Source organism: Canis lupus, chromosome 5 (genome assembly GCF_011100685.1).
Source record: "Canis lupus familiaris isolate Mischka breed German Shepherd chromosome 5, alternate assembly UU_Cfam_GSD_1.0, whole genome shotgun sequence".
Lineage (NCBI taxonomy): Eukaryota > Metazoa > Chordata > Mammalia > Carnivora > Canidae > Canis > Canis lupus.
Genome location: NC_049226.1, coordinates 12,227,699 through 12,504,056, shown reverse-complemented (window position 1 = coordinate 12,504,056; position 276,358 = coordinate 12,227,699). Strand labels below are relative to the sequence as shown.

The 276,358-nt window shown below is 40.9% G+C and overlaps 1 protein-coding gene, 2 long non-coding RNA genes and 1 other non-coding gene across 12 annotated transcripts; 3 read left to right on the top strand and 1 right to left on the bottom strand.

The window, feature by feature from the left end:
* The first annotated feature begins 42,450 nt into the window (after positions 1 to 42,450).
* Positions 42,451 to 49,657, top strand: LOC111096096. The gene is made up of 4 exons (XR_005358838.1): positions 42,451 to 42,575; positions 43,197 to 43,272; positions 45,506 to 45,574; positions 47,645 to 49,657. It is a non-coding gene; the product is annotated as an uncharacterized LOC111096096 (long non-coding RNA).
* An 8,108-nt stretch (positions 49,658 to 57,765) lies between these two features.
* Positions 57,766 to 57,899, top strand: LOC119872091. The gene has a single exon (XR_005360277.1). It is a non-coding gene; the product is annotated as a U4 spliceosomal RNA (small nuclear RNA).
* Positions 57,900 to 59,810: 1,911 nt separating this feature from the next.
* Positions 59,811 to 241,274, top strand: LOC106558787. Of its 9 annotated transcripts, XM_038535869.1 has the most exons (7): positions 110,113 to 110,366; positions 110,676 to 110,798; positions 111,654 to 111,793; positions 115,064 to 115,211; positions 233,400 to 233,491; positions 235,645 to 235,706; positions 236,637 to 237,942. In XM_038535869.1, coding segments are annotated over exons 1-6 (510 nt in total). In that variant the 5' UTR covers positions 110,113 to 110,360; the 3' UTR covers positions 235,646 to 235,706; positions 236,637 to 237,942. The 9 variants fall into 9 exon arrangements, 8 of the variants coding, with proteins under 8 accessions (XP_038391797.1, XP_038391791.1, XP_038391790.1 ...); XM_038535863.1 differs by lacking the exon at positions 236,637 to 237,942 and adding an exon at positions 239,718 to 241,274 and having other exon boundaries at positions 110,113 to 110,798; XM_038535862.1 differs by having other exon boundaries at positions 110,113 to 110,798; positions 236,637 to 237,943.
* On the bottom strand, positions 177,719 to 180,551 carry LOC111095803. The gene is made up of 3 exons (XR_005359135.1): positions 180,460 to 180,551; positions 179,014 to 179,079; positions 177,719 to 177,925 (listed from the first exon to the last, which is right to left on the bottom strand). It is a non-coding gene; the product is annotated as an uncharacterized LOC111095803 (long non-coding RNA).
* Positions 241,275 to 276,358: the final 35,084 nt, after the last annotated feature.

Below are 276,358 nucleotides of genomic sequence, written 5' to 3'. Positions count from 1 at the left end.
AGAAATTTCTGTGTTTTGTGTTGTAATGAGGAGGCTTCCCCAAAGCCACTTCTTTCCACCATGAATTAGTACTGGTTGCATCACTTGCTTGTTGTTCGAAGAAGGAATAACAGCTCTTTCAGTGGGAGGATTAAGGATTTAAGGATTAAGTAAAACAATGACTGTTAAAGCGTTCTCTAAGCTCTTAACCACTGCAGCAATGATAGCCGTCATGGTTATAGTCACCCTCACCCTCAAAGAGCTTACAGTCATGCGAGAAGGCCGTGACACGCACCTGTGAAACACACATAGTACGTGACTAAACACTCAATGTCCCAGTGCCATCTGTCGGGACCCCAAGGTGCCAGCGTCCTCTGTGAGTACCGCAATGCTCCGATGACTCACATAAGTTCCCCAATGCCCGGTACACTCTATAAATACCCTAATGCCTAGTGTCCCTACAAGTGCCCTAATGTCCAGTCCCCTCTGTGAGTACCCCAATGCCCTGGTGTCTTTTGCACTACTCCATTGCCCAGTGCTCTCTTAGTGGTTTGACCTAACCCGTATTCCTTCTTCCAACATAAAAATGGGGCAATAAACGAAGCTGCCTAGCACCTTTCAATGATTTAATGGTTTTTGAAGAGTGCCAAAATATCCTTCCTGCCAACTCAGCCACATAAAGGTATTCCCTGAGCATTGTTCCCACCACTTTTCACCTCCTGCTGCTCCACTAAGCCCCTGGACAATCCCTTTGCTCTGGCCAGGTTGGGTTGCCTTAGTTTTCAGCAAACCTAGCTTGCCCTGTTTCATCTCTACATCTTTGCCGATGGTGGGCCCTTCCTTTCTGTCCTTACCCTTCACTGTGTTATTGACTCACTTTTCTCTGTATGTTTAATCTAAATCTTGTATTCCCATGACAACCAGCACAGGGACACTGCACATGGTATGTGTTTGATAAATATTTATTGGATGAAGGGTTAATTTTGTTCTCTATATTATATTCGAAAAGATTTCATAAAAGGATTAGCTATATGAGGCACTGTGCCAGGTGTCCTACCGAGATAATCACATGAAGGATTCCTGTCCCTAAGTAGCTTAACATCTAAAACTGTTAAACAGATATAAACACTCACTTATAGCAGCCAATGACCTGGGTTCTTACCCTGAAATCTATTGACAATCGCCTCTCCCTGTGAAACTCCTGGAATCCTGTGGGAAATGGTTGTGCATGTGCATATTCTGGGGGTAGGGGTCACGACCCCTGCGGAGAGTTAGAAGGGAAGAGGTGGTGAGGAAGCCCACAAATTCTGAATTTGATTCTGGATTTATTGATGGACTGGATGAAGAGCATTAGAGTAGGAACAGAAGAAAAAAGTTTTTGGGTTTTCTATTTGAGCAATTGGGTGGAAGTCCTGCCCAGTACTGAGGGAGTGATGGTTTGGTGAGGGAGGTGGAGGCAGCCTTGGGGAGAGGGAAATTAATGGGTGAATAGGGAGTGGGCTTGGGGTATCTATCAGGCATCCATGCACAGATGCCGGTGAGCAGTTGTATGTACGAAAGGGAGCTCAAGGGAGGAGTCTGGAGGGCTGGAGATAGAAATTTGGGAACTGTCTGTGTAGATGGTGCCAAAGCTACAGGGCTCAGATATCACCCAAGGGAGCAGAGGACCACAGAAGGATCCTGGGACTTCTTGAAATGTAGAGAAATGGAGGAGGAGGATCTGGCCCTGGAAACTCAGATGGAGAAACCACCGACTTTGGAGGAAACCCAGGTGAGCGTGGTATCCTCGAAGCTTAGGGACGACGGTGTTCAGAGAAAATCAGTGGTCAGCCACGTGAAGTTCCTCTCTCAGAACTCCATCACCTTTTACGTACCGGTTTACGTGTCTGTCCCTCTGACTAGAGGAACTTCTCCAGTGCAGCGATCACGTCTTAATTATTTAGAATTATTTTAGAATCAGTGGGGTATAGCACCAAGCTGGGCACAGAACTGGTACTTGCTCATTATGTAATGAATGGAAAAAAAAAAATCTCAAAGGCCGTGCAGGAGAGTAAAATGCCCTGAAAACAGAGACCTCTAAGACTGAGATTGGGATTGTTTCTAACACACGTAGGGGACGGGTAGGAGCGGGTGTGGCATGACATATCTCCATACAGCAGGAGGCAGGACACTTGCATTGCCATGTCAGAGAGCTAGAGCTTTGGTGGGACACTTAACCAGCAATGTCATTTGTGCACAAGGGCACTTGGCTGGGAATGCGCCTGCCCTTCTACCTCCGCCATCTGCTTCACTAATTCCCAGCCCACTGGCTCCAGTGTCACTTACCTCTTAATTACCAGCCTTGGCTCCCACCTGGCTTGAGAGACCAGCTTCGCTTCCCTGTTGCATTTTAAGCAGTGACCCGATGAACCCAGCTCTCCTGGCTGCGATCTGCCTTTGGCCAGTCCATCCCCTCTGAGATGTCCCGCACTTGACCTTCTAGGGGTTCAGAGCAGCCTGACATCTTGGTGGCCCTGGAGGCTCTCAGCTAGTTCCGTCCACCCAGGGGCAATGCCGCATGAGACCAACTGGCAGATAGAGGCCCTGAGAGTAACTGGCACAAGGTAAAACCAATCAAGAGGGCAGCTGAGAGATGCCCGGGACCGGTGGCATAATGTACCATACGTGGACCTTCCAAGTCGGGATGAGGGTGATTGCCCGGATCCTGGATATTCTGTACAACATTCTCACATCCTGGAAAGGATCCCAGTTTAGGTAGTTTATTGCACTCCAATGATGTCTATTCTTGAGCCAGCAAGAAAATAACATTTCCCCATTGCATCCCTTAGTAAGGGAGAAGGAAAGAGCGGGGAGTCTTTTTCTTCCGCCCTCTTTGCAGATGGCAACGGAGACATAAAAATGATGAGTCTGGGACTTGAACCTGGCTCTTCAGATGCCCACCACAGGTTCTCTGAGAATGGGGGGAGTCACGTGTGATTCCTGGTTCGTCCTTCTGGGATGGAGGTGGCAGTAGATGGCACTGTGATGGGGACCCAGCCAGGTCTCTACCCATCTGGTGCACATCAGAATCTTTAGAGTGGGCACAAAAGGGGCAGAGGGGTGCTTTACAGAAACATAGTCATTATACTTTCATGTTTAGAAATTGAATGCTTATATTATAAACCACTTAGCAAAAGCCCTAACGAAAGCTTGGCTAATGAGGCATGGGTTAAAAAACATTGAAAACCAGTGTCCACCCATCTCTTTTGTCCTCTATCTCCACTGGAGAACGATGGTCTCTGGAGCTGGGGCAGCCACCGCACAGCTCAGCCATCCTCTTTCTGTGCCCCGGCCAGTCACAGCGTCAGAAGCACCACTGGAGGAATCAGCCATCCCTGGGGCTCTTACTGCCAACCTGTGGTCTCAGATGGAGTGCATTCTGGCAAACTGGTAAACCGAGGCTGGCCCTTCATTTAATCACCAGGTCTTACTAAGCACACGCCTAGTGCTGTGCTGGGTCCTTTGGCTGGCAGAGAAAGCCCACAAAGAGCATGCGTTCGAGGTGAGGAGTCAAAATACCAGGCTTGAAGTTGGATTGAGTAGCATTAAACAATGAGACACGCTTACAAAAAAGAAGAATTCTGTACATTATTCAATCAGCATTTGAATATTAAATGTCTCCTATGTGCTAAATCCCCTGTATCAAGGGTTGAAAAGGTGGTGGCGGTTTACAGTCAGGATAAGCTAGGCTATACTCAAGGAAAGGCAGTCCTCAAATCCCAGAGCTTTTTTTTTTTTTTTTTTTTTTTTTTGTCTATTTATCCATGAGAGACACACAGAGAGAGGCAGAGACACAGGCAGAGGAAGAAGCAGGCTCCCTGTGGGGAGCCCGATGCGGGATTCGATCCCAGGACCCTGGGATCACACTCAACCACCAAGCCACCCAGGCGTCCCTCCAAATTCCAGAGCTTTCACACAACACTGGTTTATTTCTTGCTCAGTGACACATCCAACGAGGGTGGCGAGGAGTTGTCCATCCCACACATTCACACATTCAATGCACATATTGATGATGGAAGCTTTCCATATTGGAGTTGTACCTTCTGGGGACATGTGACCAGTGAAGTTTCCAAAGAAGGGAAGAGAAGGATGGATGGCCACACTGGCTTTTGTCCCTCAGCCCAGAAGTGACATCCGTCACTCCTGCTGATAATATGTTGACCCGAACTAGTCATATGACCCTAAAGTCATGCAAGGGAAGCTGGAAAATAGAGGACCCATGAAATATTTGATGAACACTAGCAGCTTCTGCCATAAGTGGGGAGCAGATGTAAAAGATAGAGCCCCTACCCCCTAATCACTGAGCAGAACCGTGATGGAAAGCAGACGGTGCTACCCAGCATCGGGAAGATGCAGACCAAGCGCTGACAAAGTTTAGGGACCGGACAGCTTTTGGGGGCTGAATCCAGGATAGGACCTTGGAGAACATGGCATCTGCATGGGGCCCGGGGACTCGTGGGTTTCCTAGACTTCACAAACAATGGCTGTTCGTGGAAAAACGAAGTAGAGTAGTGAGTAGTTAGCTGGAGGGCAGGATCCGGGACAAGGCAAAATAATATTAATGACAATTGTTAACGAGAAACACTTCCTGAGCACCAAGTGAGGGCAGGCGCAGTTCTAAGTGCTTCGCATACATTAACTCTTTCAATCACCTCGACAACCCTTTGCTGCAATGGAGGCTGGAAGAAGTGAGGTCATTGGCCAACCACTCAGAAGGGTCACGGAGCTGGGGTTCCCAGCTGGGCTGTCCAGCTCCAGACCCGGTGCCGTTGACCACCGGTGGGAGAAATAGGCCAGGGCCAGACTCCAGAGGGCTATGAACACCAGGCTAAGGAATCCGGACGTTTACCTTGAAGCGGGGGTTGTGGTTGAAGGGTTTCAAGCAGGGGAATGACGTCATTAGGTTTGCAATGAGATCACAAACGTCCCGGGGCCTGCGCGTGGGGATCAGAGAGAAGGAGGTGGAAGGCTTGGTAGAGAAAGGACCCGAAGCTGAGTTCCGAGAGGTGAGGGGACCGGGGCCCGTGGGAGAGGAATAAAGGCCATTCCAGGCCGGGGACGGTGACGGGAGATGCAGAAGAGGCAAATGTGTAGGTTTGCCTGAATGATTCGGAGTAGGTTTCCTGGGGTGCCGACCAAAGGGGAGCGATTTTAAAGTCAGGCCAAGGAGTTCCATTTAGTAGGAAGGAAAGAGACACCGACTGCTTTGAAGACACAGCCGCAGAATGTGTGAAGAGGAGCCTCTTTGCCCTTGGATGTCCTCAATCTAACTCTAGTCACAGGCCCCAACACACCTGGCATTTCAAAGCCTGGGGGCATTTTCAAAGTCAACCCGAAAGGCCCCTTGTCATTCTTCCAAAAGATCTCTGCACTACGAGCAATAAAATAATTGAAGTCAGGTTGTTGTTTTTTTTTTCTTCTTTCTTTCTTTCTTTCTTTCTTTCTTTCTTTCTTTCTTTCTTTCTTCTTTCTTTCTTTCTTTCTTTCTTTCTTTCTTTCTTTCTTTCTTCTTTCTTTTTCTTTCTTTCTTTTTTCTTTTTTTTTTATTTTTACAAGAGCCATTACAAAGGTGTGAAATATTAGACACTTACGCATCTGTGAATAGGATTGGAGGCTAAAACGTGTGAGTTCCCGTCTCAGCTAATGAACCGGAATATGGTTTTAATTTTTGAACTGCAAAAATGTTCTGCCTTTTTTGATCGTCCCTGCAGAAGACTCCGTATTTTAATAATTCAGTGCAGCCTAATTACTTTAATTAATCACCTTCTTTTCAGAGATGTCAGTGGGCTTCCTTATTTTCTTGCTACTGTAGGTACTGTTGGGAGTTTTAAGAAATTCAAAAAATAATACGTGTAAGAACACAGGTTAACCCTTTCGTGAGGTCTGAGATGCGTGTCCCCTGCCCTTAGAGCGCTCCGTCATTCTCAAATGGTGGGTGAGGGTACACCCCAAACTCCTGTCTCTTTTGTCTCGTCTCATTCCTCGCCTGTGACCGGTTAACAAAACTATCTCTGGTCATTCTGTGCCTTAAAAACTGCTGTCTGGAGACAAAAGTAAAATGCTATTTAGAGCGAGTCAATATTTTTGCATCTTTCTGAGTCATGATGAATATACTGGGAATGACAATAGCTTTTATTGTACAATCAATATAATTTGCTTCCCTTGCAGGAAAACATAATTAGCTATAGTTCACGCAGTGGCAATGAAAATGCGCTCATTTCTGAAGTTTGTTTGTGGGTGGAGAATCCTTTCTGGATCCGAGTGGGGGATGCCCCCTCCTGGCTCCTGACCCAGGCGGATTGGGTGTCACTAAGCAGATCACTTAACTTTGGGGGCCTTTGTGAGATCTTTGCACCAAGGAGTGACCATGCTTTTGTACAGAGTTAATAATACATAAGTTGCATGTTTAGAGGTTTAAATTTAGAGCCTGGCCTTGAATACAATCCATATTGCTTCAATGACAGTAATATTGATGGTTCAACTGGATCCATCATTCTCCCTCTCGTTCTTTTTCTCCATGAAAAGCACAGCTTATGATTTTTATCCGTTTCCACAGTTAACGTAAAGGGACCTCTAATTGGTTAATATACTAAGATAGGAGAGGAGGCACCATGTAGCTCCCTTCGTCTTTCCTGGGACCGGTTTGTCCCCCTTGGTGGCTGTTGGGCCCCCCACTCCTCAGTGTGGGCTGGCTGCCTGCAACATCATTACCATACATTCGACCCTCCCTGGCACTGATCTCTGGAGCCTCTGCTTAGTTCAGGCAGGGCAGCTTCGTAAGCAGTCTGAGGTTTTATGAGAACTCAGAACAAAGTGAGGTTTGAGTGGAAACCTTGTCTGAAGTACATCTCTCAGGATTCCTGGTAAAAGGCTGCAAGGAGGCCTCTCGTTTGGGGCTCAAGGTTGAATGCTTTTATTTTGAAACGCTGACTGTCTGAAATCAGATTTACTCAACCCCGACTTTGGCTTTGAACTGAAGCATACACACGCTACCTGTCACCTGAAGGGTGCAATTAGGGTCTGCACTTGGAGTTGTGTTTTCTATCAGTGCTGGGGGGTGGACATGAGCGGAGCCTGGCATTTGTTTGGCTGAAAGAAAAAGAAAGAGCAATTAAAAAAAAAAAAATCTCCCTTTTTGTCTCCTCCCATTTTCTGTGTATGCCCCACCCTCCATTCCCCCCAATCTTCAACAACCTCAGAAGTCACAGAAATCTGTAAGAAAGAACCTGATAATCAGATCAATTCTTGCCATGAACCCAATAAAGTGTTGTGGTGGAAAACCCTCTTGGTCCTTCTGAGGCTCCTAAAATCTTCTACTGCAATCAGAGATGTTAATTGGTTGAAACTGCCTGTGGTCTTAGGAAGTGCTCCGATTACAAGGAAAAATCCTTTTATGTTGCTGGATTCCAGCCACAGAATCTCTGAAGTAGGAATCTGGCAGAGGTTGAACCCCCTCCAGGGTGTAAATAAACTGGCCAGGTCTATAACCCAATAAGAAGTCAATTTATTGCATGTGTGTTTCAACTCACCCAGCCCAAACCCTGCACATTTATTAAAGAAAAGGTGTGGGTTACAGCCAGAGCCCAGACAATGGAGCATGGCAAGGGAGGTGGATGATTGTCAAGTCTACACAGCCAGTGGAGGGAAAGAGGGGGCCCTGCAGGGATCAAAGCTTCTCTTCCTGCCTAAGTTTGCAAGGAACTTTCCAGAATCAAGGAGCTGAGCATGACTGGCACACAAAAAGACCTGCTTACTTTCCTAGCCTGGAGGCTGAGGCTCAAACGGCTTAAGTGGGTGAACGTTTTATAGCCCCGCTCTGGAGACCCGGGGGTGACATTCTTTGCCTGCACTGTGCGCGCACACGTGGTTGCTATCAGAACCGGAGGTTTTGCTGGGCCAGATCTCGCTGTGACCCGCTGAGACGCCAGGGCAGCGTGTTGGGAGGCGGCTCCCAAGCCTTGGGCTGGGAACACGCTGAGCCCCCGGTTTACGCACACACAGCCGTTTCACTTACACTGCAAAAGGTTGTTTGGGGTCCACCTAATTGTGATCAGGGCTGGAGGAAGCTGCAAAGCACAGCACCCACCGCCCCTCCCCAACCCCACCCCGCAGCTCTAGCATAATTATGTTCCCGGAACGGTGTGTAGCAGCAGGGTGAGGGTGTGAAATGTGCCCAGCCTCGTTTGCATACTGCTCCAGACAGCCGGTGACAGTGAGCTATTAGTGAAACCCAGGACAGTGTGAACAAAGCTGCCTCTTAATTGCTCATTCTTCAGCATTGGTCCATCGGACAACCACTACCCACCTACGACTTAAAAAAAAAAAAGGCCAAAAAAACTCCCATAAATTTACAGTACCCCACTTTACTTTAACATAGCAAACACAATAATAGTCCAGCCAGTCTTTTTTTTTTTTTTTGGATGGCTTCCCCCACCCCCTCCATCCCCTCCATCCCCATTGGCTCCTGCCAAGTCCGAGAGAGCCAATGGGATTCCTCCTCTCCATTCATGTCCTAGCAACAAGCCCTGTTCCAATCTTTCTCTGCCAAACTAACACCTGAAAAATTACATCATGAATAATGGCAAAAGCAGCAAGGTCCAGAGAAGGGCCTTCCCCCCCCCTTCTTTTTCTTTTTCTTTTTCTTTCTTTTTTTCTTTCTTTCTTTTTTTTTTCATCTGTCTGCTACAGAGTTCATTTAAGGTGTTTGAGTCTAGTTTCTTAAAGTGACAATGTCCTAGATTTTTGCCTATGTTTTTCTTTTCCCAGCACATAGGTTCACGTATAAAACAGAAAAGGAACAGTCATTAAACATAGTGAAAGGCCTTTAGGTGAAGCGAGGGGAAAATATTTCATTAGCTGTGTTCCGTGAACATTCCTTGCAACGGTCCCCTTGCAGGGAAGCCTTCGGAGCAGAGGAATCGATTGTTCGTAGAGTATATTCTTTGGGAAATGACTAAAATATCCCAAACCGCAGAAGCTGCCCACCCACTCTCCCCTACGAAAATACAGCCCTTCCTGGTGGCTTCTCTTGCTGCAGTTAACTACACCCAAGGCTCTTTCTATTCCCACTTTGGAATAAAGGGCTCATTCTGGGACGGGGGTCTTGGAGCCCGGGAAGGAACTGCCTTAGGAATCTGGGGAAGGTGTGGGGTTGTCGCGGTAAGGGGCTCCGGGGTGGGAGTGCCGCGAGCACGTGTGTGTCTGTGCACGTGCAGGGCTGCAAATGCAGACTGGCAGCTGGGAAAATGCAAGAACAACGAGATCCAGATGACCAGGGAGGAAGGAGGTTGGTAGAGGAATCAGGAGGGGGAGGCGAGGCGATAGGCAGTGGGGCGTGGGGGGTTGGGAGGGTGCAGAGGAAGCGGGGGCGGGGAGGGGAAGGCCGCTGCGCATGCAGGCTTGCTCTCTCCAAATGTGTAAGGGTTTCTAATGAAAATGTCCACCCTTCTAGGCATTTTTCAAGCCCCAGACGTTGATTTGCCGCTTCCGGCTTCTCCCACCCCACCCAGTCTAGCGCAGACAGCGAGCAGGAGAGACGCAGACACAAAGAACTGCAGCCTTGCGGGAGCTGGAGCGAGGCGGAGGGCGGTGGTTAGCACCTGCTCGCGTCCACGTGCAAGTGCACAGCCCGCCTGGGAGCCCCCCAACCCCCAAGTCCTAGGCACCGAGGCCCAGGCCCTCTGGCAGCCTGGGTTCCTTGTGTGCATCTGCGGGGTGCCCGTGGCACGGGCGGGAAGGCACCCAGGGCTCTGGAGGCCGTCTCGGGTGCCTTGCTCGAGAAGCAGAAAATAGATCTATTTGGTGTCTGGCTCAGACGCGGAGTTTGCAGCTCGCCTCAGCCATCGCCTTGGCAGCAGAGTGGTTAGAGGTGCTGGCAGACAGTCTGCCTTGGTACTTGTGAAACCGCATGACTATATAAGGCCCGGGAAGGAGAGAGCACGGTGCCAACCTGAGGGATGGGGTGGCAAGGGAGGGAATTGCAGGAGGGCTGAGCTAGATGTGTGCCCCTGATCCCCCTCCCCTCACCAAGATGCGCCCATGATAACTCCTGCAGGAGTTCTGTGACCAACTGTGGAGTAACCAGGAAATCATACTGGGTGGGGGTGGGAGGGGCAGCTGCAGGAATAGATGCTCTTTCCCTGGAGGCCAGCTTGGCAGCTGAGAGCCAGCTGGCTCCGGGGTGGGCCAGGAAGGAGACCCAGAAGTCCCAAGTCTGCAACATGTTGGAGTATACGCCACCTTCCATGGTGGAGAGAATTTGGGTCCCCTAGCTGTGAGGGGCAGTTTTGGAGAGCTAGATGGCCCCGGTGGCTAGGCGAGTAAATGGCAGTAGGGGAAGGAGCACTGGAGCCGGAGTCGGGTGTCTTGAGTTAGTTCTGGCTTTGGTAGGGTGATCTAGAGCGGAGCTTCCCCTCTCCTACCCATGGTTGCTGTCGGAGCATCAGATCAGATGATTCACGGGTAAAGTGCTTAGAAGGGCGCCTCGAATGTTCAGTGAGTACTCAGTCCTGTTAGACATTATGGTCTCCACCCTCCCACTGGCCTTCTTCGTGGGCCTAGAAGCTTGAGTTAGAAGGGATGCGCTCCCTAACTCCTTGAAGTGCTCTCTATCCTTCCTTGGCTTTTGAGGTAGAACATCTTTCTGCTTTGCTTCCCACCTGTCAGGCCCTCCTTGTCATTGTTCTTTGCGGCACTTGTGTCCTCTGGCTGGGCCTTGATTGTTGATACTCCTCTGGGCTCTGTCCTGGGCTCCTGCACTTCTGCCCTTGTGCAATCTCATGTGATCTCCTCATGTGATCTCATCCTCCCCAAGGTTTTGACCATGTGTCCTGTCCTGACAAATGTGAGTTCCAGCCCAGATCTTTTAAGTGTCAGGGCTTTTGGAGACTAGTGTCCTTCGGGGACTTTAGATTGGGGGTGCCTCTCCTCTCCTCCTCTCACCCCCATTTGGCTTCTTCACCTGTGTTTTGTTACCTCAGTGAAGAATGTTTCTACCCATAGAGGTATCCCAAGGCAGAAGCCTGGTCGTCATCCTGGATCCCTCCTTCTCCTTCACCCCCATCTCTAATCCTTCACCAAGAACTGTCAGTTTACCCTGTTACCACTTCTCCGCCTCCCTACTGCCATCACCCAAGTATAAGTATCCAGGCCTGTGTGGTGGGCTGCTGCATCAATGCTGGCCCCTCACCGCGTAGGTCTGACCTCATCACTCCTGCTCAGGATGTCTTGCTTGGCTCCCAGGACATGGCTTTGACCTGGTTCCTTGCCTTTCATGCTTCATCCCATGCTTCCTTCCATCCCTTGTTCTTAGGGCTTCCTGCCACACTGATCTTCCCTTAGTTGCTTCAAAACTACTTTCCTCTCCTACCCTGGAACTTTGTGATGCAAAATGCACCCCTCACCTACATTAAGTCCTGCCTGCTTGTCCGTAAGCTCTCAACTGGGTGGGAGCTTCAAGGTGACTGACCCTGAGCCCTTTAGCCTTGACCACCTTCCTCTTTCTGGGGTCTCATAGAGCTGTACGGCTTCTTTGGCTTTAAAACTGCACATTCCACTTATTTGATTAGTGTCTGCCTCAACTGAGCACTGTAATGCTGTAAGAATAGGGACCTCCTCTCTTTCTTCACCACTATAGCCCTAACTCTAGCATATAGCGGGTGCTTAAAGAATATTTGTTGGGTGAATAAATTAAAGAAACCCTCCCAACTACGTGCCACTTGTAAGCTTGTAAATACAGTTTCTTGCTATGTAGGAATGTAGAATCCAGTGAGGTTGAGAACAAAGCCCTGTACTTTTAGTTTATATCATCTTTTTTTGATGATTTAAGATCAACATTGTTGAAGCATAAAGGCATACCTTGTTTTATTTCGTTTCGCTTTGTTTCACTTTACAGGTACTGCATTTTTTTTTTTTTAAATAAATTGAAGGTTTGTAGCAACCCTGCATGGAACAAGTCTATTGGTGCCGTTTTTCCAATGGCATTTGCTCACTTCGTGATTCTGTGTCACATTTTGGTAATTCTTGAAATATCTCTAACCTTTTCATTATTATTATATTTGTTATGGTGATCTGTGATCCATGATTACAATTCGCTGAAAGCTCAGAGAATGGTTTGTTTTTTAGCGATACACTATTTTTAAATTAAGGCGTGTACATTGGTTTAGACATAATGCTATGTCACACTTAATAGACTGCAGTACAGGGTAAACATAACTTTTATATACACTGGGAAACCAAAATACTCATTTGACTCACTTTATTGCTATATCCACTTTATTGCAGTGGTCTGGAACCCAACGGCAGTATCTTTGAGGCATGCCTGTGATTTACATGTAAATTACATACATTAAAACGAACCCATTTTAAGTGTCCACTTTGATGAGTTTTGACAAACATATGCCCCCCCCCCCCCCGTAAGTACCACCCCATCAAGATACAGAACATTTCCACCGCTCATCATGCTTCTTTGCAGGCAATCTTCCACCCGCCTTGGACCCAGGCAACCATAAATCTGTTTAATGTCACTAATGATTAGTACAAGGCATTGCCTGTTCTAGGATTTCATATAAAGAAATCCTACAGAATGTAGTATTTGTGTCTGGCTATGTTTACTGAGTATGTTTTTGCAATTCACTCATGGTGGCCCACATTAGCTTGATCTTTTTATTGCTAAGAAGTATTCCGTTGTAAGGATTTATCACAATTTCTTTATTCATTCATCTGTTGGTGGACATTTGGGTTATCTCCAGTTTGGTCTATTATGGTTAAACCAGACTCAAACCAGTCTACAAGTGTTTGTGTGGGCGTATCTTTCACTTCTCTTGGGTAAATGCCTAACAGTAGAATTATTAAGCTGTAAGGCCAATGTATGCTTAACTTTATTAGAAACTGTCAGTTTTCTAAAGAGTGGTCCCGTTTTGTTCCCTACCAGCAACATATGAGAGTTCCAGTGGTTCTACATACTTGCTAACACCTGTTACTGTGTGCAGTAGGATCTCATTGTGGAATTAATTTTAATTTCCATGATGACTAATGACGGCGAACTGCTTTTCATGCTTGGCTATTCATATATCTTTATTTGTGAAGTGTCTATTCAAATCTTTTATGTTCATTTTTATTATATTTTAAGTTTATTTATTTAAGTAATCTCTACACCCAATGTGGGGCTTGAACTCACCACCCCCAGATCAAGTCGCATGTTTTTCAAATGAGCCAACCAAGAGCCCTCTTTTGTGTCCATTTTTTTAAAAGATTTTATTTATTTATTCATGAGAGACACACACACAGAGGCACAGGCACAGGCAGAGGGGAAGCAGGCTCCATGCAGGGAGCCTGATGTGGAACTCGATCCTGGGACTCCAGGATCACATTCTGGGCTGAAGGCAGGCATTAAACCGTTGAGTCACCCAGGCCTCCCCGTGTCCATTTTTAAATTGGTTGTTTGTCTTACCAAGTTCTGAAAGTTCTTATATAAATGTTTGTGTATTATAGACATATATAAATAAACAAATACTATATATATATATATATAGTCTGATTCAGGAAACATGTCTATTTCTACCCCCACCCCCCTGGTTTGTGGCTTTTCTTTTACTTCCTTAGCAGTGTCTTCCAAAGAATAGAACAGAAATATTGAATTTTTGTGGAGTTTACCTAATAAGTTTTTTCTTTGAATGCTTTATTCACCCTAAGAAATTACTGCTATCTTAAAATCATAAGATTTTCTCTTATTGCTTTCTAAAAGTTTTGCAGTTGTAATTTTTTTTTTTGCAGTTGCAAATTTTAGATTTAGTTCAATGATCCGTTTTGAGTTACTTTTTGTGTGTGAACTAGAGTCAAGGTTTATAGCTTCCCCCCAATGTTCCAGTTATTCTAACACCATTTTTGAAAAGACTGTTTTTCCCTTCATTGAATTACTTTGGTAATTCAACTGTGTGAATCACCTGACCAAAATGTCAAAACTCGCCAAAAATCAACTGACCGTAAAGATTTGGGTCTGTTTCTGGAGCCTCTATGTTCTCCACTGACTTGTATGCCTGCCCTTATGCCAGTAACACACTGTGGTGTTTAGTGTAGCTTATAGTGAGCTGAAATCAGATAAGATGAATCCTCCAACTGTGTTCTTGATCTAAAATTATGTTACATATATGTATATGTATATATATATGTTATATATATATATACATATATATATTTTAAGATTTTATTTATTTATTCATGAAAGACAGAGAGAGAGGCAGAGACATAGGCAGAGGGAGAAGCAAACTTCTTGCAGGGAGCCCAATGTGGGACTCGATCCCAGGACCCCGGGATCACGTCCTGAGCCAGAGGCAGATGCTCAACCACTGAGCCACCGAGGCATCCCTATGTTATGTATATTATAGATCCTTTTCATTTCCATACAAATTTTGGAAGCAACTTGTCAAATTCTACAAAGTATGTAGATGATTATATCATTTTCTTCCTTATTTTGTCATTAGGGTGAATGTCCGTGGTTGGGTTTCTTTTTTTTTTTTTTTAAAGATTTATTTATTCATGAGAAACACACACACACACACACACACACACACACACACACAGAGAGACAGGCAGAGGGAGAAGCAGGCTCCATGTAGGGAGCCTGATGTGGAACTCGATCCCGGGACCTCAGGATCACGCCCTGAGCTGAAGCCAGATGCTCAACCGCTGAGCCACCCAGGTGTCCCAGTGGTTGAGTTTCAAATGTTAAATTAACACTGCATTCTTGGTATGCACCCCTTTTAGTCATGATGCATTATCCTTTTTTTTTTTTTTTTTTTTGCATTATCCTTTTTATACGTGGATGACTTTAATTTGCTAATATTTTGTTAGGATTTTTGCATTAGGACATTTGTTTGAAATTTCCTTATCTTGTAATTTCATCATTTGGCTTTGATATAGTATTACTGTCCTATAAAATAAGTTAGCAAATAGTCCCTCTTTTTCTGTTTTCTAAACATTTTTGTGAGATAGTTATTATTCCTCCTTGTAAGTCTGATAGAACTCACCCACGAAACCATCTGAGGTTGGCGTTTATTTGGGAGAAAGTTTTAATTTATTAATTCAATGTATTGAAATATATTTTATAGTTACTCATACATTTACTATTTCCGTGCTCTTCATTTCTTTATGTAGATCTGAGTTTCCATCTGGTGTCATTTTTCTTCAGCTCGAAGTTCATTAACTTTTTTTTTTTTTGGAGTGCAGATCTACTGGTGACAAGTTCTTTTAGCTTTGTTTTTTAAAAATGTCTTTATTTTGCCTCTATTTTTGAGGAATATTCTCAATGAATATAGAATTCTGGGTTGACTGTTTTCCTTTCAAGACTTTAAAGGTGTCATTCTGGCTTGCATTACTTCTGAGGGAAGAATGTGAGCACATTCCCTTATTTCTTTGTATATAATGTGTCTTATTTCCTCTGGATACTTTTACAGTTATCCCTTTACCTTGGATTTACAGCAGTTTCATTATGATGTGTCTAGTTCTTTTTCATTTTTTCTTGCTCTTTGTTGGCTGCCTTGGATCTGTGAACTTATAATTTTCATCAAATTTGATAATTTTGCAACTCTTGCTTCATATTCTTTGAAATGTCTTCTCTAGGACTCCAATTGCATATATGTTAGACTGCATTATGTGGTCTTAAAAGTTATTGATGTTACTGATGAGCATTTTTTTCTCAATCCTTTTTCTTTTTCAACTTCAGCTTGGATCATTTTGCTCATCCAAAGGATCACTGGTCTCTTTCTCTACAGTGTTTAATATGCTATTGAGGAAGTCCACTTAGTGAATTTTTCATTTCAGATACAAGTTTTCTACTCTGGAAGTTTCATTTTGCTTCTTTTCCCTATCTCTAATTTATCTCATTAGTTTTATGTTTTCCTTTAAGTGCTCAAACATTTGTAGATTAGCCATTTGAAAACGTCTGTCCACTACCTCCATTCTTTGTATATGCTCTGTCATTGTTTTTACTGTTTGGTTTTTTTTGTTTGTTTTGCTTTGTTTTACTGGTTAGGGGTTATAACCCAGCAGTTTGTGGTGTTGGGTGTCCAGGTGACGTTGGAGATTATGATTGTAACATTGTAACATTGTTTAGTGTCTAGGTTTTGTTGTCTTCCTTTAAAGAGTGGTGAATTTTGTTTTGGCACCCACTAAGTCCCTTGTCATCAGTCTGATCCTCTTGAGCCTTTAAATAATTTTAAAAGGTAAGTCTAGAATAGCCTTGGCCCTTGGAATAGTTTTACCATATTTCTAAGGTATGACCCTTCTGGAGTCTCTATGAAATGCTCCAAGATTCAACAAATTCTCTCCATGCTGGCTGGTTGGAATTTGGCTATCTCTCAGCAACACGTGAGCGCTAGAAATGTTTAGTCTACAGATTCTTAGTATTTGTTATTCGCCTGGCCTCATAGAATTTCTTCCTGAGCATGCGAAGCTTAGTACTTAATGAAAGACTCAAGGGGATCATTTTGCAAATTTCTGGATCTCTTTTCCTGTGTAGATTCCTTCTTTATAGTATTCTAGTCCACAAATTCCAGCTGCCACTACCTACTCAAATATTGACCTCTGCCTCCCCAATTCAGAAAGACTATTATGCTTTGTTTGGGCTGCTTCTCCCTGTACTGTAGCTTTGGAAATACTTTCAGATGAAATGCCTAGTCTGTCATAAGACTCATCTAGTTTGCATCTTTTTTTTCAGGGATCACACTCAAGCACTGTGTGTTTTCAAATGTCTAAAAATGATCATTTCATTGCTTGTGTCTTGTTTTCGTGTTATTTACCACAGGAAGGCAGGCCTGATATCAGTTACTCTGTAATAGCCATTGATATATTTTTAACTAGCTTACCTAACAATTCTCATTTTGCCTATATTTCTCCTAAGGAAATCACCAAAGAGAGTACAAAACATTACGAAAAAATGAAGACATACTACCTCTGTATAATCACATTAATTCAGCTGACAATCCTTTCCAAACAGGAAATGAGACTAGTGGATTTTACTTAGTCATAATGAACCCATGCTAACCTAAAGATATCCCCTCTTTCTCTTTGTAAGTCCATGATATTTTCTAAGATTCTGCTAGAGTATATTATGCTCACTATTAAGCTGTTTCCAGAATTTTTTTTACGTATGAAAGCATGTTTCTATTTCTGGTCTTTTGACACAATAATGTTTGTCAATAATATCTACTTACTTATAGAGTGCTTGGTCCGTACCCGACAGCAATGTTAAGTATTTTATATACATCATTTTGTTGAGTCATCACAATACTATCTGTTAGTTTCTTCTATCATCTTCATTGAGTAGATGAAGAAACTGAGAAAAAGAGACACAAAACAACATGCCCCAAGGCACACAACTAGAAAGAGGTGGAGCTGAAATTTGAATCAGGGTGGTTTGTTTAGAAAATGCCAGTTTATCCACAGGATGATCTTTAGTATTACCTCTCTCTTCATGTTTTTTTCAGAATTTGTATTATGATAAAACTTCTTAATTCTTCTTTGCTTCCTAATATCATTTGTGATACCCATGGAATGGCAAATATGAACAATAATACAGAGACCCTCGGTGTGTATCGAATATGCTTTATTGATTAATTCACTTAATCTCTTTCTACTCTTAGGGGATTGCGGGCAAATGGAACAATATGTAGAACAAGAGAAGCATGAAACTGCAGAACTCATTAATTCAGATGCAGTATGGGGATGTGCCATAGAAACTTCTCATGGATATTGTGAGGGTAAAAAAAAAAAAAAAGGAGGAAACACATTTTAGATACATCAGGTACTAATAATGAGAATATGCATTTGGAGTTCATGGATATATTTGCCACAACAATAACTATAGTACCTGCATGGATTTAATTAGTGCTTTTCCTGTGAAGAATGTAAAGTACTTCAATATATAATAAAATATTATTGCCAGTAGTTTTAGGAGGGGAAATCAGTCACCAAACAAAGCAGAGGGGAAAACCATGAGAGCCTGGTAAGTGCGATGGGTTGGACATAAGGGTATTCAAAGGAGAGCAAGATCAGCCTCACTCATCTTTTTAAAGAAGGGTGAGGGATCCCTGGGTGGCGCAGTGGTTTGGCGCCTGCCTTTGGCCCAGGGCGTGATCCTGGAGACCCGAGATCGAATCCCACGTCGGGCTCCCGGTGCATGGAGCCTGCTTCTCCCTCTGCCTGTGTCCTGCCTCTCTCTCTCTCTCTCTCTCTGTGACTATCATAAATAAATAAAAATTAAAAAAAAAAAAAAAGAAGGGTGAGAATTTGCCTGACAGGAATCATGATAGCTGGAGAAGAGAGGGTATTCTAGGCAAATGGAACAATATGTATAATAATACAGAGGCATAAGACAGGCCACCCTCTCTTTGATCAATAATTATACAAATACCTATAAAAATTGCATAGACCCTTCAGATAAGTTTGAGATCTTGGTTTTCTCTCTCAAAGAGTTTATAACATAACTGAATAGGTCAGGTGCAAATATGGAAAGAAAATATTGATAATATATGATGGAAGATAAATATTTGCTGAATGAATGAAAGACGAATATCAGGATGTGCTAAATACCAATGACTGATGTCAACTGTGAGAACTTCAAGGGGACAGGGCACAGTTCATTTTTGGGTGAGTGCTATGATCTGCTGTACTTTACAACTGTCATTCTGCTGCTGTGTGGGAAATGAGGTACACAGAGAGACAGGGATCTTGTTGGAAATTATTACATCGATGTGCAGAGAGGATGGTGGCTTGGATTACAGTGACAATGGCAGAAGTGGTGAAAAGTAGATTCTGGATATTTTCTGATGGTAGAACAAGTGATCTGCTTTTGAAGTATGACTTCAAGTATGATGGAGAGACTGACAAGGTTGTCTCTAAGATTTCTGGCCTGAGAAACCAGAAGAATAAGGCATTTACCAACATGGAGATAGCTCAGGGAAAAGCAGGCTCTGTGTGTGTGTGTGTGTGTGTGTGTTGGGGTTGGTGGTTGTATCTAAAATGGACATATTACATCTGAGACTTGTAAGAAAAAATATCAAGTAAGCAGTTATATATATGAATCTGAAGTTTAGAAAAGCATTCTGGCCTGGAGATGTAATTTTTGGAGCTGTCAGCATATAGATATTCTTTTAAACCATGAGACTGGAGGAGGTCACCATGGGAGTGAGAAGAGAAAAAGCAAGAGGAATAGATGTTCCAAGATTTGGTGGTTGGGGAGATGGTAAAGAACTGGCAAAGGAGATTGAATAGGAGTAAGCAGTGAGCTAGGAAAAGATCCAAGGGACAGTAACATTGTGGAGGCCAGGTGAGAAAAGGGTTTCAAGAAGGAGTCATTGTCTATGTCAAATGCTGATCATCGGTTGAGTAATACGATGATCGGAAGTAGCTATTGGATTTGTCAACACTGAGGTCACTGGTGACAAGAAGAGCTAGATGATAAGAGCTTGGATGATAGTGACCAGAAAGCCTAACAGAAGTTGATTCTGGAGAAAATAGGAGAAGAGTAGAGACACCAAGTATCAATACTTATTTTGAGGACTCCTGTTGTGAAAGGAAGCAGAGGAATCTGGTGATGGGGACGGGGCGGGGGGGTGCTCAAGAGTTTTTTAATGGGGGGGGGAGATGTTACAGTTTGTTTGAAAGTTTATAGGTTTATGGGAATGGCCTGTGGAGAAGGGACTTCTAAGGAGAGGAAGGGCAGGGTTGGTTGAGTGAAGATGAGAAGGGGAGAGGTCAGCCTTGGAGGCAGGAGCAGGGACAGCTCATTCTGAGGATAAGAACAAAGGCTGATGTGATTCCAGACACAGCGAGCTTAGTAGGTGTGGGATAGGCCTTGTAGAAGTTCTCTTGATTGCTGCCACAGCAGCTAAATGAGAAGTGAGGTCACTGGTGGCCAGGGGAGGTGGGGAGGGGTTGGTGGGGATCTTGGAAGGAGGACGGTCGGTTTGGTTTTGACTCATGTTGAATTGAGTGAGCTGACTGATCTTCCAAATGCAAATTCTAGCAGGTAGTCAGAGCAGAGCAACGTGGCTACAACTTGGGTGTGAGGGGGTGTCCCCTTCGAGAGAAAGCTGGGCGCTGTCTGCAAAGACATGGGACCTGTAGCCCGATAGTGGCTGAATTCTCCAATAAACAAATGTGAAGTGATAAGCCTCGCACCTGTCCGTAGCTGGGGGCAGGATAGGAATTGAGAATTCGGGAAAGGAGGCCACATCAGTGGAATCCGTGTGATGCTCAGGCCCCTCTCCCTTTGCTGCTTCCCCCACCCCTGTCTCGGCAAGTGGGAAGATGGCTCACAATCACCGCAGGCCACCCTCATGCCCACCACTGTGCCACCTAGCCTGTCTTTAATCCTCACAAGCCTCCTGTTATTGTGGTTCCTGTTGACAAAGGAGAAACTGAGGCCACAGACACAAAGGAAAGGAGTGAAGGAGGACGTGAACCCCGTCTGTCCTCTCCTTTCCATTTCCTCAGGGAAGGAGAGAAAGTTCCATGAAGACAGAAAACACTTCATTAGCTCCTAAACCGCAGCATCCTGAAAGAGTCCCTTCTGACCAAGTATGCTCTGCACTGTCTCTCACAAAGAGTCTTCTCAACAAGAACAAGACTCCCCACCTGGGTGGCCTTGCAGGCACTGGCTTGGGGGGCAGAGAGCATCTCTGAGTAGTTTCGAGAATGGTGACCCTCTTGGGGCTGACCCTGCCTGAACGGTATGTGGCCTGGGGCTAAGAGTACAAGCTACGTTTCAGCCACTTTACCTCCTCGGCCCTAGGGGTCAACTCTGACCATTATCATCACCCTCATTTTTAAAATGGGGCAACAGCCCTTGGAAAGGTGATGCAGCTTGCTCCAGGTCACACATGCACCAAGGGGATGAATCAGAAACTCGACTCAAGTTTCCTCTCTAGCTTTAGAACCCACACACTTAGCATTGGGCCTCTCTTCACCTCCGCTGAGCCAGGAAGCCTCCCTGGATTTATATTAGCAAGCAGGTGCTGACTTCACTCTACCCACCCGTCTAAGCTGACCTTCACTCGGCATGTCCTTTGTGCAAGGGGTTATCTGTATTGTGCCGTGGGAGGCCGAGAGCTGAGCCAGCTATCAGAGCTTCCAAGCAGAGTCTGGAACGTGGTGTGCATCTCAGTGGGCCTGGGAGAAGTAGCCAATTTATGCGGAGAAGACATACATCTTGCCATTGGTTTCCTGCTGTCTGGAGGTAGTGCCTTAACAGCTTGGGAGCCAAGCAGCTGGGTCCCAAATGCCTGCTGGAGCCTGGAAAGGGGATGGGCATGCAGCTGGATCAGCACCCACATATGCAAGCATCTAGAAGGCCTCTGTCTCAAGTGCAGAGGCTGCAGCAATATTCTTGCATACCAACGGTTGATGTATTCCTGTGTTTGAGCATCGGTAGGAAACCTGGAAATCCATCTGGACTCCTTTTTTGAGCAGTTTTGCTGCATGCAGAGGCCTCTGATTTGCCAGTGGGAGTGATGGGGACAAGCGTATGTTCGAGGCAGTCTCTGGCCAAGGAAGGATGGGCGACCGAAGCTGAGAAAGCGGCTGAAGCCTTATCTGCCCCTCACGAGCAATGGGGTTAACTAGCCTCGGCATCCTGCTCTGTAAAATGGGGTAATTATCCTCATTCTATCTCACTATGGAGACCCAGGGGCTTACGGAATATGTGGGAAAATGCTTTGCAAAGTGTAAGGTACAAACAACACCATTTCGGATGATCCTAAACAGCAGCCAAAGAAAATCATTTGGAATGTTTTAATTTTTAGTTTAAGGAAATAGTAGCTTAGGCTAATACACACACACACACACACACACACACACAAAGTCTATGGGGATGCCTGGGTACCTCAGTCAGTTGAGGGTCTGCCTCTTGATTTCAGCTCAGGTCCTGAACTCAGAGTTGTGGGATTGAGCCCCATATGGGGCTCCATGCTCAGCAGGGAGTCTGCTTGAGATTCTCGCCCTCTGCCCCTCCCCCACTCACTCTCACTCCCTATCTCTCAGATAAATAAATAAATCTTAAAAAAAAAAAAAAAAAGTCTTGTGGCATATATTTGACTGAGGCCCAGGGTTCTGAAACTCTGGATCAGCACTGTCCACTGAAATATAATCAAAACCACATTTGTAATTTAGAATTTTCTAGTAGCCACATTAAAAATGTAGAAAGAAAGAGCTGAGTATTTTTTATTGCTATATCTTATTTTATCTGAATGGATCTAACATATCAGCATTTTAACATTTAACAATATTAAAACTATTAATGAATTATTTTGCATTCCTTTTTCACGCTAAGTGTTTAGAATTTGATGTGTATTTCACGCTTACAACACATCTCAATTTGGGGGCTAAATTTTCGTTGGTTAGGGGTAAAATGTAATCCTACCAGACAGGAAGGTTGTGTTGAACAGAGAAATCTTCCACTCCATTTCAGTTCCTTAGTCACATGGAATGACTCTCAGAGATGAGGAGGCATATCAGCTTGTGGCCGCCATATTGAATGGCACAGCTTTCTATCAGCTGGCCCCCCTTTAGTCTAATTTATGTTTCATTATGGCATCACTGATGGCATCAATCCTCCTGTCATAGGCAGGTTCCTGCATTAGCCTCTGAACATTGCACAGTTAACGGGGGCTCAGTTTCCTCATCTCTGCAATGGGGATACTAAGAATGGCTGCCTCACATAGTGGTTGTAAGGCATCAACAAGACAACTTAAGTGATGTACCTAGTCAAGGAGTAGGTGCCAGCAAATAGGAGTTCCTGGTCTTGTTTTTCTAACATTGCCATGAATTTCTTCAGGGCAGGCCCAGAGCCCTCCAGATCTCCCAAGCATTTCCCACCATGCTGAATTCACCATTGAAAATACACATGAATGGGGGCTGGAGTGGCTCAGTAGGTTGAGTGTTAGATTCGTGATTTTGGCTCAGGTCATGATCCTGGGGTTGTGGGATCGAGCCCTGTGTTGGGCTCCACACTCATCACGGAGTCTGCTTGAGATTGAGATTCTCTCTCCCTCTCCCTCTGCCCTGCCCCCGGCTCCTGTGCTCTCTCTCTTTCTGTCTCTCCCTCAAATAAATAAATAAATTTTCAAAATAAACATGTACATTTACATTTTTTGATTGACTGATTGAGGTTGTCTCAGAGGTGTTCATAGTGACCAGAAGGGGTTCCACTCGGATTTAAAAAACTGAGTATAGACAAAACAGTCTGTGAATTCAGTGACATGAAGATAATTAGGAGAAATTGCCCGGATTTGCCCTCATATGGAGTTCATCAATTTCAAGTTACTTTAGGTTACATTTTACAATAAGTTAAATATCCTTTCTTTAAATACTGCAATCAAATTTCCAAATTGTCAGAAAAGAAGCACAAGAAAAAATTCATCCACAATCCTATCCCAGTCCTTCTTACCAGTTTGACATGTTTACTCCCAGCTGGAATTATTCCAATGTTCTTGATTCTAAGTAGAAAATAAGCTGCTTTCTCCATTTGATGGGTAGTGATACTGAGGCTCAGAAATTGGAGAAAACTGCTCAATTTTACATCAGAAATCATGGTGAAGACGCAAGAGAAAGGTTAGGTGTGCTGAGCGCCTCTCCCAGCGTGGCACCAGCAGGTTGTGGAAGAGCAACTCCATCCAGGAACCACTGCTTTGAGCTTCCACAGTGGGTATGAATTCGAGCACAAGGCATCACTAAGAAATTGCATTGCCTTTATTTTCATTGCGTGTTTACTTGCCTTCTAGGATTATGTCAAGGTTTCTTAACATCAATAGAAAAGAGGGAATTTGCAAAAACCAAATGACTATGGCGTTCAGTTGCCTCTTTGAAAGGAACCTGGATTCAGTTAGATCATTGAGGCTTTGTTTGACCTTAAACAGCTTTGACAGTTTAAATTTGAGATTTTAACCCCTCCATAAGGCTGTTAAACCAGCCAGAAAATGTGGAGCATTTGAGAAATTTCGCAGATCGTGGGGACACCAATGGATTGAAAGAAGCCCAAATGCTGGTGCTGGGGACGCAGGTGCCCGTGGCAGCGGGAGGACTCGTGCCTGGGGCGGCATGTCTCTGGAGCTCCCTAAATGATGAGGCTCCTTGGTCTTCAGCCCTGCCCTTCCTCAGCGTGCACCTGCTGCCCTGGCACTTGCCATAGAGTGGATCTCCAGTACCTTGGCGTTTTGAACAAGAGTCAAGGAGAAAATCGTAATGGAGCCACCTCACTGTCCTGCATGGATGCACTGACTTGTCCGTGTTGTGTGTAAGAGCCTGCGGCGGGTGCAGAAAATGCAGAAGGTTCTCAAGTAGACGACATCACGGGTAGAATGTGACTCGACTTGTGATGGGGGTCGGAGAGGTGAGATGACTGCTCCTAACTAACCCCTCTGGTGAGATGTGAATAATCCCAGGGGTCTTAGGTCAACAGACTGATTTGACACCACCTTTGTCTGAGTTGAGTTTGCTGATGGTAACTGTCAAGTTAGGGGGTTGCCTGGGGGGGGGGGCTCAGTTGGTTGAGTGTCAGCCTCGATTTTGGCTCAGGTTGTGATCTTGGGGTCGTGGGATGGAACCCTGCGTTGGGCTTTGTGCCCACTAGGGAGTCTGCTTGAGAATCTCCCTCTCCCTCTGTCCCTTCCCCCACGGCCCCCTCGGGGGAAAAAAAAAAAGAGTAAAAAAAAATTGTCAAGTAGTAGCACAGGCTTCCTATCTATTAAGGGGACAGAGAAATGGAGTAAACCCCAAACCCACAGGCCGTTTCTTATCCCCTGGGGCTGGGCTGGTGGCTCCCAAACCTATTTTCACACAAGATCCCTTACTTGGGCTTCGGAATTTCATGCTCCAACTGTTGTTTCCTTCCCAGTGGCTTCTGCATCCCTCTGGCCTCCTTGCCAGGAGCCAGGTCCCAAGGATCCCAGTGTGACCACCACAGGCCACTTTATGCAAATGTAGCTTAAATATTAGGGCCACCAATGGCTTTTCACTACCCCAGGAACTCAGCATGTGAGCGGATGGGGTCCCCGATGGGCAGGTATGAATAGGGCCATGTTCTGCTGGGGCGGCGGAGAGGTCACAGAGGGGAGAGCCCCCCCCCCCGGCTCAAACACCCCGTGTGCACTGCAGGACTGACCCCAAGGGCCACCCCCCCCCCCAGCCTTGCTCTGGCCCGGGTGGGATGGTGACCCGGCGCTCCAGGGCTTGCGGCCAGGGCTGTAGGAACACTCAGGCCTCTCTGGGGCCTGCTCTTACCCTCCAGAAAGCAGAGCAGGAGCTTGCAAAGAGCTCGAGTTTCAGCGGGGGATGGAGTGGGAGGCAGGCAGGCCTGGCTGCAGCGGTAATTTGTCTGGTTTACTAGGTCAGTTTCCTGTCACGGCTCACTGTGGTTTAAAATTATTGCGGAGCCGGTTTCTTATTGACAGAGGCCTCCTGAGCCCCGGGAACGTCTGCTCCCGCTTCCATCCTGCAGGGAGCCGCTTCCCTCCAAACTCTGCAGGCCCTGCTTCGGTCATCCAGGGCTCCAGATGGTTTTGCTGGGTCCCCCGTGATGCGCTGCAGCATCGGAGCCCCGAGTCCCACGTTTGGGGGCCGATGCTGGTTGTCTCAGCTCCTTTCCCAGTGAAATGTTGGGGCACCACAGCTATCTTTTGGAAGACAATGTCACTTGGTTTGTAAACACAATCCATTGTCTGGGAGTTGCCCCCTTCCCTCTGCCTGTGAGCTGTCCTGTACCCCATGTGGTTACTGCTTCCTCGAAAGGGGTGGGATGAATCCAAATTTCCACATCTTCCATGCGCAAAATGCACATTAGATTTCCAAGACTTAGGACAAAAAACAAAACAAAACAAACAAAAAAAAAAACGGTGAACTAGCTCATTAAATCTTTTAGACAGTCATTATGATGAAATGATAATTTTTTTAAAAGATTCTATTTATTCATGAAAGACACAGAGAGAGACGCAGAGACACAGGCAGAGGGAGAAGCAGGTTCCCTGCAGGGAGCCTGATGGGGGACTCGATCCCAGGACCCCGGGATCAGGACTTGAGCCAAAGGCAGATGCTCCACCACTGAGCCACCCAGGTGTCTCAAATGATAACATTTTAACCATATTGGGTTACATAAAAAAATTATCATTCATTTCAATCATTTCTTTTTACTTTGTTAATTTCTTTTTACTTCGTTAATGAAAAACATTCACGGCGCGTGGGGTCAGCGTTCTTTTTCTGTGCAGCAGTGCTGACCCACACCAATTTATTTTCTCTAAAAATGCGGAGCGCCCCTGTGCTCCTGTTCTTATTTGAAAGACCTGGATTCAACTTCTAGTTCCCGCCGGACTAGTTTCTCGTCTCCAGCAAGTCGCCTGCCTGTACCTAGTGTCAGAGCCTTGGCTTCATGCTAATAATACCGCCTGTGCTTCCTGTATCCCATGAAATTTTATATGGGGTAGGGAACGCTTTGAAATGTGCGGCGCTGGCTGTAAGGAATTATAATTTTTATCAGGTGGTAGCGGCTGCCACCTATAATAGAGAAGCCAGTGTGTCTGAGATGATGTGTCATCCTCCACTCGGTGCAAAGAGAACACGGAGAGCCGTGTCCCTCCTAAGAGTTAAGAACAGCAGTTTGAGAGAATCAGACTCTCTTTGGGTTAACAGTTCCCAGAACAGAACTGGGGAAGTAAAAACAAAAAGGTCATCGAACCGGGTAAGGAGACTGAGGGCTGCTGGCATTTCACTTCTTTTGTTCCCGTTCTTGGCCGTCGGAACAGAAACTGATGGGCAGTTGGTGGAGTGTGGCCTCTGCAAAGTGGCCTGATCAGATTCCTGAGCTTCTAGGTCATTGAGCAGGATCGCGACTGGCCGGAGCCATGCGACTCCCTCCTGACCTTGGAAGGTGTGACAAGTGGACTTGCATTCATTGCTGTGCCAGCCTCTATTGACTCTCTGTGATGTACTGGGCATCGATCTTCTCTTTGTGAGAGTTTGGTGAGCCAGCAAAGGAATAAGCAGAGGAAGTGAGAAAAAAAAATCCATGTTTGATATTAATTAACAACAAGAAAGAAACAAGCCAGAGACAGAGAAGAATATAAAATACTCCTCCCTTCCTGTCCTTTGGCTCCTTTTTATCCTCAGAGTGCAGCAGAGTCCCGGGCACTTAGGGTTCCCTGCAAATAAATGAATGGATGAGTTGTTTGTGTCAAAATAGACATATTCATTTGTAAAATAAAACCATTTTGGGTGTTGTGATTTATCTTTGCAATTCCCCAGAAAGCTGCCAGAAGATGTCAGGCATCAGTTTGGAGCAAAGCAGAACTCAAAAGATGCTCGATGTATTGACAATAAACTAGAGAAGGTGAACTCAGCCTACATTCATCCAATAACATAGATTTTTCTGGGGGGCTGGAGCGAGTTACTCCTTTTGTAACCATGCAAACATAATTTTATGTACACACGAAAATGCAATCATTGTATATACGCTCTGTTTTCGTTGTTAGTGTGATCTTTCTTTTTCTGTTTTCGCTTGGCTCCTTCCTCCTCCAACCACTCTCTCCATTAATGTCACCTTCTCCCACGTAACACATATTAATACCCTAATACAGGTCTTTCCTTGCTTTTCTCCATGCTCATATAATCACAGACACTCCCCATATGCACACAGCATTCCTTTTGTCAAGGTGTTTTTTAGTTAAATGGAATAAAACCCTACTGCTTTCCTTATTCAACGATACTTCATGGAAATCCCACCAGGATGGAGAGCTCTAAATCATTCTTTTTGATGACTGTATCATACTCCACCGTGTGGCTCTATCATTAGTTCCCAACCTTTCCCTTAGCAGTAGGCATTCACTTTGCTTCCAAGTTTGTTTGTTTGTTATCGACCATTTGAAAAATGTCCACATGCCTTCTTTCTTTTGTGTAGGTAGTTTTATTTATATTAGCTACGTTCCCAGGAGTGAGATTACAGAGTATATATGTATTTTTAAATTTTCATAAATATTTTCACATTACTTTCTAGAAAGACGGTAGCAATTCTCATTTTTATCAGCTATGTAAGAAATTATTATTTTGCTACATCTTCCCCCCCCAGAAGGTTGTTTCTTTTAAAGAAATACTTTGCCAGTGTGGTAGATATAAACAAATAAATTACTGCTTTACACCAGAAGTTGTAACCATTTTGAGGGGGAGAATGGACTCCTTCTCAGAATACCATTTTTTAATAGGCAAAATAAATTACATCGTATTACAAAGAAAATGAATTATATTGAAATATAGTTATCAAATATCCAAAAATCCAATTTATGATATAGGCATGTATGTGTCTCTATTAACATATTAAATAACAAAATCTAGTTGCAGAGCTAATAGGTATCATAAATTCAAAGAAGTGATGAATATAGATGATATTTCAACATATATGCCACAACTGTAACATGATATGAAAATATCTGTGATTTGTAATTCAGACAAAGTCATAGGTAACTGCAGATATGACTGTGGCTTATTGCCGGTGCTTGCGATTGAAATAAAGATTGCATTTCAATTGGAAATTAATGAAACTAGAAACGTAATGTTTGTTTCTCCATCTAAGTTCACAGACTGCTCAAGATTATCCTTAGATTCCTTGGGGCATCTCTGTACCCCCTGGTTAGGTACCCCTGCTCTAGACTCTCAGGGAAGAGGCTCTAGAGGCCCTCTGATTCTACTCCTTCATTTTACAAGAGCGAGACAGTATCCTAGACTTTGGACTCCAACCAAGACCTGAGTTCACATATCCTGGCCCCCTAGCTGGTATTTTTTTTTGTCACAAATATTCTTTCTCTCTCTCTCTCTAGGCAGGCCCGCCCCACCTGACGAAGTTGCTTTAGCCTCTTCTCCTTGGCTCCAAGTCCCAGTTAGACCAGAGGTTGAAAAACCATGGCTTATGGCCCAAATCCAGCCTACTGCTGTTTGTTGTAAATAAGGTATTATCAAAACACAGCTGCGCCCATCTGTTTACATATTGTCATGGCTAGTTCCTGTGACAATGGCAGAGTCGAGTGGTTGCAACAGACCAGAGGGGCCACGGAGCCTACAATATTTACTCTCTGGCCCTTTGCAGGAAGAGTTAGCCAGCCCCCACCTTAGATCCACCTGTGAGGTGGGCTCTCACCACCACTGTGCCTTGATGCTGTCCCCTTCCAGCTGTGGAGCTGGTGGGGAGCACAATGGCCTTCGTGTCTTAGGAACATCACATATACTGTTGCCTCTGTCAAGAATACTGAACCCCACCCCCGCTCCTGTGATGTCATTCCTTCCAGGAAGCTTTCCCTGATCATCATCCCTTTCCCCAAGCCTGCTTTGTGTGTCCATACTACGTGGCCCTCAAGTGCCCTGTGCCACCTGGACTAGCACTGGCCATGTTTAACTCTAGTCATCTAGATGCCTATGTGTCTCCCAGGCCAGATAGAAGCCCCTGAGGATAGGGCTTGTGTCTGCCTTGTTCACAGATACATCCCCAGTCTGGCTCAACACAGATGCTTGAAACATAATGAATGAATGAATGAATGAACGAATGAATGAAGTTTATCCTCAGTGCTCCTTTCTTTACCACTTCTTCATCTTTTTTTTTTTTTTTTGTTCAGGGACAACCTATCACCACCCTGCTCTCCTTTAGATGGACTCCCTATCGCCTCCCTTCTACTATTGAAATGTGCTTTCAGGAAATAATCTGATAAATTCATTCTTAAATGCCTGATACAGATTAATATAAGTGCCATGAGAGCAAAAATCTCGTTAATCAAAAGCCCAGCACAATACATGGCACAGAGTAGGTGTTTGATAGGTATTTTCCAAATCAATCAATGATTATGGTAGCTTGGATTTGGTTTGTACCCAAGGAACGCATCTCTAATTATGGAATTTATGGTGTGAGAGGTGAAGATGGGAAATATTTTTGGAAGTAGAATGTCTTCTTTCATGTTCCTGAACTATCACCAATTCAAAGACTTCCCCTTCCACTTAGCTCTAAGTGGCTGGCATCTCAGGTGTCAGGATAGGTGAAGGAAATGCCAGAGGAACGTGAATTAGGAGAGCTATGAAAGCCCAGGGAAGGTGTGGGTTTTTGTTTTTGTTTTTGTTTTTGTGAGAAAGTCTATCTTTGTAGCTCCCATATCTCAAAATTCTTGCAACCCCTAATTGATTTACAAAAGGTAACCTTTTAAATGTTTATGGGGAGTCTTGAAAGCCCAGCTTCTGATCCCCAGTTCTAGCTCTGCTCTGGGGCCACTCTTGTCAGCTCTGGATGAGAGAGAGTCGGCTCAGTGCCTCTGGAGATGTGTCACTAGAGGCCCCCCACTCCCCAGGGCCAAGGCCCCAGCAGGCCGGCCAACCCCACTTTCTTTCACCAGTGCCTTTGGTGGCTCTCCGTGCCAGGGCTTCGGGCTGCTCCTGGCCACAAAGGCTGTTGGGAGGTGCCACTTGTTACTGCTCAATATCCTGTTTTTCCCATACTGGGCTTCCGTCTTTCTCTAATGCCCTGAGTCTCTATGGGTAAAGAGACCTCACTCCCCCTGCAAAGTGCCAGAGAAGCTGGAAACCTCTCAGCAGAGCTTCCAAATCTTTTGCAGCCATCAGGAGGGCTGGAGAGCTGATCGGGTTCCTGTCACTTTTCCCATCTGTTGGCTCCGAGAGAGCCCATGAGGGCGAGGAGGGCAGATGAGGAAAGAGAAGAATGACAAACGTGGCCTTCCCCATCTCCGCCCTCTCTGGACTGCGGCTGGGAAGGTTAACGGTAGATTAGTGGATGCTGAGCCTCTTCCCACGATCACGGACTCTCAGGTGGCTTTTCTTGGGTGGAGAGGATACAGAGGATTCTATTTAGATTTAAGGCCTCTGTGGGCTCCTGCTACCAGGACACTTTCTTTCCCAGTCCCTTTCCCCCTAATCCAGCCTGCTGGAGAAAATAGTCTACTCTGGACTCCCTGCAGTTCTGGTCCTTTCCCCTGCTTGAGAATCCGTGCACATTATCTGAGGTCATTCGGCCTTGATCTTCTGATGCCTCTCCCTGGGCAGCCAGTCCACCTGGGCCTGGATACATAAGGTCTTCACAACATGTCCAGGCGGTCTGGCCTGCTGGGCTGCGTAAACGGCGTGTGCCAAAGATGGTCCCCCGGCCCCAGGAATGCCTGTAGCGAGTCAGAGCAGGAAAATCGTGTAAGAGCCACAGACTTCTTAGTCCACAGGGCAACTACAAATCCCTTCTTTTCTGGAACGTACCACCAGCCCAGGGATGGACTGTGTCGAATATTTGGCCTCAGGCAACGCTAGAGCCTAGGGAATGCTTTAGATGCATGTGTGTTTTCTCACAGAATTATAAAGCCCAGCAGCTCCCGGTGCCAGAGGCTGCAGAGAGTTTCTGTGTTTCTCGACTATTCATTAGTGATTACATACCCCCCCGAACACCTGCAGGACAGATTCATAAAGCGAGCATTCATGGACTTTGGCAAGGCCTTCATGGGAACTGCAGAGCATGGGCCACGGTCATTGTATCTCCAGATAAAAACATTCTCTTACCAAGGAGGCCTCTGAAAATAGAAGCAGGCTGCAATTTCGGTTCGGCACCACGGGGTATTAAAAAGAAAAGTGTTACTTCACCTCGTCTCTTTATAAAGTCAGCCCGCCGCGGGGCTGCGGCGTTCCTGGACAAACTCTCTTTCAGGAGCCTTCGGGGAGTGAGCAGAGGGGAGTGGTGCGCCCCGCATTGATGGGGACAGAGGACAGCCCGGCCATCGGTGCCTTGTGGCCTGCTCTCCTGCAAGTTACACTGATTTACAGCAGGATAACAGGAAATGTGGAGCCTGGGTGGCCCTCTGTGTAATCCTGGGTGACAGATTGCTCCTGCCACTTATAAGAACCGGGCCATAATTAATCCAAAAAGGCCAACGATAATAAATAACCATCGCAAAAATAACATCTTGGTACAAAATGCGGCGGTGACTTTCAGCAGGATTCTCTTCCACCTTGAGCTTTTCTTTATTCTTTTTTCTGTCTTTCCCTTTTTCTTTCAAATGCTCGCTATTAAATGGCAAGATGGCTATGGCTGGCAAGAGAAGGTTCTGGAAATCCGGGCTGGGGCACAGTGGCTAAGTCCGAGCTGGACGTGCGGAGCCAGAAGCGCACTTGGAAGGACCGTGAGGACCGTTCGACGGAGTTGGGTAGCTGAGACTTAGCTGGGCATCTGAAGCCCAGGCTCCTGAAAACATGAGAATATTTTGTCTGCAGAGGCAAAGAGAAGTTTATGTTGATTCACTGTCAGATGAGATGGGCGGGCCTGGATAATACAGCAGGGTTTTTCCTGTGGGTGGGTTGGGGGACAGGGCTGGGGGAAGGTGTCTCCAGATGTCCCCTCTGCTCTGCCTGTGTAGACAGCCTCCAGTGGTCAGTTAAGCCTACTGAAGTGCCCCATTCTCCGATAACAGCTTATCCGCTGGGAGAAGCGATGCTCACAGTATGTTTTATCCTCACACATAGAAACACGCATCATCACAAACTCATTTAGGTTAGAAAGGGACTTTTAATGGGACATCTGGCTCACTTCCACTACTTCTTGTCAAGGCAAAGTAGGTTCCCTTGTTAGTATCCTGTAGCAACCACACGGATGGCTAGAATCTGTGTCTATGGGGAAATATTTTTTGTCTCTTGGTATCCACTCAACTAGTACAAGGGAGCAAAAATAAAATGGTTACACCTAAGAAATGACAAGTCCGAACTTCCATGTGTATCATCATCCTGAAAGGCAGAGGAAGCTCAAGTGTTGGGCAGATAAGGGAAGCCAGGACTCCTAGGAGAGACAGGACAGTTAGTGATGGTGAAGGGATTGACTTACAGCCTTTGGTAAAAATCCTGCTCTTCAGTGGAGGGACCCTACTGCCTAATGGTATGGACTCTGGAGCTGAACTCCTTGGTTTTGAATCCCGGCTTGGTTACCAACTACCTGTGTGACCTTGGACCTGATTTTTCACCTCTCCATTTTTTGGGGGATTGAAGTAACTTCCTCATCTGTAAATTGGCATCATAATAGTTGCAAATCTCAGCAGGTTATTACAAGTTTTGAACAAGTGAACGTATGCAGAGCACTTTAAACAGTGCCCAGCTATATTGATGTTGCTACTAAATTATCCAAATCGAAATAAGTAAATGAATAAACAATCCAGATCGCTGGTTATTGCTAAAGAATTGTTTGTGCTATTCATTACATTCCTAGGAATGATTTCTCTACCCATGTTTAATGGTAACAATTATGGAGCACTTACTGTGTGCCAGGTATTGTCACATTCCGCAACGCTTTTATATAACGACCCTCCGTTTTACAAAGGAGAACACTGAAGTGAGAAAGAGTAATTAGTCTAAGACCACACAGCTAATAAGTAGTGGATCCAGAATTCAATCTAGGTGGACTTCAGCAACAGTGATTTTAACTAATAAAACTATCCCACCTATGAAGAGTCAAAAACTATAACAAATATTGTTTTCCATTTTTATTTTTATTATTTTTAAAAGATTTTATTTATTTATTCATGAGAAAGAGAGAGAGAGAGAGAGAGGCAGAGACACAGGCAGAGGGAGAAGCAGGCTCCATGCATGGAGCCCGATGTGGGACTCGATCCTGGGTCTCCAGGATCACACCCTGGGCTGAAGGCGGTGCTAAACCGCTGAGCCACACAGGCTGTCCATGTTTTCCATTTTTAAATTTATTTTTATTTTTTTAAAGATTGTATTTATTTATTCATGAGAGACACAGAGAGAGGGAGAGACACAGGCAGAGGGAGAAACAGGCTCCCTGCAGGGAGCCTGATGTGGGACTCGATCCCAGGGCCCCAGGATCATGACCTGAGCCAAAGACAGACACTCAACCACTGACCCCCCCAGATACCCCTTTCTAACCTTTTTACAGCTGTTCTTAGTGTCCTGATCCGTACTTTTGAAAGTATAATTTAGACAATGGCTGAAAGTTAACAAAGATGCATGTTCATATAGCAGTACTCTATCTGGGTAGACTGATGGCAGAGGCGGGGAGCACCCATTCTGCAGTTAATCCAACCTGAGTTCAGAACCTGCTACTGCCCATATAATGCCTGCCAGTATATCCCAAATCTCAGTGTTCTTATAGTAAAACGGGAATTAAAACAACAACAACACCCTACTTCAAAAGGCCTCTTCTATGTTTAAATGAGATACTAAGTGTTCTAAGACCTGGCACATGTTTGGCTGTCAGGAACTGTTTTGCTAGTGTTAGCAAAAGCCAACCCATCAAAGATTTCAGTGGATTATACGGGGGACGTAGGAGCTGATTAATAAAATGAGATTTCATCAGCTGCGGTCACATCCGACGCATTGAAAATGCTGCCTGCACTTCTACCTCCTGGTATCAATACGTAAGCAAAGTAATAGGAAGCAGGTCATTATTTAAATAATTCAGTGTGTGTGAAAAGTCAATCAAGTCTGGTCTCTACCATGAGAGAGATTTTCCTTACGGCAGGATTTTTTTGTTTTGTTTTGTTTTGTGATAGATAATTCCCTGGGCTTCCCAATGTATTTTGCACGGAGGTAGCCATGATCTGCAAGACTTGAAAAGAGCAACTGGATTTTATAAGAGGATTTCTTATTATCCTGTTCTTGTCACCTGTTAACTTGCAGGCTTGATTTGGCTCCGTCCACAGTGTAGACTCCATATTGCAGTAAATGGAGAAGGTTGTCAGTTACCCAATAATGATGAAGCTCTGGATAATTTAGGCAGCATAAAAAGCTTGCTCTTTTCTGGATGATCTGGTTAATTATCTGGTTAAATTAGGTTAAAACCTCTTTGTCAGGGGGGTCTCTAATTATCTGGAAAACCAGGTAACTGTGTCCTTTTAAGAGCCTTTAGGCTTGAATTATTCATCGACAAAACCCAGCATCCCGGGAAGACACCCAATTCTTCACCTGCCTTTTTGTGCATAGATTTGGACTGAGACTCTTGAGCTGTTCTATTTACAGCTTCTTATAGATGCAAAATATTCAAGCCATCTCCATTTTTTTTTTCTTATACAAAAGAGAGATCCAACTTTGAGCTGTGAGGATGCTGGTGCTCAACTTGGAAGATCGGTAGCAAATTTTCCCAAGAGACACAAACAAACACATACATAACCGGAATATCAATGAGGTCTTTTTAGAGACGACACATTAAAATGCAAGGCAGCAGATAATGAGATAAGCAGCAAGTTACAGGTTTCTTAATTCCAGTGTGAAAGGAGAGAGGGGAAAAAAAGAACAGAAAACCCCCCGTAAAGTAGCTTAGCACAAGGATCTCCTGGGCTCAATATTCAGCTTGCTTGGGGAGGGGGTCGGGGGGTGTGTGTGCTTTCACCAGTCATCTCAGTGACATAAATGGAAGTGGAAAGAATTGTCTTAGAGGTGACAGGGGAGATATTAAAACCATGCTTTTTTTTTTTTTTTTAAGGTCCTAGTTCATGTCTCTGTCCCAACCTCTACTAGCATATTTCTGAGTCAAATATGGGACATCTCTTTGGGTTATAACTTGACTCTTTCCTGGCTATTCCTGGGAAAAATTGGTACCATTTCTTGAGAATAGAGGATGTAGCAGGCATCATACTGGAAGCTTTGATCTCATTTCCAGCACCCTTCCAACAACCCTGCAGGATGATGTTATTGCCCTCTTGTGAGAGATGAGGAGATAGCCTTGAGAGTTATTGCTCAAGGCTGGGAATCAGATTCAGCTTACTTGGACTCCAAAGCCAGGCTCTTAGCCATAGCTGTGTTTAGAGCCACCAAAGTTATGCCTTGGCACATGGTCTATCTGTCAGTCTTCAGTCTGGCCTAGAGAAGAAACAGAACAAGAATTAGTCTGAGGCCACTTCATGGAGGTGCAATAGGAAGAGCACTTGACTTAGAGTCAGAAAATCTGAGTACCAGGCTAGCTGCTGCCTTTAGCTGTGTGGCTTTAGGCAAGTTATTTGACTTCTCTGAGCTAGTTTCCTCACTAGTAGAACTGACATATGAATATGTATTTTTCAGGTGGTGTTTTGAGTCTTAATTAATGTGAGAGCACAGGAATACTTAATTCATATTTAAAAAATAAAAACCAAACCAAACCAACCAAACAAACCAAACAAGATTTAAGTCCAGGAGGAAATCAGGCTAAATAAGTATCCACAATGGTTAAAGTTACTTCCTCTTGGGATGCCTGAGTGGCTCAGCAGTTGAGCGTCTGCCTTTGGCTCAGAGCATGATCCCGGGGTCTGGGGATCAAGTCCCACATCAGGCTTCCTGCATGGAGCCTGCTTCTCTCTCTGCCTGTGTCTCTGCCTCTCTCTCTGTGTCTCTCATGAATAAATAAATAAATAAATATCTTTAAAAAATTTTACTTCCTCTTTTCAGTAAATGGTGCTGGGAAAACTGGACAGCCACATGTAAAGGAATGAACCTGGATCACCATCTTACACCAGACACAAAAAAATTAACTCAGAATGGATTAAAGAGTTCAGTGTAAGACTTGAAACCACAAAACACCTAAAGAAAACATAGGTGGGTAAGCTCCTTGACATGCATCTTGGTGATGATTTTTTTTTTTTTGGAACATGACCCTAAAAGCAAAGGCAACAAAAGCATAAATAAACAAGTGGGACTATATCAAACTAAAGATCTTCTCCCAGGGAAAGAGAACATCAACAAGATGAAAAGGCAATCTACTAAATTCGAGAGAATATTTGCAAATCATACATCCAATAAGGGGTTAGTAGCCAAAATACATAAAGAATTCATATAACTCAATAGCGAAACACCAAAAAATCTGATTTAAAAATGGGCAGAGGACCTAAATAGATAGTTTTCCAAAGAAGGCATGCAGCTGGCCAGGAGACACATGAAAAGGTGTTCAGCATCACTCATCCTCAGGGAAATGCAAATCAAAACCACAATGAGATATCACCTCACACCCGTCAGTGTGATTATGAAAAGCAGAAGAGATAACCAGTGTTGGTGAGGATGTGGAGAAAAAGGAACCCTTGTACACTGTTGGTGGGAATGCAAGTTGGTGCAGCCACTCTGGAAAACAGTATGGAGGTTCCTCAAAAAATGAAAATTACAACTACTGTACAATCCAGCAATTAAAGTTCTGGATATTTATTCGAAGAAAACAAAAACACTAATTGGAAAAAATGTCTGCACCCACAGTCACTGCAACATTATCTCCAATAGCCAATGTATAGAAACAACCTCAGTGTTCATGAATGGACTAATGGATAACGAAAATATGATATATGTGACCTACATAATATATACAATAGTACTCAGTCATGAGAGAGAACATTTTGCCACTTGAGACAATGGGGATGGACCTCGATGACATCATGCTAATGAAGTAAGTCAGAGAGAAACAAATACCATGTGAGTTCACATGTGGAATCTAAAAAAGGAAAACCACCCCCCTACCTCCTCAAAAGAAACAAAACAAAACAAAACAAAAAACAAACAAACAAAAAAAAAAACAAACGCAAAACAAAACAAAACAAAAAATCCACATGAAACCCAAGATCATAGATACAGGGAACAGACTGGTGGTTGCCAAGAGGTGGAGGGTAGAGGGTGGATGAACTAAGTGAAGGGGTCAAAAGGTATAAACTTCTATTTATAAAATAAATAAATCCTGGGGACATAATGTACAGTGTGAGGACTATAGTTAAAAATGCTGTGTTGTATATTTGAAAGCTTCTTAGACAATATATGTTAAAATTTTTCATCACAAGAGAAAATTTGTAGCTCTGTATGGCGACAGATGTCAACTAGACTTATTATGGTGATCATTTTGCAACATATACAAATATCGGATCACTATGTTGCACACCTGAAGTGAATACAATGTCATATGTCAGTTATATGTTAATGAAAAGAAAGGTTTACTTCCTCTCCGGGCCCACTGTTACTCCTCAGCTTAGGCGTCCTATTCTCACCTGGGCTTTTGCAATATTCGCCATCAACTTCACCTGCCTGCAAGCATTGTTGCTTTTAAGGCAGCCTCCAGCCTGCTATCAAAGAGGGCATTCCAAAACTAAAATATGGTATTGGGACTCCCCTGCTTAAATCCTCCAACGACACCTCAAAGCCTATGGGATAAGACCCAAATTTGTCCCTGTGGAGCGGATCTATCTGCAGGTCTCCATGAGTTGGCCCCTGCCCCCTCCTCAGCCCCTTTTCCTGACATGCTTTTATCTGCATGTCGCACTGTATTGAGCTACTTGTGAGTCAATAATGAATCACGATCTTCCCTAGCTTCAGGTCTTTGCACATGCCATACTCTCTTTTGGGAATGTCTTCCAGCTCAGATTCGCTTTTGTTCCAAACCTTCATTGATTTTTCCAGCCCGAAGTTGCTACATTTTCCTCTCTGATGCAATAGCCTCAAGTTTCCCCAAATTGTGGCAATGATTTTCTTTAAAGATTTATTTATTTTGGGGGAGGAGGGACAGAGGAACAGAATCCTCCAGCAGAATCCTTGGGGAGCAGAGAGCCCCACACAGGGCTCCATCTCATGACCCATGAGATCATGACCTGAGCCTAAACAAGGAGTCCAATGCTTAACTGACTGAGCTGCCCAGGTGCCCCAGTGTGGTAACGATTTCCTTACATGTATCTCATCTGCTAGATTGAGAGCTCCTTGAAAGCAGGGCGAGGTCTGCTCTATCTCTGTTGTCCTAGCTAGCACCAAGCATGGTGCTTCCTACATAACATTTTTTCAAGAAGGACTGCATGGGAGCAGACAAGGGACCATTTAGGAGGTAGCTGCAATAGGGAAGAAATGACAAAGATCTGGACTGTGAGGTAGAGGAGATCCGGTTGTACCTCTATCAAAACCCATTTCCAGGGTGCCTGGGTGGCTCAGCCAGTTAAGCATCTGCCTTCGGCTCAGGTCATGATCTCAGGGTCCTGGGATCAAGCCCCATATTTGGCTCCTTGCTCAGCGGAGAGTCTGCTTCTCCCCCAACTCCTGGTCTCTCTCTCTCTCTCTCTCTTAAATAAATAAATAAATAAAATATTTTTTTAAAAAAAAACCCATTTCCTCTGCACCGATTGATTGGTTAAATGGTACCCCCTTTCTTATTTGCTTGTCCACAGACATCTCTTGAAGCACAACTTCCCCCACGAGTGAAGGACCTGAACCAGGTCACTGACAAGGGCGTGGAAAGGGAGGAGTGGGTTTAAAAGATTTAAGGAATCATTAAAACCTAGAATTAAGCAAGAGAAACAGTTGTATGTGAAGGTCAAGGTATGGAGAGGAATCCGGCATGAATTATCTCAGTAAGTCGGACGGGAGAGCATGATATTCACCCCCCACTTTCTTTCCCTAAAGATTATATTTATTTGAGAGAGAGAGAGAGAGAGAGCACTCATAAGCAGGGAGGAGGGATAAAAGCAGAGGGAAAAGCAGACTCCCCACTGAGCAGGGAGCCCAACTCAGGGCTCTATCCCAAGACCCCTGGATCATGACCTGAGCTAAAGGCAGATACTCAACTGACTGAGCCATCCAGGGGTCCTGTGATATTTCCTCCTTTAATATAATCTATTTATTATTCAGAAAAAGGGAAAAGCAACTGCTTAAGAGTGGGTCATGTCCAAGCCAATCCAAAGGATTCAGAACTCATAGTGGCTGACAGGTGGTCAGGTAGCAACCAGTAAACTCATGGGTGAGCTCAGTCCTTCACAGAGGAGGAAGAGCCTTGAGGGGATTTGGGTTTCCCACCAGGGCAGAAAGACTTCTGATCTTGTAATGGCTCAATTGACAGAGTGGTGGTTCTGTTATTCTATTGTCCAATGTTGAGGTGAAGATCCTGCACCTCCAAATCCCCTCCAGTTTTCTCTCCAAATATTTGGCAGTTCTGAAAAAGGCAGAGTTTATTTCTTTAGCATCATTCTTTTTATTACTTAGGGTGGTGGACAGTGCTTAACAAATATATAGCACTCCATATATTTTTGATCAATTTGATGGCTTTTGGGGAATGGTGGAGGAAACCATTTAAAATCTGTATTTCACCCACCTCCAAATCTCATTTGCAAATGAAGAAATGAAGGCCCTGACTTTGAGTGGACTATTTCCCCAGGAACAGTAGTGTCAGGAACATACTTCCCCATCCCCAGCCTTCCTGCAACTCAGCTCTTGTACATTTTTCATTATCCTCTGTTAGCCTCCAGCTGTCACAACCAATGCTTCAAGGATCAGAAAGCTGACACTCCAGGGGCCCTTGGGTGGCTCAGTAGGTTAAGCACCTGCCTTTGGCTCAGGTCGTGATCTTAGTCCTGGAATCGAGCCCCACTTTGGGTTTCCAGCTCAGCAAAGAGTCTACTTCTCCCTCTGCCTCTACTTCTTCCCCACTCATGCTCTCTCTTTATGTATCTCTCTGTCTCAATTGAATAAATAAAGTCTTTAAAAAGAAAGAAAGAAAGAAAGAAAGAAAGAAAGAAAGAAAGAAAGAAAGAGGAAGAAAGAAAGAAAGAAAAAGAAAGAAAGTTGACATTACAGAAGAAATGGTAGTTGAGTCAATTTTTTGAAGTTTTGGCTACACCCCTTGGTTTAGAGGACAAGTCTTGGTTTTAGGATCTGAAGATAAATTTCAGCTTTAAGAACGAAGTCTTCATACCCAGATTTCCTACACATTGTTAGAGGATAAGGGAGAGGCTGTCTCTCTCTCAGACAGAACCAGCTTTAAAGCAGTGGTTTCCATGTTGACTACATATTGGAATCCCCTCAGGGCTGAAAATTTACTGACGCCTTGGTATCACTCCCAAAGGTTGTAATTCAGTTGGCCTGGGGTGCGGTGTGGGTCTTGGAATTTTGGAAACATCCTCGTGTGTTCTCAGTGTACAACCAAGGCCGAGAAGTGCTCCCTTGGATGTCTAGGCCTCAGGTAGCTCTGGTTAGTTCAGGAGAGCCTTTCACCGCACCTTGCACCAGGAGGGGGGTGGTGGGGGCTCTCGGAGGCCTTGCTGAGGAAATCAGAAGGAGAACAAAGAGAGAGGAAGTTAAGACATAAGAAAGTATTCAGAATAAAGGTTCATTATTAACCAAACCCAGCAAAGGAGGGAAAAGATATTTTCATTTCTGCCAAAGGCCATATGTGAGCGCCTGTGGGGGAAAGCATATCCATAGCTTTGTGACTGAACCAATAATTCAGATCTGATTCAGAAGCTGACGTTGTTGGATTACAGCTCTACAGCTGTTCCCCGTCTAAGCCCGGCCTCTCCCGATGGGACTTACTGTAGCAACACGTCTCATTTATAGAACTCATATGCAGGGGCCCGGAGACCCAGAACTGTAAATTAAAACCTTGTGTATATTACTGTGGTGAATTCAATTCCGAAGCATTTTGGCTTCTCCAAACAGGCCATTTTCTCACTGGAAAGGGGAGGGGAGAAACACAATGGAAAGGAAGTAGGTCTTTTATAGTCACCCTTCCTTTTTCTGGTAGGAGGTCTTGACACCAAGGTAATGATGGAAATAAATTCTAGTAAAACGTTGAGGCTCAGGTCAGGATTGGTACCAGCGTGTTGGAGGGGTGAGAGGAGTGGGAAAGCAAGCGAGCAGGAAAGAGATGATGGCTCTCTAGAGTCTGAGTGTTAGAGCTCCAAGTTCCAGAGAGAGCACCCTTGGTAGAAGACCAGCTCGAAATTGCTTTACTCTTGAGGTTTCTCTGGAGGCTTCCCCCTCCCCCCGCTCAAGTTGACCAGAGGAAAGGAAACGGAGACCCAGAGAGAGAAGTTATCTTGACGAATGTCATACAGTGAATTAGCAGATTGGAATGAAAAGCTGAATGCACAATCCCTGTTGCCTTGAAGGCACGATGACAACATTAACGGAGATCTAAGGAGAGGGGGTTCTAGGTAGTGTGGCTAAAGCCAAGTAAGACCATGATTCAGAAAAAAATTGCCAGGAGTTTCAGGCCAAGAGAATTTTCCAGGTTTATCCCGGAGAAAATATATATGCTTAGGGCTCAAGGGTGATCCAAAAGTGAGGATAGATGAGGGGAACATTTTAGAGGGGGAACTAACCAGACCCGTGACTTACTGGATTGTGGAGGAGAGAAAGAAGGATAGGGTCAGGGGATGATGATTCTCCCATTTTGATGCCTCCAAGATCTCTACGTGTCCCTGTCCAGGGACTCACATCACTTAGGTAATGGCTTCCATTATGTAGTTAGTTCTTCTCTATTTAGAGCCAGATGTTTTCCCTCCGTCTAATGTTATTCAGAAATCAAGGGCTAACACCATTACTGTCCTGCCTCCTGGGGTTACCACTTTCATTACTCTCTATGATGCCGTTGCTGATGTGCTGTTTGGGAAGACAAGGCATTTATTCCCCAAACAGGTACGTCCAAAGCATTTTTATCCTGCTCTCTCTAGCCAGCCCCTACTCTCTCCTATGTAACTGGAACTTCTGTCGTAAGCATGTAAGGAAGGGCTTACTGTGCACAATGCACTGCCCCAAGATCAAGGGTCAAGATGAAAAGCAGCGTGAGTATGCCAGGAGGTCAGACCATGAAAATTGGGATGCCAGGAAGGGCCCCGTAGAGGAAGCAGGTTGGGATGCATGGTGCGCAGGAAAGAAAGGGAGGGACCGTGGATTGGGAAGTGTCTCTAACGTACTGGATGCCAGGGTGGACGGTGGTGAAAGCATCCGGGAGGGGCAGGTAGGAACTGGATCGTGCCTCGGGCTTTGACTTGCTGTCCGGGTGTCTAACCACGGTGAATGCTTTGGATGGAGCCATTTGCACCTGTTCTGAGCTATGTCACAGCCCGCACTGGCACCAGGGGGACAGCTGGACGAAATTCTCTGTACCCGACGTCCTGCAAAGTGTGACTGCGGCTTAGTGGGCAGCGAAGCCCATGGGCGGGGGATTAAACCTCTGACCCTGGTTGCATCAGCACCTTGCTCTAAGCAACTCAGATACACTTTGCAGCCTCCCCCACTTCGCCCGAGGCCTAGTGCATCGTCATACATAGAAAGACAGTTGTAGCTACGCGGATGGTTTTGAAATGAGGCACATCTTTTGTTTTCTCTCTTTCTTTTGCTTACGTGTTGCCCACCTGGAATTTATTTGCCAATGACCGTGCACCACATTGCAATTGCCTCAGGTTGGAAGCACAATGTGGGGGTGACTATATTCTCTTCCTGCAAGACTTGCCCCCCACCTCCCCCATGGGTGAACAGGTGAGACAAATATGAATGGGAAGGGTGTGGTGAAGAAGAGTATGAGGGTCTGAGTGGTTTTTGGTTCTGGGACAGCCAAACAATCCCAAGTTCAATTTCCATGGTAATGTTCAGGGACTTCCTTTCCCTTTCCCCCTTCCTTCTTTCCTTCCTTCCTTCCTTCCTTCCTTCCTTCCTTCCTTCCTTCCTTCCTTCCTTCCTTCCTTCCTTCCCTCCCTCCTTTTTTTCAGGGTCTTCTTTTGAAGCTCACTCTGTGTCTTGACAATAGCGGAGTCAGTCTTACCTCACTTGACTTCAGACAGTAGGCTGCCGGCAGGAGTGGTTTGCGAATTCTATCTCAGCATGTCTTTACCTGCATTGGGGCAAGGAGCTCGGGGTGCTGCAGGGATGACATCGTATGCTTCCTGCCCAACCTACTCACCCTCCAAGGCCAGACCCAGAGTTGCTTCCACCACAAAGCCTGTCCACATCATTCCAGCTCACTGAGATTGTTACCTATTTTAAATTCATAAATCTCATTGTCTGTACCTCTCACTTGCAAATAATTGCATATTATCTTGCCAAACCACTTGTCATGTTGTCTTTTCTATAATGTAATCCTTATGCTTGTACTTACATTTGATATGTTGATGCTTTGTTCCTCCAGATAGGTTGCAAGCTCCTTCTGAGCAAGGGTCAGACCTAGTGGTTCATTGTATAATAATGGTACCTTGCATTTCTCTGGCACTTTAGAGCTTATAAATCCCTTCCAAATCTATAACCTTATTTGAGCTTTATAATAATCCTGTCAGTTTGGAAGACTCGGTGGTTTTTTTTGTTTGTTTGTTTTTAAAGAGTCTACTTATTTATTCATGAGAGACAGAGAGAGAGAGAGAGAGAGAGAGAGAAAGGCAGAGACACAGGCAGAGGGAGAAGAATGCTCCATGCAGGGAGCCAGATGTGGGACTCGATCCCAGGACTCCAAGATTACGTCCTGGGCCAAACACAGGTGCTAAACCACTGAGCTACCCAGGATCCCCAAGGAAGACCCGGTGTTATTAGTACCCCAATTTCTCAGACAGAGGATCCTGGAGTAGGAAGTAGTAAATATTTTGTGCAACATTACACCGTACCATGTTTTCTACAGAACAGGGACATCACGGATGCTCAGTAAATATCATTGATTTCTCTGTTCATTAAATCCAAGTTCAATTCCACAGGCAGCCTGATATTTTTAAGCAACGGGTTTTGTATTTTGGGGAGACAATTGGCTGTAAAAGCATCCTGAACTCACCAGCTTACTATGCAACCTTCTGCTTCACCCTAAGTGTTTGGAATGCATTTGGTGAATTAGGACAACACAGACACGATAAATCCGATTTTCAACATGTACTCTTCCTCCAAAGGAAGTTTCCAAGAATCACTTTGTTGCTTCGCTTCTCCTTTTCACTGCCGCCTGGAAAGACACAGGTGGGGGTAATGAAACAGTGGGTTTTTAAAATTCTCCTTTCCAGATGTCATGTATTTGGTTCTTGCAATATTAGTTGGCAACCATATTCGATTTTAGAAGTGTGAGGATTACTTGCAACCATATGACAGAACAGTGTTTCTTAGGGAACCAAACGCTGCAAGAGGCTTTGGTAGTAAAAGTAGCGCAACAAAAATGGAATTTGTAAAGAGGGATTTTATACCTCATACATTCCCAGGAGTCTGTCAGCCTGGGAAAAAACAAAGTGTGAGCACTTTCTAGAACTTTGGGCACCTTCTGCATGAGTCACAGAGCGAATCTGAGCGAGTGTTGAGTAAATTAGCTGCTCCCTCCTGCCCCGCTCCCCATCCCCCACAACCCTCCCTTTCTGTCCTCAGTGTATTTAGACGAAAGTAAAGTTTTCAATTTGTCGAAATTACCTGAAAAGTTGTAAGGATAAATGAGGTGTGAAGGCACTTTGAAAATGGAGAATTGCTTTGAAGAATCCAGACCCAGTCTAAACAGGACCCTCTGTACTTTATAATCCAAGAAGAAAGAAGACAATGACAATGATTAAAATGAAATTCGGAAGGAGGTACAAGAGAAGTGGGCTTCTAGGGCGTGGCCCCAGGTCAAAGGCAGCTGCGGTGCAGAAGGAAAGGCAAGGGAGTTAGAAGATTTGAACCCGAGTGTCACTTCTACGCGGTGTGATGGGGATGATTCATCAGATGTCTGTGAGTGTGTTTTCTTATCTGTGAAGTGGTGATAAAAATGCTTGTCTTATAGGGTGGCTGTGAAGAGCAAATGAGATAAACCACAGGGAAAAGCTTTGCAAATGCAAAGGTGCTATACAAGGTAAGGGATTACAGTTGTTCTTTAGAACAGTATCTTAACGCCTTTGACATGTGCATTTATGAAGAGTGTTGCGGCTTCTAAGGTCCTCATGGATGGTCCAGGCACCAAAATCTCTATGGTGATTAAGCGAAGACTCAGTTATGCCCATTAGTTACTCTTTTAGGAAGTGAATTGATGCCCTTTGAGAAAACATGCCCTTGGCTCTCCCCTCAACCCCCCTTGCTCTTTCTAGGAAGATCTCTTCTTGATCTCTTGAGCCCAGACATGCCCTGACTGACTTTCCTCCTGCCTCTATGCTCTTTCCAGCCTGGTGGTGGGGTAGGGAGGGTCTCCTTTTGTGGTCTGTTACAATCCTGTCCATTCTGGAAGGCTCCCTTTTGACTTCTGTAAAGACTTTTCCTGAGTTCTCCAGGAGAAATTACTTCTCCTTTCACAGTTGTTCTGAAGACCCTCATTTCCTTCTTAGTATAACATTTGCACCTATATTTCAGTGTGAATTTGCATAGATCTCCTCTGCTAGGATTGTGAGTCCTGCCAGGGGAGGGTACACGGTGTTATTTCACTTGGTGTCCCCACTGCCTGGCACAGGGAGACTGCCCAATACATATTTGCATTCCTCAAATGGTAGTGATTTGGAATCTCTGCAAGGTGCCTCATCTGGGCCAGACAATAGCCTTCAGTGTCCTGAATCAAGGATGTGGTAGGTATTCAGAAAATAATTGTTGGCTGATGATTTGGTTCCCATCAAAAAGATTCAGAAAGGGATTCTTAATTTGTAGTTTGTCACAATATTAAATCTGCCAAAACATTTGATTCCTCTGAGCTTGCTGGCTACTCCAGGTCTCTCAATACAAATACATCTTTAATTTAATTTTTTATATCTCTGGGTATTTTGTTTCTGATTTTAAAAGAGGCAGATGCCCAACTTGGCAGATTTGAAGCCCACAAAAAACTTAAGAAGATAATAATAATAATAATAATAATAATAATAATAATAATACAAAACTGAGATAATCTGTTCTGTTTTTATTGAGTATGGATTTTTTGAGATTAAATTTTAACGTATTATTTTATGACATAAAATAATACCAGAACATCAGAGGCATCTTCTGTGCCATTAAAAAGTCTAACAAAATATATTTTTAGTGACTACATAATGTTCCATCCTATGGATAGACCATAATTTACTAAACCATTACCTTGTATTGCTCATTTAAATTAGATATAATTTTCAATTATAAATGCTTCATACATAAATCTCTCTATTTAAAAAAATCTTTGCAACTTCACATTTTTCCTTAGAATATATTAACAGAGGAAAAATCATTTAAGACACAAACTTCTAAGCCTCTGGGTACATTTTCCAAATTTATTTCCAAAAAGACTGAAACAATTACATATATTTTCATTAATGAGTATTAGAGTGCTCAGTTCATTGTATTCATTCTATATTTTATTACTTCAACTTTTTCACTGGCTTTGATTTTTTCGAGGGTGTTTTGGATCAACCTTGTTTTAACACATGATACTTATTTAATGTTAATCATTTGTTTCTAGAAGGTTTTTCCAGTGAAATTATAGATGTCATCTTCTGAATTGATGATCTAGTGTCACTAATATAATCCTGATGAGTATGACATTAATTCTAAATAATATGAACCATAAAGTGTATGCACGTATGAGCTATTGTTGCGGTGGTTATTAGTAGTATTTCCCAAGAAACAATAGAATTTAGGCAACTGACACATCTAAGATGTCTACTGTAGCAATTTAGAAGGAAACAGTCTTCAGTAGACACAGTAATGTAAGGAAGTATATTAAAATTGAAGAATAAATCAAGCACTCATTAAAAATGAAAGAGAAGATTCAGGCCCATTGTGTAACTGTATTGGTATGTTTTTGCCTGCAGTGAATTGGAGACTTAAACTAAAGGTATGTGTGTGTGTGTGTGTGTGTGTGTGTGTGTGTATGCACATATATACTATTATGTGTATCTGTATCCATTTATTATTATTATTACTTGAATTTCTTCTAAAACTTTTGTATCATCATTGTCTTTTCTTTTTCCAGGCTATAAGAGGACAAATGCTTTCAGAATTAATATGGACATCTTCATGGGAAAAAAAATCTTGAAACTAAAAAAGAAAATCACTGAATTTATATAATAAAACCCTTTGGAAGGGATCAGAACAGCAAAGTAGACTCATGGTAAAAAATGCAAAGTGATTAGAGATAGTATACTCTAACCCTTCTTTTTTATAGATGAAACTGAGGCCTGTTGGAGTTAAAATAATTCATCTAAAGAGAGATAGCAGGGCAGTGCCAGAAATGGGTCTCCTTGTTTCATGGGTAGTGCATACTCTACTAAACCACTCTGCCCGTCAACAAGTAACTTTATTAGCAGAGGGTATTGCACAGAACTTTTCTTTGTATTTGTCAGCTCAAAAACTTTTGCTGAGTGTGTGAAATGGGGTGTCCTTTATTCTACTATTTATGGAGATGTCACAGAGGATCCACGAAGGAAGTTCACAAAGGAAGCACCAAGACAATATACAGGGCAAGAATCTCCTCCATTGGTCCCCAAGATCCTGATGGTGTACCCTAAGAGACATTTTGTCACCTATAACTCTGTGTCATCATTTGAGACTAATCAGAGTGAAATCACTCTGAATCATTGAACTTTGTTATATTTAATACAACTAATACCTTACTGACTCTAAATGCATCCAGTTTGAATGTGATGAGTCAGGACTAGGATTTTGGATAAAAGGGTTATGGATTCACATGAACATTAGGCACTAGTGGGCTTGTCTCCAGGAAAATATCTGGACTGAATGGCCAAAAGGCTGAGACTTGGTCTCCTGGAGCAAAATAAGAAGAGAGTGAAAACAAACAGTTCTTATGCTTTAGCATTGAAGGTGGAGGGTACTTAACAAAAACAACATGAAGGCTTTTTGAGATGGTTTTTTGTTTGTTTTTATTTTTGTTTTGGCCTCAATAATCAACACTGATCAATTTCAACAGATTCTTGTTCAGTTTCGGTTACAAATATCTATGTCAAAATTTTCCTTGGTAAAGTTAAGTAGATAAAAGCAGACATGCCATATTTCTAGCCCTATTTCTGTTCCCTGGCTCTCTGATCCACTCCCCTGGTTTATCTGGATAAGTATATATCTCAAGTCTTCCTGGTGGAGACCTGGCCTTCGTTGATTTTCCATCCTAAAGGAAGAAGAGCAAAGAGGCCACAGAAAACCTTATATTTTCCTTTTTAATCTAATTCCTGAGTGCCATTTCCACTTCCATCTTCATTTTTAGGCTGACCAGTCAGAAGGCCATGTCCTCCTCGGCTGCCTCTATGTCCAGACACTGGAAGAATTACTCAAGACCTAACTTTCTTTTTATTACACTTCTTAGGAGTACCAGGTAATACATCAACTGAGCAAGGACAGATACAGAAAAGCAATATTTACAATGAGTTATGATGTAAAAGAGATGACTTTCTATTATGTTTTATCAAAGGCAGCCACTAACAAGCATAATGTAATTCACAATGCTTAAGCAGGGCGGCTTTAATTGCAGCAGTCATTAAGTTCACAGGATCATTGAATGCATTAAGGGAGGGAGCCAGTGAGCTATCATGAATGAAATAAGGCCCCCCACTCACCCCACTTCACCTATGTAACTGGTTTGAACTTAGTCCGGGTCTCTGATGTGTCACAACCCTTGACTTCCTCTTCTCCTTCCTGTAGAAAGTCACCATGACTATTTCAGAGCAGCTCAAACACAGTAGCATTTAAGAGGAAAGACAGAGGTGTTGTCAAACTATATTTAAATTTACCAGTGGATTACATTTTTCCTATTACCTCTTACAGCATTTTAAAGTTTGAAGTCTACTCACATCTATTTTTGATAAGTTTATCATCTTCAGAAGTCTACATAAGAAGTACTAGCATCAAAAAGTTCCATCTCCCCAGTAATGACAGAAATGTAAATGGAGACCTATCAGATTAATAAAAACTAGAAATGAATGGTTTTTTTTATTGGTGGAACGTATATAGGGAAATAGGCACTTTCTTATATTGCTGTGGGACATTAAACATTAATACAAATTTCTGGAAAATGATTTGGTACTGTGTATCAAAACCCCCCAAAAAGGATTCATATATGTTGAACCAGAATTTCTGCATGTAGTAAATTATCATTAAAAATAATTAAGATTTGGCTATAAGGAGTAATATAAACAGAAATTGGAAGTACTCTGAATATCTACACTAAGAGATTGGTTAAATAAAGTAACATAGGGATAACAAATGAATATTTTGCACTTATTTAAAGCAGTGTTTTAGAAGTCTATTTATTGTGAGGGAAAAGATGTTCGCAACATAAGGTAATGGAATGTGTACCACAAAACCTTATAAATGGCAAGGACCCATTTTTGTAAAAACACATTTTTAATGCATATCTACCTTTACATAGAAAAGAGTAGGGATTTATGTTCTGTTTTTTTTTCTTTTCTCTTCAATTTCATCTTTCAACATTCATATCTTTTCACTCTATTGCTCTGACATATTGGGGTTATTTCAGGGTTTTTTATACAAATGCCCTTTCTCTCTTTTTCTCCTGGGACTTCTAGAATATTGTCCTCAACTTCTAGAACACTGTCTCTTCTGTCCTTCCTTCCCACAACCACCTCAAGCTCAGTTCAGGTCTCATGTTAAATATTTTCCACTCCAGAAATTCTTTCTTGATCTCTCAAATCTGAGTTGGGTTCCTTCAGTGTGTTCCTGTTCCATAGTATACCTTTTGCATCATTGTCAATACCTGTTTACTTGTTTGTATCATCCATTCTTCCTATGAGAACAGAGAGTGACCTAGATTCTTATCTGTGTGTGGTAGCTTCTTTTGAGGATGGCCACCATCAAGTCCTTCCTTCCCTGTAGCTGCATGCCACACCCCCATGTGAAGTGAAGTCAATTCCTTCCCTCACTTTGAATCCGGGTGGGCTTTGATGACTCACTATGATTAAGGAAACATGGTGAAAATGATGTTTGGAGACTTCTAAAGCTTCCACTTGGGTTTCTTGGAACACTTGCCATGGTTATGTTAGTCATTACATAAGGGATATGAGTACTGTGAGACAACCAATGTGTGAGAAATCCAAGGAAAGTGGAGGAGCCCCAGAGAATGAGACACCGGATGAGGGGGAAAGTGGGAGGGGGAGGGAGAGAGAAAGACAGAGAAACAGATGTAAAGACACTGAGAGAGAGAGAGAGAGAGAAAGAGAGAGAGAGAGAGAGAGACAGAGGGACAGAGAGCAGCCATGGAGCACTGAGGTTCTAGAGTTCTCCACTCTAGGGAATGAAGATACCATCTTGGAAGTAAACCCTCCTGCTCACCAGCCCAGCAAATGCCACATTCGTCCAGCTGATCCATTCCCAAATTCTTGACTCACAAAAATCATGAGCAAAAATCATATGGTTGTTTAAGCAACTAAATTTTGAGATAGGTTGTTACATAGTAATAGATAACTAACATCAGCCTGGCGTGTATCGAGCCTTTAATAAATATCTATTAAAGGAATGCATAATGGGAGATTTTACTTTCTTTTTTCCCCTTTTACCCCACCTTCTGATTTCTTTGTAATGCATATAAATAATAAACCACAAAATCTTTTCTTAATAAAACAATTTTCAGAAGACCTGAAAATGGCAAATGATGGCCAGTTGACCAGCAGATATCTCTGATTTGACCCAATTCTGTAGAAATGTCCTTAATTCTTTCTGGCAGAGTGGCTTCTCCACGACAGCCTCTGTCTCATGGAGCAATGAATAGTTATCTGAACAGGACAGGGTGAAATAGATCACAGTACTAGACTTCTGATCTCTGTTTCTAAAATTTCAAATGATCCCAGACGACTTCCTTCGGTTCATCTTAGCCTTCTCTGAGCTCATTATTCCCTGTTATTTAGGGAAGAAAAAAAAAAAACATTATGTCTTCTTTTTCTTCTTACAGAATAGTCTTGGGTTCTTAAGGTTAAGAGTGTGGAAGACTCATTTTCCAGGGTCTTCCCAGGGACTCATTTTCATTCTAAATGAATTTCTATGAGTTGGAAGGAAGATGCCTACTGGCTCATTATGACGTGGCAAGGGGTGGGGGCATTGTACTAACATCCTTCACATGACCATTTCTTTCCAGTCTGGGCCACGCCTAAGTTTTACTTATGAAGCATGGGAGGGCCATTACTGTCGGTGGCATTTCTAAACCAGTTGAAGCATCTGTGTCTGGAATGAATTAGGTGTCCTAGATGGATGGAGTGAAATGTTCTTTAGTGACAAGTGGAGGATTAACGAGATGATCTGTGCTAACACTTTTAGCTCAAGAATTCTGTGGCATTCTAAGGGTTTCCTCTTGGAGAGCTGAGTGCATGGAGGATCATTCCAAACCCTATCATTTTTTATCCCATTTCTCCATAGGTATGTCCCTACACTTGAGATTTTCCTTGGAGACCAAAGTAAAATAAATGGCAAATAAGTGAATTCACCAATGGGTAAATTAATTAGATACCTAGATTAATTTTTTTTATTGTGGTGAAATATGCATAAGATTTAACATTTTAGCCATTTTGAAGTGTACAATATGGTGGCATTAAGTACATTCACAATGTTATATATCTATGACCAGTATCTTATTTCCAGAACTTTTTCATCATCCCCACATCTTGATTTTTTAGACATCTTCTAACTATTCAAAGGTGACTTTTTTTTCTTATTTCTAGATTCTAAGTGTTTGATGTGGCCAAGCAACTGACCTTGAGAAAAATGTCTTAGTTTCAAAATCCTCCACGGACGAAATCTTTCAGAAACATGTTCATCAGAGTAGTAACATGGAGACGGACTTAGTGTTGTGGTCACGTCAGTGGTTTTAAATCCTCTGAGAAGGGTTAACATCTAAAAGCCTAGTAGCTGCAGTTGGTGAATCATTCAGATCATTTCAGGTCTGGGGGTGAGGATTGCTCTCTGCTCAGTGCCATTCTTCTGCTTTCCCCCTGCTAATAGACTCTGCTCCCCTGGCCACAGGGGCGATCATGTTGATTGTGTGGTCCATCCTGGGCTATTCTTGGTACCTCACTTCCAGACCACAGTGACTGGTCCAAGGGATGGGCATAAGATCCAAACTATGTTCAGAATTTTTATCTGGGGATTTTCCCAATTTCAGTTGGAGAAGAGGGCCTATATTTACACCTCTGGTTTTGGAGCACTGCGACACAAATATGGAGTAGTGGCAGCCATATATCCCACCCTGTTCAGTAAGATAGTTTGAGAGAAAAAAATTAGCACTTGGAGAGAAACAGAGATAGACTTTTTAGAACATTTGATCCTTGGTTTAGTTGTCCCTAAGGCCATGTCCAACTTTTGCCCCTTTTACTGTTGAATTATTACTAATCTCCCTGTTTTGCTTAAATTATTTCAAGTTGTGTTTCTGTCCCTTGCAACTACAACTTCTGATCAAAATAGTAGGATTTAGAATTGTGGACAAACTACCTATCTTGATCAATAATATAGATGCCAGCCAGTGTTGGTACCCTGGGGGAAAAACATATGGATAATGTTTCCTATGTCCATCCATCCAAATGTCCAACCATCTTTCCATCCAGCTCCAGTCTCATGGATATCACATATATGTGAATAAAAAGCAACACTTTAAATTTCTTTTTTTTTAAGATTTTATTTATTTATTCGTGACACACACACACACACACACACAGAGATACAGGCAGAAAGAGAAGCAGGCTTCATGAAGGGAGCCCGATGTGGGACTCGATCCCAGGACTCCAGGATCATGCCCTGGGCCAAAAGCAGGCACTAAACCACTGAGCCACCCAGGGATCCCCCAACACTTTAAATTTCTATAATGTATTCCATCTTGTGAAATCCTCCTCATTGGCCAAAATTAGTAGCATCAATTGCAGGGAACAGAAGGCACTACATCCATTCAATCAGTAGGGATCTAATACAAGGAATTAGGTACTTCCAGAATTGTTGGGTATGCTGGAGGAGCTCAAGCTCTAGGGTGGGCCTCTCGGAACAATACTGTGGAATTGGTTGGCCCAGGGAACTTCTGCTTCTGCCACGATCAAAGAAGAATCAGGAGGTTACCACTGGAACTACTGACTTTAAAACTGAAATCAGTAAGCCATTTCAGATGTCTTCACAACTGTCTTTATCTCTCATAAATCTGGTGATAGGAAACTTCATTTTACTGCAGAAAAGTCCCCAAGTCTCCACAGCTGTACTTTTCAGTGGCAATAGCAGAATGTAGGGAAATGGACTTCACCTCACCTCTACCTTATAAACCCTGTGGTTGTATCTAAATGCATATCATGTTAATTGGGTAAAAGAAACCGTGTTTAGGACAGAGGTGGGGGTAAGCTTGCTCTCCTTGCTGGTTAAAGTCCACCTTTGCATTAATTTGGGGTAGCCCAAATGATGTATTTGGGGGTCATAGACAGGACGATGAAAAAACCAAAAACTATTATGTCAGGAGTAACTGAAGGATCTGGGGATATGTTGCTGGGAGAGAGAAAACTCGAGAAGGCGCTGTTTTCTTTTGCTAGACATTTGATAGGCTAACTTCTTTATGGTCCTTAAAGGTAGGATGAAAGCTATAGGAGATACGAATTAATGGACATTACAAAGAAGTTCCCACTTGTCAGAGCTATGGAATGATTGGGCTGTTCTGGAGTTTTCTGACTTTAGTAGTACCCAGTCATTATTTACGTGGTGGAAAATTTTATGTTTAGATCCTGACACTTGAATATGAATTCGTTATGAAGTTGGTTAATTTTGGCAAAGCTTTTTTCTTTCCTCAATTTTCCAGGGTAACTGTATCTATATTACTGCTGGGTTTAGAGAGAAATGGGGTTGAACACACCTTCTCTTTCAGGATCCAAACTAAGATCTTATGGAGGCGGGTGGCTATGGGGAACTCAGGAGATAGTCAGAACACTGTTGAAATAACACCATCAGGGGTTAGAGAGGAATAAGAAACAGCAGCATCTCCCACAAAAGATTTCAGGAATATATCCGATGGGCCATTTGGGCAGAACTGGGGTTTGACTGAGGAGTGTAATGGGATTTGGTATAAATAGTAATAGTTACTGGATATTGATCATATTGTGTGTGTGTGTGTGTGTGTGTGTGTGTGTGATATTTATCACTGAATACTCACAACACCTTTTTTTTGAGAGCTCCTTGATTTACACGTGAGGCAAATGAAGCCTAGAAAGGCTAAGAGACTTGTCCAAGGCAACAGTCACAAAGGAGCAGAGCCAGAATTTGGCCCCTGGAGCTCATGCTTATGCGCTCCATGACATCATGTTCTATGTCCAAATTGGGAAAGAATAAAAATCCAGCTGATAAGCCACGGCTGAGCCTAGGCTGTTAACAATCTGATCTACACAGCCAAGCCAAGAGGGTAAGGAAAGACAAATCCAAGTATTACATGGGCAAGGAGCCATCCATTTTTCCTTCCATAATCGGGATAACATAGTCAAAGCTAGGGAATGCTATTTTTGAGACATCTTTAATAACTGATTTCAGCTCCATTTATTCTAGTTACAGTTTTTCATCCATAAAATAGAAATAAAAGTAATTGCCTCAAAAGGTTCATCTGAGGATTCATTAATGTATATAAAAGTGCTTGCCTGGAGTGGAGTTGCTAAATCAAAGGGAGTTGACCGAGTTTCCAAACCAGCAGTTGTTTTGCCTTTAAGGAGATGGTTTCTGTCTTAGACCATCCAGTTGGTTAGAGAAACAATGGGAAAAGAGATATTTTTGAATTCTGGGCAGGCCTTTATTAAAAAAAAGAAAAAAAAGGGAATTTCACCTGTGAATACTATTTGAATCAACTCATAGTTATATCCCAACAGGCAGGGGAAATATGGAGTTCAGCTTGTGTTCAGGGAGTCCAATTTATGTTTGGGTTAAAACACCTTGGTATAATGCCAAGTGATATATTTTTCTTTACGGTCACTGTTTTCATAAAAGAGCAGACAGCTGCTTATGTGATATGATCTGAAAGATACCGAAAGGCCATCTGTCCTTAAATCTTTCCTCTTCCCCTCAGACGTAGAATCTGAAATTCCATTTTGAGAAATCTGCCCTTGGGTTAAAGCAGTGATTCTCAAACTTTGGTATGTATCAGAATCACCTGAAGATCTTATTAGAATTCTGACCCTGGGACCCTGGGGTTGGGGCTCAGGCAACTGTACATTTGACTAGAGAGTCTAATGTCCAGCAAAGTTTGAGAAACACCAGATAAAGGCATTGAATCTACAGAAATCTCCTATTAAATTCCAGGTTTTCACTCAGGGAGGTTGCCATGGTTCTCAAATTATAACCTCTACCTCATTATTCTACTAAAACTGGTCTTGCCAATATCATCAGTAAGCTCTTTGTTGTCAACCGTAACGGATTCTTTTTGGTCTTCATAAATTATGGTACGTCTCCTCAGCATTTGATGGTGTTGACTATTCCTCCTGTCTCCATCTCTGAGAGATACCAACCTCTCCTGGCTTTATGCCTTACCTCCTTGACTCTGCGGTCTACACTGCTGGCTTCTTCTCAGTTCAACTCCAAATATGGAAGTTCTTTAGGGCTTATAGCCAAGATCTCTGCTCTTCTCTGTATACTCTTTTCCTGGACTTAAATGCATAATGGCCAACAATTTCTAAATTTTTACCTCTTACCTAGTCCTCTCTCCCCAGCTTCAGTTTTGTCCCACTGACCATCTACTTAATAGATCCACTTGAAACACTCATCATAATCTCAAACTCAACATGTTGAAAGCAATTCCTAGACCCCCTCCACCTCATCTGTCTCCAATCTACATTTCTCAAGAAATGGTACCACTGGTACCAGTGTCCACCCAGTTCCTCAAATTGGAACCGAGAAGTCATGCTAATAACTTCTGCTTCTCTCCCATCTCCCACATCTGCTCCATCAGCAAGTCATGTCAGTGTCCTCCTAAATGGTTCCTGAATCTTTCCATCTCCCTGTTGACCCTGATCACTATCCAGCAAGTCCTTTTCCCCCAGAATCCTGTCTGGATCTCTACTTCATCTCTTGTGCCTTTTACATCATTCTCAAGGAAGCAGAACATTCTTTTAGATAACTCCAAACATAAACCTGATACTTTCCCCCCTTAAACTATTCAGTGGTGTCCCACTGCATTGGAATAAAATTTATTCCTTACCTGGTTCTGCAAGGCACCCATTGGTTTCTTCCTCATCTTGGTCTATAAGGCTGTTTATCTTCTGATTCACTACATTGCTGACAGTATTAAAGTCATACAGGCTTTCTTTAAGTTCCTCAAATACTCCAAATTATTTTCCTCCTCAGGGCCTTTGCATATACTGATCCTTTTGCCTGGAATGGTCTTCACCTCCATGACTGGCTACCTCTCACTTTTCAGAGCTCAGTGTAAATTTCGCCTTCTGTAATTATTCTCTCTGTTATTCTCCATTTATTTGTCACAGTGCTTTGAATTTTGTAATTGCTTATTCATTCATTCGTTTGTTTGTCATCAATCTCCCTCTCTAGAATATAATTCCATGAATTTAGGAACCATGTGCACATATCTGGCCTCTAAAAGAATATCTGGCATATATTACTTGCTCAATGAAATAAGGGGGTCTTTGGGTGGCCCAGTTGGTTGGGCATCTGACTCTTGGTTTCAGCTCAGGTCGTGATATCAGGGTTGTGGGACTGAACCACATGTTGGGCTCTGCACTCAGCATGGAATCCGCTTGGGATTCTTTCTCTCTCTCCCTTTGCTCCTCTTTCTTGTGCTCTCTCCCCAAAATAAATAAATAAATCTTTCTAAAAAATCTGCTAAATAAAATAAGGAAACAATCACAAAAATGTTAAGAGGAAATATAGCAGAATAGTTTAATTTTCTGGAGGCTTGAAAAGTTTTTCTAAGCATGGCATGAAACTTATAAACCATAAAGATAAAGATCGACCAGTTTGACTACATTAAGCATTTCACATTTCTATATACATAATCGAAAGATAGAAAATGAGCCAGGAAAAATCTTTGCAAAGTAGTCAAAGGAATTCTTCAAATAAGTAAGAAAAAAGAAGTAAATCAATAAACAAGCAGAAGGTACAACTTCTAGAAGAAAAATGGCAAGCTTTGCACAAGTGGCAGTATCATAGCCAACGAGGTTTATCTGAGGTGCGATTATTGCTAATTGAAAAATAGCAATTAGCTAGTAAAAATATTATTAGAAATATTCTCAAATTCACTTTTTAAAACATCAGATTTTTATATTGTTGAATAATCAAGAATTAAAAAGATTTACAAATGCTCTCAGGTCAGGTATGAGTGGAAGGCAGTTGGGTTTCATACAGTAATGTCATGCACTAATGGTTAGCTTTCTTACGTGCATTGTAATTTAGTGTAACATTTTTATCGAACGATTTGGCCATTTTTATTGAAACTTAAAATGTGTCTTATGGGACTCCTGGGTGGCTCAGTGGTTAAGCATCTGCCTTTGGCTCAGGTCATGATGCTGGGGTCCTGGGATCTAGTGCCTCACTGGGTTCACCTCAGGGAGCCAGCTTCTCCCTCTGCCTATGTCTCTGCCTCGCTCTCTGTGTGTTTCATGAATAAATAAATAAAATCTTTAAAATGTGCCTTACCTTTAATGCAATGCTGTTTTGAATTAGAAAATTTAGGTACTCACCTAAAATAATACTTTCACAATATACAGTGTATATTTATGGATATTTATGGATATATGCTAATATGTATTGATAGTCATATATAATGTAGATTCATATATCTCATATACGTTTAGTTTGGCTTTTTTAAGATAAAAAATGGACAGCCATTTGACTACACAATCAAATAATAATACATTCGTACAAAGAAATACTATGCAGCTGTTAAAAAGAAGAATGGTCTAGATTTATATATTCTATTTGGGAAAGATATATTCTTTGATGCGTTAAACTGAACAGATTTAACTGAATGGCATGTGTAGTAAGATTCCCCCCCCCCCTTTTTTTTTTTAAAGACACAAGTATTTATAAACTGCATAAATACGTCCAGGCATGCATGGAAAAAAAAGAAAATGACTGTACATCTTAACCATGACTATATTTGGGAAATTGGATATGGAAAACTTTCCCTTTTTACATTGTACATTTATGTTTCATACGTTTCTGAATTGTTTGAATTTTTTTAACCACAAATGTGTATTGTTCTGTAATTAGAGAGAGAGAGAGAGAGAGAAGGAGGGGGGAGGAAGGGAGAGGGTAGGAGAAGGAGGGAGAGGAAGGAGACAAATGGTCACTGTCCGCTGCATTTTGCCATCATAGCTGGAGCCGCCGCACTGGCCGCCTGGAGGGTCAGAGCCCTGGGTCCAGGGTTCAGGGGCTCGGCCTTTCCCCTCTCGCTCTCTACCCCAAGGAGGAGAGGCACTTTGGCATCCCGTCTTTTTGTAAGGATTCAGTGAGCCGAAGGTAGTGGGAGGCCTCTATCGGCCATAAAGCTCTTTGAAACACACGAGATGCTGAGAATCCAAGTCCACTTCCAGCGCGGGCAGGGCGGGCAGGGCGGGCGCTCCCACCCACCGCGCGCGCTCCGCGGGGACCCGCAGCCGCCTGCACCCCGCGGCCCTGCGCCGCCCCCCTCGCCGGGGCCTGCCCCTCCCGCTCCATCCCTTCCCCCGGCCCCGGCCCCGGCCCCGGCCCCGGCCCCGGCCCAGCCGCTTCCCAGCAGAGCTTGGCTGTTCCTTGAACTTTGAGCGCTGGTTCGATTTCCTCCAGTGGTACCACATGGGGCTGTGCAAACAGAGCACGTGGTCGGGCCAGACAAAGGAACGTGTGTGCTGCGAACCATCCCCCTATCACGGGAGCGCAGGCCCGGCCAGGAGCGGCCCGGCGGGCGCGCGGGGGCTCTTCCCTGCGGCCGCAGCGGCCCGGGCGGGGGGCTCTCCGGAAGCGGCGCGGCGGGGAGGGGCAGGGGAGGGGGCGGGGGGAGGAGGGGAGGGATGGGGGAGGCCCCCGCGCTCCCGCCCGCCCCGCACCGCGCCCCGCAGCCAGCGCCGCGGGCCGCGCTCCCCTCCAGCTGCTCCGGTTGCATTTCACCTCCGAGGACGGGCTGCTGGGGCCCCGGGGGCGGGGGGGGTGGTTCAAAGCTCGCTCTCCCGGGACGCGGGCGGGGGGCGGGGGCCGGCCCTGCGTACAGCTGTCAAAACGTCTAGGGCGGGAGGCGCAGGCACATCTGCAGCGGCGCGTCTCCGGCTGGGGGGCACGCGGGGAGCGCCTCCAACCTATCAGGGTAATGGCGAGCGGTAATTGCATTAGGATTAGTTATCTCGTGCGCTCCGCTCATTAGCCCGCAGGATGGCTCGCATCCAGCGCGAGGGTGGCACGCGGGGAGCGGGAGGATGTGCGCAGAGCAGGTCGCGGTAATGAAGGCCCGGCTCTCCCGGAGTTCGCTTCCCCCCGCCGCCGCCCCGCCCGGGCCCCCTCCTCGCCGCCGCCGCCTCCTCCTCCTCCTCCTCCTCCTCCTTCTCCGTCTTCCTCTAAACCTCATTTCCTGACTTTTTCCTGAAGGTCTTATGAAATGCGCAATTTAGGAAGATTGCCGTGAAAACAAATCTAGTCTGGCTGGAGGGGGGGGCTGGGGCGCGGGGGCGCGGGGCTGGGTCGCGGAGCCCACCGGAGGGGCGAGAGCGGTGGCCTTTCTCTGACGCCGAGGCAGCGGCTCGGGGTGCCTCGGTGGTTTTTCCTGGCAGGGATGCCCCCCACCCCGACCCCCCACCCCCACCCCGACAAGGCGTCACTGCCCTCCCTGCGCGATGGGTCAAAGGGAGAGGTGACCATTCCCAGGGATCTGGGTCCCGGGGAGCCGGGGGGGGGGGGGGGGGGGGGGGGGAGGCTTGGCCTGATGGACGCGGGACACAAGACATCCTTGTTTGAGGTCTGCCCTGGGAACAGGGACCCAGTCCTTACCCGCCTCACCGCCCGAGCACACTGGCATACCTCCCGAGGGTGCTCAAAACTGCGTGATGGCTAATAATAGCCATTTTCTAAAAAGTCAAGGGAATCATCCTCAACCTCCCTCAATGATGACACCACACTTGACTGGCAGGGAGGCCCACTTCCTTGCAATGTGACCAACCGCACAGGTGACCTCACTTTTCCAAATGCGTTCTTCTCATCTGCAAAACAGGATTCATAATTTACCCACAGGCTGATTCACACAAGCGCACATCACCCCAAACAGAACTTCACGCGTAGTAGGTGCTCAAGAGATGTTAATGTTAGTTCCTCCTCATGTCTTGGTTTATTCAGCCCTAAGATGGGGATTTAAAAAAAAAAAAAAACAACACACAAACCCTCTTTGATGTCTCAGGAGGAGGTAATTAATGTTCTCTTAACCCATCTGAAAGGGCCAATAGAGTACAAAGTTGTTTTATAATTAAGAAATGTATCAAACCCTGTGCAGGACTAATTGCTGTGCAAATTTGATTGAGGCCTGTGAGGACAAGATTGCCTTTAATGGGTTGTAGCGGAGGGGGACTATTTAATATTCTTCGGGGAAGTTCCAATGCGCAAGTCTGAGCACCGAGATTGCGTCACCAACCATTAGGAGCACTACTCAATGGTTTAGAGTGAATACACCAGGGCTTTGCTTAAATAATTATTTTGAAACTGGAAGGTTTATTGAGAGTTCAGGGTTCAGATTTAGAAATGTCAGAAATAGAGTTTTATTTGTTTCCATTGCACATAATGAATTGCCCTTTAAATAATGAAGCAATGAAAATGCCAAGTACCACATACTCCAATGGATTGCCAAATGTTGAATTAGGCCCCTGTGAGACTAAGGCTTCAAAGCCACATACATTAGAGAATTGGGACATTTACAATTTCTACAGAAATCATTGATCCAGAGGGAACCCGGTGAGAGCACACCCCTCACCAAATCTGCGGTCTAAACTTTTCAACTTCTACTTTAGTATCGGGGGAATATGTGGCGATCTTTGTCGTTGGGCACCTGGAACAATATTTTGCAGAGGTGGCCAACCAAGAGAAGTTACTAGGACGGCCTGTGTGTGTGTTGCATTTATTTGCATGGAGCAAAAATATTCTCCCCTTGACAGTAAGACCATGTGTACGTATTCACGTTGGGGCCAGTGGAAATGAGGGGTGTGATGGGCTCCCTTCCTTGTGGCCTGAGGTCACTGGTTCTGCTTCTTACAGAGAATCCAAAGGCTTGGAATGGCTTAGCCTTGCAGACACATTCTTCTCTGACGCCCACAGGGCCTCAAAATACATCTTTTTCCTTATACCCCAATTCTCTGTCTCTTCTTCATCCTCTCCGGATAAGAGATTTCTCTTTTGGTCTCTCAGGCTACTTCATCTACATTTTTCCTGGACTTCATTACTTTCTGCCTCCATCTGGGGTTTGGTCCCTTAATTATCATTTCTCTCCTAAGTATATGTTGTATTTCTTTTTTCACTGGAACTTACTTGGTTTACTTCTGCTGTTAACCACAATCCAGTCTTCTAGATGTTGCAAATACATACTCATTTGAATTCTTTTTTTAAAAAAAAAAAAGATTTTATTTATTTCTTTATTCATGATGCAATCACACAGAGAAAGGCAGAGACATAGGCAGAGCCCCATGGGGAACCTGATATGGGACTCGATCCTGGGACCCCAGGATCACAACCTGAGCCAAAGGCTCAACCACTAAGCCACCCAGGCACCCCAAATTTGTTCTTTTTCTGATATCTTTTCCAGGTTTCCCTTTCCTTTTACTGCTTGGCTTATTTGTCTACATTTACTGTCTCCACTGGTCCCTTGACCCCCTGACATCTGACTTTGCCTTCTTTTAGTCTGTGGATTGCAACTGCCAGAGGTCCATTCTCACCCCACCCTCCTATGTTTATCAATCTCTCCTAAAGACCCTCCAGGTGTATATCAGGTAGCACTTTTCAAAGTCTTTGTAAATTTCTCTGATTTTTTCCCCCTCATCCGTGTCCTCTCTGCCACCCGTCCTCTCCTTTCTCCCAAACTATACACATGCCTTAAAAACAAGAGCTGATGTTTATTGAGCACTTACTGTGCATTTGGATGCTCCAATCGACCCTGTAAACAAGGCACATCGATTATCTCATTTTCAGAGGAAGAGCCAAGACTAAGGTAGTTGGTAGGTGTCAAATCCTGGTCTGCTCTGTCTGATTGAGTCTAACCTTTTAGTCCAGCGGCTCTAACGCTCCAGGTTTCAGGTCTCCGCTATCAACCCCTGCAAACTTTGCCAAGTCTGCATATCTCGCCGGATGGCAAACACAAAGGTACTGCACTGATTAGCTGACCACCCTCTCCTCCTTCCAGACGGCGACAGAACCATTTTTCCCAGAACCAAGGCTTGACCCCTCCAACCCTTTTCTCCTTCCCTGGCTCACCTTGCTCAGCCCTTTATGCTATTAGACTCTAGGTTTCAGCATACTTCTTCTATAATGACTCTTGAATATTTAAAAAATTCTGTCCTCCCTATTGTTCCCTTAACAGGGACATTTAAAGTGTCTCGTGTTAGAACTGACACCGTATCCTAATATTCTCTTACTTGCTATCCTGGCTGTTGGTTCGCACCTAACTTGTCCTGTTCATCATGGCCAGAATAGTCTTCTTAGAACCTTTCTTTCATGTTCACTAAGTTTTCCTTTAAGAATTCTAATGACTAGAGATGCCTGGGTGGCTCAGTGGTTGAGCATCTGCCTTTGGCTCAGGTCATGACCCTGGGGCCCCGGGATTGAGTCCCACATCGGGCTCCCTACAGGGAGCCTGCTTCTCCCTCTGCCTATGTCTCTGCCTTTCTCTGTGTCTCTCATGAATAAATGAAGTCTTAAAAAAAAAAAGAATTCTAATGACTTCTCTTTACTTGTAATAAATTGATACCCCTTAACTTGTTACTCAAATTCTCTATGTCCAGGTCCCCCAACTTTTCATTCTATTATCACCTCCATATTTCTAAATAGCCCCTTAGCTCTGTCTTGATTAGTTAATTACTTGATTAGTCAGTATCCTGCCTTTTGCTGAAAAGGTCTTAAGACCCCTGTTGCAACCTCGTCCTCATGAGCCCAGGGCAATGGCATTACCGTGTAGTTTGCAAGTCCAGGAGCCATGGACCTGGATTCCAAGTCCAGCTCTGCATCTGTTAGGTGGGAGAGCTCGAGCAAGTCCCTCAGTTCCTCCCTGACTTCCTTCCCATATCCGCAAACCGAGATGTCCTGAAGGTTAACCAGGGAAATAGATGCTCTTATATCCATTGGTGACACAACGAAGCTATTCAACAAGTAGTAGCTCTAATTCATCCTTTTAATTTCCCCCATATTCCTGGTGAATTTCTGATTCTGTGCCTTTGGTGATGACTCCTTCCTTGCAGAATTTCTCTCTTCCTTGTCCACACTGATTAAAATACTCCCAGTTCTTCCATGTACATTCACCCCACTGCTTCGGTGAAGCTTCCCCTCCCCCATCCCCACCCTGGCTCCCCTGTGAGGGGTTTTTCCTCTAATTTTGGCACTTAGAACAGGTACCATGCAAGTCCTCCCTCGATTGTATACTGTCTTGGGGCATCCTTTACTTGCTCCAGGTCTTCATCCACACTGAGCCAACCACCTTAGGGTGTCAGTGAGAGCTCCAAGTGCCCCACATGGAGGAAATGTTAAATGGATAGAACAATGGAGTCGAGGGGGAGGGAAGTAACTATATTCAACAGGAAAAGTCAGGGAGGGTGTCGGACATCCCCCTTCCTTCCTTCCTTCCTTCCTTTCCTTTCTTGGACAAAATAAGTCATGTGTTTTCACTGTTACCTCCAACAAGCAGAATCAAAGGATGTGATCAAAACGTAACTCAATTTTGTTTCACACTGCCAGTTCAAACTTTATCCAGTTCGATCGTTTTTCTGCCTCTGGTATGGGTGGGTCTGACTATTAAAAAACTTTTTAGGGCAGCCCGGGTGGCTCAGCGGTTTAGCGCTGCCTTCAGTCGAGGGATCCTGGAGTCCCGGGATCGAGTCCCACGTCGGGCTCCCTGCATGGAGCCTGTTTCTCTCTCTCCCTGTGTCTATGCCCCTCTCTCTCTCTCTGTCTCTCATTAGTAAATAAATAAAATCTTTAAAAAGGACCCTTTTTATCGGGGTACCTGGGTGGCTCAGGGGTTGAGCGTCTGCCTTAGGCTCAGGTCTTGATCCCCGGGTCCTGGGTCCTGGGATCAAGTCCCACATTAGGCTCCCTGCTGTGAGCCTGCTTTTCTCTCTGCCTATGTCTTTGCCTCTCTCTCTGTTGTTTCTCATGAATAAATAAACAAAATCTTAAAAAAAACTATTTATCAAGATATAATTTACATAGAATGTTATGCACATCTTTTCAGTTTGATTAGTTCAATAATTCTGTACACCTGTGAAACCACCTCATCCACACAAGGTATAGGACATTTCCATTTCCCCAGAAAGTATCTTTATTCTTCTTCCCAGATGTTTGCTTCCCACCACCTCTAACCCCATCCTGCTTCCAGACACATCCCTGGCAGTAATTTATCTCCTAATAGGTTAATTTTCTCTGTTCCAAACTTCCTGTGAATGGAAATATGCAATATGTACTCTTCTGTGTCTGGCTTCTTTAGCTCCACAAAATGATTTTGAGATCCATCCAGGTGGTTGCCTATATCAGCATTTTATGTATTCCTTTCTATTTCGTATTGCATTGTATTATTGTGTAGCTCTGTTTTAGTTCACAGAAATATTCCATCGTGTGAATATACACCAATCTGTTTATCCATTCAACTGGTAATTGATGCTTGGGTTGTTTCTAGATTTTCACTATTATGAGTAAGACTGCTATTAATAGTTTTGTGCAAGGCTTTTTGTGGACAGGTGTTTTATTTATTTTGGGTGAATACCAGGAGTAGAACGGCTGGCTCATAGAGTAGATTAATGTATGATGAAAAATATTCCGTTGGGAGGTGGGTCCATAGAGCAAGAGAACTCTACGGCCAAAATAGATTCACTTCATCAGGTGCTCCATGTGGGTTTTAGTTTTCTGTGAGGTTTTTTTTTTTTTTTCTTTTTGAACTCTGTTGCAAGCTGAATCCTCATGTTGCCAGCCATTTATCTACTTTTATTAAATATTTACAGAGAATCTCCTCAGGATCTGGGTGATTTATGAACTTGGAAATGTTTCTTATAGAGTGGCCTTTGACTTATTTATGCAGGGTTTTTTTTTAAGGGGTTAAAATGCAGTAGAGGCATCACTACACTTCTTAAGACCTCTGTGGGCCAAAGACAGATCAAAGATGCCCACTTTACGGTTAGAGAAGTTGAGGTACTCAGTGGCAGCAGGGAGAGCCATAATTCTTCTGCAGAACAGACACATCTAAAGTGTCCTGATTGAGTCTGCACCACCAGACTGAGATGTTCACTACAAGACAAGTGAGCACCTGGCATGACAGGCCATAAGGTCCCATTGTGTGTGTGTGTGTGTGTGCACACACACCACAGTTTTCTTGCTGAATCATATCACTCCTCTCCTATATCATAAAACTAACACTCCATTCCCTCTGGGGTACTTTCACCCTGGTACTATCACTTAGTAACTCCTTTGAGATATATTCCAGTTGCAGGATATTTGGGGGAAAAATACTACAGCCAAGTTCCACAGCATCCCTGCTATGATCTCACTGGTTTTTGTAAACAAAGCAGAATTTGATCTCTGTATTTAGATGAGAGATCTTTCAGGAAATCAGCCAAAGTGTTGGGAGAGGTGGGTTGGCGATTCACTGGTGGGGCAGAGAATGACATCAGGCCATGTGATGGCTCATTTTGTGTGTCAACTTGACCTGGCTACAGGATGCCCACATAGTTGGTCAAACATTATTCTGAGTGTCCGTGAGGTTTCTGGATGAGTTTAATTGGGATCAGTAGACTGAGTAAACCAGATTGCCTAATGTGGGTGGGCCTCGGGCAATCAGGTGAAGGCCTGGATAGAACAAAAAAGGACGACCCTCTCATGAGTTAGAGGAAACTCCTGCCTGACTGCCTTGAACTGAGTTATAGGTCTTTTCCTCCTCTGGACTTGAATGTGAACTAACACAGTGGCTCTTCTTGGGTCTTGAGCCTGCTGGCTTTTGGACTGACACTACATTAACTCTCCTGGATCTCCAGCTTGCAACTGTGTATCTTGGGACATCTCAGCCTCCATTATGTGAGCCAATTCCTTATTATATTTATGTATATTTTAATATATAGTATATGTAAAAAATAACTATACATATTAATAATATATATTACATATAAAATATAAACAGAACCAGTAGGAGATATATCTCCACCTTATATATAGGAAGCCATTGTAGGATTAGGAGTTTCTAAAGTTGAATAATTTTCATGCTGAAAATTTGGGACATAGGATCTCTTCCACTGAATAAGGCTTATCTTTCTTTGAAATTATTCATGCTCAGAAAGATTTTCAAAACTTCCATTAACCATACCTGGCTATTAAAAAGTGGTTGTCTCTGAGTGGTGGTGATACACATGATTGTTATTTTCTGTATATATATTTTCCAGATTTCCTAAAATTACTCTAGATTATTTTTTTAAAAATTAAACTTTTAATCTTGAGATAGTTACAAATTCAAATGCAGTTGTAAGAGATAGCATAGAGTGATACCATGTACCCTTGGTCCATTTTTCTCCAATGGTAACATCTTACAAAGCTATAGCACAATATCACAACCAGGGTATCGATATTGATTCCGTCAAGAGTCCATCGTCCCAAGAATCTCTCATGCTATCCTTTTAGAGCCCTACTCACTTCCCTGGAGCTTCAACCACCCCTTATCCTCTGACAACCACCAACCTCTTCTCCATATCTGTAATTTTGCCATATTAGGCATGGAATCATACAGCATGCAATGCTCTGGGGATTCACCTATGTTGTTGTATATTGACAATTCATTCCTTTTTCATTGCAGGGTAGTTTTCCATACTGTGGATGTACCACAGGCTATTTAACCATTCACCTGTAGAAGGATATCTGGGTTGTTCCCATTTTTTTCACTATTACGAATACATAAAACTGCAATAAACATTTGTGCCCAGGTTTTTGTGTGAATGTAAGTTTTAATTTCTCTGGGATAAATGCCCAGAATTGCATTTTTTGGGCCCTATGGTAGTTGTGTGTTTGGTTGTAAAAGAAACTACCAAGCTCTTTCCCAGAGTGGCTGTACCACTTTACACCCCCACTGGCAATGTATGAGAGATCCAGTTTCTCTGTACCCTCATCAGCATTTGATGAGGTGTATAATGTTATCTCATCATGCTTTGAACCTGCATTTCCCTAATGACTAATATATTTTCATGTGCTTATATGCCACCTATATGTTCTCTTTAGTGAAATGTCTCTTCGTGGTGTTTGCACATGTTCTAGTTGGAGTGTTTGGTGGTTCTTGCTGTCAAGAGTTGAGACATCTTTATATAGTCTAGGTACTAGTTATTTGTCAGATATGAAGTTTTCAAATCTTTCTTCCCACTATATAACTTGTCTTTTTATCCTCTCATCAGGATCTTTCATTAAGAGAAGGTATGTAATTTTGATATAGGTCAAGTTATTGATTTTTCCTTTTATGGATTGTGCTTCTGGTGTCCAGTGTAGAATCTTTTGCCTAGCCTAGATCCAAAGACTTTGTCCTATTTTTTTAAAAAAAGTTTTAGAGTTTTTAAAAAATGCTTAAGTCTATGATCCATTTTGATTTAATATTTTAAAAAGACTTATTTAGTTATTTGAGAAAGAGTGGGGAGATGGTAAGAAGGAAAGGGAAAGGGAGAGAATCTCAAGCAGATTCCCTGCAGAGCCTGCAGGGCTCAATCTCACAACCCTTAGAGTAGGATCGAGCTAAAATCAAGTCAGACACTTAACCTGCTGAGCCACCCAGGTGCTCTGCCTTAATTTTTATCTAAAGAGGGAGACTTACATCTAGGTTCTCCTCCTCCTCCACTCTTTTTCCCTCTCTCTTCCCCTCCCTCTTCTTCCTCTCCTTCCTGCCTATAGATGTCTAACTGCTCCAGCACCATTTGTTGAAAGGTCGTCTTTTCTACACTGAATTGCTTTTGCATCTGTCAGAAATCAGCAGGCTATATTCATATCAGTTTATTTTTGTGTTCTTTATTTTCTTCCATTGATCTGTGTGTCTACCCTTTTGCCAGTACCAATGTTGATTATGGTAGTAATATAAAAAGTCTTGAAATCAGGTAGACTGAGCCTTCCTATTTTGTTCCCGCTTTCCAAAATTGTCTTGGTTATTTAGTTTGCCTCTCCATTTAAATTTTTAGAATAATCTTGCCTGTGGCTACAAAAAAAACTTTCTCTGATTTTGATAGGAATTATATTAAACCTGTATATAAATTTGAGCAAGAAATGACATCTTTTACTATGTTAAGGTTTCCAATCCATGAATACAATGTGTCACTCATTTATTTAGCTTTTCTTCAATTTCTTTCATCATTGTTTTGCAGTTGTCAACGTATAAGACCTGTACATGTTTTGTTAGATTTGCACATAAGTATTTGATTTTTTTGAGTGATTGTAAATGATATTATAATTTTAGAGTCATATGTTTGTTGGTAATGTATATAAATAGAAGAACATTTATATTTATATGTAATATATAAATGCATAAAAATATTTATTTATGAATATAAAATTTATGTTCATCTTGTACCTTACAATCTTGCTGAATTTATTTATTAGTTTTAGGCATCTTTAAAGTAGAGCCTTGGGATTTTCTATACATACAAGCATTCTGTCTGCAGATACAATTTTATTTCTTAATTTCCAATTTGTATGTCTTTTATTTCCTTTTCTTGCCTCCTGCATTACTTTATTTAGAACTTCCAGCACAATGTTGAATAAGACTGGGGAGCAGCTATCTTTATTTTATTCCTGATCTTAGGAGGAAAACATTTGGTCTTTTACTACTTAATGTTAGCCGTTGGCTTCTTGTAGATGGTCTTTATCAAGTTTAGGAAGTTCTCCTATTTCCATTTTTTTTTTTTTCTGAGAGTTTTCTAAAGAATCATGAATGGGTATTAAATCTTATCAAATGCTTTTTCTGCATTGATTGATATGATCATGTGATTTTACTCCTCTACCCCATTAATATGATGAATCACATTGATTGATAGCTGAATATTGAACCAGCCTTGCATCTTTGGAATAAACTCCACTTGGTTGTGATGACTAATTCTTTTTATAATCGCTGAATTCTATTTGATGACATTTTGTTAAGAATTTTTATGTTCATATTCTTGAAGGATATTGGACTATAGTTTTCTTTTTTTGCATTGTCTTTGACTGATTTTGTACTATCTTTGACTGCTAGCAGAGTAACATTAGCTTTATAAAATAAATTGTTAGGTGTACTTTCCTCTTCTGTTTTCTGGAAAAGGTTGTGTAAAACTGGTGTTAATCTTCCTTTAAATGTTTGATAAAATTCTCCATTGAAACTAACTGGATCCAGAGATTTATTTGGGGGGAATTTCTTAATGAACTCAATTTCCTTAATAATTTTTTTAAAAGAGTTTATTTATTTATTCATGAGAGACACAGAGAGATAGGGAGAGAGAGGGGCAAATATGCAGGCAGAAGGAGAAGCAGGCTCCATGCAGGGAGCCCAATGTGGGACTCAATCCTGGGACTCCAGGAATCATGCCCTGAGCCAAAGGTGGACACTAAACCACTGAGCTACCTAGGCGCCCTGATTTCCTTAATAATTATAGGAATATTCAAATTATCTCTTTCATATATGGTGAGTTGTGATAGTTTCTGTTTCTCAAAGAATTTATCTATTTCATCTAAAAGTTATCAAATTTATGTGTAAGTTCTGAAATCAGGAAATGTGAGTCCTCCAAATTTGTTCTTCTTTTTCAAGATTGATCAGGCTATTTGGGATCTCTTAAGATTCTATATAAATTTTAGGATGGATTTTTATATTTCTGAAAAAATATTGTTGAGATTTTGATAGATTGAATTTGTAGAACACTTTGGGTAATAGTGACATCTTAACCATATTGAGTCAGTCCATGAACATGGGACATCTTTCCATTTATTTATTTCTAATTTCTTTCTGCAATATTTTGTAGTTTTCATTGTATAAGGCTTTTAATTTCTTCTTTAATTCCTAAATATTTTTATGCTATTGTAATAAAATTGTCTTATTAATTTCTTTTTCATAGAAATGTAAGTTACTTTTGTGTATTGATTTTGTATCCTGCTACTTAGCTGAATTCATTTATTAGTTTTCACAGTTTTATTCTGATATAGAATCTTTAGAATTTCCTACCTATAAAATTATATCATCTGTGAATAGATAAATTTCCTTTTTTCTTTCCAATTTGGATGCCTTTTATTTTGTTTTCTTGCCTAATTGCTATGGCTAGAACTTCCAATACTATGTCAAATAGACGTGAGAGAGTGGAAATCTTTGCCTTGTTTCTGATCATAGAAGAAAAGCTTTCAGTCATTCATCATTGAGTATGATATTTGTTGTGGGTTTTTCATATAGCTTTATCATGTTGAAGTAGTTTCCTTCTGTTCCTTGTGTATTGAGTGTTTTTTATCATGAAAGGGTAATTGAATTTATTGAACTTTATCAAATGCTTTTTCTGAAGCAATATCATTCTATTCTATAACAGTTCTTCATTCTATTAACATGGTATATTACATGATTGATTTTTGTATGTTGAACCATCCTTGTATTCCAGAAATAAATCCAATTTGGTCATAGTGTATAATCCTTTTAATACGTTGGTGAATTCAGTTTGTTAGTACTTTGTTGAGGATTTTTGCACCAGTATTCATAAAGGATATTATTATCTAATTTTGTATTGTCTTTGGCTCTGGCATCAGGGCAATTCTAGCTTCATATAATGAGTGGGGAATGTTCCCTCATTAAAAAAAAATTTTTTTTTTTGAAGAGTTGTTGTTCTCTAAATGTTTGGTAGAATTCACTAGTGAAGTCATCAGATCTGAGCTTTTTGTTGTTGTTGTTGGGAGATTTTTGATTACTTATTCAATTTCCCTACTAGTTATGGGTCTATTGAGGATTTTTATTCCATGATGTAGTCTTGGTAGATTTCGTATTTATAGTAATTTGTCCATTTCATCTATGTTATCCAATTTGTTGGCATATAAGTATCTTAAAATCCTTTATATTTCTGTAGCTTCAGTAGTACTGTCCCCACTTTCACTTTTCATTTTAGTAATTTACATCTTGTCTCTTTTTTAGTCAGTTTAGCTTAAAGGTTTGTTCAATTTTGTTGGTCTTTTCAAAGAACAAATTTTTGGTTTTGTCAATTTTCTCTGTTATTTTCTATTCTCTATTTCAATTACATCTCTAATTTTTATTATTTCCTTCCTTCTACTAGCTTTGGGTTTATGTTGATCTTTTTCTAATTCCTTAAGTTTTAAAGTTAGGTTTTTGATTTGAAGTCTTTCTTCCTTTTTAATGTAAGCCTTTTTAGCTATAAAATTTCCCATTAACACTGCTTTCACTGCGTCGCATAAGTTTTGGTATGTTGTGTTTTCATTTTCATTTATCTCAAGATATGTTCTAATTTCCATTTTTATTTCTTTTTGACCCATTGATTGTTCAAAGTTGTAGTGCTTAATCTCAACTAATTTGTGGATTTTCCAGTTTTTCTTCTTTTATTGATTTCTAACATGATCCCGTTGTGGTCAGAGAAGATCCATCGTATGACATTTACCTGTAAAAATCTATTGGCAATTGATTTGGGGGTTAACATGGCTTATCCTGGAACTGTCCCTATGGCCTTGAGAAGAATGTATATTCTATTATTATTGGGTAGAGTGTTCTATTTATGTCTTTAGATCTTGTTAGTTTACTGTGCTGAGTCTTCTATTTCTTTATCTTCTCTCTCTTTGTTTTGTCCATTATTGACAGTATACCATTAAAGTCTCCAATTATTACTGTAGAACTATTTCTCATTTTGATTCTGTCAATTATTGCTTTATTTCTTTTTCTGGTCTGTTATTAGTGCTTATATGTTTATAATTGTTATATCTTCTTGCTGTATTGAATCTATTATTAATATATACTGTCCTTCTTTGTCCTTGTAACCTTTTTTGGATTTGAAATCTGTTGGATTTAACATTAGGATAGCACCTCCTGCTTTCTTTTGGTTACTAGTTGCATGAAATATCTTTTCTCACCCTTTCACTTTCAATCTATTTGAATTTCTGGACCTAAAGTGCATCTCTTGCAGACAGCATGTAGTTGGGTCGTGTTTTTATTCATTCTTCCAATCTCTGTCTCACTTGAAGTTTAATCCATTTATCTCTCATGAGTTTTTATTTTAATTATTTTACCTTTGGTTCTGAAATTTCTATTTAGTTCTTTTTTTAATCATCTGTTTATTTGGAGATTTCTGTTTCTTTGCTGAGGCTTTCTTTCTTTTTCATTCTTTTTAAGCATGTTCATAATTGTTCACCAAAACATTTTTATCCTCTTTAGAGTTCTAACATCGCTGTTATTTTGGTGTTGGTTTTGACACCTATTGATGTCCTTTTCTTAATTCACTTTGCAATCTGTCTGGTTGCTATGATGAGTAATTTTCTATCAAAACCTGGCCACTTTCGTTTATGTTATGATATTCTGGATCTTATTTAAACATTCCATTTTAGCTGGCTTCTTCTGACATTACTTCAAGAGGGGAGAAGAGGGCCCTCTTTTGATACTGCCAAGTGGAGGCAAATGTGCATGTTCTCCACTGAGTCATCATTGACATCCATTGGAGGGATCTTTGTCATAGCTAGATGGGAATGGAAGTTCTGGCTCCCCTCTAGGCCTCCACTGATATCTCCCAGATGGCTGGGAGGGGTAGATGTGTCTTTTTACTGCTCCCCATCTGGCTACACTGACACCATGAGGAGGGTGTCCTCATTATGGCTGGGCAGTGGTGAACATTCTGACTCCCCACTAGTCATCCTCTGATACTACCCTAGTAGGGATGAGGAGGATGTCTCAACATTCTGGGTGGGAGTGGAGGTCCAGGCCCCCCATGTGGGCTCCTTTGATACCCTGGGGAGGTGGGGTTACTGTCTGGCAGGGATGAAAGGTAGCTTCTTACCTGGTCTTTTCTGACAACACTTGTTGAGGGTGGTGGGTGCCTCATTACAGCCTGATTAGGACAGAAATCTAGGCTCCTCACTGGCCTTTGCTGGCACAGGTGAGGGTAAGGCTACAGTGTTCTCTGTGTTTTTGGCAGGAGTAGAGCAATTATTGTCTAAAAGCCTTCTCTCCTGCTAGACTGCCTTTCTTCTGGTCCTTCGGCTAGGGTGCACAGGCTGTTGTGGAGGTTTTTTTTAATCTATGCCTATTGCCATTTCTGAGTTTTTAGTTTCTTCAGCTCCAAGCCTGGCATCTATGAAGCAAAGAGAAAACCCAGGATATGCAACACTGCCCTGGGTCCTGAGGCTCCTAGCCAGTCTTTTGCCTTCTTTACACATTTCAGAGTCCTGTGTTTGTGATATATATAATGTCCAGGCTTTTGAGTTGTACTTTGTCAGAGGAATAGAGAAATGTGTGTCTACTCCATCTTCCTGTAGGTGGAAATACACCCAGGTATTATTTTTATGACGAGGAAAATGTAACATATTTTTAACAAAACAAAAAGACTTAAGCTGCAGCTGGAGGTTTGTGAATGCATCAAGGAGTGCTTGTCTGATTTAATCCAGAAAGAATAAAGTTGGTGACCATAATAGTGGGTGATGATAAACGACAGTAGCCAGACTTCAATGAGCACATTAGCACACTTTTTCTCATTTTTATGAATCCTTACAGCAAACCTGCGAGGCCAGCATTATTCCTGTTTTACAGTGACGTAAACTAGATACAGATAGTTTAAGAAACTTTTTCCCTCCATGTCACATATCTAAAGAATGAGATGGGGGAGGGATTCAAACTTTAGCCTGTCTTGTTGGAAAACCTGAAATCTCTGTGTCTCATTGCCCCCATGGACTTCCTTTTTACAAGGGGAGTCGTGGAGAACAGGAAACTACAACGCGACAGAGCAGCCTCCCTTATCTGTGTTCTGTAGAAAGCACTTAGGCCCCCATGCAGGGAGCTGTTTTTGCCCAGACTACCGATGGCATTTCTGCAGAACTTGTATTTCAGATTACTTCCTTAAACAACTTGGAGATGTAGGTGTAAGCCAGACTCACTGCCGAACAGATGGGGAATCTGTAGCTCAGAGGGGTCGAGTGACTTGTCTAAGACCATATGGCATTTGAAGCTGGAAGCTGACCTGGGAAAAAAAGGTCTTAGGGAGTCAGGAGCCAGTCAGCAGGCACTCCACCAGCCCCCAGTGAAGCTTCCAGCTTGGTCTCTGTGCTGTCCCTGTGTCCATACCAAGGTGTGGGCACAGCCCCTCTGCAGTTACCGCAGGGCCTCTGTTCCAGCAGCCTCCTGGCCTGCCCCAGTGCACGACTGTATCTGATGGAAACCTTATGTGGAACAGAAAACAAACCTGAAAACCAGACCCATCTCAGTATCTCCATCCGCTGGATAAACATCTCTAAGACAGACGCGCAGGGAGGCCAAACTCCCTTTGCCAAGTTTTTAACCTAAAGTTTGGAAGCGGTTTGCATTTTCCGTAGAGCAGTAAACTATCTTCATTCCTTTTACGGGGAACGGCTCCTTCTGGGGTGATAATTTACTTTTAATCTCTCTTTCAGGAACTGATGATTTTGCCTTATTGCCCGATAGAAGTTGTGGGTTAAAAGAGAAGGCTCATTTTGGGGGGGGGGTGTAGAGAAGTCTTCTGCTCTCTCATCTTCCTCCCCCCACCCCTTCTGAAAGCCCGCTTTGGGAGTCTTTGGAGCCTTGCCTCTTTATTCGGAGAGAACTTGGCTCCTTCGCGGTGCCCCCATTCCTCTGCCGAATCTAATCTGACTGTTCTATTTATAATTCTTGAGCAAGATGAATCTCGTCTTTGTGTTTCTTTCTGAGCAACAGCGTCCCCTCCCTAGGACTACAGCCATTTAACCTCTACAAGAATCTCTTTAATTTCTCTGCAAATTGCCAGAAAGCAGGCAGCTGAAACCCTATCAGGTCCTGGATCGTATCAGACCTGCTTTAAACTGGCACCCTCCTCCATCCAACCCCCACCCCTCCACCCCCGAGTTCATTTAGGAACAGGGCTGTTGCAGAGAAATTCCCAGCAGCCCTCTGGCGACGCCAGCAAGGTCTGGGAAGGCTGCAGGGAGGGGGCACGCTCTGGAGGGTGGCTGGAAACTCTGCCCACTTCTAACCATGCCTCGGTTCCTCCCAGATCCCCCAAGGCTTAGACATACACGACACGCTATTTACCTTAAATCTTAGATCCATCAAATTGTTCTGCCTGGAAACCATCTGGCCCAAAGCCCTCATTTTGCGGAGAAGACAAGGAGGCCCAAGAGAAGGGAAGTGATAGACCCAAAGTCACCCAATCTAGTCCATCCCAAAGAGCCCAGACTGTAAAGTCGGTATCCCACCTGGACTTCCTTGAATTTATGGAGGTGTTGTTTTGATGAAATGTGTCCACTCCAATGAAATGTCATTAAAAAAATGCATGTCTATTTGTATGTATTTCTGATGTTGATGCATCCTCGAAATTCCTCTTGTCATTTGCTGCCTCCCATTCCTCATTTGTACAGGTCTTTCTCTTCTCAGGGGGTCTTAATAGACGCCCTGGAATATGACTTCTACAACCAGGGTTTGAGAAAGAGGTGATGAGCCGCACAACCCAGAACCAGAGCAGACAGGTCCCTGGGTCTTTGGAGACCTGAAAGCTGTGAGGGACCTTCTCGGATGACTTAGCCAGTCAGTGACTATTCTGGGCTTGGAGCCTGGCACTCCCCCTCCTCATCCAGTGCTTTTGGCCCTACTGGGTTCCTACTGGCTCTGGGGCTCCCATTCCTGACCTGGGTCTGGCATGTTCCCATAGACAGTTCCCGTTAGTTAGGGCTCACTCAGACCAACCAGACTTCTAGCCTGACATTCATTTGTAATAGGAGAATGCACCATCACACTTGTGAATCCGACCACATTTTAACCTCATTTGCTGTGAGCTTCCTTGTAAAATTAACTAAGAAAGGGCCAACATATTTACGTCCACCTCCTTAACATAATTGGTCTTCTTTTCTATCAGATGAATTAAGACCGTCTTAAAAGTTTTTAAGGCTCAGGAATCAGTGGGTCCCACTGAACATATATAAGTGCAGTTACCCTTTAGAGCTACCGAGACCCATTTGAATGTAACACAAATGCTAACTTTAAGCCAAGCATAATTATATTTAATTCATACTGAGATCCCGGTGGAGCAGAGGCTGCAATCAATGGCTTCCTAAGCTTGTGACTGTCAGAGGCTCCCTGCCTCTCTCTTCCCATGAAATACCTTTGGCTTTTTTTTGTTTTAAATTCTTTGGGAGACATGGGATGATGCCTTCCAAGAAGGCACCAGAAGAGAGAGGAAATGGAGTTTAAACATTTTGAAAGAGTCCACTTGCTTCTCCGTAGGGCTCCAGCCTTGCTTACCGTGGAGGCATGGCCTCCAGTCAGGAAAGGATATGAACATTCATTTAGGACCCAGACAGGAGGGAAATTATGTTCTTTGAAGGTATAGTAAGTATCAGACACGGTGCCACATTCTTCATAAACATGTTTCTCTTTTAAATCCGCACGGTATCTCTGGTGGGCAGGTACGGTTATCCCCCTTTTAATAATGGACAAATTAAAGCTGAGTGAGATTTAAGAATATTTTTTGCCTTAGGCTACTCAGAATAAATGATTTCCACAAGATTTAAACCAGGTCTCTGACACCCAAACCAGCTACTATTATGAGCGTTCTTGTATCTTGTGGAATATGTGTGAGAATTTCATGGTGTGTGTGTGTGTGTGTGTGTGTGTGTGTGTGTGTGTGGAAATGCAATAGCTCAGTCATGAGGAGTATGCAGCTTCAACATTGAGAGACATTGCCAAATTGCTCTCCATAGTGATTGGGCTTATTTATAGTCTCCCCAACAGTGTTTAAGAATTCTTATTGCTCCATATCCTTGCCAACATTTGGTGTGATCAAGATTTTTAATTTTTTTTCTGGCACCACTTGGTACTTCATTGTGGTTTTAATTTACATTTTACTTGATTACAATGAGATGGATTGTCTTTTAGATGCTATTATTGCCTGTTCAGGTTTGCTTTGTGAGATGCTTGTTCATCACTTTTGCTACCTCCTCTTTTTCAGGATTGTGGATTTTATTCCTAGTTGATTTATAAGAGTTCATACACACACACACACATGCACACACACACACACACACACACAGATATATGTATTCCTGATTCTAATCCTTCTGTGATTATTTAAATTTTAAATCTCTTTTCCCAATCTATACCTTGACTTCTTACATTTTAACGATGGCTTATTTTTTAAACCAAGCATTATAGATCTATAATTTGTAGATCACAAAATTTACTCATTGTAATGGACAGATTGATGTGTTTTAATGAATTCGTGGTTGGACAACCATTGCTACAATTCTAGGGCATTTTCATTGCCCTCCTAAGTTTCCTCTTGGCCCTTTTCAGTGAATCTCACCTCCCAAGCCCCAGCCCCAGCCAACTACTGATCTGCTTGGAGCCTCTGGTTTTGCTTTTTCTAAAAATATCATACAACTGGTAGTATATAATATACAGTCTTTTGTGTCTGGCTTCTTTCATCTCATATAATGTTTTAGAAGTTTATCCATGATGTTGCATATAACAACTACTGTTGTTTGTTCCCTTTTTTTTTATTACTGACTAGTATTCCACCGTATGGCTCTACTGCTGTGTCTATCCACTTCAATATTTGTATTGTTTCCAGCTCTGAACTATTATGAATAATTTGCTATGCACATTTGTGTACACATTTCTGGATAAATATATATTTTGATGTCTTTCAGGTGGATCTTCAGAGTTCAGCTGCTGAGTTGTATGTTAATTCTCTGTTTAACCCTCTTTAAAAAACTGTTGAAATATTTTACAAAATGGTTGTACCATTTCTCATCCCCAGTGTATTTTTTTTTTAAAGTGGGCAAATGATTTGAGTAGACATTTCACTGAAGAAAATATGTGAATGGCTAATAAGAATATGGAAAGATGCCCAGCATTATTAGTCAATAAGGAAATGTAAATTAAAAGCACAATGAGATAACACTAAGTACCCACTAGAATGGCTATAATTATGACGATTAGCAATACCGAGATTTGGTGGGAGTGTGGAGAAATGGTTTCCCTTAGGTGTATTGTTACTAAGATATCAACGGAAATTTTTAATTCTTATTTTAATTTTTATCTTGGCTTCCTAAAGGTCACCCAGGTGTCTGCATACCTAGTGGTCAGCCAATGATTTGGACAGAGATTGTGCTTGATTCTGTAGGGCTTTTACCCTGTGCTAAATGATCTAATGGGTGAACAGGGAAATCATTTAGACTTGCAACCAATTCTCAAGTCTCCCTTGGATGTGTCTCCAGAACTTCTCGGGTCTCCCTTGCACATGTGTGTAGTTTTGCAGTCACTAAGGTATGTGTGGGAAGTTTATTTCAGCTCTTCTACAGCTTTCTTATTTCCTGGATCTCTCCATTAAGTGGACTGGTCTACCACTCACCACAACTAAGGCTGCAATCTTGGACTAGCAAGCTGCTATGGGTTTCCCTCATTTATTTCCTACAGAATTCATGACTTTTAGCTGGAAAAGCTCGGGGTGCTTGCTCCAACCACCATTATGAATTAAGCCAGCTCTCTCTGGCAGTGAAGCTCCTGGTTTTGCAGCTGGCCCAGCACTGGCAAAAATACAATGCTTACCTACCAAACTGGGGCAAGGTATAGGAAGGTACCATGAACTTGGTACATCTTTCCATTTGTTTAGGTCCTTTAAATATTTTTTCAATAATATTATATCATTTTATCCCTAAAGATTATGTACATTTTCTGTGAGATTAACTATTTGGTTACTTTATACTGAGTGTTGTAAATGGTATTTGTAAAATTATGCTAAAATTTTTTGTTTAATTTATAAGGGAAGGCAATTAGTTTTTGTATATTTATACTATATACAACAATATTAAATCTACTGTTTTTTTTCTACAGATTATTTTGTTTTATTGTTTCATGTAGGAAACCTTGTCAGCTGAAAGTAATAACAATCTTGTTTTTCTTTTCAATCCATGTACCTGCTGTTTCTTTGACTTTTTTTCTTTTTGCTTAGGGCTTCTATTATAAAGACAGATGTGCTGATAGTGGAGATTTCTGCAACTTTCCTTTAAAACTTTTAACATTTGATCATTAAAAATGATGTATGAGAGAAGTTTTTGGTAGATGTAAAAAAATCCTTTGTATTCTTAGTTTGCTAAGTTTTTTTCTTTTAAATTACAAATGGGTGTTGAATTTTACCAATTTTTAATATTTTTTGCCTGTGTCTATGGACCTATGGGTATTAGCATATGGTTTTTCTCCTTTAGTCTGTTAATGTAATGAATTATTTTAGTCAAATTTCTAATGTTAATCCCTTTATGAATTCCTGGCATATCCCCAACTTGATCATAATGTCTTTTTTATTCATTGCTTGATTTGGTTGGCTAATAATTTCTTTCATATTGCCTTATCTATGTTTGTAAGTGAGTTAGGCCTATACTTTTCTTCAGACTGTTGCTTATTTCAACTTTTAGAGTAGTAACATGAGAGTTGATTATTGAATGCGTCCTACTCTTCAAGACCTCTGTTAGGGTAGGATCCGTGGAAATGGAGTAGATGCAGAAGACAATGAAAAGGAAAAAAGGTAAGGATTTAGTGACTATTTAGAGTTGGGAAGCAAGAACTTGAGTATGAGTGCCACTACAAACTAAGTGAAGATTGGGAACTGTGTAAATATGAATGATAAAAAAGTTAAGTTTATGTAAAGATATGAATTTGAGATGTTGAGATAGCCAGTGAAACTGTCCAGTACGCAGTTAGGAATTTGATACAGAAATTGCAATGTCATGGCTAGAGATACAGTCACAGGAGTCATTTGCAAGAACTGAACTATGTAGGTGGATGAGATCATCATCTGGGATGAGTACACAGGGAGGAGTACAGAGGATGAAACCTTGAAAGGTGCCCACAATGAGAGGATGGGGGAGGAAGGGAGAGAGAAGCTGTGGAGGAAAGAGCGAGAGGAAAATGAAGGTGGTAATTTTCTGAGCTAGGGCTCAAAATAAAATGCGAGAGCAGATGGGGTCTGATACCTCCTCATTTAGTTCACACAATTGAGAAAGGGAGACCATTATGTCTCTCAAAGATTTTTGGAGAAACCACTTTTTTTTTTTAAAAGATTTTATTTATTTAAGAGAGAGCAAGGGGAAGGGTAGAAGGAGAGGGAGATGCAGGCTCCATGCTCAGCAGGGATCCCAATGTGGAGCTCCATCCCAGGACCCCGGGATCATGACCCGAGCCAAATGCAAGTGCTTAATGGACTGAGCCACCTAGGTACCGCTGGAGGGACTATTCTTAAAAACACTGCCTCTAATAGCCTAGAAAAACAGATCCCACCCCATAGATCAAAGATAGTCATATATATTCTATCATCCATTGGTTTCTTCCAGCTTATTTGCCTTTCCAGTTATTAATCCGATGTTATGAAAAGTCAGTTTAAGTAAGATCTTGAATTCAGAACATAGATTATCTACTTTTTGCCACAAGTATCCTGTAGGTTATGAGATCTTTTAGCCTCGTCCTTGATACAGTTGGCAGTATAATCTATAGTTCTTTGACATCACTGATGTACATCAGTCAGCAAATACAGGCATGTAGCCTTTCAATGTTAAAAGGGATGATAGAAGGCATCTTTCTTATTTCACAGATGAGAACACTCAGGACCAGAGAGGTGCAGTGACTTGACCCAGGTCACTTGGGGAGTTAGAGGCAAAGCTTGGACGAGAGCCCAGATCTCGTGACTTGTAGCCCTCATGATCCAGAACCTTACAAGGATCAACACATAAATCGCTCTCGCCTGTGATAACACTCTGTTTGCACTAATAATCTGTTCATTTTATTGATAACTGCCTCCTAAATTATGAGCTGTTAGTTTATCCAAGTGGGATTTGCTGGTGCCTACAAACACACTGTATTGCATTCAATTTTTTTTTCTATGCATAAGTGTATTCCTTGGATATATAGAGGTCCCATAATGGAGACAGTTAAATAACTACGCCATTAGTTTGCAAACAGAAATGTTAACCGAGGCAGAATCCATTAGTTTGCTGGTAAGTGATTGACTGGATGAGTCCTTCAGCGTATTTATTAACAACCTTCAATTCATCCCTCCTGAATCACAAATTTGGTTCTTAAAAACATACAACCTAACATTTGTACACCTCATTGTATTGACTAGACTATAAGTTCTTAACATCTCACATTCTTCTATTCAACAATATTTAAGGAGTGCCAACTCTGTGCTAGGTCCCAGAAATAGAGCAGTGGGCAAGACACACGAAGTCCCTGCCTTCAGGGAGCATATATTATAACAGCAGGGAGGTAGACAATACATGCGCAGATAAATGGTGTTTTTTCCTACAGTGACAAGAGCAAAGGGATGGAGAGGAACCAGAGGAGGAGTGGTTCTACATCATCTGGAGTGGCCAGATGGGGCCCCTGGAGCAGGTTGGTTCCTTGGGAAGACAACTCTGAGCTGGAGATTACCATCTAGGGAGCTTATTGTGGAGCTCTTTTAGGGTCAACACCCATGGAGGAGTATAGGCAACAGGATTTGGAAGAGGGAGAAGTTTGGCTGTTACACAGTTGCAGCAAAGCCTCAACCTCCCGGGGACTTTGGAGCTGGGGTCACTCTGCTGAGTAGCAGCGACAAGCTACCCTTTAGACCCTCTTAGTGGCCAGTATTGTACATGAGCTGCCTCGAGGAGTGGAGTGGGTGAGTGCAATCTGTGAAAGGCCCCAGCTGTGGGTTTTCAGCTGCCAATACTCCCAGCAGCTATGAGAATGGGAATGATGCCTTAGTCCTGAACAGAGGGTTCAGAGTGACACATCACAGCACCCGCTATTGCCCCTCTGAGCAGGGGACATTTGAGCTGAGACCAGATGATGCAATTCGATTTAACCCTCAGCTTGATATTGTAACTTATTCCCATTTGGCCTCTTAGAAGCTCAGAGAGGTAAAGTGACTTGCTCCAAGTCACATAGCTAATAGGAAGCAATCCTTTGGGTCTCCTAGCCCAGGACTTCTTCTATGACCTGGCTGTGTGTTCTATTTATGCCTGTCCTTGTAAAAGGGCCGTCGGCGTGGGTTTCTGTAAACACGTTCATAAAGGTTTTGGGTACACTGCCAGGAGAATATAGGGTAGGGCTCTGTGCATTTCACTGGAAAGCATAATGATAGGGCAGGCCCATAAAGCCATGTTTACAAATTTGTTCAGATACACGATTAGATATCCTTCTACAAAATAGATCTTCAGAATTTAAAAAAGTTTTCAAATAATATGCTGACAACTTAGTTAAAAGAAAAACAAGTGGGACATATATCACTAGATGTTACTTGCTCCAAAAGTCAAAAAGCTAACCACAGCCATGCCAAACATCTGCAAGTATTTTTAGCCTTCAACTCCATAATCTTTTCTGGTTCCAAGTATGAGCAGAGAGCACCGAGTTTATGGCTTTTATTGTCAATATTGTCAATTGCTCAAAGTTCATTCCTTGCCTGGCTTTCAACCTGTGGCCCGTTCAGCCCGTCTCCTGTCTTGGTTGGGCTGCAGTCAGACAATGTCTTAAATGTCACGTCTCTTTGCAGGTTTTAAGGTGCTTTTGTGTAAATTATTTCATCCAATCCTTGTCAAAACATGGGGAGATGTGGCTCTTTCTTGCCCTTTCACTGATCAAGAGACTGAGGCCCCGAGAAGTTAAGTGACACAGATACATAACATGAACACAAGTATTTGGGTTATAAGGCCACACGCTCTTCCTACTACCTCTCTGGCCACAGAGCTCAGAGTTGGGTTTCTGGGGTGGGGGGTGGAGGTAAGCATAGGGCTCTAAGAGAAAAAAAGGAAGACACAGAAATGAGGAAACAACAGATTAGTGTTGTTAGCTATCTGGGCAAGTCATGTAACGTCATTAGGCCTCTGCTTTCTCACTGGAGAAGTGATAGAATGGAACTCGATTCTTTCTAGGACTTCTCTGGACTCTAAGCTTCTCTGGTATTAAGGAAAAGAAAAAGAAAAAAATCAAAACAGTAAGCCAGCAACAGCAAAGAACAACCATGCTACCCCAGGTCTGCAGTCATGACTGTGACCGTATAGTGACTCTTCCTCATGGATTTTTCACATTGGCTGAGCGCCTTCATTTTGAACACGGCTCAGGTAGCTGCTGACTTCCTGGTACTAGTGTCACTGTTTTACACATAATGGTGAACAGACTGAAGAGATCAAATTAAATCCATTTCCACTTTAAGCTAGGAAATTTGTTTGGAACCATCAAGAGGGTTTAGAGCGGTAAGCATGGGTTTTCAATTGCCATCAAATGGTAAATTGCTTAATGTCAATTGGCATTAAGTGGACTGATTTGTACCCAATTAATATACCGTGGTTGGAGAGGAAGAAAATAGTTTCATTTAGCTAGATTGTTCTTCCTTGGATTCTTCCTGAGTGGAGTTCCAAGCAGTTTGCAGACATTCCTTTTTATTCCATAGATTCCCCTAACCCTGTGAGCCAGGGGTAGGGGAATCCTCCCTTGTTGGGGAGGATGGGCTTGGAGAAGCTCACTTTAACTTTTTTTCATGCTCCAGAGTCCCATTTAGGGAATGGCCACTGTAGGGCCCCTCACACAGGATAACAGCAATGGGATAAGACAGTTAATGCAGCTTTCAGAATTATTTCATTTCCAACCAGAGCCCCAGTTTTGGCCCTAGAGGAAGCTGGCCTACTGGCCATTAGACTGAATTATTGGGCCAAGCCACTCCCAGCATTTGCTTGGAAGACTTCCACTGGAGAATCCAAGGGATCAAAGTAGTGCTAGTGGTGACAAGTCAGATGCACAAAGACTCAGTGTCTCTGCAAGATCTGAAACCCACCTCTGGCTTCGACAAACAACCACAGAGGAAACACAGGTCACCCAATCACTGCCCGCTGAAATGTTGGCACACAGAAGCTCAGCTAAATCCTTGCTCTGAAGACTCCCCAAATGAGAGAAAACCATGTGAGCCCACACTGGCCAATTGGAGCTGGACGAAGAAAGATAGTAGTCTCATTTTCACATCCATAGATTTTTATGCTCCCTTTGGTCAGTAATTTACATTTATATAGACTCTTTCAAATTCTGGATTCTAAAATGACTTTGCTGGTTTATATGTATAGGGCACCACTTTGTACCAGCAGTTGGCTCTGTATGTCTAAACAAAACCTGGCCATCTGTATTTAAACAAAAGCATGTGGCTCAGTTTTAACTTGGTCATTTTAAGCCATACCATACTTGAATGAATTCCTCTGAGTGTGTGTGTGTGTTTAAGGGCACATAAATGTGCTTGCTGTATGGTGCTACTGGATGAACCCTTTAGTCTGCCTCTATTTTGATGCAAGGTAGTTCTATAGCTGTCTTCCCTCCATGATTTATGTATGAACATAAAAAGATGCAATATGATCGAAAAAAATACAGGCTATGACTCTCTCCTTTAACCTAAACCCAAAAAGCATTTCCCACTCTTTTCTACGAGTTTGTCCAAAGAAACACCTGAGGAGAAAAAGAATGTACATGAAAATCACTTAGTGAACTGCCAAGCTCCATTCATAAGAGTGCTCGTGCCTGCTGTTACTATGGAGAGAGACAGCTTCTCATAGAAAGAAGGGTTCTGCATCTAGTGTCAGAAGGCCTAGGTTTGAGCCAAATCACTGCAAGCTAAGAGCAGAGAGACCTTAGTTTCCAAATTTAAGTGGCAATATACTGATTCTGTTTGTTCAAGACAGTTGTTGAGGAGTGACGGACATCCGCCTGCGGCATCAGTCATCAATGCCCGTCAAGGTTGATTGGGCTGTTTGGTTGGTTAGAGGGAGGTCCCTACCTCTTTCTTGCTCAGGGAGAATGGCTTTTCCAAATAGAAAAAGACTGCTTTTAAGTCACAGGTATGTGAATAGATGGAAGACCTCTAGCTAGGATTGTTTCAAGGACTGAAGATGATAGTGTACACAGAAGAGACTTCTCACCTCTGAGAGCCAGATGTATACAAATCCTCACGCAGGAACTGGGGCTCTGTTTCTCCTGGAGTGTAATTCCCAAGACTGCTGGTGGGTCTAGCTACCTGAACCTAAGATGTCATCTCTCTACAAAGTTTGAAAGAACCCTGGGAACATCAACTGTTGCTCATCATGGCCTCTCTTGTATTAGACTTACTCACACATGTGCCATCGTGTCCCTTCAATAAAGTTTTTCAATCTTGGCACTGTTGACATTTTAGATCAGATAATTCATTGTGATTAGAGACAGTCCCGTACATTGTAGGGCGCTTAGCACATCCCTGACCTCTACCCATTAGAACACAGCCGCATCTTCCCCTTGTGGGACAATCAGAAATGTCTCCAGATGTTGCCAAATGTCCCTTGCAGAGGAAAATCACCAAGGGCTGAGAACCACTGAGTTAGACTGTGTGGCAAGTTCTATTCTTTATTTCTTTAAAGATAAGATTGTATTTATTTATGAGACAGAGTGATGGGGGGCAGAGAGAGAGGGACAAGCAGACTCTGTGGCGAGCACTCTGTGGATCGAGCCCCATGACCCTGAGTTCATGGTCTGAGCTAAAATCAAGAGTCAGACACTTAACTCACTGAGCCACCCAGGTGCCCCTATTCTTTGTTTGTTTGTTTTAAGTTGTATCCTTGAACTAAGTAGCACAGTATCCAGCCCTAGTAGGTGCTCAATAAAAAGTAGTTGAGTGAAATTTCAAACTGAACAAAATAGCAAAGTTTCACATTGGTACAAGAGCCACCTCCTGCCAACTTTTCAGCCTCAATTAAAGAGGCCACACAGAAAAGCAGATAAAGCATATGGTGGTGTTGGGTCCAGGTTCAATGGGGAAACACTTGTCAGCAAAGAATGTATGTTCACAGCATCACTTGAGATGGATTTAGAAGTAACTGAAACGATCCCAGATTGCAGTAGAGTACCCAAGCACTCTGAAATTTAGGGAGCTGGGGATCTATTTATACCTGCCTGTTCATTATTACCCACCCCATCCCCTTTCCCTCTACCTTCTTTACCCAGAGATGTGCTCACAGTATAATCCCCTGGTTGGCTTTGCATTCTTGATCTTTTCATATCTTAGAATTTTTTGCAGATTCTCTGACTAACCTATAGGGAATTGTCATTGTGCTGGTGACCAGACCAAATTGTGCCTGCAGAGCCAGGAAGGAAGAGCTATGGAGGTGTTAGGTGGTTTTAGATTCTAGCCAATACAGGACTGCTGACTTGGGGTGTTCCAGGGAGGCTGTACCTTCTGCCATTTTGCTGGGTAGATGGAGGAGCAGTTTCCAGAGGTTCTAGACCATGGGCACATTCTCTGTGAGTGCCAACTGGCCTTTAGAGCACTCTTCCCCTAGAAGAACCACCCCTTTCTCCAGGTGGTTCTTCAGCTACAGCAGAATGTGTCTGCTCTTCTCTCCCTCACAATGAGATGCCTTGAAGTAGTAACTGATATGAGGTGCTCCGATTCCCTCCGTCTCCCTTTCTCTTGAACACACCACAGTCAGGATTTCACTGCCATCACTTGATAGAAAATTGTTCTTGCCAAGGTCACTGTGACCTGCCAGTTGCTAAATGCATGATCAATTTGCATCCCAATCCCCACTTGATCTATCAGCAACATTTGACCCAGGTGAGCATCTGTCTTCTTTGAAAGGCTTTCTTCTCTTGGCTCTGAGGACACCACAGTCTCCTCCTGGTTCTCTTCCTCCCTTCCTCTCCCAAGGCTGCTCCTCTCAGTGATTGTTCCTGGCCCTGCTTCATCTCCTCAGTACCACTCACTCCAGGGCTCCTCTCCCTGCTCCTCCCCTCCTCCCCACCCCCTTCTTTGCTCTTTTATACACCAGTCTAGTGGCATTAGATATGGCTGTGAACTGGCTTGAGCACCCCCCCTCCAATTCATATGTTGAACTCCTAATCCCTGAGAAGATGGTATTTGGAGATGAGGCTTTTGGAAGGTGATGATGTTACAATGAGGTCATGAGGGTGATATTCTCTTGATGGAATTAGTACAGGGTGATATTCTCTTGATGGAATTAGTGCCTTTTTAAAAACAGACACCAGGGAGCTGGTTCCTTCTCTCCACCTCTGCCATGTGAGGACATAGAAGTAAGGTGACTGTCTACAAGCTGAGAAGAGAGCCCTCACCAGGGAACTGAGTTGGCCGGCAGTCTGATTGTGGGTTTCCCAGCCTCCAGAACTGGTTTAAGCCACCAGTCCATGGTATTTTATCATGGCAGCCAAACAGACTTGTAGAAATACTATTTGCTGGCAACTCATGCATTTATGTATCCAGCCTGCAGAACTTTCTAGAACGCCAATCTCAGATGCCTAATTGCCCACTCAACATCTCTGCTTGTATGACTAAGCAATATTCCAAATTAATATACCCCAAAGGAAATTCCCTCACTCCCAAACCTACTACTATAATCTACTTCATCTCAGTAAATGGCAACTCCATTCTTTTGATTGATCAGGCTAAGAACCTTGGAGATCTTTGTCCCAGACTTCACATCCAATCCTTCAGCAACACTTCTAACTCTGCCTTCAAATATATATCCCAGACCCAATGACTTCTTCCTACCCTCACCACTCACCCCCATAGTTGAAGCCACCAGCGTCCTGGATTATTGTGGTGCCTCCTAATGGAGTCCAGCGCCTGCAGACTTGCCCACCACTCCTGCCTTCTCCCGTCTGTTTTCAGCGTAGCAGTGAGCTCACATTACACTTCAGCTGCACATCCTCCAAAAGCCTCCATCTTATAATAATATCCAAATCTCACTACTGCCTAAGTTCCTTCATCTGACCCACTGCTGTTGCTCTGAGCTCATCTCTTGCCCCTTGTTCCAACCTTATCCCTGTTCCATCCTATCCTGTTACACTGTGTTCCTTGTTATTCTCTTCCTCAAACACAAGTATTCTCCTGATTCAGAGCCTTTGCACATGATATTCCTTTTGCCTGGAATACGTTTCTCTCACATATTTGTGTGGACCACACAAATATGCTCTAGGTTGCCTACGTTCTTTAAGCCAAATAGAAAATTTCCTCCCAATGATCTTCCCTGACCACCCATCCTATAGAAAATACTATCCCCCCACCACTCATTTGTTTCCTCTGTATCACTGAATCATATTTGTTGTCTGTTTGCTTTCTTATCCTGCTCCCTTTCTAGAATATAAACTCCCTGAGTTTAAGAAGCCTTGTTCCACTGCTGCAACCCTAACACTTTAATAGCTTCTCTCCCAGAGTTGGTGCTCAGTAATATTTGTGGAGAGAATGAATGAATCTATCCCTACAACTACTAGGAGCCGACATGATAAAGCAGTCTGTCAAAAATCTCCGGAAAGATTTTAGGTTACTGATCCTTCTTTATTAAAGTAAGCCATTTGAGCTTCAAAAAGAGACTGTGTATACCACTGTTCCTTTCCAATATAAAATATAATTTTTTTAAAGTTGAAAATGGGAGATTTAAGTTTTGTGAACATTTCGGTCTCTAGCATTCTGCTAATGGGTCAATGGGTTAAGGTGTCCTTTTATTATGTTCAGTTTAATGCAACAAACATTGATTGCTCCCCACCACATTCCAGGCTCTGTGGGAGATGGAAATGCAGATTGCTTAGATGGGACCTTGCCCTCAAGATGCTCACAGACATCTAGGGATAATAAGTAATACAGACTACTATCTACTTTTTCAAAATTTAAAAATTTTGATAAATGGCACCAGGTTTCTGGGGGTGTCTGGGTGGCTCAGTTGGTTAAGCATCTGACTTCAGCTCTGGTCATGATCTCATGGTCCTGGGGTCAAGCTCTGAGTTGGCCCCCTGCTCAGCAGGGAGTCTGCTTCTCCCTCTGGCTCTCCTCTGCTCATGCTTTCTCTCTCTCAAATAAATAAATGAAATCTTAAAAAAAAACTTAAATAATACTAGGTTTCTATTTGCATCAGGAGGTTGAGATCCAGTAAGAACATTAATGACCACAGGCAGATTACATGTCAAACTTCCTCTAAAGGGAAGTTGCTGAGATGAGATAGATTCATGTTGTCCAAAGAGCACAGCATCAATAAATGCCATAAGGTAGAAGAAAACAAAGTGCTGTGGGTGTTCTGAAAAGGGAACAGTCACATCTCTTGGGGGATATAATGGACGGCTTCGTGAGAGAGACCACAGCTGAGCTTGACAGGTAGGGAAGCAGGGCAGTGACAGCCAGGAGCCCCTCCACACAGAGGGAGGAGGCACCTATCACAGATGTGCAATGGGAGACTCTGGGACATTTTCTAGAAATGGTTATGGCCAAACGTGGCTAAAGCATGGAGCAGAAACAGGGCAGTAATTGGCACTTGGGATGGAGGACAGCCCAAATCATGGTTAGTAACATTATCTTTTTCAAAAGCAATAGGATTGGGAAACAGGAGCCCTGCTTTTTTGACAATAGCAAAAATGAGACTTCAAATCTGATCATTCTCACTTGCAATGTAACACTTGTGCAAAGAGTTTTGGAATCCTCAAAGAGGATTAATTTATTTATAGCAACTTTTTGGTGTATTTCCATGTCTCTTTCAATCTTTGAAAATTGATAATCCATGTAGCAACTACAAAGACTCTCCATTCACCACCTACCAGAACAACCTATTACTCCCTCTTGATGGATAACAGAATTTACTGTAAGTGCCTTTTCATGACCATGATAGAATTTCCCCCATTCTTTCACTTTTCCCATAAAGCCCACGTCTGCTGACCTCCAGGGTTTGATAAAAGGTCTCTCTCATTAGCTCATGCAGCTCAAGCTCTGTCTGAACAGGATTCCAGTAAGGATGGCTACAGATTGAATAATGGTCTGTCTCTCCAAATACCATGGATTCAAATGCTTAGAGCAGACCACATTTTAGTAGCTGGACGCAGAATATATACCAAGAATAATTATAAACTATTATAGCCCCAAATGCAGGCCATTATGACAAGAATTCAGGGATCTGGTCTCCCAAATAAACCACAGCTGACATTTACCTGTATCCACAGTCCCTTTTAATACAGGTTTACCATGATGTGGATCCCAAAGAAAATCTCAGGGAAGGAGTCACAGATTCAAAGTATTTCAGAGCTGGGAAACATATGTGGTTATTTGGTTGAATTGTACCGGTTTCTAAACAAGGAAGTTGAGGTCAGAAGAGGTCACAGCTTTAACAAAGGTCAGTTAAGGCAGGGCTTGAACTTGTACCTGGGACTGCAATTTTTTCCACAGGGAAGGTGATCATCTCTCAGTGACCATCTGTGGGAGGGTCTCCTCATGGGCTGGTCTTTGGATCTCATGCTCTTTAAGAGCCCCTGTAACTCATACCCTCTTTTTCTGCTAGGCCTTCACCTTTACTGCCTTAGTAGGTTGTGCATCAGGTAGGTGCTTTAGCACCAGCTCATGTCCCCAGGCTACAGGTGAGAATTATGAGTTCAGGGAGCTTATCTGTCTATATTCTGTTTTTGCACTATGCCTGGTGCCTCACAGCTCAATGCATCTTAGTTACCTTCCTTTCTACCGTGGAATATACTCGTTCAATTGAATTGATGTGGTTGGGGAAGAGGATGGGAATGTGATGGAGGGAGGTGGTAAATGACTTTGTAATCCACCAAGTATGAGGGGGTTGGAGAAAAAAAACATAAGGAGAGGATGGGAGAGTAAAGGAAAAGAAAGACAAAGGATGGAGAAAAGTCGGAAAAGGATCACATTTAAAAGCACAAAACTGGTTCCTGTTTAAATGCAGACATGAGTCCAGAGTGTGACACGTGTATTCAGCCTGTATAAGTGATTATGAAAATTAATTAAAAAGAGGGAAAGAAAGAAAGGGGAATGGGAGATGAGTCCATATTGAAATGCTCCCAAAGATCCCTTAGAACTGCTTCCTTCCTCATATCAGTGTTTGGAGGAGGTTGTGATCCCGTTTGTGCTGCTGCTGTAGGAAAAAGGAGGCATTAGCTCTGAGCAGTCACAGGGAGGCAGTTCTCACTGCAGAACCAGATGGGGTCTTATCACCTACAGTGCGGGGTGGGTGGGTTTTTTTTTTTTTTAACTCCCATCTCCCATGATATTAGCTCAACAAGCATTCCGGGGACTCCACTGGCTGCTGTTCGCTCACTTTCCCGCGAACACCCCTCAAAGGTACTAATTCCACCATCAATGACACCTGAGCCGTGGATCAGCCCAGATGCTCCACCTGCCACCTGTGGGTTCAGGCTGCTCCAGAAAGCGGGGGCAGTTGGCAGTGGGATTTCTCTTCCTTGGCTGGTGCTTCAGGGGGAGTCAGAGAGCAGGACATCTTGGATACAAGCAGGTGAGGCTGCAGTGGCAGCTTCTGCTGAGGTTTTTCCCCTGCTTTCCAAGTAAGCTCCATGGAGCCTGGACAAGTTGGGAGTGGGGCCCAGACACCAGGGATGCTTGGGGAGTGAACCCTCCCGAGTCCCTGACGTCATACCAGGCTAGATCGGCCTGCTGCGTGCAGGAAATATTGAACATTCTGAGTCTTAAAGAGGGAACCTGGAACGGTTCCAAGATTACACTTAATCCATCTGCTGGGAGCTACAGAGAAGGGAGATTGTGAGAATCTGTGAAAATAACCCTTGCAGAGCCAGGCAAGCACACAGCATCAGCATGGTACAGGTAATAAGTACAAATAAAAAGCATCCCTTACCTCAGGTAGCAGGTACAGTTTCCAAAGCTCATCCATACACGCGATCTCTTTGTTCCTCCTTATGGTTCTGGGAGGAAGGCAGAGAATGTGATTTTAGGTAAGCTACTAGATTATGTATCTGTGTATTGCCCCGTAGCACTTAACTGAGCAGGTTGTCCAGTAAATGGCAAGTCAATAAATAGGTGGATGAGTGTGGACAGACTTGCATTTTGCAGGTGAGACACTCATTCCAAATAGTTAAGTTCATTGCAAAGCATTCAACATGCCAGGCCCCTGTGCTAGACCCTGGGAAGACGTGAACCTCTTGCTCGAGGAGCTTGCCGTCCAGAGTGAGGTGGCCAGAAGTGATTATGCTGTCTGATATGCATTCTATTTGAGGCAATCATAGAAGGATCTGGAAGACACAAACGAGAGACAGACTGACTCCAAGCCAGAGAATCCCAGGTGATTCGCCCGATGTCGTAACAAGTAGCAATGAAACTACTATCGAGGTGTTCAGACTCATCCTTCCTTTGTTTTACCTCTCCCCTGATCAGGGAAGTTTCTGTCCTGTTTCTCTTGTCCCCACATCCAGCCTTGACTCGTTCTATCATCTTTAGGACTTTATCTTTCTGCTTTCGGCTCTATTACTGTTTCAGTTAAAGGATTCCACGGGTAAGACAGTTATGGGGAGAAGGGATCAGAGACTAAGCTCATATGCAGGTGATGGGGAACACGGAGGCAGGGGTTGGAGGACTTCAAGCCGTCTAGGGGTTTGTGTGGGACAAGAAGGTGCTGAGGGAGAGGGAAATGAGAAGGGACTGGGGATTATTTAAGGGAAGCACTGCCTTCACGATTTTTCTTTCCTTCTGCTAGCACATCCCTGCATTAACATAAGCCCACCATGCATATACATGCATATATATGTGTGTGTAAGCCTATGTATGCACACACACACATGCACCAGCATCGTCTTTAAACCTGTCACCAAAACGGCATGCAAAGTTTCTCCCAGCCCTTCCTACATTAAACAATTCTGTGGTGACGTATGCCTGATATTTGCGAGCATGAGGCTTCTTGTAGCTTGACAGCTGTGGGTTTCGAATTTTATTAAACTTCTGCCTTGTTCAGTCTGATTTCTTTAAGGCTTTATCTAATTGCCTTGGGCCACAGGGCCTACCACCTTGGCCATGTGCAAAGATATAAATTTTACCATGTAATTGAGGGCAAGTAATAAACTCATGTATAATAAATAGCAAAGAATTTTGATGATCTGTGTCCTCATGGAAGAATGGCTCATAAAAATAATTATTACATGATACATGCTTACATTATTTACAAGGTACATGCATGCTCTCCTTTCTCCAAACGCTATTGGGCATTTGGATATAATCACCAGGAATCCAGGCATTTCCAAATGCCCACATGTGTGTTAACATGTAGCCCAAACATCTGTTTGTTGACTGAGAAATGTGATTTTCAGCAGGCCACTGAGTTCCAGGGGCCCACAACCTGTTCTTAAGTCACCTCTTCTGGGAAGAAGCTGTGATTCTTCTGCATGATTCGGCTCCCCACCCACTTCATGTCTCCGGAGTATACTGCACATGTGAGTTCGCTTGTCTATCTCTCCGCACAAGAATGGGAGCACTTTGAGGAAAGTGATGTATCGGATTCATCTTTTTTACTTCCAGACTTTTGTGGAGTGAATGAATGAATGAATGCAATACCTACCGTGCACCTGTCCATCTATACATCCAACGCCATGCCTTGCAGAGAGGAGGCAAATACTGAATGAACATCTATATTCACGAGTAGAGAGATTCTCATCAGCTGCGTTGCATTACATAGTTTCTCGTTTAAGCGTTTCTAAGCCTGCAAAGTCATTTTTACACTGCTTCCCCTAGCCCAAGGGAGAAAATAGATAAAAATAATGAAGAACTTGCAGTGCCAGGAGGAACGTGAATTCCCCACGCTCGCTGGGGGAATGAGGCACAGAACCCACGGTTTGGATTTCGCTTCCCTCTGCTCTTTCCCTCCTGCAAGCGGGCCTCCCTTGGCCTTTCTCTTCATATTAGAACTTGGCCGAGTATTTATATATATTACAGGGCCTCTCTATGTAAATCCACATTCCATAAATCCCAAAGCTTTTCTTCTGTTTCAGAGCAAGGGGCCTAACAAGAAATATGTGTATGTGTATATATATATATATATATATATATATATATATATATATATATATATATATTTGCAATCAGCAAATGGCTTTTTTATCGATTCACTTCTTCTAACAGCAGGTTTGCTTCATGCAGACTTGAGGACTCTGGTATCTCTCTCCCTGTCCCCTGTCTCTCTGTCTCTCCTCTGTCTCTCTCCCCACCTCCTGCTCCCTCTCTTTCTCTTGGCCACGGCCCTTCCTTAAGTTCAGAGACACTGATCATTTACTCTCCCCCCCCCCCCTCCACCTCCATCTCTCCCTTCCATCAGATTCATCTGACTTGGGCTGTGTTCATAAGCCCCTGGCTGCTCCACTTGTACTTGCCACCTGCTGTGGCTAGAATTGTAGGGCCCTAATCAGGTTTTGCTGTGTTTCCCTCACACCGTGTCCCTTCCCCATCCATTCTGCCCTTTTGACTCTTCTCCCTCAACCCTCACCTTCATGGTACATGGGCCTATTAAATGGTGTCCGGTCCAATTTCTGGCACCCCATAAATCTAAATTTTCAAGCTTGGGAAGCCAGGCTCACCCAGTGGCACCCAGATAAATGAGTCCTCCATGAGAAACCTACACTGGTCATTACTCAAGACTCTCCAGAAACCCCAACACAGGGGTTCCTGCCTGGCAAAGTCCGAGTCCCCCTTTCCTCCCTCACCCCCTGAAAAAGAAAACGCCCCAGCAGCACGGATGCTAGTCTTCATCCGGGCGCTCCCGCCCTCGGTAAGGATGCTCAGACCCGTGCCCAGCCTCCCGCCCCAGCACCCAGCCGCTCCCGCGTCACTCCGGCCCCACAGCGGCTTTGAAATGAGACTTAATATCCCGCACACGCGCCTGCACTGCTCAGCTCGCTGGGGCTCCGAGTGTGGAGCTGAACAAAGAGCCTCCGTGCAGACATTTCATTGTTTGCAACAAGGGCAACCGACGAGGGCTTCCCTCCCCAGCCTGCTCCGAGCTGTATCCCTTGCCTTTTTGGGGGAGGTGTTGGGGGTACTGTTTCAACACCCTGAATCTCCACTCCACCCAATTGACAAGGGTCTCTTGGGGCAGGAAGAGGGTTGTGGGGGCTGGAGGCCTTGGTAGCCAGCTCAGCATCTTGGAAGACTACGGGAAGGGGTTGCCCAGGGCCAGGGCTGCTGAGGGGGCACCAGGGCCTAGGGTCTGTGCTCCACTCCCGAGACCTGGAGACGGTGGGCTGCTCTTGGGAACTTGGGCACTATTTGTGTTTACTTATTTGCTATTTTGACTTGGGAAATTACCCCCTTTCACTCTGCCAGCCTTCTGCTTCGGCACAATAAAAATTAATTACAATGAATTAGAACCTTTATAAACCACCCTCAGCAGTACAATGGCTTGGAGACAGCCCCTCCTCTGGCCTCTCACTGGTCTACAGTTTGAAATCCCATTAGAAGAGCAATTCTAGAAGGCGAATGTCTCTAAAGTAAAGTACCTGCGTTTTGGCTTCTATGGAATAAATCTGGGAACTAATCGGATGCTGTGAAGGGTGGCTTTATGTGTCAGCTTGCCTAGGCAGTAGTTCCCAGTGACTTAATCAAACACTAATTCAGGTGTTGGCCTGAGGATGTTTTGTAAATGTGGTTAAGGGCTACAGTTGATTGACTAAGCAGACTGCCCCGAAAAATGTGGGTGGGCCGCATCCAATCAGTTGAAGGTCTTAAGAGCAGAAACTGAGGTTTCCCAGAGAAGAAAAAAAATCTGCCTGGAAACTGCAGCATCCACTTTTGTCTGGGTTTCCAGCCTGCTGGCCTGCCCTGCGCATTTCAGACTTGCCAGCTCCGACAATTCCTTGAAATGGATCTCTTCCTATAAAAATAAATCTCTCTGCATCGATAGCTCTATCTATGTAGTGTTGATTTTACTTCTCTGGAGAACCCTGCCTGATACGTTTAGAAAACTTATGCTGAATTTGAATTGTTCATTGTGTAAGTAACTCCTGGGAGGATGACCACTCTTATTTATATGTAATAAAATATATCATATATCTTTTATTCTCTGGCACAAAGCTCTGTGTTGTGCACATGAGAGGGGCTTAAAAAATACTCACCAAAGTGACCAAAGGCCCATGCTTTACTCGACTTCTGCCACTGAATTTTCAGCCCATGAAAGCATTTGCTCCTTCTCAGCCATGCAGCACTAATCAGCCCTACTTGGGACTCCAAGTCTTCTCTGGACTTACCCATGACATTGTAAAATACTGATGCTCTCAACACTCTCTGCCTTTAAAATCTATTCAACAAGCCACATCTCCCCCCAAAAGCCTCACTGCAGAGAGTCCAGGCACTTAACTTACCCTGGCCTCCTTAACGCTTGTACATGGTTTTTGTTGGTTGTGCTTTGCTTTGCCTGCCATCTGACTATGTTGCTCTCCATTTCTCGTTACTGTTGGGCCCTCTGGGGCGATCCTAGGCTCTGATGTTGTGGAGCTTTGTGGTCCTTGGAATCAGCCAGACCTGGCTCAAGACCCGGGTCTCATATAAGCTGTGAAAACCTGATGAAATCATATAACTTTTATGAGCCTTCCTTATTAGTAAAATGGAGGTTAAATGACTCACAGGAACCTGTGAAGGATAAATAAAGCAAATAGTTCGTAATCAATTATTTTTTTTAACATTACAGTAAAACACTCATATTTCCCCTAGTGAAATTCTCTGTGGAGCTGCAAAACACAAGCCAGATAAGAACTACTGTGGTTGGCTCTAAGGAAAGCCTCCTTCTTGTGTGCTAGAATTCCTGTCTTCCATCCTATTCAAGGACGTTCCTTTAGCAATTCTCCCTTTGTCTCCTACATCGATATGTAGCCCTGCTCTACTGGGTCATTCCAGCCAGTCAGAAAACATGCGGTATAGTCTCCATCTTTAAACCAAACAGCCAACATAAACCTTCTTCCTTCACCCCATATCCCCAGTGGTCCCTACCCCATTCCTGTCTTTTTCTCTGCTATAAAGTTCACTGACAGGTTGGCTACACATTTTGTCTCCATAATCTCTCCCCATGTTTTTTTTTTTTTTTTTTGAACCCACTCTAGTTGGGTCTTTGTTCACACTACTCCACCACAGCTATAGCCAAGGTTGCAAAAGACCTTCACATTTCCAGAAGTTACAGTTGGTTATCCATCACCATCTTGCTTGGTCTACCAATGTTGGGTACAGTTGGTCACACCTTCACCTTGAAGTACTTGCCTCACTAGACCCTGAGATACCACTCTCTCTGAGGTGTCCCCACTTCACTGGCATATCCTCCTCAATCTTTTTTGTGTGGTTCCTTCTCATCTTCTTAGCTTCTAAATTTTTGAGTGCCCCAAGGCTCAGTTCTTAATTTCCATACACTTGGTGCAGGGAAGGAGGGTTTCATCTAATCCCATAGTTTAGAATACCATCTATATTCTGATAATTCCCTATTTATATAATCCATCCAGGCCCTCTCTCCTGAAAGCCGGACTCAGAGCCAACTGCTTACTTAACATCTTTCCTTGGATGTCTTAATAAACTTCTAAAATTCATCATGTCCAAAGCAAAATCTCGATTTCCCCCTGAAATCTGCTATTCTGAAGTTTTTCCTATTTCAATAAATGACAATTGCATTCTACAGTTTACACATCTCTAAAACCTGGAGATCATCTTTGGCATGTCATTTGTTAACATGCCCTGCAGCCAGCCAATCCAAGGGCAAATGTTATAGGCTCTGCTTTGGCAGTGCATTCCAAATCTAACCACTTCTTACCACATCCACTGACACACTGAGTCTAGTCCAGTTCACTATCTTCCATCATGTGGATTATCTTAACAGCCTCATGATTGTCTCCTCATTTCCTCCTGCACTTGACTATAGGTAATTTTCAACACACTATCCAGAGTGATCCTCCTAAAATATTAGTCTAATCATGTCTCTCTCCTGTCCAAAATCTTCTGATAGCTTCCCATCTCACTCAAAGTAAAAGGTAAAGTATCATTAAAGGCTCAAGGCCCTACACCATCTGTCTCCAGCAGATTAAGGCAGAAGGTTAGTTTCTATCACATTCTTTATCCACCCCTGGGTGTGATCATCTGACTTCAGCCACGAACTCCTTGCTATTCCTCAAACACAGTGAAATATACACACACCTCAGGACCTTTGTGGTTCCTGTTCTCTCCACCTGGAACATTTTTCTCCTGTGTAAGCACGTGAATCCCTCCTAGATATTCACAGGGATCCCTCTCCTCAGAGAAGAGAACTTCTCAGAGATCTGAATCTGATCACCCTTTATAAAAAGGAGCACCCTTTCTCATCTCTTTGTAGCCTCCTTACCCTGCTTTATAACTTTATAGCACTTATTAGTACCTGACATATTATATACTCCTTTGTTTTTCTACTTATTGTCTATTCTAACAAAAAATGTAAGTTCGAGATATCAGGAGCTTTGTCTCTTGTACACTCTTGCATTCACTAGCACCAAAATACAATGTCTGGCACAGTGGATTCTCAATAATTATCTGTTGAAAAAGTGAATGAATGAAGTGAAATTGATAGGCCAAGAGCCCCATTTACTCTAACCTCCACCCTTTAGGGGACCCCTGGGTGGCTCAGTGGTTGAGCATCTGCCTTTGGCTCAGGGCGTGATCCTGGGGTCCAGGATTGAGTTCCATATCGGGCTCCTTGTGGGGAGCCTGGTTCTCTCTCTGCCTATGTCTCTGCCTCTCTCTGTGTGTCTCTCATGAATAAATAAAAAAATAAATAAATATTATTTATAATATTAATAAATAAATCTTTTTTTAAAAAAATAACCTTTACCCTTTAGCTCTGAATCCATCCCCTGGAGCACCAGAGATGGTCTCATCCCTAAAGAGCTAACCTGTCCCTTCTCAAGTCTTTGCTACTTGACTGTAAACATCACTGGTTCTTTCTACAGTTCTGTAAAGAGGATGGTGGTTCTGATAGCACATCCCAGTTTCTTCACATTCCAAAGTGTAGTTTGTCTGGCTTTAGGGGTCTGGACACTTAAACTAAGTGAGTTGTTTTCTTGACTATGTTCTGGTCCCCTTTGGGCTTTATTTCCACTGTAGCCATAATGGCTCCACCTACCCATGTCTGAAGACAAGTTTGAAATTGCAACAAGAGAGATTTTGATATAGAGCTGAAGTCACTCAAATGGTAAAAGTAACTCATGTAAAAGCGTCAAGATAGAATATTACAGATTTGGAATGACTTGTTATTGTGCCTTAAGGTCGGGATGAATTAAGGGGGCGGATGTTTGTAAGTGCACTTTGATTAGAAGTAGGTCATCGGCAAACCCACTAGCAACAGTTTACTGCTCACAGAGCAGTTTATAGCTTATGCACATGATGGAAGCAAAAGTATTTCCTGTAAGATCTATTTAAAAATGTGGATGGTAATCAGGGGCAGAAGACAGACAGCACATACAAGTGGAGTAATTGCGGAGAGTTTAATGATGGGGCTATTTACAAAGGTGTGGGAAGGGTTAAGGAAAACCCACCAGAAGTGTTGAAGCAACAATCAGGGGTAAGCCAAACTGGGGTTTGTGACCCCTGACGCCTGAAAAGTCAAGGGGAGGGAGTCGTTCCCGGCCCTGGAGAGAGCAGCTAGCTTTAGGAGAAGGCTGCCTCAAGTGTGGCTCTCTCAAAGCTACCCAACAGGGACAGAGCCAGTGGAGCAAACACTTCCACCTAACTCACTGCCGCCTCCCCTGTCTACAGCTAGTGCTCCTTTGACAGTTCCCAAGTAGACCCTAGGGACCTGGGGAGCCACTGAGGTAGCCTGGAAAGGTCAGCCTCCAGGGGCCCAGAGCACAGTGCAGAGGGGTGGAGGATGCGAAGGAGTCAATGGGGGAGATTCCAGCAAGGTGTGCTTAGGAATGAACAGCTTTTGAAGAAATGAGGGTTTACCCCCAATAGTTTCCTATAATGCCTGAAATAGCTTATGGATGTATTTTATGAATTGTTTTAATGTTGAGGTTTTTTCTTTTCTTTTCCTTCTTTTTTTTTTTGGTGGTGGTGGTGGCGGTGGGATGATGGACTTTCCCATTTGATTTGCTTTTCTGGATTAAAATGACCTTATACTGTTCTTTAAAAATTGATGTGTGACTGTAGGATTCCATTTGCTTGGTTTTAGGCACTGGTTAACCCAGTGTATGGTGATAGGGGTTAGAAGGGTTGTTACCTCTGGGAAGGGGCAGAAAGGAATCTTTCTAGAAAATGCGTGTCTTGAACTATTGTGGTGGTTACAAGGGCATATATATATATATATATATATATGTAAAAATTCAATGAGCTGTAAACTTAAGATTTATGTATTATTTTTGTATGTAAATTATATCTCCATAAGAAAGAAGAAAAAGGAAAACAATATGGTTATGTCCTTGGAAGCACAATGTTTGTATGCAATGTTTTTTATGTGTTTATACAATCTATACAAGCATTTGTGTGCCAGTTCGGTATTCTCTTATCTGTTCTCTCTACCCTTATAACTGGCACTCAGTTTTTTGAGGGGCAGAGGTAGGGGAGGGGGTATAGACTATCTTGGGGAAAGCTACCTGACAATTACCCTCAGTTGAAAATAAACATAATAAAACTATAGAAGTCTAATTTTTGCAACTTGAGAGGGTTTTTTCTGTAGCTATTCACTTCTAATCACTCTCACCTAATAAATGAATAGAATAGCTAATGTGATTAGACTAATTCACTATTCATCAAGAATATTAAATGAATAGAATATTTTGCATTTCGCCAGTCACACATCTTGAGTATTTACCTGATATTACAATCAGACATGTGTTAGATTCTCTCTCTGCTTCTGGGCCATAGCTCATGGATAATTATAGTGTTTAATTAGCCCCACACAGCACTTGGCTCTCCGGTGTGGATGGAAATTACAGGATGTAGAAAGAACAAATCAAAGACTGTAAGGGAAAGTAGCCGTTTGCTATATTCCCCTGGAAACATTAGCAGGGGCGATGGGCAGCACGGGGTGAATGATGTTATTCCACTTGAATAGAAAAGAAGTTGCTTTTCATAAAGATTTTAAAAGTACTTTTTTAAAAAAAATACAGCTAGTGAGCATAAAAATGGAAAATAGATAGAGAGTATAATGTACTTAAAAAGAGGATTTTTCCCCCCCTAACCATTCTTGACTGGCTCTTCCATTTGATGAAATAATAGGATCCTCGGTTGATTGGGAGCTTCCTCCGAGCAAGCTGGACAGGTGACTGTAGTCTCAAGCTATTGAACTCACTGTCAGAGGTTAAGGTACTCTTTCTCAGTCCCTAAGGCCTGAAAGTGCAATGGAACAGAGAAACACTAGCAAAATGTCTAATTTCCCAAATTCAAAGTGCTAATTAGGATCAATCCAATCTCATTCCGCACACATATAGCAAGCATCCTTTCTGATAGGACATGGTGCTAAGTGCTATGGAGGACAGAGAAGTAACACAATATCATATTCTCGAAGGTGGGGAACTGTGAGAAAAGGGAGAGGTTGGAAGGCACACAGAGATGGCTATCTGAGATAGGGTGCTATAGGGTGCCTTCAGCATGTGATGTGGGGAATCAAGAAATATTTGATGATAAAGATGGTGATTCAGATAGATTTAAAAGGTTGGGTAGGATTTTGAGGAGTCGAGGTGAGGCCAGGCCAGGCAGACAGCCATAGAGCCAAGATGTGGAGGTGGCAATCTAGTGTGGCTTGTGGAAAAGGGTGTCGGGAAGCAAAACAGCTTTTGGTTTCCATCAAGGCTGACTACACTTGACCCAAACTTACTCTATAGCCCTTGAGATGAAAGAAAATATATAGCTCATTTGAATACCTTTCTTCCATGAAGGTCTTCCTTTGTTCTCACTCTGATGTTATATGGGTTGAATTTGCTCATTTTCTAAAGAGAGTTACAAGGTTATCCTAAGCCTTCTTTAATTCTACTAAAAAAAAAAAGCACCATGTAGAGAAAAATCTATGTTCTCTGATGTGTAAGCTATTGGACATTTTTCAGTCATTCAGCAAATATTCATCGAATACTTACTATGTTCCTGACACTTTAATTGAGGCTCTGGGACACACAATTGAACTGACAAGTCCCCTCTGTCATGGAGCTTACATTTTAATATAGTGATGGGAAATAAAGACATATGCTGTATTACCTCATATATCAGGAGGTGATAGTCCCATGAAGAAAATAAAATAGGGTACAGGAGATAGGGAGTCCCAAGGATGGTGTTCTTGTATATAAGGCCATCGGGGAAATTCTCTCTGTTGCTATTATTTGAGCAGAGAAGGAAAGAGTGGTATCTGGTGGATATCTGGAAGAAGAGCAACAAGAAGAGCAAGTGCAAAGGCCCTGTGGGCAGAACACGCTTGGTGTGTAGGAAGGGCATTGGGGACAGCATTGTGGTGAAATGGAGGGAGGGGTGCACAGCATGTCAGGAGATGGGAGGGGGCAGGGGTCAGATCATGGAGTGGAGACTTTGGCATGTTCTCTGGTCACATTTTCAGCAGAGGAGTGACACGATATATTTGGTGTTTTACAGGAAGCACTCTAGCTGCCGTATAGGCATCAGATTGGAGTGGGGAAGGGGGAACAATAATAGAAATGGATATGGTAGCTAGGAGTCTACTGTAAAAACCCAGGCAAGGCAGCTTGCTAGTGGTGGAGGTAAGTAGGTGCCACGATATTCCTATTGGACGGCGAGTGGAGAAACTGAGGAAGCAATTGAATATGTGAGTCAGAAATTCAGGTGAGAGAGTTGAGAAGAAGAAAAATTAGGGAGCCATGGTGTGTGGACAGTACTTCGGCCCTTGGATGGGATGAAAGCTCTGGGGATGTGCTGTGGATAAAGAGGCTAGAGTCCTGGGAAACTCCAGCATTAGGGGTGGAGGGACAAAGAGGAATCAACATAGTAGTTTGAACAGGTTAGAGAAACTGTGTGGCTTTCAGAGGACAAATCAAGAGTGTTTTGGGGTGCCTGGGTGGCACAGTTGGTTCAGCTTCTGACTCTTCTCTTGGTTTTGGCTCTGGTCGTGATCCCAGGGTTGTGAGATTGAGTCCCGTGTTGGGCTCCGTGCTGGGCATGGAGTCTACTTGAGACTCTCTCTTTCTGCTCCTCCCAACCTCTCTCTCTCTGTCTCTCAAATAAATAAACAAATCTTCCAAAAAAAAAAAGTGTTTCAAGTAGGAGGGCAATTCTCTCTTAGAAAAGAAAAGCAGCTTTCTTTCTGCATACACATGCACCCGAGTAGAAGATGTAGTCGCTAAGTGTGGCAGGCAGTGCTCTAACGCTCCCCCCCATTCCTTAGCCCCACAAACGCATGCCCTGCGTCATCCCTGGGACCGTGAATATGTTGCATCTTACTGCAGTGATTTACTCTATGACAGTTGACGGGCCTGACCAGATCGCGTCAGCCCCTGAAAAGCAGAGTCATCTCCAGCTGGTTGCAGAAGAGGCAGTCAGAGAGACAGGCGCCAGCTGCTCTGGAAGAAAGCAAATGCCACGTGGTGAATGGCCGAGGGGGGCGCATGGCAGGAACGTGGAGGAGCCTCCGGGGATGGAGAGCAGGCCTCGGCTGACAGCTAGCAGCAAGATGGGCAGCTCCATCCCCTTGCCTCAAGGACATGGCTTCTGCTGACACCCAGTCACCTTGGAAGAGGACCCACCTGAGAACTGCAGTCCCGGCTGGCACCTTGATTCTGGCCCAGTGGGACCCTGAGCACAAGATCAAGTCACTCCCTGCCCAGACTCCCCACCCAGAGAAACTGCCAAATTATAAATTTGTGTTGCTTGAAGATGCTAATTTTGCGGTGATTTCTAATGCAGCAATAGAAAACTAATACCCCGAGTGAGACGAGGGCTTGAAGGCTTATGAGAAAGACAGAGTGAGCAAAATAGGGGGAAGGAGGGAGGGGGGAGGAGGAGTGATGATGAAGAAGTGCACCTGTATGAATATTTTCAGGGCACTATTAATCATAGAGTAAATAACTCTCCTCATTGCAGAAAAGGAATTTAAGAAGAGAAACAGTGATTTATTGCTGAGCCTGCGAGGGTTTCAGACTAAATGCTTGGCCAGACCAGAAATCAGATTGCTCTGGAAGGCTCATTTGGGGACTCCCTCCGCTCAGTATGTGATTCGGGCTTTCTCCCCTGTAGACACTGGCCTGGGCTGGGTTTCTGGGGACACACTTTCCACTCTGGCTCCCATCATGAATTACCTCCACAAAGCCTTCCTTATTTGAATAGGGTCCACACTGTGACTTATTATTGACTTGGAGGTCCAGAAACTTGAGAGCTGCGGTCCATGGCACAGGTTTTCAGTTTTTCTGGGCTATTTAGAGCAAGTAAAGGAGGTCACAGGAGCCAACAGGCATGGGCTTTAATTTTGTCTGTATTTACTTATTTTGTCTCCGGCTGTGTGACCATAAGACACTGTTGACCTGCTTGGAATCTCACCCATAATTTGGGGGAAATTCCAATTCGGACTTATTTCTGACACAGAAGGTGCGGATGAGACAGCGAGAGGTGAAGGCAGTCGTACAAAGCCTTATTACCATTTCAGCTTTGAGTGTGCGCTCAGCAGCGTGTGGTTTCTTTTAATCCCGAAGGTTCTGCATTACAGTCTGTTAACATCCCAGTCACAGAGGACCTACCCTTAAATATCACAATGTTAGGATGTTACTCCAAGTAATTAGAGACACAGAGAACGGAGCAATGAGATTGGTTGCCACTGTAGATAATATTATCATAAAGGTAAAATTCCATTGCAATGACTGTTATTACGGTATTATGCTTCCGTGCTATCTTGAAACGAGTACTTTCTCTAATTATCTAAAACAAACCAAAACAAAAGCCTGCATAAGATAGTGCATTTCCTTTCTAATGACGGTATTTGATTGTGAGCTGTCTGCAGGACACAGGGAAAACCTGAATGGAGCTTTTGTCTTACTATGAAGTAAACATCAGACTGCAGTTTCTTCTTTTCCCTCTTCAACATCACAGGGGCTGAAACAATATTTCACTGAGCTTCCAAACCACCACCAGTGGTCAAGGGGAGGAAAGTAGAGGGGACAGGAGTCCAAACGCCTTCCTCTAAGCAGGTGGAAAGCCTCCTTTTGCCCTTTCAATTCACAGGGGGAGAGAATGGACACAGCAGGTCTTATCTCCAACACCTGGGGACAGGAAAAGTGGCAACCTATCCTAACAGAACCCCGTTGTGCATAAAAACGTGGAAGGGAAGGAGGAGAAAATGCAATTGCAGAGCTCTCTTCACAGAGAGATTATACTTTGAGAACACAGCGCTGCTTGCAGGGTTGATACAATTATTTGCTTTTTTCAGGTAAGACAAGAGAAAAGGTCAGAAGGAATTGGATTTCTGTGACTACCTTCCAGCACATGATAATGGAGCACCCACGACATGGGGATGCAGCAGTGAGCAATGCAGGAAAGGGTCCTACTCACATGGAATACATGTTCTAGTGGGTGGGGGGCGGGGGACAGGACAAATAGAGTAATACATATGGAATATGTCAGGGGGTGGCAAGTGCTGGGAAAAAGAATGGAGCAGGATAAGGGTAGAGAGGTGGCTGCTGGAGGGGTCGTTGCTATTTACATAGGGTGGCCAGTGAAGGTCACGCCAATAAGGTGATGTGTGAGCTGAAAATGGAAAAAGTGTTGAGGGAATAAACCATCTAACAGTTTTGGGGAAAACCACTGCAGACTGAGGGAACAGCAAATGCCAACGAACACCCTGAGATAAGAGCACATCCAGCTTTCAGTCATGCATTCATTTATTTCTTTGGCCATTCATTCATTCATTGACGCTCTTTCTTACAAATAATAACTTTAATGTCAACAACGTACATCTAGGGAACACTTTTTGTTAAACTTGTACTTCATTGTGGTCATGAAATGCATATTTGTTGGGGCACCCGGGTGGCTCAGTCGGTTAAGCATCTGACTTCAGCTCAGATCATGATCCCAGGGTCCTGGGATCCAGCCCTGCATCAGGCTCCCTGCTCAGTGGGGAATCAGCTTCTCTCTCTCCCTCTGCCCCCGCTAATAAATAAATAAAATCTTAAAAAAAAGGAATGCATATTTGTTGACCAACTAATATATATTTGACGTAAGAGGAAAATAGAGAGGAGTCAGGCAAGATGCTCATCCTCAGAAAGAATACAACCCAACCTAGAAACAGACATCAGCAAATCGATGTACACCGGGGGGTTCCTGGGATTGGGAAAATAGCATGGGCTTTGGAGAAAGAGACTCTTATCTAGCCCTTTGTAACTAACTTGGGCAAGTTCGTTTCTTCTTTGAGCCATGGAGTCCTGGGCAAGCGAGATCTGTTTTGTAGAACTCTTGTGAGGAGTCGATGAAATAATCTATCTGAAGTAAATAACAAATAGAAGGTCTAATTAATGTACCATCTCTTCTCCCTCTCCTATAATATTAGTATGATATGACTAACTAGCTGAATGCATACTAAGAATAGTATACATTCATAATCCTAATATTTGGCACATTGTATCGTGGCTAACCGATTATGTGCCTATCTCTCATCTTAAACCCAGGTTTTCTTGAAGATAAGCAACCTCGTTAATAACCATTGGGGCTAATGGGCCCAGCCCAACACCTGGCACATGGTAGGGTATTCAGTAAATATATACCGAACGTATGGAATTAGCGAATGCTTAGAATAGGCACAGTCAGCACTGTTTTCTGCCATAGATAATTACGTAGAAGAACAGAAAGGTAAACTAATTTCTTCTTGATTATACAACAGAGGTCAAGAGTCAGATTTTTCTATACGGTCTGTACGGAGTCTGGCGCATCTAAAAACATAATTTAAAATCTTTCTAAACACGGTATATTTGGGAGGCCAGTCTGAAACAGGGCCTTTCCATGCATTTCTTTTACAGTTGGTTTAAATAATTAGGATATAGTAAACTCTTTATTCTCAACAGTAATGGAAACATAATTGAATCCCCCGGATTATGCAGAAGATCATATTGTCCATTGGTTTCAACTCCTCTTAAGTGGACTCAGTTAATTTCATTTTATCTTCCCTTCTTGTTTATTCTCAGGCAGAGAAACTGAACAGCTTTGACTTCCGCTGGCACCCAGTCAGTACTCCATAAGTATTTGTTGAATGAATAAATGATGAAAGGACTCTTAGCCACGACCACTCCCTAAGAGGCTGATTGTTTCTTTCATCAAGATGCCAACACCCTCAGCCTCTCCTTCACCCCTTTTACTGCATCTAGGCCATCTTCATCCCTTCATCTCTCATTAACACCCTCATCCCCTCACTCCTCCCACGTGCTGCAGTGCCCACTACAGCTGAGTCAGGCCCCCTCGACTCCTCGAAGGCGCAGCATTGTGTGAGAGGGTCTCTAAACGCCAGCGACATGACCAACACACATCCAGCCATCTGACTTCAGCAGGTGCTTACTGATAACCTTATTATTCATATCTTGCATTTTTCCTAGCATTGTGCCACCGTTTTCTCAAGTTTCTGTGTTTCCTCAGCCCCAGTCTTATTTCCTCCCAGCCCTTAGCATCAGCAGACCATGTCACCTCACTTGGAGTTGGGAAGCCAGCAGAGTCCATCTTGGCACAAGTCAGATCTGTCACACGTGTTTGCTAATCCCCTCAACCAGCTTGCTTATTTATAAATCTCTGTCCATCTCTGGTCCTCCCTGGGCTGTTTCTGCGTTGTCTCTCCACTCTTGTGTTGGCTGCTTCCAGAACTTCCATGTCCTTGACTCTGCTTTTGACTACTCTTCCAGTTATCTGTTGTATCTCCCCAAATTAGAAGTTTTAAACAACTCCATTTTACAACATCACACAATTTTGTCAGATGTTCAGGCAGGGCTTGGCTGATTGGCATCAACTGGGTCACTTGGCAGCATTCAGCTGAGGGTTGGTCAAAAGAGTGTGAACCAACTTCATTTACATGCATGGCACCTTGGTGAAGATGGCTGGAAGGTGGGTCTCAGCTGGCTTCCTCTCCATCTCCAAGGCGTCTCTGTGTGATCTCTCCAGCAGGGTCATTGGACTTCTTATTTGACACATCGGGGCTCCCAGAGACAACGTTATCTTAAAGACAAGGCTTAGAAATAACAGTGTCTCTTCTGACACAGTCTGAAGATCAAAGCGGGCCAGCCCTGATTCAGGGGAAGAGGAAACAGACTCTACTTCTCCGTGAGAAGTGTTTGAAAGAATGTGCTGCATTTAAATTTTTTTTTACTGGCATAGTAAAGGACCACACTGCTCTGTGACCTGGGTTATGACATTTGACATAACTTTTTAAAATTATTTTAAAAATTATTAGGGGGGCCTGGGTGGCTCAGTTGGTTAACCGGCCCACTTTTCTTTTCTTTTTTTTTTAATTTTAATTTCATTTTTTAAAGAGATTTATTTATTTATTCATGAGAGACACAGAGAGGCAGAGACACAGGGAGAGGGAGAAGCAGGCTCCATGGAGGGACCCCGACGTGGGACTTGATCCCCGGTCTCCAGTATCACGCCCTGGGCTGAAGGCAGTGCTAAACCACTGAGCCACCCAGGCTGCCCGCTTTTTTTTTTTTTTAAGATTTTATTTATTTATTCATGAAAGACACACAGAGAGAGGCAGAGACACAGGCAGAGGGAGAAGCAGGCTCTATGCAGGGAGCCCGATGCAGGACTCGATCCCCAGACCCCAGGATCACTCTCTGAGCCGAAGGCAGGGGCTCAACCACTGAGCAACTCAGACATCCCTGCTGGCCCACTCTTAATTCCAGCTCAGATCATGTTCTCAGGGTCCTGGGATCGAGCCCTTCTTTGGGCTCCTTGCTCAGTGGGAAGTCTGCTTGTCTCCCTCTCCCTCTGCCCCTCCCCCTCCCCCTGCTTACTCTCTCTCTCTCTCTCTCTTAAATAAAAAACTCCAATAAAAAATATACAATAAATAAATAAATACATCTTTTAAAAATTATGAAATAATAAAAATTTTAATAGACTTTGTTTTTTACAGCTTTTGATCCCAGCAAGAATGAAAGGAAAATTATAGAGATTTCCCACAGACTACCTGCCCCCACGTATGCATAGTCTCGGCCATCAGTGAGGCCATAGTCACACCTCCTGATCACCCGAAGTCTGTAGTTGCCATCAGGGTTCACTCTCGCTGGTGTCCATTTTACGGGTTTGGACACATGTGTGATGACAAGCATCCACCATTGTGGCACCACACAGGGTGATGTCACTCTTGTGCAGTAGCCGTGGAGACGATGCATCATCCAGAGTTCCTCTATAAGGAAGGACTTGCTGCCCGTTGGTGGGGAATGCAGAGAGCAGTTTCCTGCTGGCAGCCTCTCGCAAGTCTGCCTCAGTTGCATGGGGCACGATTTTTCCGGAGCTCATGCCTTTCCCAGGGCATCTCACATGCGTGCCTGAGCCATGCGGGTGTATAGAGGCCCAGACACTTTGGTCCGGCCACTTCTAACTGACACAAGACCATTCTGACGGGCAGCACTTACTCCAGAGCTGTCCTCTGGGTTGATGGAGGTCCGCGTTGTGCCTTTACTTCTCCCTTTGCCAAATGCAGCTCCTCCCTTCCCTTCACAAGTGTTGATCTTGCTAAGGAGACTGTCTCAGCACCTGGTTTCAGAGAACCTGCCTGTTACACATGTGCAATATGCAACTACATGTGCCTGCGCATAAACATACACATATTATATATGTACATATAGAACATATGCATCATACATGTATATATGCACATATAAAGGTTATATACGCACACACATCCTCTCACACACATGTACATTCACACCCATCCTGGTGTCTGAAGAGCTGCTTCTGTTCCCATCCAAGGCTAACCACATCTACTGGATATTGATTGCTCTCCTCTGCCCTGTACCTCATTCCTTCCTGGCCTGGTGGTCACAGCCCCATAATTGTTGTGAGAGAATGAAGAAGAGCTGCCTCTTCATCCAGGTACATTTTCTAAAAGTGACTACCAGCCCTAATTGTCTTCTCCTTCTTACTCTGACTATAGGGCTGGGCACAAAGTTCAGCCTGGGCCAATCAGAGTCTTCATGGTATTTAACAGGAACTGAGGAGAAAGGCTTTCTTTTCTGATGGCAAAGTTGGGAAGATACATGCCCGGGGCAGCCCATGGAGTGGGTCTGGGCTATGCTTGTCTTCAGGGGAGTGTGAAAGATTCCTAGAGGGCGGCAGGGGCAGGGGTAAGGCAGTGGTTCTGGAAGCGTCCAATCTCTGGGGACTGCCATCTCCAGCTGCATGCCTCTGCCTGTCGCTGGTCATGTAAGCCTGTGCGTTTCTGTTTGTGCCTAAGTTTGTTGATGAAGATACACAATCACTTGCAACTCAGAGTCATGATGAATAAGTAGATCCCTCCAGTGTTGCTCTCTAGTCTCTTTCTGTCCCTTACAGGACCCTTCTCCAATTATCCCACCTTCCAAAGTCTTTCCTCTGTTCCTCTCTACTGGCTGCTTTCCCTTTGCATGAATTAAACACAGGCCTCCCCAGTGGATGGTGGAGAGAAGACTGCCCATTGAGCCCTGGGTCTCTTTAGCTAAATTCTTTTCACAGTGGGCCCCCCACACCCTCACATCCTTACTTCACTCTCTTAAACTCCCACCACCTGTCTTCTGTCCTCATCTCTCTGCTGAAGCAGCAATTTTGAAACTAGTTATCTAGCACTGGCCACAACAAAATCACCTTTCCTCAGTTTTATTATCTTAGATCTATTTTTGGCACATGACACTATTAAGCACTGACAACCTCCTCAACCCTCCAAACAACATGGTGTCAAACTTCCCTTCCTAGAGGCCCTCCATTCCACTGGCATTCCTGAGCAGTGACGTTCTGGTGGAGTCACAAGGGAGAAGATTCAGAGCGTCGGAGAGGAGGATGTTCTCCTCTACTTTGGAGTCAAGAGGAGCAGCAGCTATCCAGATGGTTTGGAGGTCAGTGGGGAAAAAAGTGGAGGGAACTTAGTTGGCTGCCTTTGTTCTTAGTAAAGAGTCAAAGCTATTGACCAAGAGTGTGGAAGGCTGGATGGAAATATTAGTATTGAAGAAAACGGGTGTTAGAAATATTGTAAAGAACAAATTAGCACATCCAAAAGAAATTGAATAATATGGTTATAAATCAGCAGCGAGGGCCTAGATAAGGTAGCCAGTTGGAATGAAATCAGCATAATTTCATCATTTTTGCCAAAAGTCCAAATTTAAGGGAAACCAATTATAGGGCAATTGCAAGCTTTGAGGCATCATGGGAGTGGTTCACCAGGGTCCAGACTAGATGAAGTTGAGGCCAGAAGAGGCTCTAGACCTCCAGACTAGGACAAATATTAGTTTAGCAAACTAGAGAGAAGGAGAAAGAATGATGACAAATCATTGGTAAAGCAGGGATCTTGAAATAGAAAAGCTCCAGCTGATGACATGACCCCTGGTGTGGCCATCCTTGGCACTAGCAGTTCTCAAATTGTGCATCAGAATCACATGGAAGCCTTGTTAAAGCATATTGCTGGCCCCACCTGCAGAGATTCTGATCCAGCATGTCTGGAGTGGGTATGAGATGTGCATTTCTAACAAGTTTTTGGTGATGCTGATGCTACTGGTCCAAGGACCATGCTTTGAGGGCTGCTGCTTTGCTGTGAGAAATAGAAAGGAGATGAAGATGGTGGTGACGAAGCTGGGATCTGACAGGCCAAGTTCATCAGTCATCAACAAAAACTTAGCGTACTGAAAGGTGCTCAAGGCTTTGAGCGTCAGAAGACTACATCAAGGAGAGTAGGGGGTTGCAGAGAAGAAGGGCTCACATGCAGTGGCTGCAGGATCATGCTCTGCAAGGGGGTTGAGAACAAGTGTGACCTTCTACAAATTGGGGCCAGGGAAGAGGAAACAGTTTCTTGGGGAAACGATTTTGAGACATATTTATAATTAAGGGAAAGACACATTCCCATTTGGACAGTGAGGTACAAAGAATGCTGGTATCAGGATTTACAGCTATGTGGGAGTGTGCTCACTAATCAGAACACGATTCCACAGAACACCAAGTCACTGGGTGATTGGTGGAGCAGGTGCCATGGAGTCTGAGGAGTGGATGGGAACCTGGTTTGGATGAAAATGGGGCTGACAATGGGAAATAGGGAAGAAGACAAGGTGGGCGGGCTCTGGCTATGGACTCTACCTTCCCTATGGGGATCGAACCACCCCACTGGTGGTTGGTGAATATCTATGTGTGCTTTTGCTTTGAGAATGTCTTCTTAGCTTCTGATGATAGTAGTGTGACTGAGTAGAAGGTAGGCAAAAGGTGCTGTGAGCGGAGGCAGGAGGGCAGGCTGACACTATGCCTGTATGGATTTTTCTTTCTTTCCTTCTTTCTTTTGCCTTAAATGCTTTGCAGTATAGTGGCAACAAGTAAATATTTGTTGAAACAATTGATCCATATCACTGATCCCCTTCACTGTCCTCATTGTTGCATAGTGTGGCTTGTGTCTCATCACACATGGCACTGCATTAACAATTGTAACAGGAGGATGCTAATGGGGCAAACGAACATTTTGCAGCAAACAGCATTGGTCACTCTGCTGTAATAAGACCGAGCTAAGAATCAAAGTCCTTGTTTTCACTCTGTTTGTGACCTCGGCAGTGTTTGGGTCTATGATTTTTAAAGACTCTTGCAATTGAAAGCTGTATTGTGTAATGAAAAAAAGAAAAGAGTAGATTTAGAATTACATAGGTTGTGATCCTACTTTTAGATCAGCTCCTTAGACTCTGGAGAAGTTACCCACACCATCTTGTCCCAGTGTCTCTATCTTTTTGTCGTTAAAAGAAAGAAAGAAAGAAAGAAAGAAAGAAAGAAAGAAAGAGAAAAAGAAGTAAGTGGTCTTACAGGGTAGTTGCAAAGATTTAATAAAACAGCATTTCCAACATTCTTAAACACATTTCTGGGACATACCAAGTGTTCAATAATATGATTTACTTGTTTTTCTTTCCTTCCTCAGTCTCCACTTTTACCTTGATCATTCTGTACACTTTTGGGGGTCAGAGAACTATTTTTGCAGTAGGGAGTGCAGGATGCAGATGAGCAAAATACGTTTTGAAGCACTCACCTACACTACACTACTCCTCGCTGTCAAGGGTGTAACAGTCCTTGTTAGGCAGGAAACTTTCCTCCATGTTATTAAGCTCCCTTTTCATGAGTTACGTGCTTGTAAAGCAGGGCTTGGATGTTCTAGAAAGGGAAAGCTTTTCAGAAAAAAACAGGGATTACATTTCCCTGTACATACTCGCAAGTATGAAATTAAGAGGAAAAAGCTTTGCCAAGTCTGCATCGTGCCTGGACACTTGTTCTGAACCTGAAAGTTCTTGGCAGCTCTTAAAGCACGCACCTCCCTTAATCTGTCCCTGGATGGGACCTATCCGGGAAATTTATAGTTTATTTCCCCAATGCTTCATCTTTGTGCATTTCCCTGATGGTGTCAATTAGAGAAAGAAAGAAAGAAAGAAAGAAAGAAAGAAAGAAAGAAAGAAAGAAAGAAAGAAAGAAAGAAAGAAAGAAAGAAAGAAAGAAAGAAAAAAGGTCTCTATTTCCAGTGTCCCTCATTTCCCGAGTACAAGTTGACAAGAACTTTGTCTGACACTGTGAATACGTTCAAACTGCTTCAAAACAGTTTGAAGAAAACCCTCCTTGAAACGAACTCTGTATACTTGCAGTGTCCCAGAGAAACTCGCTGAAAAGTCACCAAAGTGAGGGGGTAGGGGTGGGGGACCGCCATGCTTTCTACATAATTTTTTTCCTGTTTCAAGACTGGGGAGAGGAGGAGAACTATATCCTGTGAAGTCAAAGGTAGGGCATATTAAGGTTTTTTTGGCACTGCAAATTGCTACCATAAAGTTCAGACTCCAAAAAAAAAAAAAAGTCTTCTGTTCACTTCAGTTGAAAATAAAATCAGAATCGAGGGAGCCAACATCCTCTTTCACTTAATATGTAAATGGCGGTGCTGCCAGCGTGTGATTTACTCAGGCCTGTCTTAGTTTGTTTCTGTCACAGAATGCTTCTCTTAGGTTCCTTGAGTTAGATGCAGCAAGTCAGGAATATAAATTTATAGAGTATGATCATGAGAGAGCCGCCTTGATGTTTTTCTTTCTTACAATGGTGTTATGTGTGTGTGTACGTGTGTGTTTTCCAAAGGATATGACCCTGACTCTGCTGATTTTTTTTTTTAGATGTTTTGAGAGAAGGCGAGGCATTGTTAGAAGAAGTGGGAACGCAGAAAAAAATGAACAGAGTGACCTTGATGGTTTGGGGTGGCATGTTGTCTCCATCTCTTCTGGGAAGTGGTCTTTTTCTGTGGTGCATGATCCCAACGGGCAGGTAGGTTTGGGCCTGTTTGCAATAACCAATGTGATGCTCCACGTCCTTCTCTGGAGGGAGATATTAGAAGAACAACAATGACAGCACCCCTAAGGGCATGGAGGGGGGAAAGCCTAAGGAATCTGAGATATGAGGAGGTTCCAAGTAAAATAGGAACAAAAGCTGGGCTTAGCAGCCTCATCCTGGACTGTCTGTATCTTCCCCTTATCAAAGCACTGCCCTTGACCTTACTATTTGGCTTCCCGGTTGTTTGTGGGACCACTGCACACCCTGTTCCCCACAGATGGAGGCAAAGTCTGCATTCACACGATGAGACTTGTCTTCTCTCTGTAGGCTCTGTTCCCAGAACAGGCCGGCCTCGTTCGGATTCTTCCATTCAGGAGCACCAAAGCAGTCTGTATTTTGTCTGTAAGATCTCAGGGAAGCCTCCGGCCTGGAGGGTCATCCTGGTTGTTCTAGATGGGTCTTCCCGAGAGAGAGCAGTGTTCCATGGGAGCTGACCCCTTGGCAGTCTGCCCTTGTCCTAGGATTCATCACTTCACGTAGGACAGCAGATACTCCTTCCTCCATTACTACTTTGAAGGGTGGGGAGGAAGGAGTGGGCCATGAATATTTAATCAGGGAAAAGTAGGAGAGCCTTATTTGGAGAAACTACTTAATAGCAGTGCTGGTCCCTCCCCAGATGCAGGTGGATGCCACGTTGCCAGCCTCGCTCCAGACATTTGCAGGCTTTCATCTTTAATCATCTCTTCTGGGTTTGCTTTGAGTGGGGATCTACGAAGGCTCCTGTCTCTCCATCAAAACGCATCTCTAATTTAAACAGCTGTTAATAAGGGTTAAATCTGCAGGCTGAGCTGGCCCTTCACTTGTTACTTGCAAAGGGGGAAAAATCAATGGAGCAGGAAGCCAGAGGGGCGTCCATTTTGAAAAGCCGTAATGAATTACGTTTCCTTAGCGAAGCTGGCAACCTCCAGTCCTGCTCTCACAGCCTCCCTTTCACATATCCAAGCCCTCTGCGACACATCAAATTTAATGAGACTGCACAGATCTCAAATAAGGAAGGGGAGCGCTGCTGCTGGGGCACTTTATTAAGGAGGATCAGAGAAAACTCTGGCTTTTAAAAGGAGCCCTTAAAGGCAAAGGATCTTTTTGGGGGGCTGTGGAAGGAGGTCCCTGATTTCATTGTTTCATGTCCCCTCTGGTCTGGAGCACTTGACGACCTAATTCATCGTGAGCTCTTGGGGCTCAGCCTTAGCAAACAGGTCCCCGAACCTCAGGACCACTGCAGACCAAGAGGACTGGGAACCTTTTGATTTAGCACCACCCCCACCCGCCTCAGGTCCATTAGAAGCAAATGGAGAGAGTAGCTTTCTGCAACTGCCTTCCATGTGATGAATCATTGTCATAACTGTATTTTCCAAATCAATAATTAAATCACTTATTTGCCCGATAGAACTGCACTTATGCAGATAGTGGGCGAAAGATTTTGAAATCTAGAAAAGCCGGTAGATGTGTTGGCCGCACATTTAAGAGTCAGAACGTTACCTGGGCATCAAGAGAACTTTTCGTTCATGTATCAGCTTTGTTGCTAATTTACAAAGCCTCTGTGATAAAATGCTATAACTCGACCTTCAATTTACTCGTTTATGAAATGAGAGGGTGAGGATAATCTACAATTCTCCACTGAGACTTCAGGCTCTGGATCAGTCTTGGAAAACAGAAGACACAATGGTGCTGAACCAGGGACACTGTGTGAGCTAGACACAGCTCTAGAGAAAAGCAACACACTTCTTTGGTGAGTCTTTCCTAGAGCCTCCCAGAAAAACTATTCTGGGATGCAGATCTCCAGGTACTGCATTCCAGAACAGTTTTCCTCTCCTAATCTCTGGTGACGACCAGATTTTTCTTATGCCCTGTGTAAGAAAAATAATGATAAAATGATAGCTGACATGTACAACACTGTGATCATGTGCCAGGCAGGGGGCTGAGGGGTGTATGAGCATTCTCTTGAGGGGCATGGGAGAGGAGAACCTGTGCTGGACCCAGCCCTCCTGGATTCAAATCACCTCTTTGCTATTTCCTGGCTGTGTGACCTTGGGCAAGTTACTTAATTAACAGTGCCTGGCACATAATAGGTGCTACAGAACTGCTGATGTTATGATCTCATCTCAACCTCAACTTATTCCCGCGAGGTAGGTATGATGATCTCCATCTTCCATACAGGAGCCTACAATGGAACACCAGGGTGGCTCAGCAGTTGAGCATCTGCCTTTGGCTCAGAGCGTGATCCCGGAGTCCTGGGATCGAGTCTCACATCGGGCTTCCTGCATGGAGACTGCTTCTCCCTCTGCCTGTGTCTCTGCCTCTCTCTCTCTCTCTGTGTCTCCCTCTCATGAATGAATGAATAAATAAATAAACAAATATATAAAATTGTATAGGAGCCTACAGCTCAACACCTGCCCTGAGATCACCGGGTTGGTGAGCGGTAGAGCTAAGAATCAAAACCTGAACTCCCAATCAGTTTGGGTCTTTTCAAGTCTTCTTTGTGCTTTAGTGGAAGTAAAATCAACCCATGTTGTTGAAGCAAGAATGTTTATTCTCCCCTCTACTCTCTATCTCAGAGCTCTTGGATTTCTCTTGGTCAACTTTCCCAGCCTTCCCTTTTATCCCTTTTTCTGTAGGTTTGCATCACAGTTCCTGTTTCCATTTCTTTTTTTTTTTTTTTAATTTTTTTTTTTAAGATTTTTATTCATGATAGTCACACACACACAGAGAGAGAGAGAGAGAGAGAGAGAGGCAGAGACACAGGCAGAGGGAGAAGCAGGCTCCATGCACCGGGAGCCCGATGTGGGATTCGATCCCGGGTCTCCAGGATCGCGCCCTGGGCCAAAGGCAGGCGCCAAACCGCTGCGCCACCCAGGGATCCCCATTTCTTTCTTTCTTTGTGTGGCCTTCTCTTCAAGGCCATTGCAGTTTTTCTTGGGGATTCCATTATGAGACTGGCGTACAATGTCTTGCTCTGCACCACTGATTGGGCGAGGAGGGAAGCCAACCAGCAGGAGAGAGGAGGGCAGTGCCCAGACTTCTATTGGGACTAAAAGGAAACCAACCGATCAGGTAGGCCTGGATGACTTTGTATCCCAGATGGCAGCTTTCTGGAACATAAAGGCCCAGAAGAGATAGCAGTTGAACGGAAGGATGGTGAGATTAAATGTGAATATGGGAAAAAAGCCCTGGAGTATGGGTAGATGAGGTCAGAGAATGCAGCATGTACTGTTGAGACCTTGTTGGGAGAATGCACTGGAAGAGAGCAGTGACATTCATTGTAACTCTTTGAGGGTAACTTTTGCTTAGTTTCGTCCCTATTGGGAAATAATATGGGGTGTTCAAACTGAAGAGTCTTGGAAAGGATGGCAAGGTGATGGAATCAGTTGCTTGGCCCATCTACGTCTCTGGACTCCTACCTTAGCTTGTGGTCTGATTTTATCTATGGGTAGACAGAAGAGAGATAACTTATGCACGTATGCATGTAGTTTGCAATGTTATTTGTTTAAAGTCAAGTTTTCTTTGTGTCCTCTGTCTTTGTTTTATGGCGGTGCATCCTCTTTCTATGCTCATGCCACCATCTTAGTCTTAAAGCTTCTTGTTAGAACCACGTTGTTTCTTCTCTCTTTGTCTCCTGGCACTTCCTGCAGTAAAGGGTACTGTCTGTGTTGACTACTTCCTTAGAAAAGTCTTTCTTGGTGTAACTGAGTGTTCCCAGAGGGGCCTTCCCTTTTTCTTCTGCCCTTTCTGGCTCTCAGCATTTAACCCTGGTGGTAGTCAACAGACTTTAACAATACATGGAATCAGAGTTATTCAGCTTGTGGTGAGCAATCTAGGGAAAATACCAAATTAATTAGTTATCATAGGTGGTAGCAAGTGCCTTGGCCTGCTCTAGAGAACTAGGTGTAGGGCTTCTTTTGAGACTGAGCTAGAAATGGAGCCAATGGCAGAAATCTGAGACATATCTCAGGAATACACTAATAATCTCTAACAAACTGCTATAATGTGAGACCACAATAGCAGGATCTTCACTCTACTTTGAAGCATTGACAATAGGCTTACCCCTGCATTTTCTCTGACCTTACTTCTGACCAATGAGGTAGGAGATGGAAAGGAAACTTCAAGAATACAGATAGACTTAATGTCAGTAGAATCCAGGTTTCTAAGCATAAGAAGTTATCTAACATGGAATTGGTGTGCTGGACCCTTGAATAAAGTGAACACCCAAGGTCTGCTTGACTTCATGGCTCCTGCAGATACACCACAGCCATCCAGGTATCTTTTTTTTTCTCACAGAGCCAAGAGGTTCATAATCTGAGCCACAAGAAAGCCATTTTTAACTGATAGTGGATAGTGGATATCTGTATTTATACTTCCACAGCCATGGGTTCATAGTCTCCACCTGGGGCACTGATATCTGAAGTGAGATACCATAAAGTTCACTGCTAACATGTTATGTGTTCACTGCTACCATTCTGCTCTAGTCTGACAGTGGTTTACAGGGCTCTAAAGACAGTAGATTGGAAGGAATCATAATACAACTTGCCTTGATTATCTCTTGGTTTTCCTTGGTTTTAAATTTAAATTTAAAAAAATTTGAATTTTTCCTCTTGATAAGTGAACATTTACTGATATTAATCCAGGATATGCTGTGTGCAGGGCTGATGTGATTTATGTGTCATGTGATGGACAGAATAAGGAACAGAATGTTCTACTTCTAACCAGGTACTTGAAGACACAGGCAAATAGGCATAGCTATTAGGCAAGTGAACATAACGTATCTGGGCCTCAGTTTCCATATTTGTAAAATATAATACCCACTTCATAGGTTTGTTTGGGAGATTAAATAAGATATTGTGTATAAAGCCCTTGGCACATGACATGATACATAAAAAGTACTCAAGCACAATAAGAATCCCTATCGATAATATGCATAATGAAAGCAGTGTAACAAACTGGTTGCAGACAAAGTGCATGAAAGAACTTGCTGAAGAAACACAGAGATCCATAAAGATCATCTTAAAGTTTAAGATTAAACTAGGGCTTTACAATGACAAAATTAAAGAAAAAAGAAAAGAAAAATCCCTCAAACTATCCGATCAATTCTGTGATTTCACAAGTGGTCAGTTTTGTGAAAAATACTTGTATGTATAAAATCATACTTGCTGCTTCGCTTACAACTATTGATCTACCAGATTCGGCAAGACACAGCCTGTGTGTGCACACAAGTGTGGTACAAGGGCAAGTGTTCCCTGCTGCTCTGCTCTTGTCGGAGATTGTGAACTTTGGCAAGTCTACTGGACTTTCTACAGGAAAATAATCTAGGATGGTTAAAAAAATGGAGACAAAGGTATGAAAAGCATCTAAGTTTTTAAAAACTAACACCAGCCCTTGCTGGCAGTAAACTAAGGGACTTGGCCATTGTAGATGCTGGCCAGGAGAGGAAGAAAGTCTCCAGAAGGGCATTTATAAGGGCGCAAGGGGACAACTTGACAATAAGCCCATTTTGCTACTCAAGGGCAACACTTGAAGACTGTTCAGTGCCAAAGCCTGGGAGAAGCCTGGGGACAAGGTTTAGATTGTAGCTTTCTGAAGCCACTTTGACAAATATAGCAAGAAGGAATTGGGAAGCGGTGGGTAAAGAGAATTCTGTTCTCTGAGCAGAGTGTCTCCTCCATCACCTGTGCCGCCTCTGCACATCCCACCATGCCATGCTGGAAATATCCCTAGGATGCTCTGTCCCTGGGCAGAGTTTCCAAGGCCTCCCCCGACAACCCAGAGAAGGTGAAATAAAGAAAGGAAACAAAAATGATGGGAGAGAGGAGGAAGGAAGGAAGGAAGGAAGCAAGGAAGGATCTCTTTCCAGGAAGTAAGGCATTTAAATGACTTAGGAAGCTTGAGTCAGAAAGTTGAGAGTTAAAAATCTAAAAAAAAAAAAAAAAAAAAAAAAAGAGAATGCAAAACATCAAGACTCTTGGTGCCAAGAGGTTAGAGCTAGTGAAAAGCCAAGGACATTTGGCTGAGTGTGTGGTGAGGGAAGTGGTATTAAATTCAGGCATTTCAACTGGGCGACTTTGGGCAAACATCAAAATGAACAGGCTAAAGCCCTCGCTGTGGTGCGAGAGGTATGGTATGTGGGACAGTCCCCAGGGTCTGCCCTGCCCCCCCTCCCCCGGCTCCCCCGCCCCCCACGTGACTCCCCCTCCTCACCAGGGCAGTGGAGGAATGTAGGTGGAGTCGCCTGGGCTGGGGCTCTACCGGGGATAACCGAATTCACAGGCTCTGCCGCCAGCTCCTGGGGGCTCCCAGAGACAAAGGGTTTGCAAAGCAGGGGGAGTATTAACCACTTTGTTCTGGGTTCTGTCCCTAACTCCAACGTTTCAAAATGTTCCCTCGTTTTCCCTTAACATTTCCAACTCCTTTCTTACATCGTGTTTCCTTCCTGCAATTGACTTTGCTCCCAGGTTTCTGTGCTCCATGAGGACGACAGGTGTGTGTGTGTGGGGGGGGGGGCTTGATGAGGACAGGTGGGGGGGGTGTGAAGGGGAGAGGGTCAGAGGAAGCCGGAAGGAAGAAGGACCCCACAACCCAACCTTCTTCAGCTGCGTGAAAATAATTCCAGATTTGCAAAGGGCTTTGGTGAGATTGATTGTTGCGGGTGGGAAGGGGGAGGTGATGCTGTGACATTGCTGAACAAGAGCTTTCCTCTCTCTCTTCCCGGGTGCCTGGGTCTCCCAGTCCCCCTGAGCCCGGCTACTTTTGAAGAGTTAAATCTAAGGGAAAACACAGTTTGGAGAAGGTGCTTCACAGAGGGCCAGAGAACAGGCTGCCTGATATTTACGTAATCTGGCAAAAGGGAGGCTGTGTCATGAGACAGAAGCCAGGGCTCAGGAAATAGAGAAAAAGAGGAGAGAGAGGCAGGAAGGTGGAAGAGAAGAAAGGGAGTGAAGGAGGGAGGAAGAGAGAGAGAGCGAGAGAAAGAGGAAGCACATGAACCATAGTTGGAGGTCCCAGGAGGATAAGCAAACAGGGGAAAGGAGTAGAAAGAACCAACATAAATACAGAGTGCAGAATTTCTTAGCACAGTCTGCTGGAATTATGAATTAAACAGCCTAGCATGGATGTGAACTTAACCTTCAAAACACGGGCAAGTTGAAAGTTTAGAGCATTTAAAACATTTTCAACAACGGACCCTGATTTATGCCGTGAGACCACCCTGACCATATGAGCTTCGCAATCAAAGCAACAAGAAGTCAGTAGTTGAAATGTCATGTCAATAAGAACCCAAGAAAAGCAGGTTTCTGATCTAAGTGAAAGTGGACTGCAGCTCACGCTATGGTTTGCACCATGACTTATTTCTCATTGGGTTCTTATTTTGAACCCGACCCAATCTACCTCATAAAAGCTTGCAACTCAACTCTCAGGCTGTTTTCATGAGGAAAAGTCCCTTAAACCTTTTCTTCTCCCCCAGGGTCTTGAACTTCGAGTTTAGAATACATCCAACCGATAGTCGGGAAAAGCTCTGAGGCCTGCTTTGTGTGTGCACACACACATAGGTGCATGGTGCATGCTTTTGTGCTCCAAGGTGGTTTCCTCTGCAAACTCACACACCCACAGGTGTATACACCTCACAAAGTACAAATGAGCATGTGTGATGAAAAGTCTCGAGCTCCCTTCCCCCTTGGAAAATGCTTTCACGGTGTTTCCAAGTGTGGCGCATCTCAGCAAGAATAAAAAATAGAAGGGATGAGGAAATGAAGGGAAAATATGCCACTCACTGAGTACCTACTGTGTGTGATGAATTGGGCCGAGCACACTTTATATGGAACGTTGCAATTCATTTGGTTTAATAGCTGCTTTTAGAATCATATTTTAACACATTGCACATCCGAAACAATCTCTTCTGGTAAACTGTCTGAGAGAGAGAGAGGCCATTTCTATTTGAAAAGCCAGCTGTGAGGAGCTGGAAGGCACACAGCTGCAGACAGCTGGAGGGCTGGTACTGTAACTGGATCCTTGGAGAAGTGAACTCTGGCTCACAGGCCCTGAGGCCGCATGTGGGAAGGCTTGTCAGCATGGAGGAGTTGCTTCTGTGTTCACTCGTCCAGGGCTTCGACTGCCTTTCTCATTTCTCTGATCCATCAGAACCGATCTGGAACATATAGAACCAAGTTACCTGAGAAACAGAGCACGTTACCCCGAGCCCTTCTCCTAACTTCTTAGCAGATTAGAGTACTGTGACTTTACCCTCTTAAAACGACTTCACCCCTCGCTCCCTCAGATTTGTGGATTGTCCCTCAAGATCTAGAAGGTGCTTTTGGTGTGCTCCAGCAGAAACGGGCCAGACCCTTGAAGCAAACGGGGGCTCTGAAAGAACATGGGGTTGGGGTGAAGAGAAGCCTCTCCCATTTGCCAGGGACATATTTGTCCTGTAGATGAGAAAGGTATCTATGCTTATTTCTCTCCATTCAGTTTTTCTGCACAAAAAGAGTGGCTTGAGTTCTGGAAACACTGGCCAGTGATTTGACCTCACAAGAATTCTCTCATTGTAAATATAAAAAATAATATAGCTATAGAAAGCTAATAACCCCTCCCAACAAGAATCAACTTTGGACTTTGTCATTGAGACTTATCATTGGGTAAGAGAAATGCTTTTAAAGACAGGTTCTGAGCAAGGAGAATAGAAAGGCAGGGGTCAAAGGAAGAGCTCCTCATTTGACTCTGTGGCTGGGCCTATGGGTTGGGTCTGTAGGGCCACCCTTGCCACTTAGAAGTGCCCAGAAAAGCCAAAGTTCTTGTCACTCTCAGCATTCAAAGGTAATGCGCTAGAGAAATACTATCAAATGTCAGCTATGTGGTGCAGAATTTCAGACTACAGATAAGAAATATGTTTAGGGCTGAGGTGCCGAGGAGATCATCAAGTTGGTCAGGAAGTAGACTGTGAGGTGGGTCAAAGCAAAAAGGTTCAGAACATGAGTCGAGAACCTAGAAAGAGTGAGAGAGAGTTGGTACTTAAGTGGGAGTTGCCACATGGAAGTGAGCTGGGTCCGACACAAGGTTTTATCTTTTACACAAAGGGAACTGATCCACTGCCTGGAATGTGGGGAATACTACTGGTTTATATCTGCTTCGTAGTTAATAAGACCTCATTGCAGAGATCATCTCATTTTTACCTTTGGCAATGATGGAGGTAAGAAGAACAGGAGGTATTGTTCCCATTCAGTAGACACTGAAACTCGTTTTAAGAGAGATGAAGAGTTTATTCACAGGTATTGATGGCAGAGACAGCTCAAGAACTTGGTGCTCTACCTACTATATCATAGGACTCAAGAAAGTTATTTAGAAAGAATTGAAATACAAGATAAGGAAGAACTGGATGTGAGAAGCTTCCAGAATTTTGGTATTAGAAGTTGGTCAAGTTTTCCAGCAATGTTATCACTGACAGAAAGAGCTCTATCTTTTTTCTGCACCTTAGTGGTTTCTTCCAAACACATTACCGGAAGTAATTTATTTGACCCAATCTGATCTTCTGATCATCCCTGAACTCAGAAGGCAACTGCACATAAAGACAAAGAAGGGTCTTTCTCCCAAGAAGGAGGCCTAAGCCTGCCTTGCCTCTCTCTGAGGGTTACCAAAAATGCCAGAGATGACATATGCTAAAATTCTTCCTGAAGTGTGAAGCACTGTACATAATTATTCACTTGTTAAATGGGGAAAGGATACTTTTTAAGGGGTCCTCAGATGGCGTAGTTGATTAAGCATCTGACTCTTGGTTTCAGCTCAGGTCATGATCTCAAGGTCCTGGGATCGAGGTCCACGTCAGGCTCCACGCTCAGCACGGAGTCTTCTTGAGATTCTCTCTCTGCCCCCCTCTCTCTGCCCCTCCTGCTCATACTGTCTCTCTCTCTCTAAAATAAATAAATGAAATCTTTTTTTAAAAAAGGAAAATAATACTTTAAATGCCCACGTTGTACTAGATATCATGTTAGGTGTTAGAGATACCCAAATACAGAGCAAAATATAACACAATATAAACAAAATATACCTGAATAGAGAATATTTTTAATCTGGTGAAAGCAAAAAACTCATTGCTTTGTTATTTTGTCAGAAACAAAATAGCCCATTCTTTACTATACCCCAAGGAAGCAGGTATTATTATCCCAATTTCTGGGTGAACTATGAGGTTAAATAACCTGGCCAGGAAGTAGTACCTGAATTTGAAGCCTGAGATTTTGACTCCATGGCTCTTGCTCCTGAGATGAGCAGGGATAGAATCAGAGCCACAGACCATGACAGAAGGGTAGTGATGGGGGAGCTAGAATAGCTAGGCAGAGAAGGAAATACTTAAAGGTTGATGAGGAATTTGCCAGGAGGCAAAGTGATGGATGGTAGGGGGTCCCCCCCAGGCTCATAGAAGAGCATGTAAAATACGGTGAAGGAATTGTGGGTGTGGAAACCAAAAAGCAGCAGCCAGCAATGAGGAGCTGCTTCCTCTACCTCTTCATTTTCTTGGTTCATTTCTTATGGTTTAATATCAATGTATAGAAAACTTCTGCTTTGAATTTCAGTGTTTGTCTTTCCATTGAGTAATAATTCCATTCAAGGAAAAATCATTCTGGGTGGTAAGGAGGTCACTATTTATTTATTTAAGATGTGGGCAAACTCCTAATCAAAACTTCTACCATCATCTAAGCTGGCATTTCCCCGATGTGCTTTGTAAAAACTTTTGCCTACGGCTTTCAGATTTGGTTTGCTAGTTAAAATAATATAATTTGGCAATTGCTGAGGCTTTGTGTGCATCTGTTGTGTGTTTAAGTGGAACCTCATGGAGGATTTGGAAACTCAGGTCACGAAGGCAGCTTTAGAGCTACCTCCCGTTGGAAATACATGGTAGGATTCCATCATTTTCCATTACCATCTTCAGCATAATGTCACCGTCTTCACCATCATTGTAGTCAATGCCTTCAGTCGTGGGTTCTGGAGACTTCAGTTGCCATTAGGGACCACGGGCTATTCCCTCTGGGGGAGAACTGTTTGGAATGTGTATTGATAAGGTCAAACAGAAACAGGTAGATGTGCATGCAGGATGCAACAAAGACTCCAGGAAACTCTGAAACAAGTTAGAAGTTTGAACATCTATAGAAGTTTAATTGGCAAGGGGCTTTGTATGGGGTGATGGGAAGTGGTGCTGGATAGGGAAGCAAACTAGCATATTTGCATACTTTCTGTCCTCACTTAAACTTCTGCTGTTAAGTTAGAAACTTATCTGTTAGCTATTTAACATTCAAATCTATCAACTTTAGAAGAAGTAATACGTATGCCAAAAGTGCTTTATGATTTATAAAGTTCTGATGAATGGCGAGTGGTTCCCACTTTTGTTTTTGAAGAGAAAGCCCATGTTTATTCTTTTCAGGGTCTGAAAACCAGGTCTCAGAAGTTTGATGATTTGGACAGAATCTCTGGACAAATGAATAGAAAAGTATAGAACTAAAATTCAGGTCTCATGACTTACCTCTCAGTGATTTTTAGAAGAGATCTTGTCACCTGTCTGTATCTTGCTTTCCCTAATTGGGAAAAGCTCTTCGCAGAACATAGGATTTCAGGTAGAAATATGGGGGGCAGAGTAGTTCTGTAAGCAGAGCCTGGTTGTAAGGCCAGAATCTCTGTCTCTGGAGACCTAAAAGGAAAGTTAACTTTTGGATGCGATTTACCAGAAGGCCTCCCCATCTGGAAGCAGGGGTGTGCCAAAAATGTTCTTGCTAATGACCTATGATCTTGAGATTCTGTTGAGTGGGATTTCTTGTCTTCACAATGACAAAGCAAATGGAGGAGGATGTAAACCTCAGTCATTCTTATTATTTCTATTTACCCAGGCAAAGCATTGTTAATGTTACTACATAAATGAGTCTAATTAGGAACATAAGTCTTGGACTGCAGAAAATCACTTAGCCGCTCTCCATGAATGCTGAGTTTAAAGGAAATAGAATTAAAATGCACTATCAGTTTCTCTCTCTCAGTTTCCCACACTCTCCACCCCTCTAATTCTCTACCCCAGTAATTTCCTTGACTCAGTAGTCCCCATCAGCATCTTACCTTTTGGATTTTCCTCTCGATGCATTCTTTCTAGTCTTTCCCTATGCCTTACAGATAATATGAAGCAGATATCTTTCAAAAGTTACTTCTGCTTTGCATGGTAAATCATTTCCAGAGGCAAACTGTTCTCTTTTGTTCAGCAGGACTCCCCCCGCCCTCAGGTCTCATGTCGATCCATCCATTTAGCCATCCATCTTAAATAACAGTTTATCAAGAGCAGAATTATGCAGACCAAGCATTAGCCAACACACAGGGAACATGCTGTAACATTTGCACCCACCTCCCTAACTATCCAAGTTGGAGGACAAGGAGCTATGTTCAGTTTTCAGCAGAATGCACATATGAGGCTCTCCATAAATGCAAAATTTGTGGGCATACACCATTGATAGTATCCTTTTCTAGAGGCATATTCAGTTGAAAGGGATTTTTTTTTGTATCTTAATTTTCTTAAATTTTTAAAATTTAAATTCAATTAGCCAACATATAGTAGTATATCATTAGCCTCAGATGTCGTGTTCAACAGTTTATCAGTTGTGTATAACCCCCAATACTCACTACACCACGTGCCCTCCTTAATGCTCATCACCCAATTACCCCATCCTCCCACCCACCTTTTTTCCATCAGTTTGTTTCCTATAGTTAAGAGTATCTCATGGTTTTTCTCACTCTCTGATGACTTTCTATTCAGTTTTCCCTCTCTTCCCCTGTGATCATCTGTGCTGTTTCCTATATTCACATATGAATGAAACTATACTATTATTGTCTTTCTCTGATTGACTTATTTTGCTCAGCATAATACCCTCCAGTTCCATCCTCATCCATGCAAATGGTAAGTATTCATCCTTTCTGATGGCTCAGTAATATTCTCTTTATCCATTTGTCTGATGATGGACGTCTTGGCTCTTTCCACAGTTTGTCCACAATGTGGACATTGATGCTATGAAAATTGGGGTGCAGGTGCCCTTTCAGATCACTACATTTGTATCTTTGAGGTAAATACCTAGTAGTGCAATTGCTGGGTCATAGGGTAGCTTTATTTTTAAAATCTTGAGAAACCTCCATATTTTCCAGAGTAGCTGTACCAGCTTACATTCCCATCAACAGTGTAAGAGGGTTCCCCTTTCTTGGCATCCTTGCCAACATTTGTTGTTTCCTGTCTTGTTAATTTTAGCCATTCTGACTGGTGTAAAGTGGTATCTCATTGTGGATTTGATTTGTATTTCCCTGATGTGAAGTGATGTGGAGCATTTTTCATGTGTCTGTTGGCCATTTGCATGTTTTTTTTTTTTTGAGAAATGTCTTTTCATGGGCACAAAAACAGACTCATAGATCAATAGAACAGAATAAAGAACCCAGAAATGGACCCTCAACTCTATGACCAACTAATCTTCAACAAAGCAGGAAAGAATATCCAATGGAAAAAATGATGATCTCTTCAATAAATGATCCTATGAAAATTGGACAGCCACATGCAGAAGAATGAAACTGGACCATTTTCTTACACCATACACAAAGATAAACTCAAAATGGATGAAAGACCTAACTGTGAGACAGGAATCCATAAAAATCCAAGAGGAGAATACAGGCAGCAACCTCTTTGACCTCAACCACAGCAACTTCTTGCTAGACACATCTCCAAAGGCAAGGGAAACAAAAGAAAAAATGAATTATTGGGACTTCATTAAGATAAAAAGCTTCTGCACAGTGAAGGAAACTGTCAATAAAACTAAAAGGCACCCTATAGAATGGTAGAGGATATTTGCAAATGACAAATCAGATAAAGGGCTAGTATCTAAGATCTATATAAAGAACTTACCAAACTCAACACCCCAAAAAACAAATAATCCAGTCAAGAAATAGGCTGAAAGAGATTTAAAAAAATTTAGCTCCTGTCAGGGTGGCTGGGTGGTTCAGCAGGTTAAGTATCTGACTCTTGATTTTGGCTCAGGTCATGATCTCAGGGTAGTGAGATGGAGCCCTGTGTCTGGCTCCACACTGAGCATGGAATCTGCTTGAGATTCTTTCTCTCCCTCTCCTTCTGTCCCACCCTGCTCTTTCTCTCTCTCTCTCTCTAAAAATAAACTTTTAAAAAATCTTTTAAAAAAGTTGGCCCCTGTCTTTCTCTCTAGGAGGTTGATGTATTAGGAAAATCATGAATTAATTTGAAATACTTCATAATAAACTACGAGATATTAAAACAGAGAGGTAGATGCCTAAGAGGCTGTGCACAATTAGGGAAGATTTGCATTGATGAAAGGTAGCTCATTGAAGAATTAAACTGGGCTTTGAAAGACAGCTGATATTTGGATAATTAAAAAGGAGGATAAAGGACAATAATAGGGAGAATGTGTTATTTTCTAGGCTGTGTTCTACTCTACACACACACACACAGATATATGCACTTATGTCTGTGTATCTGTTTCTCTATATATACTCATTTAATCTGTATAGAAACATATGGTGTGGTACGTTTATCTACTCATTTTGTAGATGAGTAAATTGAATAACAGAGATTTTCAGTAACATAACTAGGAATTGGCAGTCAGAATTTGAACCTAGACAGATTAGTCATAGGGCATATGTTCTTTACCATTGTGCAATAGGATTCCCACAGGTAGACAAGATGAATGGAATAGGAAAGGTTAGATGGGACAGGCCTGTGGAAAGAAAGAATCAACCATGGCTGAGGGAAGGGTGTTAGCATTCTTTACTTCACTAAATAAATGAATCTTTTAAGTATTCAACCAAATCTCTACCATCTACATAGTTTTTAAAGGAATATCTGATGATCCTCAGAAGTTCAGCCCCAGGGCACCACAACAATGGGTTAACTTTTTCCTTTGGTCTACGTTTTATTTTTTCCCTGGTAAAAATAATATTTAATATAGAGCTCAGACCATATGATTTATTGCCTGTTTGAAAATCCTTTTCATCACTGTATATTTTACCAGTAAATATTTAATCCTTGGCACCAAATGCCACCCTGTTTATTAACTTTAGAGCTCATATTTTATAGTAAACCAAATTCTAAAATATCCTATGAAGAGAAGGATATTTCATCTACACAGTCCATGGAGAAATTATATCAAAGCAACCCCAAATAGCACCACTTGATCACCCCTTTAATTATTGGAAAGCTTGATCACTGTAACAACAAACTTTCCTTAACAATAATATCTATATTATATTTCATTTGCTGTAGAATCCCTGGTTTTCATCCCAAACAATTGTCTTATGCCCCAAACATGACCAGAATAAATGACCTGGCTAGAGACTTCACGCCTTTCCATGGGTGGGCCCATCTGCCTGATGATTCTGAGGCTTTGGTTTCAAAAACTTAAAACCACCAGGCTCAGAAAAGATAAATCTTTCTCAGTTTGCTTCAGAAAATCTAAACCCAATATAATCCACATCAGTGGCTTCTGGAGACAGTTACTCATCTGTCTCTCAGAAATGAGCCTTTTTGGTTCTCACTATTTCCCTTCTAAACTACTGGAGTTGTGCTCTATAGAATGATTTTAAACCATCTCTCTGAGTTTTCTTTCCTCATCGACCTTGCAAAACTCTATACTTCAAAACACATGCTATACTTTCCTATATGCTGTTTATACCATTCACTCTCAAGAAACTGCCTTTCCCTTCCACCTTCCCCATAGTTATTGAAATCATAACCTTTATTTTACTCAAAGTTTAATACAAAGAGCTCACTCCCATGAAGTCTTCCCTGATTTTAAGAAATTAAATACATAATTCCTTATACATATCTTAATTCTTAATACAATATCACTCTTTTACCTGCACCCCGATGTTTCTAGCAGCAATGGCCACTATAGCCAAACTGTGGAAGGAGCCTCGGTGTCCAACGAAAGATGAATGGATAAAGAAGATGTGGTTTATGTATACAATGGAATATTACTCAGCTATTAGAAATGACAAATACCCACCATTTGCTTCAACGTGGATGGAACTGGAGGGTATTATGCTGAGTGAAGTAAGTCAGTCGGAGAAGGACAAACATTATATGTTCTCATTCATTTGGGGAATATAAATAATAGTGAAAGGGAAAATAAGGGAAGGGAGAAGAAATGTGTGGGAAATATCAGAAAGGGAGACAGAACGTAAAGACTGCTAACTCTGGGAAACGAACTAGGGGTGGTAGAAGGGGAGGAGGGCGGGGGGTGGGAGTGAATGGGTGACGGGCACTGGGTATTATTCCGTATGTTAGTAAATTGAACACCAATAAAAAAAAAAAAAACAATATCACTCTTTTTTTTTTTTGCCATTCCAGTTCTTCTCCTTTCCTTATATTTACTAGAAACCTTAAATTGTCTCAATTTTTGAAATGGGAAAGATGCCAGGAAATTGCAGAAAGATCAAAGTTTTAGACACTCCAATCCTAATAAAATTAAGTGAAATACATAGGTTGAGAAATAAGTATAAAAACAACTATGCATGATTTAGTTTGAGTATAGTTTATTATATTTGGCAGACATTTGAAAAAAGATTTCCCATGAGTAATCTATGTGTATGCCTGGTAATGCATGGGATGGCATGTTATAAGGTATAAAGAAATTTATCAATATTAATATTATTGTGCATAGTAAGAGCTCTTTTAACATGCCTATGGTTAATTGACTTGTTGGGTTAATGAATGTTCCTCCTTCCCTCTGTAAGACATTCTCACTGATGCTAATAGCACAGTGAGTATTCATAACTAGTAGGCTACTTTCTAGTAAGACTATGAAATTCTGTTCAGAAAAATTTTGTGTTCACTGAGTCAGTTGAATTCATTCCTAAATCTGTTTATTCCAGTTATACTCAGAATTATAATTATAAAATCTAATTTGGTATTGTGTAAGGCAATGGACTATGAATGCGAGAAAGTGTTCTTTATTTGAAAACACAGTTGAAACAAAGTTGAAATATTTTCAAAAGACTCAATAAAGATAATTATTTTAAAAGATTTCTATTGATTACATGGGGATGAGACAGTTATAACTATTTTGACAAAAACATCTAAAAATCTAGAATTCTGCACTTAACTTTCTTTACAAACAACTCCACTTACTAAGACAATCTACAAGAAATCTACAGCTAATATCACAGATAATGGTGAAAAACTTGAAGCTTTCCTACTAAGATCAGGTACAAGGCCAGGATGTCCTTCTCACCACTCTTTTTCAACATTATACTGGAAGTTCTATAGTTAGTGCAATAAGAGAAGAAAAAGAAATAAAAGGTATAAAGATTGGGAAGTGGGAAATAAAACTGCCATTGTTTGCAGATGGCATGATCATCTATGTAGAAAATCCAAAGAATTAGCAAAAACTCTTGCAACTAACAAATGATTATAGCAAGGTTGTAGGATATGAGGTTAATTTACAAAAGTCGATCACTTTTGTATAAACCAGTAATGAACAAATGCAATTTGAAATTAAAGCACCATATAAGCTACATTAGCACCCCCACCCAAAATGAAACACTTAGGTATAAATCTAATAAAGTACATACAAGATCTACATGAGAAAAACTACAAAGCTCTGATGAATGAAATCAAAGAACTGAACAAATGGAAAGATATTTCCTGTTTATGGATAGAAAGACTCAATATTGTGAAGATGCCTTTTTCTCAATTTGATCTACAGATTAAAATCCTGATAAAAATCTCAGCAATTATTTTGTGAATATTCTCGAATTGATTCTGATGTTTACATGGAGAGGCAAAAAGCCCAAAACAACTAACATGATATTAAAGGAGAAGAACAAAATGGGAGGACTGACATTACCCGACTTGAAGACATACTATAAATCTACAGTATTCAAGCCAGTGGGTATTAAGGAATAAATAAATACAGAGATCAATGGAGAAGAATGGAAAGCCCAAGAATTGACTCACATAAATATAGTCAACTGAATTTTGACAAAGGAAAAAAAGCAATACGATAGAGCAAAGATAGTCTTGTCAACAAAAGAGGCTGGAACAATTGCCCATTCACATGGAAAAAATAAATCTAGACACAGACCTTGCACCCTTTACAAAAATTGACTCGAAATGAATCATGTAAAATGTAAAACTGTAAAACCTCTAGAAGATAAAATACATGTGAAAACCTAGGTAGCTTTGGCCATGGCAATGACTTTAAAAAAAAAAAAAAAAGATTTGTTTTTTATTTTAGAGAGAAAGGGAACAAACAGGGGAAAGGTCAGAGGGAGAGGGAGAGAATCCCAAGCAGACTCACCACTACTTGTGGAACCCAATGCAGGGCTTGCATCATGACCTTGAGATCATGACCTGAGCTGAAATCAAGAGTCGGATGCTCAACCGCCTGAGCCACACAGGTGCCCTGGCAATGACTTTTTAAGTACAACCCCAAACATACAGTTCATGAAGGAAATAATTGATAAATAAACTTCATTAAAATTAAAAGCTTCTGTTCTTGAAAGACAAGGGAATGAGAAGACAAGCCACAGACCAGGAGAAATTTTTTTCAAAGGACATGTTGCATAAAGTACACAAAACTCAACAATTAGAAAACAAAGAATTTGATTTAAAAATCGGCCAAACCTTAATAGACACCTCACCGAAGAAAATATTCAGATGGCAAATAACCATGTGAAAAGTTGCTCCACCTCATATGTCATCAAGGAAATGCCAATCAAAACAACAACAAGATACTGCTTCACATCTATTAGAAGGGCCAAAATCCAGAACACTGACAACGCTAAATGCTTGTAAAGATGTGAAGCAACAGGAGCTCTCACTTGTCACTGGTAGGAATACAGAATGGTACAGCAGTTTCTTACAAAACTAAACATACTCTTACCAAATGATCTAGCAATTGTGCTCCCTGATATTTACCCAAAGGAGTTGAAAACGTATGTCCATACAAAATGACCTACACGTGAGTGTTCATAATAATTTTATTTGTAATTACCAAAACTTGGAAGTAACTGAAATGTCTTTTAGAAGGTGAATAGGTAAGTAAACTGTGTTATATCCTGAAAATGGAATATTATTCAGGCCTGGAAGAAATGAGCTATCAAGCCATGAAAAGACATGGAGGGACGTTAAATGCAAATTACTAAGTAAAAGAAGCCAATTTGAAAAGTCTACATACTGCATGATTCCAACTATTTATTACATAAAGGATACACTTACAAAAAATCAAGGCTATCTTTTTAGAGGACTTTAAGTTCACAGCAAAATTGAGGAGAAGGTACAGAGGTTTTTCAAATATCTCTTGCCCTCACATATGCGTAGAGTGTTTTTTATGCAAAAAAAAAAAAAAAAAAAAACCATAGGCAGAACTCTGATTAGCAGATCCATACTCAAAGAAAACTTGTTGGCCTTATAAGGTTTTAAAATAACTTTATGTTTCTATTTGGTTTTAGTTAAAATTAATATTTATGGTACTTTTTTGTAAGTCTCCATCTATAAGTCTTTAATTTGAATGACTTTTCTGATTAACTGAAACTGAGGGTTTCTACCAGAGTGTGTTGTTTCTGATTAACTATCAATGTTGGACAGAGCCTGTTCCTAATGAGGCTAATCTTTTGACCAATGACCCCTTAGATACAGGAATATCTGGGCACTGGAGGGAGCATCAAACAATAATGTAAGGTCCAGGGACAAAAACAAGAAGCCTATCTCTGCTGAAAGAGCTCTCTTTATATTCTGGCATGGTATGACTCTTCAGCCCTGGTCTAAATCAAAACTAGTGGGAGCTTTGGTAGCCTGGAGTGGCTGTATAGCCTGAGAGCCCCAATGTGAAGCCAAATCAGGTGAGATGTTGACTCAAGATGATTGATGGCTCTGGAACTAGGGGGAAAATGTGAATCATAGTTGAGGAGGGAATCAAAAGGTCATATCCAGGGAAGTTGTGCCAAATGTTGGTTCTAAGGGCTAAATAAGGTTGTAAATGGAAAGATGAGTCAAAGGCACAAAACTCGCACGATTGGAAGCAGGATGAAAAGTTTTATATGAGATCATGCAGAGCTAAAGCTGTGATCAATGAAGGAGTTTGAGAGGCCTGGGTTTTTTTTGCTGTGGCCAACATATGATTTAAGAACCAAGTAGATGGAGAGAGACTAGGGATGGTGAAAATGTATAATCTTTCATGGCTGCATTTACATATATAACACATTAACGTATATAACCCATTTATTGGTGAATTGCACTTTGCTGGAGATGTTAACTTGAAAGGATTTAATTTTTCTGTAACTGTTTTTGTGCCATGTTGAATTCATTTTTCCTTCTGGAGAGTGGCCCACTTCATGATATCTTGGCCTGGTTCTATAACCCCTACTGCTTTTGGTTATTTAAATAATTTGATATCAGTTTCTAAGATCCAGTACTTTCAGTACTTTCAATCTCATATTGTATTCAAAGTGGTCTTTTTCCTTTCACCCCCTGCTGGAGATTTGTTATCTTGGAGTGAGAGTCAGGTTTATATGGCTTGGGTCTCAGGTAGCTTTATCCTTTTCCTGCAGTAGTTTCTCAGGTGTTGGGGAGGAGAAAGAGAAAAAGAAGGCAACTTTCCCTTATGACTGGGCAATGTTGCAGGCTTGCCCTTAGATAGTCATGATGGTTGTTCTAGCTCATTGTCCATGAACTCTAAGTACATGGATGGTTGCTCTCACATGCCTTGCTGATGAGGAAATCCCCCCAGGGAAGCTTTCCTCGTCATTGGTGATGTCTTAGAAAATTTGGCCTCATCTTCCTGCTGACTCCCAGGAGGTGGTATTATGCTTCACTTCTCTGATGTGCCATTTTCAACCTGCTGTGTCAGTTGTAGAGAGATTATAGCTCTTAATCTCTTCTGCTCCATGTGGCCTATACTTAGAGTGTGGGCATGTATGGGATTATTTTCTGAACCCCTCCAAACTAGGAACAAAGGATGGCAGTCCTGTCCTCACTCATCACTGGTGGTCTTCTTCTATGCCATCTCTCCCCAGGTTTTGTTTTTACATCCAGTGGCCCAATGGATGTCTCCTGGTGAAGCACATGTTCAGCCATGGAATGAAATACCAGTCTTCTCATGTTGCTGACACCCTCAAACTTTACAAAGTGATTCTTCTGGGGGTTAGGGAAGGAAATTCCTCTAAGATGAGTCAGGAAAGAACTCCTATTCCCAAGCCCTACAATGGCACCAAACAAGTTTTTTCAGCAAGTTCCCTTCTCATATTACAGAGCTTCACAGAGATGCTGGTTTGTGGTAGGACTAGTCCTCTGAATTGGCACCTTTTCATAAACCTTAGGGTGGTAGATGACATATCCCTCACCAATAATTCTCTGAAATTAGAAATGAGATCCTTAATTTTTCTTGTGTTCTTAGCTTTGAGTCTTAACCAATGAGAAGAGCTCAACTTGATTTTCTCTGACTGTGCTTTGGTAGCAACGATCTTCAATTATTATTATTTTTCATCCATTATCATGGGGTATGCGAAGCACTTTCTTGGTTATGGATCATCATTTCTTGTTTCCAGATAATTCTGGGCTAGACATACTTCCAATGAATTCCATTAACCCAATCTGAGAATATGCAAGTATAAATCACTCAGCATAGACAAATTCATTGGACATTTCTTTGAACTCAATTTAGTATAGTTTTTATTGTTTTTCTATTGTATGCAAGTGCTGCAGGATGACAAAGAATCATGGTTCCTGGCTTCAGGGTATTCTAGGCAGGTAGAACTAATTTTTGCTTTTGGAAAAGTCATAAGATAGGCAGTCAGGAGATTTCATCTTCTGTTGGTCTTTGCCACAGATGTTGCATAAATTTTAGCAAGTTTTCTGTCTCAGTATCCCGAGGAATTGAGCAAGTTAATCTCTAAAGGCTCTGATATTTCTTAATAATATGAACCATAGGAGTCTGTTTCTTCTTGTTCATGTCCTCTTGCATTAAGAGTACCCTCCCTATTTCCTTTCTGCTTTAAATTTTTTCTCCTTCTCTTGAAGGGGATATGACTCAAAAAAGATGAAGAATTCCTGCAGCATATATTTTCTTTGAGCAACAAAAAAAAATGTTCTGAAATGTATAGGATTATATTGGCTCTGTAGACCACTGGGGAGAATTGAAATCTAAACAATATTGAGTATTCCAATCCATGATCATGATAGGTATCTTTATTTCTTTAGATCTTTCTTCTTTGGTTTCTCTCACAATGTTTTTCAGTTTTCCACAGAGTAAGTACATATTTTTAGAAACTCTTATATGCAAGTATTATATGGTATTTGATTTTTGGTATTTTGGTAAATGGTATTTCAAAAATATTCAATTTCCAATTATCCATAACTATTAAAGTTGAAATAAAGTTGCTTTTGCATATTAATCTGTACTCTTACTAAATTTACATATTAATTCTAGTAGGATTTTTTTTGTATCATCCGTGAATAGACAGTTTTCTTTCTTTCATGCAATAGATAGCTTTCATTTGCTTTTCTTACCTGATTGCACTGGGTAGGACCTTCAGTATGATTTTGAATAGGTGTGATGAGAGAAGAGATCCTTGCCTTGTTCCCTAGCTTAGGAGGAAAGCATTCAGTCTCTCACATTTTAGGATAATGTTAACCGTAGGTTTTTGTGGTAGATGCCCCTTTTTAGTCTAAGAAAATTTCCTTTTATTGAGACTTTTTTTAAAAGTAGGCTCCATACCCAGTGTGGGACCCAAAATGGGGCTTAAACTCACAACCCGAAGATCAAGACCTGAGCTGAAATCAAGAGTCAGACACTCAGCTGACTGAGTCACCCAGGAGCCCCTACTGAGATTTTTTTTTATCATGAAAAGAAGTTGTATTTCATTCAATGCCTTTTCTAAGTATATTGAAATTATCATATTTTTCCTTTAATCTGTTGACATAGTAAATTACACTAATTTATATTTTAGTTTTGAGCCAGCCTTGCATTTCTAAGATTTATCTCTTTTAATAATGATGTGTTATCCTTTTTATATACTGCTGTATTTAATTTCCTAATATTTTGTTAAGGATTTTTGCAACTTATTCATGAGATTATACTATAGTTTCCTTTTTTTGTAATGTCTTTTGTTTTGGTGTAAGAGTAATGCTGGCCTCATGCAAAGTGTTGGAGAGTATTTCCATTGCTTCTATTTTTTGAAAGAACTTCTGTAGAATTTATATTATTTCTTCCTTTAATGTATCAAATTTTATATTTGGACAAAAATACCACATATGATGTTGAAAATATACACCTCATTTCTTTTTCTTGCTTTTTTGCATTTATTCAATACTCAAAATATATATTTAATACTAGTGTAATTTTTTTCCTTTTTAAAGAGAATGCCTCTAGTATTTCACCATTTGGTATATTGAAACATGATGTTGGAAAAAGACCCAATGCCATTTATGTTATATCCTTGCCAAATATAATAACTTACAATTTAAACATGAGAAAACAATCAGAAAAATCCAAATTAGTTGGACTTTGCCCTAAAGTGTTGCAAAATTTCAACTTCAATAAAAGGCAAGAAAAAAAAAGTGAGGGAGTTTTTAATGAAGAATAAGGAGCATGACAAATAACTGTAATCTATGATATTACATTTGATCTTTGACTAAAAATAATAACTATTAAAGACATTGTCAGGATAATTGGGAAAAATATTATGTTTGTTTGATATTGTTTATTGTGTTAAAGAATTTTTAAATCTGAGTTGCCTGGGTGGCTCAGTGGTTAAGCATCTGCCTTTGGCTCAGGGTGTGATCCCAGGATCCTGGGATCGAGTCTGGCATTGAGCTCCCCACAAGGAGCCTGCTCTCCCTCTGCCTATGTTTCTGCCTCTCTCTGTGTGTCTCTCATGAATAAATAAATAAAATCTTTTAAAAAAAGAATTTTTAAGTCCTACTTTGCAAAGCTTTGTTTCTATCAGGAATAAATTTAGAATTTTATCAAATTACTTTCTAGCATTTATTTTTAACAGCTTTATTGAGATATAATTAAAATATCATGCCATTTACCTACTTAAAGTGTAGAATTCAATGGTTTTTAGTATACTCACAGGGTCAGGCAATAATCACCACAATCTAATTTTCAACTTTTTTTATCACTCCAAAAAAGAAACACCATACCGATTAGTGACCACTTCTCATTTCCATCTCTCATTATTCCCTGGAAGCCACTTATCTACTTTTTGTTTTTATAGATGTACCTATTCTGGGAATGTTATGTAAGTGGAATCATACAATATATGGTCTTCTGTGTCTGGCTTGTTCCACTCAGCATAACGTTTTCTTTTCTTTTCTTTTTTTTTTTTTTTTTAAGATATTATTTATTTATTTATGAGAGACACACACAGAGTGGCACAGACACAGGCAGAGAAGTAGGCTCCATGCAGGGAGCCCAATGTGGTACTCCATCCAGGGACTCCAGGATCACACGCTGGGCTGAAGGCAGACACTCAACGGCTGATTCACCCACAGGTGATTCACTCACGTGTCCCAACTCAGCATAACATTTTCAAAGTTCATCTATGTTGCAGCATGTGTCAGTACCTCATTTTTTTTCTCAAATAATGTTTCATCATTGTATGGATAGGATATGCTATATTTTGTTTATCCATTTGTTAGTTGATAGACATTTGGGTTGTTTCCACATTTTGGGCATGACATTCACATATAAGTCACCGTGTGGACATACATTTTTATTTTTATTGGGTATACACCTATGAATGGAATTGCTGGGTCACATGATAACCCTATGTTAAACATCTTAAGGAATGACCAGCAAAGGATCAGGATTCTGATTTCACAAACATCTTTTTTCAGTCTTTTTGATTATTGCCATCCAGTCGTATGGGTTTGATTTGCATTTCCTTAATGACAAATAACGTTAGGCATCCTTTTTTAGGCTCTTATGGGGCATTTGTATATTTTCTTTGGAGCAATGTCTATTTAGATCCTTTTAAAATGGATTATTTACCTTTTATTTTTGAGTTGTAAGTGTTCCTAACATATTCTAGATGCAAGTCCCTTATCTGATATATAACTTGAAAATGTTTTCTGCTACTCTGTGGGTTATTATTATTTTTTTTTTACTTTCTTGATGCTGTTATTGTAACACAAAAGTTTTAGAATTTTGATGAAATCAATTTATCATTTTTTTTTCTTTAGTTTGAGCTTTTGCGTTCCATCTGAAAAATCATTGCCTAACCCAAGGTCATAAAGATTTGCTACTCTGTTTTTGTTTTGTTTTTTTTTTCTAAGAGTTTTACAGTCTCAGTTCTTACATTTATGTTTATGGCCCATTTTGAGTTAATTTTGTGGATAGTGTAGAAAGGGGTTCAAGTTCATTCTTTTGCATGTAGATATTAATTTTTTCTACAACCACTTGTTAAAAAACCTGTTGTTTCCCCCATTTGAATGTCTTGGCATCTTTGTCTAAAATCAACTGACCATAACTATGAAGGTTTATTTCTGGCTTCTTAATTCTATTCCATTAATCTGTATGTTTATCCTTATGTTAGTACCACACTATCTTGATTACTGTAGTTTCATAGTAAATTTTGAAATTGAGGAATATAACTTTGTTCTTCTTCAGGATTGTTTTGTCTGTTTTGAGTCTTCAAAATTATTGATGTAATGAATTATATAATGAATATTTTGATAATAGATCACTATTATTGAAGTCATAAAGGAAAAAATTAGGATATTTGCCTATAAACTTCTATAAGTGATAAAGTATTGAAAATCTAGAAACAAATGAAGCATAAAAGTATTTTCAAATTATGTAAAAGATAAGGAAAAAATTAGAATGAAACCAAAATGCTTTCTTTTTCTCACTCTTCCAACAAGCAAGTGCATATATTTTTCAGTGATAATAATTGATGTTGGTAAGAATTATGTAAGCAGAAACTCAGGTCTTGTTGCTGGAGGGTGAAAATTGGAGCCACCTCACATGGAGAGTGATTTGGTAATACTTGTTTAGTATATCCTCACACCTTTTGATCAAGTAATCTCATTTCAAGGTATTTTATTGAAAAAATTATCAGATTTTCACAGAGATTTATGTACAAACAAATATAGCACAGGGCTAGTTATTAGAGTGAAAAAAAATGAAAAACTGGAAAAAATATAATAGTTGACCAAAGATGAATAATCAAATGACTGATTTAGCCATATAACAAGATGCCTTGAAGGTTTTAAAAATAAATAAATAATTTGAAACAAATTTACATAACAATATGTAAAAAATGTATTTTTAAGATATAAAAGAATTATTTAGTACTCATAAAAGCTCTTTTTGTGGAGTAATACAATCAAACATTAGAAAGGAATTAGAGTATATTACATCTACAAACTTAATTTAATGTGAAGTGTCTTATATATATATATATAAAATACATATAATCAGGATAATTTTATCTAACCTGTAATAGTGGGTAATTTACAAGTACAATGCAATAAATGATTTTATTTTCTTCCATTTATTACCTTCAACTACAGTTTGTAGTTTTTCATATCTGAAGGAAATCTTCATAACTTGAGGCCATAAGTCCGCTAAAGCCACATGAAAAATCAAATTCAACTGACTGTATTTTTTTAAATATCCTTAACGTTTGTGAAGCCACTGTACTAATTTTTAGAAAATCCTAGAATTATAAAACATAACAACATTAGCATTTACCTTAGATGGTAAAAAATGTTAAGATATCCACAGATATTTCAGTTTTCCTGGAAGAGAACAAAGGTATTTATTAGTTTTATGTATTTTTTAAAAATTTTTATTAGTTTTAGATTTAAGTATGCATACTCTAATGTAACCTCCAAACATAGGAAAGAAATCGAATGACACAGTATAATATGGACTCCCCCCCCCCATGCTCTTTCTCTCGCTCTGTCTCAAATAAATAAAATCTTTTTAAAAAGATAAAATAATTTTAAATTTACATGTGCCTAGTCTTAGAACATGTGAATCAAGAATGGACAGAATTACAGGGAGAAATTAATAAATCTACAATTAGAGAGAATGAATTTAACCCTTCACTCTCTGTCACTGAACAACTAGAAAATGTTTACTCATCTGAGGATCGCATCAAGCACAAAGTTCTTTTGAGTTAAAGAAAAAATACATGTCCATAAGTTGAGAGCAAGAAAAATAACTCTATTCAAGTGTTTAGTCTAGGAGGAAGTTGTATGTTTCTGAGAGTAGTCAGAGAATCAAAAATGTTTTATAATACTACAAAGAGGAGTTCAGTGTTATAGTTGGGTGGGTGAGAGGAATTGTTCTCAGGTGATGTCCAGGATTTCTACTTTGCCAGAATCAAATTATAAGTAACTTTAGTTACTGGCTTCATGGGTAGGCAACCTCAAATTACTGTATCTCTTGAGGGATAGGTCCATCTCTTAATCTGAGAAAAATGTTAAATTAAATATAAAAACACCTTAAGAAGCTAAAGACTATACTATTAGCATTTTTACAACACTTAATAATAATATAATGAATAATGTAATACATTTTATAATATGTTCATATGTTTTATATACTTAGTCTTTTCTAGAATTTATCACTTAGACTAACAGCCTTATAATGTCAATTTAAACAATATAATTGAGTAATTAATTTATACTTGTGCGTTTAAATTGAAATGTTATGCAAAGTATTAGACCACATATAAAAGGATTTTAGGGTTACCACATTTTTAAATTATAAGAATTATTTAGTACTTATAGAGTTTCTTTTGGGTATGCTTGGGTAGCTCAGTGGTTAAGCATTTGCCTTCAGCTCAGGGCATGATCCTGGGGTCCCAGAATCAAGTTCTGCATCGAGCTCCCCGCAGGGAGCCTGCTTCTCCCACTGCCTGTGTCTCTGCCTCTCTCTGTGTCTTTCATGAATAAATAAAATAAAATATATTTTTTTAAAGTTTCCTTTTGTGGATTCATACAACCAAATATTAGAAAGGAATTAGAATATATTACATCTACAAGCTTAGTTTAATGTATTTAAAGTGTCTAATTAACTACATTCATAAATGAGACCAAACGTTATTTACAGATCCTTAAAAGTTATTGTTAAAACTTATCAGACATGTAAATGACTAATAAGATTTTTAACTTGAAGTTAATGAGATTTTTGAATGCATAATTTAAATAAGTTGAATATCAGTCAAATATTAAACCAAAAATAATCTTTTCTATATTCAAAAGTTCCTCCAAAAGCATTAAAACACTTCATGGGAAGATCAAACTTCCTTTAATTTACTTCTTAATATCTTGGACAGAGACTGCTTCTGTAGACTTTAATGCAGTCTTGTTCTTTGAATTTAATTTGTTTTAAAATTTCAATTTCATTTCCTATTTAGTGCTCATCCTCCATCCTCCCTGGCCTGGCAACAGGCTTTAAGCACAAGGGACTGAGTTTCCTTTCTTCCTCTTTTCACGCCACTGGAACTTCCTTTACTGCTTGATGGGAGAAGTAGGCCTCCCATCCCAAGAAAAGGGAGAGAAAAAGCCACACACTCCCCTGGAAGCCTGTACACCACATTTCTAGTCAATTCTTTGAATTCTGACCCAAATCTTTCTTCAGTTTAGTATCTGTTTATGCACCTACCAATACAGCATGTTGTTGTTGACATTGTGTTTGTGTGTGTGTGTATGAGAGAGACAGAGACAGAGAGAGAGAGAGAGAGAGAGAGAGAGAGAATGGAAGTGCCTGACCTCGAATAATTTTAGCTTTCTCTGGAACATGGTGTCCTTGACTTCTCTTTGTCCTCAGTACGAGTTTCTAGCTACCAATAGTGAGAAAACAGGATTTTAGCAATTGTTGATCATCTTTGAAAAGTAGAATCATTGTTGAAAGTTAAACAGGAAATTTTTAAAAATTAGCATTCAAAATAGATATAAAACTTGAGCTCTTTTTGCAACAGTCATAGATACTGTTTACATGGTAAAGTATGAAAGCATTTTAACGTTGGGAGGAACAACATTTTGTATACTTTGGAGTTGAGAGACATCTTCTCCTGGGTGTCTTCTGAAGGGATTCTTGTTTTTTTTTTTTAATTTTATTTATTTATGATAGTCACAGAGAGAGAGAGAGAGAGGCAGAGACACAGGCAGAGGGAGAAGCAGGCTCCATGCACCGGGAGCCTGACGTGGGATTCGATCCCGGGTCTCCAGGATCGCGCCCTGGGCCAAAGGCAGGCGCTAAACCACTGCGCCACCCAGGGATCCCTGAAGGGATTCTTGTGTATGAGTCTTCTTCTTCTCCTTCTCCTTCTGCTTCGTCTTCTTCTTCGTATAAGATTTTTCTTTATTTATTCATGAGAGACATAGAGAGAGAGGCAGAGACACAGGTAGAGGGAGAAGCAGGCTCCCTGTGGGGAGCCGGATGCAAGACTTCATTTCAGGACCCCGGGATCATGCCCTGAGCCAAAGGCCGATGCTCAACCACTGAGCCACTCAGGTACCCATCACTGAGTCTTCTTAATCAGTGTTCAGATATTCCCAAGTGTCTCATGTGCCAGAGTAGAGTTTCATGCTCCTGAGGTGATTGTCTTAGGAGGTCATGGTGAAGGAAAAACTTCCAATGGGACACAAGAATGCTAAGTAGTGATTTCCTGACCGGAGGGCTACTGGATTGGAGGTGAAGGCTGAAGCATCCTTGGGAAGAGCAGCACAGCCAGCTGTTCAAGGCTTTTCTTCTTCAGGGCATAGGGTATGGAGGAACCAAGCAGCCAATCAAAATGGCTGGCTAGGCTAAGAAATATGAAGGCAGGATGGGATGGGATGAAGACAGTCAGGACACCTAATATTCCCCCACAACTTACTCATCTTTTGTGGATGGACTCCATGACGTGAGAGTTACTTCCTGTCTTGTTTTCCAAGCGCCTTGTGATCCACACTGAAGGGAGTTGGCGGGAAGATACAGCAGACTGGCTGATGTAAGAGGATTCAAAGAGGATGACATGTCAGCAACACAAACAGTTTTTGCTTCTGACTGGCTCTGAGTGTGAAAATGTCAGAGTTGAGTTCTGCCCCGAGATGCTGAGGAGGTGTGATGTTAACGCTGATGACACAGATGGAGTCAGCAAGAAGCTTTGGCAGCGGATCCTCCAACACAGCCCCAGCCTTCTTCTGTGGGCCTCTCTGATGGCTTGAGTAGCTGTTACAGAGATGTCTGAATAAAGTTTCACCCTTAATCTTGTGGTTTCCAGTTGCAGATCCAACTGTTCAAGGAGCTGGTGTGAGCGGATTCCTGAAGTTAGCATTTGTCCAACTCTCTGGGGGAGTGTGGGGTTGTGGTGAGGAAAACACTCAAGTCTAAATTAGAATTGTCTGATTACTTCACCATCTCCTTCAGCAGGCTGTGAACGACTGGAGGCAACAATAGCATTCACTGTCTTTGCATCCCCTGGCACAAAGTAAGTGATCGATACAGCTAAAAAAAAAGTGAGTAAACTCCTCAAGCCAATGTTTGAAATATTGGCTTTTAAATCTAGTCTGTGTAGTATCTGCGGCATCTCTATTTTTCCTTTCTTCTTTGAGCACCTCTTGGGGAAGTCACTTGGTATTATCCTAGTTTGGAAAAAATGTGGTATCTTTTCAGCTTCCACGTGGTCCCTAGAGTAAAAAAAAATTGCCTTGTATTAAGAATGAATGTTAGTCTTTTTAGCATTGGCAATATAAGGGGTGGGCTTGTTTATCAGCTGTAACCCAACAACAAGGCCAGGCAAGTCCTATTTGTCACCATTAATGTGTACTCAAAAGTCAGATGCAGTAGGACGCCTGGGTGGTTCTGTGGTTGAGTGTCAGCCTTCAGCTCAGGGCGTGATCCTGGGGTCCTAGGATGGAGTCCTGCATTGGTCTCCCCACGGGGAGCCTGCTTCTCCCCTTGCCTGTGTCTCTGCCTCTCTCTCTCTGGGTCTTTCATGAATAAATAAAGAAAATCTTAAATTAAAAAAAAAAAAAAGAGATGCAGAGATTTTCCACTGGGGGAATGTGAAAGCTATGACTTTTCTCAGTCAACCATCCAGGGGTATGACAGAAAATGAAAATAATGCCACTGGGCTGATGTCACTTTGCCCACCCCTGCTCCATTACTAAAGGTTGGAAGTTAACACCTTTTGAAAGACTAATAATAAAATAAATGAATATCTATTTTCATGGAAATAGAACATCATTGCTGTTGAGTAGGAGAACCTCCTTCCTCCTCCCATGACTAGCTTTGGAAATGAGTTTATTTTCTCCTCAATAGTCTCAAATGATTTGATCATAGTGGTGGATTTGATCCTGTGGTTAACAGGAATGCCAAAGACTAGCACTCCAAGGTAGAGGAGTCAGCAACTTAATAATGTCTGTGGTCTCAAAGTGAGTCCCCAATTTTGGACAGACAAAGCAGATGACTTTTGTTATGGAATTTGCTCTTGGTTACATGGTAAGACTAAGTAGAGATAATAAAGACACAGGAGAAGAGACATTGCAGATCTAAAGCAGTGGACAAAATCCCAGAAACAAAAGGGTCAAGGAGAAGAGGCTATGCCAAGTCTTGGAGATTTAAATGTGATAATGCTGTTCTATGGTTCTTTCTGGGTCAGTACCTAAGAGTTGTGCTCTAGACATTTATGATGGTCCGGAAAATGCATGCTTTTAACCCAGGACACCAATTCTCAGTCTAGGTGAATTTGAGAGGATGGAATTAATTTTAGAGCGAAAACACTCTGACTATATTGTAAAGCAGAGAACACACAGGGCTAGAGATTTTAAATAATTCGCTCACTACCTAGTGCTCAAGTTATAATCAGAACCTGCCTTTCCAGTCCACTACTTCCTTCATCGTATCTGCCGATCTTTCACTTTATAAAGATAATTTGTAATACCGCATAGATTAATTTAAAAAAAAGAAGAAAAAGGCAACATGGCATTTGTTAAGAGACTAGAAGAGGAAGCATGATAGATAGGTAGTGGAATGGTGAAACACAGGTTTGGTAGTCTGGGTTTGTGCCACTTTCTAGCTATATATAACTTGAGGTAAATTTTTAAAATCTCTTTAAGCCTAAATTTCATTTTCTGTGAAATGGAGATAATGAGAATATATAGCTCAGAGTCAAGGGGTTTAAATGAGATAATGCATGCACACTGCCAGGCACAGAGTCATTATTTATGTATATAGTACATCTTGATTTGTGCATTTGCGACCTGTACGCAGTGACCACTCTTCATCAATCATTCTCCTTCACTGTCATGGCTATAATGGCCTTACACTTGGTTTGGCACTTGCTGGGTATCCTCTCTTGGCAAATTAATGATAATTGGACAACTGATAAAAAAAAAAGGCAAATGATGACTTCAGATACCTAAGTATGAAATAATTGACATTTGGAACTTAAGGATTGGTGTAGTTCTTAGAGGTGAGGTAGGTCGGTGCTCTATAAATGGAAAGATCTCTTGCATAATACTTCAGAGTTAAACAAACAAGAATAACCCATCTGGATGTCTTGGTGCCCTTCCTCAATTCAGTCAAACCTTATTTATGTCACAGGTAAGCATAGGTGTTTACTGAGCACCTATTGTGTCCCACGCACTGGACTGTATGTTGTATGTGTGATCACAGCTAATGCTTATAATAATCTTATAAAGTCCTACTATTTTTCACCCCATTTTTAAAGATGTGTGCACTGTGGTTCAGAGAAGTTAAACAATTGATCTTTGGACACACAAGAGCACTCTAATTGGAAGTCCATTTGACTTCAAATTGTAAGCTCTGCACCACTTCCTACATAAAGAATAAAGCCAGAATCATTCCTTCTGAATCATGTATATGCTCATTTGCTTCAATATGTCTGTTTCTAATAAATCAGAGAGATGAGATTGCATTAAGGTAAGTTCAAGGAGATTTCTCATGTAACTCCTAAGTATAACACTTCATTTTACCCTTGAACAGATAGCCATAACTTCAGCTCATAGTAAAACCTCAAGTTTTGTTTTTTAAAAAAGAAACTTTTTGTTTTATTTTTACTAGATATTTACATTCATCATACTTTTCTTCCTTGACTGTCAAGATAATGATGCCAATGCATTTGGCAGAAGCTCAAAGAAAAATATAATATTGTCAATTATTTTGATTTTTCTAATTCTCCAAATATTTTATCTGACGTAGCCCAAACATCTAGATAATTAATCAAAGCTGCATCGAGACACATGGCAGCCATACTGTTACTGAGCCATTTCAGCCAAACTGGTCAGCCTTGGCTCCAGAATGACTACAATTTGTTGACCTTTGCCAATTCCACCACTGTGTGGTTGAAGCAAGAGGGCCCATCCGCCAGGTTTAGTTCATTTCAACTTCTGAAGAAGCCTCGTTTCTCTCCTTCGGGCTATTATGTTTTGCTGCCATGCCAGTCAGCATCTTTTGAATTTTAATTTTTCTATCCAGGAGTGTGGGTGAGGCGATCATACTGAGTGGTCCTTGTTCTGCTGACCTCACTCCTTGGAATACTGCTTCCTCATGGGATATTCAGACATGCTAGCTCCCAAACTTCCCTTGAGATAGAAAGTCTTCCCCTCACATTCCACTTCAACCCCATTTTTTAATGCTATGGAAGCTGTTTAATCCTCTCGTGCGCAGTACTCTTTGCTACCTTGCCTTTATCTGCCATGGTAACATGTCAAGATAAATCTTAACATGACCTCTTTTCTCTTCTTTGTGATTTTTCTCTCCTTGACATTAGGGTGAGGATATTTTTCTTTTAAAACAACTCCTGGCGAGTCTCTGCCCTTTTGTTCTGCTTGGATCTGAGCACCCTGTCATTTCTCTGCGGTCCTCGGTTTTATTTTTGCTCTGGCATCCCTGGAAATGATGGCGTCTCCCTTAGTAATGTTTGCTATGAAGATCTCATGAGCCACTTTATCCTTGTCTCAGCCAACTGCAGAAGAAACTCAAATTCCTCTGGCATTGTTGCATTTGGGCAGATCCTCATAGCAGTTGAGGTTACCGACCGGACTCAAGCCATATTCCATCTCTAGGTTTTCCCAACAAAGCTTTTCCTGAATTTTACTTCACCTGGATTTCAGTCTCCTGGCTCTTGTACCCTAGTTTAACATCCCTCAGGAACGGCTCAGTTGCTTCTGAATAATTACAGCCAGCTCAGCATTTGCTCCATAGCACTTTTGAGTCTAGCATCCTGCGCGCATCAGTTTTCCTTGGTCTGGCTGTTCCTCCTTCCTATGAGTTCATAGCATGGAGCCATGGTGCAGTAAAGGGAGCATTAGCTAGGTTGGAGGAAGGACACCCTTCATGCTCTGCTACAAACGTGTGACATTGGTCAAGTCCTTGCACTTCCTTGAACCTTTGTTTCTTCCATGGAAACACACAGACTACCTGAGTATCTTTAAGGGGGTCTCCCTGCTGGGGAGACATGTGAATTGTTGAGGTCTTCGAAAGCCCTGGAATGTACTGTTCAGTAGAAAGTTGGATCGCTTTGCAGGAGTCCATGATGATAACAAGTACAATCACCTTAATTTTCTGATCAAGTCAACTAATGATTTTCTACAGCAGTCATGTTAACAGCACCTTAAGATACACCAAGTGATTTAATCAGTTTTATTTATTACCATCTTCAGCAGTTTCGTATTGTTTGGCCCATCCTTGACTAATGAAGAGTCTTCTCTTCTTTAAAAAAGTCATGCATTCATTCACTTATTCTTTAATCTGTTCACCAAAGGATTATTCCAGACATTTTCTATATCCTCAAAGAATTTATACTCAAGCTAATTTAATTTTATTGGTTAAAGTCTGTTTAGAAATAGGGTAAAAAAATGGCAGTCCTTGTGTTATTTTAGAAGGCAGAAATTAAAAAAAAAATACTTCATGAAAAATTCATTCAATTTGGAATGATTCCCTCAGGCTAGCTCTAGGTTCTATGTAATTGGTGTGATTCAATTCATTGGGATCAATATTAGGGGTTTACTTAGAAATATTGGCCTCACTAGAATCTCAATACATTTTGAGAATGTTACTTTTTATTATTGATATGATGAAGAACGGGCCTAATAGGGGTGTGCTTCTGACACTAAGAACTATAAGACATTTCCCTTTCAGGTAGATTTTTCTAAGACTCCTTCATAAGTAGAAAAGAGAATTTGGTAGAACATATATGTGAAAATGTATGTTGATGGTAAAGTGTCATTATCACTATTATGTACATTTTTGTGCTTTGGTAGTGGGGGAATAACATCGTCAGATTTGCCTGCAGAGATCTAGAGAATTAACTGTACAATTATTGGAACAGAAGGCCCATGCATGCGTCACCCAAATCAAAAGATGTACTTCCCTCCTTGGATAAAAGACAACTACTTCACGTGGTGACTTATATGGTAGTGTAGAATTTGAGAGCCAGAGAGATTTTTATGGGCCAATAGCACATTTTCAGGGGCAATAAGTCTGACGTTGAAAGAAATGGTCCAAACAAGAGATAGAAATGAAAGAAGATAATCTGACCAATAGCAAGTAAAAATACTCCTTGCTTAAATCGAGAGTAAGAACATAACTAAAATAATTATGACCTATGTGCAGAAATATTTTTTAAAGATTTTATTTATTTATTTATTTATTTATTTATTTATTTATTTATTCATGAGAGACACAGAGAGAGGCAGAGACATGGACAGAGGGAGAAGCAGGCTCCCTGCAGGGAGCCCGATGTGGGACTTGATCCCAGGACCCCACGATCACAACCTGAGCCAAAGGCAGGTGTTCAACCACTGAGCCACCCAGGCATCCCTATGTGCAGAAATAAAGCAAAGCTGAGCTCCTACAGGACTCTCTGTCTACCACCCTTTCCTCTCTCGATGCCATGACAATACCACTATACTGTCAGTCTAGGATTTCTCTATTCCACCCAGGCAGACCCATGGCTAATTTTGTTTACTCCTATTTTGGAGCCTGTGTCCCTAACTTTTCTCAGCACCTGGGTGTTCTTGCCTTTAGCCATGTCTCCAAAGCCCACTCTTTCCTCCAAAGACTCTGCAGGATGCCTCTCCAAACTACTGCTTCATTTGGAATTTTTTTAAGCATCCTTCATAGATATATGTCTCATCTTGCCCACTAGACTTTTAGTTCTTGGAGAGACAGAATCATTACTCCTCTTTTTCTCTCTTTACCACATTTAGGCCTGTCTGTCCTGTCTTTTGAGCAGTTTTGAACAATATTATTGACAGAGACACAGACTTCTGGGTAAAGCAGTTAAGTTTCAGCAAGATGCAATCCCCAGCTATTCAAGGCCTTACAATGCTTGCCTGTAGAAAGGAAAAGACATTTTGGGGTGACATTTGATCCCCCATATACTAGAAATACAAAGGAGTCTAAATGTCTACCAAGCTTTAGGTTACTTACAGACAAGCTTTCCATGTCAGTGATTTCAGAAATTAGGCGGATTGTTCTTTGTCTCATAAAGAATTCATTTTTAAGATGCTGATGGCCTTAGCTCTGGCTAGTGGCCAGCTTCAGGAAGTGTGGTTCACAAGCCATCAAGGACTGTGCATACTCCACATTCCTTGGGTAATGCAATTCTGGACCCAAATCGATTCCAGAAGTCTGATCTTCCAAGAGAGGCCAGTGCTCTGAGCTTGTAGAACAGCCCCCTCCAGATCTCCCCCTCCCGGCCCACCACCCCAATCAGCCTGGAAGGGTTAAGCAGCCAATCAAGGAGCTAAGAGAGCAGTTTGGTGAGACCAAAGTTGCAGGGATCCGAACAAGTTGATGAGCTTGGCAGCTTGTGTTTGAAGAATTTGTTTCATGTTTTGGATAAAGTCTGGGAATTTATCCTTCAAAATTCCTTAGATTTAGTAACATGTCAATGCACTGTATTAATGCAAGGAGTTTTCTTTTTCTTCTTTTCTTTCTTCTTTCTTTCTTTCTTTCTTTCTTTCTTTCTTTCTTTCTTTCTTTCTTTCTTTCTTTTCTTTCTTCTTTTTTCTTTCATTCATTTTTTTTTAAGGTTAAAAGCCGCCTTCCTTTTTAAGTATGAGTAATCCATCCAAATCCTGCCTAAGGGAACAAAAGGGTGCCGGCAATTTTCTCTTTCACAAAATGCAGAGACTTCCTCTCTGTCCTCTCCAAGTACGATTCTATGAACTGAAGGGAAATTACACTCCTCGCCATTGAAAAAGAGATTATGCAAAACGAGAAGGTAAAGCCAATCACCATAATACAAATACAAATACCAGCTTAATTCCTTGCTTCGGAAAGCCCTGTGCTTTTCTCTTTCCAGATGTGGGTGTATATCCACATCTACCTTTCAAAAAAAAAAAATCTATTATCTGGTATTTTCAGAGCTCGCACAGGATTGAATCCTCAGCAAGAACATCATGAGCTCCAGCTCTGTGCTCCAGATCTTACTAAACTCTCCTCTTTCTCTTAAATATGGAGCCTCATCATTGAGGCTTCTCGCTGGGACCGCCAAAACCTAAGGGTTACTTTTTTTAGGTAGAAATTAACCAAGGGGAAAAAAGTATGAGAGGTAGAGGCTAAGAAGAACACCCTAAACAGAAGAAATAGTTGGATTACATCGAGTTGGGAATTGCAAGCAGCTCAGCATACAATATCCAACATATCACTCATGAAATGATCACTAAGTGCTGGGCAAAGTACATTGTCTACATTATTTCCTTTTACCTTATAGACTCTGTGAATAAATTTTATCTCTAGTTTGTAAATATGGGCACGGAAATTGGGAGTGGTTAAACCATTTGCTCAAGGCCAAACATTTAGGAAAGGATAGATTTGCCATTCAAATCCAGGTATATCTTGTTTCAACACTTTTGGGAGTGAGGGAGAGAGTAATGGACTGTACCTCTGGAGTCCTGTAAGGGTCAGATAGATGCCAGACAAAGGAATGTGGAATTTATCCTGTAGGCAATATGTGATGGGAAAAGAGAGAAAAGGTCTTTGGGTGGAGGTATGATTAAATTAGTGTTTTAGAAAGATTATTTTGTCAGCCATGTAGAGGATAAATGGAAAGGGGGAGATTCCATATTTTTATTTAATGATCACATCGTTCTACTTTATATTAAAGTCAGTGGTTTTTTGCAATTACTTGGTAAGTAGGGGCTGTTTAATTCTTTATCCTTCTCATAGAACATGCTACTGAATGAATGAATGTAGTTTTAATTTATAAAGTGTCTAGGTATGGCAAGGAGACCAAATGGCCATTTACCTGATTCCATTTGCTGATCCTTAAAAATGTCTTCAATATAAATGAAAAATGGGCATTAACTTTGGGAAGAAGTCTTATGATGTATAAAAATACAGGTGATTTTGGAGAAAGATTGCTGATTTGAAAAAAGCCCTAGTCTTTAGGAGACCTGGATTTGAACTCAAGCTCTGCCAATTATGTTTGCTTAGGCAAAACTCTTCATCTTTCTTAGCTAGAATTTCCTCATCTCTATAATGAGAGTCCTCTTTGACGAGGGCACTGATGATTCAGAGAAAGCGAAAGAGGAGATTCTGGGTACTAGTAATATTTAATTTCTTGATCCAAGCAATGGTTATATGAGTGTATTCACTCTGTGAAAAGTCATCAATTACATGCTTACATGTATATTTTTCTGTATATTTCAATAAGAAAGTATATTAAGAACAATAAAATGAAGGAAGTTTGATCTAACCTCATTTATTGTTTTTCTAGTTTGGCTAAATAGTGGCCATAATGATGATCTTTGACAGAAATAAAAGTATAAATATTGTCATTTCAAAATACAATTAGCACAACACTAGTCCATGAACTCTCTAGAACAGCTATTTAAAGAATAAGAAAGAAATACACTGGAATAGAGGGACTGCTGATTAAATATGGCAGAATGAATACAAATATTTAGCACTACCACTCAAACCTCACCAAAATGGTAATTAAAGAATATAAAGTACACAAGTCTATTATGATAAAGAGAATGGGAAGTAGATGGCAGAAAACAGAAGTAAAAAATATTTTAAAATGTATTTTTGTTGTTACTTTTCATTTGAAATATTTTTAGATTCATGAGAAGTTGCAAAAATAGTAGAGAAATCTCCTGTGTACCCTTCACCCAGCTTTTCCCAATGAGAACATCTGATAGAATCCCAGTCCACTGTAAAAAAAAAAAACAGGAAATTGACATTAGCACAATACTATTACTCGAGAACAGATTTTTTTTAAGACTTATTTATTTTAGAGAGGGAGATTGCACGGGGGGGGGGGGGGGTGTGGTGGTGCTGAGAGGGAGAGGGAGAAAGAGAGAGAGAGAGTAGCAGACTTCCTACTGAGTGTGGAGCTAGACCCAGGGCTTGATCCCATGACCTGAACTGAAATGAAGAGTCTGACCTTTAACTGACTGAGCCACCCAGACGCTCCTACTTGAGAACAGATCTTATTTGGATTTCACATGCTTTTTCTTCAAAAATGTTTTGATGTATAGTTTTATGAAATTTTATCATATATCTATATTTGATGGACAATCACCACACTCAGGCTACAAAACTATTCCATCACCACAATGAAATCCCCTCATGTTACTCCTTAATGTCCCCAACAACCACCAGTGGTTGAGCTAGGATTTCTGTCATTTTGAGAATATTATATAAATGAAATTGTAGAGTGCATAAATCATGATATTAGCTCCCCCAGCCATAAGCATAATACCTTTGAGTTCCATGCGAGTTGTTGCATGTATCAATAGTGTGTTCTTTTTTGCTGAGTAGTATTCCATGATATGAAACATACCCCAGTTTCTTTACCCATTCAACTGTTCAAGTAAATTTGGATTATTTCCGATTTGAGACTTTTATGAATAAAACTGCTATAAACATTTGCATATAGGTTTTTGTGTGAACATAAATTTTCATTTCTCTAGGATAAATACCCAAGAATATGACTCCTGGGTCATACTTTCAATTTATGTTTAACTTTGTAAGAAACTGCCAAATTTTCTAGTAGCTTCACCAGAAACGTATGAGAGATGCAGTTATTCTACTAGTACTTGGTATTATCAATATTTTATTATCCATATTATCATTATCAGTATTTTTTTTATTTTTTATATCCTAATAGTGTAGTGATATCTTAATGGAGCTTTAATTTGCACTTTTCTAATGATTAATGATATTAAACATCTTTTTGTGTGTTTGCCATCCATGTGTCTTCTCTGGTGAAGTCTGTTCAGATATTTTGCCCATTTTTGAATTGGATTATTTGTTACCCCACTATAGAGTCTAGAGAGTTCTTTTTATATCCTGGGTACCTTTGTTGGATATATGATTTGCAAATATTTTCTCCTTGTCTATGATATGTTTTTTTCATACTCTTATCAGGGTTTTTCATTGAACAAATGTTTTTAATTTTGATAAGGTGCAATTTATTAACTTTTTCTTTTATGAATCATAGTTTTGGTGTCATATCTAAGAACTCTTTACTTACCCCTTAGGAATAAAGATTTTCTGCAATGTTTTCTTCTAAAACTTTTATATCTTATGTGGTGCATTTACATACATGATCCATTTTGAGTTGATTTTCGAAGAAGGTATTAAGTTTAAATTTAGGTTGAGTTTAGGTTAAATAGAACTTCTTACAAAATTGGAGCCAATCCTTTCAAATCCTGCCACAGCTTTATCAACTAAGTTAAGGTAATACTCTAGATCCTTTACTGTCACTTCAGTAAAGTCACTGCAGCTCTTCACAGCATCTTCACCAGGAATAAATTTCATATCAAGAAACCACTTTTTTTTTGCTCATCCATAAGAAACAAGTCTTCATCTGTTCAAGTTTTATCATGAGACTATAACAATTCAGTTACATCCTCAGCCACGGCTTCTGAATCTAGTTTTCTTGTTATTTCCACCACATCTGCAGGTACTTCCTCCACTGAAGTCTTGAACTCCTCAAAATTATCCAGGAGGGCTGCAATCAACTTCTCCCAATCTCCTGTTAAAGTTGGTATTTTGACCTCTTCTCACGAATCAGGAATGTTCTTAATGGCATCTAGAATGGTGAATCCTTTCCAGTAGGGATTTAAATCTACTTTGCCCAGGTCCATTAGAGGAATCACTATCTATGGCAGTTATAGCCTCATGAGATATGTTTCTTAAATAATAAAACATAAAATCAAGATTACTCCTTGATCCATGGGCTGCAGAATGGATGAATTACTAGGTGTGAAAATGAATGGGTGTATTGCAGAATGGATGTATTACCAGGTGTGAAAATGATATTCATCTGATTGAACATTTCTATCAGAGCTCAGTGAAGGCTGTTTTGCCTACAATGATAATCTGTTGTTTAGTGTAGCCACCTACACATGTAAAAACATTTGCCTTCATTAAGCTTATAGTTTAGTAATGAGAGAAGACAACAAACACAATTAAAAAGTAAAATTAAGGTAGGTCATATGGTGATAAATCATATGGAGAAAAGAAAGACCGGGTAAAGGGGTCAGGGATGGCCAGAGGAAAAAGGAACAGTTAAAATTTTAAATTTGGTGACAAGGGAAGATTTCATTGAGAAGGAGACATTTGAGCAGAGACCTGTGAGGGATGAACCATGTAATTCTGGAGGAGAGAGAGAGTCCCAGGCAAAGGGAACAACAGGCACAAAAACCTGACTTGAGAGCAAGCCTGATATGTTTATGGAATGACAATGTTAGTGTGGCCTGATGTGAGAAAATTAAGAGAAGAGGAAGAGGAAATGAAGCAAGAGAGAGAAATGGGTGCAGAGAATAACTGCATGGTATGTTTTGAAGACTTTGGAAGCCATTTGAAAGTTTGGTGGAAGGAATTGTGGAAATTAAATATGCATATAGTCTATGATTCAGCCATTCCGCTACCGGAATTACACAGAAAAAATTACACAGAAAAACCAGTACACAGATACAGAGGACATGAGCAAGAATTTTTTTGCCTGTGTGTGTGTGTGTGTGTGTGTGAGAGAGAGAGAGAGAAAGTGAGAAATAGGAGGCAATTGAGGCATCCCTCAGAGGGGAATAAATAAGTAAAACCCTTTCAACAGTCAGAGCAATAAAGAAGAGATACATATAGCTTCTAAATAGTGCTGAGTGAAACAAAAAGAAGAAACAAGATGAAATCTATTGTACAATACCATATATATAAAATCCATATATTCCAAAGGCAATGCTGTTTTTCAAAGATACATAAATATCCAAGGATGTGGAGCACTTAGAGTGAATGTTTATGAGAAGGTAGTAAGAATGAAATAAGAATGGGGGATGTAAAAAGAAAAATAATTTTTTAGAAAGAAAAGACTTAAGGAGAGGCTAAAGAAAACACATCTCGAATATTATATTCCCTCTGACAGAACTGGCAGTCTACTTCTCCCTTTCAAAAAATATATACAGCCAACCTTTAAAAAATATAGGTAATTTTGAATAATACAGCAAATTACCATGTAGCCATAATTCACCCCCATAAATCATTAACTTGTGGCCAATCTAGGCCCGTTCATTTCCTCATCTACTATCTTTCCTATCCTTGTTTTTATTTGTCTTTTGAGTATTTTATTTTATTTATTTTTAAAAGATTTTATTTATTTATTCATGAGAGACACACAGAGAGAGGGAGAGACATAGGCAGAGGGAGAAGCAGGCTCCCTGGAGGGACCCTGATGTAGGGCTCGATCCCAGAATCCTGGGATCATGACTTGAGCCAAAGGCAGACGCTCAACCACTGAACCACCCAGATGCCCCTTTTTGAGTATTTTGAATCAACTTTCTTTTTAGATATAATTTACATATCTAATAAAATGCACCCATTTAATGTGTACATTTTGATGAGGCTTGAGTATAATCAGCACCCCAATCAAGTTATAAAATATTCTGAAAAAAATTCCTGGAGCTCCATTCCAGTCAATCTACCATTAGCATCCCTAGTCATTACTCTGTCTTCTGACACTATTGATTAGTCTTTTCTAGATTTATGCCTACAAACAGCATGAAGTTTCCATTGTGTTCATGTTTTCCTTTAAATTCTTGAACATATTTATGATATTTGTTGTAAAGTATTTTATGCCAATTTCAGCATATATGTTGTTTCTAGGTCTCTTTCTAATGTCTGATTTCCTTCCTGTGTAGTGGTTCATCTTTCTACTTCTCTATATGTCTAGTAATTCTTGATTGAGTGTGAGACATTTAATGCCACTTGATGAATGTCTGGTTTTGTTGCCTTTATTTAAACAGTGTTGGGCTTTTTTCTGACAGGCAACTAATTTACTTCTGGATCAGCTTGGTCATTTGAGGTTTGTTTTTGAGCTTAGTTAGGGTCATGTTAGAGCCTTTACTCTAGAGTGATATTAGCCTTATTATTAAGGCATGTCCTTTTGGAGTCTCTGTGGAATTCTTTAAGTGTTTAATGAAATCTCTTACTTATCTTCCAAATTCTTGGAAGAATTTCAAAGTCCCTCAGTCCTATGTGAGCTCTGGTAGCTGCTCAGTTCATAGTTCCCTGGTAATTGATTATTCCTTGCTTGTTTTTCTTTACCAAGCCTCTTATACTCTCTCCATGTGCATGCATCAGCTTAGGGTTAATATCAAACTTGAAGAGAGCCCTTTCCAGATTTCTGGAGTTCTTTTTAGGTATAGCTCTCTCAAGTATTCCAACTGTACATTCCAACTACTACAGCCTCCCTAAACTTGGAGCTTTGTCTTCTCAAGCCAGCAAAACTCTTTGCTTTGCTAAGGAACCTCCCTTCTAGCTTTATATTCTGTAATATGTCTCTAGTCAGAAAGCAAAAGCAATTATTGGGCTTATCTCATTTTTACCTTTTTTTAGGGTCATAGTCTATATTTGTTTCCTATATTTTGACCAATATTTTCTACTTGAATTTTCCTAGCTCAAGTGAGAGAGCTAGTCTAATACCATGTACTGTATCATCCCTCAAAGCAGAAATTTCAGAAATCTTGAGTAGTAAGCTTTTATTAAAAGAAATTGAAGTCTGTAGCAAGAGCACTGGAATATATTCTTCTGTTTTCAATTCTTTTTACCTCTATAGAACTAACAGTAATTTAGAATTTTGCTAGGGTTTAAACTTCTTTTATAAAATTTTGAAGCAAATCTCAGAGGTATTTTTGTTTGTAAATATTTTACAAATATAAATTGTACCTTTAAAAGACAAGGACTATTAAACTAGTAACTATAATTTCACTAATATAGCTTTAAAAAAAGAATAATGATTCCTTATCATATATCCAATGTTCAAATCTCCAGTTGCCTAAAATTTTTAAATTAAAATTTTTTAATTAAAAAAAGTCAGAATCAAACAAGATTCACAGATTATAATTGTTATATCTTTTAAGTCTTTTAAAAATCTTTGTTATTTCCCCATTTCCTTTGTGTTCCTCCTAAAATACATCGTCTTAGGAGAATCTGGGTGTTTGTCTGGTAGAGTTGTCAACTGTTTATATTTTGCTGATTGTTATCCCTGTGGTATAGTCTAACAGGTTTCTTTATCAAATGCTCCCTGTTGGTAGTTGTAGAGAGAGGTGATAATGTAGAATATTTCATGTTGTCATTCATGAAGATGTTGTTCCTCTTTATTTTTAAGATTCTGTTTTAAAATATGATATGTTTGAATACCGTGCATATAGCATGAAAATGCTTATTGAAGGATCCCCAAACAGACATGAAGGCCAAATAAATGCAGTTTACATGTTGAAAGTGTCTGTGTGTGCACCTTCATGTGAACTTTGCTTGGGATATGTTGTTCTTTTAAGGCTTGTTAGACTCTCTGCAGCTGCTTAGGTAGAATTAGTAGGTTCAGTTTAAAAGTCCAAGTGGCCTTTCTTAAGTTTTCCCTGTAGTTTCAAGCAACCAATGCAATGGAAGAGCCAGGATTTCACCCAGAAGCCATGACATCAGTCTCTACCTCTCATTCCAGGGCTTGGTGAGTTACAGCTACCTGAATCTTTGTTTCCACATCTTCAAAACAAACAATAACACTCATTCTGACAAACTAATGGAGTTGTTGTAAAGAACAAAGGAGTTGGTATTTTTGAAACTACTTTGTAATAGTGCTGTCCATTAGAAATATAATGTGAGCCACAAAAGTATTTTACATTTTTCTAAGCCACATTAAATAAGAGTTCAGTGAACTTAATTTTAATGATATATTTTATTCAACCCAATATCACCAATATATTAACATTTCAACATGTGATCAATGTGAAAAGATTATTAAGGAGATATTTTATATTCTTTTTTAATACTAAGTTTATAAATCCAGGGTATTTTACACTTATAACACATTTTAATTTGGATGCTGAATTTTAATCAGAAATACTTGATATGTATTTAGATCCTATCATATTTATAGTTGATGTAGATTTGTATCTCCAAGTTTCCCCAAACTTAAAATGTTTTTAGTACTGAAGTATTGATTTTTAAATTAAGGTGAATTAAAATTAGATGAAATTAGAAATTTGTTTCCTTAAATATGCCAGCTGCATTTTAAGTACATAATAGTCATATGGGTTAGTGGCTACCATATTGGATAGTGCCACTGTGCAAACTGTTGAGCTCCATATACCTGACAGCTTTCCTAGAAGTTCTCAAATCTCAGTTGGATGTTACAGTGTTTGTTTCATTTTGGGCTTCCACATTAGAGAAATGAATTTCTTTTGCTTTGACCTAAAAAGAATTTCCGAAGGAAAACCTCCCAGCTTTCCTGACAACTGGACAACAGATTGCTTCCATTTCAGTTATCAGAATTTATTTTGCTTGAGAGTCACTACACATTCTGGGAAATAAATATATCTCTAAGAGTGGAGGAAAGATGACCAAAATAGACTGTTTTCAAAGAGCTGAAAAATCGATTCCTGGTAGTAATGCAATCTGGAATACATGAAACCATTAGCACAGGGAGCCCACACTGAGGTCAGGATCTATTCTGAGCCATGGAGAATCAAGCTCCCATGTGACTTCAATACATTACCAAGAACAGACTATAATTCCGGGTAAGGCCAAATCCATCATCTCAGGGTGAGGAACATCACAGAGGGTCATCTCACCTGTCTGGGATCTGCTGGCAGAGGTGAGTCAGGGCATTGGGGTAATGATGAAGGACACTCTACCACAAGCATTTATTGCATTAACTCATCACAGAATTTGGTACCAAGGTATTTCTCTCCTCCTTTTTATCTGAGTAACGGAATAGGAACTCCTCATACCTTCTGTTTGGTTTGGTTTTGCTTCTACAAAGACTCTTTGATCTGGAAGAACCTACTGCATTCAGTCAGTTTGGACTCTATTAATAAACAGTTATCTGACACTTACCATGTGTCAGACACAGTTCTAAGCACTTTGCCTATATTCACTCATTTAATTCTCACAATAAGCTTATAAGGTAAATGTTATAGTTTCCATTTTACAGATGAGGAAACTGAGGCCTACCTAGGGCACTTTAAATAACTTGCACCTTGTCATTCTGCTAGTAGGTGGTGGGGATGGGTTATGAATCCAGATGACATAGGCCACAGCATTTACCTATACAGCAATCAGTAAATGCTATGGCTTGTGTTAGTATTGGAAATGGATCAGAGGCTAGATTTCCAAGCCCAGTCCAGAGTGTCTAATCCCACACCCGGTCACCAGAAATTCAGATGCTACCTTCTCTAACTAATTAGTGAGGTCAGAGGGGAGCTCAGAAACCCATCTTGCCTCTATGACTGCATTCGGCTGACCTAGATTGCCCTCTGTCTCCATGGCCAATACCAAAATTCTACTCATTCTTCAAGGCTTGGCTCTAACAAGCCATCTCCACTGGGTTTCCTAAGTCTCTAAAGTCAAAATTACTCCCTTTCTTATCTCTCCCAATCTTTTACTGCTTAATCTCAAATATTGTAGTTTTTTGAAAGCTGGCTTAAATTACAGTGCTGTTTCTCTCCTCTCCTAGGCTATGAGCCCCTAGAGGATGGGAAGTGCATGTAATTCATTTTTGTATCCCCTGCAGCACCTAGCATAGAGCCTTTTGCCTTCTAGCACTCAGTAAATATTCATTACTAATTCATTACTACTTATATATTTCTAATTTGAATATGAATGCAATATATTGAAAAATGTACTGCAGTGGGTTTCAGGAAACTCGAATCCTAAACTTAGTTCCGTCACCAAGTAGCTACATACATTTGGGTAATTTATTTCACCTCTCTGAGCCTCAGTTGTCTGTAATTGGATGAGATAATCTCTAAGGCCTCATGACATTTATGGAATAGGCTATTATTTGCTCTGAATTTATGTACACAAAAGGTTTTTAAACAAGTCCCTGAAGGATGTTTCATATATTCTGAGATCACTCCTGGGCTGCTGGGGTGAGGTACTTCTAAGCAGGAACACATGAGAGGGGTCAGCAGAAACAGCCCCTTGAGATAGGCCAAGGCTGGTTGGCTGTGCTTTAAAATTCCAGCCTGGTTAAAAGCCTAGATCTTTAAGGAAAGGGCCCTACAGAAAGTGATGGATAGGGTAGGAGACAACTTCAGTGTGCTTAGTATGTGGTGAGGATCACGGGCTAGTGAGGCTTCCCTCAAGAACACTCTGCAAATAGCATGCAGATAAGAGGAAAGCACAGACAGGTGATAAGGCAGTAAAAAAAAAAAAAAAAAGGTAAAAGGTGTTGGCAAGGATGTGGAGCAATTGGAACCCTTCTACACTGTTGGTGGGAATGCAAAATCGTGCAGCTGCTATGGAGAACAGTATGGAGGTTCCCCTCCCCACAATAAAAATAGAATCGCCATATGATCTAGCAATCCCACTTCTGGGTATATCTAAAGGAAACAAAATCAGTACCTAGAAGAAAGATCTACATTCCCACATACATCGTGGTATTATTACAATAGCCAAGATATGGAAACACTCTAAATGTACATCAACAGATGAATGGTTAAGGAAAATATTCACACAATAGAGAGTTATTCAGCCTTTTTTTAAAAAGAGGAAATCTTTGCCATTTACAACAATATGGATGAACCTGGAGGACATTATGCTAAGTGAAATAAGCCAATAACAGAAGGACAAAAGAATGTGTGATATCATCTCTACAAAGTACCTAAAACAGTCAAACCCACAGAAGCAGAGAACAGAACCTGGTGTTTACTAGGAGTTAGAGGATGAAGGAAATGGGGAATTATTATTCAATTGGTATAAAGTTTCAGTGATACAAGAGGAATACAGTGTAAAGATGTGCTGTGCAACAGGGTCTATAGTTACACTTAAAAATGTGTTAAGAGGGTGGATCTCATATTAAATGCTGTTACCACAAAAACAAAACAAACTAAAAACAAAGGGACACAAGGAAACTTCTGGAGATGGTGGCTGTGGTATTGGTTTCAAGGGAGTATGCGTAAGACCAAACTTACCAAATTGTATACATCATAGATGTACAGTTCTTGTGTATCAGCTGTACCTCAATAAAACAGTAAATAAAATTAAACAGGAAGTAACTTATAATCTTTAAAACCTAAAAATAAAAATATTTTCAAATCATAAAAGAAAAAAATGGTTCTGATTAGATCCCTTGCTTAGAGTTATGTTCAAATTCAAGAACAGACGAAGAGAGGAGACAGGAAATAGCAGGATTGATTAAATATTTGCCTGGTTAAATTGTCTCAAAGTTCCTCAATGTCCAATATAAATTTATAGATAATGAAATACTGGATTTGAAATGTTGAAGTATTTCTAAATTACTTCTTAGTAACTTACCCTGATTCTTAGATCCATAGGACAAAGATTGCTCTTGCTTTTCTCTATTCACTGGATAAACCACAGTGGAGAAGATTTATTTTCTGTTTTTTGTTTGTTCTCATTCCCACACTAGCATATAGTGGGATAAACCCTAGACCCTGAACCACTGGGCCCAAACTCCAGTCCTTACTCAGCCATTTGGAAAGTAGAATTTGGGTAAATCACCTTACCTTGGTGGATCTTCATAGTAGCACCTGTAAAATCAAGGAATTTATGGTGAATGATCTCTGAAAATCCTTTTAAGGTGAACAAAAGTTCTGAGATAGAGATCTGTCTCCACAAGACTATATAAATCTGGAAGATGCTCTGTCAACCCAGGTGTGAGTGAAGCTCCTGGCCCATATTGGGAACTCAATAAATGTTGATTGAATTGAATATAATAGAGGAGGAAGCCGGAGATGAGAGCCAGAAAATTAAAAGTGTGAACACAGGTTTTTCCTTCTTTCAGTGGGCTTAAGCTAATAAGGGACTATTTGGTCAGCAGATGAAGATCCCAACCCAAGAAGAATGGGAGGGACGTTTCCCATCCCACCCACTGTGGCTGTAGAAGCCTCTGGGGCATGCAAATGTCTTGGGGAGGGCTATGGAATATAAAGTAAGAATGTTGATAAATTACAGATGATAAATCTAACCAAAGTAGATGTATAAAGTTAAGCCTTCATACACAATACTACATTAAAAATTAGTGGTGGGGGGGCGGGGGTGCACCTTATTGGCTTAGTTGGTTAAGCCCCTGACTCTTGATTTTGGCTCAAGCCATGATCTCAGGGTTTTGAGATCAAGCCCCACCTCAGGCTCTGCACTCAGAGGAGAGCCTGCTTAAGATTCTCTCCTTCTCCCTCTTCCCCTCCCCCTGCTCGTACTGTGTGTCTCTCTCTCTCAAGTAAATAAATAAAGTGTTTTAAAAAATTAGTGGGAAAGCTCCAAAATTGTTACTTATGTTTTGAAAATGTAAATAATTAATTTTGAGTAGGTCATGTAGGCACAGAGGATAAAATTTAAAAGATTCATGTAGCTTTTCTCGGAAATATTTATTCTTCATGTTATATAGGTCATTAGTTACTTGATTCCAAGGCCTATTCCTTTTTAAAGTGAGTGTCAAGTGGAAATATCATCCTATCTGATATGAGACTGCTGGGGGCTGAAGTCCAGACCCCTCTACACAGCTGAGTGGCAAGATGGCAGGTGAAATGTCAGCACCTTGATGCTGCCCCAGGGAGTTAGGAAAGGGCGAGATTGTTATCCCATTGCACAGAATGGGAACCTGAGGCTTAGGAGGAAGACGTAATTGAGACAAGGTCACTTGGAGACACAGTGGAGGAAGCCTGTTTGCAAAGCCAGGTAACCTCACTCTGTCCATTCATCAGGTGCTCGATCTTCATCTGTCTTCCTGCTCAGGTCAGTTTCACTGAAAAGGAAGCATATTGCAGCCCTGGGGTCGGGGCAGGCGCACCTGATCGCTCAGCGCCTGCCTGCAGAGGTAGGAATGTTCCTCTGGCCAAGGCTTATGACAGTTTCAGGGGAAGAGTCAGGTTCCCTTTGGAGAGGAGCACATTGGGATCTTTGTTCCCCAACGGGTCACATTTCCTCATGTTTATGGAATTCTCTCAATCACAGACTTGATCTCTGGGTCCTAGGAAGGGGGGCTCGTGCACTGGAGAACGTGCGAAGTTGAACTTTATTTACTCTTGATAAGAGAATCAAAAAGGAAGTTAACTTTTTACCCAGTCTCTTTTCAAAGCCATCAAAAGAATTATGAAGCCTTGCAAGATCAAACACCGAGGCTCTTCACAAAGGTTGTCACGATGAATTAATCTGCAGACCCTTCACCCCTCTTTCCCACTGCGCAGAAATGAGGGGATAGTTTCTCTCCTCTCTGCATGGGCCGCAGGGCTGCCACAGGACCCTGTGCGCTCTTCCCTGCACTCCCCATCTCCACCACCCTGCACGCCTCAGGACCTGTGCCTCCCGGCAGAGTTCCAAGAACTAGAGCTGAAACACGGGAGCAGGGACCTTCCCATGCTGCCCAAATAAGACTCTGCCTCTATATACAGGCGGTTTGATGGGGTACGTTTTGAGGTGGTAATTCCGGAGGAAGGCACCTGTCTGCCAGTCTGCCAAGTTCACTTCCCTAACTTCTTTCTGCTTCCCCGGCAGAGCTGCCTCTATGCGTTGAATACATTGTCTTTATTGTTAGTACTCCCGACTTGCTCCAATCAACACATTTCTTTAACTCCTTTAAAATAAGCTTGTTAGAGCTGTCTACAATGCCATGAGGTTCTAACTTCCTCTGATTAATTAGGAGGCTTAGAAATGTGTGAGTGTGTTTTGGAAACTGTGCTGCGGGTTATCGTAGCACTGAGCAACTTCACTTATTTAATATTTAATGCTGAGCTATTTTCTACTTTAAAGGTAGATTGGGGAGGAGGAGCCGTGTGCTAGCTAAAAACATGTATTTTCATCTCTGCTTCTTTCTGGCGTGTGTTGCTAACCTACTTGGTTCCTCCACCTTCCAGCCACGTAAAGAAGTGAAGAAAAGCAACCACAGGAGAGAACCATTGTTCTTCAGGAATGTACCAAAAGAAGGCATTACTAAAATTACCCAGGCAACTTGAATTATGTGCTCCCTTTGGAGAGGGAAGGTGTGGGATATGCGCCATGGTGATTTATCACAGGTGGCAAAAATATTTGTTATCCAGTGTGCCACTGGGCTTTCTGCTCCCCTGTGTTGCAGAACTAATGCTAATGGCCAGTCCATCCTGGTGGACTCAGCCTGGGCTTATGTGTCTCTCCACCTCCTTAACTACTCATATGTTCTCTGATCTCCAGGTGGCTAACCTAATCTACTTTATTTTGCAACTTACAATTTTATAATTGAATGGAACCCTGTCCCAAAGTCTGGGACTGTCCCCTCCATGAAACTTCTCAAATTCTCTCTTTACAGTTCATTGATTCATTTACCCAATACATATTTATTTGTTATCTGTGCTGGGTGTTTGGTGTCCAAGGATGAATAAGAGTCTAAACTGAAAGATGATCGTTGAAAGAGAACTTGTGATTAGTATCATGTTGATATGCAGAGAGCTATGGAAACACATCAGAAGAGACTTAACCTAGAATTCCGTGGGTCGGGAATGACCTCCCTGACAAAGTGCCATCTAACTTGAGACCTGGAGGAAAAGAATGAGCAAGGAACATTCCAGGTAGAGAGGAGTTACATGTTTGAAAGCTTTGAAGTAGAGAGGAGTATGGAGTGTTATAGGTAATAGAAGGCCAGTGTGGCTACATAATGATAATGTTTGACATGTTAGGTACTTGGTGATAATCAAAGCAGTTTACATGTATTTATTTAACCTTCACAATGAATTTATGATGAGGAACCTGAGAACTCAGAGGAGTTAAGTAACTCGCCCAGGGGCACACAGCTAAGAAATTTCATAGTTGGGATATGAGTCAAGACAGTTTGGCTGTAACTCCTTGCCCTTTGAATGCAACTCCAGACTTTAGAGATGGTAAAGGGAGATGAGATGAGGGTCACATTGCACAACTCAGGGAAAAAAAGAGAAGATCACTTAATTAAACCAATTTAGAGCACACTGAAAGTTAGATATAGCATGTAGGTCTTCTAAATTCCAACTTCAATATCTTTGGATGTTGTCCCATATGGACAATTGGGAGAATGTGCTGAGAGTGTAACTCTGGGTTAAGCACTGAAAAAAAACAGCCAACTTGGTCCCCAAAGGGCTAATCGGGTCCTCATAACTTTAGGGGAAGGAAGAGTTTTGTGTAGGATGGATAGGTGAAGAATTCATGGAGCAAACTGTACTCAATGTAACCTCGTAGGCATCACAAGGATTCTAAGCCGGTGGGAAAAATGGAATGTTTTTCAAACTATGTCCATTCCTTTTTGATTCTTTCTCCCGCCCCCCCCATACATATTTATTATTTTCCTTCTATATGCCTTGTTCTTGGCAGGAATGAGATTGGAGAAGTGAACTGGACAAATAAAGTGGAAACCATCATGAGCAAGGACACAGGAATGGGAGAGTCTGTGGATGTGGGTGATAATGAAGAGGCTGGTCTGGTTGGTTTCCAAGGCCCACATTGAGAGTAACCAGCTGAGTTTAGGAGGAGGTTCTGAATATTAGTATCAAGAGTGAGAATTTTGGGGGCGCCTCGGTGTCTCAGTTGGTTAAGTACCTGCCTTCAGCTCAGGTCATGATCTCAGGGTTCTGGATCGAGCCCTGGGTTGGGCTCCCTGCTCAGCGGGGAGTCTGCTCCTCCCTCTCCCTCTGCCTCTCCCCTCTGCTTGTGATCTCTCTCTTTCAAATACATAAATAAAATATTTTTTTTAAAACCCCAGAATTTTGTTTTTCTGACACATAATGAGAAGCCATTGCTAGTTCTTGTGTCAAAAGGAAAAACAATTTCTAGAATGCTTTGCCTGGCAGCTCTACACAGACTGCATACACCACATGGCACTGAGAGCCATGTGTTAGTACTACATTGGGTCAGGTAGGAGAAGGCTCAAGGAACAGACGAGTAGATCTAAATGTCATTTACTCTTATTTCTCACTGGCCTTGAACATGCTTTTAAAATGAAAGTTGCTATGAATTAATATATACTTTCACTCTTGAAGATCAGGGTTAAATCACTTTCTCTTGGTCTATAAAAGTTGACAGGATTTCTGGCTGATAGTTTGGACCAGTTTTATTCACCAAAAACTACCTTTACACTTGGCACTTCTTTAGCCAGAAACAAACATATTATTCACCCTGGACTGCCCTGAAAGGGGTAAAAGAAATGAATGTAATTTAAGAAGACGGTCCTTAATTAAAGGAGCCACTTGCTAAATGTCAATGGCTGCCTTGTTTTGGCTAAGCCTCCCCCCACCTCCTCCACCATTTTAATATACTTTCCCAAATCCTCTTATTTGTTGCAAAGTTTATCACACTTGGCTTTTACCTGGTGAATTTTTATTTAATCTGCAGCGGATGCTGTGTCAGGTTGACTCTAATTCAAGATTGGTGTGTGCTTTGTATCTTAGCGCCAAAGCATGTGGGAGGATGACGGCCGTGAGGCAGTGAATGCAGCCCGTTGTGTGGCTCTGAGCTCTCAGGATGACCATGTGGTGCCCTGGCATTTCAGTGGGGCCAGAGGGGGTGGATTTCTCTTCTTTTTTTTCTGGCCATACACAGTTTAGAGCCTACCTCTTCCAAGTAGCCTCTCCGAGTGGGCTCTTCTCCATGCCACATGTATATTTTCACTAACGTTACACATTTGGTTGGTTGGCATTATTTAGTGTGTGGGTAGAGGTGCCGTAGCAGTGAGTGCTGCCCGTAGTCAAACAAATCAAGCAAGAATGCTCGTACTGTTTTAGTGAACACCCTGCATTGCCCATTCACCACTTGCAGAGCTAGGGGGATGTGTGCACATACACACACAATCTGTTTTTGCCCTCAACATTTATTTTTTTCATAGCGTCTTAAAATCCTGAGACTGGAAGCTATTTTATACATGGTAAGGTTTATCCTTGTTATTTACAGACAAGGAAATTGAGACCTAGACAGGAAAGGGGCATGGGTGCCAAAGGCCACAGAGCTGGTTAGGGAGCGTAGGAATTACCATACGGATTTCCAGACTATAGTCTAGGGCTCTCTGTACACCTCACCACCTAAAGTGCTCAGGCTTTATACGTAAATAAACATAGATTTGCTAGATTGGTAGCTTACAGTGTGAAAAAGCAATTGACTTAGAAGTCATTTGCAGAGAAAGTCTCGAACTCAGGTCTTTAGATTCCCAGACAAGAACCATTCTATGGCAGAGGTGCTGGGGTAATGTTCAGATGAACTTAAAATGAAGGCTGGAATGGAAATAGTTAAATAATTCTCTGAGTTCCATGCTCTGTAATTTCTGACACCTTCAAGCCCTGACCCCATCATCCCCAAGAAGACTGCTGGTTGTATTCTTCTTAAAAATGTCAAGAGACCACAGAGAACATGGCTCAGAGTGTTCTGAGACAGCCCACTGAATAGATATTCCAACACAACACTTCTGGTCACCATAGTTAATTACTTCAAATGTGCAGCTTAAGTGTGGCTCATGATTCAGACCAGGACCAGTTCCTGGAAATTGGGCTTTGATAATGACAGCTTTGGGAGGCAAGAGTCACAGTGAGGGGGGCGGGGGAACAGCCCAGTAGGGTTCCAGGCCATTGGTACCGCATTGCCACGGCCAGGGTAAGCAGGAAGAGAAGTGGGCGTCTGGAACTGACCACCTCTGGCCCCCTCATTGCAGAAGCTCCAGTGTGCCTCCGAGCAGGAGCTGCCCAGGGCTGCCCACTCCAGCATGTTGTTTTCATTGGCCTTCCCTTGGCAACACTCTGTATGCTGGAATGTTCTTCCTATCGACTCTCGGTATCCTTTCTTCCAGCTAAACTGGCCTGTTTTGAGTTCTAACACTGTCTTCTGCTTTCCTTTGTGATTATCAGGGTCTCATTCATTGGTCTATTGAGGATATTATCATTAATAGGGAGAATTTATATTTTGTAGGATTTGCCTATGTGTCAGTCAGCTAGGGCCGCCATAACAAAATAACACAGATTAGGTGGCTTCAACAACAAATTTGTTTTCTCAGAGTTCTGGAGGCTGGAGGTACAAGATCAAGGTGAGTTTCTCCTGAGGCCTTTCTCCGGCTTTCAGAAGGCCACCTTCTTGCAGTGTCATCACGTGGCTAAATTTTCTCTGTGTGCAGGCATCCCTGACATTATCTCTTCTTATAAAGATACCAGCCATAGTGGAAGAGGGCCCCACCCTTATGATTTCATTTAACCTTAATTACTTCCCTAGAGACCCTATTTCCAAATACAGTCACATCAAGGGTAAAGACCTCAACATACGAATTTTGGGGTGATGCAAGTCAGTTCATAACAACACTGTGGGTTGTTCCTCTCTGATAAAGAGAAGAACAACCAGCTCTACCCCCCTCCGACCCCCACCCCAGTGGCAGCACACTCCAGGAGCAAAAATGTTTCAGACAAAGACTTTACTCCTCAGTACGTATCTCCTAGACTGCTGGCAAATAAAACTAGATGTGAACAACAGAAGATCTGTGTCTCCGATCTCCGTGTAGTGGGTAAACAGGGTAATAAAATCCCAGGATAATGACTCTAGGAGCTGGGCAGGTGACACTTTCAAGTAGGGGCAGGGAATTACCAAGGTGATGTGCCCACATTCCTCAGAAGCCCACCAGCCATTTTGTTTGACAACTTAAACTTCATTTAAAATGAAGATGTATATGGATATGTATATTACATGTAAATGTGAGTATGTTGGGGGGGGAATTCTCTGTCACTATGAGTTTTGAGAAGGTTACAGAGAGTTCACAAATTACTTCAGAATGCTTACAGTTATGAGCTAAGTTGTGGACTGAGAGGCATGCTCTTCTGCAGTGAACCAGGCATTACCGAATCTGGCACTGTGTAGCAGTAACAGCTAATATTTATTTATTTATTTATTTATTTATTTATTTATTTATTTATTTGATTTTATTTATAAGATTTTATTTATTTATTCATGAGAGACACAGAGAGAGAGGCAGAGACACAGGCAGAGGGAGAAGCAGGCTCCTAACCCCATTTTATAGAGAGAAAACCGAGGCATGGTTTGCTCAAGGTCACACAACTACTAGGTGGGGAAGAGGTATCTATCTGTTTGATGTAAGAATCCAGATGCAGGTACACCTGACTGGTTCAGTGGCTGAACGCCTGCCTTTGGCTGAGGGCATGATCCCAGGATCCTGAGATTGAGTCCCGCATCGGGCTCCCTGCAAGAAGTCTGCTTCTCCCTCTGCCTGTGTCTCTGCCTCTCTCTGTGTGTCTCTTGTGAATAAATAAATAAAATAATAAAAAAAAGAATCCAGATGCATTTGTAGTTCATCTGAATAGACAATACAGAAATACCTAGAAATGAGAAACAGAGCTAGCCTGTGTGGTAGACTCAGTGCTTTGGTATAAGAATGAGGTGATGGGTTTGAGGGTAAGCTGTTGGAGAAAGCTCTGTAAAAGAGACGTTACTCAAACCAAGCCTTGAATCATAGATTGAATTTAGGCAAGTACAGAGGTGGGGAAAGAGTCTGCAGAACTGGAGGTGGAAATGAGAAATGGAAAGCAGGAAGATTAGCAGGCCCATGACTGAATAAAAAGGGCGGTTGTGTTCATGTTTGTCATGAACAGCACTGGACTCAATCTTGAAGGAGGGGGAGCAAAGCTTGAGTTGAATCTCGGAAAGAGTAGGATTTGGAACTAGTAAATTTTCACGGACAGCAGGTCACCCGAATCCTGGGAATGAGATCTCCAACTGGTGGGAATATTGACTATTGTATATTGAAATTGTTTGAATAGCAAATAGCTGCCAGCACTTCTGCCTTCTGAAAATAATAACTATATGTCAGGGAAGTAAAAGAAAAAAAAACAACTCTTGACATTTTTGTAGCTTTGCCCTCTCTTGGGTGCAGATGGACTTGTATAGAATTGTTCATATTTACAGTGGGGCCATAGTCTGAGGGAAAGTGTGAGTCACAGTTCAATGCCTTCTTTGAGTCAGAAAAAAAACTTTCTACACAATCAATCATCTGGATGTTCTCACTAAAAAACTTGTTTAAGATTGTCAGCTCAGACTTTGAGACTCTTGTTACACATGCTGAATTACCTTCAAGTCATTTAACTCCTGTTCATCAAATGAAGATGTATATGAAGATGGCCCTGGGATTAATTATTTTCCAACACACTGTGTCTTCTTTCTCATGAGTTTACTTGATCAACTGCTCAGTTGTGTCACTGAATATAGCTCTGTGTTTCTAGCCAAAGGCAGTTTCTCATGTGTTCCTGGGTCTTTTATGTAAACCCAGTGGTTGTGTTGGTTTTTTTCTCTGCTCTGGATTTATCCTTCCTTAGGAGATGAAGTATCAGAAGAGAATGGAGGACTTTGGCAAGAACTTTTGTCATATGGTCATTCTGAACAGAAAATGAAGCGGTATCAGAAGTATCAGGAGTAAGTTGACTTTGGAATGAGAGAGCACTGGCATTGATCGGGTGTGTGGACAGCCTAGAGAGGAAAAGCTGGCCGGGAAATTCTCAAAATTCCAATCCCTGGGGTAAATCTTCAAGGGCTGAGTGCTGACAGATTGGTAGGCTTTGTGACTTTACCAAGATGGAGTCATGGAATGCCAGCACGACCTCAACCTGTCATTCTATAAACTTGACAATACCCAAATTATCACAGCATCATCTACAAACATTTTCTGAGCACTTCTTCCTGTTCCTGGGAAGGGAAATATCAAGAAAAATAAGTGATGGGCCCAGTATAAAAGTATGATCATGACTTACTTTGGAGGCTTGAACTAGCTCATGAAAACTAATACATAATAGGGCTATGTATAGCTAAGTCCTAAACAATCACACAGAATCCAAGGGTTCTCAAATAATGTGCTGTGGATTTTCCAAAGGACCGATTTTCAACTCTATTCCTGGAACTTCTGAGTTTGGGCCTTTGCATCTGGGTCTTTTGACAAGGTCCAAATCCACTAAAGAACTACAGGCAAAGAGGATAATAGCAGAGGGGAAGATCCTCATGGGTCTGGGATATAAGGGGAGTTCCCAGTGCTGAGCACAGAGCTGAGAGTAGACAGTTGGGGTGGAGCGAGGGACTTAAAGGGAGTTGATAGATCCACTGAGTAAATGTCTGGATGGCTTGTAGATATGTTCCAGTCTGTGAGAGCAGGAGGGTTAGAAGTGGTTTAATTCCTTCAAACAAGGGCCCTGCCAGAGAAGGCAATTTGTTAGAGAAGCAAGTGAAGGGAAGAGGAAAGTGGGTCTTGGATCTTAGTTGGGTGCTCATCAGCTGAGGCCCCGGAAGGGAAGATGGTGGTGGGCACCTATGTCCTGTCTCCCTTCCTGTCTGCTCAGTAAAGCCACGAGATTTCTAGCGCAAGGCAGGGTGCACTTCAAACAAAACACTAAGATTAGCCAACGCACTTACCTCCCCCAAAGGAGCTCACTCACCCAGAGGAAGCCTGACAAATGATCATGTAAAATATTATGCTTTTAAGAAGGTCCCTTATATCTCTGAGAGTCAATATAGTCCATTATGTCAGTTCCTATCCACTGGCTTCTTTCTCAGCTACTTATATTTCCATTTAGTCGAATCTTAAGCAAAGCTCACCAAGGTCCAGAAAATTAGAGTTATCGGAGACTCGTTAGTTATCTTTTCTAAAATCATCTATCTTTTTCATTCCACTCAGGGCCTGGCAGTTTGTCTCTTGCTTCTCACTTCCTTCTGAGCCTCTCCTGGGTGAGATCCTACCCTTTCTGATGTTCCCACTCCTGTCCTTTTGACAGTATCTTTTCCTCCATTGGTCTTCCTTCCTGTTTCTGTTCTTTTTGTATGTGGGGAGGAGGGAGGAGGGCTGAGGGAGGGAATGAGGAGGGGAGAGAGCTGGCCTCCTATGCTTCTCCTGCACACTCTCATTCGACTTTGCTCCCTCGTACCATTCTGTTTACATTCCATACCTTGCACACCCTTGCCTGTCCAACCTTCCTTAAACACCACTCAGAATCACAGGAGAGATGAGACAGGTGTACATTGACGCAGAGATAAACTGATGGTGCCTTGAAAGATAAAGTCAGGGAGGAGGAAGAGAGATAGGAGAGAAAGAAGGGAAGGCTGCAAAGAAAGGGATGGGAAAGACCAATATAATAGTAATAACAATAACAACAACTTCTGTGTATTAACTACTTAATATGTGCCAGGCAATGTGATAGCATTATCCTCACAATGTTCCTTTGACAGTAGGTTATTTCTTCATTTATAAAATGGAGATAATAAGACGCCCAGGAGTTTACCCATGTTTCTCAAGGTCATATTGCTAGCGTGAGGCACAGCTGGAACTCAGGCTTTGTCGGTCTTGCTCCATTACCTCATAGAGAAGTAAGCAGGTACTTTTTTTTAAGGCTTAAGCTCAAGATATATTTTTAAAAGATTTTATTTATTTGAGAGAGACTGTGTGTGTATGTGTGTGTGTGAGGGGCAAAGGGAGAGGGACAAGCAGAGTCTCCACTGAGCAGGGAGCCCGATGCAGGGCTTGATCTCAGGACCCCAAGATCAACACCTGAGCTGAAGGCAGACACTTACCCAACTGAGCCACCCAGGCACCCCTCAAGATATGTTTTTTAAAGAGAAAGTTTCCAAGATCTAAATATTTGACAACTGCAATTTTACACAGCCACTCTCACACATACACACACACACAGAGACACATATTCACAAATACACAAGTTAAGAGTAAAAGTTATTTATTTAATTCAATCATATTCTTTCGCTTTATTTCATAATCTTAGAGTTGGAAGGGGCCACAGGATTCTTGTAGTCTGATGGGAGGAATCTTTCTCCCACATTCCCTTTCTTACCTCTGTTTAAGTCATTTCAGGGTGGGGGGAAACTTGCTACCACAAAGACAGTCTGTTCCATTGTTGGACAGCTCAGATGTTTATATAATTATTCCTCCTAGGGTGCTGTGGGGATGATCTCAGAGTTGTCCAACTATTTTTGCCCTCTAAATTTACACAAAATACATCAAATTATTCTTTCTCAGGATAACTCTTCTTGTGTGTGTGATTGCCAAGAATTTCCACACATACACATGCACACACACGTGCATACACACACCTACACATAAGCAAACACACACACACAGAGCCGTAAAATCTCCTCTTCTCCAGCTAAGCGCCACTAGCTCTTGCAATTATGACTCACATGACATAATTTTCATCTTGCTTACTGTCCTCTTGACAAACGTTGCCATAAAATTAAGTATAGAGCTCAAAGTAATGGTCAGATCAGCACAACCTAGAGAAGGACTTTCCCTTCCTATTACAGAGCATTCTGCTTTCCTTGAGACAGCGTAGGTTACATCAGCGTTTTGACAGTTAATGACACTGTCAATTCATGGGCTTTCAAGCTAAGGTATGGATTTTAGAAGTATCTTTGTTACATTTAATCTTGTTAGTCTGGTCCTTGTTCTCTTCTGGAAAGATCTTTCTAGATTGTAATACTTTCATCAGGGGCTCTTCTCCCTAGCTTTGTATAAATCTGCAATTCGGTAAGAGTATTTTCAATTTTGGGGGCGCCTGGGTGACTCAGTCAATTAAGCTTCTGACTCTTGATTTCGGCTCAGGTCATGATCTCAGGGTCTAAAGATTCTCTCCCTCTTTCTCTGCCCTTCCCCCTCTGCTCACATGTGTGTGCACACATGCTCTCTTCCTCTCTCTCTCTCTCTCTAAAAAAAAAAGAGTATCTTCCATTTTGTTCATAATATGTTATTGAATATAAATAATTAAGTTAAAAATAGTTTTATGGTGTGATCTTCTTTTCTTTAATATACCTTTTATTTGGGGATGTTGATGGTGCAATCTGTTAAGTGTCTGGATCTTAGTTTCAGCTCAGGTCAAGATCTTAGGGTCTTGAGATCAAGCCCTCCTTTGGGAATCCATGCTCAGCAGGGAGTCTGCTTGAGATTCTCTCCCCCTATCACTTACCCCCACGAGCTCTTTCTTTCTCTGTCTCTCTCTCTCTCAAATCAATAAATAAATCTTTATAAAAATAAAATAAAATACTTTTATTTGTACAGAAATGATTCCTGGGATACGCCAAATGTTAATAGTCGTAATCTCGGAAGGATCATATTACCTATGATTTTTAACATGTGCCTGTGTATTTTTTTCTGATTTAATAAATGATTTTGTTATTTTAAAAGGAGTCCTTCTACCTGAAAATGCAGATTTATTCCATATCTTTTTGTTTTGGATATACAGTGTCTTTATTATTTCCCAATTGCCATGCATGTCTTAACTCTTCAATTTGATTCAGAACTTCTTGAGGACAGGGCAATGATACTTTCATTACCTCTCATGGCAGCTAGTATGGTGCTGGACTGATTGGTTTTCTTTAAATTAACTTGTCTTCATCCAGTGCTAAAGTCATGGTTTTTGTCTTACTTTAGCCTTGTTCAAATCAATATCCTAAAAGGATGGGAACATGATGTTTTAGCTATGACCTACACTTAAACAAATTAGGCTAATTCATTTACTGGTGAATAATTATTCACTATGCTAACAAATCTATTTAGCCAATTGAAAGCTGATTATTTTGATTTACCATGGTTGGTTGTTAATTGCACAATAATGGAATAATTTTGGTGAGAGAGGAATACTGGTGAGCCTTCCAAGTAATGATTTATTGAGACCAGCACTATGCTAAGAATTCCAACAAAGGTGCTTACAGCATAGTTAGGGAGGTAAGACTGAAAAAAAAAAAAAAAAGATGTCAAGTTGCCTATTGGAATGTTGGTCAGTGTTTAATATAGTCTCAAGGTCATTACATTTCTCTCTTCTATGGAGCATTTGGTTAAGAGGATTGAGGGTCAGGATAGGACTGGGTCCTCCAGTTGTAACCACTGGACATAATAAACTAAAATACACAGAGAAACTATTTATATAAAGTATTTCTATATATCCTACATACTTATTTCACAAAAATATAAATAGAAACTGCAATTTTTTTTATAAGGCAGAAATAATTTACCTTGGCCAAATAATCCCAGTCTTCCTTGCCACCCACACAATGTTGTGTACTCTGTATCTATGAAGTGTACTCAGTAGGCTATGGCTCTTCTTTCTTCCACCATTGTCCAGGGCACCCCAAGTTCCCATTTATCTGGGGTCTCTGGGAAGCAGGAGTCAAGCAGATCTTTTGTCCTTCAGTGACTATGCAGATTACCTGGAAACTCTGTTTGTGTCAAACCTGCATGTGGTCACAAACAGCAAAAGCTAATTGGATGTTCTATAAAATTCTGAAACTTCTGTGTAATTAACTTTTATATCCAATGGTTCACTCTAAAAGTTTGGCTACCCCTCCCTGGGTAAGGATTTTTTGTTGTATTTTCTTCTTCATCCCTATCATTTATTCTCATTCCTTGAAAGCCTAAAATGGCCTCGAAAACAAATGACTCTCTTTCCCCTACCACTCCCTTTCCCTCTCTTTCTCCCTCTTTTCCTCTTGGATTTATTCATCATTCTATTTAACCCTCTAAAAAATAAATAAAAGGAAGAATTATTACCTTCCCTTTAAGATGAAAAATTTGAAACTCAAAGAGGAAAAGAAATTTCCCCAAGGTCACACAGCTAGTGAGAGGCAGAGGGAAGGGTTCAAAGAGAAATTGTTCTGCTCCAATGCCAGCATCAGTCCCTTGACAAAGCAGTAGGTATGTGGGGGACAAGTACTTGGGACTTCATCTCCGTCTCTTTAGGACCTGCTATAAGTCTTGGCACAGGGCGATCACTAATGCATTTTCTTTGAATTAATTGAATTTTTAGTTTGGATTTTGGAACCCTGATCTGAGGGAACCTAAGAGATCACCCAGAATCTTGTTAAAATAGTTTCATAGTATCGTATAACGCGATAAGGGAGGAACTCCTCTGACAACCTAGCGGGGGTGGGTCCGGAGATATCCCTCCCCAGCTCTCCTTGCTTCTCCCACCACTCCCACACAGCACTTCTGGCCAGCCTCCCATTCTGTACAAGTCTGGGAGTGCACCTGTTTGTCTTTTAACTGACTTAATTTTTTTCTTTTAAACAAAATTAATATATCTTCATTGTAGAAAATGTAAAAAACCAACTTGGTAAAAAGAAAATTAAAAACCACACATCATCCCACTAACAGGAGATAATCACTACTATCTCTGCTGTACTTCCCACTATTTTTGTTATACGTGAATATCTTTTTTTAAACAAAAAATGCAACCATACTTTTCAAACTATTATAGCCAATTTTTCACTCAATAATATATTGTGTACATCTTGCAATGTCAATAATTATAGATAAACATCACCTGATTCCATAGCTTTGTCTGTGCTGGACAGATGGGCGGCTGGATCATCATTCATCAGCTGGTTCTCTGCAGATTAACATTTAGATCACAACTCTTTTAAAACTTTCAGACAAATTGTTTCTTGATAATGTCACTTGTGCAGACATTTGCTACGGGAGTGTCCAGTTTGCAGTTTGCGAGTTAGCTTTGCTTGAATCTGAGCCTTGCTACACCTCCACAATGGATATATCCACAGAAGAAGACAGCATTTGTGTGTGTGTGTGTGTGTGTGTGTGTGTGTGTGTAAATATCACGTTTAATTTGATACATTATAGTGAGAAGATGTACCTAGTGGTTCAGAGAGTACAATAAGTTCAGATGTAAGACATCATTCATAATTAATTTGACATATGCATAAATTCAGTTCCAATGGAGATAACATATATGGACATGTGTTTTTACTCAAGAAAATTAATATTTCAACAATGATCTAATTTTATGACCAACCAGGTAGTGCTTAGGTAACTGAAATAGACAATAATGTATTAATTTTTTAAATTTCATTTCTTATATATTCTCTTCCATGTCTTTTGGGGAAAAAAGTGAGAAAATTGTTTTCTACCTATGAATAATCACCTTCCTTAATTTTTGTGTATCAAATAGGACACTACCAGAAAAACAAACAAAAGGCATTTATTAGGGGGAACTAATTATAAAGGACTTGAAGAGATGAAACCAGGCAAAAGGGGGAGAAGTAACCCAGAAATTATTTACTGTTGGAAGGAAATATGGCTACAGAACAAAAGGAAAGGACTGGAGTTTCCAGAGTGCAGAAAATACTGCTGTGCTAGTTCATGAGCACATTGTACACAATGCAGTTGCTGTGGAAGATGTGACACTTAGTAGATATTGGAGCCATAGGATGGACCACCCAGCAGTGTTGACCCCATAGAGAGGGGAGCATGTGGTCACTACTAGAACCGCCAAGGAAGGACCGCTGCCACCAAAGCTGGGATCATCAAGGCAGTGCAGCCACTTCCAAGGTTGCTGCCAGAAGCAAATGGAGAGAAAGAAAACGAAAAATGAGGAATAATAATTATTTCCACTCATAATTTATTTTCTTTCTTTTCAAGATTTTATTTATTTATTTGAGAAAGAGAGCAGAGTGAGTGAGCAAGAGAGTATGAGTTGGGGTGGGGGGAAAAGAACAGAAGGAGAGGGAGAACAGACTCCCCCCTGAGCAGGGAGCCTGACACAAGGCTCAATCTCAGGACACTGAGACCATGACAGGAGCCAAAGTCAGATGCTGAGCCAGCTAAGCCACCCAGATGCCCCTCCACTGGTAATTTCTGATCTCCCGCCAGTGGCCCCTAATATACAGAAGACAGACAGCTGGAACAGTATGGGAGTATGGGAGTATGGGAGAATGAGGATGAGGATGAGGATGACAGTAGACGAATAGCTTACCCACGAAGAAGACATCATTATCTTACTACCACTTGGTGACACAGAGGAGGCTTCATGACAAGGCAAGAGTTCTGGTTGTGAATGGATCAGAGCCCTGGCATTCTCACCTGGAACTCTGGCAGGAATGTCAGGTAGGGAGAGTAACAATCAAAAAAGCTTTTACCAATTAGTGAAAGGGAATAAAGGGAAAGGAGAGAGAATGAGTGAAAATATCAGTGAGAGTGACAAAACATGAGAGACACCTAACTCTGGGAAGTGAACATGGGGTAGTGGAAGGGGAGGCGGGCAGGGGGTTGGGATGACCGGTGATGGGCACTGAGGGGGGTACTTGGCAGGATGAGCACTGGGTGTTATGCTGTATGTTGGCAAATTGAACTCCAATAAAAAATTTAGAAACAAACAAACAAACAAAAAAAACAAAAAGGCTTTTACCTTCCATACCCGGCTTCAAGTCATGGGGGAAGCAAGTGCCATGTTACTCGGTCCCGTATAAATGGGCTCTGGGATTTCTCTGTTAGTTATGGTAGTCCTTGGCATAGGAAGGGTGGTGAAAGGCATGGCCCTGGAGATTTGGAGAACCTAGTTCCAGTCAGCATGCTTAGATTTCTTCCAACTACACTATACTTTCCCTAATCTCACCTTCCTACTCCTAGGCTTCCTGAGATGGGCCTTGAGAGTAATCAAGGCCTGAGCTTAAACAAGACACAGAGTTCTCACAGGAGGTTATAGGCCCCAGATTTCTGACTCCAGCTTCTTGATCCTCCTCTTCCACCCTGATCCATGCTCCAAACCTCAGGCAGAGATGATGTTACGAGTCTTCATTTAGCTTCTCTGAATGACCACTGTCCCAAGGCAACCACACACAACTCCCATGACATGGCCAACTGGGTGGGTTGGAGGGGCAGAGAGTCAGTCACAGACTTTGGTCCAAGCTAAAATGTGTGTAAACTGAGGATAAGGGAAGGAAGTAGGGAGGCAGAAAAGAAATAGAGCTTTCCTCCTAACTTTGAACAACTCATACAAGGCCCTTGAGAGAATGAATGACTGCAGAAACCTCAATCCATTCATTTTGCATAAGGATGGCCTAATATGTGCCATTCATTCTGCTGAGTCTTTGGGATACTGTGGTGAATAATGACTGAAGAATAAGCTATAACATGGGAAGAATCACTCTTCCCTCAAACTTCTGTGAGACCCTACCCCCAGTGCCTTCTCCAGACCCTTGAACATCCTACAGTGTAAAGATGATTCTATTTTACAGATAGAAATACTGAGGGCTAGAGAGAATTATCAACTTAAGTTCCCATTGGCTGTTAAACAGTTTATCAGAATGGGACCTCTAAGTTGCAGGTTCCTTGATAGATATCATTTCCCTCCTCCTCATTCTCTCCCACTCCATGTTCCCAGGTAAGTGGAGCTGAGTGCCAGAATGTGATCATAAGTTTTTGGTATTGACCTATTGTCTAGTAGGTAGAGTCATTGATCTTGCAGTTTTTAACCTACAAGCCTTAGGGTGAGATATCTCTGACCTTATAGCAGATATCCCTGGAAGTCTACATAGAACAGATACCTCTGGCCAACACAAGTCATTTCAAGCTGTGATTGGCACTCTGGAGCCACTGTCTGGGATACCTGAGATATATTCTGTAGACACTTCTACCTGGGACAGACTCTTTGTCTCTCAGAGTGAGTGTAGCATAATGGACAGGGACAGGTAGCCGCCTCAGCAACAACAAAGTCTTGCCCTTGTTGTTGGTAGGGGACCTGTAGGAAGTTTCTGTTATCATTGTCATCCCCTTCCATTGGGTCTTGTGGTAACTGTAATTTGGTGGCTTCATGGTTTGTTCCAGAAAGCTCTGGGCTGAGGTGTTTCCCAGGATCCAGTTACTCACCATTTGGGCTAGACTTCAGAGGCCGGGGGTAGATCCTCAGTGGAAAGTAGACTCCCTCTCTCTAATTCTGGCATGGGTGCAGGATAAATGGACTTTTGTCCTATGATAATGGTTGACATTGTCATGAACAGGGTCCTGTGCAAATGATGGGGTTTGAAAATGTGGGGCTCAACTTTCAAGACTGTCCTGTGATTGCCCAGTGAAGAGATGTTAAAGTAGAGGTGGTTCTGGTTGACATGACCTCTCTTAAGACATCAACACATTTTGCCTGTGAGGGTGTTGGAGTTACTGTTTACCCTATTGGGTTAGACCTAATGGAAGAGGTCTGTCAAGAATTTGAGTGGGCATGAGGGTGAGACTTCCATGACACAGCTCCTTCACTGTCAACAGGTGTTCCATACCCAACTTCTTGAGCCAGGCTTGATCTCTGTTAGCAAGTGCTACCAGGCTAAGAGCAGCAGGGCTAGGTTAGTCAAGGACCCAGAGCCAGTAGCAGCATAAACAGCCACCCTGGCACTGGCCCCATACTTTATGGGAGCTCATGCCTTTTTTGCAGAACTCAGAAATGAATAAATAAATGGATTAGTAAAGGAACAAATTAATCTTATCCTTGCTCAGAAAATATGCCCTTGCTATGACAACTTCACAAGGATTCTAAGACCTTTTTCTTACTAAAGCATTCTCTGCCATGCCTTTTATATTTCTATGATCACGATGGGAGAAAGGAGCCAATGAGTCACAAAATCCTATAGGAATTCAGAGGAGGTAAAAAAGCATTATCTTGAGACTTTGAAAATATTTGGCACTTCAAGGAGATGTCGGCTTGAGAAGGCAGATTGACTGGGGGAGGTTATTTCAGGCAGGAAGAACCTCAAAAACAAAGGCATAAAACTAAGAAAGAACATGTTAGTGTGAGGATAGAAAACCAGTTTGGTTGAAACACATAGTGTTGTTGGAAACCATGAGAGCAAAGGTTATATAAAGGATGCTCTTGATGGATGGGGACTCTTCAATGTGAGATTCAGGATATGTCCCTTAATTCTATGCTTTTAGTGCCTCATTCAGAACCTGACACAGAACAGTCATCTAGTAAGTGTGTGTTGAGTGAGTGAGTGAATAAGTGAGTGGATAAATGAATACATAGATTAAAAAAATAAATTTTGATGGGAGAGAAAGTGGTCCAGTGGAAGCCAATGAGCCTAAAAGCATGGTGATTCTATTGACAGGAATGAGAAGTTTAGACATGGTAAGTTAGAGATAACAGTAGAATCTTCCAGTGAAAATTTCCCATAGGAAGCTATTTGGAATTAAGATCAGAATGTGTCCAGGGGTAGAGATCTGTAAGTGGTAATGACAATCGTAATTGAAACCACAAGTCTGGATATGCTCTTGAGGGCAGTTAGTGTAAAAGCTGGAAAGCAGAAAGCAAGGACTGAGCAGTGGGGTTTACACCTTAGGTAGTGGTAGAAAAAAAGATGAGGGAGACACCATGGACTTTGGAGAACCAGGAAAGTGGTGTTAAAGAATCCAATAGAGAGAAGAATTTTTTTTAAGCAGTGGAGTTGGTGGCTGTAACAATGAGGCAGAGCTCAGAGACTGAGTAGATTGAGAGTGGGATCGTTCTTTAGACAACCAAGGACACTACAGTCAGCAGGTGGAAGCAGTGTTGGGACCTGGTTGGGGATTGTTCTGTTGGAAAACCTCGAGGATAGAGAGAGGACAGGCAGCTGGGGTCAAGGAGATTGCTCCGAGGATGGGAAAGCATCTGCAAAGCTGAAGTTTGAGGCCTCCTATGTGATCTCTTGGGGCTGGCGATGGTAGTGTTCTCAGTCAGAGAAGATGGTCAGGAGCAAAGGAATGAAGAAATGTAGAATTAATTCATACTTGAGGTGAAGATTATGAGTTAGGTTTAGAGCAGTCTTAAGACTCTCACACTTGGCAGCTTTGTCAGGACAAACTTCTCACCTCCAATGTAAGTAGCCAAGCCAGTTAAGAGAGGATTGGAGACACCATCTAGAAAGGAAATCACTAAAAACCAATGATTAAAAAAAAAGTCAGGATCTCTATTTGAGGGATCAATGACTATTAATACCCTGAAGTATTTCTGAAACCTTTTGGTTTCTTGTAGTTTTTTCTGTGATGGTAGTGATGGCGGTCTTTTGGAGCAAGAGGAGGCAAGAAGGGAGCAAGGAGACTCACCCCTGCTTCATTGCCAGCCTTAGAGGGCAAAAAATGTGAGGATAGGGGTATGTTTCAGAAAAGGAAGAGAAGAGATAGCCACGAGCTGTTGAAGCCTATAGGAAACAAGGAAGAAGGATGTGTAGGAGCCAACACAGGACTGAAAAAGTTGCCTGAAGCCCAACCATCTGTCCCTCATATGAGACCAGTTGTAAAGCCAAGGTGGTTAACCCCAGGGCTTCAGAGTCCTACAGACCCAGAGACAAACTCTGCGTTTTCCACCCTCTGGGACAAATGACTTAATCCTCAGCTTCTCACCTATAAAATAATACATGATAACAACAACAACAAAATAATAGAATCTACCTCTTAGCGCTCTTGGCTCTTGTGAGGGTTAAATAAAACAATGTGCCTAGTATGGGGCTTGACATTCAAGAAGTGGTGGTTTCTAGAGAAGCAGGTTCTTAACAGCCACATATTAACTCTTTGGATCCCAGGAGTCCTATTGGATACATAGTGATTCCAGCACCATTTACCTAAGCTCTAGTCCTCAAGGCTGCTAAACAGACTGGGCACTAGAATACTCTCTGTGCCAGGTCATGAGAAGGGTATGTCAGTTGTTTTCCAGGATGGTAGGCAATCTATGGGGTGCCATTTAAAGCCAAGAAACTCAAATGAGACCCAAAGGAGAGAAATCTGCTAATGAGCCCATCAAGATAAAGAGGTAAGAGTGTCAGCTTCTGACCATCTGTCTTGTTCTGGCAGCTCCTGCTGTCCAGACCCCACCCCCTGCACCTCATCCGAAACTTGCCAATGCCATTGATTTGTATTAATCTGATTGAGGATTCATTATCCCAAGTACCAACCTGTCACTGTTTGCTTAGCTTGCATGAAATCAGAGCTACGCAAAAATCAATGTGTGAAATCTTTGTATCAACATATAAGAAATGAAAGGTTTCTGCTGGCAGATGCAGGTTTTTAGACAGATTAAAACTGACAAATTGGCATGATCCACGATGAAGGCAATGATGAGGCACAGTGAAATGTCAAAGGTTTTGAAAATGGCATGCTGAGGAAAAGAAACACGTTCCTGCCAGGGGAAAAAAAAGGAAAAAGAGACTCTTGTTTAAACCAGGCTTTTGGGTTTGCACAAGTACTGATGACTTTTTTTTTTTTTTTTGAAGAGCTAACCTGTTTTCAGCAAGGTTGGCATGGGGTTATTGTCCTTCTGTCGGAACAGTAAGAAAAACAAGGGGTTACTAACTTCAGTAAGGTTGTGGTGCCCAGTGACAGTGCCAGGACAGAACGGGGGGGGGGGGCTGGATGGCCACTTTCCCCAATCAGTGAATTCTCTGACTCTCAGATGGAGAGACTTGCACCTCTTGCCCCCCGTATAACTTCTCCCTCTAAGAGATGATTGAAGGAACTCCTCCTTTTCAAACAATTGCAAATCTCCAACAGAATTCTAAAGCAGACTGATGAGGGCAGACACCTGCATGTTTTGCACAATGTGTTCCCCAATTCAATTTACAAGACACTCATGCATTGGGGCTAAGTGTCTTAGCTTTGATTAAAAACACCTTTACTAAGGATGATGACCAACTTAACAAAGAAGAAAAAGCCACTTCTACTTATGACATACACTGCATAATGTGTACGTGTATATATACAATGCAACACAGCACTCCATAACTGTGGCAAAAATTCCTTTTAATTTGGATTTCCCATGTCTCACAGCATACTTGTGAACCATCTGCTTTCAACACCGTTGAATTGTGTATGCTTCAGGAATGCAAATTCTTTTTCTTTTTTTTTTAAATAGTAGCCAAGAAAGGTAAATATACTGCTACTGAAGAAAAAGGAATCTGATCCAAACAACCCCCAAACCACTAATAGCACATATTTGCAAAACTCAAAGAGAAATCATCTTTGGCAAATATGGAGGGTGGTACAGTAGAAAGAGGCTGAGCTCTGAAAGGAGACTTGATATTGAATCTTGCCCCTACTACTCATTAGTGTGACATTTAAAAAAAAAAGAAAAAAATATATCAATTCTCTATCTACTTTTTCTGATCCTGTAAAATAGGAATAAGATTTTCTAGGAGTTTTACCAGGATCAGATGAGAAAAGGAATGTGAAATATAGTACAACCAAAATTTTGCCTAGAATACAATAGACTCTCCATGCAGGTTTGTTTTCCCTGGGATCATTTATCATGTGAACAATTATCTGTATCCTCACCTCTGTCGACTAGAGTGGATACTATAGAAAAACTATATGATTAGTGGTTTGTTATTTGGTTATCAGTGGAGGCAGAAATATTTCCCAGCTCTACAGTGTTCACTCCTCAGAGCAATGAAGGCACAACCAAATAGTAAAATTGACCTTTGTTAGTGTTTGGCTGGTATTCATCTTCTATGGACCCTGACCCTGTTTACCAAATTCCCCCAAAACTTCATAACTTGAAACAATCATTAATTTGGCTCACAAAGTTGCAATTTAGGCTTGACTCTGCTCCATGTGGCATCACCTGAGGCAGCTCAGTTGGGGGCTGAGGCATCTGCTTCCAAGATGACTCACTCATGCGGCTAGTCAGTTGGTGCTCAATGTTGGCAGGGAGCTCGGCTAGGGCCAATGCTATGGGCTTCAGTTTCTCTCCATATGGGCCTTTCTGTGTGGCCTGGTCTTTCTCACAGAACAATGGCTTGCTTCCAAGGACAAGCATCTTATGAGGGACAGAACCAGGTAGAAGCTATGTCACTTTTTATGACCTAGACTTAGAAGTCAATAGTGTTACTTCTGTTATACACTGTTAGCTGAGGTAGAGGTCTGCCCAGGTGCATGGGGAAAGATCCTAGCACTACCTCTTGATTGGGGAGGGACAGGACATGTGGCACGGGAAATATTGTTACGGCTATTTTTGAAAAATTACAATCTGTCACAATTTTTTTTCCTGGTCTTTGATTACCATCTTGGTTCATTTTTGTTTTCTTTTGTTTTGATTTATTTTTTTAAGTTATTAAATTCCAGTGAGTTAACATACAGTGTAATATTGGTTTCAGGTGTATAATATAGTGATTCAACACTTCTATACAACCAATACTTGGTGCTCATCACAAGTGCACCCCTTAATCCTGATCAACTATTTCACCCATCCCTCTACCCACCTGCCCTCTGGGAACCATCAATTTTTGCTCTATAGTTAAGAGTCTGTTTCTTCGTTTATCTCCTTCCTCATCCCCTATGTTCATTTGTTTCGTTTCTTAAATTCCACATAGGGGTGAAATCATATGGTATTTGTCTTTCTCTGACTGACTAATTTCTCTTAGCATTAATATCCTCTAGCTCCATCTTAGTTCAAACCTTTATAACTAAATTTGCTGGAACTAGGACTTTTCTCCTCCTTTTGATTTGCTTTTCTATTTGATCTCTTCTTCCTTTCTTCTATATTGAATCCCAATCTTAAGTATAGAAAGGAAAGTTCTGATTATTCCCCTCCTTCATCCCCATTCTAAAATCCTCTTTGACTGCCTACGGACTATGGAATATGCTTCAAACCTCTTAACATGATGCTCAGTGATTCCATGTGCGTCATGATCTGGATACGATTTTCCAGGCTGAGCTTATTCTAGTCTAATACACACAGCCTAATGTCTCAGTGAAGTTAACCTAGATTCTATTTTGTCAAGGCAACTGTATGAGGTGGAAAAATCTTGGACTTGTAGACTTTGCACTCAGTCAGACCTGGGTTCAAATCCCAGCTCTGCCACTAGGCTGTCTCATTTGTAAAATGAGCTTTGTAATTCTTACCTTGCAGGATTGCTAAGAAGATTAAATAAACAATGTAGGTAAAGAGACTGGCACAGAGTAGATTTTAAGTGAATATGGCTGTCTTTATCTCTTTCCATGTTCCTTTGAAACATATAATATAACATAAAAATATAAAGTATCTTATTTCAGAGCCTGTCTGTGAAGACTGTCCTTCTGAAGCCTTGACTCCCCAGACTAATGCTTCCCCCTGTATCGCCAGCTTTGGGCCAAACAAGAGTCACGTGCAAGGTGGCAACACCTCTGAAGGCACTTGGCTGTGTGTCACTAGCCATAGAAACCCACATTGTGAGTTGGTGGCACCAATGCACAGGGTGAACTTCCTATGACTCCTAGTCTGGGCACCTTAAGTGACTTGTCATACACGGATAGAAGTGCATCTTGATTTACACGCCCTTGGAGATGATTGTGGTAGTGTGGTTTATTTTCCACAAATCCACACTGGGCTGGGCAGATGTCAAAAGCATTCCATGAGAGCATCCAGTAACTTTCCTCTAAGTGTCCTTACTCTTTGGGACCTGTTTACAAATCTCCAATCAATTAAGGCATTTTGGGGTTACTTCTAACATTTTGCCTAAATCGTTCATTTATTAATGCCATTAAATGTATACCTTTCGGATTAGATTTCCATTTAGCAGGCAATTTACTTAACCAGTCGATGGGAAATTTCCAAGAATTACAATCTCCCCATTTCCAATAATTTGTAGAGTCTTGGAGAGGTCATCATGCTCATCTATATTGGAAGCAACAGATCTATGGCAAGCAAGCCAAGTTATAAGACTTAACCTCTTTAGAAGTTATCCACACTAAGAATAGCCCAACATTACAGTGCATTCAATTTTTAATGGAGTTATGCTGAAGCTATTCTTCATTCCAGGATAGAATTTTCTTTAGTGCTGGCATCTTCCCATGTCTCTTGCAAGCCATCCGTCCATAGCCTCTCCTACAGCATTCCGCTATTTTACTGTTCCAGATAGTGCTTAAAAATCTGAAAGTCTGTGGAGACAGACAGTTTGGGCAACCACATTCAAAGACTGACATGTCTACGCTTATGGGAGGCTGAGGGCAGAGAAAGAATGCCCCTCTTGTCTTCTTCACCAAGCACTTTAACTTCCTCCATGAAACCTTTCCTAATTTAGCTCCATTCAGCTTCATTGCTTTATTCACTTCATAATATGAATAGTTGCTATTTCGACATTTATTTAGCTTTTCCTACCTGTCAGACCCTGCGCTAAGCACTTTATATTCCTTATCTCATTTATTTCTTAAAATAGCCCTGTGAAAAGGAATTCTTATTCTCATTTCATACGTAATGAAACTGAAGCCTGGAGGTGAGCAAACCAGTCCTGTGAGCACCCTGCAATGCTGCACACCACAAGGCTTTCTCCTGCTATCCACCCTGCTGCCAATTTCACAGTCCCTGGGACAGAAGACTTTATATGTGTTCATGTTTTTCAATGAGTCTTAATGCCCCTTTCTTTGTGTACCTGTTTCTTTGTTCCTTAGACTAAGAATTGAAAAAAACAGGAAATATCTGATGAGTGGTCCAGAGCTTTATTTACTTCCCAGAAAGCATCTCTGGTGTGTGGAGAGTGTTGAATGTGACAAATCATGATTTGGGAGCCAACTTTTGGCATTCCCTCTTTTCACCTGTGCAATGGTTGATTGAACCAAGGCGAGATTGGTCTTGCCGAATCCATGTTATTACCTTTAAAATGATGGTTATTGGGGTGCCTGGGTGGCTCAGTCCATTAAGTGTCAGACTCAGCTGAGGTCATGATCTCAGGGTCATGAGGTAGAGTCCCCCATCGGGCTCCTGGTGTGGTACCTGCTTGATTCTCTCTTTCCCTCTCCCTTTCCCAGTGGCCCCATCCCCTGCAAGGCTCTCATACATGTGCACTTGCTTTCTCTCTCTCTTTTTTTTTCTCTCTATATATACATATATGTGTGTGTGTATATATACACACACATAAAATGATGGTTATTATACCTATAGTAGAATTTGTGTATCTGCAAATGTTAGGCCAAATACCATAAAGATGTGGAGAATTCTTATATGTAGTCTCTCAAAGTCCCTTGCAAGGACTTTTGTTTTCAGAAGGTGATAAGTCACTTGTGATCATTTTCTCATCCTGGGAGAACAGTGCCCCAAGTATATAAAGTACCTCCTCAGAGAAGCCTGGGATTCAGGCTTGGGTTCCTGCTGGGTGATGGGGAGCCAATCAACAAATGCCCAGAGCTGTTTCCTCCTTGAACAATGGGAACATGGAATGGTGTGCCTGGCAAGGAGCCAGGCAGCTGTTTTTTGAGTCCTTGGGGGGTAGCAGTGGTCTCCCATTGCAGGGAGAGGGATTTAAGTTAAACCTGAGGAAATATTTCCGAGTATAGGCACTGTGAGACTCCGGAATGCAAGGTTAAGGAAGGCTGGAATGTTCTTTGGAAACACTGAAAAAAAAAAAAAAAAAAAAAAAAAAAAAAAAGAAAAGAAAAGAAGAAGAAGAACAGCAACAAAAAACCCCCAAGAAACCAATCCATTTGACTGTTGTATTGCCTGGAGGCAGAAGAATGGATTAGTTCCTTTCAGACCAAGGAGTTAATATTGAGAAAAGAGATCTGTTTCTTGTCTGTCTCACCTTACATAATAGAAAACTTCTTTTCAGTGCCTATAAGAAGTGACACATGTACTATTCCCCGATAATCATCCCCACACTTCTCCCCTTTCCCAAACATCTGGTCCAACTATCAGTGTTGTTGCAATATAGGGAGGCTGACTCCTTGTCCACAGAATTCTCCAGAAAATACATGCTCCCAAGAGCCAGATCCTGACATCTAAGGAAGTTTCCAGAGTCCAAATGCACCATGGAGTATACCACATGAGTGCTGTGAGGGCCACCTTCCCAAACCTGTATTTTAGGGAGCACTTAACTGTGGGTTTTCCTTTGGAGTTACAACTAGAAGCTTCCCACCGATCAATCAGAGGCCAACAAATACACAGCATTGGTTTTGTGAGCAAGAATGCACAAAACTCTTTCCCTTTATTGTCTCATTCCTGCCAACAGAGAATACACTTAATTAAAAGTCATTGGGAAATGCTCCAAACAAAAGAGAAATGAAGCTTTTGAAAGGTGGAACATGTGTGAGCTCTGGGCCCTTAAAATCGTTAACTCCTTCAGAATCCTCGGAGCTGCCAACACAATGGTGAAGAGTGTAGCGTTTTCTTCCCACAGTGTGGCAAGCATGTCAAGGAAATACACAGCCCGCCCCCACCCCTCAAAATGACTTGCAAAGTTGCCTTTTGTTTTTTTTTTTTTCAATGTTTTAAAGCTTTTCAGTATCTCGGAGACACAGTTGGTCCAGGTGGGTGATGAGAGCAATGTCTGGCATGACAGCTTAAAATAAAATGTTCTGTTTCCAAGACTTGATTTTCCCCCCCAAGGTCAGACTAATTTAATTGTTGTTTTAATCCATGGAGCTGTACCATTTGCTTGGTCCTCAAAAACACCATTAAAGCAAGGATCTTAATTTGCCATCTATGGATGGATTTCAGGAATCTCTGAACCTATTAAAACTATGTCCAAAATATCATGTTTATAAGCTCTTTCCTTGGGGCGGCAGTCCAAAGCTCTCTTCAGTTCCCTTGGGGATTTGTGATGGTAAAGTACAAAGAACCACTGCATTTAAGGCAACCATCTCTTCAATCACCCCTCTGTCATGCCACCAGAGCTTCCCTGGCATATGCCACATAGGTGTCAATGTCTTGTCCGTGATTTACTAGGGGAGGCCCTCCTCTTGATGGTAATATCCAAGCAGAAGCAGTACCCTTGTGCATCAGGCCAGATGGAGGAATTTGTCATCAGATGCAAACCTAGGCAGAAAGATAATAGATGATTTCTCTAGGGTCTCTTCTGATCTCAAGGTTCTAGGACTCAGCGAACTGTGGCCCAGAAATAGGAACTTGGGGCCACGTAATTGGCATTTTATTCATAACCACTTTTCTTTTAAGGGAAATTGTTTATCCTCATTGCCTTCCTGCTCTTCATGGGACCGAGTCTGACAAGCAAAATGGGAGATGGAGTGTGTTGGCTATAGGCAGAGGCTGGAGGGTCTCTGGGCCAGGGGATGTGGATTGATGAAATGCCCAAGGGGCAAAGCAGGTGTTCTTAGAAAACGTGGGTGCTGCTGGTGTGATATTCTGTGCAGGAAAATGCCTGTAGTCTGTGTTTGGAAAGGGTCTTTACGAGTTTTTTGGTATCTCCAGAAAAGTGCTTTTAAAGAGTTAATTTAAGTTGTTGCCTTTCTTTTTCTTTTCATTAAACGAAGCTAAGAACTGATTTATCTATAGTCCTTCAACTGCCACTTCTGGTCCCACTCTGCTTTGGAAGGGACAGAGCTTCAGAATAAGATCAACAATCAATAAAGCATCGTGGTGCGGCTACTCCAGCTGTACCCAAACCTTCCTCACCTTCTGGGCACTGGGGTTTGGCTGTGGAGGGGGAAGGGTGCCCAAGCCATGCCTGAACCGTAGTCCTAGCCCAGCAACCACAGGCACAGGAGATCAGTGGAAAGTTACAACAAACCCCTGTTGCTCAGTGGGAGAAACAACAAAAGCCTAGCATGAGAGAGACGGGAGGTGGAGTAACTTAATTATTAATTAATTAATTTGTTCAAAAAAATGTTAATGTTCTTACCATGTAGATAGCTCTGCTGCACCACATGGGCCCACTGTGGGGGGAATCTGTCCTCAAGGAGCTTGTAAAGCCACTTACATCAACCGTAATACTTTGAAAGCTGAAGTGCAAACAGCCCAATTAACTAACTGGGTACAGACAGTAACTGTTCTGGGAATTCAGAGAAGAGAAAGATCCCTCTGTGGGGGATGGTCAGGGAAGGCTTTATGGAGGTGGTGAGAGTATCAGTGACTTAGGAAGGTGGGGAAGATTTGGGGAGGATGGCTGGAAGGGGGATTTCCAGGTTGGGAGGGAAAAGATGAGCAGAGCTGTAGTGTATGAAAATATCAGGTGTTATCGATCAATAGAGAACTAGCAGGGAGCTCTTGTGAATGACCTTGGATATCATGCAAAAGGGTTTTGATTTTATCTTGTAGGTGAGAGCTTTTAAAATGTTTTAATGGAAACGACACACTACAAAGTTTTTATTTTTCCTCCTCCTTCGCTTCCTTCTCTCTCTTCCTTTCTTCTTTTTATTTTCCTAAATTTGATTCTCAGGTTTTACCCCATCATGACTGTGTACATTTCATTTGTGGTGCTGCCATGTGGTATCCTGGGATTATAACATTTTTGTCTCTCTGCAATGAATAATTATACCATTTAAAAATTCATTTTCAATGTACTTCCTACTAATTTATCCCTAGACTTAAGGGCTAAATCTTCTTCTCAGAACTTTTGTTCAAACATCTCAGGTACCCTCTGTCCTACGTTTTTCTGGAGACACACCTCTGGACTCATCTGGGTTCCTGCTTCAATTTGGACTACACGCTTTCCAGACCTACTACACAGCATCTCTCTGGCATTTCACCTCAATCCTTCTGGATATTTCTTGCACCCTACCCCTCTCCTGAGTTGAATATCCTGTTTCTTGGGTCTTGCATGTCTCCATTTTTTGGTTTGTGTGCTTATTTTCTCATTTTGGTAGAGCACATCCTCTGGTATCTGAAGAATGAGTATAGAGAAACTGCTTTCTGGAGAACTTGTTTGTCTGAAAACACCTTTACTTTGACTCTTCGTTGATGGTTAAGTATAGAATTCTAGATTGGAAATAGTTTTCCCTTGGGATTTTGAAGGTATTTTTCTGTCTTCCATGTTGCTTCCCATGTTGCTGTGAAAAGTTCTATGCTATTTGGATCCGCCTTCCTTCTTGGTTCCTGGTTTACCTTTTTTTGCAGGATGTTTTCTCTGACTATGGTGATCAATTTTGCTGGACACTTATAGCCCTTTCTGTCTGGAGACTCAAGTCTTTCAGTTCCAGATATTCTTCTTCAATTATCCCTTTGATAACTGCCTCTCCTCTATTTTCTCCATTCTTTCTGGAACTCTTCTAATTCAGATTTATTTCCTCATGTTTTCTATATTCCATCTTATTGTCTCTGTTCCACCTTCTGTGACACATCTTCAGCACAGCCCTGTTTTCAAATTATGACATTAAGTCTCTTGTATCTTCTACCCTTTCTAATCTTCCCAAGGGTCTTAATTAGAGTTTTGTTTCTCCTTCTCCTCCTCCCACTTAAAAAATATATTATTACTTCTGGTACTGTTTCTATTTCCGTGGAGTTTCTTTGTTCCACTAACTATTGGTCTCTGTTCAGCTCCAGGTTTTCCTCAAGCATATGGTGATCTTTGACTCTCTTTTCCTACTGAGAAGATCAGCATCCAAAAACTGATTGGAAGCTCTTCTTATTTAGGAGCTATTTGTCCACTAGTAAGCCTCATGGTAGGTTAGCGCATGTAGGAAACCCCAGTGGTCAAATCTCTAGGTCTTTTAACTTTTATGAGATGATACCTTATTTCTTTTGTATTTTATTTTTCAGGGAGAAAGCCTTTAAATTCTTGACTGTTTGAGGAAAAGGTACATGGACTAAAAACCTATCTGTTAGTATGCATGACCTAATAGTAAATGGTGCCCAAGGATCTCACTGTTTCAGGCGGAGATTTTATTTTATTCTTTCTTCAGTAATACATCCCATCATCAGCTTGCCTGATGTCCCACGTCCAGAATCCTCCTGGTTCATCCTCTCCAAGAGAAAAAAAATCCTCGGTCTTTGGCCAGGGTAGAGGAGGGAAAGCTACTGCTTCTTATGCAGACTTTAATTCTTTATTTTTTCAACCCCACCTTCTCCCTTGGTTTGAGAGAGATCTCCTGTTTCCTGAGAAATTCACTAGAAATTCACTAGGGCTGTTTACTGAGCCCTAGTGAATTTCTTTGGAAAAAAAGAAGCTTTATAATGTTGTAAATCTTGTAAGTCAGCTACTCTTCTCTGTTGGCTTTCCAGCTTCCAAATTTCTGAGATTGTATCTCTTCTTCTAGTCTCTTAAGGCTTTGTGTCCTTTCTATTCTTCTGCTGTTGTTTTTGTAGAACTACAGGAGGGAGCAGAAGTAAATGTAATGTTTTAATCCATCACTATGAACCAAAATTCAGGACAACTGTGGTAAGTATCACAAGCTGTGTACTTGAAAGCTAGTAACACATACCTGTGCCAGACTGACCCTTCTTGCAGTCTGGAGGTAAGTCAAGATACATACATGGATTTGCAAATGGTGCTATACTCGCAGCAATGCCAAATCATCATGGAGGCGGAAAACATCCTCATACAGCTACATGCAATTGGAAGCTGCTGAAGACTTCTGAAATTGAGACATTGAAAAGCAGGGATTTGGAAGATAGTTTTTCAGAAGATGGGCTGAAGGATAAACTGGATATAGGGAAGGCCAACAAGAGAGGCAAGAATAGAATTTTTGTCACTGATGAGGCATAAGATAATGAGTTCTACCTGGGGGATGAGGGTCATTTATTCAATCAGCCATCATATTTAGAGGGAGATCATTAGGTGCCAGGTATTTGGCCACACCCCAGGTTTATAATTGGCAGGTTGTACTTTCCAAAGATGGCTACACAGATACATCCCATCCTACTTGCTCTTCTTACAAGGTGATTTGACCTCCTCCATGGCGTTGAGAGATGGGTTGTATTACCTTCCCACTGAATCTGGGTGGCCTGGGATGGTGGCAAAGGAGGCTCTGTGTCGTTGGGCTATGTGATACAAGGCAAAGTGGCCTTCTTCTTGTTCACTGTCTTTTGGAACACGTGTTTGGAACCCTGAATGGCCATGTGAGATTTGTGGCTACCCTGAGACTGCCATGAGGGAGAGACTGAAGACAGACCACATAGACATGGAGAGAGCTTCGAAAGGTCCCAGTGGCTTGAATTTTCCCAGCTTAGTTACCAGCTGTGTGTGTGATGAATGAAACCTTAGGGATGATCCCAGCCCCAGCCTCCAGACACTAATTGTGGAGAGACCCTGTAGAGAGTGAGAACTGCCTCCCTGAGCCCCACAAAACTTGGGATTCACACGAGAGAACACTGGGAATATGGCCATTGTTTTAAGCCTCTAAGTTTTGAGGTGGCTTGTTATGCAGGCACAGAGGAGGATAAATAAATAATTACAGTACATGTGATAAATCTCATAATAGCTCTGCTGACACCAGGCTAGTGAAAGAAGGAAGGAAGTGCTTGATTCGGCCGGCACAGTGTGGGAGGGGAGGTGTTTACAGGAGAGAGGATGGATGAGCTGCAACTTACTGGTGAGTAGATGCGTATCAACTAGTAGTGGAAATGGGGAGGAAGAGACAACTATAAAAGGAGAAGAAAAAATAGAAAGGACTGATAGTATTTTGAGATTGCCTGGCTATGAGACAGGGACCCAAGGAAGAGAAAGGCTATAAATGGCCTTGAGGTCTTACTCAATTTCTCTTATTCATTTAACGATATTCCAGTCCCGGTGGCCACGGGCCACCTAGCCTCTTCCCTCTCATTCAAATTAGCTTTACCTGAACTGGATCAGAAAGTATAGTGTTCACCAAGAGTCTTTGTTGGTGGAAGCAAAGCAAAGCCTGGAATCTAGAAGTACAATAGTGACATCCTCTAATAACTAGCTTGTGACCTCCATTCTCTATGAGGGATTAAAGGCACTACAGTGACCACAAAGTGCAGCATGACTGTGTCTGTGATTCACACTTGAGCACCCTCTTTGCACCTGCCAGTGGTTCGGGTGGTGCTCCTCCCGTGGCACACACACCTGCACTCATTCTGATATAAATGGGACTCACTCCTCAGTCCTTTGGCTTATTTACCACTGGGCACTAGCCCATGACTAAGTAACATGTTGGAGGTGGGTAAGTGAGGTGGGTGTGGGGGAGATAGGAGGAGAAATAAGCATTTTCCTGGAAAAGGACTTCTTGGTATTCTCTTCTGATCAAGAGTGCGGAAGATCACTTAATTAAGAGACAGTGCTTAATAACAAGGAAGGAAAATGCTTTCTTGTCATCTGGATTCCTTTGCTAATGGAATCTTCCAGCTCATCCTGGCTAGGTCGATTGACTACACTGGAAGGATTCACTGTCATGAAAGCTTGAACGTACAATTGCAGGGCAGGAGCCCTTATGATGCACGCAAGGACTGTAGCCAACCACTCTTTTTGGATGCTCCTCTACTGTGGAAACATGCCTGCAAGTGTGCCTCTGCGACTTCCAAGTGAAGGTGTTTTGCATGATTTCATTTCCTTTTAACCCCATGCATGAGCCTTATTTATACCAAAGCACAGCATATATGTGTATGTCTTTCATAGGTAGCATGCATTTTTGTTTGGATTTCTCTTCCCTCCCTTCCTCATCCAACAAACTCATTCTCATCCTCAGAAGCAGATTTCAATGGCATCTTCTCTGTAAAAGAGGTAAAGTTGCTTGCTTCTGCTAGATGCTACCTTAGCCCGGTGGCAGTAAAACATAAAAGCTGTGAAAATGGATTTTGGGGTCAGAGAGATATGGAGTCACATGCTGACTCTGAAGATGACTAATTCTGTAATTTGGAGGAAGACAGTTGTACTTGTTTACTAGGGTCTTGGAACAAAGCACCACAAACTGAAATGGCTTCAAGCCATAGAAATGTATCATCCTACAGGGCTAGAGGTTAGAACTCCAAAATCAAGGTGGTGGTAGGCCATGAGCCCTCTGAAGGATCTGGGGAGAGACTCTCTCCTTGTCTCTTCTGGCTCCTGGTGTATTCCTGGCATTTCTTGGTTTGTAGATGTGCCACTCCAATCTCTGCCTACATTATCACATGTGTGACTTCTCGCTGTGTGTCTACACTGTCTTCCCTCTGTGCGTGGCTGCCTCTGTGTCCAAATTACCCCTTCTTATAAGGACATCAGTTCTACTGAAGTAAGATCCACCCTAATTATCTCATCTTGATTTGGTTACGTCTCTCAAGACCCTATTTCCACATAAGATCATGTTCACAGGTGCTGAGGGTTAAGAACTTCAACATATTTTTGGGGGGGACACAATTCAACTCATGATGGCAGCTAACCATTCTCAGCTTTCATTTTTTTGTTCTGAGAAGTAAAGCCTGACAATAGCATCAAAGTTGAAGAGATATTGTTGGGGATATTTTGGGAGACACACCTGATGTGTTATCCACAATGCTTTGCACTCTCAATTAAAGGTGGCACTTGTTTTTTTTTTTTTTAAAGATTTTATTTATTTATTCATGATAGTCACACAGAGAGAGACAGAGAGGCAGAGACACAGGCAGAGGGAGAAGCAGGCGCCATGCAGAGAGCCCGACGTGGGATTCGATCCCGGGTCTCCAGGATCGCGCCCCGGGCCAGAGGCAGGCGCCAAACCGCTGCGCCACCCAGGGATCCCAAGGTGGCACTTGTTAAGGAAAATGTCTGCATGGTGCAGAGCAAGTCAGCTCTGCATTTGCCAAAATGCACCTTCTCCATGAGAGTTTTTTTTTTTTTTTTCACTAAAACCCACTGCAATTGCCATATATTCAGAAGTTCTTCTGAGGCCTGAGTAGTGGGGGCAGTGCTAAGTAATAATCACAAAGAGTGAGTGGCTTTCAAACCTAACCGACTGAAGAGAAGTTGAGGCATGCTCTGACTCTTTTTTCCATCTCAAACCTTGGCTAATCCAAGTTTCAGCTTGTAATGGAACTGGTAGGTCCTCTTATACTAAAAACCGGTACTATTTAAAGAAGAAACCACAAGCTTGAGTTTCTCTTCTTTTTACATGATTCAAAGGAGAGATGATATTGGAGGCCTCTCAGTCTGACTTGACCCTGGTCCCGAAGATACCCAGGATTTCAGCACTTGAGGCCCTGAACAGAGGTCTGGCTGTGCCAAGACTTCTCTTACAAGCTAGGGCTGGGCCCAGACTCCAGGACATTGCCCAACCCGTAGGAAGAAGAGCTGCTGATGAAAAGTGATCATGGCCTGGCCTTCCCAGCCCTACAGAAGCACCCCAGAGCTCTGAAAATTCCTCCACATCAGTGCTCAAATGAAAGCCATCAGCAAAAATGTATTTCATCTGGGGAGCCCTTCTGGTACAGGCTCTACTGCCTTTACTACATGGTCATTCCTTGGCCTTCGAAATCAGTAATAGTCAAAGCAATAAAGACTAATTTTATGCTCTAGAACCTGACAGTGAAAAAGATTTTAGGTGATGGTCTGTGACTGGTTGATTTAGGAAACCAACAAACCTGACAGCTGAACATAACGCAACACTACAGGAGAGATGGGGTGATCATATGTTCTGTTTTGCACCATGCAAGGCAATTGAGATGCAATTCAGCAGATCAGATATGACTCTTGTTGGCTTTTACTCTCTCCTCTTTTAGAAAATAAATACTTTATGTTATTTCCATGACATTCTAGTCAGGTTTTTAAAATACTATACTTGATTTTCACGCAGTTAAGAATATAGCCCTTCGATTACCAATGCCTGAGTTCTGAAGCATGCTTAGCTGTCTCTGTGGCCTTGGGCAGGCCACTTATCATATTGGTGCCTCAGTTTATTCAGCTGTAAAATGGGGGTAATCATAGGATGCACCTCATACAGTTGGTATAAAGTTAGTTCAGGAAAGATACTTAGCATAGTACATGGCCAGTGGTAACTCTTTTATCTCTCCTCCCCCACCCTTCCTTTTCTTCATTCTCTGTAAATTTATAAAATACACATAAGACAGGGAGTATAAGACATGATGTCTGCCCTTGAGGGGGTCATGATATAATATGGGAAGACAAGCTTGTGACTAGAACCATGTATATAGGGCAGCCCGGGTGGCTCAGCTGTTTAGCGCTGCCTTCAGCCCAGGGCCTGATCCTGGAGACCCAGGATTGAGTCCCATGTCAGGCTCCCAGCATGGAGCCTGCTTCTCCCTCTGCCCATGTCTCTGCCTCTCTCTCTCTCTCTCTCTCTCTCTTTGTTTCTCATGAATGAATGAATAAATAAAATCTTAAAAAAACAACTGAGCAATTAAAAAAAAAAGAACCATGTATATAGAATTTGAAACTGAAGTTCATACATCCACTGTGGGGTATAGAGAAAATCCATGTTGCAAATAGTCCCACAGGCTTGTCATTCTGGTGTAAGTGTAGGATAGAGCTCCCCACAAGCAATGACATCCTCTATGGGTAAGGAAATCTGGTTGGGACAACTGATAACTGTCCCTCAATTAGCTCCTAGTTCCTTCCTCTCTTCATAGCTAGGCTTCTAGAAATGGCCTGCATTCTATCTTCCCACCACCAGATTTCCTTTTATTACTCCTGTAATCAAGTTCCTATTTCTACTCCTTCATTAAAACTTCTCTTCTGGAGGCCAACTTCAATGGTCTTTTTAAAATCTTCGTACTTGGGCACCTGGGTGGCTCAGTCAGTTGGACATCTCCCTTTGGCTCAGGTCACAATTCCTGGAGTTCCAGGATCAAGTCCTGCATGGGGCTCCCTGCTCAATGGGAGTCTGCTTTTCCCTCTGCCCCTCACCCTGCTTACGCATGCTCTCTCTCTCTCAAATAAATAAATAAATAAATAAATAAATAAATAAATAAATAAAATCTTTAAAAATAAAAATAAATAATAAAATAAAATCCTTTACTGTTTCTGCTTTTTACTTCTTTTTTTCATCTCTCCTGGTTGATTCCTGGGACATTGTTCTTTTCTTTTTCTTCCTCTCTTTCTCATTTCTCTTCCCCTCTGCCTACACCGCCCCTCTCCTTGCGCCTTTTAAGGAAATATTTTATTTATTTAAGAGAGAGAAAGAGCGAGCATGAGCAGTGGAGAGGGGTGGAGGCAGAGGGAGAAGCAGACTCCCCACTGAGCAGGAAGCCTGGCTTGGGGCTCGATCTCAGGACCCTAAGATCATGACCTAAACTGAGGTTCATTAACCGACTGAGCCACCGAGGTGGCCCCCATCTCCCGCGTAAGTGTTGCAATTCTCCATGGTTCATTTTTCAGATATCTTTGTCTCTTGGGCTGTGCAAACTCCCAGGCTGATCTCAACTCTGACTCAAGGATCATCTCTGTGCTATACCTTTCATTCAAACTGTAGGTCCTTACCTTCTGAATGTTTCCTCTTGGATATTCTGTAGTGCTTCATACTCAACATGTGCTGCTGCTCTTAGTTCATGACACTATGCTCTTTCATCAACAATGCTAAAAACTCAAGAGCCTCTAAGCTTCTCATTCAAGTCCTCTCAATTCTATGGACTAAATGTCTCTCAAATTTGTCATCTCTTTTCCAATCCTCACTGACAGGGTTTTCACTATGACTTTTATCAACTTTATCTCACCCCGCTACAATAGACACCTGACTGACCTTAATATCTCATGTTTTCTCAGTCTAGACTGCAGAACTCACACTGTCCATTATCTCAAACATGCATCTGATCAAGGCACACCCTTGCTTAAAACTATTTTCCATTAGTTCAGGAAAAAGTCCAAATTCCTTAGTTGAATCTTCAAAGTTCTTTACAATCTGACTCCTATCTACCTTTCCAGTCTACTTCCTCCAAGACTTTGAAATATAGTAACCTATTAGAGGATGAATTGTGTCCCTTCCCTCATTCATATATTGAAATTGTAGTACCTAGGATGTGAACGTATTTGGAAATAGGGTCTTTAAAGAGATAATTAAGTTAAAAATGAGGTCATTAGGGCCCTAATCTAATAGGCTGGTGTCCTCAAGAGAGGAAATTAGATATGCTAACAATGAACTACCCAAAAAAGAAATTAAGAAAATAATTCCATTTACAATAACATCACAATGAACAAAATGCTGAGGGATAAATTTTGCCAAGGAGGTGAAAGATCTACATACTGAAAACTATGATAATGGTAAAATAAGTTGAAAAAGGTGCAAATAAATGAAAAGATACTCTGTATTCATGGACTAGAAGAATGAATACTGTTAAAATGTCAATCCTAACCAAAGCTATCTGCAAATTCAATGTAAATACTATCAAAATTCCAATGTTATTTTTCACAGAAATAGAAAAAAAATGATCCTAGGATTCATATGGAACCACAAAAGTACCAAGTAGCCAAAGCAATACAGAGAAAGCCAAACAGCACTGAAGGCATTACACCTTCTGATTTTAATCTATATTATAAAGCTATGGTAATCAAAACAGTATGGTGCTGGCATAAAAACAGAAACACAGACCAGTGGAAGCTAGAGATAAACCCATGCATATAAGGACAGTCTAATGGATGGTGATGCTGCGAGCTGTGCATAGAGATTTCTAGAGAAGGGGTTTTAGGAGAGGAGCGGTTAGTTCTGTGTTGCATGTGTTCTTCAGGCAGATGGATGTGTACATCCATGTGTACATTGGGTTCTGGAGAGAGATATGTTAAAAAAAACTGGCCTTATAATATTCATTAGTTATTTTTTTGACTAGTTATAGATCTTTGAATTTTCATCAGAAAAAATTATCTTCAATTATTTGCATAAAAGGACTCTCTTACACTTCTGCAATTCTTATAAAAACTAATACAGGGTTTGGACGCCAGAGTGGCTCGGTGGTTGAGCATCTGCCTTCAGCTCAGGGCATGATCCTGGAGTCCCGGGATTGAGTCCCATATCGGGCCCCCTGCGTGGAGCCTGCTTTTCTCCCTCTGCCTATGTCTCTACCCCTCTCTGTGTCTTTCATGAATAAATAAATAAATAAAATCTTAAAAAAAAATAGTACAGTGCTCCCACCAAATGCTTAAGTAAATGTACGTGTGTTTGTATTATTGTTTTATTGTTTTAAATAACTTTTCTTTTTCTTGTTATATTGCCTTAGCTAGGACTTCCAGTATGATATTGAATAGGAGAGATGAGAGAGGGGACATGTGTAGTTTTAAAAGAAATACTTTTATAGCTGTAGAACATGCTAGCATAGTCTGGCACAATTGGCTAGTGAGGTTGCCTTGAAATGGGGATAATATCATAACAGCTGTCCTCTAATAGCCATCCCTCCTTCTTTCGTTATAAAAGGATTTTAGCTGAGTATATGCTCTTCCAGAATAATGACTGCTTTTCTTAACTCCTTTATAGGTATGTGCAGGTGACTAGACATTGGGCTATAACCCAAAATGTAGGCAGAATTTAGGGATTTTTCACAGAGGTGGCTAGCCTGTACTTCTCCCTCAGTTCTTTGCCCTTTTCCCCTCTCGGCATCCTAGAATGAGGATGCTGCCGTCTTGGACCATAGTATATGAGGGCAAGGGTGGAAGTATGAACTGAAATGAGCCTGGGAGCTTTGATGAAAGAGTCACCATATTAGTCCTTGGACTGCCAGCCTGAGGTGACTTCGATATGAAACTGAGAAAATCTATTCATTCATTCTTTTTCCACCTTCTGTCAATAAGATCTTAAGTGATAAACAACAGTGTTAGTGCTCACCCATTTTCTGCCACTTCCCACTTCCTTCGCTGCTTCTATGAACATGTTTTTTCATGCTCTTGTCCAAAGAGAAGTCTTGAAGCAGTACAAAACCACTTGGTTGTCCTTGCATTCCTAAAGTCCAGTGCTATGAGAAATTTGTGCATAAGATGCTATGAGAGCTCTAAGATGGGGACATCCAAATAGTAAGAGACTGAAAATGACCATTTGGGGTGATAGAAATAGCATGTAGAAAGCCATAGAGGCAGTGATTTGCCAGGAGTTTGGCATGGCTTGAGTATAACATGGGTCACTGGGGTTGAAGTTAAAGTAGACAGAAGCCTGATACCAAAAGGTCTCTTCTGTTGTGCTAAGGATCTCAACTCTTTCATTCTCCCTTAGTATGTTCTTTCCAAAGAACAATAAGAAGAGGAGAGTTTCTTAGCAACCTGCATGTATAGGCATGGAAGTTAAAGCAGCCTGATACACTGACTAGTACATCTTGGGCAAATGGAGGACCAGAGCAATTTTAAAGAGGTAGAGTGAGAAAAATATGGATAAAAGTATCAGAGTCAACCCTACAAGTAATCAGATCGCTCCAGGAAGATCACATTCCGAAAATTATTCTCCTGTCCAGTGATCACAGACCTAAAATTCTACCACCAGTGACATATCTAGTAATTCTTATTTGTGTTTCTGAGTTAGAATGAGAAGCAAGGGGCATTAAGAGAAGGTAAAAAATATTAACAGTTTCTCTGTTAGCTGATGCTGGGGAAGGGTCCTCTGACAATGAAGAACAATCAGAATTTGAGGGACAAGGGCACTGGGGTCGCTGAGTTGGTTAAGTGTCTGCCTTTGGCTCAAGTCATGATCCAGGGTTCTGGGATCTAGCCCCACATCAGGCTCCCTGCTCAGTGGGGAACCTGCTTCTCCTTCTTCCTCTGTCCCTCCTCACTGCTTATACTCTCTCTCAAATAAATACATAAAATCTAAAAAAAAAAAAAAAAAAAAAAAGAAGAAGAAGAAGAAGAAGAAGGATATCAGGGGACAGAAGTGGTAGGCCAGGATGGAAATGTGCTAACTGGAATAGCAAGCAGCCAGCTACAGCAGCAGGCATTGGTCAGATGGTAAGTCAGAGAGCTATTGCTGCTGACCACATCTCCCTCACAACTGTTTGTGCAGACAGTCTGGCTGGGTAGGAAGGGAACTTTCCCAATAGACTGTTAAGAAGGGCTGACAGATTAAGGGGAGAGCAGCATGCAACTGATACTCTAGTGTGGAAAGCAAACATGCTGGCCGCCTAAAGTGACTTTTCCTTGCTACCACTCTGTGTACATTTATGTTCCCCAGAGCAGGCTCGGCTTCACTTGCCAAAAGAGGCAGGGGGTGGGAAGATTGTTGGCCTCATGCCCACCTGGGTACCTGCTGGGAGAATTTTGCACATGCTGCTAAGTGCCCAGTGGCACTCAGGGCTCCCTTTTACATTCTTAATTACCCTGAAATTCAGCCACATGGTCCTTCTGCTTATCTGGACCAGTGCTCGGTGGCAGCTGGTATTAGAAACCTACTGTGCTCCCAGAGCCTTCAAGTTCCATCCTCACTGTGTCTTAAGTCAATGAAAGGAATGCGCATCTATGTGTGCATGTGAGCAGGCCCATATGTGTGCCTGGGTTTATGTACACACCTATTGGCTCCAGACAATGATCTGCATATATACGTATATCTGGAAGAGATGAAGGGGGCGCATACTCATTTCGGAGACTTTCTCTTGACTATTGATGATTTTAAGAGAGTGTTTTAAACTCTCTCAAGGAACCAGAAATGTTCCAATCTCAAGGTTGAGGAAGCACAGAAACATTCTGGTAAATAGTAACTGGTTGTATTTATCTTCCCTGAGAGATATTAGGCAAACATTGTTTCTGGACATTAGGGCAGAGTGGGAGGAAGTGAGAAAGGAAGGTGAAGGTATGTGGAGAAATTTTTGAGTTGAAATCACTTCACCCTCCCTGCACATATACCCCACAGCCCCTTCTTCTGATTTTGTTTTGAAAGGAAGCTTTTGAAGTGCATCTTTGTATGGTGTGTAATTTTATATACACATGCATATATGCCTATATATATACAATCATACTTTAGCATGTATACTCAGTACATACAACATGCAAGGTGTTTTGCTAGAAATTTTGGGGGATGAAGAAGTAGCTTTCCATCCATTCTAATGACCTCAAACTCTATTAATGAAGAAAACTAGTGGAAAACATTGTTAGAAGCCAAATGGCTGGTGTGGTCATTATGTGCAGAAGTTCAGAGATGGAGAGAGTCACTCTCAATGCAGTGGTCAGGGCAGCCTGTAAGGAGGAGCTGGTACATGAACTTGGTCTTGAAGTCTGAAGAAACCTTCTTAGAAGAATGTGTTGCTGAAAACTACCACTGGGAGAAATAACAGACAAGGGCAAACCCATTACTAACAGGGTAAGTTGCAGAGTTCCCAGAAGCTTTGGGGTATGCCCTGGCGATTGTCCCTATAGCGAAGAGTGATTTACCTGCTAACTAACTAGGAAATCTTGAACATGAAATAATATGGCAAAAATTTCAAAGAATTATCGTGGAGTTATTCCATCAAACAAAGCTTGATATTGAACAGATATTTCCACTGATGAGTTCTTTTAAAAATGCCAAAAGTGATATAAAATGAAAAAAGTTCAAGAACAGAGAAATATACTGAACATACTTAATTCATTTAACAAAGTGAATAATATACTAACTAAATAAACTAAATAATAACCTAAATAAATTCAATAAATAAAATGAACATTTCTAATCTATTTAATATAACATTGATACAAAAATCTTACTATAGGGGTGCCTGGGTGGCTCAGTCAAGTAAGTGTCTGCCTTCAGCTCAGGGCTCAGGTTATGATCCCAAGGTCCTGGGATTAAGCCCAGGTCAGGTTGTCTCTGCTCAGTGGGGGGCCTGCTTCTCCCTCTCCCTCTGCCTGCTGCTCCCCCTGCTTGTGCTCTCTCTGTCAAATAAATAAATAAAATCTTTAAAAAAAATCTTACCTATAACGCATGTAATAAAACTATAAAAATTCTGTTTTCAATTTATGAAAGTGAATATGAAAAATTCAAAATAAAACACTGATAAGTAGATAACAAACCAACTAAACCAAAAATAAAGTTAAACACTATGATTTAAAAAAATCATTTGACATAGAGGACTATATTCCCGAATGTAAGAATCCAAGTTTATTAAAATTCTGTGCCTCTCAGTAAGTCAAAACAAGAAAGGTCATATGATCATATCAATCACATCTGATAAAATTTAGTATCCAGTGTTGAAAAAGAAAATCATAGTGAAGTAGGACAAACAGTATTCTTTCTTAGAATGAGAAAGAGTCTATATCTTAAATCAGTGACCAGTATCAAAAATACTAAAATTGGCAGGAGGTGAGGAGGAAGATGCTTACAGATATAAGAAGTAAAACTATTTGAAAGAAAGAAACTAAATACTTTATTGTCTATTTAAAATCTCTAGACAATGACTGGAAAAATAATAGAATAAGTTAGTGATGAAGCAGATGGAAGGTTACAAAGTATATATATGGTAATCAATTACTTTTCTGCTATATTTAGAAAATGTAATGGGTAAAAAAAAACCCACTTAAAGCATAGCAAGAATATAAATATAAATAAATATAATAAAATATACAAGAAGCCTATATTAAAAAACAGAAAAATATAAATCAATGAAAACATATTAAAAATTAAACACAAACTGACAAAGTACATAAATATGTTATTTTTCAAAGTATAAATCAAATGCTTAATGAATATAAGGAAAAAAGTTTCATTTTATCAGAAGTCAAAGAAAAGAAAATGAAAATATGAAATAACATTTCATACCTATCAGCAAGCATTTTGAAAATAATAATACTTAATTTTGAAAAGAGTGTTGAGAAATGAGTCTTGTGAAATCATTTGTTAAAATGGAACCAGGCACTAACTTTCTAGAAAGTGCTTTGACAATAGTTACCAGGAATCACAGAGAAGTTTCTACCCTTGGTCCTGGTAATTTCACTTGCAAGAAGACATCCTCATAAAATGATGAGGAATGTCTGAACAGATTATAAGGTGATTCATCATCAGTGTAATTATAATAGCGAAATATTAGAAGCAATGAAAATGTCCAATAATAAGGAGGAGTCTGGAATAATTATGGTATGTCCACATGAGTAACATTTTAAGACCATTACAAATCATGTTTGCATAAAGTAGTTAATGACGTGAGAGAGTACTCAGGATCTCTATCATCTATTTATCATCTATCATCCATCTATCTATCTATCTATCATCCATCTACCCCTGTAAGAGAGAGAAAGAGACCAAAACTGGGAGGAAACACACCAAAATATTAACAGTTATAAATCTTTTTGTTATGGGATTATAGATTATTTTGAAATTATTTTTACATCTTTTCAAGAACCCCAGTCAGACAAAAAGCATTTCTGATTATATTTCCTTTTTGCAGGACTGAATGTGACCCTGTCACAGCACCTATGTGATGGCTAGCATAGCCGTACTGCCTTTTATTATTTTCCTCTATGATTTTCATTTCCTATTTTATAATTTAAAATTTATGGTTTTTCTGCTGCCCCATTCCAGGATCTGTTTCAATACTTTGTGGAATGAAAAACAAGGGGCATGGGAAGAAATGTGAATTGTATGTCTCAATGCTTTCCCTACTCAGTTCTCTTTGGTTTGTGTCCAGATGATATCCAGAACCTAGCCCTGGAGCCTTCTCTTCTGAAGTTGGACTTGTTCTTATGTGTCTGATCAAACAGCTCAGCAAAGTGTGCTCAGGAGCTAGTGACTGGTCAAGCTCAGAGCTCCTGGGAGCTGCAGCCCTTTTTATGCATATGTCAGTGCTGGGTAAAGAGCAGTGACATTTGAGAGGAGAGTCATGGGCAAATCCTACTACATCTTCATTTTCCACTTACTATGTCTAAAACTGTGCTTGGAATCTTGAACATGCTCAATGTTTAATGGACTAAATAAGAGGGCCTTTCTTATTCCCTGAAATTCTTTTAGCTATGAAGCCAGATTTAGACAGGTTCTTTCTCTATAAAGATTACTGTTTTTGTTGTAATCTTTTTAACTTTTGACATTGAAACTACATTTCAGTTATGAAAGTTTAAAAGGAAGATCCACAAAACCACCTTAAATTTCCCCTTTCATCATAAGAAAAAAAAAAGGTCATTCTATGAAATATTTGACATAATGCTACTCTGATAATTCTGAAGAAGTGTGAGTCACTACAGAACCACTCTCTCAACTCAGAACAAAAAACTTCATGGAATTACTATGCTTTTAATCCAAAGAGTTGGGTGTTTGACATTCCACAGAGCCTTGTGGTGTCACACTAACCAGGGGAGCCACTCATGAAAACAACATATTGTTGAATTGTGGGTCTAAGCTCTATTGGGTTGATAAATAGCAGACAATTTTTATTAAGATCCTTCTTAATTAGAGAAAGGATTAGTGGATTAAGGTGTGTCTGGGAATGTTTTAAATATTAATTTAAACTTCATTTAGTCCTAGGGATTAATGAGAAGCTGGGTGTTGTAGAAAGTTGGGTGTTTTGTTTTTGTTTTTGTTTGTTTATTAGTTTATTTGTGTGTCAGACAGAAGTTAGCAGTGTAACAATCTTTGGAATTAATGCTGAAGGAGAATTATAACCTGCTGCCTCTAAGTGCTTGTGTGGGACTATGTATCTACGTACGAGTGAGATTCATTTGTTGTTGGAGGAGCAATAGTTGAGCAAGCAGGAAGCAAACAACAGTGCTTTTCGTTAACAGGTGGGGTCACATTCTAGCAGAGTTGACTCGTTAGAGTCACGGATTGAACACTAAGTGTTGCTTTGTTTCCTACTCCAGTCTCAGCACTACATCTGCCCTCTTCCCTCCCTCTCTCTTTTTTCCCTCTATCCTCCCCTCTCTTCATAATATACTGTTTTGTCACATGGTTCTGTGTAGCAATAAAAAGCGCAAAAGCAATGTTAAAGCTGGGTGTGTAACTAGTTGGTTTAATTCTAACAGATTTTGTATTTATTTCACTTTCTGCTTGACAGGGCCACCTGACTTTTCTCCGACCTACTTTCACAAAGAAGGTTTTTCATTATATGGTCCTATATTTTTCATTTTTTTTCTCTTAAAAAAGAAGAATTTTTAATTGCATGAGCAAAGCATAGTAGCAGTATATGGGTTCATGAAGATCTAATCCAAAATTCTCTCTCTTTTTTTCTTTTTTACCTCAAACAAGAAACTTGAATCTCAAAGCAAATGAAGATTCTGTTCTCTTTTTTAGACATTCATTATAGGAGAAAAACATCCTAAAACTGTTAGGAATCTTGAAATACCACCTTCCAGTTCCTTTAGTGGAGCACATGGTATTATATTATTGTTGTTAATACTTGCTGCTGTAACAGACAAACCCAGGATTACATACAGACTCAAACATGGAAGAAGTTAACTTTTCTCTCAGATAAAAGATGAAATGGGTGATCCCAATTGATGCACTCTTCCAAATGATGACTCCAAGACCCAGATTTTTTCCATCATCAACATTTGGCTTCCAAGACTGTCATCATGAATCTGTGTCAAGCTAAGGGAAGAGGAAAGAACATGATGAATGGTATAGGAGAGATTTTTTTCTTTTAGGGCCAGGTCTTAAAGTGAAGCCTATATCTTATATTCAAATTCCACTAGCTAGAACTGACATATGGCCACGCCCAGTGGAAAAAGTAGGTGGGACATATAATCTTGCTCTGTGACAAGGAAAAATAGGATATGGGTTTAGGGAACAGCTAGTCATTTTGTTTTCTTAGCTAAAAAATTCTACTTGCTTAGAGCTCTTCCACCGATGTTTGGCTTTATGAGCAAATGTACTGGAGCATGGTAGAGAGATAAGATTCAGCTACTTACAAACAAAAAATTCAGCTACTGTGCAACTCAAGAGTGTCTCAATAAGTAGAAATTTTTCTTTGCATTTGTTTCAAATAAAAAAAAATCCAGAGTGTGTTCTAATGAATGGACATCGGGAGATACCTGTTTGAAAACCAAGACTCTGAAGCAGAAGCGAGGAAGAGGATGTAAGGAGTAGGCAGGGAAGCATCATCCTGGTCAGAAGTTACAACCTTCAGGAACACTAGAAATCTGGGATATTGTCCCAGCTGTTATTTTAGCTAAGATCTCGGCTGTTGACAACCATTTTAGTAATGATGGCAGCCCTGGGGTTAAAAATTGAAAGCCCGGGCAAAGTTGCATTTGTCTGTTCCAAAACCTGTATTATTTCTGTCTATCATTTTGCTCTAGTCAGGCAAACTGATTTATAAGTTATAGCCTCCGAGCCTCAATTAATTTCACTTAGGGCATTTTCACACTTGTACAATAAATGTTTGAATTAAGACATTTCTTTTCTTCTGAAATTGAATTGCATGTTAACTGGTTATTGGCTGTCGCTGGTGGTCTACACAATTACAGATAAGAGCATTGATCTGGCAAGAAAACAAATTGGTTCCTAAAAGAGGGCAGTTTGGATTTGACAGCTGCAGATGATTACGTGTCTGTCTAATGGATACTGTGTATTACCATCGGAGGTGTGAAAGATCTGCAAACCCCTTCTCTTGGTTGGCCATTTCTACCAAACCTACTTAAATCTACCTGCCCCCTTCAGTGCATGACAGCTGAATTCACTGATAGGGAACAGTGCCCTAAATGATCTGAATGGCTGATGAGTTACTGATACTCAGATCATACCTTGAGACAGGTGTAAGTTTCTAAAAGAAGCCTTCTTGAGTCAAGCATGTAGCATTAGAAGTGAGGTTGGTCTCAACTACAAATGCTTGACAGGCAACAGGCATGAACAACCTCAGCCAAGCATGAAAAAATACTTCCCTGGGATGCTAGACTATTAGGGTATTACCCAGAGATTTCACTATATGGGAAGAGCCCAGATTTTGGTCACTCTCGCTAAAGGATAGTTAGATGGTCTGCTCAGCAGTTGGTGTGCTGGCTTTTAGGGACTTGATCTGAGTTCAAACATTTGGGGGAGAATAGTTTAGGTTCTGATCCCTAGCCAATGACCTCAATATAGAGACAGGACCCCCTGCTTCCTTGTCATGAACATCAGCAACTTGACCTCTGCACTCTTTCTCTATTCTACCCAAGGTAGGAGGACTTTGGTGAATAGCTCAGTGCTGCCAATCAAATATCCCAACTGCCCCCAATAGAAGCCATTTTGGGATAGGTTCCTTTGATTTTTAAGAGTCATCTATACAACTCCTCCAGTGTAAGATGATCTCATTGTAAAAATCTCTCTGTCCCCAGGGGAGTGATAAGCAATATTCTCTTTAAGAGCTTCAGGTCAAAGTCCAGATTCCCAGCTTTATTCCAGCTCTGGGTACATCTAAAGGAGGATATTATGTTCCAGGGGTCAAGCTTTCAGATCTTACCCCATCGAGAAGATAATAAAAAAGCACTTGTAGTTGGATTTTATTCATCATTTATATAATCACTGAAATTACAGATGAAATAGGCCATTATGTCATCCAGCCTCTCTTCCTAGCCAGTGTGTGTATATTTTTCTTTTATAACATCCCATAAAAGCATCCTACACAGGGTTAGATCATAATAATCTCTTGGCCATTTGTGGCAAGGGCAAACTATTCCAAATTAACTGGATTTTTGCCTGATTCTCATCTGGAAGACTCTTGAAATGGCTCAGTCTGAGCAACCATGCATTTTGCTTCATCCCCCACACTTCTGTGATGCCAGCATAGTAAGCTCCGCTTGGACAGTGGTATGGAACCCACATCATTATGGGCTCTGATAAAAGAAACTAGGGTGTTTCCCTGGTTGTATTTTTCAAGCTCAAATGTGTAGATCGTTGGTGGGGGACTGGAGGCATATTCTTAGAAAGTCAAAGTTCTTTATGAGAAATTTTTTCAAGGTTATATTTTTATTTTGATGATCTTAAAAACACATGTGAACATACTGTGGAGCATCTGGATGGCTTTCTTTTTAACTAATACTGCCATATAATTCTGGTGCCCCGATTGTATTTGCATTAGGGCCAAGTAGTCTCATCAGCGAGAAAAGCTGTGAGGTAAAATTCACTTGCATCATAGTGGAGACCAGATAACATCAAAACATGCTAAGGAAATGGCTCAGAATTTGCATAAAGAGCTGTGCTAGTGGATGGAGTCACTGCATAGCACCTGACAGCAGAAGCAGACCAAACTCAAAAGCAGGTGCCCCACAGCATTTGGAACCATACTCACATCATGAGCAACAATTCATTTTTATCAAACTGTTATATATCATATGGAATTAATGGTGATATTTCCATTATTGATTTTTAACTTTCCTTTGTATTTAATTTGCAAATTGATTTTGCACAGCCCCACACAAATAAATAAAACATTAAGTAAAAGACTAAAATAAAAAGAGTTGAAGTCAACATGTATCTCCATGAGAGTTGTTTTTCTCTAAAGAGACGTCTATACATATACATTATTCAAGTTGAAGAAATACTGCTTTATAGGGTTACTTTGTGTCTTTCTAGAGGCCACTATACTCAGTCTATTTACATCTCCATGGGATGTTTAGGGAAAGCAACTTTCCCTATATTCAGTGAATTGTGAAGCCATAGTTGGACTACACTGATTGTATTTAAGGAGGAGGGAACATGATTTTCTTTTATTTTCCTTGTGGGATGTTCTGGCCACATCACTAGAGCAAGACCTCCCATGGACCTTTCTGAGCAATTGCCCACAAACACTGTGGACTAGCAAAAATAGATTAGTTGTATATGCCCTTCCTAGTTACAGCTTGCTGACCTCTGATGAGAGCCAGTTGCACAGCAGCATAGCTTTTGATAATGACTTGTCTCACAGAAAGTGCTCAATAAGCTAAAAGAAAGAATAAACCCAGGTTAATAGCAAGAAGCCATAAAGACATGAAATAGACATTAGCAATTGGTTAGTTGATCAAAGAGTAACCCGGTAAGATGGACAACATCCTCCAAAGCAGTCTTTGGAAAATTCCCTGATGCACAGTCTCTTGAATGGGGTCCCAGGGCCCTGGTGTATTTTAAGCTCCTTCCTTCATGTTATAACAACAGGAGAAATCTAGTCCACTAGTCCCTTGGCAGATGCTTGATTGTTCTCTGGTAGAAATCCTCTACCATTGTCAGAGTCGGTGGATTTGGAGGGCATGAACTATGTGGAAATTTATCTAGGTACACAGGATAAAGTAATGAGCAGAAAGGTGCTCCAGGGAGCTGTCAGGAAGGAAGTATGGCTATCACACAGAGAGTATGAGAGGAAGGAGGAAGATAGGGAGGCAAGAGGCTGTGAAAGGTCACATTAATGTCCCTATTATGTGTTCTTTTTTTCTTAGATCCTTCTTGATGATAAAATATGAAGAATTTGACTGAGGTGGAGATGCCAGGGACAGTCACCCTCACGCTGGTTTCTCCCTGCTTTCAAAAGTGGCACAGTGGATTTTATTTTGTTTAAATTCCAACATACAGTATAACATCCAGTGCTCATCTTATCGTGTGCCCTCCTTAATGTTCATCACCCAGGTACCCTATCCCCCCACCCACCTCCCCTTCTGCACCCCTTTGTCTGTTTCCCAGAGTTAGGAGTCGCTCATGATTTGTCTCCCTCTCTAATTTTTCTCCACTCAGTTTCCCTCCTTTCCCTTAAAAGAGAAAAAAGTGGTATGGTGTAAAGGATGACTTCTCTCTCTCTCTCTCTCTTTGGATGACTTCTCTTGAAGAAATCTCTTCTCTTCTCTTCCACTGGGCACCCAGCTCTGGTTGGGAGAGGACATCACCAAGTGAGTCACAACAGGTGAGAGGGACCAAGTGGCCCTGAATGATGAGGCCACACAGGAGCTGGACCCCTGTCTGCCAGGGAGCAGATGGAGATTTATCTCTAGCCTGAGAAATATCTTTGGACCATTCACTTTTTCTTTTTATGCCTCAATTTTCTCACCTATAAAATAAGGACGGTGGTGCTCTTTTACTTTTGGGGTTACTATTGGGATATATCTGTCCTTAAATTACTTTGAGCTTTATGGAAGAAAAAGTCCCTATGCTATTCTTTCTTCACGATCCCGTTTATGGATTATTTTCATCCTATGTTCTTTGGTTGCCCCCTCCTCATCATCTACCATCGTGAATATTACTAACTTGGGTTTTCCTATGATTTCTTATACTCAGGAATTTTGTCATTAAAAACAAACAACCAGACTCGGTATCTGAAGAAGTGGGGAGTTAATTTCTCTTTTTTTTCTACTTACCAAAGGACTTCTTATGTGTGACTTCATCTCATTGAGCTTCTTTTTTCTCATCTATAAGTTGGGGCAATGTAAAGATGATTTGGGATTTTTGAGAGAGATAAATGTGAATGAAGCTTGTAAAGGGCCACTCAAATGCCGGGTACCAACAACTGGCAGTTAACTAACCACAATTATCATTCAGACCAAGAAGTCCTTTTTTAATTGACTTTATGAAATCATTTCTGCTGTCCTTTTGATTTTGTGCTTTCTGACTCTCCCTAATTCAGACATGGATTGAGGTGCAAGCTTGAGTGCCCTGGTAATCCTCGATAATGTCATCCGTTCTGATGGAATCTCTACACCTGTATAGTGTCAACTTCCCTGTACATTCAGTAGTAAGGCTTAACATGAAGGCAAAACTGAGACTCTATGGGCAGAGTTAATAATTTTTCTCCTTTGCCTTGATAACTAACATCCTAAGCCTGCCTCTGTTATGACATTTATGACACTGACTTATAATTGTTTACCTGTTCATTTCTTCCATTGAACAGTGAACTCTTCTAGGGGCATATAGACGATTCCCTTGTAACATCCAGAACTTAGCAGTGTCCAGTGCAGAGTAGATGTCCATTGCTAAATGAAACATTACTACTAGAATTTTCTCTCTTCCTCTCTTACTCATTACCTACAAACAACTGGTCCAGACAGGCAATTTGGCCATGTCTTTTATTCTGAGTTCAAACCCCAGCTGCTCCAATAAATCTAATTATATTCCAAACCTTGATCAACCTCTTACCTAGAACTGCTCCAGATCCCACATGGAGTACAAACTCTTTTTTTTCTTCTATTTAAATCCAATTAAGTTAATATATAGTGTATTATTAGCTTCAGGGGTAGAATTTAGTGTTTCTTCAATTGCATATAACATTCAGTGCTCATTATGTTAAGTGCCCTCTTTAACACCCATCACCCAGTTATCCCCATCTCCCCACCCACATCCCCTCCATAAACCCTCAGTTTGTTTCCTATAGTTAAGAGTCTCTTATGATATGCCTCCCTCTTTGTTTTTATCTTAGTTTATTTTTCCTTTCCTTCCATATGTTCATCTGTTTTGTTTCTTAAGTTCCACATATGAGTGAAATCATATGGTGTTTGTCTTTCTTTAATTTTGCTTAGCATCATACCTTCTAGTTTCATCCATGTCATTGCAAATAGCAAGATTTCATTCTTTTGCTGGCTGAGTAATATTCCATTGTGTGTGTGTGTATGTGTGTGTATGTATATATATATATATATCATATCTTTCTTATCAATTCATCTATAGATGGACATCTGACTCTTTCCATATTTTGGCTAATGTGAACCTTGCTGCTATAAACTTTGGGTGCATATGCCCCTTTGAATCACTACTTTCTTATCCTTTGTATAAATGCCTAGTAGTGCAATTGCTGGGTCATAGGGTAGCTCTATTTTTAACTTTTTGAGGAACGTCTACACTGTTCCAGAGTGGCTGCACCAGTTTGCATTCCCACCAACAGTGTACAAAGGTTCTCCTTTCTTTGCATCCTCACCAACATCTAGTGGACTATATACTCTCTCTTTTTTTTTTTTTTAAAAAGATTTTATTTATTTGACAGAGAGAGAGAGGGGGCCGGAGAGTGAACATGAGCAAGGGGAACTACAGAGGGAGAGGCAGAAGCAGGTTCCTTGCTAAGTGGGGATCGATCCCAGGACCCTGAGATCATGACCTGACCCAAAGGCAGATGCTTAACCAAGTCACCCAGGTGCCCTTGAAGTATATACTCTTGATGGTGAGTTCCATTTGCCTGCATGTTCTGCTATTTGGGCATTTTTGAGGAAACTGGTAGAAGCATTACATGTGTGAAAAAAGGAGGGAAGGAAACAAATAAAATTAAAAAAAAAAAGAAATTAGAAAAGTTAGGCCCAGACAACAGTGGGAGAGTTTTAGAGAGAAAGTTTGTGCATTTGCTCAGCAATAAGTAGGTTAAATGAAAAGTACAAAAACAAAAACTCTATTGGTAGACTTTAGCTCAGCATATAGACTAGTGCTTCCCAAAGTACACTGCACATTAACTAGCTCTATTGATACTAATAGGTATCAACTTTAAAAAAGTGTTCCAAATTGGGATGCCTGGGATGGCTCAATCAGTTAAACATCTGCTTTTGGCTCAGGTCATTATCCCAGGGTCCTGTATTGGCCTCCTTGCTCAGCAGAGAGCCTTTTTCTCCCTCTGCTTGTGCTCTTTCTCTCACAAATAAATAAATAAAATCCTTTTTTTTTAAGTGTCCCAAGTTTAAATAAGTTGTGAGGTGGTGTGTTAAACAAAGTTAAGTGTCTATACCCTAAAACAACTAGTAGCCTTTTATATGACAATGTAGGTTAGATATCTTAAGGAGGAATAATCATACTACTTTGAAACGCTTTTCAATCACCGTCGATTAGAGAATTCCATACGATCAAGTGTTCCTTGGGACACATTTTGGGGAATTCTGCCTTAGAGATATGTATTTGAATTTTATCAAGGCATTTGACAACTGGTTTCATCATAATATGGAGTAACATGGACGTAATGACAATGTAATTAGGTGGGTTCTTGCCTAACTAAACCGCTGTCTTCAAAGGGGTTGATTCATAGAAGACTGGCAAGATGGGCATATTGTTTCTATTCATTGGCCTCCAGGCTGTTCATGTCCCTATCCTGGTCAACCCATTCATAAACACATTTTACACTTTGCTTCAAAAATCAAATGCTAAAAATAGAGGCTCATATGTCAAATAATAGTCTGTAATGTTCAAGGATTTTATTTGTCCCCCAAATCATTATGAATTAATGCGCAAAATGGTGGCCAGAATACATACCTAACCAAAAACTACCTTGATAGTTATTTAGTGTTATCAGATCAAAGGAGGTAACAATCCAATTGCCATTTCCCTTACCAGACCCCACATTGTAGTGGAGACATTAATAAACTTAAATGATTAGCAAATATGCTGATGGGTCTGGATGCCACATAATAGAATAAAATGCCAAAGATATTGAGAATGTGTGCCTTGGAGAAGAAAGTGTTAGGATGTAAAATATATTTTCAAATATTTGAAGAGTTGCATGAGGAAAAGACAGTGTTATGGGCTGAACTGTGTCCTCCCTGCCCAACTTATGTGTGGAAGTCCTAACTCCCAGTACTTAACAATGTGACTGTATTTGGAAATAGGGTCTTTTTTTTAAAAAAAAAAAAGATTTATTTATTTATGATAGACGGAGAGATTGAGAGAGGCAGAGACACAGGAAGAGGGAGAAGCAGGCTCCCTGCCAGGAGCCCGACGCAGGACTCGATCCCGGGACTCCAGGATTGCGCCCTGGGTCAAAGGCAAGCGCTAAACTGCTGAGCCACCCAGGGATCCCCTGGAAAAAGGGTCTTGAAAGGAGTAATTCTGTTAAAATAATGTCATTATGGTGGACCCTAATCCAAGATGACCGATGTCCTTCTAGGAAGAGGAGACTAAGACAGGTGTACACAGAGGGAAGAAAGACACATAGAGAAGAGAGTATCTACACGGAAGCCAACAAGAGACGCCTCAGATGAAACAACCCTGCTGACACCACAAACTTGGGCTCCTGATTTCCAGAATCGCAAGGAAAGATGTATTTGTTGTTTAAACCCCCAAACCTGTGAAGAGTGTACCAAATCCACAGGCACAAAATGAGCCCAACTGAAGATTTGTTGAATAAATGAATGGATGTGGATGGTCTTTACCTCAACCCTATGATATGATAGGTATGAAGGTTTTTATTTTACCAATAAGTTTGTTAAAAGTAAGTGGCTTGCCCCATATTCACAGGTTGGGTATTCAAAATGTCTTCTGATTTCAAATGTTTGGCTCTTTCCCCTCTGGGGCACGGCCATTTCTACTGGTAAGACATGCCTGTGCTCTCCGGGACATTAATAATCTTGATGTGGGCCCTCTGGCTATGATTGTTCCCTTTGTAACTGGGGATGGAGATGGATCTAAAGAATAGGGAGGGATATTTCTAGACAGTACAAAGAGAGAGGATATTATCATCTGGCCTGTGCACACCGCCAAATTCATCTTCCAGGACATGCTATAAGGCAGGGTGGGATGTTTTTCTGAGAGTCCTCAACACAAGCCTACTTGCAGTCAAGACTGCTGCCAAGTTTGTTCAGTGAGACCAGAGGTATGTGTGGTGTGGGCACTGCCATCCTAGGGGATTTAGATCTGCTGTCTGCCCAGATGCTACTTTCTACCTATCATACCAATTAGAAATTAGACCTTGGAAGTTAAGGATATATGTGCAGGTGTGGGGATTCAGGAATGAGGAAGAGAGTGGGGGAAGAGAAGAGATAAGGTGGCACAAATCATGGGCAAAGGAGTATGACAATCTGCCTAGGCCATGTGGCTGACAACCCGCCTGACGCTTGTTTTGACTTTTCTCTAACTGCACAACCGGTGCATGCAGATGACTTTACATCTCATCGCAAAATGTGCGACAGCAACGTGCTAAGCAAATGCAAACAAAAATATGCTTCCCCCACTCCAAACAAATCTCTCACACATCGCGATGATGCCATGGCATGGCGAGAGACGGGAGACAGAGACCACCAGGAACCAAATTTGCTCATTGTTTAAACTACTCCCCAGGATCAATATATATGCTCTGGGACACCAGCTTCAGCTGCACTGGATTACTTGCTGTTTGTGGACATAGCATGCAGTCTGATTTTGCCCATTCGTGGAAACATGGAAGCATCACCCATCCAATTCTTTCCACATTCATTGTGCACCAAAGGTGACCCAGGAGTGGTCAGGCAATAAAGAAGGGGCCATGAAAGATGCGGAGAAAAGCCACATGCATACCCTGCCTTTTAGGAGCTCCTAGTTTCTCTGCTTTTACTCATGCATGTCCCTCAGCCTGGGCTGGAAATCCTTCCCGTTCCTTAAGGGCCAGCCTAGGAGCATTTCCTTTCTCATCTTTAGCTTTCCTCCCCACAGGGAGAATTAATCATTCTTTTTCCAGTGCTCCAACAGCACGATGCTTCTCCTCTGAAGTTGCATGGTACGCATGTGATAAAAGCGCCTGCTGAGGCCCTATTTCTCCTGCCTTTATTTTTCCCATCTCCCCACAGCATGTAGGATGCCATCTTCCCTAGTTCTGGGAAAATTCTAACAGGAGGAAGCATATTAGTGGCCTAAACCTCATAAAAGGGAGTCTTATAATTAAGTTTGTATTTTTTTGCATTGAAAATCTCTTTTGGTTCAAATATAGCTGCAGGGCTCCCATGTGCCTTTTTCAAAACTTTTTACTGAATTAGAATTATGAGAAGGAATCATGCTACATTCTCCTCCAGAGTGACAGAGTATGGTGACTAAGAATAGGGAATTTGAAGTCCAGGTTTGGCTGGTTTCAAATCCTGCCTCTGCCATTTATTCAATGTCTTACTCAGTGGGAAGATATTTAATATATTTGTGCCTGGGTTTTTTCATCTTTCAAATGGATGTAATAGCAGAATATATTTTACAAGGTTGGTGTGAGGATGAAATGTGTTAATACATGTAGTTACTTGGAATATTGTATGGCACTCAATACATGCTCAAGAGATGCTGCTTAATAGTTGTTATTCTCCACATAAAATAATTCCTACCTGGAGCTTACTGGTATTGTACTCTGCTGGTACTTTCATATCAGGTTTATCTGAATTCTTTGAGGCTCAATTTTACAAATACCTGCTGCTGGAAACAGATACTTTGAATCCTCCTAGTATTTAAGTCATTTGAAGTTAGAACTCAGAATTTGAGTTTCAATATTATTGCCACTGTGGGGTATCTTACCTAGAAGAAGTCACTCAACTTCCCTAATTTTCTATCACCTCAACTTAAAGAGGAGAGGTGATCATACACCCTCAGGGGTTGCTGTGATGCTTACATGAGTGTGGTGAGATTTGAGTTAAGTAAATAACATAGAATTGTCTAACATCCTGTGTGATAGTCTAAACCGTAAAATCGGTTTACTCTTTTCTTCTTTCTTTTCTTTTCTTTTCTTTTCTTTTCTTTTCTTTTCTTTTCTTTTCTTTTCTTTTTTTTCTTTTCTTTTCTTCTTTTCTTTTCTTTTCTTTTTTTCTTTTCTTTTCTTTTCTTCTCTTTTCTTTCTTTTTTCTTTTCTTTTCTTTTCTTTCTTTTCTTTTCTTTTTTCTTTTCTTTTTAAAAAAGGGCTTCATGGCCACTGAATCTGATCCACCTTTGATGAGCTCTAAGCACTTTGATAGTTGCCAAGATGGTGACAGTAACTTTGATGGTGGCTTTCAGTGTGCCAGGTATGATCTCCCACCACATACACACACACACACACACACACACACACACACACACACACACACACACAGATCTAGACCTAGACATAGAATCATTTAATCCTCACTATACCTCTATGGTGTAGTACTATTATGATCTTTTTTTCTAAAAGAAGGAAGCTTCTTAGGGTAGGACCACTGCTTTGGGTCTGCTCCTTAATCTTTGCACATACAGATTCCAGTAGCAACTTCACTTTCCCTGAAGACTGAGTTGTGTCCCCAAAGCCCAGCTGGGGGCAGGCCTCCATCACAACAGCATTTTCTCTTGGGTGGACCCTGCGTGTTGGGCTTTTGTGTTGAATGAGCTGATCTTAGGACCCCATTCTTTGCCCTCCCCTCCTTCCAAACGCCCATAGGGCTGGGGCTCTGGTGCTAAGAATTGCTTAAACCATGCTCTTTGACTATAATGTCTTTGGTGGTCTGACGATCTTCTGTAGAGTCTGCCTCTACTATCAAATTAATCTCCCTCCTGTGTTTTCTGGCCTAAAAAACATGTCTTTTTCCAGACCTGGTTCCTCCTAGCCTTTGAGGCTCATGTTGCTTGCTGAGTTCACAGCACGTTACAGGCCATGGGGGTTGGCTGACTAAATGTCTGCATTATCTCGTCCAGGTGCTGGGGTTCTATTTTGTGCATTAGTGAACCAGAAGTGACCAAAGTCATTTTCAGGTCCTTAATTCATGAATAAAATTATTCAGAAGATATACATGTAAAAAAGGGTGCATTATGTTTAGGAAACAAGTGACCATGGAAATAGTGAGTGTAGGAAATAACTGAGTTTTGCATCTGGGTCCTCCAGGAGGCTTTGGAATTGGATCACCCTGAAGGTGGGAAATATGGAAGCATCGTGCTATGACACCACCTCTTAACTAATGAACATGGATTGTCAGGCCTCAGAGGGAACCCTGATCAACCAACACTGACTCTTGGCACAGAACCACTATGGAAACCATCCAGAAGGGACAGCTAGTGTGCCTTCTGGCAAAGATTTTTCCCATTGCCTTTGGAGAATGAAATCCACACCTCATTCTTAGAGTGGTCAATCTGAGTAAAGATCAACTCGAGGGAGAGATGGGGTTACTTTCTAAATGGGATGAGAGGTGAGCCAAGGGTAAGGAACTTGGACAAAATGGCGGTGGGTATAAAGTAACAAGTGGTTGCTCTCTCCAGCATCCAGCTAAGCAGTCATTTGCCAAGATCCTCACCTCTGACCTATATAGAGGCCTTCTCACTGGGTCAGAGCATAGAGCGGCCTCCTGACCATTCATTCCATGTCTCTTGGCTGACCAAGGGAGGCCAATTAGGTGCGATTGTGATGGAAGTGGGAGGGAAAGTTTCCTCTATTCTGCTGACCCTTGGGGTGACTCCATCTGTCTTAGAGGCCATAGGGGTGGCAGGTAGGGGGCCAGCCTCCACCCCCTCTGTCCACAGGCAGCCCTGTGTGCCGTGATTGGTTCTGTCCCTTCGCCTCACATCCTCAGGTCTTCAGGTCTAAGGGGCTGACAATGCCCTCATGTCTCTCCCAAATAGAGAAAATTACTGTTTGTCATTTCAGAAGCTGAAAGTTTGGGGGTGGGAGGAAGAAAGATAACATATAAACACTGGTTATTGGTTCAATGTCTGTTTTGTTTTGGAAGTAGCACTTACATTGGTAAAGGGTGGCAAATGCCAGTCCTACTGCCCACTACCCACTTCCCACTGTCGGCCTTTTTCTCACTGTGACACACAATGAATTAATTCATCAGAGGCATTTCAGATAAATGCTGAAAACTAATTTATCAGAGTTCTCCAGGACTTCCAACTAGTTTACAATATAACAAGCTTGCTAAATATTAGGGCTCCCAAAGTACCCTAAAACATAGTCATCAACTAACAGAGATTAAAATCAATGTGCTTTACACACACACACAAACACACACACACACAATGCCAGCTGCCTTTGCAAACAGGGCATTGGGAAACGAATATAATCGCATCCTTTCCCTCTATGTCCAGGAACTTCAACTGCTACTGTGCTACATCAGGTATGTAATGAAAGACAAATGACAAGGAATCTAAACAGAAGAAGGGAGCTTGAGTAACTGTAGTTTTTATGTTAGGGAGAGCCTGAGAGAGAAAAGAAGCATTGTACCTCGGATTAACAGAACTGCAGGATTTCATTAATGACAACCCAGCTTTTTAGCAAAAGGAAGATAGTTAGGGCAGTAAAAGAGAACATGACTAGAATGTGCTCTGCTAATTGGAAATGTATATTATCTTGGGGCTATGTGTGTGGGGGGGGGAGGGGGTTGGGAAGAGGAGGAGAAACACAGAGGGAGAGGCTGGCAGGGGAGAACTGGGCCTAGGGCACCCCAGGTTGGGCTGAACCAATGGGGCAGTTAAAGGGCCCTTTCTTGTAGACAGGAACGCTGGTACCCAGAGCCCTCCCTCCCCCATTCCCTTTTAATTCAGTGGCTACGTAGGGGCTTCTTTGATGGCGGCTTTGAAGTTGGTGGCTTTGAGATTACTCTTCCTCTGTGACCTTGACCACCAGCCATGAGGTTAGGGGGGAAGGGGAGGGGAGGAGGAAGGCGCTGGAGTTGGAATAAGGAAAGGAAGGAGAGGGGAGGGGAAGGCAAGGCCGCCCTGAGACATTTCTGCAGCATTCCATGACTTTTCTGATCACTCTGCAAAGTTGAAATATGATTGCAGCCTTTGCACCGGGAAGGAAAGAAACCATTTAAATGAAAAATTAGCTGCCTTAGCAGGTCAAGCACATAGTTACATTAATGTCGTGTAGAACAATAAATCAACTTCGATCTCCAATTGAAAAAATGCTAATTTAGCTCAGCGATTCACTGATTGTACTTTCCTCTGATAGAAATCTTTTCTTTTATTTAATGCGAAGCCGTGATTTGACAGCCTCCTCTAATGGTGCTTGCAGACTCTCAGCATTTCAGTGGAATTCTGATCATGGTTTTAATATTCCGTGCAGCTCTGCCCCCTCTGATTTCACGCTCACACATTAACGAGAGCTGACACTGGAGATTAGACGCAGACAGCTGGAATGCCAGGTCTTTGTTGCAGCATGGACAGGAGCCAACGTCGTTCAACCACAGCCAAGAGGGACCTGGGAAAGTCTTCTTAAGAAGGAGGGGAAGGCGGGGTAGGGGGCTTGAGGGAGGGAGGGAGCGGGGGATGGGGGCAGAAAGAAAGCCAAGGTAGTTTCTGAAGGGCACAGCGAAAAGAGATATTTGCAGAGAGCCCTTTTGTCTCTGAAACCCACATTCGAATCAATTCTGATTTATTTAGAGGAAGTGGATCATTACAGGGAAATCCCAAATCGGTTGCAGTATTTTGCTGTAAACTCTGAAAATACAAGTGTGATGCCCGGAAATAGAAATGACTCCCTGAGTCGGCTGTTCCCTAGCTTGTCTGAGAAACAATGGTGATTAGGAGCTAGAGGAAGAGTGCTTACAGAAGGAAATGTGTTCTCCTCTCTGCCTTAAAAAAAAAAAAAAAAATCACTTAGTTCCAGGTGAATAGATGGGGAAATAAAACTAGATTTATGAGCTAGGGCTGCCTGTTCAACTAGTGACTACCCAGGCAAGAAAGGAAGTCTTGTAGCCTAACTGCCTTGATCCTAATAAATTGTTTCCTGATACCAGAAATCAAATAAAGATCCATAGTCTCATCTAAACCACGAAGCAACTTGTGCTCAGATCGTGCCCGACTGGCAAGGGGAAAGGCAGGGTGCCGCCTGAAACACAGTGGTACAACTTTCTCAAAAAGCAAATGACAGATGATCAAGGTTGCAAAGCCGGCACATTAATACGATGTCAAGGAAAAAAAAAACGAGACTGTTCCTGCTCCCGGGGGAAACCAATTGAGTAGAAATAACAAATGTCCTTCTTGCTAACTGTATCATTAATAATAATCGTACTTTGCATTTTTATGGGATACCAGGATTCTAGAGCCCTTTATAAATATTCATAGGGGAAGGCTGGAGAAGAGAGGTGAACGTACCCATTCCCAGATGCGTAGATGGAGTGACTGAGGCCCAAGGCCCTGCAGCGGCCTCCTTGAGCAAAATAGCAAGCAAATGGCAAAACCTGCCCGCTTCAGCTTGTGGGAAGGCTCTTTGGGCATTTTCTGTGACAACAGCTCTGTCCTGCGAGCATGGCTTTAGTTTGGGGATTAGATGAGCTGAACCGTCTTGTATCACTTTGGCCTATTGTTTTATTTGTCCTTGTTTGTGTTCTTGGTTGGACCACTGTCACTGACATGGGTTTAGAAACTCAACAAGTATTTATTGAGCCTGAACCAAGCGATGTTTTGATTAAAAAGAAGTATGAGTTAGGATGGGTATATATCTATACACTCACACAGACACTGATGTATGATATTTATTACATATATCACTAATATTTTCATAAAAATGCAGAGATCATATCTTAGTGTGTAAGAGCACAGCTTATAGCATCTAGCAGAGTGATTGAGAACAAGTCAGACAGGGGCACCTGGGTGGCTCAGTAGGCTAAGCATCTGCCTTTGGCTCAGGTCATGATCCTAGGACCCCTGGATCAAGCCCCACATGGAGCCTGCTCCTCCTTGTCCCTCTGCCTGCTGTTCCCTCTGCTTATGCTTTCTGTCTCTGTGTCAAATAAATAAATAAAATCTTAAAAAAAAAAAAAGAACAAGTCAGATGAATTTGCACATGAATCTGTTCTTTGACTGGCTCTGTGACCTTTAACAAGGGACCTTACTTCTCTCTATCTCTCAGTTTCCTTATCTGTAGAATGGGAATTAAAATGAAATAACCCTTAGCTCTGTGCCTGACCCACAGTAAGCACTGAATAAAAGCTAATCGTTTTTGTTATTCTCAGATAGCTGTGGGGAGAATTCAATGAGAATAACATACGTACACACATATGAGCACACACACACACACACAAACTGCTTGGTCACAGTAAACAGTAAGTCCTGGTTACTGTTCTGTAGCACATGAGAATATATCATCCTAAAACAGTCCTATTGACTTTAAAGTAATTTATTTGATAGATTTATGCTTATTTCCAAGATAACACAAAAGTGCTCAAAGCATTTATGGAACTCTTCTTTAGAATTACTTGTGGACTCTGTTGGCACTGTCTCTTAAATATCTTCAAACATGGCACGTCTTCATCTTCAGAGGGTGGATTTGTTGTTGGAAGCTACTAAAAGTTGCCCCGAAGTTATGTCCAATGACGATGGTAGGCAATCAAGCCGAGGAAACATTGTTTTGGAAATAATGTGCCCATAAAGAAATTAGACTGGTTTTCTTGTATGGCATATAAACTGAATCTGACCACAATTCCAAAAGAGGCCCGTTGAACAAATGCAGCTGTTTCCGACCATACACATAGCCTCCTAAGGACAGCACTTAGAAGGAATCACGGTTTCTGATTCATTTGTGGGAAGAAAATGAAACTCCTCATTTCATGGTCACATCGCAAACTGGCCTTCTCTGCAATGGTTTCTAGGGCCATCTAGAAGAGAAGGAGGGCATGCTCCTAAGAACTTCAGCTGATGCAAAAACTGAGGTTCACTTCTCTTTGCCCTCTTGGCCTACGGGAGGCTATAGTACCGTGTGCTCATTTATTTAGAATCGCTTAAGCACCCATTGGGCTTCTGATAGGTGCTAAAGATGAAAGTTTACCAAGTTATGATCCTTGCCTTCAGGGGTCTTACAGTCTAACAGGGAAGGCCAACAAAGAGACACAATGCAGAGAAGTGAGTGCTATGGCAGAGGGGCATGTTAGATGTCAGCAGATTCTGGAAGGTCTTAGAGATATAGCATGCTCTAGTGTGAGCACATTACCTTAGAGGTGACAGGGAGCCACTGATTGTTAAAGCTAAGAAGTAATATGCTCCGATCTGCTTTTCCCTTTTGTTCTTTCTACCCCTATGATTGACCTCCATGTCTTAAGAATTAACCAAACCTTAGGCTCCCTGCCTCAGCCCTGAACATGGCTGAGACCCAGTTGTCCTTTTTATTGATCTCTCTTCCTTATTAGGAAGCAATTTGGCAGAGAGAGAGAGAGAGAGAGAGAGAGAGAGCAAACCTTTGCAGTGTCCTCCCTCCAGGAAGATATAGGAGGTGTGATTTATTATAATTTCAATTATAAAAGGGTTGGGTTTGGCTTAAAATGTTGTTTTTTGGTTGTGTGTGGTGTGTGTGTTTTTAAACTTATAATGTCTGAGTCTGTTCCAAGGGCTATAAACCATGGCAGATTTCCAGTGGCCCCAGGTAGCATCCCCCATAGTCACATTACTTATAATTGGTAATAAATGGCTTTGACCAAAGGGGAGAGTAGATTAGCTGAATAGAATACTTAAGTGCCTAAAGATGTGGGAGACTGCTTCTAGTGGTTAGAGAGCATTGATCATATCAATAGCAGTATTGCACATATAGAATATGCTAGAAAACAAGAAGCCCGGGGTAGTCTGATTTATACCTCATTGCTTTGCCTCTATGACATGGAGGCAGGAGTACCATTTGTGCCAACACACTGTCATTGAAATAGATCCATTTGTTCAGTGTGCACAGAAAATTATCCAGACTGTACATTTACTCAGGGTCACAGCACCTAGAAGCATATAAATAAGATGTAGGAGGCTGCAATTGTCTACTTGGATCTGAATTGCTTGGTGGCTTTGGAGTATTTTAACCATTCCAAATGGTCACGATAATAACATCTTAGAAGACCGATTGTCAACCTCAGTATCATACTGCCCAAAAGTTTCAGGTGGTTTGCAAGAGCAGTATTTGTTGATAAGTTGCTAAAGTTTGCAGAAAATTTAATTGGAAAAAAAATTAGGGAGGTTATCCCTATAGCGTCACTCTCATCATCTCCTTTCCAAAATGTTTTCTTGAATGGGAATGAAAGGAGTGGTTACAGGGAATTAAAGAATCTCTGAAGAGCCCAGAAAGAGAGAGCGGGTCATATATGCTAATTTATGTTAATATCATCTGTGTCCCAACGAAAAAGAGGTTGAGAACTAGTGTGCTGGAAAATGACATTCAGTGTAAACACAGCCGTATCATGTATGCAATTCAGATGGAGTTTCGTTATTGTGAGATGAGAAAAGATTACATAATGATGTAGTCTCTCAGTAACTGAGTTTCAAGATATGGTCCTTGAGGCTGGTTCCAAAAGAACAGGGTAGATGCAAAGCAGTCTATTTATTTGTCCCATTATTAATTTTTAAAAATATTTATTTATTTATTTATTTATTTATTTATTTATTTATTTATTTTAGAGACAGAGTGTGCACAGGAGGGGAGATGCAGAGAGAGTCTCAAGCAGACTCCACACTGGGCACAGAGCTCAGCAGAGGGCTCAATCTCGTGACCCTGAGATTAGAACCTGAGCCAAAACCAAGAGTTGGATGCTCAACCAACTGAACCTCCCAGGTGCCCCTGTCCCATTATTGTTTAATCTTCATTACCTGCATCAGGCCTACAGATTTTCCAATTGCCTCAGTTTGTCTCTGAATGATTCCTGGGATTGTTAAGGACTATAGTAGAACTCATGGAAGTCATGAGTATAGGGAATCAAAATTTGTTGAACCTACTCCATGTTGGTTATATATATATATACACATACAAAAAAAATACATGTATTATATATTATGCTTATATATAATACACATGCTTATATAGAATAAATATTATGCTACATATTTTATATATTTAATCCTCACAATAATTCTACAAAGTTTTATCCCGATTTTGCAAACAAAAAAAATTTAAAACACAGAAAACCTAAATAATTGGCCCCAGAAAATCAAACCTTAGAAATAAAGAAGTAATTTGAATTCAGATCCTTCTGAATCCCCAAACCCTTGCTTCTTTCCTGACTGTGTGCCTTTCATAGGGTTGTTGGACATGATAAAGTAGGGTGCATAAATTCTCAGTGGTACCCTAGTAGGCTATAAGGGCAGGATTGGGCTCAGTCTAACTTTTAAATTGGGGACCAATTTAAATAACCAGGACCACGTGGCACTCATCCATGACAGCATCTAAAGGTATGCAGAGGTCAAACTAAGTAAAATCACCAATATTTGATAATTTTTCATCTATAAAAATGGAAACTTTATGTGGTTCAACCTAATAAAAGTAGGATAATCAGTGCTTAGCACACTTCATGTTTTTCTCATACACGAGTTTAAAATAAAAAATCGGGGGGTCCCTTGTGGCTTAGTTGGTTAAACTTTAGACTCTTGATTTTAGCTCAGGTCATGATATCTGTGTTGTGAGATGAAGTCCCATGGCAGGCTCTGAGCCCAGCAGGGAATCCGTTTCTGCCCCTCTCCCTCTTCTCCCTCTTCATCCCCCTGCATGTACATGCTCTCTCTCTCAAAAAAAAAAAAAAAAAAAAAAAAAAAAAAGCCTTAAAAAATCTGACTATTGAAATAGAAAGAGTCACCAAGCTTGATCCCCAAAAGCTGTACACTATGGCTTTAGGACATTCTGAATGGGACAGCCCAGCTTGAGACTTTTGGCATCTACAGAGACAAGCCTTGTATGATGACAAAGAAGAGAAGTGACCTCTAGCCCTCTAATGCCCCACAGGCTTTGGGATACGAAGCACAGTCCTTCTGCAACAACTAAAACCTAAAATCACCTGCCTGGCTCTCTGGCCCTGCATCACTCTAAGCCCCAAGGAAGGTACAGTGGGTACACTGTTATGGGTTGAATTGTGTTCCCCCAAAATACATATGTTGCCATCCTAACTCTGGATACTTCAGAATGTGACTTTATTTGGAAGGAAAGTTGCTGCAGATGTAATTAGTTGAGTTCACACTGGAGTAGAGTGGGCCCTTATTTAACATGACTATGTTGTTCTTCCAAAGAGAAGAGATACATGGGGAAGAGAATGACATGTGACCAGGGAGGCAGAGGCTGGAGTGAGGCACCTGCAAGCCAAAGAATGGCTATAATTGCAGACAAACACAGGGAGCTAGGAGAAGCAAGGAAGGAGTCTCTGACAAGTTTCAGAGGGAGTATTGTCCTGCTGACACCTTGATTTCAGATTTCTAGCATCCAGAATTAGGAGACAATAAACCTCTGTTGTTCTAAGCTTCCAGTGTATGGGACTTTGTTAGGAGAACTCTAGGCAACCTTGACACTCGTCTTTTAGGCTCTTCATCTATGCTCTCAGTGTCACTATGATTAAAAAAATAAAATTGTTGTATAAAAAGGTAAATTCTAGATTTCAGAGAACATGGCTCATGAGACTGACTCATTTCTGGAGTGTTTTGAAGCGTTTCATTTATTTTTTTCTGAACCTTAAGTTTAGAGGCTATGTGTATGCAGACCAGTTTCTTCTTAGAAGTTTTTATTCAATTTATCACAGTCAACCTACATGTTAGATTTACACTGAGCCTAAGTCACAGTGTAATGAATTTTGGACAAATGGGCTGCCTTCCTGGTGAACAGCAAGGTAAGGGATGTTGATGATGGCAGCTGTGATGGCCCCTCGCACCATCAGCAATTAATTTGAGTTATGTTAAATTGTCAGTGGTATTGGGGAGGCACAATATTTTATGCTATTATCATCATTGGTAACTAATCCAGGATTCGTTTATCAGGTTAGTCAATCATTAGCAGGACCCAGACACAAGCTGGCCACAAATAGATTCACCCAGTATTTATTGAATATCTGCCATATATATCAGACACTGATCCAAAGACTTTGATTGGATGATTTCATTGACTCTGCACCACAATTCCAACACATAGTTATGTCTGTCAAAAAAATGACAAAAGTGAGACCGGGAAAAGTGAAATGAACTGCTAAGGGTCAGTCACTAAGATCAGAGATGAGGATGGAAGAGGGAACAGGTCCCATGAAGTGCCACACTTGGAGGGTTTGGGAAAATTAAGGACCACTGAGAATACTAGGGAGCGTGAATTTGTACTCAAAAACTGTGGGGACTAGAGATAACAAGTGTTGGCGAGGATATGAAAAAAAAAAGGAACTGTTGGTGGGAATGGATATTGATGCAGCCGTTATGGAAAACAGTATGGAGTTTTCTCAAAAAAGATAAAAATAGCGCTACTTTATTGCCCGGTCATTGCAGTACTGGGTATTTACCCAAAGAAAACAAGAGCACTAACTGAAAAGATACATGCACCTCTACGTTTATTGAAGCATTATTTTTCAACAGCCAGATTATAGAAGCAGCCCAAGTGTCCATCCAATAGATGAGTGATACACACACATTGGAATATTATTCACCCATAAAAAAGAATGGGATTTTACCCTTTGTGACAACATGGATGGACCTAGAGGATGTTACGCTAAGTAAAATAAGTCAGACAGAGAGAGACAAATATCATATGATTTCACTTACATGTGGAATCTAACAAACAAAGCAAATGAACAAACTAACAAACCAGAAACAGACCCATAAATATAGAGAACAAACTGATGGCGGCCAGAGGGGAGGGGATGGAGGTTGGGCAAAATGGGTGAAGGGGAGAGGAGTTACAAGCTTCCAGTTATGGAATGAATAAGTCACAGGGATGTAAGGCTTCACACAGAGAATACAGTCAATGGTATTGTAATAGGGTTGCTTGGTGACAGATGGGAGCTCCTCTTGTGGTGAGTACAGGGTAAGTATAGACTTGTGGAATCACTGTGTTGCACATCTGAAACTAATGTAACACTGTGTGTCAACTAGACTTCAATTAAAAGAAAAAGAAAGCTGTTGCCATGAAGGAAGAGATAAAGAGTAGATCTCCCCATGCTGTGGTTGTCAGAGTTCTTAACTTGGACTCAGAGATCTGTTGCTCAGTGTTACCATCTACTGGTTTGTGTCCATGGACTAGACACTGACTCTCCCAGAGCCCCAATGTCCTGGGGCGACATCATTGGAATAACTACACCTTCCTCCTTGAGCTATTCTGACTTGCTCAAGATGATGCAGGTACACAGCTATAGTTGACATTAGGTCATCCGGAAAATTTAGCTCCGTGTGCCCAATTAATCAAATCTTGGGCTGGCCCAGAGCTGATGTTGCATCTTTCTGGCAAACTCCACCATGCCATGTGCTATCACAAATGTAATTTTTCAAAAATAGCCACCTTCTTTTATTTTTTTAAATGATAGTTTCAAAAGAATCGCAGTGATTTATTCATTCATTCATCAGATATTGTTTAGATCCTACACATACGGAGCATGGTCAGACTAGACTTGAATTGCGAGACACTGCTTGCCCTTGAGAAACACTCATCTCTATCCCCTTATTGAAACATTATAAGAGTTTATATTTTTCATTTGTCTTTTCTGATATATAGCTCTGTATACATAATCATAGGGAATATATAATTTTGTGTTTCAACTGCTTCATTGTCGTTACTTTCTGCATGTTTTTCCTTCATCTGTGTAGTAAAAATCATGTTTTAGCCTCAGGGCCTTTGCCTATCATTTCGCTCATCATGTATTTCTAGGGCTTTCTCCTTAACTTTCCTCAAGTCTCTACTCATATGCCACTTCATCAGAGAGGCTTTCCTGATCTCTTATCTAAAATAACCTCTACCCTCATACTACTGCTTGTCTTTGTCTTCCCTTCAGGTAAATTGACTCTTAGATGGTTCATTACATAACATTATCTCGTAGGTTTGCTTTCTTATTTGTGTATCATCTGTTTTCTCTGTGTTCACCCACTTGCCCTGGTTGCTAGAATATAATCAACATGAGGATCAAGACTTTATTTTGTTCTCTGATGCATCCCTAAGACCTGGAACTGTGCCTGCCCAATTGGATGTACTCAACAAAGGTTCTGTATTTAACATTTCTGGTGACTATGTAATACATTACATAATTTTTCTTGTGTTTCCAGCGCCACAAGACATTTGCTGATGAACCTCGCCCAGCTTTGTTCACTCTACACTTCCCTCGTCATACAGCCAAATGCTATTCTTACATATTTTGGTAAGGATTGCCCTGTCTTCCCTCTCCTTCCTCATAGGTCCCCTCCCTCTGTGCCCTCTATCCCTGAGAGCAGGAGCATCCATTCCATGGCATCTCCTTGAGGATAGACATTGTTTCTCTCCACCTAAATCTCCATTTCCAAGCTACCTACACAAAGTATCTAGTTTTGCCAACTAGCTTGTGCTTGCGATGCTCCCAGAATCCTCGCTAATGGCTATAAATGTGCAAAGGAAGGAAAAGTGAAAAGTTCAACGTGCAATGAATCAAAATTGACCTGGTCTCCACTGGTGTCCTTTCCCGACCCCCCACTGGAGACCTACCCACCTTGCTCTCATCATTATCCCTCATTAGAAATGACTCAGGAAGCACAAGGTAAGCAGTTCTAGGATGCCAATCAGATCTGTGGGGCTGTTTTAATAACAAGCCCCATTTCTCTCCCCCACAACCCCTCGACTGGCTGTGTAGCAGGACCTTTCTGGGGAAATGTTTAGAGGTTAGCAAGAAAGTAATTAGGGCCAGGATTGCACATCAGCAATATTCCTCTCTTTTCTGATGGCAAGCACTGTGGACTCTGAAATGCATACCTTGGTACTAAATTAAGTCAGAATTTTTAGATTTTTTAGAGTTTGTTTTTATTTATTTTTGTTTGTTTGCTTACATAATTCGAGCTTCTCCTACTACCGTATGGGAGTGACAGGCAGCAGTCATGTTTATTGGTTCCATACTTCTCCCTTAGGAATTTTCTGTGTATAAGGAAGCAAAAATGTACACTATTCTTTCCCTTTGTAAACGGTAGCATATACACCATTCTACACCATCCCCTCTTTGCTCTACAATTCATCTTGAGGCTCTTTTTTTCCCTCCGCATATACACATAGAGGCAACCCCACTTTAAAACCACTACCTAGAATTCAACTCAATGCATGCATTTTATTTATTTATTTATTTATTTATTTATTTATAAATTTATTTTTATTGGTGTTCAATTAGCCAACATACAAAATAACACCCAGTGCTCATCCTGTCAAGTGCCCCCCTCAGTGCCCGTCACCCATTCACCCCCACCCCTCGCCCTCCTCCCCTTTCACCACCCCTAGTTCGTTTCCCAGAGTTAGGAGTCTTCATGTTCTGTGTCCCTTTCTGATATTTCCTACCCATTTCTTCTCCTTTCCCTTCTATTCCCTTTCACTATTATTTTACCCATTTTATTTTACAAAGCCCCTGTCAAGGGATATTTAATTCGCTCTCTCCACCCCCCCGCTTTTTTTTTTTTTGCAATTACAAACAATATAATAAATCATTTCCCATATGTGCAGGTATATCACCAGGAAAAATTCATGGAGGTGGAATTTCTAGGTCAAAGGATGTGGGCTCTTTACAATTTGATAGATCATCACAGATGCCCCTCTGTAAACAATCTGACAACACACACTCCCATACGATTCTAGCAACAACACGAGAGGGACTCTTTCAGATCCTCACCAACCTTTTCATCTTTGACAACCTAATTGGCAAACATAGTAATTCATGATTTCCACTTGCATTTCTCACATATTTAAACACTATTTATAATTCTGCAGATTGTCAGTTGATGACTTTAGTCTATTACTGTTCTAGGTTATTGGTCATATGACTTTTAACAAGGAACTGTCCCTATATTAAAGACATTAGCCTTTGGGAATATAAGACTCTTTTCCTCAGCTTTATTCTCCTTTATGTTTCATTTATATTTCATTTACCATGCCAAAAGATGTAGTTAAATGTATCACTTCTTCATTCTGAGATTATTTTAAATTCTTAGTTATTTCAGCTTCTTCCCTTGTATTTTATTTTTTAAGGATTTATTTATTTATTTTAGGAGGGGGAGGAACAAGGGGCGAGGGTGACAAACAGACTCCCCACTAAACCGAAATCAAGAGTCAGATGCTTAACCGACTGAGCCACCCGGGCGCCCCATCTTCCCTTGTATTTTAAATGGGATGTTTCCTTCTATTACATTTTCTTTGAACTTTTTTAAATTATGAAACCATATTTTAAAAGTCATAAATAATATTGACCATGTGTCCACCACTTAGTTTAATAAATGAAACATTGCTAAACAAGTTGCAGCCCTATACATGTCTCCTTACCACATTCTTCTCATTCCCCTCCAGAAGTAACCATTAACTGCATTTGGTGTGCATCATTCCTATGCATTCTTGACTTTTCTACATAGGTATGTATTCTTAAACAACACATGGAATTGTTTTGTATGTTTTTAAACTTTACATAAATGTATTCTTCTGCAGCTTGCTTTTGTCGCTCAATATATTTGTGAGAATTCATCCATATTGATATGTATAATTCTAGTTCATTCATTATGTTGAGTGAGTGGTTCACAATTTATTTACCCATCCTTCTGGAAGTGTACATTTAGGGTGTCCTTTTTCTTTTTTTTTTTTTTTTTCTTTTTTTCCTACTTGAAACAGTGAGCTAAGGGACATTCTTACTCAGATCTCTTTGTACACAAGGGAATTTCTCTGGGAGTGGAAATAAAGGGTTTTTAGATAATTTACCATCAAACTTACCCGATAGTGTCAAGTGGTTTTGAAGGTGATATACTTCCACTAGCTATGTGTAAGAGTTTCCGATGTCCCATATCCTAGCTTTCACTTGATATTGTGGAACTTCAACATTTTTCCAATCTGAAAGCGTATAAAAGAGTATCACATTTAATTTGAATTTCCCTAATTATTAGAAAATTTAAGCATTTAAGCATATGCTTATTAACTATCAAGATTTTCTTTTATTAATGAATTGAGGACGCTTTGGGTGGCTCACTGGTTAAGCGCCTGCCTTCAGCTCAGAGCGTGATCCTGGAGTCCTGGGATCAAGTCCCACATCAGGCTTCCTGTATGGCGCCTGCTTCTCCCTCTGCTTATGTCTCTGCTTCTCTCTGTGTGTGTCTCTCATGAATAAACAAATAAAATATTTTTAAAAAATGAATTGATTGCTCATATTTTTGATATATCTTCCAATTCCTTTTTCTTTTAAAACGCATTATATTTTTTAAGTATTTTGTTAGGAAAGTTGTGTTGATTTATGTATATGAATTATGAATCACACACCATGGTGGTATTATATTCTTCAATATTTTTTCTTCCAGGAGGTGGAGCTTTGTTTCCCTACCCTTGAGTGTCTAGACTTGGTGTCTCATCTTTAATGTAGAGGTGGTGGTGTGCCACTTTATAAACTAGGTCATAAAGACACTGCGGTTTCCTGCTTGCTGTACTTCATCTAGCAACCAGCTGCTGTGATGGCATTCAGGCAACTTCATAGAGAGGCCCATGTAGCCAACAGTGAGAAACTGAGGCCTTTTGCCAACAGCTATGTGAATCTTCTTAGATGTGACTCCTCCAGCTTCTGTCAAGCCTTCAGATGCTTGTGGCCCTTTGACTCTTCAATTAATTACAATCTTTACTTCTATCTTATCCATAGCCTTATTGATCTCTCCCCAAAGAGAAAAAATTGGAGACCAGCAAAGCATTAATGTCCCTCTCCAAAATAGCAAAAATTCCAGCAATGATAGTAATCATGGCTAGCATTCACTGAGCACTTAGTATGTGTGGTTTCTACATACTTTACATAAGTTGCCTCAGTTAATCGTCACTGCAATCTTATCAGGCTTTATAATGGATTCTGGATCATAATCAGTATGGAAGCAAAATGTATTGGTGTTTTTCCCAGAGTGCATTCCAAGAATCAGACTAACACTAACAATTTGTCAGTCATAGGGCCCAGCAGATGTTTTAAATAACGCTTTCACAAGTTTGTTCTTGAATTTCTTTAAATTCCCTTCGATGAATATAATCATATTGATTCATGTTCAGTAAATCTTGTAGACTTAACCTTATTTCATCTACTAACTTTGAACCACTTAAAAGACAGTAAATTAGAATAAATTAGGCTAGATGCTATAACAAACAGCCTTCTAAGCTTTCCCAGTGGATTTTAAAAAATAAAATAAAAGCTTATCTTTGCTCACGTTGATTCAAATGTCCAAGTGCTCTTTTGAGGTCCTTTCTGTTATGGCTCCGGCCTGAGTCATTTCCAGTTAGTATCTCCACTCAATAGAGAAAAAAGAGGATGTGCAGGAATTTTTATGGAGCAGGTCTAGAAAGGGTAGGCCCATCTTTCACTGGCCAGAATTCAGTCTCACAGTCCCAGATACCTTTAAGGAGATTGAGAAATGTAGCTTCTAGCTCTGTGCCCAGAGAGAAAAGAAAATGTGTTTTGTGTGTTCTAGGCTCATCTAGACAGTTTGAGATCTCGCCAATTTCTTATTCGGAATAGATAAGAGTCCCTTCTGATTTTATTGTCTCCTGTCCATTCAAGATCTTTCATAGCATGATCACCAAGAAGCTCACTGGTTTTTTAAATTGAATTCTTCCAGGAAGCACGGGTGGCTCAGTGGTTTAGTGCTGCCTTCAGCCCAGGGTGTGATCCTGGAGACCCGGGATCGAGTCCCACCTCAGGCTCCCTGCATGGAGCCTGCTTCTCCCTCTGCCTGTGTCTCTGCCTCTCTCTCTCTCTCTGTGTGTGTCTCTCATGAATAAATAAATAAAATCTTTAAAAAATAATAAATTGAATTCTTCCTTTCAATGCATGTGATGGTTTTAAAGATATGTCTATACCTTCTTTGGTAAACCTTCTTCTTTCTATACTTTCCCTCAAGATGTAGAGCTTAATTCCCCTCCCCGCTGAGTGTAGACTAAACTTAATGACTCACTTCTGGTGAGTAGAATAGGGTAGAAAACATGAAATGTCACTTCCAATATTAGTTTATAAAAAGACTATGGTTCCTGTCTCAAAAGCATTTCCCATCTTCACCCCCAACCCCTTTGGATTCACTCGCTCTGAAACGAGATAGTTGCCATGTCCTGAGCAGCCCTAAGGAGATGGAAGGGAGTTGCTAAGGTCTCAGGACACTCAGGCAGCCTACAGAAAACTGTGAGCCCTGGCAGCATGTTTGTGATCTTAGAAGTAGACCCTTCCCCAGTCTAGCTTAGAGCTAACTGCAGCCCAGCCAACACCTTGACTTCAACTCATGAGGGACTTCAAAGCAGTTGTACCCAGCTAACCTACTCCTGGATTTCTGAACCACATAAGCTGTGAAATACTGTTTATTGTTGTTTTGAGCCTCAGAGTTTGGCATCATTTGTTACACAGCAATAGATTTCTGATATAGTTCACTTAAAAAACTTGTTCTATTTTAGCTCCTTCTCTGCCATCATGTGGGTCTCTCTGGGCATTCTTCCAGAGACAGTATAATGGTTTTTAAGCTTTAACATCATTTCTCTGCGAATCTCTCAGAGCTGATGCTCACTATTGGCTGTTGGCTCCAGGATTATGTAATCTGTCCCTGGAACCATGTGTTAGTGCAGCTGCCAGCTATATGTGGAGAATGTTTTACTCCTTTCTGTGAGTAAGGCCTGCTTTCCCTCTTAGAGAGGTGTGCCACATGGGAATAGAGTGGTGATGATTTTTCCCTTCGAGTAGATAATGCTCTGGGATTAGAGAACACTATTCTCTTCTTCTTGGTTATACTTGAGTCTCTCATGACTCCATAGATCCCAGTTCATTCATCCTTTTAGATTAAGGAGAATCATAAAGATGACAAAAACCATTCTGATTCTGGTCTTTGGATAATGGAGGGAATTGCCATGTTCTCTATCACATTCTATTAACAAGTGTTTTGTATCAACACACACATTTCAGCTTCATATTAGTCATGCAAGGTCCATATTTATTGCACCTGTGAGGTGGGGTAGGCATAATTTTACCACAAGCCCATGACTCCAAATTTCAGGCACTACCATGAAATGTAGAGATTGATGGGCATACATCTCCCTTTTCTTCTAGAGATAGAAACTGTTATATGCTGTATACCAAAAAAGAGTCATTTCAGTCAAGATTCAAATAGTCACATCTATAGGTCAGAGCATAAACTTCTCTAAACCCATTGCTGGAAGCCGGGGGGGGCGGCGGGCGGGGGCTGAACAATTTGAACTTTGTATTTTTTTTTAACTCCTGGTAATTACCTTCTAAATTTTTACTTAAGAGTCTCTTAGAACTTTTGCCTTGAAAGAGATCTCAAAGTTTATGAGATATATCCTCTTTAGTTTTTAGATACATTTATTTCTTAGCCTAATTTCTGTAATTAAAAAGTCATGTCTTTCCTCTTCAGATCAAATGGATGTGAGCTGTTCTCCTGAAAGGTGAGCTGAGGGCCAGACATGGACTGTAAGGAGAGCCAAATGCAGCTGCTTGTAGAAGTGCATGCTATATTTCATCAAAAGCCCTCCTGCTTTCAAAATGACAGAGTCTAAATACTTCTCTTGTTTCTAGAGTACCATAGTTTGTGCTCACTGCACATCCTCAATTTCCACTGACATTTGGAGGGCATGTGACTACCTGGTCAGCAGGAGAGTATTCCAACAGGAGGTGTGCCGAGAGCCATATGAAGTCATCTTAGTACACCTCATTTACTCTTGAAGCTGAGCTTGGGTACATACCATGTGCTTGGAGACAGAGCCTTGATGCAGTCTGACTCTAAACTTGCTCATCAGCTCTAAATACTCGTTTGCATGGAGAATACATTTAGAATGATTTTAAGCTGAGAATAAAAAGAACCAATACATATTTAATAAAGTTCGATAGCACTAAATATATTATTAGTATTGATCTTCAAAGAAAACACCTATTGACTCAGAGTTCCAATCCCTTGAATTGTATTATCTGCCAACTCCAGCAAGTTTTCTTGCCCTACATCAAGACCAGTTCCAAAATATTCAGCTTAAATTCTTAAATGAGCATCCCAGTGAAGTCAGAGTACAGTAGAAGAGGCTGAAGGAGGGACAGGGATAAAGACAGTCTTCCTGAGTGGAGCCACCACACCTGGGAAGCGACAGATTTTAGCCTCTGTACTAGACCATGGACCATACTTGCATGGTGTCTCCTGTGTCCAGGGCATTGTGTTGGAATTCCACAAGCAGCATTTGTAAGAACTGAAAGGAGAAGGTGTGGTGTGAAAGCCCTGGAGGACCACAGGGAACTGGAACAATAATTTCTTCTCTTTCTTGGGTATGGTGGGGTGAACTGGAGACAATCCCTAAGGCATCAGAAACTCTGCCCTGCTCCTAAGCTAGCTGGGCCCATGCACAAACCCACTAGTCAGAGGGGTGAGTTGTGAATATATATCCCCTGAGGTCTTCAGAAATTGTCTTTATCACTTTAGTATTTTTTTAAGTGGGCTCCACACTAACCTTGAACTCACTACCCCAAGATCAAGACCTGAGCCAAGATCAAGAGTTGGATGCTTAGCTGACCTGAGCCACCCAGGTGCCCCATAATTTTAGTATTATTATAACAATATTCCCAATTCACTTCACTTGTTTCTAACTTCCTCTGATTTTGATGCATTTCGGCTCAACTCAGAATGCCTTCTCTGACAGAAGTTGGCTTTTGTGGACACCATAGAGATAAATCACTCAGACCTACCTTCAAGAGAACTGCCGTGAAGAGCACATCTGCTGACCTCCAGCAGCTGCACCTTTGGGTCCTCCATAGCATTGGTGTCAAGGTCACAGTCCCTAACTAGAACTGGGCTATTCCTGCCCAGGGTAGTTCTTTCCTAACAAACTTGTGCTCAGGGCTCCCCATCAACTTGGCTGACATCTTCTCCCTAACCCTGTCTGTTCTTTTTCCTTTAAAAGCACCAGACAAACATAGCACTCTGAAGACTGCCCCCATTTCCTTGTGCTCCCCAACTCTTACTCTATATGGATGTTTACTCCAATAAATCTCTTACACATTTACTTTTGTCTTCGTGTCTGCCTCTTGGAGAACCTGCATTGTACAAGGCCTTTTTCTGACCCCTGTGCTCAGAGTCCTTGCTTTCTCAGACATTTGAGCCTCACCTCTCTCCAACCCACCTCAGTTTAACCATCCCTGTGGCTAGCTTTTTGCAAGGTTTTCACTTCAGGTCCAGGCCTTTGAAACTCCACATTGACTGGCAGGCTAATAAACCCCCAGAAGGTACAAAAAACAAATACTTGAGAAGTCAGGCATAACAGAAATACTAGTAGCCTTCACTAATGCTAGTACCATCAGTGTGGTAGCATGGACCCACAGTCATTTGCCAATACCCTCATGGACGGTTGTGTTTCAGAATACAGAATATTTTGAACTTTAGAAAGATACTATGATATATAAACTGAATATTATAAGACACCCGGGGATTCTGTGGCTGCAAAGCAATAATATTTCTGTAGCAAAATACATGAATATTCACATTAAGTTGGGTAAATCAGAGTCAAAGACACTTTTTTAAAGATAAGAGCTGCAAAAGTAATTTCAGATCCATTTAGGTTGGGTTTTACAATGAAATAAGTTATTTAAAAATTTTTGATTTTCAGAGATTTTTATATTTCTAAATCGAAGTTCAATTGTGACTTTCTTGTGATACAATCCCATTTATTAAGCACCTACTTTATATCAAGCACTGTACTGAGCCTGAGTACAGCATGATTTTTTAAAATTTTACTTAAGTATCATGAACAGACATTTAAGCTCTATTATTTTATTTTATTTTAAAGATTTATTTCTTTTTAGGGAGAGTGCACACAAGCAGGAGGGACAGAGGAAGAAAGAGAGAGAATCTCAAGCAGACTCCACACTGAGTGTGGAGCCTGACACAGAACTCGATCTCATGACCCTGGATCACAGCCTGAGCTGAAACCAAGAATCAGACACTTAACTGACTGAGCCACTCACATGCCCCTTCATTCCATTTTATAGGTGAGAAAATGGAGTCTCAATTGACTTGTCCAAGGCCAAACAAATAGCAAGAACCAAAGCTAAAATTTGGACCCCAAGGTTCAAATTTTGCTGTCTGCAAAATTTTTCATTTGAAACACTGCGCCACACTGCCTGTCCATGTAATTGTCATCAAGTCCTGACCACACAGCCTGAAGTGATGTAACAAGCCTTGCCTAAAAGTCAGGAGGCCTAGAGCTAGCACCAGCTCCATTCTCTGTAGCTTTTCCTCTTTGAGGCTCTCTTTCTTTTTTTAAATACGTATTTATTTATTCATGAGAGACACAGAGAGGCAGAGACATAGGCAGAGGGAGAAGTAGGCTTCCTGTGGGAAGCCTTGTGTGGGACTCAATCCCAGGATCCTGGGATCATGACCTGACCTGAAGGCAGATGCTCAACCACTGAGCCACCCAGGCATCCCTGAGCCTCTATTTCTTTATGTAAAATTGAGGTCAGCAATACCAAATTCATGGGATGGTTCTAATAAGGATCAGTGTATAAATTAGGTGTGGAAACATTTTGTGATCACATGGTGAAGTGCTAAATAAGACGATACCATGACTGTGGTGATGATGATTTAAGTCATTATTATTGCTTATGCTTCAGAAAACTCTTAAGGCTATAAATAATTATTCCCTTGGCAAAGAGGTGGGCCAATACTTCATCTTCCTTGCGCAGCTTTGCACTTGAGCACCAAGAAAAAGTTGGGACATGGAGATGATGTAGGAAATAGGGCCAATTTGCAATAGCTGCACCACACCATTTGAATTTAGGAAGGAAGAGCTGTCTGTTCTGCATGGTAATTGCTTCTCTAAAGATTCCATTTCCATGTTCAAGTAAATAATTACACACATACACACAGCAGGGAAGGCAGACTTTGGAGCCTTCCAATTTGAGTGGCTATGATCCCTGCAAGTGAAGTCATTGCCTCTGGTACAAAATTGTTGACAGTTCTTTATCACTGTGGCTTTTCTTCAGAATGTCTGATTTCTGATTAACATTGCCACATTGCCCATTTCATTAGTCTCTTTGTCTGGGCCTTAGGAAAGTGGAGTCTGTTGAATAAGTCAGGGAGATAGGAAGCGGTTCCATGGTGGGGTACAGTGGGTCGCACAGAATACAAGACAGAGTCATTGCTAGAGAGTGTAGAAAGCCCTTGCTGAGCTTTGTGTAGAAAGAGAGGCTATGTATTTCCATAAATTCAGAGTGTGAGGCTGCAGTCAACATATTTAATTTCAGGTCAAACTGGAAAGATACACAGCAGGCAGAGAATATTGATGAAGAAGTTAATAGATTGAAGCCAGTGCTGAGAGGAACCAACTCATATACAAAGATAGAGGTAGAGTCTTAATCTACAGGCAGTGGGTGAACAGGTGTCCTGGGTGGGGACTTAACATACAAAAAAAGAAGAAGAAGACGGAATACAGGTGTCTTGATGGGAAACAGTAGCCTTGAGCCTTGAATAGCAAGGAAGGTTCATGTAACCCTGTATACTGACTCACTGATTCTAAGCAAAGCATGGAAGCTAGTCAGTCCCACCTAGGTTCAAAATTCAGCTCTGTGACATGAAGAAGTTACCCAATTATCACAATTTCAGTGTATTCTTCTCAAAAATGGGGATGATAATTCCTATGCTGGAGGGTTATTGTGAAATATACAAAACAGTTGAAGATGTGCCCAGAACATGCCACATGCTTCATAAACATTGATGATGATAATGAATTGTTATCATAATTTTCAATTTTGAGGAAAGGGATGGCCTGCCTCTGGACCTAGTTGGCAAGTCCCCTGAGAGTAGGCTCTGAAGATAGGCACGTGGCCTCTGGAAATCTCTTGCATTGGCAGGGTTACACCAAATCCAGAACTGATTGATTATTTTGTTTTACATCTGAATATGATTCGTGTGGTTCAATTATTGGAAATAAGCAAAGCAAAAGCCTAAATGATGCATGAGGAATCCTCTTAAAACTACACGAGAAAAGGATGCTGTTGTCTTTTTACTACTTTCCTCTCCCCCTAAAGCCCTTAATCCAAAGGAATGACAAGAAGTAAAACACATCTGAATCTCATCTTTTATTTTTGCTGTGGGCCACATACAAGTGACTACATGTCAGCTCAACACCTCTCCCACTTCATCCTTCACCAGAGAATGCTCTGTTTGAGAGAATTACAAGAATCTTAGCTCTCAGGAAATGCTTTGAGGTGAGAAGGGTTATTCTCTCATCCCAGTAAAGTGCTTTGTTGGGCAAAGGAGCTAGAAAGAAGAGGAGACAGTTGGCAGCCTGGGTGTGTCCAGCAAGTATTTAGTGTGAGCTACAATGAGCTAGGCACCTTTGTATGAATGGTTCTGGTTACCAAGCATGACTGAAAAACACCTTGAACCTGCTTAATACTAGCTGATAGGGACTGTTTGCTCTTTCACTCACTTGCTGTATCATCTTGGAGGAGCTCCTTTACTTCCATTTGAGTTTTAGTCTCCTTATCTATAAAATGCAACATTGATAAATATTTCATTGATTTTATTTACTTATTGGGACGAAATGAAACATTATCAATAAAGCAACCAGCATGGTGCCTGGCACAAGGTATGTATTTAATATACAATAGCTGCCAAACGGCTGCTGGGGGTGGGGGCAGTAGGAGTGGTAATGGTAGAAGAAATAGTATCAGTGGTCAGAGTGGTTTAAACAGTGGAAACAAATTTGGAAATCAAGTAAATCTCAGCTCTTTCTTACAGAATGGTAGACTCATACATCTTAGGAAACTAGACTATTGTTTTACAGATGACATTTCCCCAACGATTTCCCTTTAGCATTTAGTAAAGCTCTATTTAAAAAGTGGAAATGCTTCCAGCTTTTGAGTTGGGAGGAGGAGAGGTAAGGAAAGGAGGCTGTGTTCTCACATGGGTCAGAGATGAAAGCCAGTAAATACTAGAACTGGGCAGGGTGGTGGTAGCAGGAGCCCAAGGAGAAGATAAAACTGTACCTCCTCAATTGGCAACTGGCCATTCCAAGCTGTTCAGTGACTCCCTAAGGACTTCAGGCTAAAATCAAACTCTTACTCACGGTAAGTATAAGCATCTCCACCATTTGGCCTTACTTACTTTTTTGGTTCCAAATGTTAGTATCTTCCACCTTCTGCTTCTTCAGGACACAGGCTATTTCAGACCTCAGTGTTTGTTCATGCAGCATCTTGGACCTATGCACGTGAGGAGCACCAACTCATCTTTTAAGATGTGTCTTGTGCCACATGTTTTTTGAAGATTTCTTGAACTTCTTTCTCCTCAGGGATACTGACCATACCTTGCTTGGTGTTCCAAATTTTGAGTATTTCTGTTATTATCTGAAACATTTAATGCAATTCTTGTCTTTTCCTACAAAATTCCCAAAGTCAGAGACTATGAGTCTTACTCATATTTGTATTCTTTTTTTTAAAGATTTAATTTATTTATTCATGATCTTTAAAGATTTTATTTATTTATTCATGAGAGACACACAGAGAGAGGCAAAGACATAGTCAGAGGAAGAAGCAGGCTCCCTCTGGGGAGCCTGATGCGAGACTTGATCCCAGGACCCCAGGATCACAACCTGAGCCAGAGGCAGATATTCAACCACTGAACCATCCTGGTGCCCCTCATATTTGTATTCTTGACAAAATAAGGTCATAGTGAATGCTTTTTGACTGAATGAGGAAAGAAAGGGAGGGATAGATGGATGGATGGATGAATAAAGGAATTAGTGAATGAATAGTGAGTGAAGATACAAATAAAAAGATGTTCCTAAAAATGCCCTATAAAGGGACTGGCACAGATTCATCAATATTGTTCCCCTCCCCCACTCCAGCTCTTCACTGCTCAGAACTTGGAAGTTTCTGAATTTTATCTCTGTGTGTGTGTCTTATTCCTCTTTATTGGGAAGTTAGAAAATGAGATGCAGGTGGGAAGAAATAGGTGATGACTGATGCTGAACTGCTATGAAGAAATCCATGTGGAAGTATTGAGAAGGCAAATAAGAATGTGGGGCAAGTGCTCAGATGAGAGGCCAAATAGAGAGTATAGATTTGGAAGTCATGTGAAGCAATAATAATTAAAGCCAGAAGAAAGGAGGGTGAGTGCAAAGGGAAGGAGGCAGAAGAGTAAGATAAAGGCCAGTTGGGGAGAATTCTGGAAAACATAGAGAGGAAAAGTGAGTCAATGAAAGAATAGAAGGAGCCCTTTACCTAGAAGCCAGAGATGAGATACTCAAGAAGAAGGCAATGAGTAATGATGCCCTATGCCAGGAGATGGCAGGTAGAACAAGGGCTGCTAGAAGCTACAAGATTTGGCAAGTTAACCTGAATGATTGTAGAGGAAGGTAAGTTACGTGGTGTCAACAAATAAGTACATGGGTGATGGAAGAGTGAAGAAGCAAATATAGACTCCTTTTTAAACAATCTTTTTTATGAAAGAAAGGAAGGGAAATAAGACTTTTCCATGGACCGGAAAGGGAGATTCCTGAGTCAAGAAAGAGTGAAGGGGATCATCACTGTTGGAGATATTAACAGAACAGGGCTCTGTAGGTTATGGATGGGAACCAGTGGCGCAAACGAGAGGGACAAGGACATGGTCTCTGCAGAGAAACAAGGAGAAGGAATAAAGGAATAAAGACACGGAGAAGCTCCCCCATGGATCATCAGTCCCATTGTCCCTCAAGTATTTTAAATTCACTAATTCCTAGTAGGGTTCAGATACAGTCTTTAGAAGTGGGGAGTTTCCTTGCACAGTCTCAAATTCCAGTCAATTCTCACGGAAGGGAAAGAGTTACAAAACTATTGAAACTATTGTTCAAAAATATCAAACCAGCATTTTTGTTCATCAATTCAGATTTAAAATTTAATTTCATGGTACAATGAACCCATACACAGTTATATCTATTAAGGTCACCAACTCCCAGTTCATCAGCTTACTCTGAGCATTGATGACTGTAAAACTCTTCAGGAGATAAGAATCACTGCTTCATCCTTCTCAGTGCTCCCAGTTTTAATGTGAGTCAAGATTTTCAGACTCTGAAATATCCAATGAAGTTTATCCCCCTTAGTTCTCCCCCACTGCTCCTCAGTTCATAGTTTTAAGAAAACAAGCAAAAAAAAAAAAAAAAAGTGAGATTCTCAAAGGTGTGAGTTAAAGAGAGGTAGGAAGGGAGTTTCTGACTGATTGTTTCATTGCTTCAAAAGAAGACAGATATATTTTGTTTCAATTATTTGTTTAGTTTTTCATTAAAAAAATTATCCATTTCTTCTCTCTGCTACTCAAAACACTAAGGCCCAGGATCCAACCAGTTTTGATTGTGCTTCTTACTATTGTAGTAGTGGATGCTTCATTCATCAATTTTTTGGTCCTCCACACAAAATTAATCTAGAATTTTCCTTTAAGGCAACATGGTAATTAGGCAATTTGGATTTAAATTGGGCTGAAAATATATTCACATCTGAGGTTAAATGAACATGGACACAAACACACAAATACACATACAATATTACTTCTCTCTATATATGTAGATATATACACACATAATATATATACATTTTTATGAATAGCCACATATATGCAATATATAGCATATTTGTGTATGCATGGATGGATATACATGTGAGACATATTTTATATATGTATATATATACATCTTCCCCAGAAACTGTGCCTCCAGTTTAATTGTTGAAAATTCAGCACTTTCAGACATTTAAACTGGGTTAGCAACAAGGCTTAGGGAAGGAGTGGGGGAACAACCTCAGAAAAGTTCTAAAGCATAATTATGTGGAACATTGCAGACCTAGAGGCAGTGAGAACTGACTCCCCACCCTATCCAGATTATGTGACACTGTCTGAATTCCCTGGATAATTGGCTTGCTCTTTTCCTCTCTTTCTCCCTTTCAAATCTCTAGGAGTATTCTCTCTCTCCCTCTCTCTCTCTCTTTCTCCCTCTCTCTCTCTCCTTTTTCTATATTAACTTGAAAAAATGCTAAATTCTAATTTGTTTTATTGTAGGTGAAACTTTGAACCTCACTTCCCCAATCTAGAATATATCTATGTTTTTCTCACTACAATGAAGACCTAGTAATGACTATTAAGTGTCATTTAGCCAAACAAGAATTTAACCATTTATTCAACCAGTGAATGGGGGTTGAGGCATCTTATTCTGGCAATGAGATGGTGACAAGGACAAGTAAGTCCTGTTTCCTGCCCTCAAATAGGACAAAATCTATTGGAGGAGATGATTCTGTGTATAAATAATTATAACACCATGAGATAAATGTTAATGGAAGTATGCGTATGGGCATGTGGGAGCACTAGAGATGAAGCACGTAATTGCATGGAGATCACAGGGGAAGAAACCTTTTAGCAGAATCTGGAAGGAAGAGTATGAAGGCACCTGGTGGTCTAGGGGGATAACGGCATCCCAGCTAGGAAGAACAGCATTTGCAAAGGAGAAAAAACAGGTCATGTTTGGGGGAATTACAAGTGGTTTGGTATTGAGTAAGAGAGATCCAAATAATAATTCACTGTAAAGGATAAAGGGCTAGTTATGCTATGCAAAATATGTTTTTATATTTTCCTAAATACTAAAAAAGCAAGATTCTCAAATTGCTCTTCTTATCAGTTAGAAATAAGATATAAAATATTGAAGTCGACCCGGTTGCAAGGAAAAGAATGAAGTGTCAGTGAAAAGAGTAGGTGCCTGGGGAAATGTTGGACACTTGGGTTTTGAATCTTTCATTTTCTTGAAAGAAATATGTCTCATTCCAACAGCTGGACATTGTGGTTTAATTTGGCAGACTGCAATGCAGTGATGATAAGATGCCACATTTGGAGGACTTTTCATTGTGGCCCAGGGGGAGGGTCAGTCTCAGCTGGGGACCTCACCACACCCCAAAAGGATGAACATATTTTCTTCTTTTGAGGTACAGACCACAGGAAAGGCAGCTTCCCAGTTTGGGAAGGAAAATATGATTTCAAGAGCTGAAACCATCAAGCGATTCTTTCAAACTGTATTTTGATGAGGTAAGTGTAAATGAATGAGAAACACATGGATTCTATTTTCCTGAAGATCCGTACAGATTTAAAATTAAGGAACAAGGAGCTTGCGGCAAAACATGCTTTAGACTTAATCCAAACATAAATGTTTGAGAAATCATTTGGAATTTTCATGAATCTGCATAGAAATTCAGTTATGCATCCTTCCATTATGTGCTCTGTGAATTTCAGTCAGCATCCAGGCCTTCTGTGAATACAGTGTCATTTGTAGGGGAATGGCCTAACCAGGCTTGGGAAAACCTAGTGATCATATCGGGTACACAGCGACCTCAGACCAGTCAATAAAAACGTCGGCTCCGATGACAAGCTCTCACAGACCGTCTCAAAAACCTCCTTCTATCCCTTCACCCCAACACAGAAACATACCCTTTGTACAAATCAGATTTCACTACGTTGTGCTGCAATCACAAGCAGTGCCCAAATCCTAGTGGCTTCTCCTAAAAATGCACAAGGGATTTTTTTCTCATTCTTGTCTTACTCACATTGGCTGTGGGAATGCTGAGGTTCCCCTCTATGTGCTGTCTTCATTTAGGGAAGGAAAGACAATTCCTATCTGGGACACTCAATTTTTTTAGAGATTTTATTTATTTATTTGAGAGAGAGAGAAAAAAATCACAAGGAGTGGGGAGGGGCCGAAGGAGAGGGAGAAGCAGACTTCCTGCTGAGCAGGAAGCTCGATGCAGACTCAATCCCAGGACTCTGAGATCATGACCTGAGCCCAGGGCCAACACTTAACGGACTGAGCCACTCAGGTACGTCTGGGACATTCAATTCTTGAGACAGAGAGGAGGAAAAATCAATGGCAAAACCACACAATGGTTCTTTAAAATTTTGCTTAGATGCTGCATAGATCACTTCCACTCATGGTTCATTGGTCAGAGCACATCATACACCCAAGCTTGATCTCAGTGAAGTGAGAATGCACTTAGTACAGGGTCAGGGGGTGGGGTGCTCAGGGAGATGTCCCATAAGGAATGGCACAAGAGAGGCAGCCAACGATTTGAACAAATAATACAGTCTACAATATTCAATGTCCTTTAGTATTATTAGAATTTGAAAGTATGTTTACTCACTTACTTGCTTATTATCTGCCCCCCTCAGATTTGCAGGGTGCACAAACACAAAGATCATATCTTATGTTCATCGTGTAGTAGGTATTGGTAGTTAATAGGTGCTCCATAGATACTTGCTGGATAAATAAATAAACTTTCTGCTTTTCCTTTTAAAAACTGGGTGTATTGATTATCTCTTTTTTATAGGAATGCTAAGGAAATCAAATGAGATAATGACTCTTCTTTCCATGTTCTCAGGGCATGAGATTGCAGAGATGTTTTAGGACAAATAATGTGAAAGCTTTCCAGACTGGTGAGGAAAAAAATCACACTCCAGTATTCTTGCCTACAATTCTCAGACTTCCTCCCAGTTTCCAGCCTTCTCCCCCCCACACCCCATCTACAGCATCAGTGAGTTCATTGTCAGCAGAGTTTGGTCCGTTCCTGTATTTTGTCTGTAGGTGAACTCCAGGATATCTAGTCACATAGATACAGGGTGCCTTATCAAGGCTCTGGGCTTCTCTATTAACGGGATAAGGGTAGTCTTTGCTTGCAGGCTTTAGATATCTGGGTGCCAGACAATAACTCATCTGTGCTACTTAAAAATACCTCTATGAGAGCCTCCTCCAGGTCAGATGGACAGAAGTGGCTTGAGAGCCCAGTGAGAACATCTGATCTGTTGCTGGGGACTTAAGAGTTTTTAAAGAAATGTTTTCAGATAGGACATCCAAGAGCAACCCATATTGTGTTCTCAAATTTCCCAGGGAAACAGCTAATGTTCACATATATATTGTAGGCTAGCCTTGAAAATGGGAAGCTGACAAGATCCATCGTGCCATAATCATACTACTTTTTCCATATTCGAGAGCTTTAAAACCATGCTCATTATTAATCATAATTCAGCTCCTTCAACACAAGAAATAATTTGGAAGCTTCAATGTGTCATACTTCTGGGTGCTACTATTATAGCTACACATTTCTTTCACTCTGTCTCTTTTTGTGTGGATGCTCACACATACTCGTTTTTCTAGTTTCCAAGTACAGACTGGAGTTTATCCTTTACTAACCAGGCTATTTGGGGGTCCTCATTGTCTTGGAAGCTCTTTGGGGACCTGAGTATTTACCAGTTCCAACCCACTCCTACCAGTTCCAATTACTCTTCAGTGATTCCTGGGGAGCCTCTGTATTAGGAGCACAGATTGTTTTTCTCAGAATGCCACTTAATGACCCATGTTTTATCCCCACATTAAGGATAGTTAAATCTATTCAGGGACTGTGGATGTGCCTAGATGCCCCTCAGTTTCCTCCTTCAACCGATATCCTGAACAACTTGGAGGAGAATGTGTCCTCTCAGGCCTTAGTAGCAGAGGCCATGACTCTGAGCTTTCTTGATCCTTTTTTTGTCAACAGTAGCATGGAGGGATACCCAACTGCTCCCTGCCTGGGCAGATTACACTACAGGAAGCCAGCTAACATTCAGGGGAGAGAGGATATGCATAGGTACTACTTCCCCATGCCTTGTACTCTCCAAGTTGGAAGGATGCTTTTCAAAATTACTCAGTTTTGTTCCCGTCCCTTAAGTGTTGATTTTTTTGAGCCCCTTCTCATCTCTGTGATCTCTGGGTAGCCTCAGGATTTGATTTGCCTCCATATCTGATAATCCCAAAAGTTTAATCCATGTTTCTCTTCTCTCCCCAAGCTTTTATATCTGACACATAATGGACATCTTCATGTGGAGGTGCTGTAATTACTTCAAATATAACATGTCCAAAATGACATTGCTTCTTGTTCTTTTCAAATCTGCTTTTCTTCCTATGTGTCCCCTGCCAGAGAATTGAATCCTACCTATTCACTTATCCTGGACTAGCTTCCTCATGGGAATGGCTCTGCTGTTGTACTCTGTTCTTGTCTGTTTCTCTTTTTTAAGATTTATTTATTTATTTGTTTGAGAGAGAGTGAGCATGAGTGGGGAGGAGGGGCAGAGGGAGAGGTAGAGAGAAAGAATCTCAGGCAGACTCCCTGCTACGGGCAGAAACTGATGTTTCTCTACTCCAGGACCCTGAGATCACAACCTGAGCCAAAATCAAGAGCCAGACGCTTAACTGACTGAGCCACCCAGGTGCCCCATGTTCTTGCCTGTTTCTTCTGCTAGATCATCAGCTCTTTGAAAGTAAGGTTTTATTATTCATCTCCATAAACCTCAATGATGGAGCCCAAAAAGGTAATGGCCAGTGTTTGTATAAAAATGACTGAATAAAGTGAGTATCATCATAACTCATGATGTAATCAAACATGGCCTTGTTGGTTTCAGCAGCTCAGAAAAGCCCTGCAGGGGTCTGAGTGAGGGCCTAGACTAATTCATTCTTTGAGAGATCAAGATAAAGTTTAGTCCAGCAGCCACAGCACAAAATCTGGAAAGTTTGGTCTTGTTTCAAAAAGGAGAGACCCAGGCCCACAGATGGCATCAGGAATACATACAGGCAAGTGGCAGAGCTCGGCAGAGCCCTTGGGAGCCAGAGAAAGGGCAGACAAAAATCAAGGTCAAGAGAATAAGTTGTTCCTACGCTGAAAAGTAACCATATAGTTCTTGACTCGGTTATGCTGATGGGCACATCCTCCTGGGAAATGAGGTAGATGCCTAATGTGATTTGTTCAGATCTGGAACCAAAGGGTTGGCTGAGCTGTCCATAAAGGAAACATAAGGCTGAAGGCCAGAACGTGTGGCTGGATCTGCTTTAATTCCTCTTATGCTGGTCAGGCTTCACTTAGAACCTGAGGTAGGGATTGAGGGAAGCACTGGGTGGACTGCTAGCACTGAGGAGCAGAGACGCTGCTAATTAGGCAGATCTAAAGAATCCTAAAAGTTTGTTTTGGTCGTATTTAAAGTGTTAGTCTAAACCCAGCTAGGTATTAAAATTGATCTTCTAGAAACTGAATGAAGGGCATATGGGAACTGTGTATTTGCAACTTTTCAATAAAACTAAAATTATTCCAAAAAAAAAAAAAAAAAAAAAAAAAAACTAAAATTATTCCAAAATGAAGTGTTTATTGAAAAAAAATTATTGAAAGTAATCAATTTCCTATTTGTAACCTAACTAGGTTTGGAATCCTGAATTAAAATTAAGCATCTGAGCATCCACCATAGAACCAAGTCAGATTGAGGTAGATTTTTTTTTCTTACTGGTATCAAAGACTCCCAATCTAGCTAGGTTTGTGGTAGAGGATAGAAAGACATTTACTGAGAAGACAGTTTCTGAAATGAGAGTGCTTCTTATTATATTTCTTACAATCTGACCCTACTACCAAGATTGGGATGAGAGACGGGCATGAGCTCCGGAGGGAAGAGAAGTGCAGAAGGAGAGGGGGCTGGGGTCATGGTGCTTCAGTGCTACAGAATCCAAGTCAACCCTCTTTGCTTCTTCTTCCACTTTCAAACTCATCAACCCCTGCCTGTCCTCAGATGACCCAGGGAGCCTTGTTTCTCAGAGCTGCCAGTTAACAAGCAAGGTTGCCAACGGAAGCCAGTTGCTCTCTTCTGATGCTGGAACTTACAACCTGTCATCTTTTGTTGTCTGCAGAACAGAGAACACAGCCAAGCCAGCAGGCAGGGAGAGTCTGTTGTATGAGTCCAGATCTCATTGGAATGATGCAATTTATTCACACATATCAAGGAAGAGCAATAAATCCTTGCCACTGTTACCCTTTCTCTGTCTCCAAGTGGTCAGGAAAAATTATGATGAGTGTGGGCTGGAAAGAAGCTAAGATGGTGATAATTTTTCCCTTGATGTAAACATAGTACAAAGAACGGGCACAATGGTCATAATGCAGGCATATTTACTAGCCTGAATATTTAACAGCATCCTCCATGTGACACCCTGACCTGTCTGAGAGCCAAAGCTCCCAAATATATTGGCAAGGAGAAATGGGGGGTTCATTGATTGAGGAGATTTCAAACAACTGAGGGAAAGAGAGAGAGCAGAGAGCACAAAAACTAGGGAGGGAAGGCATGAAAGAGGAGACCCAGCAAAACCAGGTACAAAGAAAAAAATCCCTCTTGAGAGTTATTTTATCAGTGCAGATGTGAATGATGGACAAATAATCAGTGAGCTCAGCAAGAAAATCTGAATTATTTCTACCCAGGGATGGCTTGCTGTTGGAAAGCAAAAACGTGCATTTTTCCAGGAATTTTCACATGCATTTGTTTAAGCAGCTCCCAAATTACTTCCTTCTCACCCTGCTTCTATTGGCTTACCTTGGATTGGGCACTGACCAGATATTCCAGGCGGGGAGGCCCTTCAGGTAGAATCAGCTGAAGAGAGGGTTTGGAGACCCGCCAGGGCCAAACGATAGGATACATCGTTGTCATGGTAGCCCTGGGGAGTTTACAGACTCAAGAGGAAGGTCTTATTTATAGAGAACTGGTATTAGATGGGCCTAGGTGACCAAGTCACTGAAGAGGGACCAACGAGAAGATTCTGGGCAGGGAGGATCAAATATTAGGGCAGAATTGAAGCCTCAAAGAAACTATCTAATTCCCAAAGCAAGTATAGAATAGTAGGAAGTACCCTAACTCAAAAAAAATGACCTGGGATTAAATTTAAAAATTCCTGTGTGTATAGCCTATGATCCTGGGTAAACCACAGTCAGCTTCCTCATATTAAAAGGGAATCCACCCTGGCTATCTTATATGAGTGTTATGAGAAGCAATTGCAAGGACAGGTAAAAGTCTTTTAAGCAAATGCAAATTGCGATTGTAATTGTAGATCTAGATCGGATAAGACACCTCTGACCTTGACCAAGACCAATTTTATCTCTTTCCCTCCATACTTGCCTCATCATTTGTGAGGCTAATTGCGGGTTTTATTTTATTTTTATTACTTATATGCAAAGATCTTCCTTTCCCCTTTTTAATTCACACACATTACAGAGAGGCAGTATTTTTGATGACTAGTTAGGCTGTTAGGATATTGTATTTACAGTGAAATCCCTACTGATATTTCTCTATTGATTTCTTTTCCCACATCCATCACAATTGCTTTAAAGTACCTCCAAATTGACCCAAACTCCCTGCTCAACAGTTTTCCTTACCCATAATTCATTTCTTTCAGTATCTTGAAATAATCAATGAAGGATTATCTATGTATCTACATATCCTTGTGTGTTCACATATACACAAACAGCACCTGCCTCCATGTAACACTGAGCCTGCTAGAGGGACTGCATAACTCTCTTGGCTTCGTTTCAGACAAGGAATAGGTATTTCCCCCATTTTGTGGATGGCAAAGAGAGGCCCAGCCACTCATGGGATGAATATTATAACTGATAAGATCCTACAACTCTGGAAGCCCAGTCCTTTTATAGCCTATGCCATTGTCTTCCTCAGTCATCCACAGATGAAGGAATTAATCGTGACTTTTTAAAATCTTTATTTCACATTCTGTGGAAAGCCTCAATCTCTCTTTGCGCCTGGACAGTTTACACTGGGGTCAGGGAGATGGAAGGAGACAAGACAAGGATCTTAATCCACTACAGGTTGACCCAAAACATCCCTGGTAACACCTTCCAAGTTTGTCTGTGTGTCTGGAAAACGGATGCTGTGCTGGCTGGGTCAGGTCTTGAGTGGTCCCTCCCCACCACCCAATTTGAGCCTGCAATAACTCCACCAGTTGCTTAGAAAGTATGAAGTACTTGGCTATTCTCTCATATACCTTCAAGGCACAGCATATGAATCTTAAGGTGCAAGGCCAGAAGAATAGATTTGAAGAGCTCAGGGGAAGAGAAGCATGCCTGCAACCTGCTTTCAGCCCAAGAGTCAGAGGTAGATGATTGGATGTCATTACAAGAGAATTCCTAAGCCTGGGGACATAATTAACAGAACTGTGGCCACCTGCTGTCAGGTGCCAGCATTGGGGGTAATTAGTAAACCGAGTACCTGAAGATGGCAAGGTCTAAGACAGAAAAGAAGCAGAAAAAGAACATTTAAAGAAGCAGAATGAAATCCCAGAAAAGACCTTGCGAATTCAAAATAGCAGTCTGAAGAAAAAAAAAAAAATCAATTGCCTCCTTTATGAGTGCCTGATGCAACAAGCCTGGTCTAGCATCACTGGACCTATGTGCCCCGGGTCAGAGGCTGACCTAACCATGTCCAAAGCCAGCGTCATTGTGCTGCAGGGTTCATCCTTAGCATCCCACAAATAAAGAAAAGGGTAGCAATCGATACGGGACATGACGAAAGCCCAGGAGAGCCAAAAGGAGTTGGCAGGTCATGGCAGAGAGAGGCAAGAGAAACAAAAAAGCCCCAGAGATGTCAGCCTCAGATTTCTCAAACAACACAAAGGATGTTGGATTTCAATGCACACTGCTTAGCTCTGTTCAGAGTATAAAAGGGAACAAGGTGGTCAGTGTTAAAGGAAAGAGGGAAAAATGGCTGACGACAGCCTTGGAGCTGAATTAAAAAACACCAAATTAAAGGCATGTGTATTGAACAGAGGAGCTGAGTGGGAGTGCTCTTGCAAAAACTCTGCAATTACCAGATTTGGTACCTAGGCTCCCAGGCAGCACTTCCACCACTTAGGGAGCCCAGGAATGCCCCCAGTCACCCTCTGCCCAGAGCATTTCCCTCATTCAAAAGTTAAGTCCTTTGGTTTATCATTTTGAGTTCCATTAACATGCATACTGTTCTGGAGAGACCTAACCTTAGTGTGAATTTCAGTATTTTTCCCCAAAGCATGTTTCGTAGGAGACATCACAAGGAAAGATTTGCTTCCCATCCTTCATTTTAACCTTTTAAAGACACTGACCTCTTCTCTAGTGTTTCTGACCTGCTCTTCACAGTAGATAATAAGAATGATGCTCTCTGGAGTTGTGTAAAAAGGTGACCCTGTACCCACAGGCCCAAAGCTGGTTTCTCCTTGACACTGGTATCTACTTCAAGGTCAAGCACTCCTAGAGTTTTGGATTTGCTGTGCTATCTGCTTGATTCCTGGTTTTTCCAGCCTAGGACCAAATACAGACTCAGTGGGTGTCTCATTCCTGGATCCCTAGTTTTCTCCTAACTTCCAACTCCTAGGACCCCTCCGGGTCTTCCCTGTCTTGTCCTTAATTTGATGTCTCCAGGCTTGTTTTATCTCCTTCAATATTGGCTTACAACCGCCCTATAGCATCATCCCCTGCTCATGGTTGTGATGTAAAGCTGAATACCTGAGAAAGATCGCAAAGGGGATCAGGAAAGAAGAAAAGACAGATGAAGGGAGGTGGAACACCAATGCATAAACTACTCTCAACAGGATCTTCACCATTAGAAAGCATTCTTTTAGCAGCTACCAATGAGATAGTTTGTCAGGTAATTTTTAAAGCATTGTATACTCTGATCCTTGCTTTCTAGGATTTCAAAACCAAAGCAATTGGAGCTATTCTTAAACAGCCCTCTCAAAGAAGAAAATGTACACGTTGGGAGGAGATAGGCATTCCCGTTGATTATCCTAATATTTGAATTCTCAATAATTGAGACACTCTACCTTGAATGGACCTATGTTCTAGTCCTAGTTGTTTTATTAATAAAATTGCACAGATTTATCCAATTCAAATCTATTTCCTCGTATCTACATAAAAGAAAGCTATCTTTGATAATTTATAGAGATACAATTTTAAAGCATGAAATTTATCAGAGATAAATAGAAAAGAGGTCTATAGGTACCAGTGTAAGATCCAAAGACTAGAAGGTGGGCTCGACAAGTGCCATGGTTCTGCAACTCAACAGTGGAATCTAGATCAAATCACTTGAACTTCAATTTAATACAAAATTAACTCTAGTATCTCTTCCAGCACTAAAATTCTAAAATTCTGTGAATCTAAGAGACTGGAAATAAAAGAATATTACTTGAAGTTTTGCTTTAGCTCAGATTAATTTAGTTTTAATTTTTCAAAATAATATAGGCCTTTCTAGCTAAAGACAATATATTTTGGAAATGGATATTTCTCAGTTAGGTGATGGGAATCTAAAATGCCTGCCTTCTACATTGAGAATATTATAATAGAAGTCCTAACTTTATTACATGGAGAATTTACTTTATAAGTTTGTTTAGGAAGTCTACTGTATTCTGTTTTAATTGTGACTTTTAAAAATTCAAGTTTGAGCCTGTTGTATTAACATGGCTACACAACTCAGCATCTTTCCCCTTCCTGTCCTAGAATTCATACAAAACAATAAGGAAAAATTCTGAGAACTTCATTCTAAATGAAAGTATACTAAAGATATAATACACATATAGGAAAAAAAACATGTAAGTGTTGTCAGCAGTGGCTAATGCTGGGGTGAAGTCATGAAGACAAGTATAGAAAGAGAAACCCAGGAGTGGCAAACCTCAGAGAATGATAGCAAAAGTGTATTTATTTATGGGGACAGACCCAACCCACTCCATTCTGTACTAAAATGAGGGTTAGAAATGAGGGTGGATAGCATTAGTGATTGAAGCCAATATAACTAAAAAAACAGAAAAGTCCAAATTATGTAAAGAATAAAACAATGGAGCACCTAGGTGGCTCAGTCAGTTGAGCATCCAACTGTTAATTTTGGCTCAAGTCACGATCTCAGAGTCAGGAGATTGAGTCCCAAATCAGGCTCTGAGCTCAATGCAGAGTGTGCTTATCCCTCTCTCTCTCACCCTCTCCCTGCATGTATGTACTATCTCTCTCTCTCTAATATAAATAAGTAAATAAAATTTTTAAAAAGAATGAAAGAAGTGACCATATTTGCAGGAAGCAATCTGTCTCTGTATCAGTTATAAAGCTACTCTATTATTTCTCCCTCTATAGGAATCCCCTGCAAACAACATGTTTAGGAAAAGTCCAACTTATTAAATAATGAATAATAATAGAAAAATTAGAAAGCTATTTTTAGAATGTAGCTATAATAAAAATCTGTGAGGAATATATCAAAACTTAAGAACAAAAACCATAAACCAATTATAAAAAACACAAATCTACATAAATGGAGAGATAGTCCATGTTTATAGATTGGAAAACTCAAATTTGTTGGTCTCCTCACATGGATCTATTAGTGGAACACAATTTTAATAAAAACTCCAGCAGTATTTTTTGGAAAAATCAACAAGCTGATTCTAAAATTAGTATGCAATTCAGAAGATAAAGAATAACCAAACCAACATCAAAAAAGAAGAAAATGGCTGAAGAATTATATTATTTGATTTAAGGCTTACTGTCAAGCTAGAGTAATCAAGACAGTGTGGTATTCATAAGAATGAACATAGAAGACAATGTAACAGAATAAACACATCACACGCACATATATATTTGATTATTTTTGGCAACGGTGCTAAGGCAATTCAATGGGGTATGGAAAGTCTTTTCAACAAATGATATTGTTACAATTGGATAAATATACGCAAAAAATAAAAATGAACATGACACTAGGACTTTACCTTACACTATACACAAAAACAAATTTGAGATGGATTTTGCACAAAATCCAAATCCAGTTCAATTACTGACAACATTGAAATAAAACATCTCAGCACATGCATGTGACTTGACAGGAGAGACATGACTAGTTTTGGACATACATGCTACTTACCCCTGTATTTACTGTTCTTCTACACATAATGTCTGGCTTTCAGTAAAATATTAAGACAAACAAAAATCAAGGAGAAAAAAAGTGACCCATTGTCAAGAGATAGAGCAGTATACATAAAAAATTTGGTCTGGATGTTGGGACTAATGACACCCACTCACACCCATGCACCCACCCATTCACACATACACTAAAAGGGTAAGAGAAAGTTTATTACTCACATAATAAAGCTGTCTTGGGAGAACAGACAGAGCTTCCAAGCTGAATCTGAATTGGTTTGAGAGAATAGGAAAAGGAGCCTTGTCCAGTGATTATGGTATTTAGAGGAAGGGGCTAGAGCTGGGGTGGGAGTTCCTGTGTGTGGCCAAGGCTTGCATATTTAAAGTTCCTACTTAGTGCTGGAGAAGAGAGCAAGTGGGCTTTCTCATGAACATTCCCAGATATGGGGCAGAAAGAGAAGGGGTAAAATGGATTAATTAATTAATTCCTTGAAAGGTATAAACTATAAAAATCAAGTAAAATTAGACAAAATTATGTTCCTGTATAAATATATATTTAATGTATATATTAGACTGTATATATTGTATGTATAAGTAATGTATATATAATTTGATATACTAGAATAATGATATGTATATATATATATATATATATTTCATATCTTTCAAATTTCCATCAAAGAAAACTTCAGGACAAGATAAGTTCAGTGGTGAATTTGACCAATCATTTATGGGCAAAATAAAGCTAACTCTACAGTAACACTTTCAGAAAATAGAAGAAAAAGGAAACATTTTCAAATCATTTTATGAAGAATTATCCTGATACCTAGCTAGATAGACATGACAAGACAAGCAAACTACAGAATAATCTTTCATAAGCATAAATACAAAATCCTTTACCAAAAATGTGACAGAAACGTATCAAAAGGATAATACATTATAACTATATGGAATTGATCCCAGGAATGTAAGTTTGGTCCAGCAATAGACAATCAATAAAGAAAGCAAAATCAACAAATTAAAAAAAGAAAAAACATGCAGTCATCTAAAATAGATTCAGGAAAAAAATGACAAAATTTAGTATTCATTTACAGTAGATAATAAAATATCTCTCAGAAAACTACCTGACAAAGAGAATCTATAAAAAACCTTTAGCTAAATCATCTTTAATTAATTAATATTTTTTTTCCAAAAATTCAAGGACAAGACAAAGATGTTCATTCTACTATTGCTATTCCACACTATATTAAAGGTTCTAACCAGAATAAATAAACAAATAAATAAGTAACATCCAGACTGGAAAACAAGTAAAATTGTCTTTATTCTTAGGTGACATTATTATATATGTAGAAAATCCTATGGAATCTGCAAAAGAGATATAAGAACTAATGAAAATTTAGCAATGTTACAGGTCAAAATCAAAATGTACAAAATCAATGTACAAGAATCGATTGTATTTCTAAATATTAACAATGAATAATCAGAAATTGAAAGAAAACAAAACCAAAGTATGTAGAATAGCATCAAAAATATGAAATACTGAGTGAGAAATATTACAAAATATGCAAAAAGCCTTGTAAACTAAAAGCTACAAAACATTGCTGAGAGATTTAAAAAATACCTGAAAAAGTGGAGAAATAGATGTCTTCATAGATTAGGACAATCAATATTGTTAACAATTATCCCTAAATTGAACTATATGTATACCATGTGACCCAAATCAAAGGGCAGGTTGTTTTGTAGAAGCTGTCAAACTGATCCTGAAATTAGGATGATAATGTATATATGACTTAGAATAGTCACGACTTTGAAAAAGCATTACAAACTTGGAAGACTTAAACACTACCTGACTTCAAGATTTAATTAAATCTATAAGAATAGGGGCATCTGGCTGGCTCAGTTGGCAAAGCATGGAACTCTTGATCTTGGGATCATCCGTTGGAGCCCCATATTGGGAATAGAGTTAATTCTTTAAAAAAGTTACAAGAAGAAAGACAATGTGGTATTGCCATAAACAGCCTAAAAATAGATAAGTGGAACAAAAGAGAGAGTCCTGAAATGTCTAAATATTTATGGTCAATTGATTTTTGACAAAAGTGCAAAGGCACTTCAGTGGAGAAATCAGTCTTTTCAATGAATGATTTGGAAAGAATCTGGTATCTTCAGGCAAATAAGTATGCCAGCAAAGAAACAACCTTTGGTCTATATCTATACAAAAATTACCTCAAATGGGATTATAACCTAAAATGAAAATCTAAAGTTATAAAAAATCTAGAAGAGTCTTAAACTATAAAAATTCTAGAAAACGAAATTTTACAACACTGGATTAAGCACAGATTTCTTACATATGAACCAAATGCATCATCTATATGATAAAAAATGGATGAAGTGGGCTTCATCAAAATTAAGACCTTATGCTTTTTATAGGACACTGTTAAGAGAATCAAAAGACAAGTTACATATTGGAAAATAATATTTACAAACCACATTTCTGATTAAGAACTTGTTCCCAGAGTATATGCAGAACTGCAAAGCTCAATAATAAAAACAAACAAACAAACAAACAAACATGCAGGGCACCCGCATGGTTCAGTTGGTTAAGTGTCTGCCTTTGAGTCAGGTTATGATCCTGGAGTCCCAAGATCAAGCCCTGCACTGGACTCCCTGTTCAGTGGGTAGTCTGCTTCTCCCTCTTACTCCTCCGCTTGTTCTCATGCTCTCTCTCTCTCCATAAAAATAAATAAAATACTTTTTAAAATGTAAAACAATAAGCATGTAATGAAAGAGGATAAGGTATTGGAAAAGTCACTTCACCAAAGAATATATCCATATGGCAAATAAATATATGAAAAGACATTTAATAAATCATTCATTAGGAAAATATAAGAATAAAACCTCAAAGAGATAGCACTACACACCTATTAGAATATCTAAAACATAAAAGACTGACCACACCGAGTATTGGGGAAGATACAGAAACATTTCAACTCTCATCCACTGAGAGGATATAGAGATATATCTCATTCGCTGATGAGGATATAAAATGGTACTGGCTACTGGAAAAAACAGTTTGGTGAGGTATATCAACAAAAATGGTAGAGTAAGTACCTAAAAAATGTTTCTTTTCCATAAAAACAACGAGAAAACTGGTAAATTTTGTCAAATTCAATTTTTCAAAACTCTAGAAGTTACCCAAAGGATTGCAACTATCCAAGGACCATTTTTGCAAAGAAAGGGGGATGCTGAACCCTGGTAAGAACAGTGAGTTTTACGGGACTTTATCTTGGCTTATTCCCATCTTTTGTTGTTCAAGCCTGTAGTAACTCTGCAAAATAACAGCCTGCATTCTCAAAGCAGCATGGAAGCCGCTGGAAGGAGTAGAATAAAGTCAAAGCTCTTGTAAACCTCATATACAAAGAATTGCATTGTTTGACTTTTCTGTTGGTTCCCTGGAAGAAAGCATGCATTTGATCTGACTCAGAACTTGCTCAGTATGAAAATCCTTTTTCCCAGGGTGCCTTTATCAAAAATAGTTACTGACAAGTGTTTTAACTTTGTGGCTGCATGAGATATGGGATAATGACTGGAGTAAATAGTAAATGAATAAAAGGAAAAATGGGGGTCAGAAGTTTCACTTAAGCAGAAAGTGAAGGTTAAGACAGAGTTGTCAATTGTTTGGCTGAGTATTGAAGGTGTTCCCCAACACAGACATACACAAATGCACACACATATACAGCTACTTGGCAGAGACTAGATTTATTGATTCTTGGCTATGGTAGGCTGAATGAAGGTCACCAAAGATGTCCAAGTCCTAATCTCTAGGACCTGTGAATGTTACCTTACATGGCATAAGAGACATAAATATTTTCAGGATACTAGGATGGAGGCATTATTTTGGCTTACGTGGGCGAACCCTAATTTTATAGTCAAAGATGTCCTTATGTGAGAGAGGATGAGGGATATTTGACACAAAATAAAAATGCAAAGACTTTGCATCTTGCAAAGCAAGATGCTACACTATGGGCTTTGAAAATTGAAGAAAGGCCTATAAGCCAGGGAATTCAACTCTGGGAGTTGGAAATGGACAGAGAAACAAATTCTCCCCTTGATCTTCTGGAGGAATTGCAATCCTGCTAACACCTTTATTTTAGCCCAATAAAAATTATTTCAGACTTCTCACATGCAGACCTATAATAGAATAAATGTGTGTTGTTTTAAGCCACCAACTTTGTGGTATGTTTTTATAGAGCCACAGAATTTACAGAAATCTCTATCCAATCATTAGGTGACCACTAAGCTAGCCAAGTAGAGACTTCAGTGGCCACACATGAAAAATAATAAATACTTTATAGAATTAGTTCAGAAAAGTCAGTAAGCAAACAACCACTATAAGTAGAAACAACAACAAACCCTGGAGAAGAAGGAGAATCTGATTTCCAGAGTTTTCATATTTAATTATTTCAAATATTCAGTTTTCAGTAAAAATTTATGGAAAGAAACAAATAAGTACGGCTTATATCCATGGTAAAGAGCAGTCAATAGAAAGTGTCCCTAAGGCAGCCTAGACATTGGACTTTGCAGACACAAATTTTAAATCAACCATTTTTTAAATGTTCAAAGAACTAAAAGAAATCATTTCTAAAGAATTAAAGGTAAATATGAGAACTCATTTTCTCAATCAGAGAATATCAATAAAGAGATACGAATTGTGAAAAAGAAATAGAAATTCTAGAATTGAAAAACACAATAGCTGAAATAAAAAATTCAATAGAAGCACTCAGCAGAAGACTAGAGGAAGCAGAATTAGTAAATTTGAATATAAATCAATTGATATTATCCAATCTGAAGTAACAGGAGGGAAGAAAAGGAAAAACACAGAGAGCTTTAGAGATCTTTGGGACAACATAAGGATGCCATAAAAGGTACTATAAAGGCACTAGGAAACATAACTAATAACTAATAGGTAAATGTAAGATGATGGAAATGCATTTTTGCTTATAATTCCCTTTTCCCTCTCTTCTGATTGAAAAGACAACTGTATAAAGCAATAATTATAAATCTGTGTTTATAGGCACACAATATATAGACATCTAAATTGTGAAAACAACAGTATAAAGAGGAGGTGGCTACAGAACTGTATGGAAACAAAGTTTTTGTATATTAGTCTGCTTGGGTTGCAATAGCAGACCTCCACAGACTGGGTGCTTTAAATAACAGAAAATTACTTTCTCAGAGTTCTAGAGGCTAGAAGTCCAAGATCAAGATCAAGGTGCTATTAGAATTGGTTTCTGGTGAAGCCTCTTCCTGGCTTGTAGACAGCTACCATCTTACTGTGTCTTCACATGTCCTCTATTCTGTGTGTATGCAGAGGAAGAGGGGAGAAAGAGAGAGAGAGAGAGAGGGAGAGAGAGAAAGAGAGAGATTATCCTCCAGTATTTATTCCTCTGTTTATAAGGACACCAGTCCTATCAGAGTAGGGCCCCAGTTTTATGACCTCATTTAACCTTAATTACCTCCTTTAAAGTTCTTTCTCCAAATATAGTCAGATTGGGAGTTAGGGCTTCAATATATGGATTTTGGAGGGACACAATTCATTCAGTCCATAACGTATGCTATTAAAATTAAGTTGTTGGGATGCCTGGGTGGCTCAGCAGTTGAGCGACTGCCTTTGGCTCAGGGTGTGATCCTAGGATCCAGGATCCAGTCCTACTTCTCCCTCTGCCTGTGTCTCTGGCTCTGTCTGTGTCTCTCATGAATAAATAAATTAAAATCTTTAAAAAATTAATTAAAAAATTAAATTGTTATAAATATGAACAACACATAAATGAATATGTTAATCCTTAGAGCAACCACTAACAAAATAACTCAAAATAAATAGTAAAAAAAAAAAAAAGGACTTATTAGTACACTGTGAAATATGTTTTTGACATAAAAGATGACAATATGAAGGAATGGAGAAACAATAAAATTCATTAGACATATAGAAAACAAATAGCAAAATGCAAACATAAATTCTATCGTATCAGTACAGTAATACCATTAAATATAACTGGATTAAACTTCTCAATTAAAAAACATAGATTGGCTGAATGGATTAAAAAATATCAAATTATATGTTATACATAGGAGACATACTTTAGGTTCAGAAGTACAATCAGGTTGGAAATAAGAGTAGGAAAATATATACCATACTTATAGTAACCATGTGGCTATACTCATATCGGGGGGGGAAGACTGTAAGACAAGAGATGTTATAGAGACAAAGAAGGACATTTTATAATGATAAAAGTGTCAATCCATCGAAAATATAATGTTTATAAGTACATTTACATCTAACAGAGCCCCAAAATATAATAAGCAAAAACTGACATCATTTAGGGAGAAACAATTAATTAATAAAAATAGTTGACAAAAAAAAATAGTTGACAACTTTAATACCCTACTTTCAATTATAAATAAAACAATTAGGTAGAAGATCAGAAAAGTAATAGAAACTTGAACAAAAAACTAGACCTAACAAGCATGTATAGAACACTCCACCCAGCAGCAGAACATATATTCTTCTCAAAGCACATGAAACATTCTCCAGGATACCCAGATGTTAGACCATAAAACAAGTCTCAAAAAATTAAAAAGATTGATATAAGATATAGTATATTCACTGACCAAAATAGAAATTGACATCAATAACAAATGAATTTGGTCAATTTACATATGGAAATTAAACAAGATACACATAAGTAACCAATGCATCAAAGAAGAAACTACAAATAAAATTAGAAAAATTTTGAAGTAAATGAAAGTGAGAATGCAATCAGACCAAAACTTCTGGGATGCAGCTAAAGCAGTTATTACAGGAAAATTTATAGTTGCAAAAACCTATATTATAAAAGAAAAAAAGATTTCAGATAAATCAACTAAACATCTACCGTTAAAAAAAAACTAGTAAGAGTAGAAAAAATTAAATCCAAAGAAAGCAGAAAGAAGGAAATAAAAAATTATAGCAGAAGTTAATAAAATAGAGAATTGAAACACAGTAGAAAAAACAAATGAAAACCAAAGAGGTTCTTTGAAAATTAGATAGACTAACCAAGAAAAAAAGAGATTTAAATTCCTAAAACTGGAGAAGACATTACTACTAATCTTTTATATTTGTAATATATATTATAAATTATATTCTATAAATTATATATATTATTTATATGTAATATAAATTATATATTATAAAATTATATTATTTACACATTAGTATATATATATACAAGAAAATGAGAATAATATCTCATATCAACACAGATGAACCTAGATAGCCTATGTGATATGGAAAAATTCCTAGAAAGACACAAACTACTAATACGGGCTTAAGAAAAATTTTAAAAACCTGAATAGACCTATAACAATTAAAGAGATTGAATTAGTAATAAAAAATATTCCTCCAAAGAAAAGCCAAGGTCTAGATGTTCTCATCAGTGAGTCTACCAGACATTTAAAAAAGAACTAACATCAAATTTCCTTAAACTCTTCCAAAAATAATAGAGGGAAACACTTTTCATTTGAAGAATCCAATATTACTGTGATAGCAAAAGCAGAAAAAGACGTTATGAGAGGAAAAATACACTATATCTCTTGTAAATATAGAAACAAAAATTCCCCAGTAACATACTAGCAACCTGAATCTAGCAGCCTATAGAAAGAATTATGCACTTTAACCAAGTAGAAATTATCTCTGGTATGCAGGTTGATTCAACCTACAAAAGTCAATCAATGTCATCATATCAATAGGACAATGAGGGGAGCACATAATAATCTCAATAGATGCAGAAAAGATATTTGAAAAAATTGAACATCTTATCATGACAAAAACATTACATATGAGAATATTATGTTCTGAAAATATGAGAATATGCGAACTTTCTCAAACCGATAAAAGGCATCAATGAAAAACATATAGCTAACACATACTTGATGGTCAAAGACTGAAAGATTTTACCCTAAGATCAGAAGAAGGAAGGTAAGAATCTTGACTCTTGTCAGTTCTATTCAACATTTCTTGAAGATTCTAGCCAGGAAAATTAGATAATAAAATGAAATTAAAAATATTCGGATTGTAAAGGAAGAAGAAAATTATTTTTATTTGCAGATGTCATCTTGTATATAGAAAATCCTACAGAATCCACAAAAGACCTATTAGCCTTATTAAACAAATTCAGGATACAAGATCAAAATACAAAATTTAGTTGTATTCTTATACATTTGTAGTGAACAATCTGCAAATGAAATCAAGAAAATCATTTAATTTGCACTAGCATAAAAAGAATAAAATATGTAGGAATAAATTTAGCAAGAAGTTTAAGAATCATAAATTGATTCTGTAAAACATTGTTAAAAGAAAGCTCATATTTGTGGTTTGGAATATATAATATTGTTTACATTGCAATACTCTCCAAATTGATCTGCAGATTCAAGGTAATCACCACCAAAATTCAAAATGCCTGCTTGTCTCTTTCTTGCTTTTTTCTTTCTTTCTTTCTTTCTTTCTTCTTTCTTCTTTCTGGTTCGTCTTTCTTTCTTTCTTTCTTTCTTTCTTTCTTTTTTTCCTTCTTTCTTCTTTCTTTCTTTCTTTCTTTTCTTTTCTTCTTTCTCTTTCTTCTTTCTTTTCTTTTTCTTTTTTTTTTTTTTTCAAAAACTGACAAGCTGATACTAAGATTCATATTAAAATGCAAGGGAACCAGAATATCCAAAACAATTTGAAAAAGAAAAATAACATTGAAGGACTCACACTTCCTGATTTCAACAATTTACTACTCAGCTACAAGAATCAAGATGGTGTGGAACTAGCATGAAAATAGACATAGAGATCAACAGAATACAAATGAGAAGTAAACACATACACTCATGGTCAATTGATTTCCAACCAGGTGTCAAACGAATGAATGGGATAAAAAATATATTTTTCAACAAACAGTTCTGGAACAATTTGATATCCATATCCAAAGACCAGAATTAGATTCTTACCTCACACCATATAAAAAAAAAATAATCTAAATACATCACACCTACACATTGAGTTGAAACTATATAGCTATATAACATATGTATAAATTTTCTTGACTTTGGATTAAGCATTAGTTCATTAGATCGGTCACTGCAAGTACAACCAACCAAAAAAGATAGATGAAGTAGAATTCACAAAATTTAAAAATGTTTGTGCATCAAAGGATACTAGTCAGAAAGAGAGACGATAATTTAAAGAATGGGTAAAAATATTTGCAAATTTCATATCTGACAATGGTTAATAACCAGAATATATTAAGTTCTCTTAAAATTCAACAGTAAATAGACACATAGCCCGATTAAAAAAAGTAAGCAAAGTCTTTGCATATATATTTCTCCAAAGAAGATAGAGCAATGGCCAGTAAGCACATGAAAAGATGCTCAGTGTCATTAGTCATTAGGTAAATGCAAATCAAAACCACAGTGAGATACCACTTCATACTCAATAAAGTGGCTATGATAAGGAAGGAAGGAAGGAAGGAAGGAAGGAAGGAAGGAAATAACAAGTATTGGCAAGGATATGAAGAAATTGGAATCTCATGCATTGCTGGTGGGTCTGTCATATGGTGCATATGGCACAGTTTGACAGTTTTTCAAAAAGTTAAACATATGTTTACTATGACTCAGCAGTTTTGCATCTGGGTATACAAATGAAAATATATTCACACAAACATTTGTATATGAATTACAATGTGGAATCAGCTTAATGTCTATTGTATAAGAGACAAACAAATCTCGTATATCCAAAAAATGGAATATTATTTAGCCATAAAAAAGGAATGGAATACTGACACATGCTGCATTATGGATGAGCCTGCAAACATTATGCTAAGGGAAAGAAGCCAGACACAAAAGACTGTAAATATATGTATATATATATATATATATATATATATATATATATATATATATCTGCATTTATATGAACAGACCAAAAAAAGGCAAATCCATAGGGATAGAAAGTAGAATAGTAGTTGACAGGAGCTGGGTGGATGGAAGAATTGGGGTAACTGCTAGTGAATACAGGAGAGATAGAAATGTTCTAAAACTAGATATTGGTGATAGGTGCAACCTTGTGAGTTTATTAAAAACCATTGAATTGTACATTTTTTAAATGGTGAGTTTTATGGTATGTGAATTATATCTAATTAAAAAAAGAAGGATGGGCAGCCCTGGTGGCACAGCAGTTTAGTGCCGCTTGCAGCCCAGATCCTGGAGATACTGGATCGAGTCCCACGTCAGGCTCCCTGCATGGAGCCTGCTTCTCCCTCTACCTGTGCCTCTGCCTCTCTCCCTCTGTGTCTCTCATGAATGAATAAATAAAATTAAAAAAAAAGAAAAAAGAATAAAGAAAAGCTTGGTGTTTCTTAAAATGTTCAATATACCCCTAGGACATGACCCACCAATGATACTTCCAGATAGTTTCCCAAGACAAATGGAAATACATGCCCACACAAAGACCTGTACACTTGTACACAAATATTCTCAGCTTCATTTATAATAGCCAAAAACTGGAAACAAACCAAATGTCCACCAATAGATGAACAGATAAACAAATTACACTGCATCCATACATGAAATACTACTCAGCAACAACAACAACAAAAAATGAACTCTTGATACTCAGAACAATACAGACTTATTTCAGAATAATTATGCCAGGGAAAAAAGCCACACTAAAACCAAAAAGTATATACTGTATGATGCCACCTACATAGTATTCTAGAAAAAATAACCTAATAGCTGTCAACAGAGATCATGTTATTTGTTACCTGGGGATGAGGGCAAGAGTCAGAAGGTATAGAAATGAGAGATGACGATGGGTCAAGAAGAAACTTTCAGGGATGATAAATTTATTCATTATCTTGATTTTGGTGATGTTTATACATCTGTCATAACTTATCAAGTTATATACTTTTAATATGTGCAGTTTACTGTTTGTTAATTACACTTCATTAAGTTGTTAAAAATAATTAGAAGAAGACAAAAGTCCCAATTAAGCGATGGGCAAAATATTTGAACAGATATTTTACCAAAGAATAGATACAGATGGCAAATAAGCACATGAAAAGATGCTCAACATCATTAATCATTAAGGAAATGCAAATTAAAGTCACAATGAGATATTACCATGCACCTACAAAATTATCAAAAAGGGAAAAAAAAGACAAGGCAAAGGGCTGGCAGGAATACAGAGCAACTTAAATTTTCATTCAATGTTGGTATAAATGCCAAATGGTATAGGCACTTGGGAAAACAGTTTGGCAATTTCTTATAAAGTTAAACATATATTTACCATACAACTCACATTTTTTTACTACTAAATATTTACCTCAAAGAAATGGAAGCATAAGAGCACACAGAGGTCAGTTGGTTGTTTATAGCAAACTGATTTCTGGAAACATCCCAAATGTCTGTCAACTGGTGAATGGATGAACACACTGTGCGTCCATACAATGCACTCCTCAACAATAAAAACAAAGTACTGATAAATACAACAATATGGGTGCATCTCAAAAGCATTATGTTAAAAGAAAGAAGCAAATACAAAAAAATCTATACACCACGTAATTCCATTTATGCTGGAAAATACAAAACCATGGGTAAAAAAATAATAATAATAATAGAATCAGTAGTTGCCATGGGTAGGGATGTTAAGGAAATTGACTATACAGTGGCACCAGGGGACTGTTTGTGGAGATGAAAATATCTTATATCTTGAATGTGTTGGTAATTAGAGATCTATAAACATTTCTCAAAATTCTCTGAGCATGACACCAAAAAAAAAAAATTTGAATTTTACTCTAGAAAATTATGTTTCAATAAACTTCGCTTTTTATTTACTTTATTTTAGAATCATTATTTTTAAGATTTTATTTATTTATTCATGAGAGACACACAGAGAGAGAAGCAGAGACAGAGGCAGAGGCAGAGAGAGAAGCAGGCTCCATGCAGGGATCCTGGGGTGGGACTCGAGCTCAGGACCGCCAGATCTCGCCCTAAGCTGAAGACAGATGCTCAACCACTGAGCCACCCAGGCATCCCTAAACCTGGCTTTTTAAAAATCCATCAGTTATTCTTGATTTTTAAAGCTTAATAAAATAGGGCTAGATTCTTGATATTGTTAAATATTTCTAACCCCCAAAATGAGCACCATTTTTTAAAATAGAAAAACCACAGTGGAATTCCAACTAGAAGCATAAAGAAGATGCTCCCAATCATTACTGTTCTTTAACGTTGTACTGAAGTAACTAGTGAACACAATCAGATTAGAACAAAAAGATACAGATACAAAATTGGAAACAAGGAATAAAACATAATACATTAAAACTTTTGATAGTAATCTGGAAAAGCCAAGAAAATATACTGAATGAAAGTAGAAATTCAAAAAACTAAGTCAATGGGTATATACAATTAATACAAATAAATCAATTATTTTCATGTATATAAAAATAACAATCTGGAAGACATGATAGAAGAAAGAAATCCCATTTATAATAGCAATACAGAAAGATAAAATACCTAAGAAGAAAATTCACATGAGAAGTCCAAACCACACTAAGAAAACTTTGTAAATTAACTAAAGATAGCAAAGTTTAGCAAATGGAAAGATATGCAGATTTTAGATTGGGAGACCCGACATCATTTTTATCTAACCTAATTTTAAAAATTGATGTAATCCCCATAAAATTACCAACATTTAAAAAAATATATATCATACCTCGAACAAGGATAAATTCCAAATGGATCAAGATTTAAATATAAAACATGAAACCATAAAAATACTGGAGGAAAACCATTATAGGCTTGGATAGGGAAAAGCTTCTCTAAATATAAATCAAAACTCCAAATTAAAAAAAATGGTTATATTTGACTACATAAAATTAAATGAAAATTTCGGCATGAAAACACACCATTGAAGAAAGGAAAATGAAAATGTTCAACTGCATTAAAATACTTGTACCAAGTATCAAGAAAAGGAGCTTCTCTCCCTAATATATAAAGAGCTCCTAAATTTTGATAAAATCCAGTGGGGAAATGGGCAAAGAATATAAAAGGAAATACAAAGTATTTTTAAAATATATATGAGACGACTCATAAGTAAAATGCAATTTAAAAGCCACACCGAGATACTATTTTTTCACCTATCAGATTGTCAAAAATCTAAAAGGGTGATACAATCTGTTGGTGAGGCTATAAGAAAAGATTTACTTTCATCCATTGCAGATGGGAATGTAAATTGTTACAACCCCTAGGGAGGGCAATTTAGTAATATCTATTAAAATTACAAATGCAGACACTCTTTGACCTAGCTATTCCACTTCTGGGAATGTATCCTAGAGTTATACTAGGTCACATGCAAAATGATATACATGAATATCTATTGCAGCATTGTTAGTAATAGCAAAAGGTTGGAAGAGACCCAAATCTTCCATCAATCTGAGACTGATTTTTCTTTTAGCTTGCTTTTACAGCTTCAAAGTGAAAGAAGAAGAAGAAGAAGAAAAAACCCTCCTTTTCCTAAGCCTGGAGCAGAGCTGGCCTTAGGTATTCCCATCCCTCTCTGGCCTGGACTGCCCCTCTGTTCTACTAGTCCTTCAGAGGTAATGGAGACTCCCAAGGGGAGATGGCCTTGGGCCCCTGGAGCAATCAGTGTCCCAAGAGGGACAGTGGGAAGAGGAAGCAATGCAGAACTCTATCCTCTATGAATGAGCATTAGAACTTTTCTTTGCTGGGGTAAATCAAAAGGAAGAAGAAAAGGTAGTGTGGGTGCACTTTCCCTAGATGTTGGATGTGCCACTAATACCTTTTTTTTTTTTTTAAGTCTTGCTTAACTTTTAATTAGGGCAAGATAGGATTAATACTGCTTAAGATTTACACTTGCCATTTTGATAAAGTGCTCCATTTTTCTAAAGATTGTACAACTGGGAGGAAATGCATGATGGCATTTTTTTTCTTTTGCCCAAATACTGTTTGTAGATGCTTCATGGAACCATGATCAGGGCAAAAATATTCACCTCTGACAGCTTTCCAACCTCAGACAAATATTGAGGACACTATAAATAGTGTCCTGAGTGACGTTGCAGTGAGACTGTAAAACGATGGAAAACACCAAAGTTAGATGTTCTTTGCATTTGCATTTACTTCCATGCCTTTTTGAGAAACCACATGATTTTGGTAAAATGTGTTGCTGCTGTTTGCTTTTTTTCCTGTTTGTTTGTCTCCTTTGGTTGTGTCTTTTGGTAAACACAAATTTCTCAACAGCCATTCAGAGAAAAGTTGTGGAACCTCATGGGAGGGTAGCCAGCAGGAACTCCGCTGGATGGTCCTGGTTTCAATAGAAACCACTTTGTGTCAAAAGGCTTACTTTTAAATGGGTCAATCTGTATTAGTTGCACCACTTGAAACACTGAAGACACACTTTTGTGTATCTAGTGTTTGGGGACTTTTTTGGGAACACACTATATTTATACTCTATTAAACTAGGTCAGCTCCTTTGTTGGGACAATCCCAGAGGGAGGTATACATTTCACCTAAAGATAGCAAGAAGAGTTCTGGTATTTTCCTGGTTTGTCTCTCCCAACTCATTCAGCTGAAGTCTAATCTAGTAAAGTCCTATGTCTCCGTAAATAAACAATGACTCATTCATTTAAAAATATTTCTTTAGTGTCTAGAGTGAATTCTTCATCGTGCTAGGTGTTATGGGAAACATGAATTGCAGCTGTCAACAAAACTGCTCTCTAAAAGGGTAAATAAGGCACATATATTCATACTTATATATATTTATATGTAAAACTGTGTGTGTATTTATATTTATATGTAAAACTATGTGTGCCCTCACTACAAGAAGGGCAGAAAGATGAGTTACATAAAGCTGTTGAGTCTAAGCTACAGATAAGTTTCTCAAGACACAGTGTCCTACAAATAAATCTTTTTTTAGAAAATGGGGGGGCACCTAGGTGTCTCAGTCGGTTAAGTGTTTGACTCTTGGTTTTGGCTCAGGTCATGATATCATAGGTTGTGGGATCAAGCCCCGAGTTCAGCTCCATGCTCAGTAGGGAATCTGCTTGAAGATTCTCTCCCTATCCCCTCCCCCAAAACGAGCTTTCTCTCTCTCAAATAAATAAATAAGTCTTAAAAAAAAAAAAGATGAAATGTCCTACAGATAGCTAGAAACAAGACTTATACTGGAGACAGCTCAGGACATGATAGATAGGTAGATAGATAGATAGATACTAATATATATTTATATATTATATATAAATATATATTTATATATAATATATAAATAAATATATATATTTATATATTATATATAAATAAATATATATATTTTTATAAAGTTTTTGGTGGTAGCAGACGAAAACTTGAAAGAGAAAAGAGAGATCTTGACTCACGTATAGTTTTCCCACTGAAAACAAAAAAGTGAACAAACAAGATGTGGTTTCTACTTGTCAGCACACTTCAAAAAATTTTTAGAATACTCATATAAGTAAAAACATGAGTTAATTACAAGAACAACATCAAAACTATAGAGATTAGCTGAACTTTGCATGCAATAGGTTGCAGATTTAGGGAGTCACAGTCCACTGTTTCTTGTAGCATCTAGTCCCACACATTTAGAGATTAATATTGAATTGTGATTTTGTATTGTCGTTAGGGTACTAATAACCAAATGTGTATTAAAAGTAGATGAAGTGTCTACAAGTCAAGTTATGTGAAGAATGCCAATTCAAATGAGTTGTTCACCCTTGAAAAGAGAAAGCTAAAGAATCAATGATACCTATCTTTGAATAATTGTGGTGGGTGGTGGGTCAGGAGTTTTTATTGTTATTCCAGAGACCAGAAATAGTAATTTTTACAGTTATTTCAGAGACAAGTGAAAGGTCCAAGGAGGCAATTTTTCACATAAGATGTGGAATGATTTGCTAACAATTACAACAGCTGTCCAAGAACAGTTCAGGGTTTTTTTGTGTATTTGTGAGCAACCCAAATAGCAGTTGAATGGCACTTGATTGGAGATGCTGCAGATGAAATGCTTCTCAAACTTGAAGGTGTATTTGAATCACCTGGAGTCTTGTGAAATGCTGCAGATCCGCAAATACACTTTGAGTATCAAGGACACAGAGAATTTTCTTTCAATGTATAGAGAGTTTGGGATTAGAGAAATTTTAAACTCATCCCATCTTGAAAAATCTTTTATTCTATCATTTATTTTAGTCCCAATGCAAGGTCTTCACTAGAAGC

What these genes read in the sequence shown, in the direction of transcription:
- LOC106558787 (XM_038535863.1), top strand. Translation starts at nt 110,568, where the DNA reads ATGTATATATGCACATATAAAGGTTATATACGCACACACATCCTCTCA. An exon ending in AGAGCTGCCTCTTCATCCAG is followed by an intron (nt 110,799 to 111,653) that starts GTACATTTTCTA and finishes TTCCCTTCCTAG; the next exon opens with AGGCCCTCCATTCCACTGGC. An exon ending in GCTATCCAGATGGTTTGGAG is followed by an intron (nt 111,794 to 115,063) that starts GTCAGTGGGGAA and finishes TTTTTTTTTTAG; the next exon opens with ATGTTTTGAGAGAAGGCGAG.